This window comes from Diuraphis noxia, unplaced genomic scaffold (assembly GCF_037042655.1).
Source record: "Diuraphis noxia isolate RWA-SAM2 unplaced genomic scaffold, SU_Dnox_SAM2 contig0002, whole genome shotgun sequence".
Lineage (NCBI taxonomy): Eukaryota > Metazoa > Arthropoda > Insecta > Hemiptera > Aphididae > Diuraphis > Diuraphis noxia.
The window spans coordinates 77,676,292-77,884,972 of NW_028301712.1; the positions used below are offsets into that span (position 1 = coordinate 77,676,292).

General features: G+C 29.0%; 8 protein-coding genes across 19 annotated transcripts; 5 read left to right on the forward strand and 3 right to left on the reverse strand.

Moving 5' to 3' along the window:
• Positions 1-48,132: 48,132 nt before the first annotated feature.
• Positions 48,133-110,631, reverse strand: LOC107162465 (uncharacterized). Its single transcript, XM_089219737.1, has 5 exons — positions 110,231-110,631; positions 87,693-88,843; positions 61,552-61,762; positions 58,289-58,453; positions 48,133-50,368 (listed from the first exon to the last, which is right to left on the reverse strand). Exons 2-5 carry the CDS (start codon positions 88,833-88,835, stop codon positions 49,170-49,172), a joined length of 2,718 nt encoding a protein of 905 aa, XP_089075863.1. The 5' UTR covers positions 88,836-88,843; positions 110,231-110,631; the 3' UTR covers positions 48,133-49,169.
• A 9,440-nt stretch (positions 110,632-120,071) lies between these two features.
• On the reverse strand, positions 120,072-121,815 carry LOC107162473 (protein AAR2 homolog). The gene is made up of 5 exons (XM_015509398.2): positions 121,508-121,815; positions 121,177-121,406; positions 120,928-121,108; positions 120,723-120,836; positions 120,072-120,635 (listed from the first exon to the last, which is right to left on the reverse strand). Exons 1-5 carry the CDS (start codon positions 121,672-121,674, stop codon positions 120,218-120,220), a joined length of 1,110 nt encoding a protein of 369 aa, XP_015364884.2. The 5' UTR covers positions 121,675-121,815; the 3' UTR covers positions 120,072-120,217.
• A 139-nt stretch (positions 121,816-121,954) lies between these two features.
• eIF2Balpha (eukaryotic translation initiation factor 2B subunit alpha) lies at positions 121,955-130,021 on the forward strand. 3 transcript variants are annotated; one of them, XM_089219588.1, is made up of 8 exons: positions 121,955-122,420; positions 122,865-122,966; positions 123,300-123,439; positions 125,824-125,940; positions 127,013-127,125; positions 127,196-127,340; positions 127,995-128,120; positions 129,775-130,021. In XM_089219588.1, exons 1-8 carry the CDS (start codon positions 122,408-122,410, stop codon positions 129,925-129,927), a joined length of 909 nt encoding a protein of 302 aa, XP_089075714.1. In that variant the 5' UTR covers positions 121,955-122,407; the 3' UTR covers positions 129,928-130,021. The 3 variants fall into 3 exon arrangements, with proteins under 3 accessions (XP_089075714.1, XP_089075715.1, XP_089075716.1); XM_089219589.1 differs by having other exon boundaries at positions 121,955-122,324; XM_089219590.1 differs by having other exon boundaries at positions 121,955-122,320.
• A 5,888-nt stretch (positions 130,022-135,909) lies between these two features.
• LOC107162474 (uncharacterized) lies at positions 135,910-145,805 on the forward strand. Of its 5 annotated transcripts, XM_089221349.1 has the most exons (10): positions 135,910-136,190; positions 141,344-141,493; positions 141,597-141,701; positions 141,765-142,030; positions 144,096-144,653; positions 144,724-144,825; positions 145,018-145,155; positions 145,224-145,307; positions 145,388-145,553; positions 145,625-145,805. In XM_089221349.1, the coding sequence occupies exons 4-10, from the start codon at positions 141,775-141,777 to the stop codon at positions 145,704-145,706; spliced, it is 1,386 nt and encodes a 461-aa protein (XP_089077475.1). In that variant the 5' UTR covers positions 135,910-136,190; positions 141,344-141,493; positions 141,597-141,701; positions 141,765-141,774; the 3' UTR covers positions 145,707-145,805. The 5 variants fall into 5 exon arrangements, with proteins under 5 accessions (XP_089077475.1, XP_089077476.1, XP_089077473.1 ...); XM_089221350.1 differs by lacking the exon at positions 141,344-141,493; XM_089221347.1 differs by lacking the exons at positions 141,344-141,493; positions 141,597-141,701 and having other exon boundaries at positions 135,910-136,231.
• A 173-nt stretch (positions 145,806-145,978) lies between these two features.
• LOC107162464 (dietary and metabolic glutamate transporter-like) lies at positions 145,979-154,593 on the forward strand. 4 transcript variants are annotated; one of them, XM_089221344.1, is made up of 11 exons: positions 145,989-146,221; positions 146,302-146,388; positions 146,493-146,727; positions 146,780-146,888; positions 151,427-151,929; positions 152,867-152,954; positions 153,029-153,252; positions 153,337-153,489; positions 153,565-153,697; positions 153,786-154,024; positions 154,197-154,593. In XM_089221344.1, exons 4-11 carry the CDS (start codon positions 146,873-146,875, stop codon positions 154,407-154,409), a joined length of 1,569 nt encoding a protein of 522 aa, XP_089077470.1. In that variant the 5' UTR covers positions 145,989-146,221; positions 146,302-146,388; positions 146,493-146,727; positions 146,780-146,872; the 3' UTR covers positions 154,410-154,593. The 4 variants fall into 4 exon arrangements, with proteins under 4 accessions (XP_089077471.1, XP_089077470.1, XP_089077469.1 ...); XM_089221343.1 differs by having other exon boundaries at positions 146,493-146,690; XM_089221345.1 differs by having other exon boundaries at positions 145,979-146,221; positions 146,493-146,888; positions 154,273-154,593.
• Positions 154,594-154,841: 248 nt separating this feature from the next.
• On the forward strand, positions 154,842-161,340 carry LOC149058952 (uncharacterized). 3 transcript variants are annotated; one of them, XM_089221352.1, is made up of 8 exons: positions 154,842-155,142; positions 155,246-155,516; positions 157,475-158,029; positions 159,024-159,125; positions 160,180-160,317; positions 160,426-160,509; positions 160,581-160,752; positions 160,821-161,340. In XM_089221352.1, the coding sequence occupies exons 2-8, from the start codon at positions 155,276-155,278 to the stop codon at positions 160,912-160,914; spliced, it is 1,386 nt and encodes a 461-aa protein (XP_089077478.1). In that variant the 5' UTR covers positions 154,842-155,142; positions 155,246-155,275; the 3' UTR covers positions 160,915-161,340. The 3 variants fall into 3 exon arrangements, with proteins under 3 accessions (XP_089077478.1, XP_089077479.1, XP_089077477.1); XM_089221353.1 differs by lacking the exon at positions 154,842-155,142 and having other exon boundaries at positions 155,166-155,516; positions 157,475-157,696; XM_089221351.1 differs by lacking the exon at positions 154,842-155,142 and having other exon boundaries at positions 155,167-155,516.
• A 5,314-nt stretch (positions 161,341-166,654) lies between these two features.
• Positions 166,655-175,585, forward strand: LOC107169972 (lysosomal proton-coupled steroid conjugate and bile acid symporter SLC46A3-like). Its single transcript, XM_015519949.2, has 7 exons — positions 166,655-167,106; positions 168,791-169,339; positions 170,379-170,480; positions 174,731-174,868; positions 174,960-175,043; positions 175,125-175,281; positions 175,345-175,585. Exons 1-7 carry the CDS (start codon positions 166,866-166,868, stop codon positions 175,388-175,390), a joined length of 1,317 nt encoding a protein of 438 aa, XP_015375435.1. The 5' UTR covers positions 166,655-166,865; the 3' UTR covers positions 175,391-175,585.
• Positions 175,586-178,507: 2,922 nt separating this feature from the next.
• Positions 178,508-199,477, reverse strand: LOC107169971 (putative peptidoglycan muropeptide transporter SLC46). The gene is made up of 7 exons (XM_015519947.2): positions 198,816-199,477; positions 192,354-193,080; positions 183,897-183,998; positions 181,610-181,747; positions 181,441-181,524; positions 181,008-181,164; positions 178,508-179,338 (listed from the first exon to the last, which is right to left on the reverse strand). The coding sequence occupies exons 1-7, from the start codon at positions 198,903-198,905 to the stop codon at positions 179,206-179,208; spliced, it is 1,431 nt and encodes a 476-aa protein (XP_015375433.1). The 5' UTR covers positions 198,906-199,477; the 3' UTR covers positions 178,508-179,205.
• Between the last annotated feature and the right edge of the window lie 9,204 nt (positions 199,478-208,681).

Genomic DNA, 208,681 nt, shown 5'->3' on the forward strand with positions numbered 1-208,681 from the left:
CATATAATATGACGTGCTCGTGTAGATCATCATCACACGTGTGCGCTTTTGCAAAAAAGTAATTTGCATATTTAAGCCAGAACTTTCCAGCAGGATGACGATCACCGTTATTAGTGTTATAATAATAATATTACTCATAAATTAATCTGCACACGATAATAATATTATATCATTATTTTTACGCAATGTACCTACATCACGTCGTAATATTCACTGATATTATACGCCATACTCGTGATAATTTTTTTTTTTTTTTATAAAAAATATATAATCAGTACTCTGAGGCACAATAATAATTTGGGCTAATTTACAGTGACATGAATGGCTTGTTGGAAGAAGCCACCCAATAGTGACACTTCATATGGATAAATTCTATTAGAATCTATCTGGATAAAAATTATATTTTAAATATTTTTAAATAGTTGCCTGCTTATTTTGAAAGTGCTTGTTTTAATCAACTATAGAGATCAAGTGAAGTCCACATATAAATGTCTATAGAATTAACTCAATAGAAAAGTAGATTATACTAATACTTACTTTTTACTTTTCTGTTGTTGGTGTATTATACTTTTCAATATAAAATCACAAAATATAAGTATAGGTATTTAGAAATATGTATACTTTTAAATAGGTACTTTTGTTTTTTTTCCAAAATTTAGTATTTTAAATATATGTAAAAAAAAAATTCTCTACAGGTATTGATTGCACCACGGCTATATTATTATAGTACATTAATAATTACTACCTAATAGTACCTACCGATTTGTTGACGTGATTAAAATATTAAATAGTCATATACTACATGATATTATTATGTATTGCCGTGCGAAGATGGTCCGTATGGCCGTATTAAATAATAATAGCCATAAAACAACGATAAAACGGATACTAAAATACGCATAGCGTAATATATAGATCATATCGAGTACATGCCATGAAAGGGCGTATCCTTCGCGTGTTTAGGGCTCGTGCGGAGTCTGCTGCAGGTGATTGACGGGTGTTGCAGGTCACTGCAGGTGTTTGTCTCGAGCCCGCCAAAGAAGCACGTTTTGGATCTTCGTCCAACTTACCCCCCTGTGGGTTGCTCTCCTAGAGATTTTTTTTTAATAAAAATCGTAGATAAGTATATAATATTATAGATAATCTAAAGATATTCAATTATTTTTGTATATTATTCGATTTCGACTATAATTTATGTTAAAATTATGAGCCGTGTTTTTTTTTTCCAACACAACTATAAAACAATATAATCATATCATAAAATATCAAATTTATTTGGTATAATTTCGGTCGGTGATCGGTGACAGACGGTGGTTCCACGATTCGACTATTTTGTTTTACAGTTTAGGGGATCTTGCGAAACGACGTCAAAATCTCAAATATGACTAGGAATCGACAGACAAAATGCGTTTTTACGATTCACCGCCAGTAAAGATTTATGACGGGACATGTGCATTGTGCAATGACCAGTACCGTGTGCAGGCGCTTCAGTATTATATTATGATCGTCTGTTTTACGATGGTTTCACGAGCAACTATCGACACATATTTTGTGTGTGCAACATACACATAATAATAATAGTACAATACACGCGTGACACGTCTCAATAACAGTATCTGCACCGAGACAACTCAACTAAGTCACATGTGTATGGCGTCACAATGTCGGAGGGTAAAGATTAAACAAATATAATTCTAGAGGACAAATATTATCGTATTATACATTTGGTGGCGCAGTATGGTTTACTAGAAATGCAGATCTGAATCATTATGCTGATGAATTTATCTTGAAAGTTAAAAGTTAAATAGAATTATCCCCGGATGGCTGATGGAAACGCGAGTCCACGTTATTTTAACTTATAAGTTATATCTAAAAAAAATTAATTCGACTGATTCATTCATATTCTTATGTTAAAAAAAAAAAAAAAAAAAAACAATGATGAAAAACCAAAAGTGTAATTTCTAAAACTATACGTTTAATTGTTTTTTATAATTTAGTCTTGTAAATTATGGTAGTCAAATATGTATTTTACTTTCATAATCTCTACTTAAATATATGGATTTTATATAGCTACCTATAATATAAACTCACTAGTTAAAAAAAAAAAAAAACGATTCAATCATTGCACCTTTCTTTTATGAAAGAAATTTTTCCAGGGATCTATTATTTAATAGGTAGATAACTAGTTCATTCCAAACACTGATTATTACAATATTTTTATAACTTAATAACGTAGCTTACACACTTGCTGCAAAATTATATAATCATGAGTGTACAGTTTATATGTACAAATATAATAATGTATACACTTAAGTTCGTGACTTGCAAGTTAAACCGTGTAGGTTACAAAACGTATAAATGTAACTTGTAAAAACAAATATAATATAGTTATCAACAAAACGCGCCCGTCAAATTCACAAAGATAAAAAAAAAATATATTTTTATACACATCGCTAAAAACTTATCTAGATACTTATACATATTGGTACATACATATACGAAGACTTACGAAGATGCTATATTATAATAATAGAAATTATACTAAAAGATATTTCCATAAACATTTTTATTTTTTATATTCAAGAACAAAACTTTTTCTTCAATATATAATATACAGCATTGCAGCTCGACTCAAATAAAATATGTTAACCACCAATTTAAGTTTAAAAATATTTTGGCAATCAGCTATGTATATTGTATATATATAATATAATTTATACAATATTTGATGAACTCCTTCTTGGAAACAATTTTTATTATGAATTTAAATTATTTACACACACTTACAAAATAAAAACTCAAAAGTCAAAAGTTTTAGAAGTTCCTTTAGAGATTTCACGTATTTGTATTATTTTGACATTTCAAAAATGTTCACTCATAGTGAATTAAGTCCGTTTTTAAATGAGTAAATTTTGTATTGTTGTAAGAGAAATGGAACAGTAATTAAAATTATCATTATCAAAATATTCTGCAGAATGACCGTCTGTGTCCTTAAAACTTAAAAGTATAGAATTTTCTTTTGTCTTAAGGTGATTATCTTTTTTCCTTTGTACATTATTCAACTAGCGTTGAAGTTTTGTGCAATTATTTTGATAATTGCAATGAGCTTTTCAACTGCAGTCTAACGGACATATATTTTAATGGACTTCATACATCATTGTACATAATCTATATATTATCCATTAAAGATTTAATGCTGTATCATATAGTTTGGCTTTGATACGTTTTCAGAATATCTATATAGATCATTGTTTCCCAAAAGGTGTACCGCGACAACTTGAACTTTTTTTTCATTAAAAAAACTTTATAAGATGATTGTATTTATGTTTCGATAATGTGTATTCCAAGTGTGTCGTGAGTTATTATAATTAATAATAATGTGCCGCGATGGAAAAAAAGTTTAGGAACCACTGTTATATACATGAACCAATTTTATATCTACGTTATACGCTATAGCGATATTCAATTTTTTTAAAGTATATTTATCGAGAAAAAATTAATCTCATTGTGAAAAATATAAATTACGTACGTGTTGTGCAATTATTATTTAAATATTATATAATTAACATGATATATATGTTTTATAAACACTAATGTTGTAGAGGTGTAGCCAAAAGTCAAGACCCTGTATTTTATATATCAAATATATGAATGATTTATGAAGGTAATATTGTAATATACTGAAATATGAAGCTGACGCGACTTCTATAGTTGCAGATAGTGTGGTAATAACTCATAAGTAGCCTAAGTATATTTTTGGATTAGATATTTTATTTGCTTAAAAAGTATGTAATTATGCGCTTGTATGCTATTAGACATGTTTAATTTAATATTATTATTTACTTGCTAAATTAGATAAATTATGTTTATGCTATTACCTATTAATATCACAATTCAAAACCACTCCCCCGCATGAACATTTTTAGTTTCTAAAGCAATATAATTAAAACCCAACGATTATCATGTTCGGGTTTATAATTATTACATTTTATAATCCAATCGTATTTGGATTACTTATTTTGGTATCAAAATAATATTCAGGCGACCGAATGTCTGAGGTTAGACGTCGAGTGGTTATCATGACGTACCACATTCACATAGTAGGTCTTTGCCGTGCTGTGACAAGCGAAAATAAAGTGTGCGTGTAAGAAATTAAAACATATTTCGTCTTATCATTATTATTATTATAATTATACCTTTACATTTAGAGGATAGGCAACGTCGCTATATATGAAGTCTGTACAGGGACTATACACATAATTTAATATATAATATACGGTATGTCGGTGTATATATATATATATATATGCTTGATCACTTGTGAATACAATATAAGTAGGTACTATGTAATATAACGACGTGACATTTCCACTTCACATAAAATACTGCAGCTGATGATTCATCACCGGGATTCATAGGTGGCAGCAGTTTCTTCCACGTTTTCGCAGTCGCAAACGCCTGCACATGCAGCGGAATACTAATGAACGATGGATATGAATACTCGTGTATGATATTATAATAATATCAAGTCAACTTGACATATATATTTTGTTTTACCGCCCCATAAAACGTCCGTTAGCAGGGAGACTCAAAGCGCCACCGGTCACTGTGTGCCTATATAATTATAATTTGATATGAACTTAGTTTTAGTTTAGTAGGTAGATTCTAGGTAGATATATTATATAATACGATAACTGATAAATATATTATTGCATAAAAAATTTCTTAAGAAAAATTTTCAGAAAACAGTTATGTTTGGTGTAAAAAATTATTCATGGGAAGTAATTCAATGTATGGATTACTAAGAATTATCGTTCTGGAAAGCTTGGAAAGGTCTCTATTATGTTGAATAGATAAAAATATGACACTATGTTTGAATTATAGTACCAACAATATAAAACAATTTAATACTTCTGAAATTTAGTTCTATATTTCAAATTAGTTCTAATTATGTCCCAATATTGGAAATATTTAAAAATTGTTTTATTATAAATAATGGTTAACAATATTTAACAGTAAAATAAAAAATGAAAGAATTTTATTGACATTCAACATATAATCAATACCAAAACACTTTGGCACCCGGTGCTATGTACTTAAAATACACTTCATGACATTATTCAGCTTAAGATTTCAATAACTTAGCTAACAATAAATTATCTACTGTTTATATAGTTGAAAACTTGAAACGAAATAACCATGTGTCAATCGCGTCTAGCAGATCCCACAAGTGAGTAAAATCCATAAATTCAGGACTTGGAACCCGAATTATTTATTCAAAATTAGGGGATTTTGAGAGCTGAATGTATCAGGATGTTTAAAGTTCGAACACCCGAAAAAAAATCCAAACAAGCATGTGGATATTAGTATAAACGTTATTAACGCGGTAATATGGGTAATACGAGTGTTAGGTCGTGTTGTACCTAGTCTTGGAAAAACTAAATTGAAAATTATACTTTCCAGTCGTGAAATAACATGACTAAATTAAATAATCATAATCATTTATCATTATTATTATCATCACAAAATGTCCATTTAAACAGTTTTCTAGAACAAAAACAGTTTATTGCACTTAAAAGTTGAAAGTTAAGACTTATTGTATAATGTATACCCATCAGTATTTATTATTAAAACACTAACCAAAAAATCGAATTAACCGTAAAATATACATTAGGAAACATATACAAAGAGACATAACATAATGCGAAATTTTTCAAGTAAATAACGATTCTCAAGATCTTCGTAGTACAAATATGTTTTATTTTTTCTATTTTAACTTAAAGTTAAATAAAATTTTGGATATTTAAGGGTTTTTGAGGATGTTATGAATTCTAGTTGATTCGGAAAAAAATGTCTGCTTCTTTTATTTTGATATTAACCTTAATTTGTTAAAATTATTCCGTATACTTAATACGAGCCATTTTTAATTTGAACATTTTTCGCCATCCAATATAATTTTCAAGAATTTATAATATTTACATAGACGCTGTATTTTCTGCTTAATAAAACTATGTGTTTAATTTTAATGTAATATTTTCGTGGTGAGGGTTATTGATTATTGTGAATATTTTTGGTATTTCCAGCTGCAGTAACTACTGCAGTTGGCCGATTGGTGTCAGTGATGCTATTATTCTAACGTTATATTTGCAATCATTGCAGCAAGAGATAAAACGATATAAAAAACATGATGAAATTGAACACGAATCGTTACAGATAATCGTGCGACAGTAGAGAGACGTGGGCAGGTCGCGATCGTTTTAGTCGCATTATATCCGGAGGAGAACAAATGGTCTTGTGAATAAAGCTATTATTGTTGTCTTTGCAACTCTCACAAACGTGTGTGCATATACAGGGTGTCCCGCGAGGATTTACCCATTGCGATATCTCACGAAATAACGGAGATATCAAAATTCTGGTTTTATAATAAGATTCGCAGGGATAAGAACTACAGTTATTTCATTTTTAAATTTATTTCAATGATTTTGTAAAAAATTTAAAAAATATATTTTTTTATTTAATCATTTCCAAAATAATTAAAGATAGGCATTTTGTAGAGTTTATTTTTCTGAAAATATTGACGTTTCAAAATGTTATTTTCATTAATTAATTTCCTGATTTTTAATGTTTTTTCTAGTTTTGAAGAAATAAAATATGATTATAACTATTAGGTACATGGAAAGTATTTGGCCGGCCGTATGGGAATGTGCGCGGGCGCGGTGGGTCACATTTTTGATAACATTACGGTGTTAAAATAATTCACAATTTCTCTTGAAACCAAAAAAAAAAAAAAATTAAAAATTAAGAAATTGATGAAAATAAAATGTTGAAACGTAAATTTTTTCAGAAAAATAAACTCTACAAAATTGCTAAGTCAATTTTTTTGGAAATAATTAAATAAAAAAATATATTTTTTAAATTTTTTACCAAACCATTAAAATAAATTAAAATATGAAATAATTGTAGTTCTTATCCCTGTGAGTCTTATTATTACAAAACCAGAATTTCGATATCACTGTTATTTCGGGAGATATCGCAATGGGTAAACCCTCACAGGACACCCTGTATAAATAATATATTTTATACAATACGGCAAAAACGAGTTAACGCAAATCGGCCATAAATTATTAAGCAAGTGGTTTTAGAGCTAAACGCAGCAACAGATAATATAAACAATTATAGAAAATAATATCCCGTAGACTAGGTAGTTTATTTATTATACAATTGCGTATTGAATATTATAATTAATTACACCCATGATTTGCATTAATTTATCTATATATTTATTAGGTATATATTATGATGTTAGAGTTGATTTAAAATACAGTCATAATTATAATGATAATAAATAAGTAATACTAAGTGTGTGATAGGTAATACATTCGATAGACCTTACAACAGGTGTCTGGGATGGCGTCCTAAGAAGTCGTCTTATTATTGAAATCGACTGTTGTCATGTGCTCAATTCAATACACTAACAATTAATGTTATTTGGCCAATCCCCAATGTTGTATTGTGTTATTATTTCTAAACATAATAAATATGAATTGAGTGCACAGTCAAATTACATCAACTCACAACCATTATTATTTTATAATTATTGTAAACGAAACATATTATTTTCTTACACTTTTCATTGTTCGCAACTTGTTTCTTGTAAATAAATACTGTGTTCTGGTTGAATATATTTTTTGCAGAAGTTTATTGTTATTTAAATGATCAAAGGCAATAACTTAGAGCGGGTGTTTATCACAAGAAAATATCAGGCCTAGAAGTCATTGTAAAATTGTGCGATTTCCACGTACACATATATCACACTCTTACAAGTTACAATATTCATATATACACACACAAACTGTGCATACATCAGTTGAATGTTATGATGGCAATACCATATACGTATAATTTATTTGTTTTGAAAATAATTTATCGTAATAATAATTCATGTTTTTAATTATTAATGTGGTACATAAATCTTAGGGAAATAAGTAGTTGCCGTTGAATTATAATATGTAGTTTCGACGTCCTCCGATCCAAAGTAGCAAAGATCAATGAGTGAAGACGAATTTTTGATACTGTTTTCTCGTGTCAAATAAATAGTAAATACACGTCGTGGCAGAATCGATGTTAGGCCATAAAAAAAATAAGAAGAAAAAAACAACCCGGACCTATAATTTAGTTGAAACTGGATAAATGGCTAGATTATAATACCGCCTGTTTAGGATTTAATACCCCCGCCCCGTATGCGCGCACCCGGGAAGTGAGGATGGTATGTATATTATAAAGGTATGTAAGTGTATATGTTTTAAATAACAATAATGAAATAAAGATTTATTTTACCAATTGTGTTATTTTAATATTATAGTAGTATGTATATGCGGCTATTATTATTCACCGAATTCCGTGTGCACGCATTATGCATATTGTTTAAATTACTATGTCTACAATATAATATACAATAATAATAACATACCATAGGTACATATATTATATTGCCCCGTACGTACATTTACGTTTAATATGTAAGTATGTATAAAAGTGTGGGGAAACAGATTATTATTATTATTAGTACAAATATCTGGGAAGCAAAGATGACGCGGCGGAGGTATATAATATATATGTATACACAATATTTTAATATAATATTATATGGGTACCGCGCGTGTGTGCGTATATAATCCATGTATGCATGGCGATGGATCGATGTGCATGATTTAATAGTCCTATCTTAATATATAAGTGCGTGTGAAATATATATACTCACACGCATATTTTTATAAATGTAATGAGCATAATATATAAGTAATATATTATGGTGCGTGTGCTTAGGCGACAGTTTAAATTACATATTATATGTAGAAAAATCCAAGTTTCACATTGAATATTATATGGCTTGCTGTGTGAATAACGACCAGCAACCCTATCGTAGTGGATTGGATTTTGGATGATTATTTTTTCGTTTATAGGATGAAAAAAAATGTCGCAGGAATATGCCTGACTGCTTTGTGTTTTGATTTTTTTTAAATTAAACTGTATATAGATATCACTAACATAAACATTTGGTGAAAATTTCAAGTATTTATAGTGATTAGTTTTTGAATTACAACCATATAAAAAAAATCGATTTGGTCGAAAACTGGTTTTGCGTAAAAATTCCCGTTTTTCTGTCATTTTTTTTTTTGTTTTTCTCGATTTTTTTGAAAACTGTTGGAAAATGTTTGACCTCTATATTGCACCAAGGATATTCACTTTTACATCGGAAACCACCCCCAAAGTTTGAAATTGAAGCATTATTTCGACTAGTTATGCTGTACACAGACACAAAAAAAACACACATCATTGTAAAATCAATACATTCATCACTTCGTTCAGAATCTAAAATATAAATATAATATACTAAAATAATTGGCAACTTGCCGTGACGGCTATGTGGCAGACGGTTGTCCGTAAGATTAGCTCGAGTATAAAATACTGGAAAACGTATAATACAACACTTAACAATGTATTATATTTTATTTTACAGTATAAACCCATGAATACGTCCCTTATTTAAATGCCTAAGAATAGAATTATTAGCCATATATTTCATTTATTTTAAATGTTTTTATTCTTATCTACCTACTTATTTGATTAGTTGTGTACCTGTAAATATTATAATGATGGAAAATATGTAATGTTGGTATTAAATAGGTAATGCTATTATTAAATTGCATTTCATTGTTTTTGAAAATCTTTATTGGGAACCAACTAGGATGCAGACATGCAGTCCTTATTAAAATAACGATAATAACAATATTTAGTAACGAAACTCTGTTTTTATTAATTTATTAGTTTTAAATTTAATAATGTATTCCTTCAATTCCATCAATTTTGATGTTTCACATATTATAGGTGCTCCATGATAACTTTTTCTATTAATCAGTATTTAAATTATAATATTTTAATTTTGAAATACAAATATCATAATTTAATAATTATATATTTTGTTAGAATTCATAACTTATTTTTTTTTTAAATTTAATCAATGAAATTATTTTCATATATATTATAATTTTTTTTTTTATTACTATTATTTAACATCAGCAGCAAAGGCCATTAGCCACATTTAGTATACACAATTTTTTATAAATTTTTTATAAATATTGGTTTTTTAAGAATTTGAGAACCCGTGCGATGTTGGTAGCGTCTTATTATAGTTTATATTCATATTATTTATACATTTTACCAAATTTGTTGAAAAAAATAATAATTTTTTGTATACTTACACAATAGAAATATGTAGTCTATTATTTTTCGTGTTAACGAGTTAATTTTTATTTTATTTCAATCGAATAATGGGCGCCAATCGGGCCTCGTGTGGAGGCTAAGAAAAATATTAACCAAACATTTATTAATCATGATATAATATTATCAACTACACTGGTTCATTAGCTTACAACAAAATAATTATTAGTTACATATGGATTTTCTTAGATTAAGTTGTACACATCAATACCTATATAAACATATCGTAATATACCTATTATACAACATTTAAAAGAAATCACTGAATTATTAATTGCACAACATCCTGAACTGTGGATATGAAATTTCTAATACTGTCTTAATTGTTATTACAGTACATATTATATGTTTTATATATGTAACTATTGAAATAGATACCAACCTACAAGGAGCAGGAAATCTTATACGAAGGTCTGTCGTCTGTTACAATATGTGCGTGGTATGAAATAAAAGATTCATATCGAATAAAATTATAGTACGTGCGTGTACTGCTGTATATGAATACGAATCATGTATATTATAATAAAAGCGAGCTGTTAAATTTGCCTAAAACACCTTAATATTCCTACGACCTACGCGTTTTGGAAATGTGATCGGCGCACAAACAAAGTGGCCTATATAATATAGGAATTGTATAATAATTAATATTCAGGGGAAAAAAATTATAATATTATTATCATACTTGTACGTTCACACATCTATTGATACTATACAATATATAGCACATATTTTTTGTACACGAAAATAAAATACCGATACCGTTTATAGATCATTAATATTATTATAATTGATAAAATAATTTTAGTCATTAATATTACGTGTAAAATAACAGTATGCTTAAGGAAGTTAGCTACCTATATAATATGCATATTGCATTATATTATTATTCCCGAATGTGGAAAATGTATAATTATAGTGTAAACGGCAGGAGGAGAGGAGTTGTTATCGATTGATTAATCGTTCTATAATTTAGTTTAACTAAAAGTGTTTGTAATTAAAATTCATAATTTATTTAAACTGGCCATTTTTATACACACACATATATATATATATGTATATATATATATAATATATGGGTGTAATTTATATATTATTATTATCATATATAAGTAACAACATAGGATTACAATATCAGTCATTTGAGTTCGTCTGCAAAGCTTTCACACCATCACACCTCATTTTTGGAATTCCAAATTAAGCTATAATATAATTTGTTTTTTATACACTTCACGTGGACTATGTTAAAATATAACATTATCAAACGTTTGTAGAATTTAAATTTCACCTGTATATTAATAAATATTATATATAATATATATATATATATATATGCTATATGAAATTACTTTTTAGTTTTTTACCATTTTGACCTAAATGGATATAATTGTATTATTTATTTTGTTTTCTCTATACACAATACACACAAATAAATATATATATACACACATATATATATACAATATACATAATACACATATATATATATATTGGTGGCCCAAATTCAATAATATAATAATAATAAAAAAGATTAAAAAAACACTTGATATTACAATAAAATATTATTTATAATAATACATTCTAAGAATTTCAGGACTTGCTTTTAGACCATTACATTTTGTCGTAATGGTTAATTGGAAATTTATACCAGTTATCACTCATCAGGGAATTTTTAAATTTTTTTACAGCTTCCGTCTAACTGTATTCGATGATAAGATATTATAGACTGTAGGTTGTATTATAGGTACATATGTAGATTGTCATTTACACACATACTGACATACTATAATATATAACTATAATTTACTCAAATCTATCAATGTGAAAAATTCATGTATCTAGTGTTGTATATGGGTGAGTGTGTATGTAGGCAAGTATGTATGTGTGTACATATATATATTATGTATACATGTATGTACGTAGTGTGTATGGAGGCTTGCATATAAACGCTCAGTTGTGTTGACTCAGGGGAAAATGAGTGTGTGACCATTTTGGTTCTCACGATGGCCTACGTGACCATTTTCGGCTGGGTCAGCACATACCAAAGTCCCCGGACAGACCGTTGCGACGGGCCCGGGCGGTGCCCGGGAGTCGGTCGAGTGAAGTCTGATGAGAAGAGTGAACGACACCAGCGTTACTCTGCAAAGCATCTTTTAAGTTTTATTACAGAGCGTCACGTATATTTTAATCAGAGCCTCTCATAGTATTAATTTATCAGTGTTAATATTTTATTCATTTATATTCTATACCGTGTTTAATTCAATAAATCGATAAGTATACATCTATTCAATCCTCGTGTTTCTACATTGTACACCAATACCCAAACTTTGAACGTCATTCGACGGTGGACTACACTTCATTGGTGGCAGCGGTGGGATCTCTAAAAGGGAAAAATTGTCGTAATTTATTTTGCGATAGTACAATTTTGGAGATCTCTAAAGAACCTACGTAAGCTACCGCCGTCTGAATTCAATCGGTTTTGGTGTCAGAAAATCTACAGAAAATCGTCAGAAAATCTTCAGAAAATCGTCAGAAAATCTACAGAAAATCGACAGAAAATCTACAGAAAATCGTCAGAAAATCTTCAGAAAATCGTCAGAAAATCTACAGAAAATCGACAGAAAATCTTCAGAAAATCGACAGAAAATCTACAGAAAATCGACAGAAAATCTACAGAAAATCGTCAGAAAATCTACAGAAAATCTACAGAAAATCGTCAGAAAACCTACAGAAAATCGTTCAGTAATCAGAGACACGAGTGACATAAGGTATATAATATACATATAATATAAGTAATATAGTGTATTAGTGTTTATCGATAACATACGCGCTACTGCCAGTAGGGTCGTAGCTACTTGTCGTTACATCTGACCAGCGGAGTATACGATATTAAATATATATATATATATACACTCGGGTATATACATTATACGTATATTCAGTGTCATTATATCACCGGACGATCGCGCCGACATTATCGTCCCGCGCCGTCGTCAAGGCTACCCGTTCGCAGAGTTCGTAAGATTTTTCTTTTTTTTTTTTAAAAAAAAAAAAAAAAATAGTGGTAACTCGTACCATACGCGCCGTCATTACATTCGTTGTCGCGTGCCGTATATAATATTTAAATCTTAATACGCGGCGTCGCTAATACATAGTAGCTGCGAAACAGCGCACCGTACGCACGGGCGAAAAGAGTTCGGTCGGCTTCGTCGTTGTCGTCGTCGTCGCCGCCGCAGCCGCAGCCGCCGCCGCCGCCGGGACAACCCGTTACTACGTTACGATACTAGACAGCGCTCCGAGCACATCTACGGGAGAGTTCGGTCGTCGTCGTCGTCGTCGTCGTCGTCGTCGCCGCCGTCGTCGTCGTCGCCGCCGCCGTGTTACACGGTGTCACCGTCAGGGAGGAGTCTTCGTTTCGGTACGCACCGTCGCAGCACGAGAAGGGGCAAGGTCAACGTCGCCAGCAGTGGGTCAACGACACCAAGCAGTAGGTCAGTGGAACAATTCAATTATACAGCGCACAATCTTATCACGCGGTAGATAACAACAATCAAGTGTCAACACAATCATGATGCAACAGTATTTACTATACGTCGTTTCGTAAGTTTTATTTGTAATTACTTGGGGCAGTAAAATTATCTGGTACTTATTTCTTTAGTATAATAATTATTGTTATTATTATTATTTTTTTTCCTTATCTAGTATTGCTCGTATTGTTTTGCTAATTTAATTAAAAAAAAAAAAATATAATAATAATTGGCTTCAGTATATTTAATTTATCTAATAATCAGGCCTTTTTGCTAGTGCATGTCGAACTCAGGGTCAAATGATGGCATTGATTTAAATTTAATAGATTTGGATAGCTCTAGTAGTGAGCCGTCTAGTGGTGAATTTTATGAACCAAGTAGTGGGGTCTTACAAAGGGCAAGGGATACAATAGACCGAACGGACGAACTGCTAGGGTCAACTAGGTATTTATTAAGGAGTCGAAAGACCAAGCCACACACAGAAACTCCAGAGCATCAACAAATTACAGAGCATCCAGAAAATCAACAACAAGCAGCGCATACAGAAAATCAACAAAACTCAGAACTTCCAAAGCATCAGCGAAAAACAGAGCATCCAGAACCTCGACCAAATCGTGAAAAGCAACAATATTCACATAAGACAGAACATCAGAACAACCCCGAGCAACAAATAAGAAAGATGGATGACCAGCACAAATCTGTAACTTCAGATTCTATGACGGAAGCACCCAAGGTTGGAGTAAGTGTCGAAGCAGCAATGCGAGTAGTACCGAACTTTGATGGGGCGAGCCCCGACCAGGCATACCACTTCTTAAGGGCATACGATTTTGCAGTCAGGATGGTCAATCCAGAACAGATAGAGATGCTAGTACAGGGATTGATAATAAAGCTATCAGGAAGAGCATTGCGATCATTGAGGTACAAGGACATAACGACCTATAAGGAGTTCCGGAAAAATATTGTGGAAATGTCGGAAACGAAGAAGCTGCTTCCACAGTTACACATGAAATTACTAACATGTAGAATGATTCCTGACGAAGGGGTACAGGAGTATTACAACAAAATGGAGCAACTGTTACACGATTTAATCGGCGCAACAATGGAAGGGGGAGGTTATACGAACGAAACGGACATTGACAGGCTGTTACACAATCAAGTGCTCAACGCGTTTATAAGTGGTCTACCCGAGTCTTATCGAATATTATTAAAAGCGCGAAGCCCTAAAAAACTGAGCGACGCACTGATATTCGCTTTAGAGGAGGAAACGGAACAGAACCTGGCAAAGGAAACACAATTATTTAGCCTGCAACTTAATGCCAAAAATCAGCAGCAACATTCGCCCAAACCCAACCCCGGAACGTCTAAACAAAATGAGAACAGAAAGAACGTCAGCGCCAATAAAGGTTGTTTCAAGTGTGGCAGAACTAACCATTTCGCTAAGGACTGCAGAGCCTCACAATGGGACCAAGAAAAGTATAAAGCCAGCCAGCAGAGCGGAAACCAAAATTCAAAAAATGCCGTTAAAACAGTATTAATATGCCGGTATTGTAAGAAAGTAGGACATGAATTGGAAGAGTGCCGGAAAAGGAAATATGTTAACAGCAAAAAGGAGAATCAACAAGAGAAGGCAACAGAGAATCAGGAAGCGGAAAACGGGCACGAGCCGAGCACAATCAGCGCGCGTTCGGTTCAGCAGATTCAAAGCGCTGTCTTAAGCCTGCAACGGCCCTCCACTTCTCAGCCACATTAATAAATAATTCGATCTCGCTCAGGATTGCTCAATGTATAAAGGAAAAAGTAAAGTTGCTGGTGGATACCGGTAGTGAAGTCAACATGATAAAGCTTTCAGAGTTAAAAAAAAATATTCTGGTCGATGAAACCACCATCTACAAGCTAACAGGAATCAATTCACAACCAGTGTTCACCTTAGGTTCAGTCTCCCTAAGTGTCCAACTTGGAACGAATGTCACGACTGCCACGTTCCAGGTCATACATGACAACTTTCCGATATCAGAAGCAGGAATCTTGGGCACCCCATTCCTTCGGGACAAGGAAATGAATATTAACTTCAGAACCTCTACGCTGTCGATAGAACCTATAAATCAGCCGGAACCTCCAGAACCTCCAGAACCTCAGAAGTTTTCACCAACATTAATCATCCAACCACGTTCAGAAACTCTCGTACCTATTTTGACAGACGAAAAAGAGGGAACAACCCTAATAATACATGCACAGAGCATCGGAGAAGAGGGAATTTTATTGGGAAACATTATCAATTGTGTAAGGGATGGACAAGTTGTGGTTACAATAATAAACCCATCAGAGGACTCCATAAAATTCTCCCCACCCCCGCTACGAGGTGTACAACATGAAGTCTTCAAGGAATCAAGCGTCTATCTCTGTAATCAAATAGAAGAGCAGGAAAGCAAGGCTAACCGAATGACAGAATTAGCAAAATATATCCAGACGGAGCATCTAAATCCTGAAGAACAGGCCAGCCTGTGGCGAATTTGTAAAAAGTATCAGGATCTGTTCCATCTCGAGGGGGAGCCACTATCGTTCACCACAGCAATTCAACATGAGATTAAAATTCCGGAGGGAACAGCTCCAGTAAACATCAGGCCATATAGGCTTCCTTACGCTCATCGGCAGGTGATAGTCGAACAAATGGAAAAGTTGGAAGAGGATAACATTATTCAACCATCAGAATCACCGTGGAATGCACCTCTTGTAGTAGTACCTAAGAAGTCAGATGCGAATGGAAAACCGCAATTCAGAGTCTGCGTAGACTTCCGTCGTCTTAATCAGTTAACTATCGGGGATGCTTTCCCAATCCCAAGAATCGATGAGATTCTGGACCAACTAGGACGTTCCAGATATTACACCACACTAGACCTCGCCAGTGGATATCATCAAGTCGCAATTCGTCCGCAAGATTCTGAGAAAACGGGATTTTCAACGGACAAAGGTCACTTTGAGTTTGTTCGAATGCCCTTCGGACTATGTGGGGCCCCTAGCACTTTTCAGCGTCTAATGAACAACGTGTTGACAGGATTAAATGGCACCAAGGCGTTTGTATACTTGGATGACATAATCATATACGCAGTCGATCTGACTGAACACGAGGAAAGATTGGAAGAAGTATTCCAACGTTTACGAAAATTCAACTTACAACTTCAGCCAAGCAAATGTCAATTCCTCAGACGCGAGGTTATCTACCTTGGACATCTTATTACAGATGCTGGTGTGAAACCAGACCCGGCAAAAATTAGTTGCGTTCGAGATCATCCAGTACCCAAAAATCCGACGGAAATTAAGCAATTTCTCGGACTATCGGGTTATTATCGAAGATTCATTGAAAACCATGGGTTAGTGAAGATGTCACACTTCAACTGGGATTTAGTGGCGTACGTGAACCTTGCAGATACAGGCTATAAATACCAAGCTATAATGTCACAATATGAAGCTACGGCAAGAATTTGCGAACTAATGACACAGCGATTCGGAAGTACAGAAATATCGGATGCATGTGAACAATTCGTGCAGTTATTTGCAAGGGCAACATTACCTTACCTATATGAAATCGAAACCAGTCACCGTAATATGCTGCTTTCCATTGGGAATAAGGACACGAGGGAAGTTAGGTTACGACGAAGTTTGGTCCACACAGTTCAACGGATGGTAAACGTTTTGTATGGCATGTGCTCCAATATCGATATGGAATTCATATTTAACAAAATACTAGCCCTGAGCCAAAGCAAAAGTCAGAACATCACCCTAAATTCAGAAAGAATGAGGATCATGCAGGTGGAAACAGATAATCAGATAGCAAAGATTTCACAGCATCAGGAAAAACTCGAAGAAAATCTTCAATATTTACAGGAGCAAACGAAAGTAATAGTACAAAAACTCGACCGTATAGAATTCAAGACAAGGTTACTAGAACAGGCACTTCTTTTCGAAATTCTACTTAACCAATACTCATACCAAACCCAAAATTTAATGTCCATAATCAATTCAGCGATGAATGGAAAAATACATACTAGCGTGTTTTCATCGGAGAGGTTCCTTACAGAATTGAGAGAAGTTAAGATGAATCTACCAGCTGGAACAGCATTACCATTAGACATTAAAACAGAATCTCTAACAGAATTCCTCCAAATTTCGGACCTAACAATCTTTCATCAAGAGCAATACTTAGTTTTCTATATAGGAATACCTTTAATATCTGTTGAGGAGTATACAATGTACCACCCTATTTCACTACCCATCCAATATGATAAAAATACCATAGCCCTAATTGCCCCTGAGGTCGACTACCTGGCATTAAGTAATGATAACGAACATTTTATTTCATTAGAGGTTAGTCAATGGGAATCATGTGTCAAGGTGGGGGTATATACACTTTGTAAGGGTGATCAACCGATCCACTACCGAACGGGATCCGACTTGTGTGAGTTGTCACATCTAACTAACTTTCTTAACCCCCTGAAAGACTGTAGATTCAAACTGGTAACATTAGAGACACCTATTTGGCATCGGTTATCAAAGGCAAACTCTTGGCTGTATTATACTAAACCAGACCTATGTACAATTACGTGCACAGATCCTCCGCAGACCTTTAGAGTTGAGATCTCGGGTGTGGGTAGGTTGACCGCCTCGCCGTCTTGCGAAGTTCATACGGACAGCTGTGTACTCGTACCATTTTCTAAGACCAATAGAGATATACAGATAGATATAATTCCAGAAAATCGAAAGTTTAATATAGAATCAATGTTGACAGAAACTCTTTGCTCTGTATTACCGCAGAACCTCACTAATGTAAAAATTTTTAAGGATTTGAACTCCCTAGCCCATAAAGCGATAGAATCGAGTAAACTCGAGCCCAAAACCATAGCACCATTGTTTATATTTAAAGTAGAATTCCACATAACCATTCTTTATGTAACAATAACCTTTTTATTAATATTTATAGGTACAATAGTTATAAAGTTTAGAAATAAGGTTGTAAAAATGTATAGTCCAGAGGTAGCAGACAATCTTTCAAATAATGACCAAGATAACCTTTAAGTTTATATAAAAAAAAATATATATATTTTGTATTGCCTTAAGATAAAAGTTAAGTTAAGTTAATTTAAGCATTACAGACACCATGTGGCGGTATTGTAACTAGGTGTACCCGTAGTTTAAGAGATTTGTAAAAGTAATGAATTAGGTCGCAGGGACTGCTCCAGTTTAACGCTGGGGGTATGTTGTATATGGGTGAGTGTGTATGTAGGCAAGTATGTATGTGTGTACATATATATATTATGTATACATGTATGTACGTAGTGTGTATGGAGGCTTGCATATAAACGCTCAGTTGTGTTGACTCAGGGGAAAATGAGTGTGTGACCATTTTGGTTCTCACGATGGCCTACGTGACCATTTTCGGCTGGGTCAGCACATACCAAAGTCCCCGGACAGACCGTTGCGACGGGCCCGGGCGGTGCCCGGGAGTCGGTCGAGTGAAGTCTGATGAGAAGAGTGAACGACACCAGCGTTACTCTGCAAAGCATCTTTTAAGTTTTATTACAGAGCGTCACGTATATTTTAATCAGAGCCTCTCATAGTATTAATTTATCAGTGTTAATATTTTATTCATTTATATTCTATACCGTGTTTAATTCAATAAATCGATAAGTATACATCTATTCAATCCTCGTGTTTCTACATTGTACACCAATACCCAAACTTTGAACGTCATTCGACGGTGGACTACACTTCACTAGTATAATTGAATCCATTGTTAAAAAATAATTACTTTTAATCGCACCATGTGTGCTGAAACATTTTATGATTATAATAAATAATAAAAAAAAACATAGATCGTCTTATTGGGCTGGGTCTTCTTTGCTTAGGAGGTAGCTGTGAACATGTGAGAATATCGATTAGGTATTTTTCCCAAATGATTATTGAGTACCGATTTTAATATTAATACTCCTCATGCTATCTTCTTACACGCTATGTACTGTATGATATGCTTACACATCGTTATAACCAATAAAATAAAATGTAAAATACCGATAAATAACGGCCAGTTTATCGCACGTGTAAATCAGACATCCCCAATGAAACCATTGTCATAGACAGATATAAAGGATCTAAATTATACGATCACGAATTAAGAAATCGGCACGTAAATGCATGCAACGGTAAAGCGTCTGGGATTCTTATAATATGCTGCCAGGAAAAAAGTATTGTCAAAAAAGGACTTTGCCGCTGAGGATTAATCTACTTCTTGGGTGCGTAAAAAAATAATCTTTTGATCAGACCGCCTGTCTCTCTATGGTCAGAATTTCTGAGTTGTCCCTTCAACCAGTGAATGACCACAAAAGTAACAACCTTTTTATACCAAATACTGCAAGCGACAACTGCACTCCTTATGGCGAGCAATAATCAGTGTGTTTAATTATTTCGATTCGAGTATTTTGAGTAGTAATAATTTTTTCCACTTAATATTGCTACAGCATAGACCATAATAGGCAGCTGCGAGTTAGGTAAGGCATTTGTCATAATATTTTATATTAATTGCGTTTATTTCAATTATATTGTACTGTGTATCTAATTAAATTCTCAAATACACTCGAGAACCCTCCGAACACCTGGAGGGAGGGAATAGAGCAATTTTAATATTTGCATCTGGTATCATTCTTCAGCACTTAAAAGAGTAGGGATGATACTGGTCTTTACTACATCATCAAATTTTATTATAACTATTCACAGGATTCATTTTCTTTATTTTGTCACATACTTTTTTTTATATTTTTAGGTACTATCTTTTCCTTGTTTTTATTATTTTTTCTATTATTGCATTATTACAGTACCCACTTTTTAAATTTATTTCCATTTGGCTGCAATATACAATTTATATTGATAGTTTATCTACTTTTTCATTCCTCGTCCCCCAATCTATACCAGGTTTAGACTGATAGCTATATAAATTGTTTATACTTAGGTAGTCATTTTATGTATGAAAAATAATTATGTAACATAATATTATAATTATTATGTGTATTTAGTCCTAATAATTGAAGTAGGTACTGTAGTAAAATTATATTCGGTCCATATGGAAATCAATTTTCCAGTTGAATATCATAAAACATTTCATGATATATTATTTTATTCATAGGTTATCATTGTTATTGGTTATGCATTATCAATATGCCAACAACGGTCATAAAATCAAAAGTATCATTAGTTTCGTTTATAATCGTATAAATGTATTATTTAAGTCAATTATGTATCTAATATTTATAAAATATAAAATAAATAAAAACAATAATATATCGATAATTTTAATTCTAATAAATAATAATATAACAATCATATTTTCTCTGAATTTGCTGTGAAAAATGTTATGTTTTTCAAGGCCAAAAAAAATATGGGGTAATGTTAATAAAATGCTTTGTAATAAATAAGACTGAAAAAAGAAATTAATAAATAAACATCAATATTTTAGTGAAACATACTAAATTAATTTTCTTAACAGTATCAATAATTAGACACTAAGAAAATAAATCAAATAAATCTACCTATGATGAAAATAATTTATTTAAAAAACCTAACAGACAAAGCTGCATATTGAAATAATCATTCCTCTAAAATTGATAAATATTTTGATTAAATACTTAATTTAAAAATTATGTCAAATCTGTTTTTTTTTTAAATTTTAGTTATCAATAAAAATAATAACTAGCTATATGCAATGAAGATTTATTATATACGATCCACTGATAATCAATATATTTAACACTACATATTATGTGTTATGAAATTTAGTAACTAGTATTTACAGTTAATGACCCAAAATACATACGACAAATAGAACGCTTGCAAATTGCAATACCTGTAACCGGCAAATGACATTGGTATTATTTACGGATGTAGGGTCGACGTGATAACGTGTAACAAGTGTTGAACAGTTTTATGTCGTTGTAAAAATCAGACGAGACATTTGGAATTTTGCAAAGTGTCAAGTTTCTGAGTAAGACCTATAAAGAAAGAAAAATAGAGAGATCCGAAAAGAAAAGGAGGATTTCCTCGGAGACCAGGAGCTAAATCCTTTAAGACTGTCATTGACGAAGGGGATAACATTATATTATATTATTGTAATAACATTGTTATTTAATAATATAATACAATATCATAACAACATAATAATATTATGTTTGATAAAAATAGATACGGAGACTATGTGTTTAGTTTTATATGAGCTCTATAACATCTCATAATAATAAAGTATACACGTGGGGCGCATAAATTATAATAATATCGTAGAATCGTACAGCTACACGTATTGTTGAAGCTGACATGAATCGATTAGCACATCGCTTATATAATATAAATATTTACAAGAGGCGAGAACAAAGTCTCACGAGATTTTACGAACAGTTATTTCGAAATAGCATCAATATATTTCATTCTTATGCGTATAAATATGCGGTTACGAATATCTCCTCTTCGTCCTCTTATACCTTGGCCAACGAATTTTTTGCAGTTATTAAATTTGTAAGAAATTTAAAAAACCATATTTATTCTTTATGTGTTTATGTAATCGACTGCACGCATAAATAATATTTATTACATAAGTATTTTAATCATTAGTCATAATAACAGTTGTAATACAAGGTATGAGTTTGACTTATTTGTGAATTATATGGTTTGTACTTTGTTGAACTCATGTAATGTAAACATATACAGTAGCATAAAACAAGACAAGGCTATTGAAAAAAATAAAAATTTGATGAAACAAGTAATGAAGAAATTACAATAACAGGCGAGAAATATTTTAGAATAAACAAATTTATTCTTCGTTATATTTGATATATTGAGTGCAAAATTTGTTAGGCGCTAGTTGATACAAATATGTAAGACGTGTCAAACTCAACATTGATTTCTCTCAAATGTAGGTATGTATTTTAATAAAAAAAAAATATTTCAGAAAAATTATCGGAATTATATTGAATAATCAATAATCATTAGTCATTACAAATAAATATCGCTATTCTCATGATTTTATATATTATTATATATATTTTTTTTAATCTGCCGGAAAAATAATAATAAAACGGAATGCTGAAGAACTTGTCACCCAAAAATTACCTAATGAATGTATATGCAAACTTCACAACAGCGATACGTTACATTGCAACAAATAGATAAACACGACTTCAATATTACATCACTTAGAGTCTGAAATATAAGAAGTATAAATAAAGATGATTTTATTAAAGATTTTACAGCAAAAAATGTTCGTTACAAAATGTTATTGATTAGGTATTACAGTAAACATTGTATACATTTATATCTTGTTCGTTTAATCGTCATATTACCTATAAAAATATATATTATTTTATATTTTGTATTACATTTTTAGTTGAAAATCTAAAATTTATGTTCAAAAAATTTGATTAAAATATGTACTTTTCCCATGTGATTTTTTTTTTAAATGTTTATTTTAATTGATTTAATTTGTTAGAAGTCCTTGATTATTTTCTGAAGTATGGTCTATTTAGAGATGCCTGGGTCGGCCTCTGTTCTAAATCTAGCGCTACAAGTAAAGTAAATATGTGCATTTCAAAGCTACATTATTATAATAAATTTGTGTTATGCCTTTATTGGAATATTATTATAATGTTTCATGTATAATATATGTCATTACGTTGGACAACTACCCATCGCGTTTAAATTTCAATTTGATATTTTTCTCGTATGCCTTCATTTGCATTTACGAAATACGCGCTACCTATTACAAAGACGAAACCTAATAATAATTTTTTTTTTTTTTTTAATTTGAATTAAGCCTTGGCAACTATGGCCATTGGATACAATGGGTTTAAATCTAAATTATTTACAAGTTATATAATTTACATCTTATAAATACTATTGATAAGGTTGGACTTAGTAATAAAGGTTATTATTTGTCTTATGTTGTCTGGGTGGAGAGCTTCTGACAGGATGTTTGAGATGCCTACTTCCCGTCTATCAGTTTTGTATGAGAGGCATTCAGTTATGATGTGCTTGATTAAGAGAGGAGTACCGCAGCTGACACATAGGGGTGGGTCTTCCTTCTTCATCAGATGTTGGTGAGTTAGTGATGTATGTCCTATACACTACCTAGCTAGCTATATAAGCTAGCTAATAATAATTGTATACGTAATTGAAATGTATCGTTAAAACTTTATATTGTTAAATCATCGTCGCGTTTAACTGCAATGGTGTATCCAGGTATTTTAAATAGGAGTGGTTATAAAAAAAAAATATATATACCTGCCAATATATCATAATTTTATTAATATAATCGTACAAAAATACCAAAGTAAGGAAGGTGAATACCCAAAAACTCTTATTATATACTGCCATTGGCGTTGAAAAGAATGATACCGAATATATTATAATATACCTATGTTACTAGATATTTTGACAAAATTAAATTAAATGGTCAAGTAGTCGAGGAAAATATAATATAATCAGTCAAACAGACATGTGTATGTACCTTTTTAAACAATATATTTCAAAATTATACTGTATATTAGAGAGACATAATAAAAACCAGGAGTGGCCAACTTGTCTCTATAGTCATTCGGACCCGGTACAGTCCAAAACGAAACAATTATAACAACGTGTCTCCTGATCCTCCAGACCCACAAAGTCCACCGCCACGAATACACTTTCCACCGCTCCATCACATTTAATAATGTATACCTGCAAGCCATATGCCGAAGAACTACATTAGGCGCGCGCGAGTGTATGTGTGTGTGTGCTGTATAATAATATAGCCTATACGAAAGTCATCCCCTCGACGATGCACGACTATACGCGAGGTACGCATTATATACACACTTATAACTAGCTACTTTTGCTACACTATACAGTATACAACCACTACAACGTATATATTACGCGAGGGGATAGAAACAAGGGAGTTTTCCATTAAAGCGGCGGCGGAATACGTGACCAGTCGACTTTAAATTAGCTATACACGTCGGCCTATGCGCCGCGGTGAACATACGCATAGCCGGCATTCGTATTGTACTTGTATAAAGTATATATATATTAAAAAAGCCTTGGGAGCCTAGGGTCTATAGACGAGTTTATGTACCTACATAATGTGTACTGGGTGAAATACAATAGTATATATATATAATATACATATAATACAAAGTTAGATGGGGAGGGGATGACCAGACGAGAACCGGAGAACTCTCAAACGACTCTATGATAAATATATATGTATATACATACATCGTCGTGAGAAGAGGAGGAGAGAAAAACTTGAAGATGGCTAGACGATGTCGGCGGTGTACCAGACGACGGTAGGCAAAAAGTGGTCGAAATATATACACGGGATGCATAATATGTTTACACAGCGTGCACTTTTAGGTAATTTGAACGTGCTCCGCAGTAAGTATTTGGTTTTTTTATGCACACACACACATGTATACGCGTATATATATATTACGCGCGCGTGTGTGTGCGTGTGTATATATATTATTCACTATAAGTGCATTACAATGGCCTATTCAGTGACGGCGTGGCTGCTTCTCGCTGCTTGCTGCAACTTCTCCAGGACAAGTATAGCTCCAGCGACATGCACAACCTTTTAGTCCTTCCGCTCTCCACAAGCATTATTATAATACTACGTATATACATTCTTAATATATTATTATGTTTATATCGGTGTGTCGTTGCTGTGAGTACATAAGTAAGACCTATATGTGCATAAAAGAGATCCGTCTCAATCCGATTGCACAATTTTTTTTTTGTAATGTTGCGCAATGACTTCATCCCAGATACTATAGCAGCCCGCTTTCCCCATAAAACAATTATTAAACGACTATAGTGAATTACCGAAATCGCCAATATTTCGATGGGTATAAGTAAAGTTAAAATAATATGAAACTAGCCAATGAGGAGCTATTATCCTTTGGTACTTAGCGATAAATTATTGTCAGTTCGTTCTTTATGTCTCAATATTTGTAATATTTGTATTTTTTCGCTAATTATTATGTATACTTTATAGTATAATTAGACACGCCCCGTATTTAATAATAAATAAATATTATAATATTGTGTAACATTTAATAAAATAAATATTTTGATTTTTTTCAATTAATGATTGGTTAACGTCAACGCTGTTCAATTATACATATATGATGTATTGAGTCGTTATCAATTGATAAATTCATAAGATATTTACCTATTATTATGGAAATAAGTAATAACACATAAAACCCAGTATTATATTATGCATACACTATTTTATATATTATGCAACAAATTTAAAGTATAGACTTTTTAACAGGCTTTCGTATATACTATATAATATATGTGCGTGTAGATTATGTTATCATATAATATAATATTTTACCACGTACAATAAAATAAAATAAAATTGTATTCCACATATATTTATATTGGTGTACTCATTCATGGTTATAATATGCATGCAAGTAATCCCTTAGCATAAATTATCAACGTTATTAAGTTTTTAAGACAAAAAATATTGAATAGAAAATGAGAATGAGAATAGTGGAGAGTTCCAAGTCTATCCAGCTAACGTTTTTATGATAACAAAAAAATAGTTAAAACGTTTAGACAAAATCGTTATTTATCGTTCATTGTCGTCGAAACTCCAACTTGAAACACTCTAAAAAAATCATTAAGTACTTTTAACATTATTAAATTTCTATAAAAATAAATAAAAATACATTTATGAGGAACTTTGAATTAAAATTTCTGTGTACACATAAAAAATATATTTATCATGTAAATATTGTAAACATTTCAAAAGTTTATAAGACTTAAAGGAATAGAGGTATGATAACTTAAAAATTTTAATAGTATTTTGAAAATGTTATGATGTCTATAAAATATTAATACAATTATTTTGTAAATATTTCAATCATGTAACTAATGTGATTGCAGTTTAAGGAATATTTAAAAACAATATCATACAATTATTTGTATTTGAAAAAAATAATCACACTGTTTAGATAAAATGTTATTCAAAAAAATAATAGATTAGTATTTACACATTTTATGAATTTTGGTATAAATAAATAACATTAAAACTTAATATCATAAGATAATATTATGATATAAGAAAATAATTAAGAAAATGAGTCTACAACCATGATGTAGCTAAATTGACTATACAAGTTGCCGTGTTATCGTAATATTTTTATAAATTAATTTTTTTAATAGAATAATACCATTAATATATTGTATCTAGTGTAATTTTAATATGTTAATAATTACATATTAAAATACATATATATATATATATATATATATATATATATATATATCAATTATTTAACCAAAAATAATATGCAATTAGTGTTAATCACAGTTTACATTAGAATACAACGTTTTAATGAATATCTAGATAACTATACAGATAAAAATTAATTTATGAAATTTATCTAGATGAACATAAATACCGTTATATACAGAGATACGTATATAATTAAAATAATATGTAAATGTTTTTATTTAATTGAAAATTAATAATTACTTGGTTCTTAAAATTAAATTAAAACTTTTAATATACACAGGCAGATATTATATCATTATTAATTCTTGATATGACATTATGAATACTATACAAATTTAGATCATTATTCACTGGCTGATTGACTCATTACAAACTAAATCTCGATATTGGCACATCGCTTTAGCATTTTAATTCAAAATTGTTCGATTTATTATCAAATGAAACCACAGCTACGGTGAAACCACAGCTACGGTTGTTGGTTTCGTGAGAAATGGATATAATGTCAACGGAGGAGCATGGACGTCTCTCCTGGTTGGGTCGAGTTACGCGTCAAATTTAAACTTGACCCACGTCGCACCAGGATTTCTGGAACTTACCGGAGGTCCCAGGAGAGCAGGGAGTAGTAACGGCCAGAGTCCACCATCATTGACTATGGTATCGGGGGACTACGTACCTACCCACAGTACGAGGTGACTACGTCCTTCGTCCTGCGATTAGCTACGTCAGAGTTAGGTCTCCACGGGTACACAACACGAAATACATTAGATATACATGGGAATTGTTTGTAGGTTTTTGTTTATCATTGGTTTATTATACTATTCAAATAACTATATTCTACACCTCAGTGTCTTTTGTAATCTTTGTGGAAGAATAAGACCTGCGTTTCGGTACTCGCCAGTCTGAAGAGATAAATGACAAGTGACCTAGGCAGGGCCGTATTTAAGGGGTGGTTCGGAGGGGCAATAGCCCTCCATGGAATATGTCAAGGGGCGCCAAAACTTTTATGGAGACTATAAAAAAGTTTTCGGAAAAATTATAAATTACATTAATAATTAAAATATAATATTATAATACAAAATATTAAATATTAGGTAATTGACAATATTGTACAATATTGTGATTTGTTTCCCAATCTACAACCGCGGAATATTACTTCGGCCCCCGACTCCCGAGCGGCGAGCTCGGTCTCGGCTGGTATTATTTATTTTTAGCCTTACGCCCGTATTTCCCATATCACTGGTAAAACCATAGACACAGTATTTACGGTTTTCCAACCCTCCTAAAATACTATTAGACATGAGTAAATTTATAAAAGAAAAACAATTAGTTACAATTTTTCCATATGTTGATTTAGCTTTAAGAATGTTCCTTTTTAATTTGGCCTCCAACTGTTCAACCGAAAGGTCTTTTTCTACACTCCGTAGAATAAAAAATTATTTAAGATCATATATGTCTTCAGAAAGACTTAATAGTCTTACAGTTCTTAACATAGAAGCTACTCTTACAAAGAGCTTAAATTACTCAGACTTGATAAAATCATTTGCAGCAAAACAAGCAAGAAAAAAAACTGAAGTAATGATTTTATATATTAATATTAAAATGTACTTAATAGTATGTTATATATTTTATGTTTATTTTATATTTTATTAGTATATTACATATTATATTCTGTTATTTTTAACCTAGCAAGAAAAAAAAACTGAAGTAATGATTTTATATATTATTATATTGTATTTAATAATGTATTTATATATTTTATGTTTTTTTTATTAGTATATTACCTATATTCTGTTATTTTTTAATAGATTAATAATATTTACCAGGCCACTGCATTTGCTTGTTTTTTTTTTTTTTAAATTTTATTTATCTAAATACTAAATCCATATACCACAAATCCCTATAATTAGTATTAGTAGTATTACTCACCAACTAGTTTTAAATTTAATTATATGCAAAGTAGGAGGGCGCTAAAATTTTGTTGCCCACGGGCCATGGACCTAGGTCTTAAAGGCTGCAAATAATGAAGTCAGTATGGTCAGATCAATTTAGAATTGTACCTGTGGGTAATAATAATGATAAATATATTTTTATTTTTAAACCTGAAAAAAATTATATTGAAGATTAGTGCACATTTTTAATGTGATACTCGTAAATAATGAACTAAAAACTAATACAGATTTCTATCTCTGATTAGAATCTTAAATATCATTCGTATTAGACAAATATTTCCAATATAATAATATTATATTTCACTACTCAAATTGTTATTAATATACAAATATGAAATTAAAAATGTACGAAAAAAATATTATAAAATAAATATAACTTCATGAAAGTTTGATAACATCTAATATAATATAATACTCGTTGATATCAAGTAATTTTTTAATAAAACAAAAATATGAACATAACTAGTATAATAACTACTAAGCAAAATGTATGTTTAAATTTAAAATCTATAAATATAAATATCTGCCTTTGTGACTGGGCCCATTGGCTACATTAAATAATTACATGAGGTTGAAACTTATATCTATAGTAAAAAATACAAAATTGATTTTAATATTTTAGTTATATACATTCTATAGATTTATAATAATTTATTTATTTATATAAATATTTTTTAAATTTTATTCAAGAGTTATGTTTCTTTGAAGAATTTGAGCACTCGAGTAGGGTTAATTATTAAATAAAGATCAGAATAAATAGGATTTATGTTTTTAATCACTGTATTCTAAAATCGTCAATAATAAAGTTATATAATGTAGCACTAAAATCTAAAATAATGTATAGAAGACGTAATCCCACAAAAGTTACTATCTAAAAAGTTAGTAAATTTATATATGACTAAAGTAAAGTAACTCTATTAAATACAAATCAATAGTTTTTATAACTTAAAGTTGAATAATTTTTTCAACTATAAATAAATATAATATATACAATAAGTATATGTATATAGACATGTATTAGTATGCCTAATATACATGGTATTATTGTATCTAATACATTTTAATAAGATTTTGCCAATACTGGCTCTTTGTCAGTGATGTGTTTACGATTATCTTTTTAGAAGTTATGAACAAAACAAGCACTGGGATATTTATATTTTATATGCTCTGTAATTTAAAATTAACCTAGAATTTGCATTCTCTAAAAAATCTATCAAACAAAAAAAAAAAAAAAAAAACAATATAATATAATATATTACACTAGCATTACATGTTGTTTAAGTATATAGTATAGTATGACATTATGATAGGTATTATATAATATTGTGTTAAAGTCTTGAATTGTTATTTTATCATTTATCGTAACTATATAGTTAATGTATTCTAATTGATATTAAATACATCATTTATCTAAACATGTTTATCATAACTAATTCATACAATTTCAGTCAATGTGATGTTAACAATTTGCATTATTAATAAATTAATGTAACTTCAAAAAATATTATTACTACACAATTATAAATAAAATTATAAACATCTTAATACATAGTAAGTCAATGAATATTGTATCTTTGTACAGTAAACAATTAAATCTAAACTATTTTTTAATAATATCAGTGGGTACGTGTACGTTGCATAACGACTGGTATAATCATTCAGAAATGAGAAAATAGAAGTATTTAAATTTTTTTAATTATTTTTTTTTTTTTGTTTTTTATTCAAACGAAATATATACCCTCAGCGACATAGGCCATTGGGTTACAAAATTTAAGTTACATTGGGTTGAATTTGCATTGACAACTATATTATCCTACAGTGTTCATATTTTATTTTGTAGTTCTGCCTCTGTGATGAACTTGATGGTAGCTGAAGGTGAAGAACTGTTTTGGTCGAGTGACTCCGATAAATTTTCTTGTAGGTTTGAAGCCAATCATGATTCGGAGTATGAACGAAATTCGGTCATTAAGTGTTTTATTGATAATTCAGTGCCGCATGTTGAACTTGGACATACTGGAGGATCGTTTTTGCTCATTAAATGGCGGTGAGTAATTTGTGTATGCCCGATCCGTAATCTAGTGAGTATAACTTCAAACTTTCTAGGGAGGTTTGAAGGACAAGGCCATGTGAACACATCTTGTTTAATTTCGTGAAGTTTAGTGAGTGCGGAATTCCAGTTGGCCTGCCATTTATTGCAGGTACAGTGCAGTTTTATTATAGGTAATAAATCATGTTTAGTTATGAGTTGGACTGCTGTTGCTAAAGGGTTAATTATTTCATCTTTGGCTGCCTTATCGGCCATCTCATTTTCGATAATACCCGAATGACCAGGTGTCCAGGTATCCAGCACAGTTGAACCATGTTTCCTTTTTTTTTCCATGTTGAAGCAAATTTTGTACCTTTCTGATTATATCGCTAGTATTGTGTGTATTTTTTATGTGGTTTATCGCACTGAGGGAATCTGAATTTTTAATTATGTATGCTCATAAAATAGAAAATTTATTTTTTGTGTAACGTACGTATAAATTTTAATTACCTACTGTTTTATTTTTATTTTTTTTTAAATATTTATTAAAACATCATTGTTGAACCAAATACATTTTAAACATTGTTTTAATTGTTCATTAAACACGTCATATTCTTAATTTCTAATTTAGTCCTTCGGGACTTGTCACTCATGTGTTTTATATTGACACTCATATCAGAAAATAAAAAACACTGTGTGTTTAATTTTATCTAATATCAATAATCGGAAAAACAGTATCATATCTTTTCGCTTAACCATAAAGTACACAGATCAACCGAGTTATATTTTCACATCCGTCGTATATTATGAGATTTATTGGTATATACTATATATATATATATATATATAGTATATACCGTTGATTATTTTTCAAAAATAACGAATCGGTTCAATGTTTTTTCTTTATTTTTATTATTAAATTTTCTCCGGATAACTTTACACTATGAGTTCGTGTACGTGAACGACATTTACTTAAAACTTGTTTCAAACATTTTATAAGGGTCGACACGTCACAGAAAAGTCTACTACTAGTTTCAGTTCAACTGCGCTGTTAAGTTAAATCGTATCAAACACATATATCTGTACACCGTGTACACACGAATTGTCATTCAAAACTTTTCCCAGTCTATCATAGTTTCTCTTATTTTTCCAAGTAAAGCTTAATTTAAATAAAAATATGTTGTAATAATAACTATAAAACAAATTACGTGCATCAATATGATGCAATGGTTGCCACTGTATTACATTATTCATTAAAATGTATAAACAAATTTACCTAATAATAAATGAAAAATAATAATAATTGGTATCCATAGATTGGTACCCACTAGAACAAAAACCCAACTAACTATGAGCTTTGTATAGCTATTGCAATTTATTCACTTAATAGTTTCACTATATTATTTATACCTAGGTACTTACTCTTTTAAGAAAATTGATGTTTAATCTGAAACCTTTCTAACAGGATAATTGTATGTACGTACGTATATATTGAATCCTGAAGTATCGTATTAGGTTGGTATATCAAATTTCACAAGGACGTCATGTCATCATTTGAAGCGATATTATATTATTGATAAGCAAGCATCTTGAATAATATTTTTAATATAACTCCATTTGGTGTAATGAAACCTGGGAGAAATTGGTGTATAAAATATTAAAATTGTTGGGGTAGCAATTGCTACTCCTCGCTACCCAATAATGACACCTATGAATTAATATCGTATTCTTATAAGATACTAGTTATTTTTATAATAACATTTTTTATATACAAACAAGTTGAGAAGTAAATACAATTCCGTTTATGTGGCGAGTGATGAATAGAATATACGGCTATTACCTATAAAAAATAGTGCCATGTGGCTTAATTTTCCACCAGAGATTAATTAATTTAATTAATTATGTTTTCACCTCATCAAAAAAAGCAAAACAAGTAATTATTATCAGACTTACCTATTTACATTTATTTATCACGGCCACTACAGTTAAAAATTTGTTTCTCGTATTAATTATGTATTAGATTTTTTATTAATTTTAACTTATAATTCAACTACTTATACTAAAAAAAAAATAATAATAATAAAAAAAATAGATAGAATTTGAAAATATATTTTTTTTAAAGAAATCTAGTTTTATAATAATTTTTTAAGATATTAAAAAGTATAGTTAAGTAATTCGTCATTTAGGGACGCCCCCTATCATTTAAATAATTACGATCATTAACCATTATCGTTATTTATGGAGTTCACAACGCACTCAATTTAATTCTAATTTAGTACAAGATGTGGTTATGATACCTTGATATGACGTTGTCATGGGTGGAAGGGGGATATGGAGCGCACCATGACCTTTTTTTTAGGCAAGTTGGATTTCCATGATTAACTGGTAAGTGATATTTAATATTTAAATGAATAGGTATGTATGAAATTAGTATACAGATAACAGATATATGATATATACAGACCGCGGTTACAGACTGAATATCTGTAATCTAATATTATATTGATGTAAACAATAAATCAGTCTCACTATACTACTTTAAATAATTTTGTAAATTTAATATTTTAATTAAAATATATTATTGTTTAATAAAATATATGTTGTTTTGTATAAAAAAGGGGGTGTGTAGGCTATTGTAAAATAACAAATTATGAATGGGCTACAATAACGTTTATACATTTAAGATAACTGAGTTTATAATAAACTAATAATTTTTTGAGTATTCTGATGAATTATATTCTAACATCGGCTGGTACCTGAGTATAACTGTTATATGTCGACAAATGCAAGTAAACGGACTATAATAAAGACTCAATAAAAACACAAACAACTAAAATCGAGATGTTGAAATTTAAAATCATAGTGTCAGATGTGTTGCAAAATCGTAGATTAATTGTGCATGTTATTGTAGTATTATAATAAAATATATAAATCAAAAACATATTAAAGATAGTATGTATTACAATTACATTATAAAACGAATTTCGTCATTTTCGAATTCATTATACACCTTTTACGCACGTATAAATGTGTATATATAATATACATCTAAAAGCGGCAACACTGGCAATTTTGCTGCACAAGGTTTTCATTAACAAAACATTTGTATACACCTAGATAATAGTAATGTACTCTTGTGTAAGCATCATACGCCGCACTTATAATGTCTTCTAGAAACCCCTAACCGCTCCCATCATCAGATCCAAGAACTTCGATCCTCTATAATAATGATAATCATGATATTTCTATATGTGCAACGTCGGCTACTCTCCATCGGCTGCTTAATGCAGCCCTTATATAGGTACCTATATTATATATACACAAATATTATATGTATAGCAACTTTAATGTGAACTAAAACCACGCCCCACGTGACCCATTAAAAAAAAAAATGCAGTCATTTCCTCGTTGATCATTCTGGTCTCATCCCGTATGATTACGATCAGTAATCATGTTTTTAAATGAAATCCTGTGTGACGCGACGACGACGCTTCAACGGTAGAAAATGTTTTTTATATAAAAAAAAAATAATTATAAAAACAAATAACGAAAATAATAACTAACCCCTGAAAATCGGGTCAAAGGTTTTGACCTAATTATATTTTGCCCATTTGTTTAACTGAATGCATATAAAGACTACAAGAGTATATTATTATAGGCCATAAGGGCATAACTGTTATCCACCAAAGAGACACTCGACGTTATCACCGTGAACGAAGCCTGCCAAAATAAGTTAATAATAATTTTAGATATTTCTCTGATAACCCCTTAAATCAATCAAACCGTAATTATTACGATTTATAATGGGCCTCACCTCACTTCGTTTAGTCTCTATATAGTCTATATTATATTATCAAGTTGTATATAGTTTCACCAGTGTATTTGCAGCGTAGTCGATATTAAATGAATTTGTATTTGATACACAGACAGATCACACATAGGGTACATATAAGTATAAATATAACATAGTCACAAAGATATTATAATTTATAGTTATGTAAAAAGTTAATATATTCAATGTATTAAACAAATTTAATATTGTTTATTATTATAGATACATTATAATTAGTAATTACTAGGTCAGGTTAACACAGTTTGGTGATAAAATGTAGTACAACTATTTTTCTTGTAATACATTTCACCTGATAATTAATAACATGAAATTATATCAATAAATAATAAATAATCTGATGTATTAAAATACATGATAATATTATTATATTATTGTAAATAGTTAAGTATAAGAAATCTACATAATAACAAATTACAAATCTAAATAATTAACATTTATTATAAAACTATATGATATAAGCCAATAGTATTATAAGTTCTTAGAATAGGTATTCAGATATAGTGATTAATTAATATTTGATTTAATGAGATTTGGAATTTGAAAATCTCCCCATTTAACTGACAACATAAATAATTATTTTCATAGGACACTGCACATAGGTATTAACTATTCATACTCTTATTTAAGTCCTTGGCGACACATTTCTATATAATAAATACTAATACACGTGAGCAAATGTCAGTGCTTATATTTTGTATAACGAGTTAGTCTTCGTAACATTTTAAATTCGATCAGAATCCGATTCTCAAAATCTCATCGACAAATTTTGTCTTCCATATAAAATCGATTCAAGCGCGGTGATTAGTTATGACTAATGCAAATTTTATAATTATATAGTATAATATATAATATTATTTCTTATATTTTTTATCAAATAAATTCCTGATAAAATATAATTAGGTATAGTTGTTTTAAACCTTCATAATAAATTATGTTTAAGACCATGCACTTGCATGACTATTTATTGATTTTAATATTATTTTCACTATGTGCATTTTAACACACGACTTCGAGTAAAATTTAATTCATATTTAAACAATAAAATTATTATATGCAATCTCAAATAATAATTATTTTAATAAAGATACATTAAAACTAACATTTTAAAATTAAAAAAAAAATGTTCAAGCTTGCATAATTGTATATTGATGACTTATGAATATAATAAAAATTTTATGCAGCTTTAAAATTATATGAAAACAACACACATGATATAGCATAATATCGGTGCTATAATATCCTACAATACATTTATGCAATGGTATATTGCAATGATCGCGTACTAAACTGTCGATCGTTTGTTGCAGTGGTTTGCCACAAAAACACGATAATCGTAAATGATTGTTACATACGTTACGACATTATCGTACTCGACGAAGCTCGTACGGCACCATCAGTTTCGTAATATTTACTAGAAAAACATTCGACACGGCGGCGGCTTGTTTGATATTCACGATTGTCTTTATAGTTTATCGTTCTCTCTGTTCTGTTCAATGAACCGGCCAATTGTGTCTGGTTTTTCAATAACTTTAAAATTCTATGCCTTAAATTTAATAATACCTAATAATAACAACGCAATATAATATAACCATACGATATATGTGAATATGCATCAGCTATTACAATTTGTTTTCATTTATACTTTATTTCGTAGTGTTTGATCCTAATCAGTAATTCGTGATGCAAATAGTAAAACGAAAAGATAAAACTTAATACTAACATAAATTAATCGTATGATTTAATTTCGTACATAATTTCTTAGCATAAACTGTACGGTATATTATTATATGATAATCAATAATTAATGAATCGCTTATAATATTCGAATACCTATATCACTTTATTTGAACAGTTGGGTATGTATAGTCCGCTATAATAGTTTAGAACTTCATAACGTTAAGCATGAAGAAATTATAGCAAAAATATATTTTAAGGACGTAGCAGATAACTCATATACACGATTTTATTATTTGTAAAAAGCTTAAAAAACCTATAAAATATATACACTATTTATAGCCCCTTTATATTTATTTATATTGCTCCTTGTGTTTTTCTTGGAGCACTCTTTGAACCACTGAATCTTGCTTTTTACATACGTGGACTGCCCATTCCAACTTACTCCACTTAATCTCATCTACAATACCCGGTCTATTGAATATCTTCATTAGTTCTTGGTTATGTCTTTTCCTCCATCCTTGAATGTCTTGATCATATATGGGTCCGTATATTTTCCGTATATTCTCTCGAAAACATGTAATCTATCCTCCTCGTCTTTCGCTACGTCCAACATTGTGAACCATATATAATTATTGGTCTATACTTGTTAGATATAACTGAATTTTTACTTCTTTTGAAAGGATTTTAGAGCTCAATAGTTTGTCTAATGCATAGAAGCATTTATTTCCCATTTTAATTCTTAGTCGAATTTCTATTTGACATTCATTCTTCTTAGTTACTTAGTCACACTTTTTGAACTCGTATTGACCCTTTGTTATAGTTTCAATTATAGGAACGTTAGCTAATTCCCTACTAACTTTCATGTATTGCCCTTTTTTGTCGATTCTATTAACCTGTCACATAAGTCTACCACTTTTTGTTCCTCTTACCCTAGCAGGACTATATTGTCTGCATATGCGAGCAGACTAAAGCAAGTTCTATCCTTCATCTCTTCCAATATTCATTTCTCAGACCACTTTCTCTAATACTAAAATAAAAAGGATTGACGATATATCACCCTGTAGAAGTCCGGTTCATACCTCAACCATCCTTGATGTTGCGTTTCCTACTTTTTCTTTAACTTAGTCAATTTTATACTAGCTTCAATTAATTGTACTATTTTTCTTGAGAAATGAAAATGTTTCAAAATTTCGGTTATGCTAGTTCTATCTTTACTGTCATATGCCTTTTGAAAATCTACAAATATCATATGAAGTTCTTTATCATATCCCCAGCTTTTCTGAAATATCTGTCTGATTATAAATATCTGGGTCCACCGTTGACCTGTTTTTCCTGAATCCATATTGATAGTTCCCAACCACTTCTTCGACCAGAGATTTGATTCTATCCAGTGTGCAATATGACAATACCTTATATTATGTTGTATCTAGTAGCGCTATTCCTCTATAGTTACTACTTGCTTTTCGCCATTTTTATGAATTGTATATATATACACTATTCCCCAGTCTACCGGTAAAGTTTCTTTTTCTCAAACTTATTTTATTAACATGTATATTCTCTCTATCATGGAGCTATCTGCATGCTTTTTTTAATGTTTTATTCAACCCATTGCAAAAAAGAACAATAAGAACAATCGAGGAACTTATAGATAGTAGTAAAAAAATAAATAAACAAACAAATAGATAAAGATAACAGGGCATAGAAATTATAAACCTCCTAGTGGAGGTACTACAATACAAAAAACATGAGTATTAAAATATTGAATGATTTTGTCAATTTTATAATTTTAGGTTTATAATATTATCCACAATCATCGTGAAATGCAAATGTAGTTCATTAATATTATGCATTGTCCTTTTAAGACACCACAAATTTAATATATTACATTACATATATATATATATATATATGTATAATATGTAAAGCGCAAAGTATCTAACAAACAACAATAACCTAACTCATTGAATATAATATCTTTTAGATACAGATTTATTTTTAACTATTGTATTACTATATCATACACTTCAAATTGATGAATCATGGAGTACTTTTTTATAATTACTGCTGAATTTATGATTCTAATCAATTTTTGACCAAAATCATTAGAGTTTCTTTTCAATTTACCTTACTCCTTGTAAGTAGAACTTGTTTTATGATTAAAATCTATTTATTAACAATTAGTATTATATCAAATCAAGCTAGATTTCTATAAAAGCAAATATTGAAATAATAATAATTATTATTATGAAATTTTTATTTCAAGGTCAACATCATTGTTACATAACTTTACTATATAATGGAAATCCTAATTTCAGTTTTTTTTTTCATTCGATTCGTCTACTGTGTCCAGTGGTAATTCAAACTTTTGTTTTTCTAATGAAAACTACCCTTATTGAATGTAATTTATTTATCAGATGACATTTCTGTAAATTTTGACGTACTAGAATGCAAATACAAAGATGTAGTTATTTAACTTATTATTGTTACTAATGATAACCAGTCCATGATAATTGATTTGCGAGATATGAAGTCTATAGTTATTTAAAAATATTAATCCACCAATTTTTCAGTTGTGCAGATTCCAACTGAATATTATACATAAACTAATGGAATGTCTTATATATGAAGATTTCGGAAAAAATCAAACCTATCACAGGATGTTCCCACATCATTTGCAATTTCCCAAACGCAACTAAATCATAGCCGATTAATTAAATTGTTTCATCTACGCTTCAAATGTAATAAATGAATTGTAAAATTAGTTATTAAACAAGTATTATTATAATATAGCTATTGTATACTTTAACCTTGAAAATACTGTTTTACCAATCCCAAAGACCTTTGCTGTTAAGGATTATATTAAATATAAATAATAAATCCCTCTATTATAGTATTATTATTATAAATGTTATTATTGCTATTATCTTGTACAGATCAACTGAAATATTGAACAACATAACGCTATCTCTAGGTTAAAGAATGTGAAATTAAACTTCAAGTACTACATTAACGCCAATAGATAGCACTGCAGTAATAGAAACGTTGAAATGTATACCCAACTGGCCAACTCAGCATACAAAGTAATATTATCATTTATTAGACAGTATTGTACAATTTATTATAATATATTTGATGTGGTCTGCGACTTAAAACAAATATCATTGTAATACATAATAATAATGTATACCACGTAATTACTATATACACTAATTTAATGTTAAATCATTTGTACAATTATGATTTTTAAATTGTTCTTATATTTTATTACATAGTTAATATTTACATCTAAGTACCTATCTATTATTAATGCCATAAAAATATAATTTTAGATTAATCATATACCTAATTACCAACAAAGAAATGAAAACATAGATTTATAATAAAGCGATAAAATTTTAAAATAGACATGGAATTAATCACTGAAAACGATATTTAAAACATGTTACAACGTTACCATGCTTCAAGAACGTTAATAAAATATTAAAATGTATTGTAAAAACAAAGAATTAAAGATTATAAAATTAATTTTAAAAATATTGAGACAAGTAGGTATGATATAGAAACATCGATAAGAAGATCACCATTTTGCTCTTTATAATTTTTTAAGAAACTTCAATAATTTCTAAAGTCTAAAGTGTGTGTGTGTGTTTGTACAGCGTATCTTATGACATCCACAATCGAGATACAAGCCGGCGTTATGACTTCCAAGTGTCATAAAAGTTGATGTCATTTCCATAATTATAACAAGTTTTTACCTTATAAATTGTCTTTCAAAGATAGGAATCCATAAGGTCCAAAATAATATTATTAAGTGTAACGCTGGTGTGTTAAATAGTACCAATTTTTGAATATAGACGTCGCAACACTTTGAGATTTACCCGGGTTTATGGTGGCTAAAAAAGTATAAGCGCTATTAATGCTTCCAACTGAATATTATTCAATATTTTACACGTCTTAGTCAGGGCCTCAGGGCCTTACTTAACTAAAATATTGATATTTAAAAAAATTGTAAAAAATCAGCCATTTGACTTAAATAAGTGTTTTTACCATATAAATTTTTCTAAAAATCAGATTTTACAAATTGGCTATTATTGAATATTTCGAAAAAAATTTTTATCAATTTTTAAGTTTTTTATTTTCAATATTAAAAAATAAAAAATGTAGCGCAAGTGTCTATGGATTATTGGATTATATTTAAAAGAAATGTTTAAAAAATATTGATTAGAACAAAAGTTATTTCATTTATCAGAATTTCAGATCTCTTTGAGACACCCTGTATACCAATATATATATTTTTAAATTAGATCTCTGTAGATTTCTACAAACGCTTTCATAATCGCCTACAAACTCACCAAAATCCATTGATAAGAGCCTCTACACTCAAACCATACCGGGAAACTCTCGGCGTCGTCTAAAAAGGAACTGGTGCCGTGACTTGTTATAAATGTATATAAAAAAAAACGAATTTCTAAAAAAAACAAAATTCTAAAAAAAAAGTTCTAAAAAACGAAGTTCTAGACTCTAGACAGTGTTAATTCCCAGCCAAGTATCACCAATGGGTGATTTCTTAATTCAAGATATTCATGTTACTATTATAATATCATATTATATACCTACTTATTGTGCTATGTTGTATAGATTGTCTATTTCAAATTGTAAAATAAAAAAATAATAAAAAAATTAGATCATGTATTAAAAATACTTTTAAAACATTTGGTGAAAACTTCTCATGTATCAGAAATTATTTGTTTTTGAAAAAAATTCATTTAGTAAGATATCGTCATCTTTTGAGTGAATATCCAATTTTTCAAAATGTAAACTCATTAAAAACATTTATGGAATTACATTAAATTTTTTTTTTTAATTCCAATAATAAAACGAATTATTAATCTTGTTTTAAATTTTGAAATCTTAATTATGAATATTAAACATTTTATGAAACTTTTACTATTAAATAATTAACAAATGTTGACAGTAATGACTTAAAGTATTGACTAGATCCAATTTACTAACAGAAACCACCCTAAAAGTTGAATATCGAAGCCCCAAAAAGTAACATAACATACTAAAATGAAACATACTCATTGATCCTCTAATAATTTAAGATTCTAAAATTCATTTATACAGCACTGCTCTGTAGGTACGTACTATGTTATGTATATTCCGTATATTTGTAAATTAAAGCTGTTAAACCATCAGTTAATGTTTTATACGGTCGAATGGAATTTATTGAAGTTGAAAGGTTTTTCAATGCAGTATAATATTTCGATTAAAATTCAAATATTTCGGTTTGATGTTATCTGTAAATGCTACTTATTCAAGATTAATTAATTATTATTGATCAAACAAAATTCTTATCATTTAAGACGGCGCATTGCGTAGGCAATTTGGGGTTATAACTGTTCAAATTAATATTAAAGAACGCCAAAGCTATTTCCATGAGTGACGACCACATCACGCGGGTTACATAAACCTGGTAAAGAAATCATATTGATCAAATAGAGGGGAACCTGAAGTTCGTAGTATTATTGTTTTAATGGTATCACGGATACGAAAAAGTTATTCTTATCTTAAAATCAATTTTTTTGCGTTTTTCTCACTAAAGTGTTATACACGATAAAAATTGTATTACATTATCGCTGCTAGTTTTTATTTCTTGTTAATAAAAATAATTTTCCTTTCAGTTTACAAACCATTCTCCTAAATTATTCCATATTTATTTAACAACTGACTATGTTATTGATGTGGCTCTACTTGTAAATTATTTATACTAACGAAAACATTTAAAACAAATGTAGCTTTTTTAAAATTCAACTAATAAATTCCCTATATCAAACCATTCAAAAAGCATTGCCTTAAGTCCTATTATTCGTAGTTTGTACTTAAAATCCTGAGGAATATTCCATTTATCTACGGTAGATTGAAACTTTATAATTATAAGAATATTCCTCCGCAATTCATATTGCATACGTGTATGATATTGATTGCATAATATGTTTAAAATTTTAAATAACATAAACACGTTTCATTTCTAATCTAAAATATGTAGGTATGTCGTATGCCATATGCGCATATGCAATAGGTTAATAATAAAATTTAATATCTCTGATGACCATGTAAGAGGTTGTTAGGCGATATTTGTAATTTTAATATATTCAAATTATAAATGATTTTCAATGATACATTTGGATCTAAATTAGTCATGTAGGTTATTATCAGTTAATAATAATCCAAATCATCATAATAACAATAACTATTAATATTAACATAATAAAAATGTTTCTTAAATTTATAAAATATGTTTGTATTTTAGTGATTTTAATTACTGAATTCCTAAAACAAAATTTAAATAGTTCTAACCCTATTATAAGTATAATTATTTAATGCCTACATTAAGTTTATTTCTGTTATAAAATATTGTTATCGTTATATTTTACAAGGAAGGCATGCTAAAGATGAATAGAAATGCTACATATCATAATATGTATTATAAAATAAATATCTCTTGAACAAATTTTATAATTTAATCATTTATTTAGATTTTATAACTTATACACAATGTATACCACAATGAATAAATTAATAGTTAATTCTCACACTAATTATAAAGTTAAATTTTTAGATTTCATCTGACGAAAATTGTAGGCTGTAATAATATTAAATAGAAAACTGTATTTTAATTTGATTTTAGGAATGTATAATCAATAACTAATATTTTTAATTTTAATTATTTTTAAATTTTAACCCAATCTTCATCAATCATTGGCTTAAATTAGTCGATAGCGGTATTGTTATTTACGTTATCAATTGTTGAAAAATAATAAATTGTTTCAATAAAATCTACCAAAAGACTTCAATTACAAATAATAATCGTAATACGTAGTATTGAGTTCATTCGCTACTCGTTGAGAACTGACAACGTTTACTATTATTATTAATAAGTGGACATTAAACTTGGAACAAATCTGTGTATGGCTTTTGCACCACGTCTACTTATTCGTGGTCAATTCAGCGGAAATTCGAAACGGTCTCGCTTGATTTTGAGTTTTTAACAACAAAAAACCGTTCATTATTAAGTGTGAAAATTGAATAATCATCGCCGTCCATCAACACCAGATGAGGATCAATATTGCGATTATGACGATTACGATTAACTTAATACAAATGGGCTTAGCTAGAATAATAATGCCTATAATAGAGTAAACCTATATATCCGAGTATAATTATTTTGTCCATTGGCGTCGGTGTAACTGTTTATCTTATTCGGTTATGTTGGTTTCCATCATTATTATATCCTGAAGTTCCGCAATAAACACGCGGCAACGGTCCGTGTTGTGATTAATAATATGCAATTGCTTAGGTTTTTTTTTTTTTACTAGTAATGCATTTTAGATACTACAAAAGTAACCATTGATTAATCATATAATATATAGATAGGTTCAATATCACATGTCACATGCGTCAAAATGTAAAATATATCCATATCTCCACATTAGGTAGGATATCCTGTCGAAACATAACTTCCGAAATTTGAATAATGTTTATCTAAATGTCGATCCCGTTTTTTGCCCCACTAACTTATTTTTGTTATTGTTTATATTTTACAATAAAAATTAATTTCAAAAAAATACATCTTATTACAATAATAATATGAAATATATTATTTTACTTAATTAACAGTTAATTCCGTTTATTGAGATAATTTTATGTTTATAAAAATAACCATTTATTGATTTAAAATTATAAAAACCAAATCATAGGCTGTGAAAAAGAAAACGGCATGTTAAATTATCATTTTATGAGAATCTGAGATCATCGTTACGATAATAGTAATAACAGGACAAAATTACATAACTATTTAATTTTAGGCATTTGAGAAATTAAATACGTGATTCTCAAATTAACCAAATATTGATGGTTTCTGTTCCTAATAGATTTAAATTTTTTCTTTGACTGTAGTTTGCATCATATGAGAGACATCGTTATATGCGAATACACGATGATATTATCTAAATCAATATAGTATTGAGTCTTTGATGAACCGTGGTGATAATAATACTGTATCAAATGCATCGTATTCTTTGTTATTCACATTGTTTCATAACCTTAATCTTTGGTCAGGCAATACAATAATTGCCGAGTCGTTGTATTACTTGTATACATAACGGTGCATACACGAATAAGACCAGAATTTTAGATTTACAAAAATTATTATAATAATATTATAACGCAATTTCGTGACGTACAATGTACAAAGCAAGTCATCTAGCGCGTACATCCTTCGATACCAAACTCTGGCGTAAAATGTAATAGATAATAGATATATTATTACTTGTACCGTATAAATAGCTGTTAATTCCTCCGATAACGATAGGCAGGTACATATATTAATATAACGACGGAAAATGTTTAAAAAGAAAATTATTTGAATGCACGCAATTATAATAATATTATAAACAGTATTAAATACATATTATACCTACCGATTAATGGCGTTTGGCACGCGCTGCTCCGTCTGACGAACTCCCCGATGTGTTTTGTGTACTATAATATACACTACATTGTATAATATAGGTATATTATCGTGAACCAGAGCTCGTTAAAAAAATGAATAGGTAATATATATAATAATATATATATATATATATAGCTATGCACGATGCAACGTTACATAATAATATTATCACTATAAAATAAATGCACCGTACCGGCCTACCACACGGACACGATGTACTGAAAAAACTCAAGCTAATTATACGATGCGCAGTTCGGTCATTATTACCACGCCGTATGCATGCATTTTCAATCCAAGTTTGAAATTCACACGAAACTCCTTCACCCTTAAAGTTATAACAAGAGACACAAAAACCCGTCTTTCCGTCTCTTTCCTATCATAATAATAATTAACATTTTTGAAATTTACCTTCCCCCATTTGGTTCAAGCTAAATATCAAACGCAAATATCTGTAGTTTTCAGTCCTTCAAACTAATATGTTTTCATGTGTTTTCTTGTAGCATGTCCATTGTTATCTCATCAACTCCAATAAACTCACATACCTTAAAATTTCAAACACATTATTCCTCTATATCCTCACATTTTTACAAAAACAATCACAATAACACGTAATATACTAATATTTAATCTAACCAACTCAACCCGGTCATTCTTTTACTACCCTCTTGTCCAATCATATAACTAGATTTAACCTTAATGGTCTAGACTTCTAGAAACCATCTTAATAATAACCCCATCGAAACTAGACAGAAAATAAATTGAGTAAGAACCTAAAGTTATGCCAACGGACATACATGTCACCCCGTAATTGATTCGGGAAAAGAGTGAAACGGCAAACGTCAGTACCACCACCAGTCATCAATTTAAACTAGTTGAGTCTCTTTTTTATGGTTTGTTTTGAAGCTCTATTATTATTATTAATAATATTTTTTTTTTGTATGGCGTTATATGTCTGGGATTAGGCACGAAGGCCTAGTTCGGACGCTTATTTGGCAGAATTTCTAGTGGGCACCCGTAGGTTTCTGCCATGCCGGGGGGGGGGGAGGGGGGGAGCGTCCTCTCTTTCCAGACACCGTGAACTGCCCGGAAAGTGATGCCGCCAGTGACCGGGATTCGAACCGGCGACGGTGCGCGTCGCAACTGACGCCTTATTAATCCGCCCGGCCACTACACTAATACACTCCCGTTTCATTAATAATATTATAATGCTGTAACATTGGAAAATTCCGAATTTACTCGCATATATCTTTATTGCCGTTTGATTTTTATAGAGATTTATCGCGAGCATAATAATAAGTATATTATAAATTCCTTAACAGTCATCTCCACTTTAACAACCAATGAATATAGTGGTTAGTGATGATATTTTATAGCACTGCTCTTGGACGAACTTTATCCTACATAATATATAGGATATCTTACAAATTTCATGTGAAAAAAATGTCTAAGATTACGTAAGTATTAAAACCAATGGGAGATCCGAAACATTTTTGTGACACAACATATGTAATACTCTGGAAATGTACAGTATGTATTCTATTATAAAAATAATAGAAAGTAATTCACAGCATCTTCGGCCGCTGTACACTCGTACATTGCGAAAGTGCCTCATCGTATTTTTTTTATAATCATTATAAAATCAACAATTCTACTTGTTTGGTTCTAACTTCTTTCACAAATGTAAAAGAAACTTCACTATCCTAGAAAATGTATCATTTTTCTTTTCATACTAGTGTAACCATTGAATTATGGCTTTGAAAATGTATTATATTACAATTATAATTTTAAAAACGATTTATAAAGCCAAACTATAAAAAAAGTCTCGGGGATGCAACTTAATTTACCAATAATCTAGATATAGTGAAAGCCAAGTATTTTTTTTCTGTTTACAGTATCGATTTTTTCTAAATCTACTGATAAGTACTTAGTCCTTTTAAGTTATAACAATGTTTATTACAAATTTATCATATTTATGTTATTCTTGTTCCAATCAACTATAATAAGTTGCACATATTGTTACGCCTTTTACTAATAAAGCTGCTTTCAAATGTACTCTGATATTGATAATTACTTTATACGTGTCTATGTATATTATTTGCATATATTTATCATTTGTTCATTAAAAACAATTTTCTATATTCAGATATTTTTGTTCTTTCAGTAATGTTATTATCTATAACATCTTAAATCACTGAATTGTAATAAATAAACTAAATTCTAAAACTTTGGTTTTCCAATATTTTCAACGTAGCTAAGCTCAACACTTGTCGTCATTCCAAACTTACATCGTAAACTTTTAGTAGGTACTTATATTTAGTTTTCACAATCCCATTGACTTTCAAGTTTTTTGTTTCTCTCGTCTAGCTTTGTTCCAAATTTAATTCGTATACTTTTTTCTTTGGCTCTTATAAGTTCTAACTTCTGACAAATGTTCTACCAGCAGACAATAAAGTACACGTAACGACAAAAACTCTTGACTGAACAACTTAATAATACCCATTTAAACAAAATGTTATAATATATTAATTTATAATATTTCCAAAATGCAGGATAGTTTGATTGATAAAAAAATGTAAGTGAATACATTATAATTTAAGAAATTTAGTATTTATTTAATTTAATAACTTCTAAATCCTAAATATTATAATACCGTTGTTGTATTAAAAATTATTCAGTCCTAGGTTAAACGATTTTTAATTCATTTCTCAAACTGAATTATTGTTTTGTATTATATGAATGTATAAGCTTGATTGAATTCAGTATATCATTGCTTAACTCTAGAAAATAATAATATTATTTAATATTATTTTTTTATTTTTAGTACTTTTAATTTTTTTTATTTTTAGTCATTTTAATTTTTAATGTTTTTACATAAAGCAAAACAAAATATATATTAAATCAGATATCATTAGGCTAATGAAATATATAGGTATATATAGGAATGAAAAATTGTTTATATTTTAAATGAGCGTAAATAATTATAAAATTCTAGACTACATAGATTGTTTTTATTTGACATACATTTTTATTATTGTCGAATATCAAACAAAAACTGGTTAATGTTTTATAATATAATAATAATAAAATTTAAATCGTAAAATATCTGATTTATATAAACATAACGTGAAAAACTAAAAACTAAGTATAATGTACATTCTTAATAATTTAAAAAAAAAAGCAAAAACAAAAACAATGTTCAATTTACAAATAATAATAATAAACATTTAAATAAATTTTAATCTTACAATGAAATTGGCACCAAGTGTTAAAAATAAACAAAATGTCTTAGTCTGACAATAAAATAATGCTTCTATATATATGTTTTATAATAATAATAATAATATAAATATGATAAAAACGATTTTTAGACTTCGCAGTACAATACTGCGGGGAAGAGGACCATACTATATAAGATATTATTATGTATACATAACAAACCTTTGCGTCTTTGGTCAATTTCCTATCGAAAATATAATAAATTAGTGTGGCTATGAAAATGTGTATATACAACAATTTGACCTACTGCGAATTGATTTGGCGTACAGGCAGTAGGTGCCTACATATTACTTTAATAAAAAAATTAAAAAAGGAAACTGAACTAATCAAGTGATTTAAATAATTGTATATACAAAAACAGATTTTGGTTTGAATAAATTATCATCGAGATACCTACCTAAATATACATAAATATGTGACTCAGACATGTGCATATGGATATATATTATACAGTATACACAATATTTATAATATTAAATATGTTGACCTAGCGTCATCGTGTGTTGTATACGCATATGATATAATAAAATATAAAATATCACCAAACTTTGTATATCAATTCGTCTACACGAAAAATAATTAATGGGTTTTAAAAAAACAAAATAAAAAATAACGATTTCCATACGGACAAATCTCGTTTTATACAACGCTAACAGATTCCTGGAAAACTGAACGGAAATTATGGGGCGCTGAGAACACGTCCCGAAGCGATAGTATCGAGCAAAACTCGTTGACATGCGACACAGTTTACAAGAAATCCGTTATGAACACTCGTTTCAGGTCGGGCACACTACCGCCGTGGTGTCCCCGGCCACCACCGCCAAGCCGTCTGCCAGCAATGCCGCCGAAGCCGCCGCGATGTCTGCCACCGTGATGGTGGTGCACCTGTTGTTGATGGTGAAGCTGCTGCTGCTTATGGTGATGCTGTTGCAACAGCTGAGCGGCATTCGGATATCCCGTGGCGTTGGCAGCGGCATCCGCAGCCGCCTGTGCAGCGACCAGTGAGTCGACCGACAGGACAGGCGTAAGACGGGCCTTAGGCCTTCGCGGCGTCGGCGGAGTTGGTGGCAGAGCTGGTGCTGCGGCGCGCACTTGGATTCTGTGGTGATATTGTGAAGACTGCGGGTGCTGGTGATGCCGATGGTGCAGGTGGTGCTGTGGCTGAGGCTGGTGGTGCCTGGCTCGTCTAGTGGGCGCTCGCTGGTACGGAACTCGACCGCCGACGGGTGACCGGTCGGCCACGGGCGGTGTGACGTTTTCACCGCTGCCTCCGCCGCCGCCGCCGCCGCCTGATCGGTCGACGGACGCCGCGAAATACTCGAAATCATCGTTGGCCGCCGTCGTGGCCGAGCACACGCTCCGGGCGGACAACGTGGCGTACCCGCCCTCGTCGTCGCAATCGTCGCAATCGTCCCGTCTGTCACACCCGTCATCCGAAGAATCGTCCTCATCGTCGGCCGTCGTTTCTTCGGTCGCTATTTCCTCGGGCCTGTCCGCCCGACGTCCTTCGCCGTCCACGGCTGCGTTCCGGCCACTGTCACTGCCGCAACAACTTGCGCCGTCGTCGTCATCGTCGTCATCTTGGGCGTACAACTTTTCGCGGAGCTGTTGCAAGTTTTGTGGCAATCGGTTGTCCGTCGCTCGAACGCCACCGACTACGGCCGCGATACCTGACACAATCGTCTGGTCGTCCAGGCTGTCGGCTGGCGTCGAGTCGTCCATCACGGTTTTGCAGTCGTCCGCGGTCGTCGGTGACATGGCCGCTGACGCGGTCACCATGTTGGCGAACCGCAGTGACCGGTGATGGAGCTGCTGCTGTTGTAGTTGTTGTTGTTGCTGATGGTGATGTTCGTCTTCACAACAGTGGCCGACCGCTGGATCGGTTGCCGAGTGTATAAAGTGCGGAGGTGGTGGTGAAGACAGCAGGCCACTCATCGTCCTAACGCCTGAAAAACCACAAGACAGCAATGTTAATATTGCATATAGATCGCACAAAACTGACATTATGATTTATAATTCAACTGTTATTTTCTTTGAATTATCCAAGAAAAATACCTATTTTCTAAAAATATTCAAACTTACTAATTTAAAATTTTTTAGAGTTACATTGTTTTTTGAAATTATTTAATTAATATATTATGTATCTATTATTTTGTCCTTTGACACTACTCCAGCTAATCAACTTTGTTTCCGTCAAAAATCCAATTTATTCAAACCAATTTCCATTTTGTCTGTATTCTGTATCAATATACTCACACAATACTCACGTTATAGACATGACCTATCCGAATCTCTTTCATTTGTTTTTAAAATTGTTTTGTGTGTATACATATATATATTATTTGTTTCACTACTTATGTATATGTTCTTAATCTTAAGCGATTCTAATTAAAAAGCTATTAAATAACTATCAGATTAATGGATATGAATATAAAGGAAGAACAATAATTTCTCCGTTGTCTAGGCTGAATTATGTATTCGCTTTTATATCACTACCTACGTAATGTTTACGATAGGTAGTATTGTAATTGTGTATCGTAGGTTAGGTTGTAGGTACTTAACAATAACACGGAAAACGTTCAATTTCGTGGTAGGTACTGCGGTATACTGTAGTTGATGTCGACCATACGTTTATAACGAGAAGAAAGGAACAAATAACGAAACCCCAAACGGCATTAGACCATGCAGGGAAAATCGTAAAAAATAAAAATGTTTAATAATAATATTATTTAATATTTACTACCTACAAAGTTTGTCACAGACATTGGCATTTTTATGCTCTGAGCAGGTGATAAAAATGTGTTTTTTAGCGTTTGTTGTCAAATATGTGCACACGTTACACATTTTATACATAATATTAGTGCATTCATAAGAAAATATATATATCATATAAGATATAAAATATGTATTTTACAGAATATGGATGCTTTTATTGTTGAGCGGTGAATCGTTTGGTTCACATCGGCGCAGTGCAGTGACGTATTATTATTTGTAATTACAATAATAATTAATATTTAGTATACGGAGGTATTATATTTGAAAAATAATCCTCAGTGTAGTAGTCCGCGAATAAAGAACAGCCAAGGTTTAACCTTAAGTCAGTTATTGTGCCTGACGACGTTTCTCGACCTTTCTCCCGTGTGATTTTTCTCCAAACTAATCAGAAAATTTAAAAACGACCTATTTCAAGTAAGGTAGATAGGTATAGATAAAATGAATAATTGAATTTTTAATTGACTTCTGCGAATTCCAGGTCGGAAAAATTTTTACTGAGTAAAATATTAGAGTAAGGTTCACATCATTGTTAGCCGATATAGATTTTCTCGGAAATCCGAATAAACAATTTAAAGCTAAGACTCCATTTTTTTAAACAATATAAACATCAAAATATAATATTTCGTTACGCGTGCGCTTTCTCGTTTTTTACTGTGCATTGTATATACTCATCTAAAAAAATATAATTTATTTTTTACAAAGTGTGTCATTGGATATTATACATGAAACCATTTATTACCAGCACACGATTTTTAGCCCTGTGACCCGTATTATACAATTTTATAATTTTATAATTTCTACATAATAGGTAATAAGTTATAACTAATAATACTAACAGGTATACGCCAACCTCTAATAATCGGCAATAAAATAAATACTCGAACGCGTATTATCATTATTATTATATTGTTCGATTACGGTGCACGGTCAAACGTCAACGCCGCCGTGATCATAATAATAATAATGTACTTTTATATTATATATATATGAAGAAAAAAACGCGGCTATGCAATATAAGTATGTATATAATAATTATATTTTCTGGACGTCGTGTTACACGCTTGGCGCCAACCGGGAATTGCATTGGACACGAACAAAATTTAATAAATATTCCAATGGCCCTCAATGTGCCTAAATCACGTCGCTATTCATTCGTTCTTCGGATATTTTTTCCCCATATTTTATGTTATATTGTACAATCACTAGAAGCCTATTGTTTGTATATTACTGTAATACGATATAATAATACATTATAACTAGGTATGTATATATATATATATATACATATATTTATAATTATATATATATATATATATATCAGAGTATTTGGTACGTATTCACCACGAAGGACGTGCTAATTACGCGCACTATATATTTTGTAGTTACCTATCAAAAATATAAAATAATATTATATTTAATAAAAAAAAAATATAGGTCTGTTGTTACATATATACTATAATATATATTTTTATAGTTTAGTGTATTTTATGTAGGTGTGTATATATATATACATACTATCTGTTATGTATCACGGTATAAAGACGAGATGATTTTTATTGTCTACAATCAAAGTTCAGCCGACAAGTCTTCCGTGACCACTAGTAGGTAATGATAAAATAACTGTATTCATGTTATTACTTGTGCGTTTTATATGATATCGTACTACTTAAGTAGTGCAACTTTCGACTAATATTACATTCAGCGAGTCATTCGAGAAAATAATTATATAATCGATGACATTTAAAAACGAATTTCACGCCAATTTACTCCGAGTGGTCTTACGTACGCGGAGACCTGATACCTATAATACATGTATAGTACATAAGTGTGGTAATTACCTACACTCGGTGCCGCGTTAGTGAAAAATTAAGCACCTACAACATGTTACGAACTCATATCGTCGTTGTTTTTGTATTAGGTACTATATGGAGGAAAAAACATCATAATGCAAATATTATATTCTTCTACGTGTGTGTGCGGGTCGATCTTGTTGATTTTTGACACGGTGGCGGTGTATATTTGCTTTGTATTTCGATAGTGATTATAGGATGAGCTAATAAAGAAACAAACCGATGAAATTCCAAAACAAAAAACAGAAGAATTATTATTATCGATTGTACACGACACTCGGGTAGTCGGATAAGTTGGTTAGTTATTAATAAGTGACTCATGTCGTAAAATCACTACCTAGATAATCATAATATTATACAATGAATTGTTAATAAAATATTATTATTATTGTACACCAACAACGGGAAAACTGCAGTTCGCGTGTATGTAGTAACGCCGTGTCGACGCATCTCACACAATGCCATTAATTGCCAATCATAACGATTGTGTGAATGTTTAACTTTGATTGGAGTTAAAATATTTAAACTTTAAACTTTATCCAACGTATAATGTATAACGACTGAATACCGAAGAGACGTTAATGGTATACGAATCGAAGACCCGAACACGCGAACCGTAACAAATAGCAAACACGGTGTTTTATTAATCAGCATACATATTTACGTACGAACATAATGATATAAACAAGTACGCGATATAGGTACAAAATAATAATATTATCATAACGCAATATATATACACGCGGAATTCGAAACGCGTCGCATCGCCGAGGACCTGAACAGAATAACGCACAACGGTATATCATTATAGGTACGCAAACATATTATAATATAATATTTATATGTGCACTCGTAAGTCGCATTATATTATATTTTTATAACGAGTGGGCCTACACAGACATACCCGTACGACTGTTGTACAACGCACGCTGTGATTCGCGTGTAGAATTTTCGGTTTTACGCGACCGTGCGGCACATTTTTTGTTTTTTGTTTCGACGACACGACCGCATTAAAACATTATTTTGTTGGATATATTATCGCGGTGAGGTTGGTATATAGGTATTATATGATATGAGTACCATCTATTTATAATACTTGTGGCGACGTTCGTGTATACTATATTATGTGTATCATCGTGTCTCGCGTTGTTAATATTTACCACAACGACGGCGGCGATGATGATCATCATCGTGATGACGATGACGAAATTAATGATAACACGTGAAAGAAAATATTTACAGTTACCTACAACAACATACGACTATGTGACGAATATCAAATATTTGCATAGTGTAATACACGTTCGTATATAGGGCCCAAAGACGTGAAAACCGCATGCAGGTCGAGGAAATTATTTAAATAGCTACACTATAGTATTTCAAGTAAATTTTTGATTTTTTCGATGAAATATTGATATGTATAATCTGAACATAAATTCAGAGTTGATGAAAAACAAGATGTGTGAAAAAAACTGTTTTAATCGTTTACAACATGTACTTTTATTTAAAATAATATGCATTCCTTGATTGTTTTATCACACTGTTTTAAAATATTATGTTAAAACCCGACATAATTGAGTTTGAAACGAAACGATTGATATGAGCTAATTTTATAGGTAGATACCTCATTATGAAACTGATATGAACTTACCTATAGTTAATTCAACTATCTATACTCAGTGGTCGAAGTGGGGGGGATACGGAGGGATGGCATCCCTCTACTTTTTTGTACTTACATTTTTCATCCCTCTACTTATTTTGTCTAGAATAACGCATTCCTCCTAAGACTTGTGTTTTAAAATGAAATAATTATTATGATTTTTATAAAACTTTTTATTTTTCGTATAGGCCGTTTCGCAATCATATTATCTATACCAGTTTTTAGAGCCACGGATTAAGAATAACCATATACCTTAGTCGTGTTTAGAGCTAATAACATAATATTTTAATATCACAAAACAATAACAATATTGATGATAATAAGTAGGGACGTAGCAACTAGCAATATGCTAAAATACCTATCCAAACGTCATTTCTGACAATATTTTGTTGATAAAATGATAACTGATAAGTAGATGTGTATGCGTGAACGTGAGTCGATCAATTTCTAAATTTAGCCCATGGATAGAATATTGGTTATGAGTGTAATGACCACAATTAAACATGTATACTTTTGATAAGGTTTTAAGCTTTATGATTATGGTTAATGCGTGTCAGTACTCACTTTAGTAGTTTATGTCATGCATAAACAAAATGTGAACTATAAAAAAAAAATACTATACAAGGTATGAAGAATGTTACGATGATATCAGGAAATCTGAATTGTAAGGCATCCCTCCACTTATCTTGAGCCATTTCGACCACTGTCTATACTTTAAAGATGTATTGCAATTTTTAAACCTGCTCAAATTATAGTTTTGTATTATTTTATCATTATTTATAAGACTTGTGTTTTTAAACTAACTGTATATATTTATTTCGTTGTTAGCGAAATATGAAATTAAACTTATTAAGTAATTTTACTTATAAGTAACAGTATCAATTGGACTACTAAAAACATTAATTATAGAAGTGTACCTATTGTATTTTGAGAATTTTTAGTATATACTCCACTGAATTCTCAATTTATTGCTAAAGAATAAAATAAATATTAATTAACTATTGCAAAAAATTTAATTAAAACTTAAGGAAGCAAGCAGCTTTTTAAACAACTGTTTCATCTCACTGTATAAATCTTTTGTTTTGAACTATCGTTTACAGAGCCTGGTTTTTGTTGTATTTCTGTTTTTTAAAACAATCTAGATGGTGAAATCTGTCAATGGGACAGTCTGTGTTGGGAAACATTGAGCTTATGTTTGTTTTTATTTTACTCTATTATCCTACACAATAAAACATTGGATAAATGTTTTATTTTTTTTTTAATCATAATAAGTACGTAACGCTTATAGATAACCGTAAAAGTGAACCACAACTTTTGTAAGAATTGACTTGAACATATATTGTGACCAGTTGTTAAATCATTAAATGCACTGATACCTATAGTTATATTATTATAAATTATAATTCGTTAATTATTATTATTACCGTTTGCAACGTTCAGATCGACGATATCGTGGACATAATCGTTCGTACCGACACACGTTCTTTGGAAGAGTGCGTGTCTGTCTGGAGTCAAACAGTTTTGTAACTTTGGCGAGTACGATGTACAAACGAAATTTAGAAACAACCGCTAACCAATAAGTAATAACTCGAGTTAGGCGTATATGCCACTATATGGTAATGTGGTCATCGCCACATCTGACAGGGCAGCGGTGGTCGCAGCGCATTATGTAGCATTCGGGAGAAACCGGTCAGGTCTTGTTTCTCGCGGAAAAAAAGAAAATCGGAAGTTTAAAATTATTTACTTAGGTAACACATGATATTATTATTGTGTTGTAAACTGCAAAAATACAATGTTATTTATATTATATTATTATTTGTTATTGCGAGCTAGTGAGGACTGAGGAGCATTACACAGACGACGAGTGAAAATAGAGTTTCGAAAATATTTTATTCGTTTTTTTTGCGAGAAGTTCAATCGACGCTGACGCCAATGACAACGAGCGCGTAGTATTAGCATTAAATATTTTATACCATTTTTCTCGACATTTCCGTGTCGCTGTCGTATTGTCACGACGACATGCAATTTATAAAATCTGTTGGATTTTTATTATTTATTTTTTTTTTTTTGTAAAAATTTCATTACACGCACACATGTCAGCCGGTGTGTATTGTGTTTTTAGTATTATATTGTATATAATATTATATACGAACGGGATTGAGCGGTCGTCCTAGGTAATATAATAATAATAATAATAACAACACGACGCGTATATTATTACGAGGCGAATTCCGGGATATGTATAAAATATAACGCATACCTGCCTACACGCTAGCTTATCCGTGTGTGAATATAATATTATTCGAGAAAGTCACATCTGATGCGCAGTTCGACAGACCCGACACGCATACAATATTAATATTATCACCATGTACTCCTATATTATTTATATCATAATTATTATAATTATTTTTTGTCGTTGTTTTTATATTACATGCTAAAGATAATATGGATACGACTGATACGAGATTTTACGATCAGAATCAGATATTCGCATCATGTGAACTGTGGACTGGTCTGTCTGGCGGCACTAAAACAATTTAATGTTATGGGTTCAAAACAAAATACAATAATATAATAATAAATATTGTATATACATCATTCAGACAAATATCCCAATCCCGTAAAGTGCGCGTACATCGATACATTTCACGACGAAAACAAAAATGGACGGTCGTTACGGAGTTGAGCCAATTCACGTGACCCATTTCGACGTAAAAAATTATTATTATTTACTGCGGGAAAAAAACTGCATCTGTTCAGTGTGTATAAATTAAAAGCCGTCACCATATAATTATTATATTGTGTCGGGACAACCGAGCGACCTACACAGATCTTGAATTGCTTGGATACTTTATGTATAATATAATAATTTACGCGTATTATATTATTATGGTATCTATTATAATAGTCAAGAGTATACCTGTAGTTAATATAATATAATATAATATGCTACGGTTTATACAAATCACAAGAATCAGACGTGCACAAATTGATTGAAACACTGTATGAAATATATATGTATACTAATATACGTAGGGCTTTTAAATATTATCTATTAACATAATACTCATAACTCATAAGCATTGCGAAATATGGATGCACAAATGAGCCGTAGTTTTCTGATATCTATCATCTATATTATATCCATCTTAAATTAGCATGTACATTTTAATACAAATCAATATATTATCATAATATTTAATACGAAAATGCATTTATTATGTTGCAATCATAGTTTGCAGATATTAAAGTTTTGATTGGTACATTACAGAATTTTTTCCCTATATTTATTATTATAATTCCAAATAAGTTATATTAAGTTATATACAATTTTCTATATTTTATCATTTTACTTAATTTAAAATATCTGATATTAATAATTAGAAAAAAATAAAACTTATTTTTATTTTTAACGCTGATTAACTGCAGCACGTTTTCAGGTTTTTTGTCGTTTTATTTAAGATGCTTAAATTTTATTTAGATATTTTTAAATTAATTTCTATGTCTATCAGCCATCTGTTTAGAGTGATGTTGTTTGTGTGTATGTGAAAGAGAGAGAGTGAGTGAGTAGTACGAACCTCGTCTGTAGTTGTGCAAAACCGGAACTCTGCCGTCCAGGCTAGCGAACAAAGATCCGTTGGTGATGGGAAATCTGACCGCTTCACCGTTGCCGCTGGAAGGCGGTGCAGGCCTTCGGGCATCTTGCAACGAACCATTGTACGGGCGAAACTTGCCGTGTAAGCCTGCAAACGCACACACATGTGTTAAACGAAATTTAATAAAATATCAATATATTTCTTGTATATACAGCATGTTTAATTTGATAACAATAATAAATAAGTATTTAGCGAAATATAATATTATGTATAATTAGGGTTACGAGTATGAAATAGTGCACATGAAATTTTCACTTTGAAATATTGAAAACTTGAAACTTTTAGCCTTCTTGAAATATTTCAATGAAATTTTGAAAAATTTAATATTTTAGTTTTTTTGTTTTCTGGTATGTTTGTTAAAAAACATTACTAGATATAGTCACACTAATTTCATAGCTAATAAGTGATTATTGGTTGACGATTTTGTTTTTCTGAGGTTTACAAATTATCATTATAATATATAATCTATATAATATATATAAATAGATTTCTGTCTATCTGTCTGTTTGTTCTTTATGCATTTCTAAACGGCTGGACCATTATTATTGCGACAAAATTTGGTACAGAGATATAAGTAGAATATAGGCTAATAGTTAAGAAGTGATAGGCCCGACCCCGAGAAGTGCTCAAACAGACATTTTGAGATTTACGATGGAAATTGTTTTTATTTCTAAATGGTTGCTATTAGTGATTTTTGCTATTAGTTCGAAAGATATAATTATCCCTGAATTTGTTATAATTCGTTCTTATGGCACATATTATGTCTATGACATTAAAAGTTTTTATTGATATTTTGTGTTTTTATTTTTTTTTTTGTTATAACAACGCCCATTTCTATGCAGTTATGTCTCCCAAAAAAATAACTTTAACGGGCTGAGAAGTGCACAAGTTTAGCTTGTACTAATATAATATAATATTTATATATGATTATATTCATAAAATATTAATACACAAATATGAAAAATAAAATCATAATAATACTATTATCCTTCTAAGGATTTAATAAATATAAAATTTGTATTTTAATTGAATTCAAATAGGAATACTATAGGTATAAGACTTTAACTCATAGATTATTATAAGAGGGACTCTGGTTATAACTGTATCTAATTATTAATTATAAAATATTAAATAAACACGAACAAAGAAATTGATAGGTGTATAGGTAATTCATGTGTTTAGAAACTTTTTTAAGTATGTTTATACGAATTTTATGTAATTTGTATAATATACAAGGTATATAAAAAATATTTCAATAAAACTTCTACTTCAGATTTAAATTAAAATTATTTATTCATAAAAATTAAATATTAAAATAAATTTCATGAAGCGTTAGGACCCTATGTGTAATCATATTTTTTGAGTATACGAATTCCATAAAAATAAAAATTTTTGACTTTGAAGCGATACTTTATTAGTATATTTGAATGTATTCGTCATTTTTGAATGACGTATATATTCTACATCGTTTAGTCACAGGGTTGATTGATTAATCAGCTTGTACAAGTGTATACAACACATAATTTTCGATTTATTTTAGAAATCAGTTTACCGTGAACAGTTCTATAGTAGATGCTTAAATGTTTTATAGTAGTACGCCAATGTATATAATGACTAATGGTGTTTACATTACTCTCACCCTGCCACTTTTTATATGTGTAAAGCAACACACCACCACCCGTATTTGGTTGATTCGCTGAATATATATATTATATTATATTATATACGATTACGATTACGATTCTAGTAGTAGGTATACTTATTCTTTTCTATAATTCTAGAAGCAACATATATGATATACTGCAGGAATATTATATATATATATATGATATATGATATATATATCATTCCCATTTCCGATTTTTCGGGACATGACAGAAAGTTACGCTTGGAACAATCTCAGTATATATATAATACACTGTACGTATATAATTGTATATATGTATAGTATACTTTCAACGTTATAACTTAAATACATTCGGTCTTCAAAGTTATGGATCACAGTATTTTTAAAAAAAAAATACAATGGCTTAACAGTCCCGAGTTTTTCACCGAGAGATGAGCTATTAAATAAATGTAAAGCGATAAAATACTCAATGCAGCGTATTATATCGAATCAAATATAATATAATGACGTGTCAATTTATCTTTCGGTGTCAATCGTTACCGTAGAAGGTTCGGTTTTTGTAATTGTTTATAATTTTCTCAGTACATTTTATTCACATTATTGTTATTATACAGAGAAAATTATTTCGAATAAACATGTCATTTTTGTTTAATTCAAACACTATATTTAGTAATTAGAGAAGCTATTTGTTTAAAAATTGATATCAAGAATTCGAGAAACCATGAAATTATTGTTTGTATATGTATATATTAGCACCAGACCATTATAGCTCTGCAATTATAACAATTGAAATAAATTACACTTTTGACGATGTTTAGATTTTTATGAAATTTATACTAAATAAATATATTCACTTCTATAATATTATTATTTATTATGTACTAAGATGACTCTAAAAATGCAGAGCAAAATTAAATTCAATTCTGTATTTGGAGCAGAGAACATGTGAATTATTTAGATGATTAAAATAAATAATAATTTAAAATATGTGTGTATCATTATTAATAATAATATATTTATATATATATATATTATTAATGCGTGTTTCCAATCCTATCACGTTCGTGTCGAAATATATCGGAAAACCGAAAAATGTATAAAATATAATATAATAATACCATAATATATTACAATTTCAACGTGTTTCCATTTTAGAAACGAATCGAAATCAAATAAATATTCGAGTAAACGATTTGTTCAATTTGCATTTAACGCATTTGCATATGTTACACGCTTAGGTGCATCCAGGATGCATGGTTATGGAAATACAGGAGGTTTCCAGAATATTAATATATTATGGTTTTTTTTTATATAAATTATTTGTGTAAGCTGAATTAAGTTAACCGGAAGATTGAGGAGAATCTGTCATCAGCCACCTTACCCGATGGATACGACACAGAATGTGTAATATGAATATCATTCATAGGTGTAGATAATATATTATATAGAGTATATACACATAACATATAATTGAATACAACAAATATGGTGTTTGGATAAGTAATACGTATACGAATACGACAACGACGATGATAAAAAATAAATGAATTTTATTTACCTTGAGGGGGCTTAGCCCGATCCGAAACGCTTCGTCTCCGGTACAAGTTTGACAGCCGAGGAACGAACTGGTCGTCGAACAGGAGCAAAACCACAGGCCAAAGACATGCCTCGGCCAACGCCGCTAGCATTGGTAAATTTTTTATCACAGGAGCGTAATCGGCAGAAAACACAAACTTTGAAGGTATGAAATGTTCGGAAGCCATCAGCACCTGTAACGCATCGAATTTCTCCGTTAGAATGATCGATTGCAGTTAATATAATATATTATGATACCCTAGATAATATATAACGTATATTATATGTATAGATATAAAAAATTATAAGTGGGCTGGGATGGCATACAATATTATAACTCATAATAATTGTATTTCAGTTACAATACATTTGAACATTATATGCGTTTAAATATAGTTATGATATTATTAGGTATAATATTGCGTTGTTATTCATTTTATATAACTTCACTTATACCTAACAATTAGTTTCTATCAAAACCCTACCTCTAAGTTGTAATAGGAATTTTATAAAATTAATTTTAAAACTTTATATCACTTACTCAAATTGATATCAATTATTTTAAAAATGTTTGATAGAATTCATTGTATTGGAAAAATAGTGCCCTCTACAAAGTTCGAAATGTTCGTTTAATATCACGCGCACTAGCTGTGTATTCATGATATACTATCTATTCATAACTTAAAGCTAAAAATAATAGTTACTATTTCATTTAAAATATAGTCCTTAAAAGAAGAATTGTGTAATTTACGAAATGAATTCTTCATGTTATAATTGATGTCAATTACTATGTCAATTCGAGGCCTTTTCAAGACTGTAGTGGGTACAATTTGATACGCCACGCTGTATCCAAGGCCCTTGTGCAATATGTATAGGTACACACCCTGCTTACGCCTAGTTTTTACAGCAATGATTAGTATTCACTGATAAAATTCAACTTATACATATATATATATATATAATGTCTTTGTATTAATTAGACAAATTATTAAAATGTTTTTTTTTTTAATTATATAATACCTACCATAATACCATATTATGGCAGCAGTAATGACATTGTAAAGCCGAGAAACGTAATTTTATGAAAGTACCAGTCTATTGTCGTTAATTAGGTTTTTATTTTTAGTTTAATATAGTAACTTAAATGTTGTGAAAAAGTAATGAATATCTCAAAATTTGGACCAATATAAACAATACCACTATTCATTATTAGCAATCATAATATTTGGCATTTGCATACTTAAATCCTGTTAAATAAAAATAAAAATAAAAATCATTTCTATTTATTTAAAAAATTTTCTATTTAAAAACCTTTTAATGAAAACCCTTAATATGCCCAGAATATCAATAAAAAATCTTATATTTTTGTTATTCTTTTTGACACAATGAAGTAGTAAGTATTAAATAACAACAACAAAAACATAGTTGTAAATAATATTCATGGCTGCGTAATTTAAAAATCAAATAATATTATCATTTATTATACATTGTGGTTTTTGTTTCGCTAAACGTGAAATTCAAATAAACCACAATAATAACATAGTTATGAAATTCCTACAATTTATATTATAATGTAGTATATTTTCTTATACTTCAAAGACGATATTATCGACAATAATTTGATTATAATATATTACAATATATCACGCATCCCGAAGTATTATTAGCAAAAAAGTTTTAAAAAATTGTTCAACAAACAGGTAAAAAAAAAATAACACTATTAATATACATTTCAAAACAAAATAGGCATAATCCATATTGTATAATATAGCGAAAGCTAACAGGGGTTAAGTACTTATCATTTATCAACATAATAATATAATATTGTGCATGATTTATTAATAATATATAATTTAATATATAAGAAATGTAATAGTGCATAAACATGTATTTATGTACTTTTATACTACATCATAGCAATATTACAAACGCCGTTTGCCGTTTGCTACAAGATATTCGGCATTTTAGCCATCCATAAAATGTGTAATATTATATATTATAGTTTTATAAATGATTTTGAAAATAGTTTTCCGACCGTCTTGCTGCAGCGACGACCCGTTGAGATTTGATTTATGATATTTTATTCTCATACTATTACATTAAGCGCCTAAGTACAGAATACTGTATATCATATAAGTATAATATACACAATAATATGAAACGCAACTATTATTATTATTATAAAAAAAATTGTTTTTGATAACATCACGTGCATATCTACCGTTTGATGCTGCTGTTGCAGCAACGCAACTATTATACGCATACTCACGAACATTTATTTTATATTATATATTATAATAGGTATAGGTATGTATACACAGTAAATTGCCTCCTATTAAAATATTAAACGTTTTCTTTCCACGGGCCACGTATGTGTGCCGCGTCTATCTGTCTAAATATGCCGCCGAATTACCATTTATTATTTTTTAAATGTATTAATATCTTTCTCTCTGTCTTACTCTCTCTTTCTCCCCCTATCTGTCTGTTTATATCTCACACTGATATGCATTTTATAATAATAATATATTATAATATATATAAATTTGTTTTAAGCCTCGAAGGCATATATACTACCTTAATATCATGGACTTGATAAACTTATAACTACTATAATAGCGCTTATATGTGTATAATATACATTACACGCGAGCCCCAAGAGGTATTTTTCCATCATGCAACAATCATCTCGCCGTGATTTTTCTCGGATTTTCACTCTTGTTCGGTGATAATAATTAGCGACAATAGTCTTCCGCATGCATACAACTTGTTTATACTGTTGTTATGGCATAGATATATAATAAACATAATACATTGTACACAGTAAGTACCTATACGACCAATAATAATACATATTACCCGGCACATATGCTGTAACACACGCGATAGTGGACTGAAAGCGGTTTATATTTTTTACTACGTTTGTGTATATAATATATATATATATATATATATAAGATACCTGTGTACCTAATAATATGTATAATATGACGTCTGTGTATATACCTGCAACCTGCGTGTACCTATTTATATCGAAACAAGAAACAATATAATAATGATTTAACTACATGTAGAGGAAAAATTTGTTTCGGACGTCAAAAAAATAAAGAAAAAAATAATATACCGCCGTTTTAACGGGACTTGAGCAGAGGTGAGAGGAATAAAATACACTATGATGAGGACGTGTACACATAATACATACAATACCACTCGATGACACGTGAGGAGAGTGAGAGAGTAAAAGAGAGAGAGAGAGAGAGAGAAGACGGAAAAAGCTAACCGAAAAACGCGTGAAATTGGATTTCGCCTCGACGAACACGCACAAGCAACTCGTGCAGCAGCCGTGTGTGTGCACAAAATATCATTATCGACGATTACGTGTGTATATTATATTATAATTATATGTATTTAAAATTAATATAAATATCATAATATAGGTATTGATTTATAGTGCTGGATAAACCCGTATTCCAGGTCGTAATATAGTTTCGTCCCAGAGAATAATTAAAACAGAGGACGAGTAGGAGCTTGTGATGGAGGGGGTTGCAGCAGTGAATTCACGCAGAGATCGTGTCGATGGTTCGTTTGCTGCAGTGTACGATCTACTGAAAGAAAAATATATTCAAACGCAAAGGCGTTGGGAAACTAATAGTAATATTATTGCGGCACGACGGTGGCGGCTGCGATTGCAGGTCAGCGCGTGACCGCGGTCGGAACAATAATAAAAGCTTCGGCTCGCGGGCTGCATCTGTGGCGCGCGCTAAAGACACGATGGCTATGGAACAACACTCCATACAAAGCACACGTATATGATATATGACTGTTACTGTATTATTGTACGTACAATATAATATAATGTGGAAACGTCGCCTCGCACATTAATCACAACGACCGCGGACGCACAAAAGACGGACTCGTGTCAAACGATTTTTATAGGTACCTGACGTCGCGAATGCATAACCACAGTCTCGGGTGTGTGTGTGTGTGTGTATGTGTGCGCGCGCACATGCCTTTAACATCCACGTCGTTAGAATAATATAATACAATAATATTCGTCTAGGCTAGCGGAAAACTCGGCACTTATTTCCTAGCGACGACGAGTCTATTCACGATCCACCGGGATCGTCGAAAAACGTCTTTTTAAATGATAGAGCTATACGTATATGGCGACAACGATAGGGTACCTGAATGTACATATTATTATTATATTGTATGTTTATATGTATATTGTATATTGTATATACATTATACATATACATGAGCTACGCATATACATACGCGTAGGTGTACAATGCTGCAGACGTATTTATCCATCTCAAAAAGTTGATTTTCGAAGGTACGGCAACGAAATTTTGCGAGTGACGCATTCAAACATATAATAATAACATCTTCATATTAATAGTGTAATAATAATATAATATACCTACATATACATTTTTTTTTTGTTTTTTTTTATAGAGAAGATCCTAACTGTGAAGATTCTCAATATACATTATAATATGGTTTTTAGTTATAAATGTTATTAAAATATGGTACCTATGTATATTATAAATGTTTACGGTACCTACTCGAGTGTTAATAACCTGCACCTTCAGGCTTCAAGATCAAAACATTATGCGAAACCCACGACTTAATTTAGGTGGGTAATTTATTCGCCCGCGCACGCGTTACCGTGTTCAAAAATCAATTCCATTTTAACCATTTCATGCGTATAATAACTGCATAGACATCTAGACAATTCAGCTTTTATACAAAAAATTCTGTATCCTCGAAATCATGAAAAAAACGGATTTTGATATATTTCAGTATAGAACATCGTGAGCAGAAAAAACACAAAAAGAAAACGTATAATTCATGACTGTAAAACGAAATGTGATATAGGTATATTCTTATTTAAAATTTAATCAAACCAAAACGGTAAAGACATTTTAAATAAAGCAGATAGAATGTTTAATTAATTTGATTCACTAACACTAAGCATGCTCATCCTCTTTTTATCCTTTATTAATGTATTTAGTAAAATGTTGATTATTGGAATTTTTAAATACACGAAAAAAGTTCATTTTCAAATACTTAGCTTTTTTATCACTTATAAGTTATAAGTATAGTCATGTAGCGATACAAAATTGTTTTTTAGACAATATATCCGAACGAGTACCTACTTTCTATTTCATAATACTTTATGCACTATAAATAAAAAATTCCTTAAATACTATTTTGAAAGTATGTTATCTTTTGTCCTTAGTTCTCTAAGTTTAATAGAAAAACAGAAAAAAAATAGTACAATATTTTTAAATAATATATTTTAAGAAATTTTTAATAGTCATCTCCTTGCAAATTTAAAATAAAAACTTTTTTTCATCTGGAGAAAAGTTTGTCCACACGCGTCAGCGCTGCAGCAGAACACTATACTTAAATGGTATAAAAATCAAAATATTTTAAACTAATACAATATGTGATCTCAATAATTTACTTAAAATATTTAAAAATTAGAACTTGAATAAATTGATTATTTGAAGAAAAATGGAGTTGAGCAGTTTTGAATCACTTGTATAGGTGGTTGAAACAAATTGCATTGAATATCATAGACAATTAATCATAGAATAAAGGCTAAGAAAAATATAATTAAACCAAACTTGTATGAGATCAACGATGGCATTGATGGTAAGGAAAGCAAAAATAACTGTGGAAATTAAAATAATTGTAATGGACAAAATAAGGTGTATAATATTTTATAATGCTAAAATTTAAAATTACATGTTGATACTCTCGGGTGACTCAATAATATAAATAAGAAACTCGTGTTCACTGTGCTTATTTTCTGTTGCGGTTGTGTTATGTAGGTAACTATCCAAATATTCCAAATAGGTAATATGCTACATACATACTTATTTATTGTTATTTGTTTGTGTTATACAACTCAAATAATACATCTGTGTGAGTAATTATATAATCTCAACAAAATTGATTTTGTTTTTATAATAAGCCCACGTAAGACTTCAACATTATTAAGCTAGTATAGGCTTATTAGTTATTACTTATTATTAATAGTAATCTTGTCTTTTGTCAGTCACGAGAGTTGATGTAAGAATTGAACAATACATCTTTTTGTTGTGAGGTCAATTGTTTAAATTAAATTTATGTAGTTATAAAAATACAAAGACACATCGGTTTTGACGTATAGGATAATATATTGATTGTTGACAGTATAATTCTGAATGATTCTCATTTCAAACAAAAAATCTTTTGGCAGGTATGTGTACAAAAATTATCGCTGTGAAGTTTTAGTACCTACAAGTTTACTTACGAGATTTAATTAATTTAGTATTGACTATTAATTCATGATTTACACTACAATAATTAGCTATACTATATTTGTGATTTAGTTAAGTTAATTCTAATCGAACTATTACACATCTATAACAATAACACGATCACATATAACTATCTATTTAATGTTTACACTTAAACATAATTTTACATTCATAAATATTGATTTTGAATTGTGAATTAATTTTTTATTGAGAACATAATATGATGAATTAAAATACACTACACTTCTGTATTAATTAAGTAGGTAATAAAATATTCAGGTGATGTAGTACCAATAAATATTAATTTGTTTTCCGTTTAGGTAAATTTTATATTTAATTTGAAATTATTTTGTTTTTGTAACTTCTATGATTAATCACTATTGCATAATTTTATGAACATTGTATTAGGATATAAAAATATGATTTCATAAATTAAAATTATGAAATAATATTATATACGTATTACGTGATACAAAAACTTATTTTAAACTTCAAAATTATCTGACACCAGTGGTGGATTTATGGAAGAGGGGGTAGTCCGTGGGCTCTGTATACAATGTTATACAATTTGAATATACAGAATAATTAGCTGAAACACAATTTCTAATACTTTCATAAATTTTTAAATATTTTAATTATCCTATATTTTCTTGTGAAAACAAACGGGAGAGTACTTACGTGCTGAAGCCTGTATGTAAAATAATATTAGTTAGGTACATATTTCTTATGATAGTATCAGTATGATTATTGATTACAACTAACAACCTAAAATTCCTGAATTACCAGCAATCTATTTGGTTGCGATTATTACGATACCTAGTGAATCTCTTCGCACGAATACCGGACTTTGTAAAAATAAAATAAAAGTCGATTTTTTTTTTTTTTTGAAAACATAAACAGTATAAATACAGTAAACACTTTTTTTTTAATACAATGCCTTTGAAGTTTGAAACACATATTTTTCTTCCACCCCTACAAATAACTGTTTGAATCAATTAAAGGACATTTGGATTCAGCATGCATATTAAGTAATCTTTCATTTTATATAGTATTGATTTAATGATTTATAAGTATACACAATAGTAAAATATTATGATTAGGTAATTGGTATTATAGTCCTATAGATACTGTTTGTTCAATAAACTTAAATAAGTTGTCGAAAAAAAAAACTTTCTAATTAACAAATTACAAATAATTTTGGCGCATGAAGTCTTTATAATAGCATTAATCGGTATAAAGAATTTCATAAAAGTTTCGTGATTATTTAAATCTATACTACTGAATATCGTTTTCTAGTTGCTAATCTAATTAGTTTTACGGATGTTATATGACATAACTCAACTAAGTTGTAATTACACGCTACATAAAATAATTCGATTATAGATGCAAATACAATTTTGTGTTGTTTTAGAACAACTACAAATCAGCAAAAAAAAGTTTATAGTTATTAACTATAATCACTTTAATATAGATATTGGATATTTATATCTATATAATTTTATTCGTAAAATTTGAATTGATATATGTGCTCACAACAATTACGATAATGTGTGACCTATTTTTCAAGATCAAGATCTATTGTCGATAAAATCAGACGCCTTGAGCTATACGTGATTAAATGCGACTTATGTAACTGTCCTCAATAACTCAATAAAATAATGGAAATATGGTTATACATAATTTACACATTTATCAATATTTCTCACAAACGCATATTATGCGCAAAAATAACTTATACAATTTGTTCACACTAGTTGGCAGTTGTACACTTGTACAATGTACATTGCTTTGTGAGTGGAGAATTATTGTTAAATCTGAAAATAGAATTTGGAATTATATTAGATACAAGACGTAAAATAAATTCATTTATTATTCAGTAGAAAATAAAAGAGGAAATTGAGTTAAGGTTTAGTAGAATTCAATTGATTCAATAATTTATGTTGACTACAATACAATAATAATGTTATATCAGTTTGGCGTATTGTTTATATTTTATTCATTACGTTTTCTTCGTTATACACCTTTGGGTTTTATTTTTTAATTTAGTTATAGGGAAAATGTGTATTAGAATTTGTTTGAAAATACAATTATTACCATGTTATGTTTTATCAGATAAAAAAAAATTATCTGTAATAGAGTGAAACAAAACGTATGCCTGAAATAATATTATTAATTGGTCAACAAGTGTAATTGCCTAAACATCATTAAACGATCGACTAAAAATTCTTTCTAGCGCAATATTTATTATTTACTATGGTGTATATTTTATGCTATTGTAATGTGATCGGGGGAAGACCAGTTAAATTTAAGATATTCAGGTAGAAAGTTTGTTTATTTTACCGTAGCTTGGTAGCAGGATGGAATATATGGTTTTAATACTAAAAATAATTATAATTTATATTAACTAAATATTAATACATAAAATGTATTATTACTTACGGGCAAATGCCAGATTTGTCTCATAAGTTAAGTGTGCGTACTGTTAATCGCAAAGAACAGCCATCGTCCTCTTACATAATGGTCATTGGCCTTAACCTTATAATAAGAAATGTGAGACACCACCGGAGGGGATTAATTCTAGTCAGCATATTATTGCACCCGTTATATGTATATATTATGTTTATGAAATATTAGTGATGATGATAAATTTTTATTCTATTATTATCATCATAATTTGTATAACGACATAACGTTGAAATAATATTTTACTAATCATCAAAAAATAAATGTAAAAACTAAATTGTCTCTGCAGTTATAATGTCGCTCAGCGAGCATTATAATTTCCTTTCCCCGTGTAAGCCACGTAAAACAGAACTTCTGTGATTTTGTGCAATCATGACCTGTCTGGAGAATTTATAAAGTTCCATAAATACATGAACCTATTCTGAAATGGAAATTACACTCGTAGCGTAATCCATTTTATTCAGAAATTTCCCATTCATGTGGACCATGATGCAATCGGTTACCAACCATGATAATCATAATATACATAGTAGGCACTGTTCAATTGGGAAACATGGTGAGTTTATAATGATGTATATTATGTCGATTTATTTTGACCCCTGAGGCAACAACGATTACTAGTTAGATGCTCGGGAAACTTGATCACAGTGCGTTTAACTTTATCAAAACTAACGTGCGATAAAATGTGATTAGCAAAATATAAGTAAGTGAAGAAAATGCAATCACATATTTTCTGCATAACATGGAGATAAATATATAAATATACGCTATAAGCATAGCGTTAATAGAAATTGGGTTTCAGAGCTTGGTAAAAATTTAAAAAAATGTAATTACTTTTAATTTTTAAACTTTCATATCATACCGCATGTACTAATAAGTATCCCACGAGAATTTAATAATTTTGGAAGACGGAGAAAATATGTAGATTGCATTACCCTACCGTTTTAAATTTATAATTTAATCATTGGACACAACATTTTTATACTTGTACATGGTAACTAATAAATTATAGTATAGGTATATAACAGTATATATAATACAAATTTTAAATTTAATTGAGCTACAAAATATTTTTATGTATAGATATTGAAAAAAAATATTTTAAAATAACTTTAAACAAAAACATTGTATTATTACCGGTAAACCATATATATTTTACATACACTGCTTATAAAAACGTATAGGTACTACAATAGCATACAAAAAGAATTTCTCGTCCTAGTTTCTGGCGTATTACAATATAACGATGTATGATATATAAATAGATATAATATAAATTATATATTTTTAACATACAATTTTACAATTCAACTACATGCCGTTTCATATCTCATGTGGCACACAATCGCTTGTTAACATTCTGGAGAAAAAAAGACAATTTCTATTGTAACAACAATTAGGTGCCGTAGACAAATAATAAGAGTATCGGATCGTGAATAGACTGAAATATGTCCACTTCAATTAATACGGTAAGCATATATACGTGATATAAGTGTAATATAGAATACATTCCAATAAGGTGACAAAATAGAGGTCGTAATGTAAATGTGCATTATCCGTAAATGGACTTGTAAACATTATGTTTCTTAAGATTAATTATTGTTGTTCGATTATAAATTCAGTGCACGTATTAAATACAATAATAGCATACGACGTTGTGTAAATATAATTATTATTAGTGCCTTCTAATTAATAAGAAAAATGGATATACGCATGATTGGTAGTATCAAATTAATACATAACATCAAGTATATTAAATAAAAAGTATAAATCTATAAACACATAAAAATAGTGATTCTTGAGTAATTATGTTTTTTTCGTGATTATTATTAGAAATACAACGAAAAATTAGTTCTTCAATATAATATAACCAATTTAATTTGAGTATAATCATTCGATTCTTTGACTAGGTACAATATGAATGCTTAAAATTTAAATTAATATGATTTTGGTATAAATTTATATTACAAAATTAAATTGTTATTTATATGCAAGAGATTGATATCGAAAATGTCTTAACTGAAACGCGTTATATGACTTAAAAAATATAACATTAAATATTGTAATATAAACGAAATTATAGACTATTTTAAATATTTTTACTTAGACAAAATAATTTAAAAATACCAATTATTATATTCATTAGCTTTTTTAGTCCCATGAAATTCTGCATTTCCATAACTAAAATTGGGTATCAAAAATAAAATACAAATACAAAAAAGTATAAAAACCAGTTATTAAAATACATTCTATTACCTACTTGTTGTCTAAATAACAAAAATAAGCCACCACTGAGTCTGCCAACTTGATAAAAATGATTTGATTATGTACGTTTTTCTCCCAAACATCATCGTCTCATTATTAAAATAATGTATATTTTTATATTTTAATCATACAACTTTCTCAAGACATAAATAAGATTTAAAAAGATAAAAAAAAAAAATGATAATCGCGATTCCACGAATTAAAAGGAACATATAAGATATAGCCCATAAAGATACCTACATTATGTCATGATGTGCATATTTTCTGTGAAACAATTAACAAAAATAAAAATATGCATAAGTATTTTTGAATTAGTATTCTCTAGATTTGGGTTGTTACGTGTACGTGTACGTGTAAACGTTTGAAATAAAAGTACGTACATTTATTTATAAAAAACTATTTGGGGACTTAAGAGCAGTGTTGAGACTTATCTAGATAAATTTATCTAGATATTTCATCTAGATAATATTTATTTATATTTTATCTTATCTAGATGAAAATGTGGATAGGTATCTAAGGATTATTTAAGATAAAAAAATCGTTATCTTTTTAGTAATTATCTAGATAATATAAGTAAATCGAAAAAAAATTTTTTTGAGCGCCCTGTATGCATGCAATTCATCCATGGAGTCCATTTTATAAATATCAAATAGAAAATAGTCATAATGTTAAATATAGTAAAACACGATCAACAAAAATAATAATAATTATACGAACGTCGTATTATAATTATAAATGTATAGAACTATCAAGCTTTTAACAGGAAAAAATTAATTCCCAATCTATAAATAGACCAAAATGAAATTAAATTATTACGCCAATGATAATAATATGACGTTATCTATCTTTTTTTTTATCTAGATAAATTTTGTTTGTATTTTATCTTATCTGAGATAATTTAAATACATGCTATCTTATCTTAATCTAGATAATATTAGAGCAATAATCTTTTATCTATATCTAGATAATTTTTACTTATCTGGTCTCAACACTGCTTAAGAGTAAGTTGTTCTACTCTTTAAATGTATAATAATTTGAAAACAAATTCATCAAATTTTTTTTATATATTTTTTTTACTTTTTACTAATATATTATAATGTTGAAGATTTGTAATAATTTTTTCTAAACCAGTATCATAAATTCATAAATTGAACTGTTATTTATGACTATTATTATAATTATTATGTTTAATGTATATATAACAAATGTTTCATACCTATTTATATTTTATAATAACCGTAGTTAAAAACTTTATTGTTTGAACATTGAACACTTTGTAAACTTTAAACAATACTAAAATATGTCCATACGATTATAACAAAAGTCCAAATTATATACAATTTGCATTATTGCAATAATCATAACCATAGTTAAAAATCTGAACAGTCATTTGATAAATAGGTACTTAGGTAGCTCAGAAAAAAACTAAAAAGTAGGAAATTCTGAAAATGCCATACCAAAATGTTGATACATTTTTTGAGTTATTCAAATATTATTTTTTCGATGTTATCTTGACTGGCATAGTGGTATGTCTATGGGAAGGTTTTATATGTATTTTTTTTTTTTTTTGTATTTGTAGACTTGTAGTTAGTAGTTATTATATATATGTATAGATGTTATAGAATCATTCCAGGAAATTTATGTCAATAAGTATAATATATTTTATTGTCATAATGGAAAATTGGCAACTTACCTAAAGTCACTACAATCGAGTATAAAGTATAAATAATAATATTATGTCAACTAAAAATTCGTTTTTTTCGCTGTGATATCCATTTGCACAAAAAATATAATACGAGCATAAATCAATATAATATAATGGATAGGTATTATAATGTGTCCTATAGAAATATAGAATATTGAACTGTATGTGAATAATTATTGTATATTTCAATCGAAAAAGTTCTCATCAGATAAAGCAAGTCACAATAACAACATATTATCATTTTTCTATATACGGCTAGCTATGTAACGAAAAAATATTTTGTTGTGATGCAGATTTCGTAATCTAATTGTAAATGTTATGTTTTTACTTTAGTGTCACCCTATTAAATTTATTTGAAAACAAAAAAAGAAACCACCTGTCAAACATCTATACATAATGCAATGTCATTAAGCGATCCATTTAACACTGTAAGTTTAGTTTCTATTTTACTTTGACGCTCGTTGACATTAATTAGGTATACATTTTTTTCTACTTATTTTTATAAGCATTAAACATGTATATGATATATCTAGCTATGACCTACTGATTATATTATTAATCATAATAATTTAGTATGAAATATAAATGGTATACGCTTATAATTTTACCCAACCAAAACTAAATCACTCGAAATGTTAATCAATTAGTTAAATAATTAATGATAACATTACTTCTTTCGTTAAAAAATATTAACCTAAAAATTATTTTAATTCATTTTGTATACTTATTAATGTTATTTTGATGTACTCTACACGCTTAATAACTAAATTTAATAATATTGTAACTACAAAATATGTGGACATTTAATACTAAAACTTTTTATTATTATATTTCATTAAAATAAACAGATTTAGCAGAGTATTGTAAGAAAACAAGAATTTTGATGTTTATAAGGTTTTTTTAATCATAAGCATGTTTAATGTGACTAATTTATATTATAATACATTAATAATTCTATTATAGCGTTTACATAATTGTTTTAAACTTTTAACTAATATACATAAATATTATCTAAACTATATTAATAAACTATTTCAATTAATAACATATACACTTTCGATGTATCACTAAGTGCCTATAATCATTGAGTATTTAACAATACAACAATACGTTCCCATTCAATGATTTGACAATACAATTACGTAATCATTTAAACAATCGTTGAGGTTAGGTTAGGTTAAAATATTTTTTTTCAAATCGATCTTTTTTTATCAATTTTATGTTTAATTATATTTCCATTGAAATCTTTCAAAACAGCTGAATTAAGTATAAATACTTAAATTCAACCGTGGGTTTATGAATTGAAATGATATAATTATTGTTTATAAACATTCAGTTTATAAACGAAAATCAAATAGTTAGATTTATATATACCTATTATAAATTAAGTAAGAAGTATGCTAAAAACCTGTGTTGTTAAAGCCTGAATAAACTTTAAAAAAAAAAATTAATAAATTTAATAAATTAAATAAATTATATTGCATTTGTACTTTGAAGGAAAACAGTAGACACTAAACAGTATATTACTATCATATCAAACATTTTTACTTTTTTTTTATACATCTAAATCAATATTAAATAGCTTTAATAGTATATTAGGCTCTGAAAATCCTGCAGAATTATCACAATAAATCGTATGTTCTAAATGATAATAACAATTGAATAAATATTATTATAACATATTAATTGAATAAATTACATTCTTATAATAAGTTATAAAAAAAAACATGATTATATTACATTGTATGTATAATTTTATGATTTCTTCTTTTTTTTATATATATACATATATACCTACCTATCTATTATGTTATTTTATAATACACATTTATTATATTTCGTATAAGGTTTATATACAATATATGTATATATGCAATTTTAATGACAGACTTATTTAATGCAAGTACAACTATGTTGTAGGTAAAAAATGTGAAAAAATACAATAAAATAGTAATGTATATCTAATACTATGTTAAACGACCTATTTGAAATGCTTGCAAAGAATGAAATCTTCTACTTTACCTACTATTCGTATTAGAAATAAAATACTTTTTCATTTCATGCACCATATATCTTGTACAATATATATTATTTATGTTACTCGAACGCTGACATTTAACATAAATGAAAGAAAAAACAAATACCTACAAGACCATATAATACTGTCACAACTCTGAAGTGTTTTCTATAACGGAGAAAGAAAAAACACCCAAATATTCGATTGATCAGTTTGTTCATTTAAGTCATCGTAGACCTTGAAAATAAATAAATTTTCATTAATAAAACACTATTAACCATTTCACGACAAATTCGTCTACTTATCAAAATAAGGCTATAGAAAACTGAATAAGTATACAAAAACATAATAATATATAAGCATATAGCACGGCGTACCTATATATAAGATATAACACAATTCATTGTTAAGGACATTTTTGTAATTATGTATTAGAAAATTTTTATTTAAGATACTGTTGATTAAATTTTGAAGTTGAAAAGCGGATTAGTAAGTGGATGTAGTTCTGCTGTATAGTAGGTTACAAGTGGGTAACTGTAATGGATGATATTAAATTTGAATTCAATGATATAATATCAGTGTATACGAATAACGATTTGAATGAAGACGGTTTATCAGTCTAGGACAGCGTTTCTCAACCTTTTTATAGTTACGTGCCACCTACACAATTTAAAAAATTTTACGTACCACCTGGCCATTTTTTTGCTTATTGATAATGCATACGTTTATGTTATATGTATAGAATTTTGTTAGTAAATTAATTTTTTATAAAGGTAGATTTTCTTCACGTACCACCTATGAGCTTTCCGCGTACTACAGGTTGAGAACCGCTGGTCTAGGATATGTTATACTATATTAATCATATTGTTGTTATTTAAAACAAAAAAATGTAAATGCCCCTAAAATAAATTCAAAATTAATTTTCCCGATGCTTTTAAAACCTATTGGGAATTTCAAAATTTGACCTCCACAATGCACCAACTTGATTCACTCACCGGAAAAGCTACTGAAGTTTAAAATCGAAGCATTATTTTGTCAACTTATCGTGTACACAGACACTGAGTCCTGATTATAGTAATGATTATATAGGTATTTGTACAAAATAAACTTTTGAATATACAAAATAATTGTTTAAAAAAAAAAAAAAAAACCAAATACTGTAAGTAAATTTCACGTACTTGTGAATATAATAAGAACCTACAGACATATATTATAACATCGCGGAAGACCAAGGCCGTGGCGGAAAACCGCAGTTCCGGTGCGACTGTGCGAGATGACCGCGTTCATATTATACCTATATACTACAGTGTATCAGTATAAATACGACGTAAACAAAACGCACTACTCGCTTTATTATGACGTCGCGTGCTCGAGGGTTCATTGCCGGACCGAAAACCGGACGATACGTTAGGTACGTACGAGAAACGGAAACGGTCGATTTTCGGGCAAACGAACGAACTGTAAAATGCCGATCGGTGGACAATTTACCGATACGCGCACGTATATTATGATAATATTATCGTATACTCCGGCGAACGTCATTATAGTATAATAACATGTAACGTAACGTGCATATTATTTACGATAACAAACGGAGCGTTTTATAATTTATATATAATACACCGACAACAGTTTTTTTCTTCCATTACAGATAGTGATATACAGTTATGTATACTTAATATTATGTGCGTGCACAACAATATCCATCGTATGAGTATTATATAGATGGAATTGAAAAGTTTTTTTTTTTATTATAATATATTATACCATATAGGCTTGTCGCTTGTGGGAAGAGGAGGAAAGACGAAAAACAATATTATAATAGCGATAAATGCGAAACGGAATGAAGCACAGACAGACGGACGAAACAAAATAATAGTGTATAGCATATATAAATCGGCCACGAGATAAACTGGGACACTTACGGTAAGTTACGGAGGCGACCGTTGTAAATCGGGGTCAGTGCGCGGCGGCAGCTGTTTCCGTCGCTCGCGGAATACTCTCCCCAAGGGCGTCCTTGGCACGACCGCTAAAACCACGAATCGACATTCCGAATTTCGCACGTTATCACCACCAATATATTGTATTTATATAGGTACCAACGCACTTCATTACTGTTTTTCTACATAATATTATTTTAAAACCCTTCTGTTTAATATTATGTTGTTTATATTATCGTAAACCGACGCAAAAAAAAAACTGCTGCAGCTATTGCTTCTGTACCTGCAGCAGACCAACAACGACTACAACTGTTGTTAATGCGAAAGAATTTCGAAAAATATTCCACGACAGCCGATTGGCATACATTATACGATCGTAAAACTAAACACCGTTTATGGGAGACGGATCATTCGCGTTGACTTCACCCGGTGCCGTGTTTGAGTGTGTTTGTGTGTGTGTTTACGATCGGTCATGATTATAAATCTAAAACAACGTCGTATACCTACATTCATTTATATATGAACGTCAACTCGACGGACGTAATTATCGAATCAAAACTTTACATTCGACATTTTCCTCTCTGCAGAAGCTGCAATTCTTCAATGGCAATCGTTACGGTGCCGTTTTGTTGTCGAATATATTAACGCGTATATCACTGGTGCTGGCAGCTGGTCACATAGCCGTACGGTTTGTAATTTAAAATTTATTCCTGCGCCTATTAATCTACTCAATCCGACGTCGTTTTCACTATACAATGAATCATATTTTGTTTTACATCGCATATATCGCTTTTCTGTACACCGGTCGCTGATTGGAAATAATTTAAATTATTCAACTGCTGATATATATTGATGACTGATATTAACAAAAATTTATTACCTGCCTAGAAATTGGATAATATCGTGATTTTTACGTATTTTGTCAAAATTTAAACTTTGAATGCTTATAAAAAAAAATTGTGACTGTATTTCTTTTATTTTTCAAATGCTATTGTAACAATATGTTAAGAGCCTTGCATTAAATTGTCAAGCTTTTAATATGCCTATAAATAGTTCAACTTAAGTCGAAATTTTTTGAAAATTGCATGGTGGATAGAATATACTTATATATACATTCGCTGAAAATTTTATGTATCTATGGACACTGATTTTAAAGTTATATCAAAAACTAAAATCAATTTTGTCGAAAACTGATTGTGTGTAAAAATACCCGTTTTTTCCTTCATTTTTAGTTTGTTTATTCCGAGTAATTAGAAAAATATTGAGAATTTTTTACTTTTGACCTCCCCCCCTCCCACAGGGTACCAACTAGATTCACTTTCTGATCTAACGAGGTACTGAAGTCGAAAACGGAAGTATTTTTACTGCCCCAAAACGTGATGACATACGCAAAATAAAAACCACACACATTATGGTAAAATCAATACATGCTCGCTCCGCTCAGAATCTAATAAACTATTTCTTCTATATATTTACGGGAAAAAACACGTAATTGCTTGCAATTTGTTTGATAAAGATTTATTGACATTTAGTATAAAGATAAATTTATTGAAATAATCAATAAATATTCTGAAATATGAATCGATAACACTATTGCCATCGCCTTATCTTTATAACCAGCTGTAACCAGCTATTTATTTTTTTGCAAAAATTATTGACAAAATACAAAATGACATCATATGTTAATTGAGTCAGTAACTTCAAAGATTATCCCGAACAAACATAGCCCATTAGGGACTTTCTTTTAAATAATATAACATATGTAAAGAGGAGAAGATTACGTGCGTGTGCAGCGTGTAAGCGAATTGCACAATAGGGTAGAACTGTGGAAGTCTGCGTATATTATAAATACATAATATATTATACGACTCACGCTAAACGTCTTCAATTTCCCATTATACTTTACGCATTGTTATAATAATATAATATGTATGATGTATGAATAAGGAGATCGCGCGCACTTGGATATTCTGCATTTTATGCGACCATCCGGTTTCGACACGTGTAAAACGTTTACGGCGATTCCGGTTGAAGACAAGTGCGGCGGGTGTGCAAACGTTCGCCCCAAGACGCTTGTATAATATTATTGGACGGCGAACGCGTATACTAATATTATATGTTGTATGTATATATTCGACTGGTTGATCTCATTTCCGAAACAAGTTACGCCGCCGAAATGATGACAAAGAAAATTTACAAAATTTAAAAAAAAATTAAAATTAAAAATAAACTACCATTATCATAACGTGCTATAATATATACAGTTGTTCTACACGTATATGGTATATCTAGATATCCGAAACATATATTATTACCATAAACTTGTTAGAAAAACGAGGATAAACAATTACACTCTAACGTCGCCGCCACGAGATCAATAATTATTATTATGTTGCATATTATTCGCTTAATGTATATTCGACGTAATAAACACCTGCTGCAAAATATAGGATATCCGGTCAAATAATATAAAATAATCCACTGCCGTCACGTATCCGCGAACACAGATTGAATACAACGCGAAGTCATTGCGTTACAATATGTATATAATATAATATAGTATAGATAATATATATACATTATATACCTAAATATTTTATCGTCCAACAATGACGTAATTTGGGTGTTTCGATTGTGCGAAAATCTCGTCCACGTGACCGCGAGAACTCTCCTCTCGGGTCGCGTTACGGATTGCTGATAATTAATAAATATATAAACGTCTATACGTTAGCAGCGACGGAAGGGGTGGAAAAAAATTCGGTCGGATGACGCGAAGAGGATAATATAAGAGAATGAAAAAAAAAAAAAACGACCGAACAATAAAATAATCTCGGAGAACAATGCCGTCGAAAATTCGCGATCCGTTGCGCGTTCCCGGGATTCGGTGATTAGACACCGCTCGTTTCTGTGTGTACGGGTGAGCGATATCGCACATAAGTCTACAGTATAATGTTAACTATTATTATATCTGCGCGTCGAACGTAGTTTGAGGAAGTTTCCCGTTTTTCGACGAGGAAAATATTTGCGTTGCGCAACCACGACGGTTGAAAACTTTACGCGATCAGCACTATATAATAATATAATAAATAATAATATACGTACGTAACACCGCGGGTGATCGTTTCGGTCAGAGGAGCCCACGCGTATTATATGTAACATATATATATACATTTAAACATCTTTATAATGTACCGGGTCGATATTTTATCGCTAACCCGGCAATATAACTACTATTCAACGCGATTTTATTATAGTTATTACTATTTTTTTTTTCACTTTCCGAGGTAAAAATATTTAATGAAATTATGCGTAAAGCAATGTTACAATATCGTATAGTACATATTATACATGTATTACTAAAACAAAAAAGTAAAAAGCCTCTGATCAGATACTTATTCGGTTTTCGACAAGAAGCATTACCCTCTATATATCATTATATATGTTACTGTTATTATTGTGATGACACTACAGTGCAATGTGATTTCGAGTGTGTAATTACTAATTGCATTATTATCATTTTGGAGAGTGAAGTATTACGTGGCAGGGTAAAACGATATGGCAGCTTAATGTATGCGCGTTTCGTCCGGCTCGACCATATAATAGTATATAATTGCCTAATAGAAATTGTTATACATATATTTGAACGTGATTCTATTATACAGTATAATATAGGTTATCGTAATCCATTATTACGTTAAGATCTGCGAGCATGTCTGTGCTAATATCATATATATAATGCCAAAAATCAGTCGACTGAATTATTCGTTTATTTCAATATAGACAGTTTATTTTCAAGAAAAGAACAATACAATAATATATTTTAGGTATGTCTATATAAGTTTTTTAACAAAAAATGTATTATGTTAAACGGGGCTAACCTAGCTTACGGGACCGCTAACCAAATGCAAAATACAAAAAATATTTTAATTTCACGTTGTTTTTTTTCAATTATTTTCACTTCATGTTGTTGTCTGAATAATATGCATGATATTAAGAATAATAAGTGAGTAAATTAAAAATCAGGAAGATAAATTGATGTACCTTATAATATAATATTATTTTGGAGGTGAAAAACATAGTAGAAGCCTTAATAATATACTAAATATAGTATAATGTTATAGGCGTTATAGCTGATCGTTGAAGAAAGAAATTCCAGAGTAGGTACCTATAATTCTATCTCCAATATTCTTTATAACTATTATGTTCGTATCTGCGTCAGGTTATCAATCGTTAATGGGTAAAATATACACTTACGCTGACAATAATGGCATTTTAATTTCCTACACTACCTGTCAATCGGCTTGGCTCAAAGCAGAATTAGATATGATTCTATTAGATGACTGGTGGTTTTTTAATAATAATTTAAGAATAAATTATAATTAATCAAAATGTGTTGCGTTTGATATGGACTTTAGAATTTAAGTTTTATTTTAGTTAGTTTATAATTACCAAGGCATACATTTTTCGTATTTATACTATATAATGTTATGTATTTACATGTATATTGTATACCATAAAGATGCAATGTAACGTAATACTATTTAGATAAGAAACAAAGTATATTTATGATTCTTGTATTATTCCATGGCCAATGATTCATTGCTTGATAAAAAATTAGGTGTGGGGACCCTTCGCATATTCTGTCAGTAACCCGCAACTACCACGGTATAAGTTCACTGAAGAGATCCCACATAATACTTCTGTATATAAGAACTACCTTCGAGATAAAAAAAAGGTATTTATTTTTATAATGGAACGCACTCATTATACTGACACAAACTCCGATGATGATAATGAACAATGATAACTTTTTTACTTCCAATATTTCAAATATTATGACGTTCAGTGCGTGGGTGCGAACGGTCAAAAAACATATTGTACCTACCTATAATACTCGTATTATTGTGTATGAAGACATGTGGGCGGTGAAATCGGCTCGCCACGGCGACTGGTGAACTTGTATGCAGGTATTGTGTCCGTCGGTATTTCAACGAAAATTATACTATCAAATTTTCGTATCATTTGCATACCAGGCGACTGAATGAAAAAATACCACACTATAGATAGGTATGTATACTCAAAAAGCGGCCATTTTATATTTAAAATTGAATAAATAAATAACAGAGACGAAAGTTTTACGCTTGTCCAGTATCTACGAGTAATCATAAAAGATAAAAGTATAAATATATTATAAGATTTAGACAACATTATAATATATAATACTATGTATATAATATAACATTGTCACTGATTATAAATTATTCGTATTATAATACTCGCTATAATAGCGACGCTATTGCACTATTCGATCTTTTTATATAACAATGCAAATTACAAACACTATCGTAGGTATGTCGTCGAATACTTTTACTTTTTAAAGACGTCGCCACTAAAGATATTTATTATTCATATATAAAATTAAAATTCTGTTAAAATAATGCAAATATTCCTTTTCACACGAATATCATAAACTGTATTAGCGATTGTATAGTACCATTATTAGTATCACTAGACCGGATAGGATGGTCGGAAAAATTAGGTCTGTTCACGTGGCCCGTGAAAAATGCAATTTAATTCTCCGCGTTACATAAATACCTAATGTTCATTACGCGATTACACAGTTATATACAATAATCTATAAGGTATCTTACGACTTCCAATGTCATTATGTTCGGTTTGCAGAGAAAATATTTTCCATTCTCTGGCTTAGAATATAAATATTCTGGTAATCCTCAAATACTTAATTCCTTGGCGCCAAAAACATAGCATATAATCTTCCGGCCCTACTTCCGCTCTGTCTACCTATAAACATTGCAGCCAACTGCGAATTTAGTATTGAGTGAGGTGTGCGACTAATATAATAAAATAGCCTAAAACTAATTATAAATTATAATAACTAGGAGTATGTAAATGTATTTACCAATACAACACAGTTCAATGGATTTACACTTTATCGATTTATACATTTCAATATAATATGTTTAATATTTTTCAAGTGGCCGTTTGAGTTTCAGGCTGACGTGTAAGACAGTGGGTAGTTAACACTGTCTTAGGTTTTGTGTATTAGCTTCTGTACAACTATTTATACAGAGCATGGCGCCACTGGTGGTTATTAAATGTATGTTAATTTATTTATACACGTATGGCATAGTCCATACAAACAAACTGTTTACTACTACGTATATTATACACAAATATTGATTAAAAGAGAGCATTCAGCATAATATATAATTTATACAAGTCTTTTACCTAACATATACCAAGCTAAATGAAATATTTCTATGAATTTGTTTTTTTCTAATATAAGTCATGAAAAAAAACTTCACGATGTAAGTATATAATATAATGTACCTATATTATGTACACGGTTGACGTCATGAAAGACTAATAGCATTCTGACAACTTATTATTTTAACTCGGAAACCAGTAGAGCACCCCACACATAAAATCAACGTCAATTGCGCAGTTTTAAAATGACTAACTGGCGTGTTTCTCTATTTGCTTTCAGATATTATTATAATATTTAAATATCTGAACAGTGAAAATAAACTATGCATCAAACAAATATAAGTAAGATATAAAAATAATAATATAAGATCTATTTGTATCTATATAGTTTATCTATACGATGGTTATAAATTTAATTGATAAAAAATTAATAACCGATACCTATTAAAGCTACTTTAGTAAAAAGTATTGCGAAAGTGGCCGAATAGATTTCAATCGGTATCAATATTTTGTAAATCTAAAAAAAAGGGTAAAATTGCTTTTAAAACTAATTCAGATTTTACAGTCGAATTTAAATCTAAGTCGTACGTGACATTGGTTGTAAATAGAATGAATAGGAGTAGGTAACTACTATTACATGTTAGGTAGGTACATTGGGAGCGGAGAGTCGCGTTTCGCGTGATCCTACAAACCCGGTTTTCTCTTATTGATTTTAAACGTTCGTGGTGAACCACATTGGAACGAGTAATACTACGGTGACTGCGGTTTACGATCAATTGGAGCACGTAAAAATGTATTATTTTTTATTGATTTAAAATGTGTTCTTATATTTTATTGATAACTTGGATAATAAACTGAAAACGTGGGTGAACCAAAGGCCTAAACCAGTTACACCACAAACAAAAATATATAAAAATTAAATTTTTACGAGATTAGTAAACGCGATTTAACTGAAGCACTATTATTATACGAGTATATTTATATTATAATATGTACATTTTTTTAACGATTCCATTCAAACAGAAAAACCGTTTCCGAAATGTCCACTTTATGTCTCCGTAACAACGTAACACTCTTTATAATAGGCCTTACGTTTAGAAAACACAACTGTTTGAAATGATACCAATTACAATACTACGATAATAATGGGCTCCAACGTGACAAGTAACTTGAGCTGTATATTAGAAGATACCGCCGTATAGTATACGTTTTTAGAAATTATATTTTTTTCACGCCTTTATTATATTATATTATATTATACTAACGACGAAATGAGAATACGACACGCGATTCCTATATCAGAAAAATAGAAAGAAAGTTGCTAACCTATACATATCGATCGCGAAAAACGTGCACGTGGAGTACGTGACGATAATATAGTAAAGGTTTTTATTTTTTCGTTAATTTTATAAGCTTCCTGTTCAGTCTATTATAATATTATTATAAAGGTATGTTGCCGTCATAATATCTCTGGAAGGTGCAAGTACAGAAGGTGTATCAAGTAAACGTTTTTCATACACATAGTAAGTAGTTCTCAACGTAGGATATCGACTAACCGAATTCCAACTTACATATTTAAAAAAAATATATCTTCAATATATTGTATACCTTATAAAGTTATAAAGCAGAAAAAATTCTCCAATTTAAACTTTGAGAGTGGTGCTTGGTACAAAATAGGATATATTTGACACTTGAGGGGGAAAATATTAAAATTCATATTATACTTTTCTAAATGATGGGAGGAGAGGGTAAGAAAACCCAGGAACTTTTACGCAACACCTGTTTTCAACAAAATTGTTTTTCTCTCTTTGTTGTTACTCATAGATGGATAAAATTAGAGACTGGCTATTTTTTATAAATATTTGTGTTATTAGCATGTTGTCGACATTAAAATATTTTCAATATATTCACTCTTTTTGTGTTATTTATAGGTATTTTAAATTTGTTATTCCTAAAAGTCTTGTTTTTAATTTATGGGTGATGCAATTATTGTTTCCAGGTAAAATAAAATTGAAAATTGAACACATTATCCTTTATAAAACTTTTTTCACAAGATATATTATATGTATATATATATAAAAAAAAAACAAGTGCAAATCCACAAATATTGTACTTCTATGACAAAATAAGTTTTTATACCACCTGCATCACAAAGAAAATCGTCGTGTCGACAACGAATCGATTATAATAAAGGGAAGGTAACTTAACCTTTTACTATTCAAATTCATCTTAAAGAATCATGAAAATGTAATTTGTTTCTTCGATGATTATTTGGAATATTTTCTATTTAAGTACATATTTTATACCTTTTATAAATTATATTATATATTATAGTATGTTGTCAACCATGTTTAGAAAATCTAATCACGTGACATAAATATAAATATAATATTAATGTCGGGTTATATAAACAAACACCAAATGTTTAAAATGAATCAATAAAATTAAATAATGGCCCCTTTCTATGATTTAGAGGCCCATGATTGGTTCATTTAATTTTAGAGAAATGTTAAATTAATCAAGTTTTCATCCAACCCAACATGAGTGTTATTTAGGAATTTTTTCAATTCGTATAGTACTCATATATAGTGATAATTATCTATAGATCAGTTTTAAATAGATCACGTATATACTAGATCGTCTAGATCTGCAGCGTAAGTAAATTACTTTTTTGTCGGACATAGGTATAGAATTGGGTAGGGTGCGGTTTCAGCGGTGTGTCCTGAATACTGAGGCGTTTATCTTGATCGAAACAAAATGCGCATTGATTTGTTTTTTTATTTACCTACTTTGAATGATAATTATTTAACTACTCAACTACATTTTTTTTATAGATAATATATTATATATTTCGAAAAAATTAGGATTTTATTCAACAAAAAATACACACTATAATATATGTGAAAATACCTAAAATATGTAAAATTATGCAAAACGTAAAATATGTTCATGTATGTTCATTTTTGTAGCAGTAATGTTAAGCAATTTTTGAATTTAATCGATATAAATATTATGATAAATCTATAACTTCTATAGAATGTATAGTTAACAAAAAAATAAATACACCACGCGAATACATGCGTGACCTGCAGAGCACTGGGTAAATATAATTTTAATATGATAAAATGTAATAGGTAGTGTACCTAATGTGTACAACTTATAAGTTCTATAGTAACATTAAATCGATTGGCTTACCAGTACTGGTAAATGGTCGACAAGGTAGCACATAAGCAGTATGGCCACCACGTAGCCAATGCGGACGTCCTGGACCAGTGACACGCGTTTGGCCAAGCACGGGGCACGGCTGTTGGTGGACGTAACAGACACGGACGCCGCGGTTGACGGCAATTGATACCGGGAACCCAAACCACCACCGCCGCCACCGTACCGGTACGGTCTGATGGTGGACGCGGCGAAGCTGTCCCGATCGCTGCTCGTCAGCAACGTACCAGAGTCGATGAGCCGCTTTGTTTCGTCCATCCTGCGGAGCGTGTCGTCCTCTGCAACGGCGCCGTTCTGGTGGTGCATCAATGCCCTGGGCGCGCCGTTGAGGAACGTGACCGGCGGGGCGTTACCGGCCGACGGCAACCGGAGCAGATCGTTAACCAGCGCACAATCGGTTCGGTGGTAACCACCGGTGCCCGTGGCGGTGGCCGATGTGGTGCATGTCACCGTGGTGCGGTCGCTGCAATCGCTGACGCTGTGCCGTATACCACCTCTACTGCAACTGGACACGGTGGATATTTCGGACATGCACGACGACAGGTCAGACGACGAGTTTACCAGCAGTGGGTTGGGACCCTTCCGGTGGCCAGCGCAACCAAAAGCGGCGGACGCAGCGGCCACAGCGGCCAGGGACGCGTGTAGCACCAACGAAAACACAGCGTACCGGCGGTCGGAAGGTGGAGCACACGGGTCCGTCTGGGCAATAAGTGCGGCGGCGCCCACGCACGCGCTCACCACCGACAGGCTGGCCAAGTGGTAGAGCAATAGTGGCCGGCCGCCCGCGGCCACGGTACGCTTTTTGCGCCTCAGACCGGCCATCAGGGCCAGCGACGCTAGCGTGCCGGCTTGCATCGTGTGCGCGGCCGTCCACAGCCACTGCACCGCGCTGCACAACGCTGGCTCATCGGGCCGAAACAGTGACAGTGCTGATCCCGCGGTGCCGGCCGCCTGTTTCGCGATAGCCTCAGCCAGTAGCGCTATGAGAAGTGGATCCGACGGACGCCACTGGCCCCGGCCGAACCACAGCACCAGTATCGCCCAGCATAGCCATACTATGGACAGGGGACCGCCGATTCCCGTCGTCAACCACACCAAAGCCTCTGAATGCATCATTCATTTTTCTGAAAATTTCAAATATTATACAGTTATTATAAGATGCAATTATATTATTATAATGTTTACAGTTTATAATGTTGTGTTATGTATAATTTCATAATTGTTGAGCTATCTTAGTAGTATACTAAAACCTAATAAAAAAAATAAATATATCTACAGCCAGTAGCGTATATAGAAATAATTTTTGGGGTGGGCTATAATATATATAGCGACTAACAATAATTATCTAGCACCTAGAGACTACAATATAGTTAACAGTTAAGACTGTAATTTCGGGAGGGGCTGCAGCCCACTAGCCCCCCCCCCCTTATATACGCCACTGTCTACAGCCGTTTCTTTTATCATTTCACTCCTCTGTTATCAAAATATATTAAGCAGGTGTCAAATTTATTTCAACTTTTGCAGAAATTAACCCTTTATATCATCTTCACGTCTACGTACAAATAGTAAAATTTAGCTTTAATTACAGTATTATATTATATTATATAATGTACCTATGGTATGGTAATATAATATTAAAAATGATTTTTTATTATGTTTTTAATACAGCTATAATGAACTTTTAATTATTAACACAATATGATATTTAGTTTTTAATCTATAAAAACACAAATTTAAAACTAATAATTTGCAAGTAGATTAATGCTTCAGTTAATTTATAAACTAACAGTATGTAGCCATATGTATAAGTACATATTGTTGAATACAACTTTATTGCATCAACATTTAAATAATTTTCAGTGGAGAATAAATATGATAGCTTAATTACAATTGTATAATAAAGTACACCTAAGAAGTATATTATATAATATACCTATGTGTGGGTTACCTACCCATTACTATTTTTTATTGATAAATCATAATAATATTATCAAATACACATTACAAACTAGATTGCACAGTATTCGACCTATCAATTTTTCATTCAAACAAAAATATTACTGTATACACGTTATCCTATTCTCGTATGGTATCTACACAAAATTTTGAATTTATTTTTACAATTTAATAACAAATAAATTACTAAATAATTGCTACACATAATTCGGTTAAACAATAGTTCATTAATCATCAAGCCTCTCATCAAAAAATGGAAATTTTCCGGTAGCCTTAATCGAAGAGACGAAGTCATCGTTACCCGAGCCAGAATAGGCCACACCCACCTCACCCACTCATTCCTCATCACTAAGGAACCTGCTCCAGTATGCACCATATGCAACGTGACTTTATCGATCGAACACATCGTAACAAGATGCCCAAAATACTCCCTAGCTCGGAAAATCTTCAAGATTCCATCATCCCTTCAACTCGCCCTCAGTGAAGAAAACACCGAAGCTATCTACAAATATTTTCATCATATCCATCTTGCACATAAATTGTAAAATTGTAAATATCTGTATATATTATATTATCTTGTACACTAATGTTATAACTTTAGGCTAATAACCTTTTGATGTTGAAGCCTTTACCTCAAAATAAAAAAAAAAAAAAAAAAAAAAAATAGTTCATTATTAACTGAATAAATGTTTTGATTTTCAACTTAAAATCTAAATTAAATATAATTTTTTTTCTTATTTATAATTTGGTATCAAGTTGTTGAAAAAAAAAAAACAATATTTTAGTTTGATATTGTGAATATAGTGAAAAATTTCATGTACGCATTAAATTGATGGTCGAAGACTATGCAAGTTAGGTTCGACATTTTAAGAAAATTGTGTCAAAAAAAAAAATGTTTACACGAAATATAATTATTATATTATTTGTATTAGATACACCTATTATGTAATTTATGTAAAAAAAAATTAATTATTTCAATTATCTTGTTAAATATAAAGACTTTTGGTTAACTAATCGATCTTGCCCCGTGTTCCCATATACAGTAAAATGAACATGTTTAGTATTGTCCAATGAAGGTGTCGCGATTACTGCAGCTGTCAAAAATGAAAATTGGCTGTGAGGAGCCTGTTCTGTACACTTAAATATATACACTCGTCATACTCGCTGCAATGCTGTATTGCATATAATATAAATAAATTGAGAGGCTTGTATTACACAGGGTATATAATTTTCTATTTTAAATTTATCGCACACAGACGCACAACCAAAATCCGAAATGTACCTATTCATAAAATGAAAGTACACCTCTGATTTATGTGAACACGTTTTAGATTTTGTAGAATGACTGTGTCGTTTTCGCCAAATTGACATTTTATAAAAACCTTATACAATAGACAGTTTGAAATATTATTGCGCAACGTATTACTTTTTTTCCGTGTGGTTTTTAGGTAGAAATAAATTGTACTATATAATAAATACCATTTTAACTTTAAATAATTATAAATCGACAGTAAGTATAAATAAATAAATGGCTGTATATGATAATCATTTCACACATTAAATGCTAATTTATATAATTCGTTATTCGTACTATTTACTTCAAATGATATTCTAATATTGATATGATCATTCCAGTATGAAAAAGCATATTATACATAAATTAAATAAAAACGTTGCAACATTAACAAAATTAAATTATTAGAATTTGTTTAACTGTCTATGTACGGATAGTTAAGTAACAAAACTTAGTCTTAATTATTTTGTTTGTAAGTATTAAATTAGTATTATCCGTTTATGTATCTTTTGTTTTGATCCATTTAAGAGTTTCGGTAATCGTATTACTAATTGTTGAATGTATTTAATCTTACAATAATTATAATATACACACTGTGACTCTACATCCCTCACAATAAGCTAACTTAAATGACTATATATAGATTAATCGACAATTTATAATAGATACTAGATGTCTAGATAGATAGATAGATAATAGATTTTATATATATATAAATATTGTAATATTATTATACATTATACATTTTCGATAAATACAATAAAATTCAAATGTAGAACATAATAGACGCGTGACCGCGTGGATAAGTCAGATCACTCAGATCTCAGACATAGTGCGATCAAACTGAATAATGAATGACACGAATGCGACGGTTGTACGACTTGCGATATCGCTCCGTGAAATATGCATAATATTGAATAATGCGTGTTGTAGACACACTGCAGCAGGTGTTCGAAATGCAAACGTCACGGCAGTGGTTTTGCAATGATGTTTACCACGAAAACGAACTATTTACTACTCGAGTGATTGTGTTTGTAGTTTTGTACGACGTGTATATATAATATTGTCGAGTTCGCGTGAACGGTTTTTCGAATGTATAGGCATAAAATACTATACGGCGACATCGTCGATCGACAAATTTCCGTCGTCAGTAACATATTTCCCATGGTAATATTATGCCTTATTTAGTTACGGTATGACATCCGAAATGAGAGGGCTTATATGTGAGTGTGCAGAGGTAGCGAATCTTTTATTTTTCGTTTCTAGTAAATACTATAGTATTGTGTACTATCTATGTTTTACAGACATAATATCTTGATTTATTAGAAAACGCATACCATAAAATGTTTGGTATTCAATTCAGCTACCAGCTACCTATGGTTATAATCACCCACTCCGTGTTATTCGTATTAAAGTCTAGTGGCTAATCAACAAAAAATCGAGAGCATTATATTATATAGAAACACTTTATAGACTTTAGTCTACAAACACACACGAAATAATTTAACCACAATGATACCTAACCTCATAGGCGTGTCTAGACCTTTGACGCAGAGGGTGCAACCTGGTGCGAACCCAAGGGACTATAATGGGCCTTTGTCCTCTTTTTTGAACAATTTTTCTTAATTCATGGTGCCATTTGAAATCGCAGAGGGTGCAGGTGCATACCCTGCACCCCCCGTGGACACGCCTATGCCTAACCTTATAATAGAAACCATTTTTATGGTATTTTTGAGCGACTCCGACGCTCTGTATAAAGTTTTAGTAGTGAAATGTCTTTTTCCGTTCTAAGAATTTTGATATCTCCATTATTTCGTGAGATATCGCAATGGGTAAATCCTCGTGGGACACCCTGTATATATGGGTACACACGAATTGCGTACCAAAACAGGTAGACGAACCTTTTTGAACGAATTGCGTCCGGGACGCAATTCGTGTTAGTTTTTCATCTACAGTTAATTATTGTAAGTGGTTCCTAAAACGATATTGTCACAATAAAGATATGCCAGGTTATATAAAAATAATGAAATTTAATTGTAAAAATATAATAATGTCATAATAATATAAATTATTTGTCATAATTAATCACATACCTATTTATAAAAAAATTAAAATTGAACTGTAAGAAATATAATACTATCATAAACATAAAACATATAAATTATAAGTCATAAGTCCATAGTTACTTATCGATTGGGAAGTCCGTATAGTCCCTAATATTTTTATCGAAAATATCTATCAGGTCGGAGCTTATTGCTTTACACTGCGTATACCACCGCTTGTCCATCGAACTAAAAATGCATTGGTTTATTTTTAATTCGATAGAAAACGCCGCGAAATACGCTGCGTTCGAAACGCGGCGAATACGCCGTGTATAGCTCCGGCCTAAAAGTACAAACCACTAAAAATAAGTTTTCACATAATAATATTATGTTAATGATAAATATTTTATTATTATTATTTTGTTAAAAATTTAAAAATATCAAAATTGCGTCCGGGACGCAATTCGTTCAAAAAGGTTCGTCTACCTGTTTGGTACGCAATTCGTGTGCACCGGTATATATATATATATAAATATATGTAAATACCTAAAATTACATAGTTATTTCACTACCTGTAGGTAACGAATGAAAAAAAAAACAATAATACGTAGATATCTATCATTATTTATTTATTCATTTATTTAGAAGGATGACGTACACAAGTAATGGATATTGAATTTAATATTTTGTTGACCATTAAATATTCAATAAAAATTTGATTTTAATTAATTATTATAATATGTACGAATATATGATATTTTAATAACAAGCGAATAAGAATAAATTAAGTACGGGAAGCAATAATTGTATTAGCCATAATATTATAACTATATTGTGTTGAATACATTGTAGGTGTTTATAAGGAGAGGTAGAGCTTAAAATTCCTGAAAAGACATATCGTCCGTCGGGTTAGGCTCACTATATGGCTATAATATAATATACAATATGTTTTATAAAGGCAATATATTCAAATATGAATTGTGTATACGTGGGGAATTATGGCAGCAGCAAATATGGGTGTTGATGACAAAATATTATAAAACACACCTTGAACGATTACCATTCGTTTTTGTTTTACAAACATCAACAAAAGAACTTTAACACCATCAATTAAACGAAACCCACAGATGCAGTGGTCAAGTGAACATGTGGTGTATTAATTCATTGTATTTTACACGATGATTTGTTAAATAATATTGGTAATATAGGTCGTTCTCACTGTTCTCACTGTTCTCAGTATATTCTTATTTTTTTCGAACTTTTTTAAGTTTAATTTTAAGAAATCTATGACATTCATTTTCATTTTTGACACTACATTTATGTTTAACTGTCGACAACAAACTTCAAATGCTTTACTTTTGCCACTACGTTGTATAGCTATTTATTTTATTTTTATTGTAAATTTTCATCAAAATGTTTATATACATTTTAGTATGCATGCATATCAAATATTATTGAACTAGCGTAATAGATTATTATTTATTTAAATTTATCGTGTCTACAAGAGTATATAATATTATACATTATTGTAAACGTTCGAGAAATTTAAAATTATATTGATTTGACTACGCTTTTTGAAATAATTACACTTCTAAAACTATTTACTATAGATTAAGCTTTTAAAATATTCGATATATTATTTTATACGTTCGAATTTTAAAATATTTTACTTTAGTAGTTTAATAGGTATATGAATTAAAAACAGTAGTTTGCGGTTAAAAAAATTTTAAATTTAAAAAGTCACTGATAAAAAAAAACTCTATTTATATTATGTCACCGTGCGAAATTATTATAAGATGTAGGTAACAAACTAACAACTTACATAAAAACACAAAAATTGACTGTAATAATGTGTTGCCTCAAATAGGTAATGAAAACCCCACTATACAATATATAGTATATATATTATACATACATAATAGGTACATATTATATTATTAGATTTTTATGAAAACCGTCATCTTTATGAATTTCTCTTCGAGACGAGACGTACATCTGCACGTACGTATATTTTCGCGCGTATATTGAATAAAAAAACCAGAGGGTCGGCGCGACGTAATTTTCTCTCTCTTTCTCTCTATTCGCTTTTCACCGGTTCTCCACGTAAATATATTCATGTACGACGGGTAGTATATAGGTATATTAGTCGGTACCCGTTAAGTGTTTGCTCTCTGGATAGAAATGCTCGAATACTTACATACATTTGTGTTACACACGCCACTGTGTGTATTATAATGCCGCGTTAAACCGTGAGCACGATGGTTTATTTATTTTTTTTTCCGACGCGGATTACGCATAAAGCACGCGTTTAAAGAAACTCATTAGAAAACATATACGACGCGAGTTTTGCGCAGACATAACAACCGTAACAGTAAGTATTTTTGCGTAACCATCAATCGAGTCATATATACACGTATGTACCTATACAATGTAATATAATATGCGTATTATTATCAATATTGTTATTATTGTGTACCTGCAACATCTATATGGCTGTACGTTGTGTAGTCACGACGACGACGACGGTGATATGTACTTCAGGGTGGGTGTCACATATTGTATAAATTATATAGACTTATATAATAAATAAGCCACAAATAAAGTGGCGTCATATGTTTATATTTTTTTTAACGCACTTTCGGAAACGTGATACTTGTACATGAATGATGTTTCACGCGAATCGTTTTCGATGTACATATAGGTACATCGGTCGTTGGTTGATCAATGATAACGTTTTTATATTATTATCTATAATTGTATTTAGGTAATTAACGTCCCGTCAAAAAATTATAAAAATGAGTGAACTTCAGCTGTATAATAATAAAGCAAACGAAATACGATTTAAAATAAATCAGCGGATCGATTTGATGACGAAAGAATAATAATTAAAATATTGTTTTCAGGTATTCCAGAGTTTGTCGAAAGCTCTCGACGTTTCGCAGTGACCTTGTCGACGATGCTGGTATAGTGATACACTAATTTTTGTAATATAATACACATGCATATAAGCACACGCTTTTGTCCAACAGTATAATGTACGCGAAGAAAACAATGTAATATAGGTACGTGTGGCGTTTCACCGCGTTTTCTAAATCGCACGCCGACCGACTGTATTATATACCAACGTTCGGGAAAATTGACAAGAACAATACGTCTACCGATACACCTGCACACACAAACAAACCTATGTTCCGCGGAGTCAAGAGGAGAAAAGGAAAACTTCAACTCATTAATATAATATTATAGTAAATAATAATAATATTATACATGCGTATTCTGTATATGTATATAAAATGCACAGTCTGCGTGGGAACGCCCGACAGACGTTTTATAATTGGTCCTGTTCGAAAAACAAAAGGTCAATTTCTATACACACCATAGGAACAATATATATACATATATATATATATATATATCATAAAAAAGTGTACACGCCGCCGCCGTATTATTCTTTTCTATTAATATATCGCTAATGCCTGCGGCAAGGACATAAATATATTACATTAACGATTCGTAATTATTATTGTTACCTATCGGAATGGTGCGATCCCATTATTATTATTATTTATAATGTTACGTATAAGTATACGATATTTGGTACGGACCACACAATATATAACAACAATAATAATATTTATATACAACAATGGTCCAACACGCGTCTCAAAATATTATATTATGTTATATACGTATCATGCATAATATTACATATATACATATATCATGTGTGATGTGTGTATGCGTCACGTCCATGTACCTGTCGTTGGCCTGCGGTACACGACGTGCGTATACAATATTATTATATATTTTTATTTTATTTTGTATAGGCGCGCAGAGGAGATTTTCACGGGCATATCGCATATACCTATTCCAAAAGTTGTGCAATTTATCGGTTTATATTCAGACGTTTAAAACACAGGCAAGCTACTACAGTTGTAGTGGGTATTTGTTGCGTACAATAATCCCTCGTTATCCGCGGGAGTTACGTTCCAGTAAAGTTACGCGGATATAGAAACCGCGGACAACGAGACCATAAAGCAATGTAAAATGGTACATTGTATTCAATTTAAAAAATCACAATAAGGTTAATATTTTTTACAATTATTATGTATTTGATTAATTTTTATTTTTATTATACGGAATTTATTAAGTAATTTACCAATCATTAATCATACATACATTATGAATAATGAAAATACCACTGAACACATTTACGATGTAAGAAAATAAAATAAGTCATAATGTAATGCTTATCTGTGCATTCAGTATACATATAAACATAGTTGTATAATTATGCGTTATACCTAACGATATAACAACAATTATTTACAATTTTCTAAAACAAATTATCTACTGAGTTCTTATAATAACGATAAAATGTTATCGCAGACTCAACCGCGGATAACGAGGGATACTGTAGTATAGTTACAATAAAGGGCAGGCCAAACGGGACAATCGCCACGGGCATGAATTTTCTCAAGGCCGAATCCGTTTTTTCCACTAGCTATTGTTATTATGTGGACAATAAAATTTATATTACGATATATAGGTACCTACATGGTTTTATTTATTTGTTAGCTATATAATAGGTACACAGCAAGCCATTGATCGAACAACGTTCACTGCCGGAAAAGAAAGGAAAAGAAAATCGTTAAAAGTATCGTTCGTCAAAGAAAAATGCACATACCATACGCGTTAGACTGTTAAGAGTACCTACATAATACACATAATGGCTAGTTGATATGTCAAAACCCAGGAAGTATATGTATAATATAATATTACCTAAGTGCCAAGTACCTATAATAATATATTATAGATTTGACTGCTGTAGACTTAGCACGTCGGGTATTTAAAGGTCATCGTGGCTATAGTGGCTGTGGCTCGTTATATATACATCATATCATTTTACTATTACTACAGGAAAAAATAATTATTATATTACCTATCATATATACCTACACTCTGTAGTTCGCGAAATTTCTCTAATAGACTTTCAAATTAAAAAATTGCTTATATATACGACAGTGGATGCGGCGTAGGAAGCCGTATACTCGGTGTGTATGCCCGCATTGATATGCTAGCACATAGGTACTTATATCAAAATACGCATACGCACATATTCTTATATACTTGAACATGTACTTGTGTAGAAAGCAAACGACATCGTAATCGGCTTGAATAACACGCATACCTACCGATCTGGAGACTTTTTATCATATTATTATGCTATATGTTATATTAACATTTTTACTCTCTATAATACCCATCTAATAATTATTATTATTACTACTGTCGTTTCCGGACAAATCGAGTTGTTTTTCAATTGCGCGATTTCGTAACGTTGCCGGTTCTCCGGTTCAGGCAGCGGCGGTGGACATGTTTTTACCACGCACCGGTTTTTGGTTTTTGCCGAACGTGAAACCGTTGTCGGTGAAAAGGTCAAGTGGTATAATAATAATACGCGCGTATAATATCAGTCATGTATAATATTATAGAATGCGATGCACTATACAAAACGTGTCGTTTCGAATTATTATAAACTCACACGAGCGAGATGAGCAAAAAGTTGTTTTTATTTTTTTTTTATTTTAACCTCTTCTCAGTTTCGTTCGAAAGTATTCTTCGTACAACTCGTCGGATTTTCTTATTTACAAACGCGTCGCCCGGAGTCATTCAATCAGGGCAAGTTCGTACACGGCTGGAGAGTATGAAATTTGTGTAAATTAAATACGTTTACGAAACGCCAACACAACACAACATAATAAGAGTAGGTACCTACTTACATATTTTGCATGATATTACAACCGATCGTAATTAGACAGTACTGTTGCAGCTATAGTTGAAAGTGTGGATAGCGTATTAACATGACAACACGCGAGATCTATAATAGCAATCGCTCGTAAGATATAAGTACTGATTCAACACTTCGGGCTATAGATGTTGTGCAACGACTGCAGAATAATATTAAGCTTGATGCATCTTTATCATATCATTTAATTTCAGGATTCAGAGTAATTGTAGTCAATAGATATATACCTACTATATAATATACAAGATATTATATTACATAGCTTTGTTTAGTATCTAAATTATCTAAAAAAAAAAAATAAGAGAGAGCGTTTTAATGTAAATTTCAATATTATCAATATTCAATATGATTGATGTTGTTACAGTTATATTATAATACAATTTATAAAATATAAATATGTGTATATGTGATGGAAAATGTTAATATAGGAAACAAAATCCATTATTTTTTTTTAAATACTGTTAACAGGCCTAATCAACTGACGATTATGGTGACAACGAGATATTATAGTATGTACATTGTACACTTATTCAAAATATTTAATGTTTATTACAATAAACTGTAACTTTTATTTCTATTTTTCATGTATCTATATTCTGATGAATAATACTACTGTTTGACCACTTGAAAATATTTTCTATACCTAGCTAACTTTATTTACAAAATACTGAATAATATTATGAATTTTACAATTTACAAGTATTTATAAGATATTCGATATATCATATCAACTCACGTGTTTGAATCATTGAAAATTTAATTAAAAATATAATTTACATTCATTTGTTCTCAGTTACTTTAATATAATTTAAAATCGTAAGTTAAGAACTTTTTTTGGTGTTTATTGTATGAACTTCTAACGTGTGTAAAAGCGTAATAATACTTTAACTTCGAACACATCTAACCTTGAACATGTGTGTAAGTATAAATTTTACGAAATATTAAACATGGTGGTAACTGATTATTATCTCAAAATTAAATTAAATATTATTTTAAAATAATATAGATATAACATATTTTAATTTTTAACCGACTGATTGTTATAAACGTCGAGATAAAAATGAGCAAGAATAAACGTACCTATATAGTTTTTTATATCCTATTGTACTTGTAAACTGATATAAATCACAACGTCGTTTCAATTACCTAATAAAAAATAATTATTTTTGATTTTAGTGTCAGCAAATGCATTAATATATATTTAATATAGATATCTTAATGGAAATCTTGAATAACATATCATTATAGACGTGTTAATACATAATACATATGGGCATATTAGCTTATTATTATTAGTTTCTATTAATTTATTATTGACTTGTTAAAGTTATTTTGAAATTTTAAAAGCATAAACGACCGTCACTCGAGATTCCATTATACTGGACACTTTCCGACTTTCCATCTCCTAAATAATACTTTGATACACAAAAAGATAATATGAATGCTTCCTTATCGATTTTACATCTTGTATATCGTCATATCATGCATTAGGTACTAAATAAAAAAAAATGCACAATATAAATATTGTTATAATTTATAATACATATATTTATAAGCTAACAAAATCAGCGAAAATATCTTTAGCGACTGCAGCATGCGTACAACTTAAATATTATAACAATATGCATGATATACAATAATATGGATACATGCATCTTAACTTCCTAAAAATTAAAATACGCAGTCATGTGTGTTTCGGTCAAGGTCGGTTAGGATTGAAAAAAAAACGAACGATGTAATACATCTTCGTGTACAATAATAATGATAATAATGTGTGTATATGTATGTGTACATTTTTTTTTCATTAGAAAGCGACGCACGACGCCCGACCGTCTCAAAAATCGATCGATCGTCTTGTTCGCATCGATGCATTTACAGTTTAAGACATATACTGCAGTACTACTACCCATACACAGCCGATATAGACCTACTTTGTATAAGTCCTATATAATTAAAATATTATCGTATAAGCGTATACGGTCGAATCACAACATAGTACCTATAGGGCTATATACGTACATATAATAATAATAATATAATATTGCATTTAAAACCCTGAAAAACTACACCTCAACGGAGACGATTGAGTATATTGTCAATCATGTTATATTATTATTATTATATTAGTAAATACTGTAATACGACTATGCAGCCATAACGAAGTTTAGTAATATATAGTGACATATATAGTGCAGCACACCACCGCCGCCGTCACACCGAAATAAACAACTCACTTTCATCTCTCCCGTCGTCTTCGCGTCTCACGCTTTGTTCTAAGCCATCGGTATTTACCCACCGTATAATGTTATAATAATAATAATAATTATTATTATTATTATGCGTGCGTCTACAGTGAACGCGTAATATATGTTTAAATAGTTGTGTATAATATAATATACCTAAGAGGCTAAGATGTTCAAGTGTATACCAGAATTCGTATTGTTGTGCGTTCGCCTTCCATGTATATCTAGTATCTACATTATGGTGATAATAATGATATGCTTATACGAGAATATTATTATATTTTTATACGCACTCGTCGTGGCCTTGATCGTTTGACTTAGCGCGCCACTTTCTCTGCGCGTGCCCAATGTGGGACACACGACAATCGATCGCGAAAACATTTATCACGATCGCGCGCGATGTATATTGCCTATATGTCTTATACTTTTATACTTCGTATTTCTAAACTAAAATAATATCATATAAAATGTATTCCATTATTGTTATATATATTCGGCTGAGTTGGCGCGACGGTGGACGCGGACAAAGCGTCGCGGCGTTACGCCCAGAAATGTGTCGCCAGACATAAAATTTAATACTAGTATATTGTATTGTATATATATCTTCTTATAAGACGAGAACGAATCTATTCGATATATATAACGAGACGAATTATAGTTCAAAAACGAATTGCAGCTGCAGTGATTGTGTATACCTGCCATGCGCCCACAACGGTCATACACGACGACAACTACTCTATAATATAATAACAGGTAACAATAATATTATATTATACTCAATACTTGAAAATGATAAAACGACGACTGCGGGGAGTCTTGAAAAAAAAAAATAATAACACCGTTCCTATCGTGTTTGAAGATTTGAGTGTAAATCGTCTCTGATCGATGTGCAAGTGTGTGTGTGTGTGTGTGTGCTTAAAACGAACAATGAGCCGTGAAAGACACGTCGTGTGTATAAGTATACATTAACGAGACATTTAAATCATAAGTACTGCGGTGTTGGACCAAAATCTTGCACTGTAAATTTATACATAATTATACGTATGTACATATAATTGGAGCGCTTTCGTCGGAAGGTACCGACAGCGGTCGAAAGAATGTGACGATGGAACGAACGACTATATTATGCTACAAGCAGGTGAAAGCGTGTATGACGCGCACTCGAATCTCGCGCTTCACAGGCTCTAAGTATAATAACAATATGTCCAAAACGGTTTTTCAGTAAGACTCAAACAGTACGGAGGTTCACGCGATTCATAGGCTGAACGTCGCTGCAGCTACATACATTGTACCTACAATAATATGCTATGAATAATGATTTATGGTACCTAATATATTATAATAGTGCAGTTCTTATAATACTTATTGTGCGCGAAAACCGTATTAACAACTGTGTTGATCGCGAAAACTAAAAAAATATATATAATATACGAAAACCGCATAGGTTTTAGAGTACACACTGCACATCTTTATATTACCCATGTATAAACTCGTCTCGATTAAACGTCATTATACCGATTATAATCATAGTAAACGCATGTACAGATATATACGCACGTAGGTTTATTTGCGTATAATATACGACCATAATATATACGGTTATATTAATCGACCGTTAGCACGTATCGGAAAGTCATACTCCGAAAATTAAATAGAAATTAAACGTATACAAAATTGAAAACTCTCTCTCCCTCTTTCACTCTGGGAAAAAAAAAATCACGCGATTACCTGCTATAATTACTATAAGATAAGCTCCAACAACATATTATAATATTATTATGTATTTATGTACTCACATCGTTTTCGTTATAAAGATATGAGAAATACATATATTATAATAATAATATTTATTATTTTATGCACGTTAGTTATTATTTGTAGTGAGTGCCTACTGCCTAGTGAAATTTGGTTTCAAGCCATTTCGTCCGCGTCGCTGCGTGTAAACGGGAAACGTATAGGTAAATACATCACACACCTAAGAGATTACACTTACACGTATCATTATTATTATTATTACTAGGTAGTAGGTGGTAATTATTAACTAATTATTATTATTTTTTTTTTTTATCATCATAATATTTTACTGTATTACACGCCTATACACAACGGCATGTAGGTATAGATATAATATTAAATCCAAAACACGCGTATCATATTGGTCGTATGATTATGTATACGGTCCGTAATTCCGCATAATATTATAAATTAATTATTTACGATACAATTTAGTCCAATAGAAATGGTTTAAAGACTGTGTCTAGTATCTCGCTCAATTATCAACTTACTATTAGTTAGTATTATTATTATATACAATAATATTATACGTTTATTATCATGACCACGTTTCTATATAGTCTATAAAAAACCATAATGTTCGTGGGTAATAAGAAGGTGCGAGGAATTGTTGTCAACGGCGAGAAAACGTATCATGATATTAATATTATTGTTTACGACGCGAATTGTGTATGAATATAAATAATATATACGTTATATTATATTGGGTGTGTGATTGTGCGTCATAAAGAATGATGATTGACTGCTGTTATAAGAGACATTTAAAGGATTTTTTAGTTTCGGCCTGTTTGGTGACAATAATACATAATCATAATAATAAAGTTCAAAATGATTAAGTATACAAAAGTCACATATTATATGGTCGAAACGCGTTGATCTCGTGTTGTTCCTACACCTAAGAAAACCAAAAAATATACATCCGTAAACCGTATTGAGGATACGTATTGAGTTTGTTGTTATTTTGCTATACCCACAAGTTTTATTGACACCATTATTACACTTATCTAAACCTATATTATAAAAATAAAGTATATAAACCAACGCCTAATCGCTTTTGTTTAAATCGCAAACCAAGTACCTATATAAAAAAAATCGTTACTAATTTTTTTGTTTTAATTGTCATTATAATTATTAAATGTATTAATTTGATTTACGCCAAATATCTATGTTAAATATTAATTAACATACTTTTTTATCCATTTCACTGTACTACAATAGCTGTGATTCCGGTCGGTTCTCCTTAGATGACTAGGGAGTCTTTAAATTAGTAAAATAGTTTAAATATAACAGACGCGACAACCCGAGTGTTCTCCCGAGTGTTAAAGGATAAAGAATAGTAATCACATCAGGCATTAACTACGCGACATTAGACTCGTAAAATATATAATACCTATATATGGTTTACAGTTAATATATTTCATATTATGATTCAATAGCCGGTCGCACATAAAACGAATTCTTTTATAATAAACAAAATTATTCGTGTAAACGGTATAAATAGAGCCTTGGATGTCTAAATATTTAACCCTTTAAACACGATTCCACTAATGCATTCGTCCACGAGAAATGGTTATTTTCAACAATAGGAGTTTAGACTAAAATTATTTGTTTGACTTGTTTATCTTGTTGACAAAAAAAAAAAACGCGGTCAAATGTCAATCGGAAACATCATAATATAAAATTCAAAGGAACGTAATATTATTATGTTAGATATATACGTACATCGTAGGTTATAAACTTATACATTATTCAAAGGGGACATCGTGCATTCTGGATATTCGATAAATGATAATAGACTATAAATTATAAAACCAAAAGGAAAGACGGTAATAACCTAGGTGGGTCAATAACAATGATTAAATATGTCATTAAGTAATATTACATATTATTATTCTATGTACGATGTTTTATGAAAGAATTGTATGGCCATTAAAAAGTGATCCCACAGGTGATTCCAAAAGACAATAGTGTACACAATATGCGATATGTATAACAAGGTTCGAATGTTGTACAAATCAAACACAAAATAGACGCTCATTCTTTAAATATATATTCATAATATTATTAAGAACTATATAACTGCGTAAAGTGTCTATACTAAAATGGTATACCTACATAATATATGACGTATCGGAACACGTCATAATATATTGTAAGTACAAACAAATGCGTTAGCACATAATGAAATTGAAAGGAAAAAATATGTTCATATGAGAGTATATGACCAACGAATTTTCACTTGTTATGTTCACGAATAATAACTTACACGAACATTACAAATTCCTCTAAACTGCAATACTAAAAAAATATATTTTTTAAACGCAAAACTACGCTATGTCGGGGCTCCGTATATTTTTCATTAATAATATTTAGGACTAGAATTTACATACATTTATATATTATGTATCTTTTTTGCAGTATCCTTTTACAAATTTAGTAATATTTCCATGAATTAGCTGTAATATGGATACACAATATGATTTATTTTTATTTTGCGTGTATTAAATAGGTACCTATAATGCATATTATTATTTATTACATATTTGAACTATAAGCACGATAAATACATGTTTTATGATTTATATAAACATAATTAGTGTAACTGAGGCTGCCATTTTGTAATGTATAAATATGGTACACTCCTAATTTAAATTTCATAAAATAAGTGATTAGAACGAAAAAAAATTTTGGTTATATTAAAAATTATATAAATGTATCAAAAAAGTTAGAATAAAAAAATTATTTGGCTGTAGTAAACTGAAACTTTATTTATTTTAAAACAATTTACTATGTAATTTCTAAGAAACATCTTTTTCACTTAATGGTGGCGTGTAAAATATTTGTAAAACAATACTGTATATTTTAGCATATTTTTATAAAAAGAAATACATATTTTACTATCTTATAATATTACTAGGATAAATCCTAGTTCTAATAATATTGGAGGTAGGTCTTACACCAAACTTTTGCGCACATCTATTTAGATGCGTCGTTACTCGTTGACATAATGATTTATATAATTGGGATTTATAAAACAATTCTTACGTTGCATATTATATAGTCTACAGGAATCCGACAAAAAACTAAATGCGGAGGGGATATGACAACAAACAAAATGCACGAAAAACGATAATAAAACTTTTGTAAAACTTTTGCTACTGCGTATACATTGGTTTTCTAAAACACGCAACATACCGTGTCCACATTGATGCAAGTATGGAACGAACAAGACGTCTTTTAAATTTAAATAGGTAATACCTGTACCTAATATTATAATTTATTATGTTCTAGCGAATAGAGTCGGTGCCCGCGATATATCGATTTTCGGGAAATCTCCACCATCACGTACCTATACAGTTCATAATATTATAACGGCATCATAATACGACGTGCAGATAGGTATAACAATATAATGTATTATATGCATGTAACGCATGTGATGATTTTTTTTTTTATCATTATTTTACAACGTTTCATGGATTATCGATCGAATCGGATGATATGTATATATAATATATATATATATATATATATATTTTCTATCGACGTTTTATTATTAATGTCATCGCAAACAAAACATTATATTATATCCGTCCGTGACAAAACAGCCGTGACCTACGTGATTCGTGTATATTTATTATATATGTATAGTATTTTTTTTTTCCACCGAATTTCGTTCATCGGCTCCGCGCCGACGGCTGATTGGAATTTCGGAAAACCGCGTGCGCACCGCGGCAAGTAGGACGGGCAGAGAAAACAATAACAAACACGAGTAGACACGAACTCGGCGACAACGCACACGGCCGGACGGTTCATAAATATATTGCAAATTAGTTTTTACCGAGACAAAACCCATTTACTGTGATATTATTTTATGGCCACAGTTGTTGTACCTACCTACGGCCTATACAAATGGTGGTGGCGATGGTGCCACAGCTGCAACATCAGCAGCAGTATAGTGATACGCACAAGCCGTTGACTTCAGAGGAGAATGGGTGTACGGGTTTTCGGTTTTTGCCACCATTGCATTTCGGTCATAGTGGGTGTATGCACCTCTTCTACCTACTCACACATAAGAATATAATATCTATAATTTATATGATAATAATGATGATGATAAGACTTTTGGTCCGAGAGTCCGGTATTAGCGACCGGTCACGTATCACCTCCGGTTCTAGGTCGGTCCTAATATATACATATATAACCCGCCTAGCTAGCTCTATATATATATAGCAGCAGCAGCTAGCACCCGCGCTGACCGTCCCGCGAAGAGAAAGAGAGAGGAACCGTGTCACACGAAACACAAAAATAATAAATAATACAATAATAATACAAAAACGGCGCACACTTAAACGAGCGCAGGCACGCACGATTTGTGTGACCTCGATCTGGATTTACACTCCGGGTATAGATCGGGCGTAGGTACTACACGTCCCATAGATACCGGTGAAATTCGATCGGTAACTACTGGAAGAGAATTGTTGCGAATTTTTATTTTTTATTTTATTTTTTGTTTTTCATAACGCCAACGCACTCGGGGGGTCATAAAGCCACGGCCCCGGTCGATCTATATTATTACTTAGGCACATAATACCGGCCGTATTACACACTGTACTTATATAGTATTATTGTGTGGTTGCTGCCAGTACGGCTTCACGACCGTCACCGTAGAGTGTGGAAAAAAAAGTACAATAATAACATAATATTATAATGACGATGGCGCTCCGCAAAGACAATGCTGATAAATTGGCGAACGACTATAATGTTATTATATATTATATATATACGAGTGAGTGGTGATGGCGTACAATATAATATATAGATACCCATTAGAGCTACTGCAATAATAAACGCATATACCTACGTACTATATGTGATCGTATTATATATTGTGTTAAATTAACTCACCATAATGTGGTCCAATCGAAAACGGAGAGAAGTGAAAAAACATACTTAACGCGTGTCGAAACCATTAGCCACTAATGGTCGTTATAGTTGTAACAATATAATAAGTCACTACTGCAGCGACACATAATATATCTATATTCTATAATATTATAATGTATATTAAACTCTGCAGTGGCGGCGATGGTTCTGTCTTCTGTGTAACTGTGTGTATAATATTATAACACTGATATTATACGGTCCCATTTGTCATAAAAATGTTTATAATATGAGCCTAAAGCAGCGTCTACACATCACACATGTCGCGTGTAGTTTTTGTTGCACGGAACTGGTGTGAGGACACGTGGTTTTCTAATATTAGACGAAACTATATAATAAGTTTATATACGTCGTGTATGTCTTTTAGCTAGGGTGCGACCGGGCCTGATTTCACGACTATTTTCGAGTTTTCGTATAAAATGTGTACACGTTCAGAGTTCAGCTACATAAAAATTTAAATGTCTTGATCACCCATAACCACTGTGCGCATACAGTTGAGGTCGAAGTGTTACATAAATAAACTGTTACCACCCATGTTTTCTTTATGCTATGATGAATACATTATTAAACATACACTAGGTACTTATATCCAAGTATATGATATATATAATACATTATATGTACGCAACGTGTATAATATTGTATGCATGTAATATAGTGATCTGACTAACTATTTCAAGAGACGAATGCCAGATACCTATTAGCCGTGTAACGCGCTTGCTGTTTAAAATGCCAGCACAGAGTGTCCTACAATAGTATAAGATTGATTTTACGTATTATATTATGTTGTATGGAAATTCCTACATTTCGATAATATAGATGCATAGTGTACAACATTGTACCTACATGATGTACACAAATTTTATATTATACAATATTTACTTACCACAGTCGTAAGGCATGTGTACATTAAACTCAAAGGGCTCGAAGTGAACACCATACGTTTCTATAGCGACATTAATATTATTATAGGTACGTCGTTCAATACCTAACAATATTGTTTTTATGTCCCACGAAAGGGCTGCAGAAAAAAAGACAAAAAAAATAATGTCACACGCGTATCTATTGTTGTTACTATAATATATATTGTATATGTATACACATTAATACGCATTATCGTGAACTTTAATTTGAACCGTATACTCCACCTCGTTAAAATGTCAAGTGTGTAAAATAAATGTTAATCTTTTTCAGACCATGAAAACCACCGAATAAAATTTTCGAAACAAATCCACATTACATTAAAGCCAGTCCCACCAAAACATTACGATCCGCTGCAAACGAAAACCACAATCGGTCATGATTTTAAAAAATTTCAACGTGACGTTAAATAATTTCAACGCTGGTGTGTATAAAACGTGTTCCCTGTTTTGACATTAACAATATAAATATTATACATCTATATAAGAATATATGAACTCCAAATGCGTCAGCGAATTTGTGCGGTAAAAAAAACTATCAATCGACCATCATCACCCCGACCGTTTGGTTGCGGTTAAATTTATCATTGCGTTTATAGTTTATGTTTTATGTATACAAATAGCCTTCTATTTAAACCAATTATATTCGACTTAAAATGAAAAACACCCCCTGTCCTGCACGTAGCGGTGTATTTAGGATGGAAAACATAATCTTAGCGCTGTACTACCCCGTGTTACTCCGAGCGGAAATTTCATCAAAAATATACGCCATTTAATTACCAGAAACTTAAAATGGCGCCTGTTGGTATACTGTGGAGAGAAATCGGTGTTTTTCCGAGGGATGCACAGTAGATCTTCGAGCATACAATATTTTCATTATTTTAAGAAATTTAACTAAAAAATCTATACTTACTACGAACATCTAGATGTATACATTATAGGTGCAGTTTACTAACTATAATACTATTTTGACTAGTATTTTCTGCTACTTGACTGTTTATATTTATAGATTCAATACATTTGATTAAATCGGCTATACCTACCATTATGTGGTTAAAACTGTAATATCTTAATGTGCTTAGACTGTTAACTAAAACCAAATTAGGTATTTACTCAATAGGCTTAAAAAGATTATCCGATTGCAAAATTAGATGATCTTCCAATTACCTACTGAACCTTCAAACAATTTACAGGCCAAGGAGTGCGATTAATGTCTATTGTCTAGAAAAAATATTGCCAAAATAACTTGTAATAAGTTAAAATATAGGTATCCGCTAGGGTACTAATGAACAGTTTGAGGCGATTGTCCTTGCTCCTGTGGAGTCTTATAAGGTAAATCCACATAATTCGAGAGAACTTTGAAAATTATAAAACTAAAAATAGAAGTATTTCGCTTTTATAAGATCCAAAACATATACTCAAAAAATGTTCAGCTTAAAGTTAATCCCGATCGAGGCTATATCATTCGTCAGTAAAGACAGTGAACAATAATACTATTTTCAAACTCACCTGTGTCTCTCAGGTTTCCAGTAAATGTATTAATCCACATTTGAAAGCGCGATGATAACACAAACAATATTAATTATCCAAGATATATTATAGTTATATCGTATCGATTGAGAATATCGATAACTGGGTGAAAATTAATTTTTCTAAAAAAAAAAAACAACAATAACCAAAACAAAACAAAACCAACGAAAATTAAATTGCAAACAAAACGATCATTTAACCACTCGGTAAGTATTTGTCGTATCCCGAATAAATTTGACGTTTTGTTCTTATAACGACTAAAGCGATATATATATATATAAATTAAAAACCAAACTATGTTTCGGGCACAACTATGATCACGACCGACATCGGCAACAAAACGAACGACACGGGCACGAGAGAATAGCGAACTGACTGCTATGGTACCGTCGAAGGACTTGGCGGGCGCGGCTTACTATCGGCGACGGTGGCGGCGACGGCTACGACGGCCGTTCGTCTGGGGGAACACGCGGCGGCCGAACCGGCGGTTTTCTTTCATCCAAGCGGATATAGAGGGATATAGGAAAAAACATAAATGCTCGTATAAACCAAAATACAATATAATAATATAATATTGTATCGTTATTATTATTATAACGCTATGATATTGATAGATCTAACCTGCAAGTACCTATATATAGTACCTATAATCTCTCTCTCTTTGAATATATGTATATTATATATATATATATATATATATATAATGGTAATAATATGTACAAGTATAACAATGTCGTATTCGGTTATGATTGATCAATCTGATTATTATTTTTTTACTGTATTCTCTTTACATCTCTCTATGCCCGCAATATTATAGGTATACACGCGCGTCCTACCTATTTGCTTGTTGGACCAAAACATCACTAGCGTGGTACGATTTATATTGAATTATCGTCCTTATTCTGGGAACGACGTCGAACACAGGCGACGACAACGATGACAAAAAATAATTTCTTGATTTTTTTTAATTTACTTTTTACTTCCCGATAACACAACGACAATCGTATAATACACGTGTAGTAAGTAGCTATATTAATTATATATTTTACATATCCACTAGACCTATATTATAAATTAAGTAGGTTACTATATTATATTGTACTCATATTTATTTATTATTATTTTTTTGTGTTTCGTGTAGTCCATCTTTAAAACATTTATAAGCCACGATAACTATAATATTATGTGCCAAATGGCAATGTGAGTAGAGTTGGTAATAAATAGTAACGATTAGAGTAATAATAATGATCAATGAGTAGCTATAGGAGCTCGTCGTACGGATTTAATTTATGATGGTTTTCGTTGAGGTTTTTGGAGATAATCACTGAATGAGATTGACTGCAAATCGATAAGCAGTTATAAAAGTGTACAAAAAAAAATAAAAAAAAAAAATAGTGAAACAATTAGGAACTTGAGATGAATATAATAATAAGCTCTACCTACCTATTTACTCATATATTTTCATGTTAAGGAATTTAATTTATGTTATCTATTTATAGATAAATTTAAGTATCTAACATAATATTTAATTGTTCTTTCAGTAGGTGTTATTATTGTTTGTGCTGAGTGTTAATACACGGACTTCAACATTAGGATTATTATACTTGTTGGAGTGGTACAAACTTAATTCTCATGTATTTAATTCCTAATAGGTTAGTTAACATTAAAAATACCGGGGTTTAGAGTTGAAAATATGTTCTGAAATTTTTGTTTATGGGCCGCTTCACATATAATATGCTTGTCTTAATCATTGTTGTAGAAACATGACATTGTTCACTTATGGTACCTATATAATATACTATAATTTTTAAATAATACTAGTTAATACAAATCATATCTTATGTCACGCTGTTTTTATAGGTACATGAAATCTATTTTTCAACCATTTTCATACCAATCACATAATAGCATATTATATTATAAAAAGGTAATTAATAATTTTGTTTAACTAGTGATCCCAGGAGCGCTGGACCAAGGCTATTAAGTTTCTGAAGGGGCCATAATATTATATTAAATTCTGAAATTTAATTTATAAAACGATCCTATAAAAAATATCAATACAGATTGTACACATCATAATATCATATAAGACGTATTTTGGCTTACGCTCACATATTAATAATTGACTATAATATTATAATAGTATTTAATTACTATATTCTCATATAAAATAATACCACGTTAAAGTTATAGAACTCTTCACTCGGCTCCATCTGAGTCTCAGAAGGTTCTAAACAGGATTGACTGCAATTTATGAAGCCATCTCTTTATCCATCAATCATTCTCTTCTTAGATTGGAGTATGTAGCTAGCTTGGGCTACTCGTTCGATTCTCTCTCTCCGTTGAATGCGTTCAACCTAATCTATAACCTTTTCACAATTGTCACGTACTTTTTTCCTTTTCTCCTCCTTTAGAATGTCCTTAGTTGTGCCAATGAAAACCATTCTGGATTTGAACTCCTATAATGTACTCTTCGCTGTAATCCCTGTTAAAACACACATGAGTACCTACTCAGTCTTCTGAAACTGGTTATTGATATAGTGTCAATCCTAGTTCGGTTCTGTGTTCGATTATACTTCTGGTAATGGAGAGCTAGAACAGTATATGTTCGATCGGTGTTATCCTGGTGGTTACCAGATGTGTGTCTGTCATATTCCTAATTCAATGAAGATAGTGCCAGCTATCCATTTAATGTTTATATTCAGTTGATGACTGTTAAGTGGAAGCTAGTAACGATAATAAAGATCCGTAAATTTATGTGTTTAATGTATGGTAGCCACCTTTTTCACTAAATTCTATTGGGGGGGGGGGGGGGGATTTTTATTTGTCCCATCTGCACTTCAAGTAACTGATAGGCGATAGCGGATTCCTTGCTGCTTTATTTTGTCATTGTCAGTGGCTTTTTCCAATAGGTTGCTTACTTAGTTTTTAGATACCTACCTGCAATCTGCATACATGTTTAGTACCAAATATACATATACCTGCATTGGCTGCATTAAAATATGATTCATAAAGTCATAGTATAAAATATGACGTGATTTAACTGTTTTAATAATATTTTTAAATTACCTAATGATAGTTTTAGTAAAGGATAGTTCTAATAAATCTAAATGCACGGATTTACGTATTATAATCTAATTTCACCTACCTACCTATATTTCTATATTTTTGTTTATTCATATTGTATAATAAGCCCGATAAGATATAACTATAATTTATTAATTTAGTGGATAAAAAATGAAGAGAGTAAAATAAAATAATACTTGTATCAAACATAATACATTTGTGTGCTTGTATATTTAGACATTAGACATACTATAATAAGGTACCTACGTGCGTGTACCGTAAATTCGGTTCCTTTCGATGCATAATTCTACATTATGTAAATTATAGAAAATCAACTGCGTTCTATTGTCAAAACTAACCTCGCCATAAAAATTAAATATATACACGTACGTATAATTCTGGAGCACATACATAAAAATCAAATGTACACACAAAAGAATTCTTAGCTTAAATTGAATACTTCTAGAGTAAAGAGTTAGAAAAATACATAATTTATAACATACATTATATTATATAAAGTATAAATGTATAGGTAGTCAATAGTGAACGTTAAATGGATACAGACAGGTGCTTGTATATAAGTATACATATATTATAGAGGTTTTGACTTGTAAAATAATTATAGTTTCAAGTATATTCTTGACACAAATTTCGTGACTAGGTATTGTAAAGTCTGAGGTTGTGCTATAATCGGAATTCATAACTTTAATAGGTAAGTATATTAACAAGTTGAAATTAATTTTTCACCCGTTTTTTTAAATTAAATAAGTTTAAATTATTTTAATTAAACATAATATTACCTTCTAGATAAAATGACTTTATATATTATAAATATGATTAACTCGATCTTCTTCACCGTTTGGAACAATAATAGGAAAGGTGACTGCAGCATCATAATAACATTGCGTGTGCATAATTATTTGATTAATTTCAATTAAATTCTAATATGAGAAAAGTAATAGTTTGTTTCAAGGTGTAATATCTTAATCTTAAATCTATATCTTGTAATTATTATTTTTATAATTTATTCGAACGTATGAGTAATATCAATAATTTAATTGAAATTGTGTGTAAGAACAAATTTATTCATACACCTATATTCTATAACTATACTTATACCTACGTAACAAAATTAAAACTCATTCGAATAACCATATAGTTATTGTTTGTATTAATTTGCAAAATAATAAGCTATTTTAATCAGTATAGTAAACATAATATATGACTATATAAAATTAAAACGTTAGCAGTTTTCTCCTTTCTTGTGCATACATGTTTACAATTGTATACGTCCATGTTAGGTTACGAAATATAATATATATTCATATACTCGTATATAATGTTAATGTTATAATGTCATATATATATATATATATATCGAATAATATAAGTATAATATAAGTATAAAATCGTAATTTGACTAAACATTAGGCTTAAATAAATTATTTTAATACCTAAATAAAACCTACATATGTATATACCTAAATATAGTATGGTAGGTATTCATTATTATAGGTACTACATAAAATTAATTCGAAATTAATCATATTTTGTATGGTTCTTTATATCTATAGGTACGCACTTCCTTGGTTTTTCTTTATATTCTGCAGCTGATCACTGGCTCACGTCGATTCATCCAAAGATAAGACTTATAAGTTATAGATTAGTTCTACATATTCATCGTAATCCATTGATAGTTTGATGATTTACAACCAAAGAGATTAAAATCGATAGTTTGAAAGTTCCAAATCTTTCTGAGCGACTCAGTGTTTTTATTATAGAAACCAAAAATTCTTTAGATAACCCATGGAATGGTCTATAATCGTACATGACAAATTTCAAAAAAAATTGTTCTGTATTACTTCATAGTAATAAAATCTAAAATAGAAATTGTGCGGAAATAAATCTTTAACGTAATGAATTCGAATGCAGTCAGCATATAGGTATTTATAACATTAAAAAAAAAATATTGATCTATATCAATATATAGGGCTTGCAAAAAAATGCCATGTTTAATTAAGAATATTAAAAAAATACAGGTTATGATAATATTATTTGATTTAAAATTGTTATCATTAAAATGCGAATGGTTATTACTGTTAGTTTCTTTCCAAACATTTAAATTGATCATTTATAACGTAATATTCAATTTAAATCAAAACAAAATTATGTTAATAATATGCTGATATATGTATGTGAAATTGCTGTTAAATCATCGTAATACAATTTATTGTTTGGGAGTACCTATGGACTGTCCCACTGTGGTAAAATATCCATTATAAGTTTATGGTGTATAGAGTACCTATAGATTACATGAACAAAATATTATAGTAGGCGTAAAGGGAGAGTTACTTCATTTTTTTCTGACGTGTTCTTTCGAATAATAATTTTTGGAGCAGTATAAAAATCAAGGAGGTCCTTGAAGAACATATTTGTATTATAAACTATCAAATTGAACATAGAAATGTATATTGTGTCATAAAAATATCCAGTTTCATAATTTTTCAAATTAAAATCATGGATTATCCATGATGGATATATTAATTATCTAATTTAAAAAACAAAATATACATACAGACAAAACATAACATAACATTCAATTCATCACCAAAGACAACCTTATCAACAAAATATAGTTTTCAATATAAATCAAATTGTAAATCTATTTAAACAAATATTGTAATTTTCAATATTGTAATTTACTTTTCCTTTTTTTTTCTTTTTTGTCTTGTTAAACTTAAACTTAAATGTTGGCTAATAACCTTTGTAGTTGAAGCCTGTAAACCTTAAATAAAAAAAAAAAAAAAAAAAAAACATAACATTCATACTTTTTTCACTCCACTCATGAGATAAATCTTTATTTTCTTCATGCCCGATGAAATGAATTACTCATGAATCTATGTAATATTGTCTTTAATTAATAATGTGTTCTACGCTTTATTGGGAAGCCCAATAAAGTTACAATTTATGAGGTTTACGTATATTATTAAATTATTACACGATTATCAAAAAATAAAAATAAAATAAAATAATATTTAACTAATGAATTAGAGATTATTTTTGATAACGTATTTTACTTTCAAACGTGTAGTTAAATTTTTAAGAGTTAAAATACTAGGAACCTTATTATTAGAAAAAAACATTTAGCATTTACGTAATATACGTTGCTAATTGCTTTGTTTATAGAGTCGATCATCGATCTTTTAATAACTTTATTGAATATAATTTATTTTACTGAGAGTTATATAAATTAATTAATATAGACTTCTGCACGTATATCGATGAAAAAAATATATTGTACCTTCAACACTATGCAATGTGTGCAATATACATTACATACAAACATAATAAAATAGTATATTATTATATAATAATGGAAAAAAATACTTGGGTAATATATTATATTCTTTTTGATAAAAGGAAATCGAGTGAAAGTACAGTTTGTATTTAATGTATATAATAATATAAATCAAGTACTCAATGAGCCTTTTCTAATTTAGTTTTTTTTCGGTAGGTACCTGCATTTAGTACATGGATATTGCCTTTAGCTTTAATTAAATTCCATAACAAAAAAAAAAAAAAAAAAAAAACAGACCTTAGAAATTCCATACTTATGTGCTTTAAATTTACAAAACTAATAAAAATGTTAAATAAGATTTATTAAAAATGAATTAAATTCTATTTAATATAATTATTAGAATGAGTATCCTCCAATTCTATAAATAATGTTTGAAAGCTTATTGTTCCTATGATATTCCCATAATAAAATTAATATAATATACAACATATTTTATCACGATTTATAAAAAAGCAACACAATTAATTGCAGATAAGATATTATCATAATTTTTGAGAATTATTTCTGAGGCATAAAGAGAAAAATGAAGTATCTAAGTATAAATATAAATATATAAATATATAAATATCTAAGTGTAGGTAGGTAATATGAAACATTAATTCTTATGGTGATTTATTTTATTTTTAAATTAAACAATTATAAATAATTTTTTTATTTATAGAAAATAAATTTAAATCATACTCTTTTGAAAATCAGGAAGGTAAAAAAATGTTGAACCCTGAAAGTACATAATAATATCAACTCTTCAAACAAAAAAAAAAAAAAACCACACATCATGGTAAAATCAATACATTCATCGCTCCGCTCAGAATCTAAAAATCTAGGCCTCTGAATTATATAGTTAGGAAAATATCAATAAGATCGTGATGATTGATGAATGAAATATATTACATCAGGGAAAAACCTCAAAATGCGTCATCAGCTTATGTTTATTTAGATTTTAGACACGTACAAATGCCAAAAGGAAATATACTTCCAAATTAGTTTTTAATTTTATAGTGACACTTATTTTTTTAATTTTTGATAACTGATTATATTTACATATACTTAAATACTTAATTATAAGATATTATGATAGGTATGAAACTAGGAACCCTCAGGAACTACGATTTAAGATAAAATATAAACTATAGACTGTAGTAATATAGTATACTATCTTAAATCGTGGTAGGACCGTAGGACGTATTTACTACTTAGATCAAACACTTTGGAAGGAACCATACCATGCCCACCTCGACCATGTAAACAATCTGAAGCACACAATATTATGTATAAGCGAGAAGTCTCTGACATTGATGTATGGTGTGCACATAATTATTCGATACCTCGTGCGTTTTTTCAAAATAATAATTAAATACTGTTATTTTATATACATTTATTTGTGGCAATAAATCAAATAAACTTTGGAAATCAAATTTTTAATTAAGAGAGAAGTCCCAGCATAGGCATCAATAGATTAATAAAATAACAATAATTGCGAAAATTATACAATGAATAATGTATTATTAAAAACAGTAAATAAATATATACCTATATATATGTATAATGTGTGTGTGTATTTTATTTTAAATATAATATAACAATAGTCAGAATTTAATTTTTATTTTGATAAAAACATGTAAGGTATTTAGGTATCTAATGTTAATTAGTCTTTGACAACTAAATATGTGACGATTTGCTTCGCGCATGCGCACATGGCACATCGAACATCAATGTCAGAGATTTGTTGCTTATTTTACATTATTACAGGGGTAGCCGCAACCATAGAACAGTAACGCAACGAAGCTCACAAGCCGCATGCAGTCGCAGTGAGTTTCGTGTGGCTCTTGACACCAAGCTTAGAGTAAAATTAATCCATATGATATAAAAAAACCTTTCTCAAAAGTAAAATCCCATTTTTTAATATGTACCTTCCTGAACAATAATGATCTGTGTAGTGTAAAAAATGAATGTTCCTTTATTTGTTATAAAATTAAAAATGTGTTTTTATTTTATAAACATACTTACTTTTCTTAACAATGTGACTCATTTCCAAATATCTTCAAAAATGTGTGGCTCCTAAAATTAAGGTTATTAGTGGCCACTCCTGTTATATTATATACTTTAATATAGGTATCTGTAAATGGCTCTATCCATAGTATATGATCTAAGGGTAGGTACATGAAGAACATTGTATCAAAATTTCAAGATTTTTTCATGACTGACAAAAAAATTTGTACCCATATAACTTGGTAAAAATAACACAATTTCAAATAGCATAACTACGTAGTTCAATAAAAAAATCAGACAACTTTATTACACTGTCACTTGAAAGTTTATGTACAACTCTTGGGTAAACAATTAAGGGTTATTCAAAAATCAGTGTTTCATAAAATATTCAGTTGGTTCATAACTGTTCGACGATTCTAAATTACTAAAAAATGAATTATGAAATTCAAATAATAACCTCCTCAAATCATAAATGAGAAAAAAATGAAAATAAGTATTCTGGTCAAAATTATGTTAAAAACTAATCATAGCATAATATTTATACCTTATTATGTTCATTAATCATTATTAATAAAAAAACGAATGATGGAAAATGAGTATAACATATTTTTCAATTAAAACTTTAAAAATAAGAGTGCATGAATAATAATTTTACTTTTTAAATCTAACAAGTTGTAACTTTACTCTGATATTTTTTTTATTTAAGAAACTTGGCGAGAACCATTAGTTTCGAAAATTTTATTAAAATAAACTAGTGAATAATATACAATATCTACTAAATTAGATAAACATTATTTTTTTTTTAAATTTAAATTATAAAACCAGCCTGGTTGAATAAATCAAGTGTGGATAAAATAAGAGATTGAGAATTGCAGGAAAGGATAGATTAAGAATTGGCTGGAATATTTAGAGAATTAATTAAGGAGAGAACTCTGATATTAATATACCAAAACTCATTTACATTATTTGAAAAGGATATTAAGAGAATGTGATACAATAATATCCACATGTGTTGTCTCCGTTTTACAAGTGCGTAACATACCAAATTTTACGTTCAGCAGATCACGCTTAGCTTCGTTAGTTTAGAAATTAGAGTGAATTGACCTGTCATAAAATTTAAAGGTAAGAATATAATTAAGATGACCTCATGGGCTTATTACTATGTATTATAACTCGCTTCAAAATTAAAATATAGTAAAAAGCACTTAAGGTCATCTAAATAATAATCTTACCTTTAAATTTTGTAACAGGTCAATTCAATCTAATTTTTAAACTAATGGAGCTAAAGATGATCTGCAAAGCATAATGCTTGCTATGTAACGCGCTTGTAAGACGGAGACAACACATACGAGTATCATGTCCTCTTAAGAGACTTATGAGTAACAAATAAATAATAATCATTCAAAATTGATTTCAATTTTTAGTTTTTAATAGACATAATTTAGGATATAATAAATTATATTTATATTATTAATTTATAAAGTTATAAAAACTAAGGAATTGTATTAAAAGTAATAATTTTTAGGTAAAATCTTGAATAATAAAAGATAAATTTAATCTTCTGTACAGTCTACGACAACAGGGGCTTCATCGTCATCCTCTTCATCTAATCCATGGAATTCCCAACCAAACTTTTGCAGTAAAAATCTCTTTATTTGAATTGTACCATCTTTAAGATCATCTTCTAGTATAAAATCACAAATTTCTAATGTTCTAAATAATTCTTTCAAACCATTATAAATAACATTATTATTTTCAACAATATCGACCAAAAAGCCTTCAGGTATTGTTTCTAGTTGATGACGCACTGCTATAAAAAACTTTGCAAAAAAGTTTTGATCTTGAGAAATTGCATCCTTACTCATACAAAATAATTGAAATAGCTTCTTCCAGCGCTCAAAAGACTCATAACTTAAACCAAGAAGAAAACAAATATAGGAAAATTGTAGTTCAGCCAATAAATCTATTTTACTGAAAAAAAAAAACAAAACATATTGTACTTAATTAATAATGCAGTTAATAATATTAAAATAATAGCTATAAAAATATGGTAATAACTTATTATGTTTTTCAGCCATGTTATTGAGTATGTATGTAGTATCAAGTGAATATTTAGTGATTTCTGAAAGTGATGAACCAGGTGGATAATGACATTCTGGAGGTTCAGTAAATCTAAAATCATATTAATAATAATACACATAACTTATATTTTAATTTATAATGTAACATTAAAAAACTAACATAATAACAAAATGTAACTCACCTTATTTTATTTTCTTCTTTCGGTACTAATTTGGGCAAATTTTCATATCCAACATCTGTTTCACTTCTAATAGGACCCCATTTTCTTCTTCTTTTTGTGTTTTCTTTAACTGATGTAGGAAATAACTCCATTGCCGAACAAATTAATTTTGTTTCAGGGCATAACCTGTTAATTAAATTTTCTAAAACAAAAAAATAAATGACAGGTAACAAAAGATTTATTGTTACATAGATTTATAGTTAAACATACCAGTGAGTAGTGAAGACAAACCATTCCATTTTGGTAGTTCTTCATATGGATATGGTCCCAAACAGTCATCAAAATATAAGATATTTGTTTTGTATTGCACTATTTCTAATCTGGGTACATCTACCAAAATTTCATTGCTTGTATCCCACTTTTTTACAAGACATTCACCTTTTTTAAAACCATGAAAAAAACCACAACGTGGAGCTGTATTACCATATTTATCGGTGGCACTGTTAAAATAATACTGTTGTTAAAAACCTATAATCTACACATTACAAACATGTTTAAATATTAAACTCTAGTCAATAATAAAAAAATGTATCTACATTACCTGTAGTATACAAAATGTATACCAGGAGGTATCATTTTGATTCCTTTGAATTTATCACCAGTAGCCCAGGACATCATATCGATGCCAAATTCCATGCCTGATGGTATGTCGAGAAAAAACGCTGTAGCACCGTTCAGATATAGTTTCATGGCCTCGTCTTGATCCATGTCCTAGATATAATTCAATTAAATATTATAAAAGGGACGATAACGATAAAAAACAAAAAATTTGGTACACTTTTTGTACCTAATTAATAAATATTATACATCATAAATTGAAATTTTAAAGATTCAAAAATCTAGATATGGTAATGGTAGACAAGTGATAACCATATTGACAAAATTGATAATACTATCAAAAAAAATATGGTAAATAAGGTAAGCGTGTGGTTAACTACTGTCTTACTTTGATCGGGTGATCTCGTAAAATCATGAGATTTTTTCAATATAGATAATAGATATTCGCTTTTATTTACTATCCAGTATCTACATGTTACATTTCACTTCTCAATGCTATATGCTATAATTGCTATAGTAAGCTACACTATTACAAGTTAAAAGTGCTACAGTCTACAGCTACTACTGTGTACTGAGCTGTGAGCAGGCTTCATCAAGTTGATCGTTCATGTCATCACTCATCACCTATATTACTTTACTATACTAATTTTATTCATTACAAATTATTTAAAATAATAATATGATATTATAGTCTATAAATAATTAATTATAATTATTTAAAATTAATAATTTTGTGAATATAGTATTCATTTGGTAAATACTCATTCTTCTTGCTGACTTAAACGTTTCACTCACAGTAGGTAATTATTTCAAAGTAGTAATTATACATCATTTGAAATTTGTTTTTTTCGTTCGTTAAAAATTCTATGTTTGTATTTATCTAATGTTGAAAAAAGGTAAGCCATTATACCAACATTTTATTAAATGCTTAATTAATTCTAGTCAATTTATTTGGCCATTTATATTTGTGTGTGTGTGTGTGTCATGTATACTAATGCTTATATTTAAACACTTACCTATTGCATTAATATAAAAAAACTGTTGAAATAACGGTATCCCAAATAACAAAATTTGTATCACAATATAAAACAAACCTAATTTAGGTATTTTAATTATATTTAAATTAAATTCATTTTCTGTTCTTTAGAAAGAATAAAATCATGGAGAGTTAAGCTTCATTAGATGTTTTAACTATTCATATCCTTATATGAATAAAAAAACATTATATTTAAGATATATTTGCTGATTTTTTAAACTTAATCAAGCCTAAATTATTAATTTATAACTATTCAAAGTGCTATGTAATAACTAATAATATGAGATTATATATTTTTTTTCAGAGGTTTCTGAATATTTTAGTAATATTATGGAAAAAGAGTCAGATATAAGTGCTAGTATAGCAGCAATCACTACATTATTGAAACTATTGGAACATGACAAATGTAAGTACACTTTTAAATAGATTACTTATAACGGTTGCAAACATTTAAACACATTAATAACATTGCTATCTAAAGTTACAACTATTACAAGTTACAGCCCCATAAATTAAATACCTACAGCTAATTTATAATAAACTTGGCTAAAGAGTATAAATGCTTTCATGTTTTTACTGTGAAATACTTATTGATGATAATTTTTGTATTCATTGTGACTACTTTACTATACTATACTATACTCGTATACGGTATTCCTAGTTAGTAGTTACATACTTAATAATAATTGTACTTTATAAATGTAGTAGGTTATTAATTTTTTTCTTTTTTAATATTTAGCTGAAACTGTACAAGAACTCGATTTAAATTTGCAATCTGCAGTTGAAGTGATTACAAATAGTAGTTTCCGTATTACTGGTGTATCTTCTGGATGTGCATTATTTATGCGGTTTATAACATTTGCTAAGTTGGATAATATTGTAAGTATTTTTAAAAGGATAGTGTTATTAATATTTTACTTAATTAAGTTTCATTTTGAATATTTAGACAGTGAACCTATATTTATGGACTTCTCACAATAGCGGACTACTTATTAATGGATATTTTATCGGGTCCCGGCAAAAATATACTTATTAGATAGGCCCTAAGTATTCCTAAGTTACTGGACCCTTCGATACAACTGTAATATATTTTTAATTTTTGAATAGCCAATAAGTGCAAAGATATGTATAATTTTACATAAATCAATAGTGAAAATAATTATTTAGTGCACCACAAATATTAATGAATATTCATCTGCATAATGACTTTACATAGCCAGCATTGAAATAATTATCGGTATTTCAAAGTTTTCTAAATTTGTGTGTATATGAGTACACCATTATGTCTTGTGGTAAGAGAAAAAGATTAACTTTGGCACAAAAAATTGAAATCATAAAATTTGTGGAAACAGAAAATGTTGGAGTACGAGCAGTAGCCGAAAAATTTAATATTGGTAAAACGCAGGTTAGTGATATATTAAAAAACAAAGTTTATTTATCACAAACATTTGTGAAGCAAGGAAGTGAAAAATCAAAACGTAAATTTCCAAAATCGGATGGTGAAATAATTGACACAGTGATATTTCAATGGTACCTACATGCTCGCGTCAACAATTTTCCAATCTCAGGTCCAGTATTGAAAGAAAAAGCATTAGAATTGGCATCAGAAGTTGGCCTTAATGAATTTAAAGCATCTAATGGATGGTTGCAAAAATTTAAAGACAGGCATCAAATTTCTTATAAAAATATTAACGCAAATCCTACATCACTAAAAGAATGTGTTATTACTGAATGGTTAAATAATGTAAAAGAAATTATTAAAGATTATAAGGAACGGGATATATTTAACTGTGATGAAACTGGTCTATTTTATCGTATTCTTCCTGAAAATACAATGAACTTTATAAATGAGACCTGTATTGATGGAAATTTATCAAAAGAAAGACTGACCATTATGTTGTGCACTAACATGGATGGAGAATTTGAAAAACCATTGATTATAGGAAAGGTTGGGAAACATAATTGCTTTAAAAACATTAATATAGACAACCTAAACATTGTTTGGAAGTCCAACACTAAAGCATGGATGACACGTAACATTATGACTGAGTGGCTTTTAGATTTTGATTATAGAATGACTCAATCAAAAAGAAATATAGTTATTTTTCTAGATAATGCAAGTTCTCATCCTTTGCTTAACAATCTGCAATCTATTAAATTAATATTTTTTCCACCATATTTATCATGTTGCTGTCATCCTCTGAAACAAGGAGTTATTCAAAATTTTAAAATTTTATATCGACAATGTGTATTGAAATATCAGCTATCAATAATGGACAATAGTCCTCGGTTACTAAATAGAATCAATGTGCTACACGCAATTCTTTGGATAAAACATGCTATTAATGAAGTTAAAAGATCAACAGTCAGAAATAGTTTCATTAAATCTGGTATCTTGATCTCAGATGAAAACCTAACAGAAGATAATCATGCAACTAATGATTATAAAGCATTATTATTTCGTTTGATTGGCGATGATTCAATTAATTATGCGGAGTTAGATAACAAACTTTTAACCGAAAATCAATCATTAGATTTAATCAAAATAATGCAAGAAATCATTGATCCACAAATAAGTGATGAAGATGATACTGAAGATGATACCTCATATTTTCTCAATGAAGATATAGTCTTGACAAATTTAGGACAAATTTCTGAGTCCACTGAAACAAAGAAAAATGAACATCAAGTTATTAGTTAAAAATCATTTTTCTTTATTTTTAATGTTTGCAACTTGTAGATTTATTTACTATTAAAAGTTAATATTATACATTTTAGTTTTAATTATCTAACATATATATATATTATATAAAATATAATTAAACTTTTATATAAATGAGCAAATATTTTAAATATATTACTATGTTAGTGTGATATTATAAAGTTTTCTCTGCCTCTATTTGTAAAATATTAATCATAGATAACATTGTATAAGAGTTTTATAATTATTATGATTAATAATATATTTACATTTTACATACACTAGTTATTCTATAAAATAACAATATACATTGTAAATGAGACTTTTTTAAATTGTTTATTCATATCATAGTGTATTGCACTATTATTCGATGTATAAAGATGATGATAGATTAATAAAATGTAATTTTATTGAAATATTACTTAGGTTGTTTTTAGTAAATTATTTTCAAGAATCTATCTTACTGTTATTTTAATTTTTATAGTATTAAGAGCGAGCAATTTTAATTTAAAACCAAAATGTTCTTCATTTAATATGTATACTTTTATGTACTTAATTTTAGACTTTTGCGGAATGTAAAAAAGTCATGTTGGATAGAGGAAAAGTATTTTTGAAGAAGCTTACCGATGCAAGAAATAAGGTTGCCAAAATTACTCTTCCTTTCTTTGTTGATGGCACTGTAAGTATTAAGATACATACATATTGTTTATAATATAAAATATATTTTCTTTAAGTATAATATACATATATATTTATATATATTTATTTATATACAGAGTCATTAATTAATAGCTTCTTTCTTCGAAGTGTTTCCACTCATCTGTAATATTATATTATGTATTATTTTTTTTTAATGTAAATTTATTTGTGAACTCATATCTATGTTATTTTACCCCTCTTATAACATGTACTTAATAGTATTGCTATGTACTGACGTCCCGCTGAGACATCTAAACACGCATATACATGTAGATATATATAAGTGACCTGGGGCGTATGATTTCGCCAACCAATTATATTGTGTAGGACCTCAATAGCTGTGTCGAAGGCCAAACTCCTAGCCTTTCCAAAATATTACCATAGTTGGAATTAGATATACGAAATATTAAATATGAAATCGTAGTCTTGACAGGCGTATCTAGAGATATGATTAATGTCGTCGGGTTATGGAGATTACGTATTGCGAATAACCAGGATATGGACCGACCGGTCGCATGGGCGTGGGAAGCTGCGATATTAGAATAATACACGTGTACGACTCGGCCATGGACACATACGTATCTTATCGATAGGAGAGGAAATGCAGGGAGTAGGACTATCTGGACTATATAGGAGAGCCCCGATTAGACCCAATTCAGACGTGAGCCACCAGAGTCAGAGCAAGCACCTTCACGCCAGACACCAGTCCAATTTAATTATTCGGACTTAGAATATTTTGCAATTAAATCAGTTGTGCAGTAAAAAGTGTTTTATTTACATAGTAATCAAATAAATATCTAATAATTAATCACAAACTAAGTTGTTATACTTATTACACTCAATCCATCTACCTCAACACCAATCGTTTGTCCTCCTGTATGCTGGGATGCTACAGTATGCAGAAATCTGAATAGATTGTAATGATTGTATATTTTTATATGTGTAAAAAAATATATATATATTATTTATTTTACCCATATCTCATTTACAGCAATAAGTAATAACCTTAAATAAAGATTATATTATATACCTTGTAAAAATTATTGTTTTAGAATATTTTGACACATTCAAAATCTAGAGTAGTGTTAGAAGCCATGAAATTAGCTGTGAATTCACAAAAAAGATTTCATGTTTTTGTGTCAGAATCATCTCCTGATAAAAGCGGGTAATTTGCTGGCGCATAATAATATAACTTATGAAATATTTTTTAATACAATTTTGTTTTGTTTAAATAGAATTGAAATGTACAATTGTTTGAAGGCACTTGATATTCCTTGCACATTGATATTAGATTCTGCTGTTGGTTATATCATGGAAACTGTTGATATGGTTATGGTTGGAGCTGAATGTGTTGTAGAGAGTGGTGGAATCATTAACAAGGTAATAAACTATTAACTAATATATTACTACTTTTATATGATGGTGTTAAAACAGTTTGAAATTAAATTGGTTTTGAATTCTTAAACTACATAGGTAGTGCGAGTGTTTTACATTTTAAAATGTTTTATATTTTTCAACTGTCTAAACGCCATCATATAAACGTAAGTTGTAAAAATGGTTTAAAAAATGTAAACCGTTTTAAAAGTTAAATGATCACACTATGTAATTTAAGAATTAAAACCGTTTTAATGCCATCATATAAACGTAGTAAATAACAATCACATTACATCATATTACAAATATTACAAAATTAACATTATTCTGGCTACTTTAACCCCCTTAGCTCCTCTCTCATGCTTTGGTTATGTCTCTGAATGATAATAGATGTAAGTGATAAGTTAAGTGTATAGCTCCTGTATAGTGATATATATACAGTGGTGTGCGCAGGAATTTGGTATGGGGGGGGGGGATGTCATAAATAAAAATGTATTATGTTTATGTTGATGAACTAGAGATCCAAAATCCACTCGTTAGAAGACTAAAAAAAAGCCCATGGGGGGATATATCCCCCATCATCCCCCCCCTGCGCAAACCACTGTATATATATATATATATTGAAACAATTTTTTTAATAGTAATTAATTCTTTTTCAAGATTGGAAGTTGTACTATGGCTATTTGTGCTAAAGAATTCAAGAAACCATTTTACGTGTTAACAGAAAGTTATAAGTTCTCACGAATGTATCCTCTGAATCAGAAAGATTTACCTAATAATTTCATAGTAAGTAATATTTTTCATAACCTTACATGATTGTGTAGAGATTAAGATTAATTATAATTTTGGCTAGATTATTATTATTATATAGTTTTATTTAATTGATTTTAATAATAGCATAATATTGTTGACATACAATAATAATAATTAGGGCTCGGAAGTTATAGGAGTTAAAAAAGGCAAAATATGCATGCAAATATACACAAAAAATTGTAAAATATGCATGAAAATATGTTAAATATGCAAAATAAAATGTATTAAATATGCAAACAAATTTACTACGTATATACAAAAAAATGTATTTTTTATGTTTGGCTTAATGTTTTGGCTTGTATTTTGTGATGGATTGTAATTTTTTCAATCTAAAAATATATATAGAATAAAACAAATTTTCTAGTTTGTGAAATTTTCGGCATATTATAATTTTTTTAAACACGTAGGTAGATTTTACAGAACACGGAGGAATTTATTACACGCGACAGTTCACACATGACTGACGGGGAAAATATACTTGCCCATATAATTCAGTCATACACCTATAAATACACTATTATATAGAATAAATCGCTATTAGATTAACGATAACGTCGATAGCATAGACGTTAGTGTAATAAAGATAAATACCCTCCGTTGATAAGTCGTGACTGTTAATTTAATCGAAAATAAATAAAATAATTATTAGGAAAAACATCAATTTGTGTAGAAAATATTAAATGAGAATAAAAATTCAATGAAAACTGAAAAATATGCATAAAAAGCATATGAAAATTGAGAAATATGCATAAAAAGCATATGAAAATTGAGAAATATGCACTTTTTTCTAAAATTGACAAAATATGCAAAAATATGCACTTTTAATTTTTTTTATTTAATCTTGTCATTGTATAAAATGGATTTCTAGCTTGGTCTGCTATAAATTAAGGGCATACAGAAAAATATGCAACTCCTACAACTTCCGAGCCCTAATAATAATATATTAAACTGTTTTATCACGATACAAACAAATAATTTTACATTTTATAGTAGTTTATTTCCAGTTAAAATATTTTTAAAACTTTATTGAAAAATATGTATTGCAGTCAAATTTCAACTGTTTTCATACACAAAACATGAAGCCAGAAACAAATATTTAACGACCTAATGTTTTCAGATTCAACATATAGACTCAAAATAAATAAATCTTCTATGATTGACATATTTTGATTCTGACCTAATCCAACACATTAACATATGATAGGTTAGGTTTGTCACATTAATTTTTTTTATTTATTAAGAAGATAGTTTATAAAATATTGAAATAAATACTATTTGCTTTTGAATCCAATTGTACCAAAATTACAAAATTGTTTGATTTAATTGAGTTTTGGACGTTTTGGTATCATTAATGATATAAAAGTTATTTGATTATTTTCATTTAATATCACTATATTACTATCTAATACATTTAAAAAAAAAAAAATGAAATATTTGTCATCATTGAAATACTGTGCAATTAAGCATACATTTTGTGATATTTGTTGTACTAACTTGGTTTTCATAAAAATGATAACCTTTGTTGGGTTCTACTAAAATATATTACTACTGTATTATTTTAATTGAAAATGTTCAAAGATCTATTTGTATTTTGTATTACTATTTTATTATTTTTTTTTCAATTTAGTACAGTGAGGACAACACAAATGATGATAATTTATTAAGTGCTCACCCCTCAGTGGATTATACACACCCATCTTACATCAGCTTACTTTTTACTGATCTCGGAATATTGATGCCGTCAGCTGTAAGTGATGAGTTAATAAAATTGTATTTGTGAATGTTTACATCTGGTATGTTGATAAAATTATATTAACAAAAATGTAATATTTTGTTAAATAAAAAATAAAAATAAAGATAAACTTGAATAATAATCTTATAAATTATACCATTTATCGTGTTAAAAATTATGTTTTTGTCATAGTAAAAATAACCATAGTTGCCTATAGCCTATACAATTTCCATATAAAATATTTTTCAATTTAAATGTTAAGTGCAAGGCCCTTGAATTTGCGAGGCTTTGGACAAATTCGCTGCTTTGATCTTCTCCCTTTCTCCCTTTACACATGTCCTGTTTTTTGTATGAAATATATCATATTAAATTTTTCATTTGGAAAATGTCTAAATGTCTGCATCGTGTGATTACTGCTAATATGGCAATAAGGGCCATTGCCTTATCTATTTGCCTTACAATCTATAATGCCACTAGTATAAGCTATTTATTCTAACCATAATTCTAATAAATTTTTAATCAATTATTTGATTATAATATCATTGAATACCTGTAATGTTCATTTATAGGTAATGTATAATATAATATTCTCAATGATAACAATATTATTATGAAATACCAAAAATCAATACAACTTTGATGTACCTGATTTGCCTATCTAGATCGCCGTGTGATTATGATAAAGTTTAAATATACCAAGGGGATTTTATGCTATTGTTTTCAATAGATACGCTTATACGCTTTCTAAACTACTGATTTGTTTTACTACACCGGTCAAAATTTCGAAAATATATGTATTTAAATTTATCTGAAGTTTAATTCGAATCCTTCGACAGCGAACGGAGTAAGCATTAGATATGCACGTGGCATAAAATGCCTAAATCGAAATTCTTTAAATGACAAAATGTTATACATTAAATCTAACGAATTCCAACACACCGATAATAATCTTAAAAGCCGATTTTATCTTGTTATCAAGAAAACTTTGAATCCTTAAAGCCACATTTTTATTTTTAAAACAAAAAATCAATAGAAAAAAAGTTTTACATTTTATGTTTATGACTGGTGTTTAAAAATATATTATGTATTATAATATAATTTTTTTTTTTATGGTTAAGGCTTCGACAACTGAGGTCATTAACCTGAGGAACTGTAGGGGAAGGAACTGTAAGGTTTTAACTCGTGGGTTTTTGGCAGAATTTTGAATGGGCACCCGTGGGTTTCTGCCATGCCCGGTTAGGGGCCGGCGGCCTCTCTCTCCAGACATCGCGAAATGCCCAAAGAGTGATGCCGCCCATGACCGAGATTCGAACCGGCGACTGCGTGCGTCGCAACCGACGCCTTAGTCCGCTCGGCCACTCCACCTCTAAATATGTTTTTAAAATGGGAGTAAAACTCAGTACGTTGAATGTTGGAACCATAAAAAACCTATCGGAAAAATGGACGAATGGACCACACCTACGGAAACAATGGGGTAAGAAACAGGCCTCAAAAGCTTGGTGTTGATCGTACTTGACTAGGTACAATGTAATTCTAGTAATTGTAACGACACAAGTCGTGATACTTTGTTATATATACTGACTGACATGGTTTTATTTTATCATTAATTTAAATGACTGATAAATCTATATTGAGTAGGTATAATATACATATTTTCTTAGTAGTGACGAATAAATGCACTTTATTAGACATTTAATATATAATATTATATTAGTTATATCTATGAGATGGTTTAAATGCATACCCTATTCGGCCTATTCAAATGGCCTGGAATAAGCTTATTGGAGGATTTGGGGGTTCAAACATCCGCCCTCCCGAAAAATATGTTTAAGCGTGATACTATCGAAGTCGGAAAGAAACTAACGCATAACTAAAATATATTAAAGTAAGTAGCTAAATTTATTATCTACTTCATTAGGTTAATTTGATCGAGGAATATTTACTAAGAATATTTTACGATGAAGAGGGAGATAAAATTTCACAGATAAATAATCATGCTCGCACCGATGTATCTTACGGATTGTTCTGATTTACAGTTTTCCGTTAAACCGTGAGTTTGTGAAACCATATAACATTATGATATTTTTATTACCTATCTCATTGCATAATATAGGCTCTAAAATTTATAATACTTATTAATGGAACATGAACGAATTTCTGTGGTTAAATAACGTGACTGTGCTGCTCGAGTAGGTACTTTGTGCATCTTACATGCAAACTATCTATAGCTATGGGATTGAATAATGATTTAAATGTGTTTATCAATATCACTAGTCAGTTAGGTAGGTCATAAAAATTAAGCATAATAATAATTTACATGCATATACTATACATGTATAATAGTACTATCTATATTGTAATATAATATTTTATAGGTCTTCCTTATTCATCTTTTAAATTATGTTAACATATAGCTGATAAAAATATTAAGCATCTATCAAGTATTAACATAGACCATAGTCCGTACTTTTCTGTTGTTACTGTTGAGAAATCATATCATAAATTCATAAAATAATATCACTGAATAATAAACGATTGAAGTAGTATATTTAATTGTTCTTTATAAAGAAGATAGATTTATGTACACTACATTACAATAGACCTCCAGTTTCCAGTAAATGAATTTAAGAATACCATATTAATACAATAATACTATAAATATAAATATATATATATATATAAATACAAGGTGATTCTTTTATCAAACAACACTCATTATTTCAAAAACTATTGACTTTTTTCAAAATTTTAGAACCATCTTGTTCTTGAACTATATATATATTTTTTTTAATTTTCACCCTTATATTTATCAGGTTAACCATTATCAACTTTTGATTTCCAAATGACAAACTATACTTAAAATTTCATTAATTAAAAAGGCTATTTTTTCAATGAATTTTCACGTTTAAATTTTCATTTTTCGTTAATCCGTTTACAAGACATAGCCTCCCAAAGTTGGATGGTGTTTGTGTGTTATAGGTGTATGTTAGGTGGTATTTACACACAAACACCATATAATTGTTGTTTGATAAAAGAATCACCCTGTATACAACAAAATATAATGTAGGTACCTAAGCTAAAACCTATCTGTTTTATATGTAGTATCTAAGTACACGGCCGGATTAAGCATGGAGCTTTGGAGCCCGGGCTCGTAGCCCTAAAATATTAAAGATCCCGAAGGGGACCTTCTATCTGAAACCAAGTTCAAATTAATATTTTAAGTTTAAATTTTATTTTTGTTACACATTTTTAAATTTTCATAATTGTATTATTTGTATTAATCAGTTAGGTTAGGTTTATCAGTCATATTTATCAATTAGTAAAATCAATATATTTAACGTTCCACCGAGAATCTAAAATTTATGTTATCATTTAAGAAAGTAAAAACCTAAAATAGTTGAAAAATTGTATTTCCCAATATTTAAATTTAATTAACCTGTTGCCATCCCTGGGAAAATTAAAATATGCCAGACTTAAGAAAATTATAATTATAATTTTTTATTTTTTATTTTATGTTGGCCCTCAACAATTTTTCACCCTATTAAACACCATACAATTCACCACCCGTTAAACGGGGCTATGAATACCAACTACCAATAGGTAGTTAAAAATGGGGTGTAACTCACATATAATACAGCTGCTTTTGTCTAGTTATGGATAAAACCACAAGGTTTAAAGGTTTTGATGGCAAAATAAATTTACTAAAGGCTTGGCACTGTTATCTGTGTTTATCGAAATCATGATCGAAATTAAGTTAATATCATAGATATATACAACAACAACTTGTTGTATATATTATCTATGGTTAATATTTATTATAGTTAAATACACGGACTATCTTAGTCCGTGGTTAAATATACGAATGGATCATAGCAGGAAAAATGTCTCACTGTCCATGACGTCATTATGCCGCTTATCATTTTACCATTGTTGATAACAGTAGACAACCATATTAATATATTATACAAAAGTTAACAAAACGCATTACAAAACGCGAATAGTAAGTTTTTTTTCTGTCTAAATAAGAAATTATTTAATAAAGGTAGCTGATATATAATTTTGGTTTATCTATTTAAAACAATAGAAAGTACCAACTTTTAAATAATAAAAAAAATAATAAGTATAATGTTTAAAACAAAAAACTGAAGACAGCAGCTTTTTATACTACCTATATCTATATAAGCAGAGGCGGACAGGCCAGGTGGGACAGTGAGAATAGCCTACAGCCTGGCTGAACCATGTAAATATTAAGCTTTAAACTAAAATAAAATAATAATGATTAAATGAATAAATCTATGAAAAGGTATTATAGGTAATTTTTAATATGGAATGGTTATAAATGCAAGTTGTCATTAATAAATAATAAAGAAAATGAAAATTTTATTCAGCCTAGTTCAGTGGTACTTCTATTTAAAACTTAATATATTTATTTAGTTAGGTATATATTTGTTTAAATTTTAGGGTGATCAAACAAGTACAGCTGCAGAGAATTTATTGGTAATGTTTTTAATATTATTGACAACTAATTATATTGTTTTTAAATACCTACTTATTATTCCTTAGTAAATATACTTAAAAATCAGTACCTACTTGCGGCTTGAATAGAGAGATAATAGGATACCTCTTAATTTTTATAAAAATATTTTAAGTAGTAAATATTTTAAGTTTTAATATTTTATTTTTAAGTTCCTATTTTCTCTAATTACATGTACCCCTTATTTCCACTGGGCCGAACACCCTCTGTACGTATCTGGACCTTTACAATCTTCATTAATTAAAATTAAAGACAGTCGGAAGAAAACTATGTAATAAGTAATACCAGTGGCGTCTATTCTATGGTATATGTGCTGCTGAAGCAACACATACATTTGGCGGGTGGTTGGATGTTGGGTGATTTTTTTTATATTAATACCTACTGAGACTTATTAGTGTAACATAATTAAAAACAAAACAATACTAAATACAAGTTCTGAATATACAGCATAGGTTGAATTAATTGTTATTAATTATAATGCCATTGTGTGTGTAAAATATAATCCTATTTGGCTATTTATATTGGTATTTAAAAGTTTCTTAAAATTACCCATGAATAATATTTTTAAATTTCAATCAAATAACTAAATTGTTATTTTTCATTTAGCTATCTAATTTAATCCAAATTTTAACATTAATGCTTAAAAAAATGTTGTGTATGCAACTTTAATATTTTTAAATAGCTATAATAACAACTTACAAGGAACTTTGTTTTCAAGCCTTTTGACAAGTGAACATTTTTTTATTGACATTTATAATCATTTAATGTTTGTATTATAATTTAATTACATGCTATAGTATTTTTTTATTATATATATTTTTTCCTAAATACAAATATAGTTGTTTTAATGAAAAATAATTTTAATTTTATAACTAATTTATAAAAATGAAGATGTATATTTTAAAATAGCTTAAAATTAGTTTAAATATTTTGAAATTTTATTGAGTGTAGACCATGATAGTTTAAGTTCCTGAGTAGGTAAAGTCTTGAGTTGCTACAATTAATTCACTATGTTTAGTACGTCTGTGTTCATAAAACCCAGATTCTGACACATACGTCGATTCACAAAATTCACAACGATACATATTAGAAAAAAATTGCAAAAACGAAGTGCAAACTGCAAACAAAATAGTAAAATACTATTGATTATTGAACTGTTTACAGTTTTAAATAATGCTGTATTTTTGTTTTATATTAAGCAAAAACCACAAGACACGGGGGACAGATGTCATGCTGGTTAGGTTTTATCTAAAGTACATTACTTCCAATAATAATTATCAACAATGGTAAAATGATAAGCGGCATAATGACGTCATGGACAGTGAGACATTTTTCCTGCTATGATCCATTCGTTTAAATATAACTGGTCGTGCAAGTTGATAAATGATAACGGGTACCCCCTTGGTCGAGAAATCAAGCGCCGCCGTTCAGCTGGAACGTACGGCGTCCAGCAAGCCTGCGACGTTGCGAGCACACCATCGCGTTATCCGCCACCATTGTTGAATTGTTCATTGTTCAGTTGTTGTCGTTAACAATTATTACTGAGCGCACGTTGTTGTCAACAACTGCGTGTTGTTACTAATGAAAACACGTGTATTTTTTTATCGTTGGCTTTTCATACAAGTTGTGTTTTATTCGCTCGAAGAAGTCTTTACCGTGTTTTCGGCAATCATTTGTTGCTGCATCGTCAGTTCCGGTACGATCAGTTCAATCCAGATTTAGACACGACCAGCTTCGGTTCGTTTGACGCTTCATATTGCCAGTTCCGGTCAATCAAGTAAGAAAAGGTCCAGAGAGTTCCTTATCCCTTTCCTTAAGGTACCTTTCTATTATAATTAATATAATTATTTCATTACTATCATTATTCGTGTTAAAGGATAGATGGTCCGTGTTATTATAATATAATAAAATTATAACGATCTATTTAATAAGTATTATTTGTTATTAGAAGACCGACGGTCTGCTTATTATATTATTACTCACATGAGTTCTCATTATTTTGTTTTGTATTTATATGAATATGAACCCTTGTATATTATGATTTATATGGTGTAATTTATTTATTTATTTATATATATATATTATTTTGTATACCCTATCCATCCCTTCAGAGCACGAGTCATCGCCGTCCACGAGCCAAGCAAGGTAAGTCCGGCGTTGGCGAAACAATAACTTATAAGCTCACGTAGGTACAATTAATAAGTTATGTCAAAATAGTCGGCTTGGCGAGTTACCGATATCTAGTACGCATTGGTTTACCACCATAACAACATAGTATACAAAGTATCATACCTAAATAATTAAGTCTGCCACGATAATATTGTATCTCTGTGCAAATGTGCATGTGTAGTCTAATAGTGTGTTTATGGACAATTTCAGAAGTGCTTGTCTGATTTGTCAGTTTAGTCATATGAAATCATCATTTTGAAAAGGAAATATATTATACAGATAAAAATAATGTGTTCGATGTGACTCCATTTCATTGTTTTCTATAAGTAATAGTCATTCTTGAGTACGTTTTTTTTTTTTTTTTTTTTAATGATATTTTAATTGGTACATGATTTATAGGCTATAATTTTTAAGTTATAGTTTGCAGTTTTCTAACATCGTAATCGTAAAACGGATGTTGCTTATTTGCTAATGATTTAGAAAAAATGATAATCTAATAATACCCAATATTTTTTTTAAATATCCAAGGTCATTGACATATCTAGAAATCAATACACAGTGGTTTTTAATGTTGTGTCTACCTTCGACCATATAAGCTAATAGACGCGCCTTATCATATGCTTGTATAGGCACAATTATGTAGCTATCATGTTTAATGATATGACGTCACATTTGGGCAAAACAATTTCAAGTTATTATTAATTTGTTTATTTGTTGTTCACTCGTCCACAGGCTCACAGCGTTTGCCGTCTGGAACACAGTTTTTACTGTCGTATCATGATAGTTATATCATGTGTCGTATTGTATGTCTCGAGTCTGTCCCTTGTCGTCGAAAATTATTTTTCACATTCTAGCTTTCATAGTTTTAAACTGCTTTCTTTGAAACTTGAAAGTATTGTGTTTCGAAATGTTTGATACATTTTTACGGTTTTATTATAATGATAGTTAAAGTATGAATGTTGTAAAGCTTAGTTTTTGGTTGCATTTTTTTACTTTTGATATTCATATGATACACCAAATGGCAAATACACCTCACTAGGACTAGGTATGAGGTAACTACTGTCTACTAAAATGCTAAAATGGTAAAATACAATAATGGTTTGATTAAATATCGCATTCTTACTATTAATTGAATAATATTTTATATAATGTATTTATATATTGTGTAATCAAGTAATTATATTCTAATAAATAATATTTAGTATAGTTGTGGATCAATTACGTTAACAAATACATAACAATTATTTTATTGGATTTCATCATTGATTAAAGTACCTGTAGGCTATAATATACAAATATAAGTACCTACAGTAAATAAATTTATTACATGCATTTATTTAAAATGTTTAAGACATTTATTGTAGGCAGTATAATTATTTATTTTATACTAAAAAAAAAGTAACATATTTTTAACTAAGTTAAGTTACTTTTATTTTCTAATTAACTTGTAACTTTTGCAAGTTTAAAAAAATAGAGGTAACTTTTAACTTTAAACTTAACTTACTTTTTTCTATATTAACTTAACTTGACGAGTTAAAAAAAATAGTTAACTTGCCCAGCCTTGCTATTTTATGATTTCAAGTGTATATTAATCTGAGAGTTTACAATGAGGTAACAATATACTAGTTCTAAATATATCATTTTGGTAAATTTAATTTAATAATTATATTTTAATTAATAAATAACTCGTAAAATAGGAGAAAAACCGTGATACACAGATAGATAGATAAATAGTAATTAGTGTTATAGTAAGGAAATAAGAAATTAAAAATTCAAATTTGTAAGTAAGCCATTCAATCATATTTTATTGGGTTAGCTAGAATACTATCTATAGTCCGGCCGCCGGCCGGCGTTATTGCCCAAACGTGACGTCACACGCAACATGATGTTGACGTCAAGATATTTACCGTATGCCGCGTCTATTAGCTTCATAGATATATCTATGATTAGCTTATATGGTCGAAGGTGTCTTCTGTAAATTATGCCAGTAGATAATGCTACTATCTATATTTTACACAGAATATGTCTTTTTTTAGATTTTGTCGATCTCACAGTTTTCAATTTTTAGTTAATTTAATAATCAATTTACAATTAGTTAAAAATAAATCATTTCAAAATCTTAAGTACAAACCAACTAATAAGCTCGGTAAGAAAATATAAATAAACTACCGATTTCTAGAAAAATTTTGATGGCGTCAATTGGCACGTGTGAGTGCATGACTTGTAATTAATAATATATAGTGTGATCATTTATTAATTTATTTATTAATACTGTTGGTCACTATAATAACTGATTAATAAGTAACTCGATGATTTTTGTTTAGTAATTTACTGTGATAGGATTACAATTTTAACTATTTTTATAGTGGCATTTTGTTTTATTTTACAATAGCTTTAATAACGCTAAGATAATCAGATAATAATAATAATAATCATATAATAAAATAAGTGTGAAATAATTAAACATTATTTTTATCGTAAGATATTTCAAAATACGGGCGTATATCGATTCCGCCGATTTTACATCGATTCCGCCGGCTATTGACTCCGCCGGCTACCGTTTATAATATCTGCATATCGATTCCGCCGGCTATTGACTCCGCCGGCTACCGTTTATAATATCTGCATATCGATTCCGCCGGCTATTGATTCCGCCGGCTACCGTTTGCAATATTTACACATCGATTCCGCCGGACACTGTTCATCCCCCCTTTGTATATGTATTTTAAAATTTATAGTCTATTTAGTATAATTATATTAATATATTATTATACAACTATAAATTAAAATATTAGTATTTAATTAATATGTACATTTGAATATATCATATTGTTAATTGTATATAGTATAAATTGTATAAAAATATTACAATTGTACCTATATAGTTCAAAATTAAAGTGTATAACTACTTTTGGTAATATTTGGAAACAGTTAATAAGTGAATTTATAAATTTTATAAATCTATAAATCAACAATATCATATACATAATGTTAATTTGAAAAAAATGATTTACATTTATACATTTTTATTTTATACTTATATACTATTATCATAATTTTATTCAATTTAGACATGTGACCAAATATTATCAAAATTATTTACATTTATACATTTTTATTTTATACCTTCAAAACGTATCAGTAACCTAACCTATCAGTAGCCGGCGGAATCAATATGTAGATTTTATAAACAGTAGCCGGCGGAATCAATATGTAGATTTTATAATCAGTAGCCGGCGGAATCAATATAAACCTTTTTCCTAAGCAGGTAGTTTCGGCGGAATCGATAATTCCCCCAAAATACTAATAATGATAATAGTAATAAATACAGGTTAGGGTAGTTTAACATAAAATGAATTTATGGCATGAATTGTTTGAAGTTTTTGTCATTATGTTCTAAATATGATTCCAGTCGTCTCAAAAACTCAGGGGAAGTTGCCGCCTTGATTTGATCTTCACTTAAAATATCACATGATGCCTGTATTTTATTTTTTAAGTACCGAAGATTAACAGGTAGATCTGCATAAACCACAGTCTTCAAATATCCCCATAAAAAAAAAAATTCAAGGGAGTTAAATCTGGGGATCGTGCGGGCCAAGGAATGACGCCATAAGTTCCAGGGGTTCGGAAATATTAAATTTAATTTTCGTCTAACAATAACTGCATTGTGGGCTGGTCTGGGCAGCCCCATCATGCTGAAAATACATATATTATGTGCTCGTGTAGCTAGTGGAACATCATCCAACAGTCTTTGTAGTTCGTTGGTCAAAAAATTAAGATATCGTTTACTATTGAGCGTACCATTATAAAAAAAACGGTCCTATTAGTTTTCCACCTACTAACCCACACCATACCTACGTTAAAACGACCCAGACCGTTTGAAAATGTGTTTCACGTGACCAGCGTGAGGGTTTGTGTCATCCCAGTATTTATGATTTTGTTTATTCATAATTCCATTATTAATAGTATTAATAAATCATTATTTGTAAATAGATAAAGTAAATTAAACATTCATTTGGCACTTATGTTATTTTTTCCAGTGGTTATAAATGAAAATTGCATTAAACACGTATTATGCAAAAATCTAAATATTGACTTACTCTAACTTGGTCAGTTTTGTAAATAGAAAAAACTTTTGATACAAAAAATGTTTAAAAATAATAATCTACCTGAATATGTAGAAAAAAATCGTGTTTCCATTTAAAAAAATGTAAGTTGTGTTGTGCATGCGCACACCAATAGTGTTAAAAATTTGAAATTTATCTGAAAATATGTATTTAAGTACTCCCTATCACCTCCCGAAAACCCAATAGCAATACAAGGTCATCCACCTGACATATTTAGTGTTACCTTAAATCGTGATCACACTGTATATGATATATATAGACTAATGATGCATTATGTAAACATTAACTACTAACGAAATTCATCAAGTATGTAAGCTGTCCTCTTGACTTTTCGTTTCTTAGTACCTCAAGTTATCTACAGGTTTTAGCTATTTCCGCGCTCTTAATTTGTCAATATAATTAATATAATCTTTGCTTGCATTAACTAATTAATGCACCTTTCCTTATCATTTTTTTCTCCACTTCTCCGAGTTGAGAATGCTACCGAAAGAACAGCATATCTTCGATATATCTTTATATCTAGTAATGTTTGATTAAATTAGTAATTCCGAAAAGGTTTGTCGATTAGGATACATTGCCTTATCATAATAATTCATGATATTCGATTTCTCATTTAGACTTAAATTACCTACAGGGTACAAGCTACTCCGAATATTTATTGAAAAACAATTCTGCAGCATTTATTTAGCAGACACACCTCAGTTGTACCTACTACCTACACACTCATCATATTAACACAATGACTATTGTATGGTACGTTTGTCCTTGATGCAATTTAAGCCGAGTAAATATAAAAATAATTTATATTGTACATGTTAAATACTAGTACTTATGCGCAACGTAATTAAAGACACTTCATACTTACACGTTACCTACTATACACATAGGTACGGTGTTTACGGGCATGCGCACAGATGAGTTGATGTGTCAAAATTATAAATTGTTATGTACGCCACTACAGCATAATATATCGTAGGAATTTACTGCGAGTGGTAATATAATAGTATATTGTGACGCTAATTATTTGGGACTTGTGGAAATTTTAATTGTTTCAGACATTTTAAAATGTTCATCCGCAAACCGACAGGAGACAAAAAACAATTGGACTTCTGTCAGGAACCTTACCTGATAATAACGACTGTGTTATACACGGCATCGTTGTCGGTGTCTAATAGCTTTCAAAATGACTTGATCATTAGACGTTCCTGTGAGCCATTAATTCCGTTCGGGTTCGGGGAATGTCTCATGGGTGTTTACGGAAGTCCGACGACTACTACTGCTTTACAGTATTTTGTTTCTTTCGCAGTTGCTTTAATAGCAGGTAAGTCTAAAAACTCTAAATTACTTACTAAGGTATACGGAATAAAATTTTTTTTCCCTGTTTATTCCAATACCAGCATAACTTTTATTTCTGAAAGTAAACCATTGTCTTATGGCGTTTTCCACTTGGTTGCATTATTGGACTAAGGGCGCACTGAGCCACTGACTAACAACGAGGTTTTTATCTAACGATTAATAACAACATAATACATAATATTACATGACAATGTGACATTAATTTTAATTGTCGGTTGAAGCCAAGGTTTATAGATAATAAAGGTTGCCTCATATGGAAAATATGAAAAAGTAGGAGTGGGAGAAATCGGACCGTGACGTCACCCGTAGGAGACATTATTTGTTTACAATTGTGAAATATATTGTTTTCACATGCGTTTTGACGAGCTTAGTATTTTTTTTTGCTAATGTTTATCGACTATCGTTTTCACAATCTTTTTTGTAAATTGTTTGCGTATCGATAATCTTGTGCCGTAGCGACATGTAAGCATAACAGCGGTAAAAAAATCAAGAGCTACAAATGAACATGATTATTTAATGCCCTCTTGAATTAATCATCTTTCTTATTGAAGATTAATAACTCCCAGTAAAAACTTTAAAACTAACATTTTTAGAGTAGAAAGGTTATTTAAAAAAATGACAAACCAACTTATTCCTAGAGGATCAGGAGTAGTTAAAAGGCTAACAGACAGGGTTTTTCAACATAACTGAAATTGCACAAAAATATAAACCTGTAATTCAGTCTTATGTCAAACAAAGCTTGTTGATCCGTATGAAATATTTCAACCAACATACAGTATCACTAGCCAAAAAAAAAAGCAAAAGCTCAACTAAGCAAAATAAATAAATTAAGAAAATTAATGACTTAAATTGAGACTGAAATATGTATAAGTTAATACTTATACAATCAATTCAAGTTATTAATTTATTTATTTTGCTGCATGTTGGTTGAAATATTTCATAGGTTATTTATAGGTTTATATTTTTGTGAAATTTCAGTTCTGTTGAAAATCCTGTCATTTTTTTAAATAACCTTTCTACTGCCTCATTTTCACTGTCCTAATCTACCTGAATAATAATTATTATAATAATTTTTTATTTTTCATTGTATAAATATACTAAAATATGTAATTAAATGTATAAACTATCTTGCAAAATATGTACAAAAACAAAAAATGTAGGTAATGTTAATAAACTGTTTATTATATTATAATATGCGTTTTAATAACATTAATTTTTTAGAAGCCCCTATCAAATATGTTTTATTTGTAAAATTATGTATTATAATATATTGCTAATAAATAATAATATTATTGATTCTGACTTTGATTATGATTTGGAATATATTTCTCATTTATGAGAAAACTGATTACTGAATACTTTAAAAATTAGTTTCCTATATTAATATAATGATATACAAAAATGAATTAAAAGTATCATATTTTAATATCTGGTTTAAAGTTGTACACATTTAGTAATAATTGCAATTGTTTATAATAAGTCAACAATTAAATTGTAAATTGTATTAAGTATATTATGAATAGTATTTTTTGAATATATATTACATCATAGTATAATACTATAGGTTTGAACTATCTTAAATAGAAAATTTTTTTTCCGCGATTCGTTAATTCCATGTAATGAACTAAAAATGTATCTATTAATCTATTACTTGACATTTAAGAGTTAATCAACAACTTTTTATTGTCGTTGATCAGAAGCATTTGTGAATGAATGTATGTGAACAGTTTAATATGTAGAAATGTAGATTGTATATTTGTATACATATATAAAGATAACATTTTTTTTTATATAGTAACATAATAATGCTCTGGCTGTCTGATATCACCTACTGTATGTTGGTCATTACTCGTTTATCATCTCAGAAAAATCTGCAATGATTAAAATAATAAAATTATACCAATAAGATCCATGAAAATTGGCGTGTTAAAATTTAATCGAAATAACAATACTTTCAATAAAAATACATTGAAGCTTTTCACTATTTATTAAATTAACAATTAGTATAGTATAATTAAATTTATTTTTAGGTGCATGGAGTGACAGTCATGGAAGAAAACGTAAACCTTTGATTTTCTTACCAATAACAACACAGATACTAACAGATGGTTTATTCTTTGTTATGAGCTGTTGGAGCTACTTGAGTTATAATTATGATTTCTTAAGATGGATAATTCCTGCAATTTACGTTGGTCGAAATATTTTCTGGATTGGTGTGATGTCATATGTATCAGAAAATTCAACTGTTGAATCAAGAACTTTAAAACATGGAATAATAATTGCAACTTATCCTATAAGTTCGTTAATGGGTGCGGGATTGGTTGCATTATTAAAATATATAAACATACCATATGGTTATAGAAATTTTCTGTTTTTGGTACCAATGCTGTTGAATTATATTGCGCTGTCGGTTGTCAATTTGCACGTTAAGGACACATCTAGCTCTCCCAATAGAGACATTTTATGGAAGAGACCAAAATATGTTCTTAAAGAGTTTACCGATTTATTTCAGGATAAGTTAAAGAGTTCTGCTGTTATATTAGCTATATTGATAATATGTCAATCAATAATAGTAACAAGAATAGAATGTAAGTAATAAATATTATTTCTGTAAATATTAAACATTAGAAATCATAATATTGAAATCGTATATTTCAGGTGATAATAATTTAATAATGTCGTATGTAATAACATCGTTTATGTGGCGTGATTTTGAGGAAGTTTGTTTTGGCGTTTTGAAAATGCTGGCTATATTTTTCGGTAATTATTCAACTATTTTTTTAGTTGTTAGAAAAACAAAATTATCTGCAGTTGAAGAATTATTTAGCTATTAAGTACTTATTGGAGGCCTAAAAATGTAGACCTACATTCAATTATTTCAGTATGAATACTTTTAAATTGTTTTTCATTTTTCACTTAAGCCTTTTTTATATACTTTCTTTTTGTTTCTAGGAACTATATTATCGGTTTCGGTTTTAAGTCATCAAATGAAAATAAACGATTTACTAATTAGTATTTCAATTTGCTGCTTTTATATCATAGCTGCTGTATGCTACATTTTTTCAAATCAATTTTTTAAAATATTTTTGAGTAAATATTTATTCATATTTGATTATTCATATTATACTCATACAAAATTAATAAGAATTTTTTTATAGTTACAATAATTTATTTATGCCATGGAACAGCGGTCACTATCATTAGTTCGTTAACATCTAAATTGGTGCCAATCGAACAGCTCGGTATCTGCGTATATATTTTTACTACCTATATAATTATTTGTAAATGTTATTAGAAAAATTATAATGTTTACATTTTTTAGGCCGTTTAAATGCCATACAAATGTGTATGAACTCTTTATTTACTCTTAGTGTAGTTAGTGCTTATCAATATGCATTTGAACCCATTCATTATAATGAACTTGGACATTTGTGTTTGTTCAATATATTGTATGCCGTTTTGACTTTGCCTATATTATATGTATTTGTGTAAGTTATTTCTCATCTCAAAAATTATTTACTTACTTATATTTAGATTATATTTATATTTTTTTTTATAGGATTTTGTATTTAAAATACAAACATTTTTGGCAAAACGATACCATTGCAGAAAAACGATGTAATGTTTACGTTATAAGTTAATAATGTTTTAATATTATTTTCTATTTTATTTGTGGAAATTTAATACGTATAACTGCTGTCATTTTTGTAAAAAGAAGTAATGTCATATCATTTATTTAATTTGTGCGTTGAATTGTTAATTGTTATTTTTTTATTTTTGTCATAGTAAGTAAATAGAAAATATAATAATAAATACAACAATGCTAAAGTCAACTATATTCTATTTATCGAATTTGGCTGTTTAAATTTATTACAATGAAATAAAATATTCTTCTAAACAATTAAATTAAAAACAATATATATATATAAAATATAAATGTTATAGAGTAATTTATAATTTATATGAATTTAATGACCAGAATTGTAGGTGTGTATATTTTCGATTATTATGGATTTAATTTGCAGTTTATCTAAGTATAATGTAATACTGTATTTACCAATGATTAAAGACAATTTTTTTCTAGAATATTCATTTAAGATATTTTAAATCTTAAAAAGCACTATAATTCCAAATTGGCAAACTTAAACGATTCTGTGTATGTAATGATTAAAAAAATTACAATTATAATTTACTTTACAGATAATCACTGACCTTTGATAAAATTATTATCCACAGGTTACCAATTTACCATAAAGGTCCTCTTACAAGGTGTTATTTCAAAAAATAAAAGTCTATATGATTTAAAACTTAATATTATACATGGTATGTACCTATAACAATATTAAACAATATTATATGTATTCATCGTGCTTATAATCTCTTAAATATAATTTAAGTAACATGACACCAATATATTAATTATTCAGATAAGATGATTGGTATACAAAATAAAAGCGTACTAATCACTCCGCTTGAATAGTACGACCACAGTATTATTTCGTGTCTCAATACAATTAATTGTGAAGAAACTGACCATCATATTATTTAGATACAGCCGGACTCGACAGATTAAGAAAACTATTATAACGGCAACGTCTCGCATCAGATCTTAAAAAAATATAGATGTATAATTTTAAATACATTTCATGATTCTTGTATACGGTATCACTACTACAATAAGTCTTTGAGAACATTTTCATAAACGATTTTTCAGACGAAATACGGCAGCCATCTATAAACCATCGTTCAAAATAAGCGATTTTCGCATAATATACTAAGACACCAAGAGAATTATAATAATATCACTATGATATTTAATTCACGTAAGTAATCGTTAATCCTAAACATTTTAATAGCATGTTTCTCTTATTTATATTAAAATAGTATAAATAATTTTCTCGTAGTGAGTAGGTATGCGTACTATTTATATAATATATTGTAGTATAGTGTTTCGATGTTTTATTTAAATTACAAAATAATTATTTATTTAAATACACAATGTAAATATCCATTAACCAAATTTTATGACGAGTTCTTTATTTCACTTTTGGGCAGTTAAAATGTGATTATTTTATGTTTTAGTCATGCTTTGATGTCTTGATCTCGAGTATTGTAATAACGAGAATATTCATCATTTTTAATTTTAAACGCGTGAACTCTAATTTTAATTAACTGGATACAATTTTACTATAAAATAAAAACTTAACTTTGGCGAAATTTGTTTTATACTAAAAAAATTTAATGATAAAAACATAAGAATTAAATTGAAGAAAAATGCCTAACTCGGAATACTTAAAATGTGTATTACTGATGACCTTATTTAAGTTCTATAAAATATTATTGTGAGTGTCATTAATAGATTTTTCTACTCAACATTTGTCCACTGATTTAAATATGCTCATTTTATGCATAATTAATAATTATTGAAAATAAAAATAATTTCTGCATCGAAATAAACATTTTGTATTTATTTTTAGCAAAATAATTGATTCCTTGCATCGATAACAAAAGGGTTCCCTATTTAGGCATACCATTTTTATTTATAACATAAGTTAAATCAATAACTATGAATAATAATCAATGTAAAAATAAAAATTAATTGCATCTAAAAAAAATATGTATATTATGATCTAGAAATTCGAATTGTAAGATTAAAAATAATTTATATTTAACATTTATAGATACTTTAATCAAAATGTGTTCAAACATTTTTTTTAGTTGTTACTTGTTTCATATATTTTGTTTATCAATGTATATAATTCATATAAATCGAATAGATTAATTTACAAACGTATCGTTGAGGAGTTTGATTAGTAGTTATTAATCATAATTTTTACAATAAAAATGATCAATTAAAATAATTTTGTAATTATTATAACTTAAAAATGTATCTTATTAAAAAAAAGCAAGCAATTGTATACAACAATAAAACTAATATAATTTGTAATCATAGTAAATGGCTGTTGTAGAAAGCAGATTTAAAACTTAATTAGCTCTGTTTATTAGTCATTATTATAATAATGTCACCCAACATATTTTTAGTCTTGACATTATTAACTCCATATCAATCTATAATTATTCCAGTTCATTTAGTTTACTCATTATATAGTTATTATATTCTGGCATATATAATATATTTGTTTTATTAACTTTTAAATAAAACAACTACCTATTCATAATATTGAGTAATTTACACTATTGTATTGTGCGCAAGGATTACGCGAGGGTAAGGCACATTAGGATACATTTTCTTTTACTTGGACTAGGTTCCTTAAACTTTTCCCGGTGAAACTTCCGACCTGGAATGTACATTTCTCGAAGTAAACAAAAAAATGTTAATTGCTGCTTTGTTGACTGTAGATACATGGGTAGATATCACCCATCACATTTAGGTGCCTCATTTGGGTACCACACGATTGCGTACGTTAACATGATTGCGTACGTTAAACCATCAACTTTAATATTTACCCCAAAAGTCTAACGATTGCGTACGATTTACTGTGCAACGTTACCAAATTTATGTTTTAATTTTTGATCAATAAAATTTAAATTTTGGAAAAATGACTTAAGTTATGGTACCACTTAAAAATCTCAATTTTCGATAAATACCTATGTTATAATAGAGTATACAAAATAAAATAATTAAATGTTAAAATAATATAATAAAAAATGTTATACTTGGTACCACTTAAAAATCTCAATTTTCGACAAATATGTTAGAATAATATTGTATACAAAATAAAATAATTAAAAATAATTAAATGTTAAAATAATATAATAAAAAATGTTATACCTTGGTACCACTTAAATAACAAACTTTTGACTAATATGTTATAATATTTTTATGAATTTTGTACTTATTATATTCTTTCATGGCTTCTTTTATTCGAATTAAATCAGCATTTTCCATTCTTTTAATCCGACCTTTAAATACTGATTGAATTTTCGTACATGTTTCCACTTGCGTTTCTTTTAGAATTGAAATAACTACATGGACAGAAGGATGGGAGCTATGAAATTGAGTTGAGTTATTCAATAATAATAAAAAAAAAAAAATTATGGAAGTAACCCCTGTTCTATAAGTTCAAAGCAAATGGCAACAGTGCTTCAAAGCTGTAGATAAAAATCGTATTTTACCGCCTCATTTAGTACGATAAAATATTTTATGGTCCTTCTGTTGACATTGACAAAATTTCGGCAAAGGTCCTTGTCTGTAGGTAGGTATAAGCCTGCATTTATTAGTTATTACTGATAATATTATTATTATTGCCAACAAGGACCGAATACTTTAGCATGCCGTCATCGTGGTAATAATAATTGATGTACATAACCTTAACCCCGTCTCACACGATAATAATATACATTATATATTTTATAGTTATAAATGAAAATCATATCTAATCGTCTATAAATGAAAATTCTGAGGCTAATATAAGCCATACTTTGCATATGTACAGATCTACCATGTCATAGTAGGTATACTTATAAAAATTCATCCAAAAAACTAGAGATAGTTATGAGAACTGAAGACCCTTTGATATTTTCAAGATTTTTTCTGATATATTTCAGGACGTTCATTTACAAAAAATAAGTAAATATTTTGTGTATATCTCATCCCTTTTTTATTTATTCTTCAATTTAACCCTGAATACAACCACAGTATATTTAAAATTCCGTGTATAAGGTAAACTATTTTAGTCACTAACATTTTAAATAAGAGCACTATTATTATTATCATAATTACATTATGAACGTCATGACGTGACTATAGATAATTCGTTTTACTCATTAAATTATTTTTTAATAGATAAGTACAGCCTGTTGTTTGTTAATATTTTGTATATATTTTATCGCACAGTTAGAATTTTTTCATTCTAAATCAAATGTATGTTTCCTGAGAAAAATATTTCGATCAAACAAAATAGGATATAATATCATGGTGTTATATCCAAAATAATATGATTGTACTATTGTTTATTTTGTTTATGTATCTAATGCCGGTACTTATGTGTTATCTCGACTACCTTGGGTGCATAACCGTGTTATCTCGACTACCAAAATATTTTCTAGACTACCTATTAACATCAACCGTGTTATTTCGACTACTACAATTTAGTTATCAAGTTATGACAAAGTTATATTTAAATACGTATAGTTAAAATGTCAAGCAAAATTAAAATTTCTCTCTCTGGGGGGGGGGGGTAGGTTAGGCTTAACCTAACCTATCCGTATCAAAAGACTTGCCTTAAATGCCCGACTCCGCAGTCTACGTCCCTTGCTTACAAATAATAAACATTCTAAACTAAAAGTTAAAGTTCTCATGTATAAAACACTTCTAAAATCAATGTGGACCTACGGTCTTCAATTGTAGGGTATTGCTAAATTATCTAATACCAACAAAACCCAACAGTTCCAGGATATTGCTCTTAGAAAAATTACAAATGCTCCACCTTTTGTGTCTAATTATACCCTACATAAAGACCTCACAATGAAAACTGTGACAGAAGAAGCTGTAGATTTCTACAAACGCTTTCATAATCGCCTACAAACCCACCAAAATCCACGAATAAAGAGCCTCTACACCCAAACGGGAAACCCCGGGTGTCGTCTAAAAAGGAACTGGTGCCGTGGATTGTTCTAAATTTAAAAAAAAAACAAACAAGTTCTAGACTCTAGACAGCGTTAATTCCCAGCCTGCAAGTGTCACCAATGGGTGACTTCTTAACTCAAAATATTCTTATATATAATACTTATAATATCATATATACTTATTGTGCTATGACTCAGGGGTCGCCAACCTTTTCAAACAAGTGAGCTACATTTGAAATTTTTAGCCCCAGGTGATCGACATCTAGGAGAATTTAGGTCTTTAGGAAAAGATTTGTTTTATGAGCAAAAAAAAAAGGTCTAAGCTCCAAAGAATAAATATTTATTGTTTCTTCATGATGATAATAATAATAATAATTTAATATATTGATAATACACGAAAAATAGTAAAAAAAATTACATTATCCGATTATTTATTATTACGCGATCGACCGTTAATGGTAAAATTAATTTTTATAACGATCGACCTATATTCCTAGAAAGATCTACCAGTCGATCGCGATCGTTGGCGACCCCTGTAGCTATGTTGTACAGATTGTGTATTTCAAATTGTAAAATAATAAAAAATAAAAAAGTTATTTAGAAAATTAACTAAATAATTTTTAGTTCAAAAGTTTAAAAAACAATTTTTTTAACCTCGCTAATGCCCCACTTTTTCTGAAATAACAATGATATCATAATATTTATAGTTGATATTATCAACGTTGCTTAATGTTTTTACTTGCCTCTATGGACCATTTTTTTGGCTGTGCAGGGCACGTATCACAGAGATGGGTGATGGCCCTGATGGGGATGCTGGGCGTGACGATGGCGTACGTGATGCGAGCATGCTTGGGCATCACGCTCACGCAAATGGTGATGCCCGTACAGGCACAGGGGCGGCGTAGCGACCAGCTGAAGTCCGTGCAATACGACTACTGTCCGGTACCGGTGACAACGGCGCAGAGGCGACTTAACTCATCAGCGTCCAACCTGACATCGGTGGCGGCCACGGTGGCGACGCAAGAGCACTTGCACGGCGGCCGCCCTAGGTTTGATTGGGACGAGGAGACACAGGGAGAGGTGCTGTCGGCGTTCTACTACGGTTACATACTCACCCATCTGCCAGGCGGCGTGCTGTCCCAGAGGTTCGGTGGCAAACACACAATGGGTTTCGGCATACTCTGCACGGCCATATTCACGCTGATGACACCATTTGTGGCACACATTGGGTCCAGGCCCCTGATAATCCTGCGATTCGTCGAAGGACTTGGTGAAGTAATGCGCACATGTATAATATTTTTATGGTACCTGTATATGTTATCATATTTTTATTATAACTAAGTCAATGCAAGACGCAAGTCGAATAATTAAGTTAAGTTTTCATAGAAAAATAGAGGTTAATTATAAAGTTTAAAGAGACTTTTCTTTAATTTAACTTATAGAAGATAAAAATTAAATTAAAAAAAAAAAAGTAACAATAATCAAACACATTTTTTAATAACTGAATACTTACAATTCATCTCAAAGCACGTACTAACGTGATAAAAGTATACAGTAAACACAAAATGTTTTATGGATCGTAATTTGGCTAGTGGTAATTTTACTTTAATTTTTTAACTCATTAATGCCTACCGGTCACCATCATTGCATATTTAATGAACGTGGAAGATTTTATTGTTTAAATATATTAATAAATAACATTTTCAAATATTCGAATCCTATTATAATAATATAAATTCATGCATCTTAAGAGCCACTGAATAATAGTCCACGATATAAAGTATAACATTAGTCATTGATGTTTTTAGAAAAATAGTTGGTAAACAATATTTTTCACCATGACTTATAGCATGTGTTTTACAACATTGTACAATTACGAATTCATATTTTACCTATATCTATCACGAGTAATATTGTATATTATAATACGCAATTCATTAGATGAACCATATTATATGTGGTTAAAAATATTGCATATATTTTCTTTAAGTCTTAAGGAGACCTTATCATTTATTATAGCAAACAGATAAACGCGAATTGTCTCATGACCATTAATCGGTCCAATTTTTTCGAATACGTTTACCGTAAACTGAGTTTGATCTCATTTCTCAAGTATTCATTATGTATACCTACAAATATATGATATATCATTCTTTTTAATTGTCCTAGTTGCACTTAAGGGACCTTTGCATTGATTTTTTTTCCACTTTAGGGCATGACGTTTCCGGCGCTTTGCACACTCTTGGCGCAGTGGGCGCCCCCCGAAGAAAAAGGAAAATTTGCTACGCTAGTGTTTGCAGGTAACTCGTATTAAACATATGACAAAATTTCATTGTACACGCACAATCACTTACTCGGATAATTTTGTACACAGGTGCACAAGTCGGTAATATTTTGTCAAACTTTTTGAGCGGGTTCATCATGCGGTACATACCTGGTGGTTGGCCGAACGTCTTTTACTTTTTCGGTATTGTTTCAATCCTCTGGTTTATAATTTGGTGCATGTTCGTATATAACGATCCAAATTCCCACCCATTTATCTCGGACGAAGAACGGGCCTACTTGAAAAAATCCATCGGAAGACTAGAAAGGAAGAAGGTTTGAACCCTTTTTTAGTTAGACCTTCGCTGTCATAACTCATATTAACATTGTACGAACTAAGATATTTATTTATGTGCACAGGATCTAACGCCTACACCGTGGAAATCTATTCTATCCTCTGGACCAGTATGGGCACTGATCATCGGTGGAGCAGGACACGATTGGGGCGCTTTCACTCTAATCAGTGATCTTCCTAAATATATGAGTGATGTCTTGCATTTTTCCGTGACTGAAGTAAGTTGAAAGCAAAAACTGTATGCCAACAAACTAGGTATACATTTATATTAATTTTAAATATTTATGGAATAGAATGGTTTGTTGACGTCAATCCCATTTCTCGCCCAATGGGTCACATCTATTGCTGCCAGTGTACTAGCCGATCGCCTAATAAGTAAAGGATCAATGAATGTCACCCAAGTCAGAAAAATATATGCCATTATAGGTATAAATATTGAGTGAAGATATCACTAAAATACACCATCCAAAGTTATGTAAAAAAAAAAAAAAATACAAATTTTATATGCTTTCAGGAAATCTTGGTCCCGCTTTGGGAGTGATGTGTGCTTCATTCGTTGGATGTAATAAACTTATTGCAACATTGTGTTTTACCTTGGGCATGGCACTCATGGGATTCTGTTATCCTAGCTTACGTATTAATTCACTTGACTTATCACCCAATTATTCAGCTACTCTGATGGGGTTGGTAAATGGTATTGGTTGTTTATCAGGAATGGCCACTCCATATATTGTAGGAATCCTCACACCAAATGTAAGCTTGCGAATTTATGTGTACAAATGTTCAAATGTATTAATAATTTAAATTGATTTAGTCAACCCATTTTTTCAAATTATAATTCTATATTTCTATTTAGTATTTACCTAGTTTAGGCACATATGATATGTTATTTAGTATATTAAATATTTTGTTTTTAATATTTTAGAGAACCGTTTTAGAATGGCGTTTGGTATTTTGGATCATGGTGATAATAATGATGTCAACATGTTTAATCTTTGTAGTTTTTGGATCTGGTGAAATACAGCCATGGGATGATTTAAAACAGTATCGTCTAAGTGAAAATGAAAAGGATCATAAAGATGATGAATCAAATATTATACAATTGAAATCAATAGAAGATGGAAAAACATCAAAATAGTTAAATTCACAATCTATCACCATATAGATTATAAAACCACCAAAACCATCCTACACATTGTAAATATAAATATAAATAGATTTTACTTATTAATTTAGTTATTAAACATTTGTTTTATTAATTATTTTAAAAATGTTCTGTTATCTGTTGAAATAATAAAAGAAAAAAATATTTGTATATAAAATGCGCTATTTATATCTAATAAAATAAGCTTATAATTTTTGTAAATTATTATGTTATTTGGATTTGCTTCATAAAAATATAATAATACATGAAATTATTGATAGTATTAATATATGAACTTACTAGGTAGCTTGTTACAAATGTCGTTGTAAAAAAAAAAAAAAAATTAAAAATTATAATTAGTATCTACGTATCTTCTTCCTACTGAGTTACTAAAATGAGGTATTTCGACATGTATTACGTTTTGCGAAGCAGATGAAGTCAAACCGTCTGTTTCCATTTACTCGTTTTTCGAGTAGGTATCCATGTATTCTACTATGTGGCATAGCATCTTGAAATTACCCAGAAACCAAGCATTCAATTGTTTCCAACTGCTATTGTATTGGCCACAATTGCTGATATGGATACGGTACAAATTTTGACGAAAGTTTAATATAAGTACATATTATATAATGTACTTATAAATAACTAGCTTATCAACATTTTGTCAAGAAATTATCAACATTAATACAAGATGAGTCAACTGAATAATACATAAACGCAATGATAGGTACTATTATCTACTTAGTCATCTACACACACTTCAGAGTGTTGATGAGTTCTTATGTAGTAATCTAGAAGTTCACTACCTTATATATTTTGTAATTTTTTAGTGCTTTCAAGCATACAGTCGTAAATCGATAATGGATCTTGTACAACACCATCGCGCTCCAGGGCGTCCCCTAATAATAGTGACTATACTCTATACCACAGCACTGGTGGTGTCTACTTCTATTCAAAATACATTGGTACAGAAATCTACGTGTGATCCGTTGATTCCGTTTGGTGAATGCCCAATAGGCGAATATGAAGGTCGAATTGAAGTACATTCAAACACCACGTATTTACAATACTCCATTTCATTTGTTGTTGCATTACTAGGAGGTATGTATGAATTGAATTAAATAATCAAAACCGTATAAACCAATCGATTTGCATAATATAATATACAAACGTAGGTATACCTTATTTATCACATGACATGGGAAACTTCGAGGGACTGTTAGAATAAAAGATTTAATAACTAGACCATGTCCAGTAATTAATCATAATAATATGTCCGCATCTGTTAAAATGTTAATCATATATTAGTAATATATAATGTTAATACAGGTTAAGAACTACGTATTTATATACTTATTTTAGAATTATAGTTGAAATTGTATATTATTATCTTTTTCTGTGATAGGTACTGAAATTAATTGTCACGTAACCATATTACTATATTAGTTATTATTATCATTCACACATCGCACATAATGTTGTTTTGTCAGCATCTACTTGATTGATCATTTTTTTTTTTTTTTTTTTGATATTTTTGTAATTTTCCTAAACGTTATGCAAAACCATCAATTACAACTGTCAAATTTTGTATGATTCTTCAGAAAATGTCTGTAAATAAGTGAGTTCTTCTTTGGTATCAATAAGAATACAATGGTTAATAGCCGTAAAATGTATGGTGAGAGCTTTAGGTTATTACATCAAAAATATATTCTATATAAATACATCATGTCTGACTTTTGAGTATAAATAACCATGTGATGAGACTTTTTTATAAATAAATTAAACTTAGTATTTTATAATTTCTTGTTAGTATACATAACATATACATGAATATCTTTGATTATTGTTGTTTGAATACCCTGCAGAACTCGTTAACTTGTTTAAGTGTCTTAATTTTAAATACATATGTCTACTTTATTTATATTGAATAAGTAAAAAAAAAATATTTCACCACAAACAGGTCAACTGAAATTATATCATATCGAAATATTGATGCGTATAATATACATATATATGTGTGTGCGTTATTGATAAAAAAAAAAATAAAAAAAAATAAAAAAAAATAATGCCTATATTTGATAGGTACTAAATAATATTCAAAATTGTTACAAGTGTTTCTTTAGTAAAAATTTGGGCCTAGGTAAACACAATAACATTACGACTTTGATATTTGTAATACTTATATACACATTTAAATACGTACTTTTCAATACAATAAGAAAACTTGAGTTTTTAATTGATATTTTTTTAATATTCACTTATTTAATTAGTAATATATATATATAGTATATAATATGTATGATAAAATAAAAATGTAGTTACTAGCTAAATATATAATAATATATTATAAAGTTGTTTTTTACATAATTTATTATCATAATTTGAAATTACTTAATTTAAATTATATTAAAATATAAAGATCAAAACATCAAGTAGATAATATTATTGTTCTAAATCTCTGTTCATCCCTAATAAAAAAGAAATGATGATTATTAATGATCAAATGTCACTGTAGTAATATTATTTAATATTTTAAGATTTATATTGACCCAAAATAATATATATGTTAATATCTATTTACATTAGAAATATTATAGTAATTTATAATAAGTATTTTGAGTATTTGTTGATAAATTAGTGATCGTATATATTTTATATTATATAATATTTAATTAAAAGATCTATTAATTAAAAAACATTAAGAAATTTTAAAATATTGACTATTTACCAATTCTAATAATTACATATCATAAAATATATTTTTATTATTCTAGTTAAGTAGGTACCTATTATAAATGATTTCAGATTAATTCAACGTTACGCGGATCCAATAATAAAACACAAAAATTGTGATTCTTTGTTGTTTTTTTTTACAAAATATTCCGTTGTTTATCTCGAATACCTATATAGGAAAAAACATATAGTATAATTTAAAATTAATATATGTATTATTTAATATTTAAACTTATAAATTGTGTACAAAGCTATTAAATAAAATTATAATCATTAATTACTTTGGCTAAAAATACAATATATTTATTGATGTGGGTTAATTTCAGGAGCATGGAGCGACAGTCATGACAGAAGACGTAAACCTTTAATTTTCTTACCGATTATTGGACAGATTTTAACCGATGGATTAAACTTAGTGAATCACTTTTGGCATTGGTCTTCAACATTTAATACAATCTTTACATCAGTTATCCCTGGATTGTACGTCGGTCGAAATATGTTTTGGATTGGTGTGATGTCATATGTATCAGAAAATTCAAAATTTGAAAGTAGAACTTTTAAACACGGAATAATTATTGTTACATATATCTTTAGTTTGTTAATAGGGTGGGGCTTAGTAGAAATTTTAAAAAGTGGGATGCATCATTTCTACTATTATTTATTGTTCATAGTACCGATATTGTTTAATTTGTTTGCCATACTGATTGGCCATTTGTATGTTGAGGATAATTCTGATATTTATAACAAAGACTATATGTGGTTGAGACCAGACTTTTTGCTCAAAGGTTTCATTGATTTATTTGAAAACAAATGTAAAGGGTTTCCTATCGTACTAGCAACATTAATAATATGCCAATCAGTCATAGTAGCGAGAATCGGAAGTAAGTTTATTATAAAATAGTGTATAATGCCCATTATATATATATATATATATATATATATAATATAAATTGATGAGTCAAACTGTTTAAATATCAAAGCAAACCGAACTGAACTTGATGGTCGGTTCAATTCCAAATTTGAACTCAGTATGAAAAAATATGAACTGAACTATCAATCATCTTTTATTGTTCGGAAATCAAACTTCAAAATATTCTTAATCAAACAATATCTAAAATTATCTAATTCAAGTAATTACAATGTAAGTGTAACGATTGTTACATCATAACTTGTATTATATTAATATAATATGTACAATAGATAACTATTTATTATATACATAACATAAATATTATTCTTAATACATATTAAGCCCCTCCTGTTTTGTCACACATATATTATTGAAAGACTTCGGCCAAATATGAATATGTAAGAGAACGGCAGTTCTCTTTGATTAAAATCACGCGCACCAGGACTCCGAGATAGTCTAACATTTTGATGAACCTTGCTCGTAAGTAATAATAAACTTTTATGTATTAACAGTTATTTAGAGCAATCTGTATTTGTTTGTAATATTAAAATCCTGAATACCCTCCATTCTCCCGAGCAACAGTTAAAATATATTCAAAAGAAACTAACTTCTTCCTTGAATACCATATATATTTTACTGATCATCCCTAACTACATTACATAAGTATAATAAATAATAATAGTATTTAACTAATAATTATTAATTATTATTTTTATATAACTTGAATTAGGTATAATAAAACAAAATAAAATGCTGAGTTCGAATTTTAGTTTCATTAAAACTTTTTATAGTGCTGTCTGACTTCAGTTTGGTTCGACACCAAAAAATCATTATATAAAATACATAATATTATTATACAATAGATGTAAATAAAATGTATATTGTATATATATATTGTAATTCCATAAATAACATATATTATAATAGGTAATGCACTTTTCTACCCTCTTAAATTAATATTTCAGGTGAATATGAAATAATAATGCAGTATTTAAGAACTTCGTTTGTTTGGTACAATGATGACTATATTTATTTCTGTGTTATCAAAATGTTGGCGATAATCTTTGGTAATTACCTTGTGTATTTTATTTTAACCTTGTTGTTGATTGTTTTTATAAAAATGATTTTGTAAATAAAAATAATAATACATATAGTATTATTCGATATAATTGAGACATTTATAAGAACAAGGATCTAAGGATCTAAATTCAAATTTAAATTTTTTTTCAGGAGACAAATTTTTTTGATAAATAAGTTTTTTTGTTTCCTAAAAATAAATTAAAAATTTGTATTTGGCACTTGTTCTTATAAACGTCTCAATTATAGTACCTACAAAACCATATAAGTAATTTATATTCAAAACAAAATCTACCAATTATACATATGTAGCAATTAATATTTTCTAAATTTAATATTAGTTTGAGAATTGCAATATTAATTTTTACAATTCTATTTGAAAAAAATTAATATCATATGAAAAATCAAATTATAATAAGTAATAACAAATATAATAAATTATGTTCATTCAACACAATCTATATCATATAACTATTACCCTATTATCTATTTATTTAAAATAATTTAATTTAAATTAATTTGTTAAGCTTAATAAGTTGTGTAGGAATTCATTCAATACTGACATATTATGTACTGTTAACTTATTTATTTTAGACGCACATAGTTTCTTCTTAAATTTTATTATTTTATAACTTAAATGTTAGTAATATCATAACCCTGTATTTCTATACAGACAATAACAATTATTATTAATAAATCCATGTTTTGCTAACATTTTAAACACTTTTTTAGAATATAATTTTTATATTAAATAGGTATAAATGTCTAGTAAAATTGTATTGAACAGTTATTATTAGTTTGGAGTTAAGTAGACATTAATATTCAATATGGTTGTGATTTATCAATATTGTTGCATCAATCAATTTTATTAAATCTAAAACCATGTATATTTTTAGTTGAAATTGTCTAGACCCACAAATATGTAGCTACATTTTTACAAGTTACATATTGTTTTTATATAAGTTTATATCGAGAATTATTTTCAAAAGTATTTTAATAATATATCAATAATACATCATTATAATATCCTTTTTTTAATTTCAGGTACTATGTTCTCAGTTTTTGTGTTGAGTTACAATATGAAAATAAGTGACCTAGCTATTGGTATTTCAGCTTGCATCATTTACATCATTGTTGCTGTATTATACGTAATTTCAAATCAATTTTGGCAAATTTTTATTAGTAAATATTATAATAACCAACTTTTAATGTTATAATTTTTTTCAATATTATCAATATACCTACATTATACTTTATCGTGACTGAATAATGATATTCTATTTTTTATAGTTACCATGATATATTTTTGCCACGGTAGTGCTGTGACTATTACGATTTCGTTAGCATCTAAAATGGTGGAGAACGATCATCTTGGTATGGATATTAGTGTATTTTTAAATGTATTTATTATTGTAAAACTTAATTTATTGTTACTCTTGTATTAGGACGATTTTATTCTGTTCAAACGTGTATGAACTCGATGTTGACGTTTGGTATAATTATGGCATATAAGACCATTTCATATGATAATAATATGTATTCTACTAAATTCGGTCATTTTTGTTTCGTAATTTTGATGTATGTCATTCTGACTATGCCTATTTTATTTGTTTTTATGTGAGTAAAATGCTCTTTATCTCAAAAAAATATTTTTAACTTATAAACATAAATGCACTATTTTTTAGGACTCTATATTCGAAGTACAAATACTTTTGGAAAAGAGATGCTACAAGAACTATAAGAAGAAGACAACAATCTCTTTATGCCATAGCTAACTAATTAAATAATTTGATAATTTAATAATAGTTCCTGGTATCTGTATTTTTTGTAAACTTTCAAATTTGTTTGGAGATGTGGAATTAGTTATTTATATATTGTATTGTATAGGTGTTATAATTGAATTACTTTTATTATATTGATTATCAATATTATTATAAGTGATTGTCACTTCATTGATATTTGTTTGAATTTGTTTATATAATAAACAATTATTTATATGGTAATATATTATATTATATTATAATACTGATCCCCGTGCACTTTGTTGCTCGTTAAAAAAACTCACTCTAACTATGTAGTTTACCTAACCTAACCTAATAACAAATTGCTGATTTCTTATTCTTCTAAATTGTATAACCAATAGCAACCATATGTAACGTATAAAATATCTCAAATTTGTAATAAAAGAATTAAGGGAAACTATAATATAGCCTATAGATGTGTGTTTTTTTCTATATAGTTTTTTTTTGTGTCTGTACACACAATAAGTTGTTGAAATAGTGCTTCGATTTACAACTTCAGTAGCTTTTCAGGTTGGAAAGTACATCTAGTTGGTGCATTGGGGAGGTCAAATTCCAAGTAGTTTTCAAAAGCACCAAGAAAAACAAAGAAAAATTAAGGAAAAACGGGAATTTTTGAGAAAATCGATTTTAGATATTGATGTGACTCTATAACAAATTCACCTAGACACATGAAACTTTCACTGAATGCTTATACTGGCATTTTCGAGAGTTGATAAAATTTTCAAAATGTTTCAAATATTTTTAAGATATTTATAGACATTTGACATTTTCAATTTTATTAGTTTTTTTTTACAAATTACAATATTAAAAATACATAGTCATACATTTTTTTAATAAGCATCGAAAGTTCGAATTTTAACAAAATACGTAAAAATTACCAAAGTTTGCAATTTATATTGAATAATATATTCATAAATATTCATCTTTTTGAATCTAAGATTTGAAAATTCAATACAAGATTCTTCATAGGTTTGCTTACTTTTATCAAATAAATAAATTTTTACAGGAAAATCAAATCAAATTTTTATTTTCTATCTGAATTACAACATTGGATATTCACTCAATTTACCTCAATTAACCTACCGATATTCTTATTTTGTTGCTATTCAAAAACGAATAACTGTAGAGACTTGAAATATACACCATATGTTTATTTTATCAATTTCTATACTTGATAAAATTTTCAAAATTTTTAAAATATTCAACTTTTTGTAAGTTATTAACATTTTAAATTTTCCGTTAATTAAATTTTTTAGTCAATAAATGACAATAAAATTTTATTCATTGAATCAAAAAATCTTTAACATTTAAAAATTTAATACAAGATTCCCCATAAGTTGATATAATAGCAGTTTGTTGGAAAATATTAAAAATACATTGGCACGTTTTTTTTTTATGACATGTACATTGGTGAGGTCTAATGTAATGTATATTGATAAAAAAGAATTACTCTATACCAGAGTTCAAAATCTTTGAACGTTTAATACAAGGTCCATCTTCATAAAGTCATAACTATCTGTTTTAGCTATTTAAAAATACTATTCACTACCTACCTATATTATAACGAATACTGACGAACGGATTTTCAGAACTTATTAAAAATTTAGCTACGTAATAAGTATATTTATTCCACAATAATGTGGTAGATAATAAAAAAACACCTCAATGTTTAAAAAAAAAACTAATAACATTAACAATATTAAATATCTCAATTATATTAATCACAAGATTTTAATTATTTAAAAAGTTGTTCATCAAAATCGAAATATTAATTGGCTTCTTAAATCCAGAAAGACCTGTCCAGTTCTCATTGGACTATTGAAGTGACGCTCATCACATTTTGAATGATGATCTAGCTAACATATTTACTGAAACAACATTCACTTCCAAAAATAACAACAAGGACGTTGACCAAATTGTAGGACCTCTGGTCTTGGAAAAAAGTATGGGAAACGCCATATAAATATATAATAATAATCAGGGTTCAGATTTGAAGGCAATATAATCAATAAAAAAAGCATTTAAAATGTAAAAAAAGGCATTTAATTTATATAAAAAGGCAATTCATAAATATACTACAAAATAAAAAAGTGAATATTTTTTAAACACTTTCAATTGCACACATTTTGAGAAAAATACAAATTAAAAATTAAAACTGCATGCAAAATAAACTAGTTGGTATTAAAAAAAAATTGACTACCATGTATTTTGATAGGCTGTCTTCAGTAAAACGGCTACGGTTAGGGGTTAAAATATTTTTGTACATCGAAAACGATCTTTCTACGTCCACCGAAGTTATCGGGGCGTATTTCATACTTAAATAATTATATTATAATAATTATTAATTTTATGGCCATACCAAATACTGGTATTGATAAATATTGCGAATAATAAAACCCATTTGTAGCAATAATACGCAAGCTGTGTATAAAATTATAAAATCAACTGAAAAAATTAAACACAAAATAGGCATTTATAAGTACAAAAGGTAAAAAAAAGGCAAAAAGGCATTTATAAGTAAAAAGGCAAAAAATGCATCCATCGTCTAAGAAATTAAATGAAACACATTTTTGTATAAAAATTATACTTCTATTATGATAAATAAAAGAAAGGAATTTGCCTTCAAATCCGAACCCTATTAATAATATTATGAAGTCCAAGGAACGGTTAGGTTAGGTTAGGTGTACTATAGCCGTTGAGTTGTATGCATCTTATTATGCCTTATAACTATTATAGTAAATTTTATTACACTAGCTATTAAACGATTTTATGAAAAATATTGACTTTTTTTATTTAACTGTGGAAATTTTGTTAAATTATTTAACTACACTATCCAGAACAACGTCGTAATATTATGTGAATCGCTGGTTGGATGATACAGAATATAAGCAGTTAAAATATATTTATTGTATAAATCTGTTTAGAAAATTGGTAGAATCGACGGATTTGAGTATTTTTGTTTTACTTTTTATTTATGTACCAATAGGTATACTTATTTTTTGGTTTCCAAAGAAGGTGTGTTGTACCTCCAGAGGTTGTTTGATATCGGTTGGAATACCTGATTGTGAATAGATGAAATATTAACGGTAAAGACTAAAGATAAATACACGATGAATGCACTTAAGTGGCGCATAAGTACATAACCTAAGAAATCAAATTTGAACATTTTGCAAGATTCAATCGATAAAAAAGCAAATTATATTATATTATTTATTAGGTATCAATATACCTACATCATTTAATTTGTATAATATATTTTACTTGAAAGCACAGTAAGTTTAAAATCAAAGATGTAGGTATGTATTTGAAGCTATTTCTATAATAACAACTTGTTTTTATTCTGCTCCTACAACCTAGTACGTTATATCTACCTGCAGACACAGTAACTCAATTTTATGTACATCGAGTTGGTACCTATTACCTATATCTATTATAACTTTCACATTACGCAATCATTAAGGTTGCATTCCATATAGACCATTCACAATAATTTTTTATGAATACAGTACTCTATCAGTTATAAATATATGCATAGTACATAAATACATAGTTAATGCAATGTGTTATGCCGTAGACGTAGTCGTTACCTAATAGTAAATTTTTAAATTTATTACTGATTAATCCGGTTTGATCCTTTATTAGAACGATGGTAGTGATTAAAATTCAGTTAATAGATGATAAATATACATAATATGCAACTTATAATACATCTATGCACAATTATTAAGTATTCAATATTTATGGTGGGACAAAACCTTAGACCCATAACGTTAGACCTATAATATATAATGATGCACGTATAATATGCAATTACAAGTGATAATAATGACATTTTTTTTTTAATTTAGACTCTCGACAACATTGTCCATTGAGCTTATATAAAAAATAAAATGATAGCAAAATATAGGTACAACGTACAAGTAATAATATTCCAATATTAGGTGCCGCACACAAATACGTCTGACGTTTGTCTCCGTTGATTTCCACCAGATTGCAAGTGTCTGATTTGTTCAATTATAAATAATAATTATTTTAAATTCAATCTGTTGATTGTAAAAATGCACGTGTCTTTTGTGTTACTCCGTGAAAGAAATTATGTCCGACTAACATTTGTTTTGTTTTAAATTTTTAATACCTTCTACTTAGAAGTAATATTACGAAAATAGGTACCCAATAAACGATGCAATTCATGATGAATTGTTTTTTTTTTTTTTAATTTTAACGTAATATGATAAATTAATTATTTATCAGTCAGTACCAATGCTTGACTATTCGATAACAATATGATGATTAATAATCTTAAACATAATCGTTTGTGTAGATTATATATCATTCTCGATTCTTTTATTGGGTACTACTAGTAAACTATTGGTATTGGGTACAGTTTCACATCACACGTTGATAACTACTGTGTGGTCTGCTGAACGGTTAGTCCAGTAAATAATGTGGAAACTCAGGTTCTTACTCGACATATTTTTGCGCAATCGAGATGTGCTTTTTTAGCAAACTAGCTGTAAAAATGGTAAATGTGCTCATACGAGTTTCTGTCCTCAGTCCTCACTAGAAAACGATGTAAAGTTTCCGTAATATATTTTGTTATGATACGTATAGCAACAAATCAAGATATTGAGCACCAATGACGACTACAACAATGATGATGATGATCGGATGATTCACGTGATTAACGACCATCCAGGTATTTCAGAATTTTGAGTGGAATACTAATTATCAACCATAATCAGAGTTTCTCTTTAGAAGTACGTTAAGATTTAAATAATGTTATCTTTATAAAAACATTACCAAATAATTATATAAAATATAAATAATGTAATTTATCATCGTTTCGTCTTAAACAAATAAATTCAACTAAAAACTAGTACACTTGATGCAAAAAGCTAATTAATATTTTGTTAAATTAAAAATTATTTAATAAAAGGAAATTATTTAGATAATTTAAGTGAATTAAAACCATAATACTTATATAATGTTAGAAATACATCTAAGTACGAAAAAACAAAATTATCTTTAGACAAAAAAAAAACCATAATTTTTAAATGTATAAAATCATAAAAATGTCGATAATAATCCTGTTAAGAGAATTCGTGTTTGTCAGCTTCATCAAAAACTTTGTATTATACAAAGATCATTCACATTCTATGGTATGTTAAGACTTCAGAAATGACACCACTGCACTCTGCGTTGGGGTGAGGAAATTAGATGTGTTAGTAATGTTGTTACTGCCGTTAAATCGTCATAATGTGTTGTTCAAATTTAATTGTATGTTTGTATACATATACCACAGCAATTCACCAAGTATTCGTTAAAAATATTAAAATGTTTAAATATTTAAAATGATTACAGTAATTATCAAGTTATCAAAGTCAATAATCAACATACGTTTTAAACATATTATGCTTTGTACACAAAAATAAATAAATTCGAAAACCACTCGTTTGAATAACGATTTGAAAACAACAAGATGTTCAATAAAAGTCATCTGCTTACCAATTTATTACTCTAAAAAAAAAAAAAAAAAATGACTGTCGTGCGAAAAAAACGAGGTAAGTATCATTCAAACATTATTAAAAGAAAAAAATGAAGTGAGCATGATGAGACAATCACTCTGTATATAACGAGATACCTATATTATACTGATCCAGTATGAGTGGGAGGAGAAAACTTTGGCTGGCTACGACGACGACGACGACGATCACGATGCCACGATGGCAGTCAACGACTGTAGCTTGCGCAGAACGAAGGCAAATATGCAATAATAACCGACGGTACTGTGCTGTAATAAATGATAGGCAATAAGTGATTATTGTTTCGTTCGAGTGGTCGGAGAGCTGCCGCCACCGGCGGTCGTGCACGTGCGTCGCGTAGTAACACGGGTGGGCAGGTTTACTCGCTCGGTGACCGGCGCTCAGGATGGACGACTCGCGATCCATGGGGTGTTTCGTGGAAATCGTGACGCTCCTGTATTCCGTGTCGCTGTCCATGTCCGCGTTTTTCCAGAACAATCTGCTTCTGCGGAAAGCGTGCAACTCGTCCGTACCGTTCGGCGAGTGCACTGAAGGCGAGGCTCACGCCCAGCACGTTGTGTCCACCATTTACTCGTGGAAAGCGTTTATACAGTATAGCATTCCCATCGTGATAATCGTGCTAGCGGGTAAGTCGGCAGCGAATCATGATAATAAATTTAGTACACAACATATTATACCTATGTAGATAATAGGTTCAGGTTGACTTGTGTATTGGTTATTGACTATGTTATTACACTATTGAAAAGGTAGTAATAATAGCAATACAATAGCTGTATAATAATAACCAATAGATAGGTATAACACACATTTTACTATTGATAACCATACCTAACCAGTTACTATTGACAGTCGACGGACGGTAATATAATATGCGTTAGACTTGGAATACGTTATCATAATGCGATCAAACACTCCAACAAAAGTATTCTCTGGCTTAGACACTACTCCGAACAACCTAAATGACTAAATAATACATATTTTGACAGTAATATGTACCTGAATAGTTTTTTTTTTTTAATTTAAAACCCGACAGCTTCATGGCCATTAGTTACAATAAAATAATTATGGTAGGTTTACAAGATTTAAGATTTTAACAATTATTTTAAGAGGTATTTGGCGTAAGAGTATAGCTTCTTTGTATTTATATAAAAGGAAAAAAACAAAAACAAAAAAGGAGGAAAACAATTGCAAAGTATTAAATTAAGTTATAGAGGCCTGTTGACTTCAAATAAACTATCATTTTATTGTTCTCCACAGCATTGGGTCCCAATGCGATTTCGAGGGTCGTATCCAATCCGATGTTTTGTCGTTCTCGCTGATATCTTAGGCATTCTGTTGTGATGTGTTTCACTGATATTTGGACACCACAGACTTCGCACGAGGGGGGTTTTCCTTAGCCATTAAGTGCCCGTGTGTAAGTTGCGTGTGTCCTATTCTCAATCTGTTAAGTAGGTACCGATTCTTCTTTTCTGTTTAAAGAGCTGTTTATCCACCTGAAGGTACTACTTTTAATTCTGTTAAGTTTGGTGTTTTGTTGTTTCCATGTATTGAGCCATCTGGTGTTGGTTATATCATTTATGTATCTTTTAAGGTCAGTGTAGGTGGCTGGTGGGTCCAAAAATAGTTTTACATACGGAGCTTGTGACTCTGAGCTTAGCATGTTTATCAACTATAGTTCATTTCCTTCAATGCCGATGTACCCGGGGACCTACATGAGAGTGATTTGTTTGTTTGTATACATGGCTTCGTTTAATTTGTTCAGTATTTTAATCGCTATGTCTCTGGGTTTGAACTGGTTTTTAACGCTATTAAGGGCACCCAAGGAGTCACTGAATATTTGATTAGGATGTTCTGAATAGTTTTATATTAATACAATATGATTAACGTAATATTTGGTAATATAATTATGTCTGTTATCTGTATAATGATCGGTTATTATCGCACGCGTCCTTCTATACAATGTAAACGACGAGTCGACGACCCAATGATTGTTTTTTCACCTACTTGTCACCAATGTATGACTTCTTAAATCAAAATAAAACTAATATGGATAACTGTATAAACTATATTATGTAGGTAATACTATACATATAACATATATAAGTAGATTTACAAATTATACGCAAATTGCGAATTACACAGCTATAAATTAATAAACTTGCTTAAATAATAAGTATTCCCTTTGTACATGTATAGTGTAGATTGTATATTTTTTTACATTTTTTTATATATAAATATAATAATTATTATTATTTAAATATTTTAATAGTTGTGTAAATATAGTTAATAAATATATAAAACTCGTTTCAGGTCCATGGAGTGACAGTCATGGGAGACGTCGGAGGCCATTGATTTTAACACCACTTGTAGGTCAAGTTTTAACTGATGGTTTTTGCATTTTGAATGTTTATTTTTGGAACTGGTCTCCACAAATTGCCGCAATTTTCGAAGCCATTACACCAGGGTTATTTGGTGCCCGAAATATGTTCTGGGTAGGTGTGATATCTTATATATCAGATAATTGTACCAATGAATCCAGAACATTAAAATTCGGTATCATAAATGCAATTTACACTATCAGTACTTTAATTGGAACAGGACTGGCTGGATTTTTAAATGTTGGTCTTGGATTTTATGGAGCATTTTTGGTACCTATTTCATTAAATTTAATTGCTTTTATGGTTGGATTAATATTTATTAAAGATACTTCTATACCTTATGATAAAAACGTTGTTTGGTTGAAACCAAAACATTTTATGCAAAATTATTTGAACGTATTTAAAGGAAGCAGTAAAAATTATTCGATTACGTTAGCAACATTACTATTGTGTCAGGCTGTTTTAGTGGGAAGAATTGGAGGTGAGTTATCATACTGTTTAAATAAAATGTTGAAAATTAATAGATATGAATGCTATTATACTATTTATACAATAGTAAATCCATTTGATCCAAAAGTTTATAAGCTTTAATCAGAACTTAAAACCAGTAACCGATTTGTAACGAAAAGAGGTAAAAACCGATAATTTTAAAACCAGAAAATCAATAATTGCTTTTAGTTTTGGAATGCTGGAAGTTGTTATTGGTTATCGGTAATCGAGGTAAATATCTAAATATTAACATAAAAGCAGTTACCTCGTATTTTCAAATATGGTTTTATAACCAAAACTTATTAGTTATTTCCGACCAAAATAATTAACGCGGGTTTCGTGATGGTATTTGTTACCTGAATTATGTAAACATCTTTATCACTTGTTTTAAAAAAAAATATTAAATTGATTTTTAATATTTTGAAACCAATTTAGTACATAAGATTTTATATAATTATTATATCAATCCTCATTCCATAGTTTTTAATACTTTGAACCGGTAGATAAACCAGCGATTATTTAAAAATCACAAATCATAAAATAAATAACATTTTGTAAATTATTCAGAATTAAATTAAATGTTAGCTAGTTAAACAAATATGTTTTTATTTCTTTTAAACGACGATTAAAAATAAAAATAAGTTTTAAATCTCATTAGTACAAAGTACTTACAATATTTAAAACTTTATTACTAAGAATAAATTTAAAATTAATAAGTCGGTTTTAATAATTACAAATTATTTTTCAAGTACGACTAAAATTATATATTTAATAATGCATAAGAGTTAATTTTTTTAACAAATTTTTAAGGAATGCATGTTTAGTATGAAAGTATGGTAATATGAGTAATGTATATAAATCAAAATGTAGAATTCTTATGATTTGTATTTATTTTTTTTTTTAAATGTGTCAGTACAGAATTATTCAAAAGTTTTTACGCGAATTTATCAGCGTGTATTTATTGAGATATAATAAACTATGTAAAAAGCTACATTGTTTTCAAGTGAAATTTAAATTATTTAATGTTTTAGGTGAATATGCAGTCACATATTTATTTATGAGATTTAAATTCAAATGGTATGAAGTGCAATACAGTTATTTTGCTGCTTACAAAATGTTGACGATATTTATTGGTAACTAATAATCTGTTTAATATAATCTAAAAATATAATTTTAAAGGTAACACTTATATATATTCTTAAAATATTATATAGGTTTGATTAATATGTCCTTAAATGATTACGTATTAAATAATTCTATAATATATGTATAACAATATAGCAACAGGTAAATAACGAAAATAAACTAGAAAATTATTATGGAGTCATTGTTATTTCTCATATTTAATTAGGAGTTTAAGATTATTTAATCATTAATCTTTTTAATACAACATTAATTGTTATAGCGTATTTAAAACTTGGTAAGTGCAGAAGTGGCTCAATGTAGGTATGTGATTCATATTCGTTAGAGAATATTTAGTTTTGAGTAATTATATTTTAAATGATTTATTGATTTACAAAAAAAAAAAAAAAATAAATAAATAAATAGTATTTCAAATATTATATAACATGACCTCCGAGATTCTGCAAGTTGTGAATCAACTGACTACATATTTTATTCTATCGAATAATTTAAAATTACAATATTTTTATTACTAATAATAAATTACAAATTACAATTCAGATAATAGTGTAGCTACTAAATTTATCATCTAATTAATAATTTTTTTTTAAATATTTGATTTAGTTCATCAACATCACAGTAACATTATGATATATTTGAATAATGGCGAACACTCGCAAAAACATTACCTAATGATTGTATGCAATTGCCGGTCGCTAATAAAATTTCTGAATAATATGCTTTGCCAAGTCCTCAGAGAACCTTATTTAATTGCGTATATCAAGAAGCGCTGGCCCGTAATGACAAACTGATGTAGGTGCTCTTTGTAATGAGTTTGGGGATCGTCACACTATGCGTTTTAATGGGTCTGGGTAAAAGAATTAAAAGCAAATCACATTAATTATAGTTTTATCTGTTTATTAACATTTTTACGTATATACTATATACGCAATAATTAAAACTGAGGTCACTAGTCATAAGAAAAACACTAAGTATAAATATAAATATTTCTGACGATATAATGTGGATATCAACAATATTTTCAAATCATTTACGAAAAATGGTATAATAACAATATAATATTTTTAGCAATTTATGCTTGATTTAAATTTATATCTAATTTATTATTTAACATAAAATATACTGATTGTATTGGTTTTTGGGCTAAACATAGGTAGGTACTTTCATATTTTATAATTTGTTTTAAAAATTCCACAATTATTAGTTGAAGATTGTTGTCTATATTATCTACATATTAAATTTGTTAATACGAGTAGCTCAATCATTTATTGAAATATTTTTCTACAGTTAACATCTAAAACATATGATCCGATTAGGGAGAAGTAAACTAAAAAAAATAAACCACTAATTTTTAACATAGTTCCTTGACCTAAAAAGCTAGGATGACGTCTGTTAAAATTCTTTGACCTACCATTTAATAGACATTCGTTTGGTGTAAGCCAATAATACGTTTTTGAGTATAAGTCGTAGCCGGTTGTTAATAGTTGCTTTCAATGGTCATAATATCTTTATCATTTTTGAAAAGATGAAACAATGTAGTAATAATCAGAGTCAGAATAGGATACATGAATCTAACGATATTTTCTCCTTCCTCATCTCCAAACAACCGATCCCTGAACTTAAGGAAAACCTTACGGTCAATCACCTAGTGACCAAACGTAGAAATCCACTGAAGCGAGTTAAGGCTTTAGCAACCAATTTACAATTCAACATGCAATTGGCAAAAACAAAAGCAGGAAAACAATTTATATATGTATATATTTTAAATAATATTCACATAAGCCTAAAATTGTAAATAATTGTAGATACCTAATACTTTTTTGTTTTATTTTGTCATTGTGGACTATGGTCATAATCTAAATTTAGGTTAATAACTATCGCAGTTGAAGCCTTAATAAATTTTCAAGGAAATGAAATACGATTCATTATTATGGAAAGAATTTTCATTCCAATTGTTAGGGTAGGTAAAAAATGTTGTTTTGTAGTTTTATTGAAATTAATAATATTTTACTGATATAAATTGAAGTGATAGATATATTTTTATATAAATTCTTGCTATTTTATAGTGGTACTGTCTATGATTATATTATGATACTTTATAGACTTGTCTGAAAATTATAAAAATAAAACATCAATATAATATCTAAATTATGATTATCGACAGACTTAATTATTAATTATGTAACGATAGGTATGAGTGTATGATAAATACCTCTGAAAGTATTAAATATTAATTGAATCACAACACTGGTATAATCTACGAAAACCTCGATCAAGAAGAGAAACCCTTGGAGTAGGCTTTAATAGACTTTAATAAACTTAACTAGTATATAGCCATCATTATAATACCTTTTAGTTATGTTTCGGATATCTATTAAAATAATAAAGAAACAGTTGGAAAACATGAATACTTTTTTAAATATTTTTCTAGATATATATTTTAACCACGATGTTACGGCAAAAAAACATTCTTTTCATTGCTCCCACTCGGATAATACCTTATCCGGGACGCACTTGGGAGGCAATTCATAAACTCAGTTTTCAACAGCTCAGTTGTATCCTGAATTTTAATAATATATTGGCTATTATAAATTGTATCATCACTCATCAAAATAAATATAATATTTGTACTTACATTTCTAATAATATATCACATATTTTAAGATGCGGTATATAAACAAATTAATGATTTTAACAATGGTGTCAATGATTTAGTGAACATATTATGGACAAATATATAATAATAAGCTGTGGGAACCTATTATTTTATTGACAAAACCAATTATAAACACTAAACAGTTGCATTCATCCTATTTCATCGAAATGTAAATTTTTCAGGAAAGTATGTATACAAGGAGATTAGTTTATTGTAAACAGACAATATAATATAATGAAATACGCGGAATACTTAATTTTTTTTTTCTGAACATTTACCAACATAATTGTTAGCATTTTCTAATTTTATCAGTATTAAATAATTAACATACTTAATAAAATATAATACGGAGAATTAAATAATAAGTTCCTATTGAAAACTATATTTAAAATACATATAAAAAATAAAAATAATAAGTTTTTAAGTATTTATTTATCGGCAAAAAAAATGTTATTATTTATAGATAATTTTTATCATATTGCCCCTCTTTTGATGAACGAATCTTTTATGAGAGTAATTTAAATAATAGACTCTTCAGAGATATATCAGTAGGTCATGTGAATAACAAATTTTGAGTTATAAATCATTACACCATAATTAATTAGTATAAGTAAACATAATATAATAGGTACGAAATAAAATGTAATGTGATATTTTGCACCATTATAATTTTAGATTCTGAGTGGAGTGAGGAATGTATTGATTTCACCATGATGTGTGTTGTTTTTTTTTGTGTCTGTCATCACGTTTTGGGGCAGTAAAAATGCTTCGATTTTTCGAATTCAGTACCTCTTTCGATCAGAAAGTGAATCTAGTTGGTACTTTGGGGGTTTCTAAAAAAATTCTCAATATCTTTTTAAATAATGGGGATGAACAAACTAAAAATTAAGGGAATAACGGGAAATTTTACGCACAATCAGTTTTCGACAAAATCGATTTTGGTTTTTGATGTCACTTTAAAACAAAATATGACCATAGATACATGCATTTTTCACCGAATGTTTATGTAAGTATATTCTATCCATCGTGAAATTTTCAAAAAATTTCGACTTAATTTGAACTATTTATAGGCATATGTATTATAGTTTGAAACAATGTATTATATTATATGTGTTTGCCAATAAATTGTGTCCTATTTCAACCTAAATAGGTGGGATTTATACGTTTAATAATTTATAATTATAATAACAGTATTTACTGTTGTTCCTCAATAATTTTGAATCTTGCATAGATATTGATCCTATCCGAACATTCAATACTTCACGTACAGGCAACCTTAGATACTCAAACCCGGTTTCGAATATTACATAAAATATAGCCATTAGGTAAAATTTTTTTCGTGTCTTTTATAATTTTCAGGATGAGGCATTATAATATTTTGAAAATATTTCAGTCTAACATTTTGGTAATTAAATTGTACTAAACTGTACTTTTAGAGTTTAATATATTAAAATTAAAATAGATTCGATGAAGATGTAATTTCAGCCATCTAACAACTTACTCTACAATAGCAAAATAATATTATCTTGTTTAATTACTTAATAAATTGTAAAAATCAACAACTAATCAAAATTTAATTTCTAGGAACATTGTTTTCTGTAACTGTTTTGAGCCATCGTCTGAAAATAAATGATGCAATTATAGGTTATATTGCATGTACATTTGATATTCTTGCTGCAATATGTTACGTGTTTGTCAACGAACCTTGGCAACTATACATCAGTAAATTTAAAAAACAATTAATTATTATAATCCATGAAATAAAGCGTTTTTTACCGTAATAGGTATTTAATATTAACATTTTTACTTATAGTTCCATTGGTTGACTTTTTCCATGGGACCGCACTTACTATTTCTACTTCGTTGACATCCAAAATCGTAGATAATGAAAAGCTTGGTAGGTTTATATTATGTATATTGTCGTATTTGCATTTAAGATTTTAATTAAATTTATTTATTTATTATTTTTGTGTATTAGGTCGGATAAACTCCATCCAAGGACTAATGAGCACATTCATGTCATTCATTTTAGTTTCGTTATACAGTGCAACATATAATTTAACATTTGAATACTTACCTGGTGCTGTGTTTTTGTTAAATGTTATCTTAACTTTCCCTTTGTTATTAATATTCATGTGAGTATTATGTTAGCATTAATACAAAAAAAATTATACATTAAGAATTTTTAATTTTTTCAGGATTCTTTATTGTAATTGCAAGCACATGTGGACAACAAAAAAATAACACATCGTTAATAAAGATGATTTAGGTATAGTTTTTTTAAAATTAATTTAAAGACAAGAAAAAACGGAGTACATCGTAAAACTTGATATCATTATTGTTCATACAAATTATATTTTAATTAGTTAGTTAGTCTTATAAAGTGTTATATGATGTATTTGTTAAATCAGTATAAATAAAAATTTTATGTTCCAAAAATGTTATCTTAGCGGAGATTTAAACAATTATGATTCAATACGCGGCTACAAATATTTGTGGTCAAAACAACACACCCGTAGTAGATACATCACTAAATCAGGGTGTAGAGTTGGGTCCAAGTTATCTTCTATAAAATAATAGTAATCTCACCTAAAATACCTAATTATTTAGTAAATGAATAGAATAACACATGATTTTAATGATAAGACATTTAGACTGAATATTTGAGTTAATCAGTCACAAAAGGTTCTACAACTATACTTAAGAGGACGCCACACCCGCATGTGTTGTCTCCGTCTTACAAACGTATAACATAGCAAAATCTGTTTATCGCGGGACAACTGTTCCCCCTCAATATTTATAGTAGAATTTTCAAAATTGCACAACGCATAGGTAAGAACTTTATCTGTGTCATAGCGTCGTTATTTTTTTGATAACATAAATATAATTAAAGTTATAAGCTTAAGAAAATACATTTATTTTTTCATTAAATTACTTAAAATTATTGGCTTGTGCTATCAAAAAAATAACGACGCTATGACACTGATAAAGTTCTTACCTATGCGTTGTGAAATTTTGAAAATTCTATTATAAATATTGAGGGAGAACAGTTGTCCCGCGCTAAACAGATTTTGCTATGTTACGCACTTGTAAGACGGAGACAACACATGCGGGTGTAGCGTCCTCTTAAGTAAGTATACTTAGAAATTCTAAAGATCAGAATTTGAAGAAGTGTATTATTATTTATTAAAGGAAAACATTTGGTTATGCTTGTTGAATCGTTGAAATTTGATGCGCAGAATATATATTTACGATTTAGTACTAGAATAATAATGTGCATTTGTGAATAAAAATCAATGAAGTAGAAAAATATTTTCTGAAATTTGATATCGGATATCCATTAAAATAAATACAATATATTGGGGTTGACTGTTATATAGATTCGACATCATACTTATAATTATACACAGCAGACTACTGCGATACAGATCGTGTGTTAAACAATAACCAAAAATATTTTTGTAAAGCCAAGAGATTATTATTTTAAAAACTTATGTTTTATTACTTTTATTATACTGTATTCTGTATACACTACATGTATGCATGTATAAACAAAAGATTAGATACCTAGCTATTACACTTAAAGTAAGTTAAACCTCTTGTTTTCTAAATGTTATTAGGATATATTGTGTAAAAGTACTAAACATTTACTTAAAAAATTAAATTAATGTATTATGTATATTATATGTTGACATGTTTATACTTGTCTTCAACTTTTGTTTTTTTCAAATACATCATTTTTCATTTTGACGGAGAAGATAGTTTTGTGAAAAACTTTGATGTACCAATCATAAATTCTGAAGTTAACATTGGTCAAATATTTGATCTAAATGTAAATACCAAAATAATTTTTAACATTGGTTTTCACTTGGTGTGTACGAAACATTTGTTTTATGGGTACTATCAGAAATTGTACTTTTGGTTTGATTTAGTGAATCCAGGAACGGATTATAAGAGTGGGGGAAACCTTTATGATCACTGAAACTTTGTTCTGAAACTTTAAAAAAACATACGTTTTTTCGATTTATAAATATTATAAATACTTTTCAATGTTATACTTGTATAATTTACTAGTACTGATATATTTTTAGATCAATATTAATTAAGTAATTACAAATATTATGCAGTTATGTGCATGTTGAAATGTAAATAATATGTAATTATAAAAAATAGAGATTACAATTAGATCTAAATATTTTATAGTTTAATTATAAAAATATAGTAAAAAACCTACGAGAAGCCATCCATAATAATGTTACATTTAATTTTTATGAGAGGTAAACTCACTCTAAATTTTAAACTAACGGAGCAAAACGTGATCTACTGAGCGTAAAATTTGTTATGTTATGCACTTGTAAGACGGAGACAACACATGCAGGTGTAGCGTCCTCTTAAACTGATAATTCTAATTTTATAAATGTTAATGTGTTTAAATCAAAATTCAAACAATTAATTTTTTAGTTATTTAGTGTGCTTATTAAATATAATGGTTTTATTGATGAATAAAATTGGTATTATTTATAACCTAAAATATTTATTATTTTGATAATTTTTACAAGTTATAGATTCATAGATAAATGTTAATTAATATAATTTTTAAATTAATTAGCCCCGTGCCTCCATAAATTATAAACCCATTGAGGTCACTACACAATTTTAAATAAATCAATAGCTGCTTGTTTGAATTATGATTTAGACATATCAATTTTTCAAAAAAGTCAATTGTTTATAGTTTATAAGAAAAAAGATTGATTAACGTATGAAAAAGGAAGTTGGTTCCGATATAGCAATACAGGATATTCTTGAAATTGTATGTAAAATCTAAGTATTTGATTAAGTAGGTATACTAATTTATTACCTATCAAAGAAAATAAATGTAGGTAAAAATGCCCTGTACATCACATAGGTATTGCACATAATATATAATATTATGTTTTAATAATTAATATTGCATTTTTACTATAACCTTATATAACCTTATATATATAACCTTCATGTTTATTACATTATTGATTTTGTTTTTGTATTATCTATTCCAGTAAGTACCTTTATTTTTATAATTATTTTATGTTTTTTTTTTGTTTATTAAATATTAAATTTTATTTATAATTTTGTTTAAAAAAATGACATTATTGTTTAATTTTTAATTTTGTAATTTATTCCATAAATTATTCTATACATTTATAAACGTCTTTCTAATATTTAAATGTTTGACAACAAATTGCTTATTATATAAAAAGTATAATATTATGAAAATGTTGTCAAAATTATGTCAACACTCGACAGTCTTCTAAAGTCTGAACTAATGAAGTTAACTTTATTGTAATATTTACTTCAGTATCAAAAATACAAGAAAAAATATTCTTTCAAAAGTTCAATTTATTTTTAGCCATATAAAAACACAATAGTTTCATTTAACATAAATTAAACGATTAATCAAAGGATTTCAGGTTGAAAAAAATGTTTTGAATAACTTATATAAGCATTTTATAGCCCCTAGATAGGTTTGGTACATTGGCTATTATCTCAAATTACAAAGGTTCAATACATATTCTATCCTATAAACTTAATACTATTTGAGGATCTATAAAACAGTTCCTTTTATAGGTAAAGTACATTAGAGTTTTAAACTTATTCATATAAAAACGTTAACCTATATGCTTACAAAGTAAAAAATTATAATATTTATTAGATAGATCAAATTAGAACAATTAAAACATATCACAAAAACTTTTCATCTGAACGTCTTAATAATATTTACATTTAACACTAAATTTATGAGGATTTACGATTTTGTATTAATTTGAATTACATTTTACATTATGTAAGCAAATATTGTTTAAAATATGGTACAATTTATTACAGTGACTATTTTACATAAATACAATTTTGGTTCTACACTAACGGTAATGAAGGTATAAGTAGGTATGTCTAACGTCTATATTATAGTTAGGTAGGAAGGCTATAAAGTTATAACAGTTATAACATAATATCAAATAAATATGCTGTGAATAAATTCACCACATTATTACATCACATTCGTTTATACATGAATGATGTCAAACAGAATTTATAGTTTTAATCGATTCTTCTTTGACAGTATTGTTACATTCGTCTTTATTTTTTTGTGCTACACCATTATCTTCGTTATTTTTAAATATGTTGTTTTTTTGATCGGCTTTGTATGTCAACCTGAAAATAATACAAAGGAATAATATTATTACACCTTGAAGAATACCTTATTAGTTGGCAACATTCAACCATAAATAACTAATAAGCAGTGAAAACACGAAACACATTAATAACTGTAAGCTTAGGTTGATATAACATTTGGTATGTCTACTGTATAATAATTTTTATAATTAAGGAAGGTTATGGCCTCGTGATTATTCGTATAGCTCAGCTAATCAATTTTAAAACACACATATACATGCATCGTATGTTTTAAAGTCTGTATATACAAAGATCATAAAAAAAGTTTTAATTTACATTAATTTGGTATAAATAAAGTACTTGTACTAAACGATATTAAAAAATGAATTCCGAACCTCATATCCAAGTTGTGTTATATATAGTTAAATTTTCAGTAAACATAGTTTTCATTTTTTGTGAGTTATTATATATTTACAAAAATGCATTTAAAATTTTATTTAATTACCTATATACTATAAAAATTATAGTCGATTTGGCATGTCATTGTAATGCTATTAATGCATATCGTAATTATCTCGTATAACGTGTTGTTTAACAATTATTTAATTCTAAATTATAATTGATTAAGTATTTATATTCAGAAAAGATGACTTTTACAAAATAAAATCAATGTTATTACGGATAACTAAAATTGGAGACTACATAGTAAAAAAAAAATTAAATCAATTATTGTGTGTTTAGAACTTCAAATATATTAATTTTTGTAGTTATATTAACTGCATAGCATAAGTAATATAATACGATATCACTATATCAGCATAAGCAGTAAAATGTTCTTATAAAATCAAATTAGAAGCCATAGAAAATACCTAAGTTTTGTTTGTATTTTATAGCCTTATAAACTCACACGTCCAAATAAAGTCAATATTGGCCAACAGCCAACCACAATAACAATCAAAATCAAATTAAAAGTCAGACAGCCCTGTAGTACCTATACCTATATTTTGCACCAAAACCACTTAATTTTGTCGAACGAGTTTTCTCACTATTGTTTATATATTATCGTTGCACAGACTTTGAGTAAATTTAAAACAATTTTATTACAATATATTATCCTCCTACCAAATTTAAAATTTATAATTTAAGTTTAGTTACTACTCCCTGTGATAAAACATTATGTCTGCGATCTATGACATAGTTTGGCAAAAAAAAAAAATGCATACCCATTTAAATTACAATTAAATGTTACAGTTTCAATAAAAAAACAACTCTAATATTTTTGAGAAATATGAATAGTTATTTATATCGATTTATACATTTCAACGAGAAATAACTGCAATTAGTTCTATAGAATTCTAGATCTTGCAGTATTCAAATATTCAAAATACTATTAAATGTTTAAGGAATTTTCTATTCATTAAAGCGTTTATAAGGGTACCTATATGAATTAGTAACAACTCAGTTAATTACATTATTAATATACGGCAAAATTAATTACAATGCATGTTATGATCAGGTTTATGGATTTAATAAACATATTGTACACATATTACATTTTAATAGGTACATAATATTATAGCTTAACTATATTTATATGAACACACAATTCTATATATAAATACGAGTACCTTATAGTTATAATATAATACAAATTATTAAACAGCATAATATTGTAAAATTGTGTGTAATATTATATCACTGTATTTACCCGAATAGTATGACAACTGGAACAGTAATAACCGCAGTCAATAGGAAAAAAGCTCCTGGTAGTGTTTCAAATGTGAGTTTATATAATTGATTATATAACGGATAAATAATAATTGGAGCGAGCGTTTCCAGCATACCACGAACGGAATTGAGTTGTGCTAAAAAAAAAAAAGTATAATAACTACGCACGCCTTATAAGTGTTTATGTTATGACAATTAAAATGTTGAACAAAAATTTAATGAAATATTGCCATTGTCCCACAATATTTGACATTTTAAATTATTTAAAATCAGTGTGTATATACACATACAGTATTCTACTCTCTTCTATTCTCCAGCAGAGTGAATATAAAACAATTTAAAAAGATAAAATTATAAATTCAAGAAGTTTAATGTTGACACCTATTATAATTTTATAAAATAACATTATTTACCTAGTTCACTATTATCGACGAGTTTTGACGCCATCGAAGTGCTAACTGTAAATGCTGCACCGTGAAAAATATCTATCACTGGCACTGAAATTTTAAATTTACACGTGAAATAATTGGGATTTTCGATTTATCATTAGAAATTGATTCAGTATAATGGCAAAGGACCTACCTGCATACAGCTGCCAAGGTTGAGTGACAAAACTATAACACACAGCAGCGATTAGGTCAAAACTGCTGCCGATAAATCCTATTGCTGCGTCGTGCATTTTCAGTTTTACACTCATTAACCATATAGCTACGATAGTCCCTGTAAATAAAATAATATACATAATAAACATTTAATAGGCTAATAACCTAAAGATGTCAAAGCCTTTATCTTAAATAAAAAAATAATAAATAAATATTTACTCTTAACTATTTTAAACAATACATTCAATTTTCTATTAAATTATTTATTTATTTACTTATTATATCTTATATTTAATTATTATGCGTCCTTAATGAATAATTGTTACAGTTTCAACTTTCAAGATGATGTTTTAGTTTACATGTATAATATGAATATTATAAAACATTCGTGTGCATTCGTTTTACTTTTTATAGTTTGTAGATTAACTTTCGTATGTTTATAAGGCTATTTTGGAACTAAAAGTTGATAAACTTATAACTAGTTATTAATATCTATGTACAATTGTGTTAATCTATAATAATTGCTGTCCTATAAACATTAACCTCCATGCCGCTAATTATAGCGCTTTCTAGAATGCTTTGAAAATGAAAGGTTGAGGGAAAAGGAAGAATAGTATTTACAAATCATTAATAACCCAATTTTTAATATACCGATTATGTAAATTATGTAGCTGGTATGAGATTGTCTTCACGCTCTAAATCTAAAACAGACGACTGCACTTATTATTATATATTTTGCAATGGGCTCGACCTTGCGGTATCTCACAGTTTTAATGGTTTATGATTGTTACGAGTGTTATGACGATATAAAGTTGTAATTCGTAATACAAAAAAATAGTTAATTCATTATTCATATAGGACATATAGATAATTATACATTTATAATATTATGAAGAATCGCTGAATGTACCTGCCTATATAATCAAATAACGGTTTAAAGTATAATTATATATTATTATAATAGCCTACAATTTCACATCTCCGAACAAATCTACCAAGCACTGTGACCAAATTCACAGGAAACAAAAACTCAATCTTATTCTTAAAATAAAAATAAATAGAAATATATAATTTAATTAAAAAAAAATCCTTATACTAATAAGCCTAGTATATATAAGCTATAGCCTATAATAAGCTAATATATCTAGTTTCCGATGTATTTTATGATCAACAAAAATAAAGAAATGTCTACAAAAGTACAAAATCATGTTGATATTGATATAGGTTCTTATTATCTATTGAAAAATAAAATATTCAGATTTTTTTAAGAAAAATTATTCTTTTTTTTAAGACGAATTAAATGTTTCCTGCTTGTCACTTGCATGCATTAACAATCCAGCGCCAACAGTTAGCCTGCCTATCTCACTCGCTACATTAAATTACTCACAACAAATTTCAGCAATTTGCAACTATTTTGTAATGAAATATGATTATAACCAGATCTACATTTTGTTCTAATAGTTTAGTAAATTCAATGATTTATAGTTACTTTCGTTTTTAAACTAAAATAGTCCATCAAAATCTTGTACATCTCAATTTATTTCTATTTCATATTTTTATTAACATCGAAATGATTTTAAATTTCTTAGAAAACCCAACATAACATAATCTAGGAACAGAAATTAAGTTTCAAGAGAATTCAAGGTTTAACCATAGGCCTTAAATATTCCATAACTGCTAGTATGCGTCTTAACCAAAATTATGCATAAAAATGTTTATTGTTTTAGTGATAGATACTTAATTAAAATAAATATAATATCATCATTATTACGCCGTTTAATAGGATATTTACTAATACATGCTTAAATAATAAAAAGTATGTCTGTCAAAAATAATTTCTAGCTACTTATATGTTTTAACGGGAAATACATTTTACGAATTTATTTATTTAGTTAGGTGGGTAGGTAGGTTATAAACACGTGTATTATAGATACCGTGAAAAATCTAAAATAGATTTATCACCATTAAATAAGCCATTTCCACGTGAACAAATATTGTTTTTAAACCCAAAACGATATTAATGACGAAATCGGCATGTACAATAATACACAATTTAACGTGGGTATTTCGGTTTTCTACTGTTAGTGTTATAGGTTCTAATAACATTCGAGTTTCATTAATACAGTAATTTATTGCGACTGAACTTGAAAAAACAAAAAATAAAACTATATGTGATTTTTCTCCAATAGCATAAGCACCAACATCAGCTTAAAGCAATTTAAGCATGACTTATTGTATTTTGTTTAAATAATACTTTTTAATATTACCTATAAGTATCCCTGTCATTTTGTATGCAGCGTAAAGGCTGTAATCGATTTCGTTCCATCCAAATTTATATCTGACAAAAAGATAAAGTATGGAGTATTCACCTGAAAAAGTTAATTAAAATATTAGTTTATTACTCATTTATTTATATTACATATTATGTATTTAACTTATTTATTATAATTGAATTCTAAAATTTAATTTTCTTTTGCGTATTATCATAATAATTGTGTTGATAAAAAAAAATATAGAAATCTGATAAGTATCAAAATATCTTAAACACGTATTAGTGTATTACGCAAAGTGCATTGAAGTTTATTAACAGTTATTAGGTAATAATATCAAGATCTTAAATTATTAATATTTAAGGAACTCAATAAAATTAGAAATTCAGTGCATCATACACAATATACCTACACTTATAATTTATAACAAAACATTTTGTTATGTTCTAATAGATAAATTATCATTATATATTATATAGAAACAATTACATAATTTAATAATAAGGACAATTAATAAGGTATATTTTGGAGAACCATTTCTTGGCGAGTCCTTACACCATAAAACGAAACTACTGACCAAGTTTCATATTCATTGCTACAGTAGTTATGGCCAAGAAATGAGGAATAAGGAAAAGTTATTTCATATATTTATATTAGACACAGTTTAATGTACTAACAAAGTTGTGTAAATATATGCAAATTAAACAAATGGAAATACCCTTAGTTTTCACATTATTGATTGTAGATGAACTACATATTTTGAATATTTAGAAAATATATTATATATAAAATATTACAAACTTTCAAAAGTTTTTGATAAATGTGTTTTACATTAAGACCATTTCATTATTAAAATCTTACATTTAATAAAACTTAACGTTCACCTATACTGTCAATATTAATATTTAATATGACTCTAAATATTTTATTTAAACTTGAACTTTCATTTTAAATATCTTATTTTTCTGAGATTTTTTTTCATTATTTCGGAAAAAGTATTTAAATCATTATAATTGAGTTTAATATATAAATAGGATCAATTATGTAGTACATATTTTATGTTATGCATATAGGTTGTGAATCATGAAAATAAATATAAAACAAATGAAATATTTTTTTCTTACCTAGGTATATTTAATTAAATGCAAAACATAGAATTGAACAATGTTATAATTAAGTATAAATTAATATCCAAACGCTGAATGTCTATAATATCTATTATAATATATATAATGTCTATAACTTTTAGGTGAAAAAAAATCGCTAATAATTGATAATTATTTGGTTGATATAGAACAAAATGAAACATAAATGAGTGACTATTGTAATTAATTAACTAGATATATGACACATTTTTTTTCAATTATTAATATATTTGTTTTTTGTTATTAAAATAAAAATATTATTACTTTTGATTATGTATGTTAGAAAAACAAAAATTAATTTTAACGAGAACAAAATGTTTTATTTATGTACATATTTCGTTAATTATATTTTAAATTATTTGTATATGAAAAATTAATTTTTAAAAAACAACAACATTAGAATAAATTAATAAAGGACAACAATTAAACGTAAAGATGTGTAAATAAAATTAAAATTTCCAAATGATCACTAGATATACTGTAGACATGTAGGTATTATAGATACGATTATACGAATTAAGGATGCTGTAGTAGGGATTTCGGTTATTTTTAAACACAAGCTAAATTATTACCATGTTATTATGTAATAAATATTCAATTAATTTGATATATATTGTGTAAATTGTTCATATTTGTTTAGTTGTAGATACAATAATTTATTTATATTGATATATTTTTTTGTAATAGTAATTTTATCTATATTTGTTAATAAGATTGTCAACTATTTTTTTTCATCTAAAAATGTCTATCCTTTATCATGAAAAATATATTTAAAAAAATATATAGTTTCACTTTTAAGTACCAATATTTCTATACAAGCAAACCTTTTATTATCTGTTTGTGAGTGCCAGGCACTATTTTGGTAAATACCTAATCCTAATTAATATAAACACGTAAAGACTAAAGGTTAGGTAGGTAAAAAATTATTTTGTGCACTCACAACGACGTATCTTAGGTAATTTTATTATTTAAATAAACTCTTAAGAATTTATTAAATTAACATAAAAGAGTTTTAATAGAAGAAATTGAGTTATTATAATATATTCTCAGCTTAATTTCTAATACTTTGGTAATACTTTTGATGCTTCGAATTTGGTATAGCGTGAAGGTGTTAATGTTTGTGTTCTATGTTATGCTACATGTTATGTACCTAAAGATTAAATTGTAACATATTTTCAGAGCAGAGAATTTTCTTAACGTAATAAATGCTTGCGATGTACCCATAATATAGGTAAATATTAAGTACCGTGTTAAGTTCTTGAGAAATTTATATTATGTAAAAAATGGTGAATATATATTGTAGAAATGTAGAGAGAGAGAGAGAGAGAGAGAGAGTTTTCAGCGAAATATTTCTAATGTCAGTAAATTAATTGGTGATAGTAAGAATGGATGTCGAATGGGTGTCATTCAATATTTTTTGACCTACAATAATATATACAGATTTTAGTTAAATATACTTATGTAGTTTCAGAGCGACTGTTAAAACCTAGACCAACAATAACTTTTCTGTTATGACTGCGCAATTCACACGATTCACGTGTTGTTGTATAATTATTCAAATACATAATATATAATATATTTTGTTTGGCACAATCGTATGCCACAGGTAATCAGCTTTACCTGTCACGTTTATCCATCGTAGTAATAATTGGTAAGTTCCAAATATTATTACTACCAATCTACAGTTTAATTTAGAATTTCTATGGTACCCTTAGGCTATACGCACGAAGTAGGCGATGTTGATAATATGTATATCATGTTACATATGATATTATATTATATACTTGTATGTTTATGAACTGAGCAGTTTTTAATTTTGCGTACTTATGGCGTAATCGCGTAATACATCCAAATGCAGATAAACTATATTATATTTTCCTATTCATCTATTTTAATTACCCGTGTAATTTCGATTAAAATCGCCGCCTGTCGCTTTCACGTGTGTTTAGAATATTTCACAAAATCAGAACATAATAATTTTGTTATAATATTACAAAGAAAATTTGAATAGAATTACAGATGATAATAAACTGGAAACAATTGAGATATAATATATAATTGCAAATATTGCAATAATGTAAATTTATGTACCAATTGTAGTTAAATCATAGAACCGACAAAATAATAATAATGATAATAATAATTAACAAGACTTTTTATTGTATCTCGGATATACCAAAACAAATAATATCATAGCAAAGTAACAAATCTAAATAACATTATATTTTAATAGTTAATATTCATCTGTGTCTAACATCTAACATATTGCATCGCGACTCGTAACTCGTAAGTACAGAATTATACGTAGAAACTAGGCAGTGCTTGTAAAGTCCCTTTAAAAAAGAAATTAATTTACGTTAACGTTCATTATAAATTTTTAATTAATATAAACATCATACATTTTTATATCCACCTTTAAATGCATCCATCATATTATGTATATAATAAATAATAAATTAATATGTACCAAATTCAATATATGTAGGTACTATATATGTTATGTTAGTGTATAACCAATTCTTTATAACGTCGTCCTATAGTAGACATTTTTAAATTCCCCATGGCTGTCCACTATATAGAGGTTTCATTGTAATCTAATATACAGAAATCGAATTGTAACAAAACAGACTATAATATTTAAAACTGTCCAATATAATTTAATTTCTCAGTAAAATATTATTTATATCTCAAATAATCAATTTATAAATTACAAATGAATAATAATAATAATATTTGTTAATACTATTTTGCAAAACAAAGTCTCGCGTTAATTAAGAATCATGAATATTACTTTGATGTTTCGTTCAAGGAAAATATTAATTAATTTCGTTACAGACGTATAATTCCTTCAATACAAATTTAAGCCACACCATAGTTCTACATTCTACAATATATAATTTATATAAATTATATTATATCATTTTCAAGATAGTAAGGATACTCATATCTAAATTTGTTATAATAAATAATAATATTATGTATAACATATAAAAAATTACACGGCCATTACGTATAGCACATTAAGTAATAACAGCTAGCTGACAATTAGTAAAAAAAGGCTTTCCACACACACATTATAGAATTGTTTATTTGTTGTTAAACTTCATTGAAATGCTAATTTCTAAACGATACGTTTTCTATCTATAGTTATATTTAAATATGTGATATTATTTATCAAACAATTAAAATAGACATAACTAAATAGAAAAATGTGATGAGCACTGATTGGGAGAAGCAATGTGGAGCACTTTCTACTCCCCTTGAAAAAAAATATTATGAACTTATAACTTAATGATCAGTCGCTGTGAAAAAGTAAAAGAATGAACCAGTGAACGTGGACTGTTTTATTCAAAACAAATATTAAGTATTATATTTATAATAAAACAAAGATATTATGAGCAGTTCTTATTTACCGACATTGAGTAATAAATTTGACTATATTTCAAACTAACTGTTTTCCCTACAAACAGCTAAAGGCTATCATAGTTGCTTAACTTAGGATCAATAAAAAAAAAATATATATATATATTAATTATTAATATTTAATATAATAAGATATTTGAACTCATATTGTGTTGACAAAACATTAAAGGTTTATTTAGGTTTAAGAACATTTTTTTGTTCTCTCTCTCTCCCTCACTTTAAAATGTAACCTATAGGTCACCCTTGTGAATGTACACAAAATTAAACGTTTGTATTATAAACAGTACCGTAGGTACATACTTCAACTATAGCAGAGAGAATTTTCTCTTAAAAAATATTCTGTTTGAAATATTTGATCAGTACTAAACGCATGTCACAAATTATGCAGGAAATTTAATTTTTTGCCTTCAAATTTCAAAAATATAATTCTAACCCAAATGAAAACAATATAATATTGTTATAATATTCTTACAGGTTAATCGTGAATGGCGAGACAGTAGGAAGTAGTACCCAATCAATAAACTAAATGTGTTGTCGTTTTACGTTTATAAAACTTATTATTATATTATTGGTACAAACAATAATTATTAATAACAATGACGTTTAAGATTTTATATGACACTGTTAGGGTTGCCATTGCATGGTTATTTTATAACGTGCTCAGTCGAAAATTACACATTTGTTCCTCCTACGCATATAATAATAATGTTTGATATTATTTTCGTATACTTCTTTAATTATAGTTCTTTGCTATATTGCATACGGGCGATTATGTTATAGAAATCAGATATACTCTCATGTAGAATGCAAAAATAGTGTTCATAATATTATATTATATATTGTTGAACACGTCTTGAGTTACCATTTTGAATAATAATATTATTATAAATATAGGCACTGGATGAATAAATTAATAAAAATATCGAAAAACGTTTGTACTGTATATTTAATTGGAATTCAGATATTTACTAATACGTGGAGTTGTAGAAATGTATATCTTTGTTTTATACAGTTTAAGAAAACGTACATTTTTCAAATACAATTGAGGCAATATTATTCGTGAAATCGTCGGTATTTCAATTTTATTTTTATTATTTATTTAAAATAATTTAAAATAGAATATTTGAAATGAAAGAGTAAGCTTACATTTTTCGAAGAAAAATTTTTTCAGCATTCTTGAACAGTGCATTTTGAGTTTCGTTAAAAATGCGAGCTATTTCAAGCGCTGAATAGATGTATTAAGTGCCTCACAGGCCGCATCTCTAAACACAAAATGAGTTTCAAATTCACATATTTATTCACCTATACAATAAATATACGCCATACATGCATACATTTTTATATGAAATTTGTATCTACAAAATGGTACATTTCATATTGCAATGATATATGACTTGAATTTAGTGAAAATTATGAGTTTAACTCGATGAAGAATAACTGAAAAAAATTGTCTCACTGGGCTCAACATGATTATTTTCAATACGATTCCACCCATAGGAAGCATAAATTTAAGTACAATACCATCAAACAAAATATATACTACTGCCTTCAAGAATGGAGATCAGTACGAAACAACAAGCTAAGAGAAATAAAATCATCCACCCTCCCTTGGTTGCCTAACACATCACTCCCGCGTAGACATCAAATCGTACTCAACAGATTACGAATTGGCCACACACGTTACACTCATGAACATCTAATGAGCAAAAAAGAACAACCTATATGCACCTCATGCAACACCGTGACTACTGTCAAACACCTTCTAACAGAATGCCTCCTCACAAAAGATGCCAGAGAAAAACTCATGCTCCCCAACAACCTATGCGAAATACTAGCACCAAACACGGAAAGAACATCTTCACTCCTAGAACTTCTCAAAGAAAAGAACCTTCTACAAAAAATATAACTATATATTTATTGTTATCATATTATTTATCTTATATACTTTTCTTCTTTATACTCTAGTATCATTATGTAAATATAATTAAACTGTAACATGTATATCTTAAACGCCAATAACCCTGGTAGTTGAGGCGTATTTCTAAATAAAAAAAAAAAAAAAAAAAAAAAAATATATACTAGTTAAATAAATTTAAAAAATGTATCGAAACATTAAATTAAAACATGTTTTACCAAATCGAATTTCAAATTCGTTATGTAAAATTTTACTAAGAGTTTTGGTCATATAAAAATACTTAATAGTATAATTGAATAAATCAATGACTTCAGTAAATACTATATACTATTTAGTTACATGAAAATATATTTTATAATAATATATAAGTGCAATAAAAATTATTGTTTTAACGCATGTGTTAGTATAAAATAATGTATCAGACATAATTAATGTATACTATAGTCAGTTGGGCATTCAAACCTAAATTGTATTCAGTATGAATTTTAAAATATGTATATCATCATAGTATGGTTATTTTTATGCACATAACTAGATTCATAATATTATTATGATATTATATATTTCAATATATTATTATAACCATAATACATATTATTATGTATAACAATTTTGAATTTATTGGTTGTATACCCTTGACTTAATTGCTGTTTGCCTTATGATCGTCAATTCATACAAATTTAAATTATAAATAGTAATTATAATCGTCTAGCATTCATTTTTCTTCAAAAAATAATTCTTTCGCTACGTTCATATGATGTGCGAGAATCTTATTGAAGAATTATTATTAAATAATAATAATAATATAAAATTTTGATAAATTATAAAAAAAAATTTCTGGTAATGTCATCATTTCACCCAAACCCTTCAGTGCCAATCTACTCAATCGTCTTAATCTACGTTATTGGTATTTTGCTTTATAACTGTTGTTGTTTTTTTTCGTTGATTGTATACTAATAGTAAAATATAGTAGATAAATATAGGTAAAGGTAATTAGTATTGATAACTAATTAATATGGATATGTGCGGATTCTGCATGTCTTGAAATAAAATAGTTAAAAAATAAAAATAAAAATACTATTAAGATAAAAAAGTCATTGTGGACTTGTGTAACTTTACTATATCAATAAATCTTTTATTTAAATCATGTTTTTTGAATTCTTAATAATTTTAGCGACTTTAACAAAATCTATTTTATTATTTCAACGTAATGAGTTGTATTCAATTGGTATACAGATAATGAAGGTGGACCAACCACTTCTAACACGCCTACTCCCCCTCCCCCCATCATCATAAGTGTTTATTATAAAACCCCGAGTAATACCCAAATACTTGTAATATCGTTATAACTAGGGTTGGGATTTCGATGCACTTTGCATTGTTTTCCAAAGCTTACTGTGCGATGTTCGTCTGGTCACAAATTTGTTTTATGTACTTATGAATGAGAATAAGAAAGTTTATTTTGCATTTTTTGGGATTTTTTAGTTTTTGGGTCATTTTCTTAATTATTATGGCATTTTAGAGTTATTGAAGCATGTTTTGAGTTTTTTGAAACCAAGTATGAATTTGAAATTTTATTTTAAGAGTTTTACACCAACATGTTTTTTATATAAATATAAGAGATTACAATAGTAATTATAATAAAATATATTATAAGTAGGTAGGTACTCGTAATTCGTATTATATTATTGAACAAGGTTTGAGTAAACACTATCCGTATTTCCTGTTAAATAACCTTAAGTCGGTAAAATCGACGTCCGATGATATCGTTCGACGTTCAGTACGAGTTTTGTCGTCGTAAACACCGTTTTAAGACTCTAGTTAATATTTTTGGGGGTTTTTAGGGCATTATTTAGGGTTTTTAGGTCATAAAAGCATTTTTTAAGGGCATTTTTTGGGTTTTTTTTTAGTGCACTAAAATCCCAGCCCTAGTTATAACTATATTATAATATTATGCCTGTTGCAACGTACCTTGCATGGGTCCGATAGTGAGCGGCGACACGATGGTCATGTAAATGAGCAGCGACCGACTGGGCCGTTTCTTGACCAGTACGCGCACCGAGTCGGCGATCACCTTCGGGTTGACCGTCTGCCATATTGACGCGCCCTTGTCGTAGGGCACGGACGTGTCCTTGACCAGGGCCGCGCCCAGCACGAGCGCCGCCACGTTCATCGCTATGCACACGCCGAACGTGCCGTAGAAGCCGATGTTGACGTTGAGGAAGCCGGCCGTGCACGCGCCCACCGGCGTGGCGATGAAGTACAGCGACATGAGCATGCCGATGCGCTTGGTCCGATCCTGGACACGCGTGATGTCGGCCACATAGGACGCGACGCCCACCACGCAGCATATCCGGGACCCGGTGAGCGCCGGCACCAGGCACTCGGACACGGCGGCCACGGCGGGCGACCAGTGCCAATTGTACACGTTGAGCACGTTGAACGCGTCCGTCAGCAGCTGGCCGGCGATCGGTATGAACATGAGTGGCCGGCGGCGGCGGCCGTGCGTGTCGCTCCACGAGCCCGCGAACAGTATGAACACCAGCGGCACCGAGTACTGGATGGTCAGCTTCCACGTCTGGATTTTGGCCACCAACTCTTGCGCGTAGCTCTCGTTCAGGCACTTTTCCCTCAAGTCAGCCGGCTGCTCGGCGGCCGTCACGTCGCATCCCTTCCGCAGTATCAAGTTCGTACCCACCTGAAATCACGCGTGCGCACACACATATCCGTTAATTGTATGTCTTATATGGTTTACCAATGGAGGTTAGGCCTGAGGTCTAAGGTTCGTGCACTGCAAATAAATTATGTTCAGATGAGCAGAGAAACATTTTCAGCAGTTATTTACGTAAATTATTATAATAGGTATTATGCAACGCCATAAATATGAAAATCCACGTTTTTTTTTTAAATTTATATAAACAAAATTCAACTACGTCTTAACTCATAATACGTTTATTATTTTCAATCTTACAGAGTTAAACGATATTTTTTTTATTCATGCATTCATGCTTTCAAATATATGTTGTTTTTGATTATCATTAAATAAATTGTACCTACTATAAACTTAAATCTATTAACAATACACAAAAATAAAAATAAAAAAATAAATAAATGCGTAATTATACCAAAATACATAACATTCCAAAATATATAAACACATGCAAAATTAAATTTCATAATATATTGAAAGCTGTGATCTTGAGGCAAAATCCTAGGTTATCTATGCGCTTTGTATTTACACAGCAATATTATTTAGCACAATTGACGTTGAAATTCGTGAACCTACGAGTTCTGATTACATAAGCTGTTTTTATTTATAATTTGTAGCTCCAGTTGCAAACATACCATTTACGCTAAGCTGGTGAATTGGGCAGTATATTATATTCGGTAGGTATTTCAATAATAACCAAATTGGTATAAAATAATTAAACGAAAAATAAATTTATACCTATAAAAAATTTTACGAATAGAGTTTGTAATTTGACTGTGCACATCGTGTATATTTTTTAGTTTCATTAGCGTAATTTTCACCCAAATTTGTTTTCCTCGTCTTATACAAGTGAGTACCTAACCTAACCTATGATATATCAATATTTAAAAGTCAACGTTTATCACCCCCCCCCCTCTCTTAACAAAAATCATGGCTACGACCACTGTTAACACTCAATCATTGAATTAGATTTAAAATCCATTTATGTAGGTATGACTTATAAACATAAGTGTTTTGTGTTCTCATCAAAACGACCAATTCCCATAGCGAATTACAAATACATCTCAATTAGTGGATGTATACAATTATATAATACTTATTAGAATAGGAACCTGTAACTTGATCTTAAAGCCAGTACAGATACAAATGTTTCATCTCTAGCTCAAACTTATAACTTATATACATATAATATATTAATATGTCTGACAAAACTTGTGCATAGATATTATATGCCTACAATCATAGATATAATTTCATATTGAATCAATATCCGCCCTTGTATTAAAATCAAAAGAAACTAAACACGAAATGCTGAATATACGTAAATAATTTGTAATGTTACGCGCTGGAAATAATGAAACGACCGCGATAATGCCAGTGCATCGTACTCTCAATAACAAGATAACCATAAAATGTCGTTCCATCACGCGTTGTAATATTTTAGAATTTTGCAGGTAAAGGGGAATTATTATAACACCTACGCAATCCACCCATTTCTGCCGTTTTTCGTGGTAAAATCGAAGCCTCAGGTGGTTGCATCACGGTGATGCGATATGGCGTGTAGCGTGCAGTGTACTATAATAGAATAATAATAATACAGTACCTATACGTATAGCCATAACGACAGTTCAATTAGTTGTTTTTTGTACGCGTGGTTTACGTCAAGAACGGTTTTTCGAGAATACTGCGGGCACCTCAAAAAACTTACCTCCCTCGAGATTTAAACGCTTTAAAAGTGCCGTGGAATTAGTCAACAGTCGCAGCAGCCGGCATTTATCGGTCGATCACGTTTTAGGTGTACCATAAACGGCACAATTTAAAACAGTTTATGAACGGCGTATTGCATTTTGTTAATCTTCAAAGCATACGGCGCCGTTTTCGTTTGGTTAACGATCGAATATCATTTTTTGATTACCAATACCTATGGATTCCTATTCCGAGAACAGGATCGCTGAACCGTAAACATTGTTATGCGACCTACGCGAATCCTGCAGAGTATTTTTCTATATTGTATAAAATAATGATACCATACCCTTATAGAAGTTGTGTTTGAACAAGTGAGAAGGACGAATAAATACTACGAAAATGGGGTTACCGGACCCTTCCTCTTCCCCGTTCGCGAGAGTAAACGTTTCCCTTTATCAAATTATGTGTCGTGTGCGTGGGAATTTTAAATATTTTTGCCATCGATTTTTTGAGTTTGTTTATATTATACTTAATTTGATTTCAACCGTTGAGAAAAAAAATCAGACGATCTCCGGTGCTCTACTTTTAACTCAATATAATATGCGTTTGTGTACTTTTAATTTTACCTTGACGACGGAATAAGTATGATGCTGTAGGGATGATATTTTTGTACTTAGGGTAGAAGATGGTAATAAATAATGACATAATTATAACACTGTGGAGTGTGTCTATGCTTATTAATTTGCGAAAGCTAAAATGCGGTCAGCAGTCGAATTAATTTAACTACATTGCCCAAATCTGGAACTAAAGCTTCTTTAAATAAAAAATATAAACTTTTAAATACATAAATTATTTATACCATTTAGAAATTATCCTGAGAAGTTACTAATTTGTATTTTTCAATCTATAACTATACCTTCTTTTTTGACCAGTATTGGGATTAGATAAATACTTTTTTTATATAGATAAAAATAAATTATAAATACTTTTACGTATAAATAAAAAATAATATTTTTTTTTAATATGCTTAATTTTAACTTTTTATTAGTACGTCTTGCTACTACTTGATTATGGTTTAAACACAGATAATATTAAGTTTAAATGAAAGTTTGTAATTGACATTATAATCAATTAAAAGTATAAATCAATAATACATTTTTATGAGTTAAATATTTAATTCTTAGAACGACATAATATTAAATTAAAGAACATTTTGTTTGATGTTGAATATTATTGTTATTATTTATGTTTAATATGAATCATTTATAATATAAAAATATAATTATTTATACAAATAAATTTAGATATGGGTGAATTACGTTTTCTTAAATTATTTTTATTTTATTTTATTTTTTTTTTGTGTGGTGGGGGGTTGAGGCTTCGACAGCAAAGGTCATTAGACTATATCTTAAATTATTAATTAGATACTTGCATTTATTTATTTAGATAGCATAAAAGATAACTAAATATTAACTAGTTTTTATTCTTAATACATATTATCTATATAGGCTACTAGTTTAGGAACTATTCGTTGAAATTTCGATTTATATAGATTATAGGTACATTGTACATTAACAATTTTTTTTAAATTTTTAAAAAAATTCTACCTACTAATTTACAATGAAAAAAGAAAATGGAAATGAAAATGATTGATGAATTACCCTAAAAGTATCTATCTTTATAAAATATATTGCAAGACACAGACGGATCAAAAGTTTGAATAAGACAGGTAATTGTTTTGAATACTATGCAATGCACAGCAGTACTTCTAGAAGATAGATATATATTGATATTTTTAGTTCTCATAAGACTTACAAAGGTACTACCTATGATCAGATGGACACAACATCTATTGTAGATAATTAAATACAATATAATGATTGTATTTAATTTTTAAATAATAGTTTGTTTTTAATTATATGTACCTATGTATAATTGGGGATATGATAAAATATCAATATGATGGAAATATAATTTTTGAGAAGAACGAAAAGAGTTGTAAACAAAATAACTATTTTTTAAATTTAGTCTGTATGTAATCAAATAAAAATTATTATTGTTATGATACAAAGCAATTAATTAGGTTTATTCCTAAAATAAATTAAAAAATTTAAAAAATCGAAACCATGACGAGGATTGCAAGAAATAATAGGAAACTTTTAACAGGAAGATCAACTTTTTTTGTGTTACTACTATTTTGTACCCACAGGGCACAGATTATCAAGTGTTAAAGTTCAGTTTCACGTATTTTTTCCTTAGAATACAATTAATTACCATTTTGAGTTTACTATGGTTGGATGTTATAATTTATATCAACCTACTAAGATAATATGGAATTTCATTAAAACCTTAAGCAATAACATACACGTGACAAAACTTAAAAATTTTCATGAGTCATGATGACTATTTCCACTCTTCAGTGTGTTGAATTCATCAATAAATACTACTACTAATAATAATAATAATAGTAATAATAAAATCATAAAAAAAACGTATAAACAATTATTTTTTATTTTTTGAAGACAAAATAATCGTGAAATTTTCCATTTATATAATGGATACCTATCAGGACATTCAAACGTCATAATAACGTTGAAATAAAAAACGATTGTAATTATTATATATAATTAAAACGATAAACGATAAAAATTGAATTAAAAATATTTTATATTTTTAACACAAAAATTTAAAACCTATACTATTGATTTCGAGGAAATATAAATATATAGAGTAGTTCACCAAGCATGCTCACCCCTTTTTCTTCTATAATGCAGGTCTCATTTTTGGAATTTTTAAATATACTTTCAAACCATTATTCAAATTTTTGAGATTTTTTTCCTACTTAAGAAAAGAAGTATCCTGCGGAATTAATAACTTTTGTTTTTAAAATGAGGATACCCATTTTCAACTGTAAATTATACAGTGGATATTTTTTCTGAGCATACTAGTAGTTTTTGAGTCATATAACTTTATGCTCTAAGAATAAAAAGTGAATGGTAGTGGATTTATAAGATCCGTTAGAGTTATGGCGATTTGACAGTATTAGTTATAATCTATCAATACTAAAAATGTGTAAAAACAGCTCAAGTATAATAAATACAAGATTCAATTTTATGTCTATTTTTTATTTTCTTAAAACATTTTTTAAGAACTATATCTATAGTACAAACAGCAAACATTTTAATAACTAAGAATCTACTCACTCAAATTTTGAGTTAAGTACATCAACATTATCAAAAAAATTATGCAATATATAATTTACAGTAAAAAGTGGAGTTCTCATTAAAAAATGATAATTCTGTACTGCTACAGAACATCATTTTATAAAAAAAAATGTAAGAATTTGAATATTTAGTCTGAGTATATTTAAAAAGTCTAATTTTTGAGTTTAAATAATAAAATCATCATTAAATTAAAAAACTAAGGTAAACATTTTGATTACCCTATATTTCCACATGGTTTATTTTTAAACAAGAGAAAAATCTAAGCATTTTTCCCCGTATCCTGATCATTACGTCATTACCAATTACATAAATGTTAATGTTACATTTTGAATATTATTGGTAATTGTATTTATAATGAATTAACATTTAACGTTACACCCTGTCTCTTGTTCCCATTGTGGCTCTACATCATATTGCGCAGTAGACTTTTTTTTATAAATTAAAACTTAAAATAAATGACAAGCATTTATAGACAATTTACAATTTTAAAATACTCATAGCTTTTCAAAATTGAAATATCAAGTAAACCTTTACAAGGTGAGGTGACCTAGTCTTCACTTTAAATCTTCTCAAATATTAAATATAACAGAGTGAAACAAATTTTCTTTACGTACAATTTTTTAATGTATTTGTTAGTAAGACGAAGACAACAGATAACGTCCATCAAATGTAAAAATTTAAAACGCATTAAATCTAAAGAAATTCATACTCAAAAGCTTTATAACTTTTTAGTTCAAGTTAACGTAAAACATTTTTTTTTTTCAAATGCAAGCCTAGATACCTACATATATTATAAACCATATTAGTACTTACCAAAGCCGAGATGGCTAATGTTACAAAATATAAAAACAGCATTGGTTCTACGGTGACCTTTTCGATCCATTTTGGTTTTGTAATGAACATATTTACTTAAAACAAAAATTTTTTTGGCTGTTTGCAATATTTGTTACACTTTCGAAATATAAAAACACTTTGAAATCATATTTAGAATCGCTAGAAAATCACTGCGATCGTATAGTTGAACTGTATTTTTGATTATGGGTGATTGTGATATTTAATTGAAAACAATTCAAACAATTCAATCAATATTGCTGGTATTTATATAAAAAAAAAATTATCACTATATGTTACCAAAATTTAACTATTATAATATAGTATTTTCAGTTATTTTAAATCAAAAATTATGCTTTATGTTATATCGTAGGTTGGTATAGGTTATACCTATATTACGGTGAAATATAAATGTCTTGAAACGGAATATATTGACGTATGGGTACGTCAAAATTATTATAAATGACCTTATCGTGGCGTGTTTTCTATATTTTGAAAACGATTTGATTTTGATTTTTACATAACGAGTGTGCACCGAATAAATTTGCGCAAAAGTTCTAATAACTATTTTCCTAAAATGTTATATCGTTGGACGGACTGCGGCGGTGCGACTGCGTATACATCATACACTGAACGACGCCGCGTGTATTGAATACCTGTAGGAAACCCACCTATTACTGATGCGTCAGTACGTAATACTTTACCGCGATTAAGTAACATACCGGTCCGAGGTCGAGTTCAACTTTCTCCTTCATTCCACACGGACGTATTATGTCCAATATATGTCACCGATTCATTATTACGGCCAATTTTTTTCTCCTCCGTGAATGTATTACCTACCTGATATTATAATATACCCTTCGCTCACCGGTGTAGATTAGCTGTTGTAGATAGACGATAGTAGTTTATATTGTATAGCAGTAGGGCAGTGGACAGTGGTAAAGGTAGTACACTAGTACAGGTATAGTCCAACTCATAATATCATATTATTATGAACAAGTTCCCATTATGAATAGGATTGTCCCCTCTCCCACCATTCTATACAGTATGTGAGTTTCGGATAATATAGGAAGTAGCGACGACGACGTGAACGAACGCGCGAAATTTGCTCTTTCTAGGTCACATTGTTATATGGGTAGGTAAGTACTCCTGCAGTGAGCTTGTATAGGAAACGCATAATACATAATATACTATTATTATTATTATTTATTATGCATGTACACAACATTCACTAGGTATAATATACTAAATGATGTCATTATAGGTAGTGTTGCAAATATCGTTTTCTAGAGTGGCTCGTGTAATGTTTTGTAGTCTGTAGGATCCTAATATAGTTATATCTATACATTTCTAATATAACGATAGTAGGTTATTTGTCATATAATTTATTTGTTATTTCTTTATTTGCAAAATTTATTTTTCCAGTCATCATGTATATCTATTCGTTCAATTGTCCAAGACAGTACGCTAGTTATTGAATCTAAAACGAGTTACGCCTAAAACACAATTTGTATCTTAGGATCAATGTACCAATAATTGCACTTCTTTTATTTTACGGTTAGTATATCGATTGCGCTTTCCTTCTTTTAAGCCTTCTCTTAAATATGAAAAAAATTTCAATCGAGTTCCATCAACATAGAATTGTTATATTGTATAATATAATATATATCATAAGCTATATGTATATTGAAATGATTGAAAATCGAAAACTAACATGAACGGCACGGCTGAAAATCTAGTGCCATAGACCACGGGTGTCCATATTTTGAACCGTATTCTTCAACTTCTTAAAATCTTATAGATAATGTATGTCATTATTATTATTGTATGTACGGAAACAACATTCACTGCAGGGTAGTCGTGATGTCACTATTCACTAAACTGTTGCAAACTTCGTTGTTTTTTAGAGTCGCGCCTGCGTAATGTTTCGTAGGTAGGCACTTACTATATTACTCTTCTGATATAATGATACCATTACGCTTTTGGATTTAATGGATTTATTATTTTTCTGTCTACGACGATGTTTATTCCTCCGGCCATATACTATATAGTGGAATATTATACATTTATATGACATACAGATAGATAGGTGTGTGTGTTAAGAACGTATTTGCTTTGACGCGATTTCGATAAAACTCAAGTATAGTATATGGATGCACTTTAAATATATACACCGTGTACATCACACCAATGATGTGTACGCATAATGTGTTTATACATTTTTATATCTCACATAGATTGATCGCGTTTATTACGCTTTTTATACGTATCACGGATGAGTGGGTTGTATGTTTTTTTATACCCGTATTATACACGTACCTATGATGTAGATAGGTATATCATCATGTATGGCGAGGCATTTGGTATACACGAGGTCATACGACACAAGTGCATATGAGCGTTGAGCTTACTACTCGAGTGTTTTTTTATTTTTAAAACGATTTGTGTTTGCTATCAATTTTATCCTCACTGTAGTACCTAGCTGCTGCAGTACTATACACAAAACATTAACACGCAACTAGTTGTACGCATCTCAGAATGTTATTTTCAATTTGATATAATAACAACAACAACAATAATAATAATAATAATAATAATAATAATAATAATATAATGGGGGTGGAGTGGCCGAGCGGACTAAGGCGTCGGTTGCGACGCATGCAGTCACCGGTTCGAATCTTGGTCACGGGCGGAATCGCTCTTTGGGCATTTCGCGGTGTCTGGAGAGAGAGGCCGCGGCGACGCCCCCCAACCGGGCATGGCAGAGAAACCTACGGGTACCCATTCAAAATTCTGCCAAAAACCCACGTGTTAAAACCTACAGTATCTTCCCCTACAGTACCTTCCCTTACAGTACTTTCCCCTACAGTTCCCCAGGCTAATGAAATCAGTTGTCGAAGCCCTAACCCTAAAAAAAAAAAAAAAAATAGTAATATAATGATAATAATAATATCAGTATTATATACTGATGTCTACTCGCTGCCAATATATATTAGGTGTGTTTAAAACAAGTATTTTCATTCATAATACTTGATGTATTATAAATCAAAAATACTATTTTATCGACTCTGCTTTAAGGCTTTTACGCCATCGCTATGGAATTAGAGATTGAAATAAAAGCGTGTTTAAGAATGTTTATAAAATACGAGTAATGGAAGAGTGCGTGCCATTAATATGCAATGTGGATTTTTTTAAATAAGAACTTTAGGCACAATAAATTGCCTCAAACTGAAACTGGTGAATAAACTCTAAGCTGTTTAAGGGTAAAAAAAGGGACATTAAGTGACCACTCTGCTGTACAGTATAATAGTGTCGAGTGTACCTCGTCATTGAGCAAGTCACCGTAAAAGTGTTATGTCGGTGTTCAGTTTGGATTTAATGATGCAAAATTGCAAACGGAAAACATTTCTGAGCGAAAGGGTCTACCAGAATATTATATAATATTATAGGTACTTACTATAAGTAGGTATATTCTATGATATGTTATTTTGGTACTTTAATAGATTATTTTACTATTACTAATAAGGTTAATTTAATTATTTTTTTCCAAGAATATTAAATTTCATCTACCATCATATTATTAATATCCAATTATTATAATAATAGATATCTATCATATAATATTATTATTAGATTTTGAGTCAATACCGACTTACCGTAGGTAGTACCACGTGAATGTGTTCAAGATATTTAGGCGACTACATAAAAGTAATCTACATTTTAAATATCATATAATAATATACCTTCGCATAATAATTATATAATAGTAATTCGCATAACAATATTTTAGATCACGCCAATAATATTCTTTAACTACAACAAAATAACTAAAATCGTTCTTTTTTGCTTAATTTTGTTTTTAATCATTATTTCTGGTTTCAGTGTGAACTACTAATGAAGAACCATGCATTACATTTACAAACTTTTTGATTGATTAGATTTTTTTTCAATATCTACCTATTTAAAAAAAAAAATCAAAACCGTCATTATTGTCTATAAATAGTTTAAAAAGAGAAAAATAATAAAATGTATAGACAATTTTAGAATAAAAGGTAGGAGAAAATGTCAATTATCACAGTTATTTATTTATTAATTACAACCAAATAAAAAAAACCTATTTTGTTGAAAACTGGTTTTTGTGTAGGTATATAAAAATTCACATTTTTCTTCAATTATTTTTGTATTTCCCAATTAATAGGAAAATTACAGGTAATTTTTATTTTTTACCTCCAAGAGAGAACATCTAAATTTATTTTCTTATCAGAAACAAATAAAACATATATAATATAAGATAAAAAATGCCCTTCAAAAGAGGATGACGGACCCAAACAACGCACTTCATTGTAAAATCAATACATTCATTGCTCCGCTTAGAATCAAAAATAAAATAAAGAAAAAGAGAAGTAGGTATTTGAGATTTAAAAAATATTCTATATCCACAGCAGGTTATCTGCAGTACAAAGGTGTACGTTATGGAAAAAACAGAAATTTATATTATATTCTAAACTTCAAAAGATTGTAAAAAATGTATAAACGAAATTTGATTTATTCTAAGGTTTAACATTGTTATAAACACAAAATATAATATCTATATAAAATAATATATTATTGGATTGGATTGATAAATCTTTAAACTAAATTATGATTATTTCTAAAATATTTTTAAATTGTATTTCTTAGATGTAATTGTGGTGTATACGTATATTGTAGTATCATAAATTATTATAACCAATCAGGGCTATTATAAATTAAGCACTTAATATCTTTATAAAATACGTTTAGTAAATATTGGTATTAATTGGGCTATTTATTTATTTTTATTTTTTATTTTTTGGTAAAATTTAATCAGAATATATAATTTACAAAGAAATTTAAAATAATCAATTTACTAATAAGTAAACAAAATCCATACAAATAAATAAACATATATTTTTTAGAATTTTTGTCTTTGTCTATGAAAAATAACTATAGCTTAAAACTTATTCACAAATGAGCATAGTTAATAATAACATTAAATTAACGTATAAATTATTACTGGTTTTTATAGTGTTGAGACATTTTTAATTAGTTAAATACTATTTTATCAAGTTCGTTCGAAATATCATATCATATAATATGTGAAATGATTAAAGTATGTTTGTTAAAATTAAGCTGTTGTAATAGTAACATTGACAGTGAGTTTTATAAATTTTAATATTAGATTCTGAGCGAAGCGATGAATGTAATGATTTTATCATGATGTGTGTTTTTTTTTGTGTCTGTCATCACGTTTTGGGCCAGTAAAAGTGCTTCGATTTTTGACTTCTGTACATCGTTCGATCAGAAAGTGAATCTAGTTGGTACTTTGAGGGGTCAAAAGTAAAAAATTCTTAATATTTTTCTAAATAATCGGGATAAACAAACTAAAAATTAAGGGAAAAAGGGAAATTTTACGCACAATCAATTTTCGAAAAAATCAATTTTGATTTTTGATGTAATTTTGAAAAACAAATGACCATAGATACATGCAATTTTTACCAAATGTTTATATAAATATATTATATCCACCATAAAATTTTCAAACATTTTCGACTTAAGTTGAACTATTCATAGGGATATGCAATTTTCGATCATTATTAGTTTTTTTTAAACTAATATCGATTAAAATATATTTTTTGGGTATAAGATCTTGAATATTTAATACAAGGTTTTAAACATATTGTTACAATAGCAGTTAAAAAATAAAATGAATTCAAAGTTTGAATTTCGACAAAATACGTAAAAATCACGAAAATTCGCAAATTATTAGAAATTGCTAGAAATTCACAAAAAATGATCTTCTTAAATCTAAGATTTGAAAATTTAATAAAAGATTCGATAAAGTTTTCACAAAAAAAAAATGTCCACCGGAAATTCAAATTAAATTTTTATGAGCATTTTAAATTTAAATTTTTACAACATTGGATTTTCACTGGATTTCACATTTAGCGATTTTCTTATTTTGATGTAACTCTAAAACAAATGACCGCAGATACTTGAAATTTTCACCGAATGTTTATATAAGCATTTTATGTATTTGATTCAGTTTTTAAAATATTTAGATTTGTTTTGAGCTGTGTACTGTTCTTGTATTAATCGATAACAGTCTAAGACTTAGACTCAGAGTATTCAAGTATTCGACGGTGCCAAATATATATCAAAATGTTTTAGCAAAGAGCTTTGCGACCAATCGTTTTGTTGTATTTATAATAAGATTTGAAGTAGTTAGAACAATAACTATATGTACTCTTCAAATTATTTTTCTAAGTTTTTTTTAAATGGACCTAATTGTGTTCGTTTTTAAAATTATTGGGTATCACTTCACCATGTATAAATTAGTACTTTAGATATATGTTTTTAAGTCATAACACTCATAACTGATATGTGTGAGGGTGTCTAGTCTATGTTACGCAGTGTGTTAGTATAATTATTACTCATTAGTAATTTTTAAATTTAAGTGAAGCAATAAGAGTTCTGAAAACGAATTAGGTTAGGTCTGTGATGAAAATTATTTTATTTTAAATTTAAAAGAAACTGAATTTTATAAATTATTATTTTAAAATCTATCATTTTGTCTTATTATTTTTAGTAAAAACCACATAAAGCTTTTTATCAGTTTAATATAAGAAAATTATACAGTTAAAAAACATGTTTATTGTTAAAAACTAAAGACCAACAGTGTCTATACTATTATAAGCATTAACACCCTGCTTAATAAAACAAATAAACAATGAAACTGATTTGATTGTCAGTTGGGAATCGTCATTATTTTCAGCAGATATTAGACATGGACTAGTGTACTTTATTACTTGTAATAATTTAGTTAATTGTAGGTAATGAGGTGATTGATTGAATTATCTATTTTATGATTTATTCATATTAATATTTATCTGTGTGGCTACGTAGGTATTATATATAGTGTACTATATATTACAGTTGTGGACTGGGAAATAAACACAGCCTGGGAAAATCATAATTGTAGAGGCCCTCAATATACTAACGGCCTTTTAAATATATAATATATTTTTTATACGTCAAGTGGATGCTATAACGGCCTATGTAGTATGTACCTAATAACTATTTTAGATTCTGAGCAGAGCGATGAATATATTGTTTTTACAATGATGTGTGTTTTTTTATTTTTGTGTCTGTCATCACCTTTTAGAATAGTAAAAATGCTTAGATTTTTTTCAACAGTATATTTTCTGATAAGAAAATGAATCTAGTTGGTAGTTTTCCCAGTAGTTTTCAAAAGTGCCGTGAAAAATAAAAGAAAAATTATGGATAAATGGAATTTTTATGCAAAATCGATTTTATTTTTTGATGTAACTCTAAAACAAATGACCATAGATACACAATCGTTTTTTGTATACAATAATATTATAGCATTGAATTCAAATTTAATACCATCCATTACAGTGACCTCATTGTACTTACCTCACTATACATCAGAATGACATCCACTTTTTAAACATAACAAAGTTGTGAACAAGCCTGATTTGGCCGAACACAGGCCAATCCCGCATGCATTTTAAAATACCTAATCAGAAATCTATGTTATTATGTTTAATAATATTTTATATTACATACTTATTAGTAGTTATTACTTATTAGATAATATTTTAATTTATAATTTCACCATTCTAATATTAATAAATATAATATATTATATATTGGTATATATTTATACCAGCAGCGACCTAATGGGAAATTTCCCGGTATCCCGGTCGTCCAGTCCACCAATAATATACCAGTAGTTAGTACGTTTAGAGGTATTTATTTATATAATTAGGAAAAATGATGATGTTTAGTATTCTACTTATTGCCAATTTTGATGTTTTTTTTTTTATTTTTTTTATTGGAGTTGTTATTTAGTCTAGTGGTTCTTTATTTTATATTGTTTACAAAACTTTGTTGACTCATTCATTGACTCAGTATATCTGGTCATGACACGTTTTGACTATTTGTACGATATAATATGCAATTTATACTAACACGTCTAACACGTTTGTCATAATAACGTTTGGCCTTAAACTTTATTCATTCTCATATGGAATTAATATTTTTAAAAAGGAAACCAAAAACTAGCATGTAAATAATATAAAATAATATCCAATGTATGGAACGTTCAATGAAAAATTGACTTTGATGTTAATTTAAATCTTGATAAAGCCAACGCATTCTTCGTTTGAAAAAAAAACCCCACTTACTTTTTCTCATCCATATTGCTTACGCTTAAAGTATTTGTTAAGTCGCTTATCTAACATTTCTACAATATCATTTAAATTATTCGTAAGTCATAACATTATAATAAATCATAGCTTATTAGATAAGAAATTATGTAGTCTATCACTGGCTTTTGAAAATGAAAAAAATAGTTGATATAATAATTATTCTGGCCGTCTATTTAAAACTCCAAGTAAAATGTTTAATATTTAACACTAGATGTACCTTAAGATAATAAAATATATTATTAGGTATCATTATCACTACTTTACACTCTCGAGTCGACTTCCAAAAAAATAAAGTTGAATCATTTAATATCTACCTATTAGTTATTTACTTTTTTTCATAAGCAACAACTAAGCTGAGGAAAAATGTTAACGTTTGATAAAAATATGTGGGTGCTTTATCCTTCAAATACCTGAAATACCTATTTAATGTTTTATTAAAGGCTATAGTTAACTAAATTATCTCTACAAAGAAAATAAAATAAAATGCTAATAATATAATACACTATCAAAGTATCAAGTACAAAACTGCTTGGGCATTTTAATCATTTTAGTAGAAGATAAATAATGCATTATTTTTTAAGATCATAAGAAATCTTGGATAAACTTTGGTTTTCTTTGAAGTTCGATTTTATTGATTTTAGAACACATAATACATAATAACTAATACTATTTTTATTACGCTTGTGCAATAATTTTACGAGGCTTACTATTTCTGCCCATCCGATCGAAAAGTAAAAATTAATTTCTACTACCACCATACTTAATGCCGATATTAGTTTGTTCCTGTTTAATAATTTTCCTAACTTTTAAATATTCTTGATGATTTTTAAATTGTATTAGAAGCTAATTATAATAATTATTATTTATATATTTAACAAAAATAAAAATAAGTTAATTAATTACATTTTTATACATGTATAATATTATGTAGTATTGTCCTTTTAGATTCTAATCGGAGTGATGAATGTATGGATTGTGTGTATTTTTCAGTCTGTTAACATTTTCTTAAATAGAAATAATTCTCCAATTTTCGACCATAGTACATTTTCTGATAAGAAAGTGAAGGTTGTTGGTACCTTTTGGGTATCGAAAAATACATAGTAGTTTTAAAAAGCATCAGGAAAAAAATTATTAAAAGTTTTAGTTTTTTTTAATGTAACTAGTTTTATCAACCGTAGATACTTTAATTATTTTCTCCACATGTTAATATTACCATTTTCTATAAGTACACTGTTTAATTTTCCGAAATTTCAACTCTTTTTGAGATATTTATAGGCATAAATATATTTCGATTTTTATTAAAATTATGCCAATAAAAAATGTCGCTGTATCAAAATACTTAAAAATTTAATACAAGGTTCCACATAAGATTTTTTTATCAAGAATTCAAAATAAAGTTGAACGTAAATTCACAATAATTTGTGCGTCTGATTTTGCAAATTATTTTTCGTGAGAAGTTCATAAAAATGTTCCATTTATATTTAAGATTTAAAAATTTATTAAAAGGTTACTCGTACATTTTTCTACTCTTAAAAAAAAAAAATACTATAAAGTAACTAATTTTTTTTATTTTGAGCGTTTGAAGTTTAAATTATT

Excerpts from the sequence above, each read along its gene's own strand:
- LOC107162465 (XM_089219737.1), bottom strand. The coding sequence starts at position 88,835 with ATGATGCATTCAGAGGCTTTGGTGTGGTTGACGACGGGAATCGGCGGT. Across the intron at positions 58,454-61,551 it reads TCGGGCTAAGCCCCCTCAAG|GCTTACACGGCAAGTTTCGC; the intron begins GTAAATAAAATT and ends GTGCGTTTGCAG. Across the intron at positions 50,369-58,288 it reads TTTGCACAACTACAGACGAG|GCGTTAGGACGATGAGTGGC; the intron begins GTTCGTACTACT and ends GTGGTTTTTCAG.
- LOC107162473 (XM_015509398.2), bottom strand. The coding sequence starts at position 121,674 with ATGGATCAAGACGAGGCCATGAAACTATATCTGAACGGTGCTACAGCG. Across the intron at positions 121,407-121,507 it reads ATACATTTTGTATACTACAG|TGCCACCGATAAATATGGTA; the intron begins GTAATGTAGATA and ends TTATTTTAACAG. Across the intron at positions 120,837-120,927 it reads AAAGAAGAAAATAAAATAAG|ATTTACTGAACCTCCAGAAT; the intron begins GTGAGTTACATT and ends ATATGATTTTAG.
- eIF2Balpha (XM_089219588.1), top strand. Across the intron at positions 125,941-127,012 it reads CTTTCTTTGTTGATGGCACT|AATATTTTGACACATTCAAA; the intron begins GTAAGTATTAAG and ends TTATTGTTTTAG. Across the intron at positions 127,341-127,994 it reads GTGGTGGAATCATTAACAAG|ATTGGAAGTTGTACTATGGC; the intron begins GTAATAAACTAT and ends TTCTTTTTCAAG.
- LOC107162474 (XM_089221347.1), top strand. The coding sequence starts at position 141,775 with ATGTTCATCCGCAAACCGACAGGAGACAAAAAACAATTGGACTTCTGT. Across the intron at positions 144,654-144,723 it reads AATAGTAACAAGAATAGAAT|GTGATAATAATTTAATAATG; the intron begins GTAAGTAATAAA and ends CGTATATTTCAG. Across the intron at positions 145,308-145,387 it reads GGTGCCAATCGAACAGCTCG|GCCGTTTAAATGCCATACAA; the intron begins GTATCTGCGTAT and ends TACATTTTTTAG.
- LOC107162464 (XM_089221344.1), top strand. Across the intron at positions 153,490-153,564 it reads TGCATTTTTCCGTGACTGAA|AATGGTTTGTTGACGTCAAT; the intron begins GTAAGTTGAAAG and ends TTTATGGAATAG. Across the intron at positions 153,698-153,785 it reads AAAAATATATGCCATTATAG|GAAATCTTGGTCCCGCTTTG; the intron begins GTATAAATATTG and ends ATATGCTTTCAG.
- LOC149058952 (XM_089221352.1), top strand. The coding sequence starts at position 155,276 with ATGGATCTTGTACAACACCATCGCGCTCCAGGGCGTCCCCTAATAATA. Across the intron at positions 160,318-160,425 it reads ATTTTGGCAAATTTTTATTA|TTACCATGATATATTTTTGC; the intron begins GTAAATATTATA and ends TATTTTTTATAG. Across the intron at positions 160,510-160,580 it reads GGTGGAGAACGATCATCTTG|GACGATTTTATTCTGTTCAA; the intron begins GTATGGATATTA and ends CTCTTGTATTAG.
- LOC107169972 (XM_015519949.2), top strand. The coding sequence starts at position 166,866 with ATGGACGACTCGCGATCCATGGGGTGTTTCGTGGAAATCGTGACGCTC. Across the intron at positions 174,869-174,959 it reads ACCTTGGCAACTATACATCA|TTCCATTGGTTGACTTTTTC; the intron begins GTAAATTTAAAA and ends TTTTACTTATAG. Across the intron at positions 175,044-175,124 it reads CGTAGATAATGAAAAGCTTG|GTCGGATAAACTCCATCCAA; the intron begins GTAGGTTTATAT and ends TTTGTGTATTAG.
- LOC107169971 (XM_015519947.2), bottom strand. The coding sequence starts at position 198,905 with ATGTTCATTACAAAACCAAAATGGATCGAAAAGGTCACCGTAGAACCA. Across the intron at positions 193,081-198,815 it reads CATTAGCCATCTCGGCTTTG|GTGGGTACGAACTTGATACT; the intron begins GTAAGTACTAAT and ends GCGTGATTTCAG. Across the intron at positions 179,339-181,007 it reads CCAGTTGTCATACTATTCGG|GTTGACATACAAAGCCGATC; the intron begins GTAAATACAGTG and ends TATTATTTTCAG.